The sequence below is a fragment of the Vanessa cardui genome, chromosome 3, assembly GCF_905220365.1.
Source record: "Vanessa cardui chromosome 3, ilVanCard2.1, whole genome shotgun sequence".
In the NCBI taxonomy this organism is placed as follows: Eukaryota; Metazoa; Arthropoda; class Insecta; order Lepidoptera; family Nymphalidae; genus Vanessa; species Vanessa cardui.
Genome location: NC_061125.1, coordinates 10,040,207 through 10,328,564, shown reverse-complemented (window position 1 = coordinate 10,328,564; position 288,358 = coordinate 10,040,207). Strand labels below are relative to the sequence as shown.

The following is a 288,358-nucleotide window of genomic DNA, read 5'->3' as shown; positions in this document are numbered from 1 at the left end:
GTATATTTAGTATCAGTATTGCACCCGTGCGAAGCCGGGGTGGGTAGCTAGTTGATTATAATATTCGACTATGATAATTACATAAACATAACCACATTACGGAAGGTGACTCAAATATCCAAATAACCTATAAATAAAAGATTCGACCGAGTATCGCTAACGTGCTCCTCAGAATTGTTCCGTTCCCTTCCGTTCCGTTACTTTGTCATGGATCCTGTGCTCAGAACCTTACCAAACTTACACCAAATTACCCTTGAAGTATATATTTTATAATAAAAAAATAATTATCAAAATTGGTTAACGTGATTTTCAGTTATTCACCTATTTGTCGCGCATATACATAATGCAAATTTAAGACTTATGTCGTTTTCACATGGATACCATCATCGGAAAAAAAAATAAAAAAAATGGGACCTTACGGGAAGCACTACCTTTCAAACAAAAAAAAAAATTATCAAAATCGGTCCACCCAGTGAAAAGTTATGAGGTAACAAACATAAAAAAAAAAAAAAATACAGATGAATTGATAACCTCCTCCTTTTGGAAGTCGGTTGAAAACCATAATAAATTATATACCTAAATCTTTCCTATTAATCCTTCTGTCTATTAGTGAAAACCACATGAAAATCCGTTCAGTAGTTTTGGGGTTTATCACGAACTTACAAAAGGACAGACGCGGCCTGGGGACTTAGTTACTTAGTGTAATATTTTATACAGTGATATGTACATTTGTTGAAAGGTCTTTATAATCGCACGGGTAGATAATTGTAATATATTCTACCGCAAAATCGCAATACCTAAAGTATTGTTGTATTCCATTTGGGTGAGTGAACCAGTATAACGACAAATACGTAGGTTTCGCATTGACAAGGTGCATGTCAGTTACCTCCTAGTGGTGCACCCTGGGCAACGGAGCCGGCTTGAGCTTGTTCGTCGGCCACGGCTTAAACTGGCGGGAGGGAGGCCGCGGGGCTGCTCTGGTACGTTCCTGGTTGGCGTCAGGGCGGGCCATGTGAGTAGCCTCGTTGGCTAGGAGGGAGTGGGAGGGCTCGCTACTCGAGCCTCCCAGGTGTTTTATACCGGTGGTCAGCAGCGGAGCCTACCATCTTTTCAGCCGCAGGGCGTCAGCTTCGTTGACGCCCAGCCTCCAGTGGCGGACTCGAGGGAGTTCGACACATGAGCACATGGAGGATGAGGAGGAAGGCGCGCACTAGGCGCGCTTTCCACGTTTGTCATTCAGCCGCCTTACGGCGGCTACCGCTGGTGGGGTCGCGGTTGCATGTCCTAGGCGATCCCGTTGCCTCACCACTCGGTAATATGGTGAAAACCCGAGGATGGTTTTAGTGGGTAGGACAGGGCCTTCAGCCGTGGCACGGGACCCTTCTGGCCCCGCTTGAGTCCCAAATACCCGAACCGGTCCCCCGGCCGGGCGGGAGGCGTTAATTAGGCCTTTCCTTATCGTAAAACAAAAAAAAAAGATTACGCATTGACGATGAAAAGATGGTCATAGTTCTTACCGCGCCCATATCTATGGGATGAAGTGACCACGTACAAATAGATATACGTATTGTTTATAATATCACACGCACACATATAAAATTATCATAAATTTAAATTCTAAATAATTCCTTCTATAAAGAATGTAGAACAAAACGCATCTCAATTCAATTTTAAACCCAGCTAACATAAAACCACCAATCCTTTTATACACAACACAAAGGCTGTAGAAAGCTTTCAACGAAATAAGTGCCTTTATTTTCATTTAACAGCTTATAGTCAAACAAATTTAAGTTCTATTTAAAATAAATGAATATGTGGCTCGAGTCATGTTTTGGACTAATTATGGGCTATATTATTCTGAGTATGGTACACACACATTCACACATTCATATATATGTATGTATGTATTCGCGTTTATATTGCTTATAGAGAGAATATGAGATAAAGTACCGTAAGTGTATATTTTAACGGTATTCATTGTAGACGATTCTTTTAATACACATATCTACAGTCAACTGAAATTCAATAAGAACTCACTATCTAAACAGATCTAGGAAGGATCGATTATTATAATAATATGCAACTAACTAATAATTTACTAATCTCAACTGATTTTAGATCCATCTTGTTAATCAAAGTCAATTAATTGATTTTTTTAAAAGTGAGCTTGGTTTAATTGAAACACGTCTTAAAGAGTCAGATCAAACCAAAGACAAAAATGTGTTTTTATTTAAAACTGTGTTTTAACTAGCTGTGACTCTGACTTCGCATTTTAATTTTACAATATACTTATTATTGTCGACTAAGTTACTGCTTTTTACAGCAGCTACCTACCATCGAAATCGGTTCAGCAGTTCCAGAAATTAGCCGAAACAAGAAGACAGACAGACAAATATTGAAAAAGAATGTACTCTTTATACATACAACACATTATGATTATACAATATACATTTAAACCAAAATAGGATAGACGTAAATAAATATTTAGGACAAATTACTAAAAGTCATATTGCTTAAAAAAATAAGAGGCATTTTAGCTGAAAGCTGTTGCCATTAACGCTCTAGCGCTAATCTCAGTCATCTTGGTAAACAGAACTAATTTCGTAGTTTTTCCTTTTATCGGCGACTTCGGACATGTCATTTCAAAGCCCAGCCTCGCAAATTAATACTCGTTTAATGAGTATTTGCGGCGCTTGATTACTTGAGTAGCGTCAACTGTAATTAATTTCGCGTAGCTTACACGCTGTACCACGCCCCAACGAATGGGATGCGAATGATGATCGTCTTTTCGGTAAATTTATTTTGTAGGCCAATTATGGGTCATATTAAAAAAAAACAAGACGCTAATTCCTTAAATATAAAATATAGTCACAGACAAACTAACAAATAGATATTAGTTCTAAATTGTTTGATGTCTTTTTCAGCCTTTGAAAAGTCAAACAATATTGTCGGAAGCGCTTGTGCAAAACCGACCCTGTAGGTTCCACCCACTCATCAGATATTCTACCGCCAAGCAGCAATGCATGTTGGTAGAAGTTGGGGGCGTATTGGCGATACAAGGAACAGTGGTAGTGTTTCAATTTACCATCAATACGAAAGTGTAATGCTTCTATATTGAATAAAGTTATTTGAGTTTGAGTTTGAGTTTGGTTAATACCTCTTATAATGGCTAGTCCATCTTACAGTCCACGTGCTAGACTAGCTACTTATATCATAAAAAAATTGATATACCAAAAGGTTATATGATAATATTACTTTAGAATTGTTTTGATATCGACGTATTCCCAAAAATCTTTCAATATTACACTAAAACGTACGTAAATATAGTCAACGTCTGCGCGGGCTTTGTGTAAGTCCGACTGAAAGGGACTTGAAACTCATCAATATTCTATTGCCAAACTGTATACTCAGTATCGTTGTATCCCGGTTTGAAGGGTTAATGAGCCGGTGACAATACAGGCATAAGAGATTTCATATCCTAGACTCCGTCGGCGGCGCTGTTAACCGTAAGGGATTCGCGAATATGACCAATTACCATGAGAAGACTTTTTCCTGTCTTCTAATAAAAATATGTATGTATATATATTCAAATTATATATATATATATATTTTTTTCATTAGGTTACGACGTTTTGAATTGACATTATTGATAATTACCAACAAAATACTACCCGTTATAAAGTAAAATTTTGACGACCTCCGTGATCGAGTGGTGTGTACACCGGTTTTCATAGGTACGCCACTCTGAGGTCCCGGGTTCGATTCCCGGCCGAGTCAATGTAGATTACCATTAGTTTTCTTTGTTGTCTCGAGTCTGGGTGTATGTGGTACCGTCGTTACTTCTGATTTTCATAACACAAGTGCTTCAGCTACTTACATTGGGATCAGAGTAATGTATGTGATGTTGTCTCATATTAAAAAAAAAACTCTAAAATTGAATTATTCACAAGCAAAAATTGTCAAATATGGGCTCCACATTTTTATGTACTAATGTGTAAATTCAAAAACAAGTTTGTATAGTATAATGTAATATTTTATTTAAAAATAGAAGATATTCCTTATTTTTTTCGTGATAATATCGTCTCACCCTTAACCGACACGCGGAATTTCATTCAGTTAAAAGCATCAGAATGCCTGGTATATATTGTACTGGCATGTGAAGAGCAATGACCCGAACAAACTTGCCGACATCGTAACTTACATCAGTGACAAACTGACATTAGATATTTATCTAAATGCAAAAGATAACTTTGCTATCTTTATATTAAAATTTAAATTCACTATTATCTATAAATATTTTAAGTAGCTCACAAAATTCTCCTTTTTTGAAAATTTAATTTATAGAAATTAAAAAAAAAAACAAAGCAAAGAAAGAATTTCAATTTTTTCATATATATTTATATTAATTTAGTATCAGTCGCAGGCTACAATTGAAATATTTATAAAGGTCATATTTTTCTTCACGTAAAATTATATTTATTTCAGTACTACAAATCACATATTTTTTAATCTATGTAGGTTGTATACCTAAATAAACTTATAGTAAATGATAAACTTCATCAAGTCACAATTTTTGTCAAAATTCCCACAAAAAATGAATATCAACAATTTATGCACAGAATAAAAATGTACATGTCCTACGGAACATCTTTCCCAATTTAGACAGTCCAAAATAAATCGACTTAGCGTTTCACGTGTCAACATGACATATTACGCATTCTTTCCGCCATTTTGAACGCCGACGGCCATTTTAAGTTTACTCAGAAAAATGTACGCTTAAATCTGCGCCTAATTTATTTATCGCTCCAATTTTTTCAAGCGTGAAACATTCTTTCGCGTCCTTATAAAACATAAAGAGGCTTTGATGTCTTAAGAGTTGTTTTGGAGCCAATCTAACAGATTGACAAAAGAAATATGTGAGATGGTGCTAAATTGAGACCTAAACACTTATAACGGAGGAGACTTTTTTCATTTAAACCACTTAGACATTTTTACATCGAAAAATTTAAAATGTTAAAAGCAAATGAACAAAATGTTTTACAATCATTACATATTATAAAATAAAGTTAAGTTATAAAACAAACCCTTGTCTGTATCCCTACATAGATATGCTTAGATCTTTAAAAGTACGCAACGGATTTTTATGCGGTTTTTTTAATAGATTCGACAAGAAGGTTTTTGTATATAACATATGTACACTATTATAATAGAGAAACAAGAAATAATCTGTTGTATATTTAGTATCAGCGTTGACCCGTGCAAAGCCGTGGAGGGTCGCTAGTAATATAATAAACATAAAACACGTATTGACTTACCTACTTAAAATTAAGACCTTTTATATTGTTTATATAAATATGTTTAACGCTAATATCCGTCAAAAAGCAAGGTACAGTCATTTTATATTAAAATAAAACAAAATAAAACGCTGCTACGCTGTGTTCTGAACTTTGCTAGTGGCAGCGGGAATGCAAAGGTTTATTTCGATTTATTGCGTTCTCTGCGTTTCTGCTCCGTTTCAAATGCACGTTCCGTAGCTCAGTAAACTTGACATTGACATGCGTAGGAAATGTTACCAGTCACCGTACCAACTAGTAAATAATGGAATATAAACTTTTGTATGTATTCAGGTTAAAAGTCAGTGAGAGTTAGTTGTTCGAACAGCTTTTAGTATCTAAATTCATTTTTGGCAACCAAATTTTCCGAACGAAAAAGAAATAAATTTTGACTGTCGTGCCAAACCGTGCCATCCTACAAATTGAAGTTTGGTCAAATAAGAAATATGTTAGACATTTCTCATTGCATACTTTTAAGTATATTGAAGTGAAATATATTCATTCTACATATTACACACATTTTATATATAACCCTTTTCAATGTTGTCAATACCTTAGCGTGATAGTAACTCCTTACTGTATACTCGTACTATCTACATTTCGTTATATTGTATCCTACTAATTATGAAAAGATATGTAAGCAATATCATGAAATTTATGAAATTTTAAATACGAATGTTTGAATTATAAAAGTTGTTAGGATTGGTTCATGAATTCTCGATATAATTATTATAACTTTTTCTAATGATTTATAATTTATGTCATGAAATCACAGGCTATAAATAATAAAATCGTGAGATTTATGACATCTTTTGTTGCTATCATTCTTGATTTTTTAGACTATTTTCTGTTGGACCTCACATTATTTTTTAAGAAGTTTGAGTTTGTTATCCTGAGGGTAAGTTAGTAAATTATAAGTTATAATAGTAATTAAATTGTTTAATTAATTTTAAAATATTGATTACTAAAACGAACTCAATTTCAATAGGAGTTCAATAGAAAATATGAAATAATTTTCATGGACAGCGCTGATATAACAATACATTACTTAGTCTTATTACTTTATTAATTTTACAAAGACCTTTTTGTCACGAAACACTCAAATATTTTCTTAGACTCCTTGGGGAGTAATTCATAAAGAACAATGTCTGGGCTTTGTTAAAAGGGTACTCCGCTGTATCATAACTTTTGATATGATTTTTAAATTACCTATTTTGATGCAAATATTCTATACCTTTTATCTACGTACTCTATCAACTTAGCCTAAAGCGTAAAGCCTTAACAATACTGTTTTTCTTTTAACTTTGTTTTTTTTATCTATCATCCTAAGTACTTAAAAAACATTATCAATAATTTATTAAAACTTTATAAAATGTTGTACATAGTCAATACAGAACAAATTTTTTTTTTCAAATGCAGCAAAATTTCGAAATTATCAATATCCAAGAAGAAGAGGTAGTAGAATGTTTATAGGAACTTGTGCTAATTTGTTTTTGTTTTTAGCAAAAAAGCACAGACCACAGGTTAATAATGATTTATTTAAAAAACATAAACGTTATTTTTTTCATTTCCCTTATTTATGAGTTGCAAACGTTCGAAACTGGGGCAGGTTTTTAGTATAATATAAAACATATTTCATTCAAATGTACTTGTGAAACGTCATTTCACAAGTCTATCACGTCTTTTCAATGCGAAGCTGCTAACGGTTCGGAAAATGCAGTCTACCGAGAAGAACTGGCAATAGAAAAACTATATAAAAGAATAAAAAAAGATAAGCACGAGTCCCGTAGATTTCCTGCTAGGATATTTGAACTGAATTCTACGCATCAATACGCGAATTAGGAAAAAGTAAAAGTAAATATATTATTGTTTTAATATTAAAGATCAGCGATCATTGTTACAAAATAAATGACAAATGACAAAACAAGCCATCTTTATAAACATAACACCGTAAAGCCTACTAATATTATAAATGCGAGTTTGTGAAGATTGATGTATGTATGTTTGTTACTTTTTCAGAGAAGAACTACTTAACCAATTTAAAGAAAAATTTACAGTAATATAGTTTATACATCGGAATAACACATAGGCTAAAATTTTTAAAGATTTTTTGTCTGAATAATATAATAATATAACGATACATATCAAGTATGCCTCAAAATTACATAATGCATATCAAACTAAGTAGGCACGTTAGTACAACTTACTTAATAAGCATGCTATTAAAATTCCAATGCAACATAGCTTCTGAACTGCTCTCAGTTACCCGAACACATGTCAAAATGTCAATTAAGGGTAGAAGGCACTAAAGAACTACATGCACTTCCAGCCAAGTCTATTCTATTTACACGTATTATATGCAGAATATTACCAAGTCATTTAAAGAAGTCACTTTTTATTATTAACTTTTGCTCTTTAACGTATCTTTTAAAATTTATATTGTTGTGTCATTATTTATTGTGCGTATAAATAAACCAGTTTATTACTTTTAAATATTATCTATCTATAGTATGATAATGAATCAACGAATTTGTTGCTACACGCAAATTTCGAGAATAGCTAAACAGATAACGTTAAATTTTTTAGAATATCTATGCAGTACGAGAATTGTTTTTAGGCAAAGAAAAAATATTTAAAAAAATGTTAGATAAAGTCTTTTTACAATCCCACAAGAGATTTGTAATAATTCGAGTTATTAAAAGCTAATTTGAACTTTAAAAACATACCATAAAGTTCAAGTGTTAGTGGAGAGGTTCCAGGAAGGCAAAACAATTGAGTGACGTTGATATCATATGAAGAGATCAATACGGCCTTTTAAAGCATGTAATTTAAATGAACATTTTCGAAAATATTACAGATTTAAAATGTAGGGACATATCTGTTTGTTATGTCTAATGACAAAAAAGCTGTAAACGTTGTAAGGCAGTCTGGAGTACATTTAGTATCAGCTTTGCACCCGTGCGAAGTCAAGGCGAGTCGCTAGTTACTTATAAAATTAAATATAACAGAGAAAAAAGAGAAGCATACGAATACAATTAATTACATAAAAGTGATAGAAAACTTTGCCAGTACAATGTAGTCTTGTCTTGTGTACAAAGTGATGTAGTCTTTAATTACACAGAAGACAGAAATTAAAACATTTGCATTATTACCTCGCGTAAACATATTAAACTTTTGTTTAAAATTAAATAAAAAGATTCCTTTAATGTTTCGTAACAGTCTGAACTTTTTAAATGTTTTATAAAAAAAAACTTTCATTGGAATTGATCTGCAATAGATTGTTTGGTTAACAGAGTATCTTGGTCTATTATTTACTAATATAATCCTTATAATATGAGTTATATATACACTATCATTGTTATCGTTCATTTTCTTTTGTTGAAATATGTATTAATCAGAGGTTAGTTATTTTATTAAAAATTATTAAATTATTTTGTGATGTTTATATTTCTCAGCATGTTTAATTGAACAACCTTAATAGGTGACAATAAAAAAAATACTCTGATGAATCAGTATGAAACTTTCATAAAACAGTTAATAGTTTACCTGCAAAATGAAGTTTGTATTTCCATTTCTGTTTTTGCCTTAATACGAATTTGCTAGTCAGTCGATATAGCTTATCGGTCAAATCGGAAAGGTACAATTTACAATTGTGGGACGTAAAATCTTTTAGGCCTTGTACTCGTACATTAAAACAAGAAAACAATAGTTTCAATAACAACAAAACAAGTAGTTATCGGGCAAATCCGATACATCTACAAATATCTTACAATTCATATTCAATATATATCAATAATAAAGTGGAGCTGAAATGGCCCAGTGGTTAGAACGCGTGCATCTTAACCGATGATTGCGAGTTCAAACCCAAGTAAGCACCACTATACATATGTGCTTAATTTGTGTTTATAATTATCTCGTGCTCGACGGTGAAGGAAAAAATTGTCAGGAAACCTGCATGTGTCTAATTTCATCGAAATTCTGCCACATGTGCGTTCCACCAACTCGTATTGGAACAGCGTGGTGGAATATGTTCCAAACCCTCTCCTTAATGGAAGAGGAGGCCTTATCCCAGCAGTGGGAAATTTACGGGCTCTTACTTTACTTTACTTTTTACAATAATAAAGACAAAATAAGACCCAGTGATTTCCTTTCGCTGCTTCTCTGATCAGGGTATTTTATTTTTCGAACCGTTGGTAGTGTTTAATTTGTGTGTGACTATCAATAAGTAAGGGTAATGCTTTCAGGTTGTATAAAGGAATTCGTGTTTGAGTTTGAATAACCTGAACATTTTGGCTACTTTCGAATACTTAAAGAAGCTATAAAAATATCCCTCAGTAATATACTACATCCACTGTTTAAGCATCTCCCGGAATCCATTAAGTAATTGTTAATTATCTCACCCTACAAATGATGACATCTTGACGAAGACTCCAAATTAATTTAATTCCTTAGGGAACGGATGTTCGTTGTCTGCACTTTTTTAATATCAATTTCGACTGTATTCCTGGTTCCCTAATATTATATACGAATTATTTTAACTTCCCTTTTATATACTTAGAATTCTAACTCAAAATGAATTCTTAATTTATGAGGTCATGAAAGTTATTTTTTCTTTAAATTTTACTTGGATTTATGTATGCATGTCTATTTATAAGTGTGTGTATAATTATAATCCTGATACTAATTGTAATACAGAATTTATTACAACTTTTACAGTTTATCAATCAAAACAAACTGGGACGTTTACCGACATCGCTTTAAAAACTAATATTATCTGTGTTTCTCTACTACATACACTTCAATTAATCTATCTATTAAAAAAAGCGCATCATCATCATAGGACATTTTGCAGTTTAAAATATCTAAAGATACATAGGGTCACACAGCGGGAAGCGACTTTGTTTTACTATGTAATGATAACGATGTATCTAATTACTCTGTGCAGTCAGATACTCGTATAAAAATATATTATATTTCAATAAAATAAAATCTTTTGAATTTTATATAATGATATGAATGCCTATGCATACATATCTTGCAATTGTAAATTTTGTCCAGAACACTTTGTTCCCTCGAAGATATATTGGAAAAGTTAAAGCCGGTGGCATCGTTGCATTTATAGAGAACAACATCGGAAAGTTAGATTGGAGATCAATATCATATGGATATGGATTTGCAACACTTAAAACTACCTTTATATGTTACATTAAATTTCGGTATTAACCGGTTAAAACCAGTTTACAAATTAATTCTGTCAATCTACATATCTTTTCATAAATCAGCTGACAATATAAACAATTGTATATGTTCGAGTAAAAAATTTAAAACATACAAAATCAACCACGCGTTCAGCAGTTATATACCTGAGAAGAACCTCATTAGACTGTTTTTTTTTATGTCATATTAAACAATTATAATTTTCATACATTAATAAAAATTATTTATGTGATAGCGATGATATGAGGTGACTCAGTGGTTATAATGCGTACATTTCAATCGACGATAGCAGCTTCGAATCCACGCAAGTGATGTGATTCATCTAGTTTTCCGTAGTGAAGGAAAACATCGCGAGGAAACCTGCATTAAAGCAGCATGGTGGAATAAACTTCAAACACTTCTCTAGAAAAAGGGAGGTATATATATATTCTCATTATTTAAAATATCGTGAAGGCGATCATCTCAATCAAGAAAAATATTTTAGTAATATCCCTTAACACACAAACGCTCTTTGACTTATATAATAATGAGTTTCTTTACAAATAATATCGATGCATAAGCTATTATAAGAGCTAAGTTTATGCGACTTCAGAACTCGATTTCCCAAGTTCAGTTAGGTGACTTTTTTTAGTTTTTTCAGAAAGAGGCGTTATACAATAAAATCCTAGAAGCGACCCGAAGATAAAAATGAAACGGTATGATACGTAGTTTGAAAATAAAGTAAAACTATGAGAATGACGAAATTGAGAGTGCGTCGTTTCAACAGGAGGCCATTATTTTTCGAAATAGGTATTATATAATTAAATCGATAAATTTACTTTTAAATATATGTAAATTATGAAAATGTTTCTCAAATAGTTAAATACAATTTATACCTTGAGCAAAATTTTTAATGTTTTCTAAAATATGTTATGCAAAATTTCATTTATTTTAAAAATCGAATTTCGAACAACAATCAAATATAATGAATTTATTCAATACAATATCAAACTTAGAACCAAAACTGAGTCTGAGAGCTAGGATTCCCTGTGGGATACTGTAAAGTGCATGGTAAGCACTTGGCACGTACGGAACCTTGTTGGCGCTGGTCTGGGATTAAGGGATGGCTTGAAATTGTCGCACGGGAGTACCTCCGCAAACAGACGTGCAGAGAATCCGATATATTTAGACAAATTAATTGAATGAGGTGTCGTGTGGCCAAGTTGCTGTCATAAGGAGAATGTGGATTTTGTTAATTGGTGTCAAATATACTTCAGCGTTATGAATTCAATTACGGTTTACAACTTTGCTTGTTATTAACCACAGCCTAAAATAATCTAAATTATATATCTTTAGTCTGAGGTGTTGCTTCTTACTTAGCTATAACAAATACTTACAAATACTTTTAAAAAGCACGCTACTTAGTAGCACGTCGTTATATTTTATTTCGACTACGTAACGTAGGCTAAGTAATGCAAGGTTATTTATAGAGTATTTTATTCAGTAATAATTGCAGTTCGCGAATGCTTCTTGCAAAAAAAACCATTGTTATTGCGACGAGATGGTCCAGTGATTAGAACGCGTGCATCTTAACCGATGATTGCGGATGATTGCCAATTGTTCAAACCCAGGCAAGCACCGCTGAATTTTCATGTGCTTAATTTCTGTTTATAATTCATCTCAGGAAAACATCGTGAGGAAACTTGCATGTGTCTAATTACATAAAAATTCTACCACACGTTTATTCCACCAACCCGCATTGGAAAAGCGTGGTGGAATATGTTCCATACCTGTTCCTCAAAAGGGAAGCCGAGGAGGCCTTAGCCCAGCGGTGGTAAATTTACAGGCTGTTGTTGTTGTTGTATTATTTATTGTTATTATGTTTTCTACAGCTCGGCACAGTTGAAATCGCGCCTGCTACAAGCAGATTAATAATTACAGTGACTTTTTAATAATAGACTACATTAAATTTTCAATATTTACCAACGAAGATCTTTCATATCCGTTATTCGATATATAGCTACCTATTTTGCCTCGAAAAATAATAATAATATATTGGATTTGATGGAAATAAGTAGGAAAAATAATTTCTACTTTTTTTTAAAAACTTTTACAGGGCGTAGTGTAGCGTCGTGTCAGCTATTGTGAGCCTTGTTATTCATAGTCTGTGCAACATGCCGTCAACAAAGCGAATGCTATATTAAAAATTCAAATCTAAAGGCAGATGAACTCGCTTTCTGGGTCAAAAACACTTTCAAGCCGAGCGATGAACTGATTATGCGAACACGTGCTTTGTACAAGTTTGTTGAAAAAATAGTTGTTAAATCCTCCTTATAATTATTCTGTGGTTGAAGTTAATGAATTTTCATAATAAATTATTTTAACAATTTAGTAATTCCGAGTAAATGTGAACTATTTGTTTTTGCCTAAAAAATAAAGATAAAATTAAATAAGCAACTCCCTTTTTCACATATGAATTTTAAAATTTGAATCATTCTTAAAATTGCCAAGTTAATGAACTAAGTAATATACCTGCTGTTACACTGACTTACGAACATTTCAAACTAGAATACAACATTACTAAATATTGCTAATTATCGCATGAGTATAAGACGAGAGTGGTAACCTAGAACAGCTTTGTACAAACCCCTACCACTAAGAAAATTATCCTTTTCATTACCCAAAAAACGATATTTCTTTTAGTAATTGCTAATTATTTATATTTACTTATGTGTGGAAAGTTATAAGAATTTCAAAAGAAATTCCATCATTGAAAAGCTTAACATTGTTGTTTGTAACTAAGAAAACACATCTAAGGCTCAAGAATCATTGTTAACAGGAATTAATTTATATCTATGCACCCTTACGGGGGGGTTGTACCGAGTACCTTTGTATATTCATGATTTTTTACAGTCATTACAAAACAAAACGATAGACTATGTGTGTTGTACCTACACAGAGGGACTTGCAGAGTTACTTATTCCCTCTCAAACGCGTTGGTATTAATTACGAATACCGGCAGCTCTTTACTCTTTGACTGACAGCTCTTTGACTTTGGCTGGCATAATTTAACAAAACCTTAAGAAAAGGTTCCTGTACTAATGCAACTAAAGGTACGTGCATAAATAAATAAATAAATAAATATGAGACAACAACACATACATTACTCTGATCCCAATGTAAGTAGCTAAAGCACTTGTGTTATGGAAATCAGAAGTAACGACGGTACCACAAACACCCAGACCCAAGACAACATAGAAAACTAATGGTAATCTACATCGACTCAGCCGGGAATCGAACCCGGGACCTCAGAGTGGCGTACTCATGAAAACCAGTGTACACACCACTCGACCATGGAGGTCGCATATTTACAGATAAGTAAATTTGATTGGATTCTGTAGTTGATGTTGATAATAACCACAATATGATAATAATAATAATAAAAGCCTTTATTCGCTGACCAAAATACTTATAAATAACTCATAGCAATATGATAACTAATACCACTATAAAGAATGGTTACAATAAATATAAATAATTTTAGTGATATGTTATATTCTACAGCAACCAGTTTGTTGGTTAGGTTGTCTTTCGACATAGGCGTCCCCTAGGATGATAACCATACTCAATCATAATTATATAATTATTTTATTTAGACCAGCAGTGCTTTTCCATAAGCATTCATATCTCATTCTTGAAAATCAATATATGATGATACGCTATTGATGCGTCTAATAAATGGCATAATTATTATTATATTCAATGTCGTTTATCATCTTTTGACATCTCACGATCGATCGATTTCAGAACAGTCTATGTTTTCAAGTGTGATGTTGAGACTAACTTATTTTATGACCATTTTAATATGAATTCAAGTCAAGATTTTTGGACATGGAATTTGCTTATACAGTTGATAGCAGCACTTGCTTTGCCTAGTATGTAGTTTAAGATTCTTTGTATTACAATACCATTATCTGACAAAGTATCTTAATATATGTAAAAATTATACGATATCTTATGGGTTTATAAACCCATAAGATATCGTATAATTTATTAATGCAAATTTTGATTTTATTAAAGAAATTTGCATTTTTTTTTTTTGTAAACATCGTCAAAATAATTTTACCATATGATCATTTAGAGTCATTGTGATTGGTCGTAATTTAATAAAATTTTAAAAATTTTAATAAAAATAATCGTAAATTTTTGTTAATGTTTCTTCATTATGAATCTTATATTTGCATTATAATATATCTATAGCTGATGAAAAAACTTTATTTATATACGAATTATTAGCGTTAAGGCTTTTAAAATATACATGTAAGAATACCATAGTTATAGTACAAAACTTGACTGCGTGGATTGGTAGTAAAAATGTAAGCAGCATTTCCCCTTTGAATCGCAATTCCGATCCTCTGGACAGTGAACCAACCCTCCTGTCACCAATAAGAGTTTTTATAGTTTTAATTAAGGAAGGTAGTCTCAGTAAAAAAAGAGAGAATTATTTGGTACAAATTCGTCAAACTATAGAATTAATTACATTATATATATATTTACGTATCGTAATATAATAAAATTAAAAAGCAGCAATGCTACAATAATATGTTTATGGATAAGTAAAATTGCCTATTTGCTCATATTAATCTATCACACGTTTTTTTAATCTCAATTTAGGCTGGATGTCTATACAGTAAAAACACAATCATTTAAGATTTTAAATCTCGTGAACAAGACATTCGTAGATAATGTAGAAATATCGAGCTCCACCAAATTAAAAAAAAAAACATGGTATATACCCCTTATCAAATAACTGTAATAACAAGAAATATTTATTTAGAAAAAAATGTCGGTTTTTTGCCTCAATATCTATTTGGTATGATGCAATATATAGACAAACATTCATGGACTCTATTATATAGTTTTATATCATATACTACTATAAATAGTTGCAGCTATATGTTTATTGTGCAATTATAGTTGCAAACACCACATAAAAAAAACAATTTATACTAAATTTTCAAAATCCTTCAGAATTAACGTACAAGTACGTTATTCCCTCCCCTGGGGTTGCGAAGAATCTGAAAGGATATTGGGTAAATGAATTGACGTGTTCAAAAAGGTTTCTTTGGCGTTCAGTGTTCACGTTCCATGCAGAGGTCGCAGCTGCGCTTTTCTGTAGGTAAGGAGCTCATTCAATATTTACGATTGTTGCAACGGCGCGTGATGCGGGTGATAAGAGATAGCGTTTTATAATATAATAAATAATTATTACCTTAGGTATTTAGCATTAATATTGAACTTGTTTGTTTTGATGTTTAAGAAACATTTAAGCTTATACAAAAAATATATCTCTTACATTGGTTTCGACTTGTGCTTTTCTGGTGGCATTATAATAAATAAATATCTTTATAATATAGTTTAGTTTTGCATTGTAAGTAATTATTAACATTGTAAATACAGTTACAATGTTCACGTATGTAATTTCAGTAGTTCGGGATGGCCAAAATAATATTATCGTTTTACAATGATGCTTCAATATCTCTATCTTTTGTTCGAATGCCCCGCTATCGTCCAATTGTTTTATAATGACATACATACAAATGTCATGAAACCGTATTGAAGGCTAAGCTTACTCTCGTAACACGTAGATTCCGACGCTCAAGAAAATGTGAAGGAAAATCTCGAACTTTGGTACTAGTTCAACAGATAAACGTTAATCCCACACATATGATCCCACCTTTAACTATTTGCGACATTTGACTCATGATTGTTGATTTAAATATTGTGGCACCTTTTTGAATATAACTTCAAACATATTATTTTAAGTTAATTGGGTTTCTGAAACATCTTTGAGATGAGATTTTGATAAGATCACCTCACTTCTATAGTCCGGCGTTAAAAATAATCTCAATAAAATATGAATGTAGTTTTAGAATATTTTTTTTATGGTCTAGGTTGGTGGACGAGCATCTGGGCCACTTGATGGTAAGTGGTCACCATATATAGACAATGACGCTGTAAGAAATATTAACTATTCCTTACATTGTCTTTGTGCCACCAGCCTTGGGAACTAAGATGTTATGTCCCTTGTGCCTGTAGTTTCACTGGCTCACTCACCCTTCAAACCGGAACACAACAATACTGAGTACTGTTATTTGGCGGTAGAATAACTGGTGAGTGGGTGGTACCTAGCCAGACAGGCTTGCACAAAGCCCTACCACCAAGAAAACATTGCAAATATCTAAATATTTTCATATATTTTTCATCAAAATTTAAATTTCGTAGTATTTGAACTGAACTTAATACTGAAAATAAAGATAATATCTAGTAATTTTTAACATGGACCACACATTCTGTAGGACCATACACTGTATACAAGTATAGCGTAGTATAGCTCGATAAAGCTTACACTGAGACACCATAGCTGTATAAACAATGCTTACATAGCTTCACAAAGGCTGAGTTATCTTTGAACCTATATTACGGAACTTAGTATATTACAAGTTTGTACCTGCGACTTTATACACGTTGATATTGGGCCCCTTATCATTGACGATTGCTTCTTTAACATTCTGTGATAAACGGTATGCCAAAAAATATACAGAACATTGGCCACGATAATGTTAGTAGGCGAATATTTTTAGAATGAATTGTACAGTTTTTTCATGATCCTTACAAAGGTAGGAGACAGTTTAATCGTGAAAATAATTTCCTATGAAAATATGCATATCTGAATCACGCTAACGTTTGGTTCACGTCGTTCGATATAAAGTCTTCTTACATATAATATGATTTAAGTTATGCTAATTAGAGATGTATCATATATGATACGCAGACATCGTGACGCATTGAACATGTCAATACCGAACGTGACACAGAGGGCTTATATTCCTTTAGTTTTATCTGTTATTTCATACGAGTGTAATTATTTATTTTTACTCTGTTGAGAACAATACAATATAAAAAATATTAAGATATTTGCAAATTAAAACTAAAGGAGGAACATTTACAATACAAAGAACCGAATACACACAAATACTCATAAAACCGTACACATATATTTTTGAATTATTATGTTATTTCAACAGACTAAGCTTTCATATAAAGACAAGAATTAAACAAGAGTTTTACATAAGTTTACTATTAGACTTTTTTTTTATATCTTATATTTGAACACTCACAACTACTACCTAATAATGACAGCAATAGTTTTGCTCAGAAAGTATTAACGTACTATATATTACACTAAATAGTTTTTATCATTTCTGCGTTTAAATTCTTAGTCTCTTCATCGATCTCTCGTACTAATTTCCGTTCGGGATGCTGCACCGTTACTTTGGAGCTTCGCTGTTCAATTTCGCTCCCCCGGTTCCAGCAAGCATAATAGTTTAGCATTCAAAACTAGCAGACTAGGTGAGATTTGTAAAGGCATCTATCAATATATACTACTAACGACGCGCCCCCGCTTCACACGGGTGCAATGCTGATACTATATATATGTCACCGTAAGATTCCAAAATTCGTTAGAGTACAATGTGACGAGAGGGATTGTAATCTGACGAAATATTGTCTAGTCAGATTGTAATTTAACGAATTTTGTAATCTTACGGTGACATATACAAGGAATGGTTAAAAAATATACGACGACAATATCTGGGTACTCGTAACAGCTTATTATTAAAGGGCCCATTAGTCCTTCCACCATACTACTTCTAAACAAGAAAATATTATACACAAGAAATAACGTTAAGTTACATTTTAATGTTTTATTAGCGATTATCCCCGGAATCGCTCTGGTGCAATGCTGATACTAAATATAGTACAGAATTTATTTATTTACGAAATCACATCAGAAACTTTAAAATTATCAGTGTTTCTTTACTATATTGTCAAAATCAACATTCCTCTCGAATCACTCTATCTATTAAAAAAAAACGGCATCAAAATACATTGCGTAATTTTAAAGATCTCACCATATGGACAGACAGCGGTAAGCGACTTTGTTTTATACTATGATATGATACCGAACCACAGCGTTTTGTATTGTAGAGTTACGTAAAGGCGCCTGAACCGATGTAATTACAGATACACGCGATTGTATAATATCTGAATTTACGGTTGATATCGTTTTATCAATAAACTTGTCGGAGGATGTGTGTTGTATTGGAAATACCCTTAAATAAATTTTAAATAAAAAATATTTTGGCGAATAATAACTACTTTAAATGTATTAAGTAAATAAAATAAAAAAGTAATAAATAGTACGTAAAAAAAATAATAATCATAATTAAAAATAATTATCAAAGGCCTGTTAAAAATGAGATGACAAATAACAATTAGTTAACATATATTAATAGGTTTTGCATGCTTCAGTGTTACCGACTCGAAGGTTCTATTTTTAACAATTCTGTAAATAATATTGCATTTTGTTTCGGTCTGTCTCTCCGCTTTCCTCTTCTACACCACTAAACAGATTTTGATACAGTTTTGACTGATAAAAAGGGCGATAACAGAGTTTTCTCTTTTGTTTGTACGTATAATTTATATATGTGTATAGAATAATTATACGTATTATAATTATTCTATACACATCAAATGAAAGGTAAATTACTCCTATTGTGGCATTGTATAGTATAATATACGTTTGTAAAAAATACGACAAAATCATGCTAATTCGTATAGTGACAACAGCAATTTTATAAAAATATGTAAGTACAGACATTAGAGAATGTTTATTTTATAAAATACATACACATTAAGGCGTTTAATAATAAAAATAAAATAAAACTTACCTTGGATAAAAAATAACGGTTCATCTTGACAGTTGTTTTTCAAATTTGATTTAACATTATTACAGATAACGTAATATTTTTATTTTTTAAGTGTAAAGAAACGTCTAGAAAAGTCATTTGTTCAATAAATTTATGTTAAAATATATTTGTTATAATAGAATATTTTTGTGAAGTTATACGTATAGTATACTATACAAAATAAAGATAAGGGTTAAGTTATATTACTTAATTATTATAGTTTTTTCTTGTTTTTATTTTTTTAATTTTACTTTATGCTTTTCTATTATCTTTTTACTTAAATTACAATAATACTTGTTACAGTTCTTGTATTTTACGTTTATCTTTTTTTTTTTTTTTTTACAATATTTTTACTTTCATATTCTTGAATTCGTTCTACGTATATTTATGCTTTAAGTGTAACAACTATCATGGCTGGCAGCTATATTAGCTTTGTGGTTATTTGGTTTAGTAGGTCGTTTTATTTAGTATATTATAATTTATAATTTTATATATTAATCTTATTATATTTACTTATTATTAATATATTTATTTCTATTTTTTTTTTTTTAGTATCAGACTATTTTAGTTATTATATTATTTATATTCTTAATTTTTTTTTTTTTTTTTGGTATGTCGTCTAATGGTAGTATTCATAGTGATATTTTCCTCTCCCCATCCTCTGATGGATACTCTAGTGATGATAGCTTTCACAGTACATCTTATCCTTCATTAAATGTCACCCTCGATTCATGTTTTTCCGACTGTGTAAAAAATTTTAATGTCATTCACATCAATGCCCAAAGTGTTCCGGCTCATTATCCTGATATGCTTGCATCATTTGACTCCCGCAATATTCATGCCATCCTCATCTCTGAATCTTGGTTAAAGCCCTGCTTACCATCGACATCTTACTCGTTGCCCGGCTTCCAACTGATTCGCAATGATCGTAGCGGGAGGAGGGGTGGTGGCGTTGCAATCTACTTACGCACCTGTATCCCTTTCTCAGTACTCAGCTCGTCTGCCCAACCACCTTCGCCCGATGCGATCGAACATTTGCTTATCGAAGTAAGTCTGTCCTGTTCTAAACTTCTCCTAGTTGTATTTTACAACCCTTTTTCTCTGTCTAATTATTTTACCACTTTTGAAAACCTTTTACATAATTTTATCCCTACCTACAGTCACTCCATTATTATGGGTGATTTTAACACTTGTTTACTTAAAGATGACTCTCGGTGTAAGAAATTATTAGAAATAACTGATTCCTACAATTTACATGTTTTACCTCTTAAGTCTACACACCATTCTCCTGGGTGTATTCCATCCCTTCTGGATCTTATTATGATTTCTTCTCCCGATTTTATTTCAAAATATGGCCAATGCCCTGCTGATGCATTTTCCTATCATGACCTGATCTTTCTTTCGTATAAAATTCGTCCTCCTAAAGCTAAATCTAGAACACTTCTGTATCGTAATTTTGCAGGAATGGATCAGATTCGACTCTGTGATGATGCTCGCCAGTTGGATTGGTCATCGGTACTCTCTGCTGAGTCAATTAATGACAAAATAGATAAATTTAATAGGCTGCTTACTCAATTATACGATACCCATGCCCCTTTGAGACCGGTTAAGTTGAAACACCTTCCAGCGCCGTGGTTGTCAGACGACTTAAAAAAGATGATTGAAAAAAAAAACCATGCTAAAAACAAATTTAAGATGCATGACACAGACATCAATCGCGACAAATATAGGAAAGCTCGGAATCGATGCAATACAGCATGTAGAGACGCTCAACGACGCTACATTCACAAATCTGTCGAAAACGGCGACACTTCAAAAATCTGGAAATTTCTTGAAACACTAGGAGTTGGTAAATCAGCACATAACTCTCCCATTAAAATTGACGTTGAGCTTTTAAATAAGCATTTCTCTTCACATTCTGTACTTGATAGTGTTGATAAGCATTGCACGCTTAATATTCTTTCCTCGCAACCAACTTCTATATTTCCACCGTTTACATTTTCCTCTATCACTGAATGTGATGTTAAGAAGAACATATTATCCACGTCTTCGAATGCCGTTGGTACTGACTGCATAAGCCGTAAAATGATTATTCCCATCCTTGACATTATTGCTCCTACTTTAGTGCACATCCTAAATTACTCCATCACCAGTAGCACATTCCCTGATGCTTGGAAAGGTGCTCATATCATACCACTTCCCAAAAAACCTAATCCTATTAACAACTCCGATTACAGACCGATTTCCATTCTTCCATTTCTTTCCAAAATTTTAGAAAAAATAGTTTTTCAACAAATAAACACTTTCCTTAACAATCACTCCATCCTCAACTCTCTCCAATCGGGCTTCCGCGCGGGTCATAGTACATTCTCTGCTCTGGTGAGGGTTACTGATGACATTCGTGCAGCCATGGATAATAAACAACTCACAATTTTAATTTTATTGGATTTTAGCAACGCATTTAATTGTGTTGATCATGACATCCTTTTGAGTTTGTTAAGTTCTATTAACATATCTCCATCAGTGGTAGATTGGTTTCAAAGTTACCTCAAAGGCCGACGACATCGTATTCGCCATAATGAGTCTTTCTCCTCATGGTGTGATGTTCAGGCAGGGGTTCCTCAAGGTGGCGTCTTATCTCCTTTACTCTTTTCAATTTTTATTAATTCTATCACTTCAAGCATTTCTTCTCTCTACCATATGTATGCAGACGATATCCAGATTTATCGACATGCATCACTTCAAGATCTTCCTGCAGCGATTGATGCTATTAATGACGATCTTGTTTCAATCTCTGAGTGGAGCAAGCGATACGGACTTAACATCAATCCAAGTAAATCGCAGGCAATCATAATTGGTAGTCCAGGCATGATCTCTAGGGCAGATTTATTAAATTTACCATCTGTGGAATACAGAGGTACTACAATAGCCTACTACTCTAACGTTAGAGATCTCGGTGTGTATTTAGACCAGACGCTATCATGGTCAGTACAAATAAAAGAGGTCAGTAGGAAAATATTCGCTGCGTTGAGCTCATTGCGACGACTCCAATCTGTACTTCCAATTCCTACCAAAATTATGCTAGCAAACTCTCTCCTTTTATCAATTCTAGATTACGCAGATGCAAGCTATCCTGATCTCACCGAGGACCAACTGAATAAACTTGAGCGACTTCAAAATATTGCTATTCGATTCATATTTTGCCTACGAAAATATGACCATGTCTCCGAATATCGTTCAAAACTCAAGTGGCTTCCTATACGTCTTCGCCGGAACTTACATATTCTTTCTCTTCTGTACTGTGCGCTATTTAACTATAGTTTTCCTACATATTTAAAAGATAAATTTGAATTTCTTGGTGATCCTTTGTCTTTAAGATCTAAGCGGTACCTAACACTTAAAATGCCTGTACACAAAACTAAATTTCTAAACAAATCGTTTACTGTACAGGCCATAAGGTTATGGAATGCCCTTCCAGTAAACATTAAAAAGGCTCCATCTATTTCAGTTTTTAAAAGAGCCGTTAAAAACTATTACCTAAATAATAATTCAGACGACTTTAATTAATTATTTTATATAACATTTATTATGTAATTTTATGTATTTTTATATCATTTTATTATCTTAAGTATGTATTAGTGTATGATAGAGATATATATTATTTATATATAATATATATGTATATATATTTATATATATATATATATAAGAAGTATAAGTATTAGTGTGTAACTATTTGTATGTAAGTTTATGACTGCACCGCCTACGCCGATGGTTTTGGATTCTCCCTTTGATTGGGTTGTCTGGAAGAGATGGCTAAAAAGCCATAAGTCCGCCCATTGTACAACACTTTTAATGTACTTCTTTTGTTTTGTTTTTTTTTTTTTTTTAATCCTTTTTTTTGTATTTTATTAATTTTATGTTACTTTCTTTTTTGTTTCTGTTTGTGGTGTGCAATAAAGAATTATAAATAAAAAAATAATTTTTAATTAATTAATTGAAGCCGTGGGCGACTTCTAGTGTGTAATATTAATATTCAATTGTTTTTATGTGTAGAAGAAAAGTAATATAAAAGTAACTTGTGGGATATACTTAACGTAACGTAAGGTAAAGGTAAAATTCCATATTTATAAGAATGTATTCCTACTGGTTTTAATCCCTATTATTATATGTTTATTATTATCTATTTATAATAATCCAGATTGATAATAAATTTGCATAATTATCCGTGTTATCATTGTTTTGATATGAGCATATATTCGAAGCATATTGCATATTCGATTCGCGTTAATCACAGTCAACACTGCTTTCGGACTGACTCTGAACGAAACTATGTCAAAATTTAGAATGCGTAGCACTGAAATACGTCGCCAGGAAAAGCGGATAATTTTACACTAGATTAAACTTATTTGAATGATAAATGATATGATGATATATCTTTTAGATAATCAAGAGAAATCGAATTGCAACGTCAAATCACAAAAGCTACTGTTTTGCTCATTAGCATGACAAGTATGTATTTGTAATTATACAAGCGTCTAATGATCTTCAATATTCCGATCTAAACAATTTGAAAAAAAAGTCTTAGATGTAAGATATTCATATTTATGCAGCAAAAAATATCACCAGAACTAAACCAAAATAAAATTGGACCACATGGGAAGCACACAAAATAAAATATCAAAATCTGTTCAGCCAGTGAAAAGTTATGAGGTAGCAAACATAAAAAATACAGACGACATGATAACCTCTTTTTTGAATTTGGTTGAAAATAGTATATTTATTTATGTTGCTTTGTAATTAATTTTACTATTTTTAATTATGTATATATAAAATCATCATAGTTCCTCCTTTCCATTGTCTATTTTCGGTGTCAAAATAAAATAAAACGTTCCAAAACTAAAATCAGTAACTGCATTATAAACATTTACTATAGAAGATAAAACTGCAGCACAAGTGTTAACGGTATCTCGATTGTCGCTTTCACTCAACACTATCATCACCTCCTTATATCACCAACCAGCACACTAGATCACGTGAACAACGTTTATTACGATATGCTAACTTTACACCTATTAGGAGGACTGATAAAGTTCATTTTCCCATGGCAAAATTGCGTTTAATCCACACCTTTCAGCACGCGATTCTTTTAGCCGAGTAAAAGCCCGCTCGTAGAAGATTTAAGAGTTTAAGAGCTCCCCGTTGTACGGTACTTCATGACGACAAAGCGGTATTGTAACGAGTTCAACCCATTTTTTAGACATTTCACAGCTTTTTGTTCTAAATTTAAAATTTCAGTACGAAAATCGTACAGTGTATTTTTAAATATATGAATACTAGTTATCAAGCTCGGCATCGCTCGCTTTTTATTGGTTGATCATCACGTGTTAGGCAAACAAAGTAGCCTATATCCTTCCTTGGATTTCAAGGTTGCTTCATAGCAAGATTCATCAAATTCGGTTCATTGTTTTGACAGTAAAAGAGCGACAGACAGATAGACTGACAGAGTTACTTTTACAACAATATTTGTATAGATTTCAGTGCCGCTTTTCGCCTCTTTATACCAAAAAAATGAGTAATTTTTTATTCAAACGCAGTTTATGATTAAGTAAAGATATGTTCCACTACAACAACAACAACAGCCTGTAAATTCCCACTGCTGGGCTAAAGGCCTCCTCTCCCTTCAAGGAGACGCTTTGTCAAATGCAGGTTTCGTCACGATGTTTTCCTTCACCGTTGAGCACGAGATAAATTATAAAGACAAATTAAGCACATGAATCAGCGGTGCTTGCCGGGGTTTGAACCCGCAATCATCGATTAAGATGCACGCGTTCTAACCACTAGGCCATCTATGTTCAGGACATATAAACCAAGAAGTTTCTAATTGGATATTGTCTATGCCCTAAGATATGATAATATGCTTTAAGTACTTTAACATAGCCAATGAATACCGCGTCGGTTTGTAATAATCAGATTCCTTGTGACTGCAGCTGTACTGCACATCACTCACTGCAAAGCATTGTTTTCGGTAGACGAATAGTTGCAAGTACTTTTAGTACATACACAGACGGGCATGCTGCAACTTCTACAATATACAACGTTAACTTTTGCAAATATTACGCTGATGTCTAAACTTATAAGATTGTTTTGAAAGTTTTCTTAAAAATATTTCGCGAAATTGACACTATTTGGTTCAGCATAAAAATATTCGAATTTAGAATCATTTTTTATATAAATTACAATATTGATTCATTTTTGGTTTTTCTTTCAGTTATTTCGTTTCACCTAGTCCTATAGAATATTTTGTATATATTGAAATAGCTTCGATTTTGAAGTTTTATTATAAAATATTTGTTTTAAGAAAATAATCATTTGTAAATACTTAAGTGATCGGTCTTACATCTTGTATTAATAATAATACGTTTATCTAATTATTTATTATTCTGTTATTTTGTTTAAGGGGTAACAAAGAGTCTGCTATTATTATGCCTTCAAAATTAAATTAAGCCTGTAATCTTGGTCGTACTGTTCAATCTTTATCATATCTTCTCCATCGCACGTGACATTTGCCAAATATTCTGTGCTCTCTTGATACAAACAAAAGCCGAAATATATATATATGTTTTTTATTCCAAATATGTTTAGTTACTACTATTATTCTTATATATAATTAGGTTACAGGTAACAATTTTACCCATCAACATAATACTCTTTGGTATTTGAGACTGATGAGGCCCTCCTAACTAATTTTGTCAATGGCGACTAATCTCCACGAAGATAATTGCTCAGGGAACGCAGTGCACACGTACAGCGTACATGGAAAAATTTATGAGTATTTCACGATTTAAACATTCGGAATATTTCATTTCTTTGATAATTTTTATAGTACATTGGTTTAGCGTAAATAATCTTAAACTAAATAATAATAAAACTAAAATTGTGAAATTTAGTACGCCGTAGTAGTAGAAATGTACAAAATGTAAAAGCCGATGTACTCATCAATGGGGAATCGATGGATCCAATTGATTCTGCTGAGTTTCTTGGCCTTACTGTTGATGCCAAGTTGCAATGGGGCCCCCATATTGACGGATTGGCGAGTAGACTGAGTTCTGCGGCATTCGCGGTCAAAAAAATTAGATTATGTACCGATGTTGATACGGCTCGCTTAGTATATTTCAGCTACTTTCATAGTATAATGTCATACGGTATTGTGCTGTGGGGCAATGCAGCCGCTATCCATACCATATTTGTGCTACAGAAGAGGGCTATTCGCGCAATCTACAACCTAGGAGCTAAAGAATCGTTAAGGAATAAATTTAAAGAAATCAAGATATTGACTGTTGCTTCTCAATATATATTCTCTAATGTTATGTATGTACGAAAAAATATTAATGATTTCATGAGAAAATGTGATACTCATAATATTGGTACAAGGAACAAACACAAACTTGTTACTCCTGTTACTCGACTGCGTAGAGTCAGTAACTCCTTTGTGGGGCAATGTATACGGTTTTACAACAGGATCCCAGAAAGCGTTCAAAATGCCTCTGTTGCCAAATTTAAAAAAATTATTAAGGAACGCTTGTGCGCAAAAGGTTATTATACAATTAATGAGTTTATGATCGATAGCACACCTTGGGAATGATACGATCGCCTCCTGGCTATTTCATCTCATATTAAATTGTTTATTTATATAATACATAAGACAAACAAAAAAAAAAACCCGCTGAGTTTCTTTCGCCGGTTCTACTCAGGTCAGGATATTTTCTTTCCGAACCGGTGGTAGTGTTTCAATTGACCATCAATAAGAAAGTGTAATGCTTGTATATTGAATAAAGATATTTGAGTTTGAGTTTGAGTTTGATTACACTTCTAGTTATAATTTAAATAATTCAGCGTCTAAAAACAAATTGTTCACATAGTTTACGTTGATCCGACATAAACATTAAACACAGTAATTTGCACTAAATTCTTAAACAGACATAGCTGGCTCGTTTATTTTGTAACGCAACGGCTAAATTACAGTTTCTAAGTACGACGCGAGTTTCAGTTTTGTTTTGACAACTTAATAAGTAACTTAATAACACTAGAAAGTTCATTTAAGATATCTGAGTGCCTCGTAAGTTTTTAACTTAATTTAATTAACTATGACATATTACATATATTTTCTATTAATTAGATTTTCATTTCATTTCATAAAGACGAAAATTTGTAGTATAAATTGCATTTATCTTTGCATACAATAAAATAGAAGTGCCTGTTTGTAATGTTGAAATAGCCCCTCTTAACCAAATGCGTACGTATGTATACATGACACATATACCAAAAGAACATTTTATACGATTTATGCCCCTATGTCGGTTTGTTCCGGCTGACCTCTGAAACGTTTGGGCCGATTTTGATTTGACGGGACTTTCACGAGCAGATGGTGTAATAAGAAGTAACTTAGGGTACAACAACTTTTTGGTAAATTGAAACGCTCTCGAAGTCTCGGGCTCAGCTAGGTAATAAATAAGCTAACTTACCCTTGGCTCATTTAAAAAAAAATTATTATTTATAAGTATATAACTCCTATAATATACATATAATCTATTTATATATATCTTCCTTTAAGTTGATAAATATTACTTTTTCGCGTAAACCTTGTAAAGCCGTTCAAATCAAATCAAATCAAAATAAACTTTATTCAAGTAGGCTTTTATAAGCACTTTTGAATCGTCATTTTACAATTAAGTGAAGCTACCACCGGTTCGGAAAGTAGATTCTACCGAGAAGAACCGGCAAGAAACTCAGTAGTTACTCTTTTTTAACATTTAAAAAATACAACGTCATGTTAATTAAATACAATTATTTCAATTAATGTATCCTGCTTGGAAGTCAACAGGTATTAACTCCACGCTTTTTTATCATCTACAAAATCTTGTATCGAATAGTATGCTTTTTCTACCAATGTATTTTTAACAAACGATTTGAATTTACTAAACGGCAAAGTTAAAAATTTCTGCGGAATTTTATTATAGAAACGGATACCTTGCCCCAAGAAGGATCTATTGACTTTGCGGAGTCGGAAACTTGGCGTTATAAGTTTATCCTTACTTCTAGTGCATATACAATGATTATCACTGATTTTATCAAAGTGATCAATGTTACTGTGAATATACATGATATTGTTGTAAATATATTGCGACGCAACAGTAAGTATTCCTACTCTGTTAAAAACATCCCGAAGAGAGTCTCTAGCTCCAAGATTATAAATAAACCGAATTGCTCTCTTTTGTAAAATAAAGACAGATTCAATATCTGCAGCGTTACCCCAAAGTAATATGCCATATGACATAATACTGTGAAAATAACCAAAATAAACTAAACGAGCGGTATCAATATCAGTTAGTTGTCTAACTTTTCTAACCGCGTATGTTGCGGAGCTGAGTCTTCCTGTTAGGGATGATAAATGAGAAGTCCACTGAAGTCTGGAATCCAATTCTATTCCTAAAAACACCGTAGTATCAGCTACTTCAAGACGGTCACCATTTAAAGCTATATTATAATTTTGCTTGCTAACATTAGGTAGGGTAAAAACTACACATTTTGTTTTTTGAGCATTCAAAACTAAATTATTTACTGTAAACCAATTGTGTATCTGTGATAATGCACCGTTCACATCGTCATAGTCATTTTTTTTCCTGTCAACCTTAAAAATCAGCGAAGTATCGTCAGCAAACAACACTATATCACAAATACCCTTAACATAGAAAGGAAGATCATTTATATATACTAGGAATAGAAAGGGACCCAAAATTGAACCTTGTGGAACTCCCATTTTTAACGTAGATCCAGAAGACTTTATTCCATTAATGAAAACTTGCTGGATTCTTTGACTTAAATAGGTAGGTACAGCCAAACAGCAATATGTAGTATTGAAATAAAACTAGTTGTAACGGATTTGAATCGCGTATATTAATTATTTTTGACATCCCGACGTTTCGAGCACTTTACAGCGTTCGTGGTCACGGGTAGACTAAGGTGACATTTGTCTATTTGAAGAACAAAATAAATATTATTTACAACTATCGCCAACGATTTCTCAATTGGTATCTTGAATAACGTTCCGTTTGCACGCAGAAGGCACTGACTGAATCTTTAGGTCGATTTAAATCCGTTATAACTAGTTTTATTTCAATGTGTAATAATCGCGAAAATTTAAGACAACATAATATGTAGTATTGTTGGGCTCCAGCTTGAAGTGTTAGTGAGCCAGTATAACTGCAGACACAATGACATAATATCTTCTATCTAGCTGAGGAATCGTTAGCTTAGTATTAATCAGGTTTCCCGCCTATACATATATTTATACATATAATGTAATGTCAGTGTTCGCCCCGACTTCAAACAATATTCTCTATCTCTTCTATATCTCTAATGCAGGGCATAATAAGCTGTGTCTCGAACATATATACCATAATATAAACATAATATACAGCGTGCATGTCGTTTGGACTCTTCAAACTTACAACTTGAAGTTTGGGGATATGTGGTACTCGCCGGTACCTACGACCCACGAAAACCCCGACGGTATACTCTCTGTCGCTTTCGCACTCTACCCGTGATGAAATAACCTTACAACCTATTATTATATAACATAATAAGGTAATACTTAATAGTGTAGTGTTGAAAAAAATAGACCTCTTTATATTATTAATAATTATGACTTACATTATAGGTCTATCTAATATTCTTTTCTGTCAAAAATGTAATAGGTACTATACTCTATATATTTTATTAATAAACTTAAACATTTGATACGTGAAGTTAAATAATATATTTTAAAGATAAAATATACATAAAAGCCATCCAATGACTTCGACCATATTTCCATAGCGATAAACTTGTACAAAATCCACTTTAAGACTGAATTTTATTCACAGGAGAGCCAGTAATAGGGGTTTAAATATTCAACACTATTCTATATCCATAAGTTTTAAAACGCAATTTTTAAACGAACACGTTTTCTAGCAAATCGAGATACTTATTTATAAGAGCTGAAATTTTACAGCGCATAGAGTTTAATAGGCAGCTTTTAAGCGTAAAATGTTATTATAAATTTTTAATGGACTTGAAACACGAGACACATTATTTCTAATCATATGCTGACTATAATAAAGCAAGCAATGTAAATAAACTGTAAAATAATAACAAAGTTCATACGAACAGATGGTATTTTTAATATTAAAGTTTTTAAATAGTGGGAATGGTTAAAATGTGATAAAAGTTGCATCTAATTTTATCTCAATTTGAAAACATCTTATCGTATACAATAACTTTTGGTTTATGTCTCTTTTCACATTTTTAATTATCCAATTATAACATAAAAACTGACTAATCTTTGTGTAACTGTACTAAGGAGATACCTCCTTCTCAAAAGTAAGACGCTTATCAAATAACGCTGCATGCGGTTTGAAGCAGAAAAACCTACTGAAAATTTTCTTAATGAATTTCGAGCTGTATGATTCTAATATAACTGGTCATTATTGCGTATAGAGATGCCGTAAGATACATTAAGCATTACCTACATCGCAAAGTGCATCCAAATTTGGGAACTATGATTATGTGTCACTTATGCAAATTAAATAAAATCAAAATAAACTTCATTCAAGTAGGCTTTTCCAAGCACTTTTGAATCGCCATTTTACAATTAAGTGAAGCTACCACCGATTCGGAAAGTAGATTCTACCGAGAAGAACCGGCAAAAAATTCAGTAGTTACTCTTTTTTAACGTTTAAAAAATACAAAGTCATGTTAGCTAAATACAATTATTTAAATTAACATATCCAGCTTGGAAGTCAATAGGTATTAACTCCACGCTTTTTTATCATCTTTAAAATCTTGTATCGAAAAATATTTTTTTACCAATGTATTTTTTACAAACGATTTGAATTTACGAAACGGCAAAGTTAAAAATGTCTGCGGAATTTATTATAGAAACGGATACCTTGCAGTTTAGCAGTAGAATGATGACCCTTCGAAGCTTGCTCAAATACCTCTCACTAAGTATATTATTTTGATATCTGATATATTTAGATGCAAGCAATATCCACTGGACTTAAGCGTACATGTATAAAATACTTTAAACACATAAATTAAAACATTGTCATAACTAGTAAATTATTAGACCACAACTGTTTTACGTTCACCGCAGTATCATTAAAGTTGACTGAATGTTTGCTATCATACATAACTCAACCGCTTGTACGCTCATATCGCATTGCGTACATTCCATTAGAACATAGCCGTACAATTAATGGTCTGAAGCGTACAGTACTATTAATAGCCTAATCCCGGTAACATAAAACACTATGTCATTAATGTGCCGCCCAGCCAATTTGTTAGTGTTAATATAAATTGAAATATTTGATCCATAGATTCAAAACATCAATTCCTCATTCATCCTTATACACGTTGGCGCTAAAGTCGTTTATATCGTACTCATTACAAATAATCTCCCAAAAAAAAACAATTGAATACCATTATTCAATGTTTTTATAAGGAGTTTTATATCGTATCATTTCATATCTGATAGTTTTATTTGAAGTTATTATGAACTCCGATTTAAATTTTACCACGAACATACACAAAATAAGGAGGGCTTGAGTTGCTTGTTTGAATCAATTCCATATCATACCACCAACATACCACTTCATATATAACCATATTTTTAATTAAAAGTATCCTACAGGAAAAAGTAACTAATGTTTCCCCTACTGGACAAAGGTCTAATCATCCATTTCTGAAGAATGTTTATAGCACGTTGCAGACACTTATCATATGCAGGTCCCTGTTCCTTCATACTGTGTTGTGATTTCTCCTATTCATCGGTATTAAAAACGTCTAAAAAGAGCTATTACTGCACCAGTTTTATGTGTCCCTGGTACAATCGTATTGCTATATAGACGACAAGTTCATTTAGATTTAGTTAGTTTAGTTATAAAGAAAGAAACCTATAACAACTTAAATTGAAACTTTTACAAGTAAATAAAACAGTAATTCCTACATTTATTCTTTAAAATAATATGAAATGTACACGAAGTGATATTGTATAATGATTATATAAACCTACAAAATTCACCGTCGACTCTGGGTTATTACTTCTATTAGTAGTCTCAAATTTCTTATAATATATACTGCTGAAACTGACTCAAATGATAATTGATTTCAAATAATATTAATAGCTTAAGGTCAGGTCAGATTCTATTTGATATTTTGTATGTTGGTATAGCATATTACGTTGCAATTCTGTTTCATATTTTATAAGCTTTTACAGCATATTGTGTTGCAGTTAAACCATATTGTTTAAATTTACACAAACACTAATTGATCAAACATGTCGAATGAATAAATATAACATAATACACGAAATCTTGCAATTGTTTTGTGTTGATAAATTTAAAAACATCGACGTGAAAAACGGTAACCGCAATCAACTTTAGCCGAGTTGTGTCAGCAACTATTATTACTTTATCAGAGCAAACAAAGAGGAAGGTTTTACAGTTCAATTAACAGAAACAACACCGTGTACGAGGTAGTAAATAATTACACAAACACTTTATTGAAACGAAACGTCGACCCTGCGGGTGATATTAAAACCGACAATTGTATAATTTATGCATCAACACGGGTCCCCCGGGCCCCCTGCGAGTCCCCCATTCGTCCCTTTAACCCGATGATAATTAAATGCCATGTCCATACTTCAGACAAAGTTCGAATAACTGGTCAGTTTTGCCCCACAGAAATTGAAGGGTTGCAAAGTACTTGGCAATTAAATTCGAAAAGCATAATTATTCCATTGTGTGTACGACTAATTTGGTTCAGTTACTTTTCACATTATATCCACTTTGCAGTTTTGATAAAAAAAAAGCCATTTATATGTTCGTCAATGCTTTGTTCCATTTTCCTGCTCGTCATTTTCCTTTTCAACAATAGAATATATTTTTTTCTATATTATAACAAAAATATATACTCACAAAAGGTGTACAATTGTGAATATTTTTAGAATAACGTTTTCATCTAAAATAATTTTAATATTTTTATACACACATCTTCGTAAATACAAATTCAAAAAAATAAGTTTTTGTTTTTACGTGTAACAAATCTTTCAATATAGATATTTCATACTGTAAAATGAATTTTGAAACATTGGGTTTTTCTACAGAGGTGATGTGCATTTAAGCAGATAACTGCGTATTACAATACCCATATAAACAACCGCCCATAGACAACTTGGAATTGAATAGACAACTCCAATGGCTTCAAACTGGAACACGGCAATACGAAGGATTGGTGCTTGGTGGTGTGAAATATGATCAGTAGTTGGTACTACCAACTAACCTACCCAGACGTACATGCACAAAGCCCTAAACCAATAAGCTGGTTTTATTTAAAATTGTGATGTTGGTACAAAGCATAACAACATATAAATAATAAAAAGAAAATGTTTATAAGTCCCTATAATACCGTTGGACCTACGTCTGATCTCATCCTGGTCCATCCGGATTTACATGACTAAATAGTTTAAATAATGTTTGGTTAATCATACAATACAAATACAAACGGATCAGTCCCTTTACGTTCATAAGCCACTCATCCGATTATGATGAAACTTTTGTTGATTGTTTAGCGTTTACTCGAAAAGGTTCCTAACAATAAAAAGGTCAACATTTTTTATTTTATGTTTGTCTTTAAAGTTAAACTTTACGACTAGATCTTTGTTCTGTATATATATCTTTAGTATGATGCCTGGGTTTGAGCCCGCAATCATCGTTCAAGATGCACGTTCTAACCACGGAGCCATCTCGGCTCCAATACAAATATTAGCTATCCGTCATGCATATGCATATCTGATATTACCCCTGGCAAACTCGTTACCCTATGCAATGTAATGGCTCGAAAATGAGACGTGGACTGCACGATGAATAATTTCGCCAGCATATTTCAAATGGGGGCATTAGAATGATTTAGTCTCAAATGTCATTTACATCGTCATAATATAGACGCAGAGTATAATTACACTTAAATAGCGGCATGCTATGAATATTTTATGTTCATTATTATTTTATGTCATTTCTTTCAGGAAATAATGATACGTAATAAATATATTTCTATTATAGTGAAAAAAGAAAGCGTTTTTAAGAGTTGCATTACAAAGAGTCAAACAATTTATTAATTTAAAAAAAAACAGAGCTATTAACGGTTTCAAAAATAAAAAATAAATGATTTCATAAAAGGAACTCAAAAAGGCAAAAGGCAGTGGAGAAGAAATTGATTCAAAAAAGGTTTTATCTAGCGTCTATAAGAAGCGTTCAATAGCGTAGCGTATGAGTTACGTCTAATAAATTTTGAATTAGCATGTACGAATACGTGACCTATTGAAACGACTGTAACGGCTCGTAACATTACTCGTAATTGAAAATGATCAGGTACTATTAAATATAAAATTACATTGACATCAATCTTTCGATCTGTTTAACGCTATGATTATCAATTTTAGCAAATTATTGTTGTAAGAAATTTGACTAATGTTAAATTAAATGTTTTACTATAATCGTCTTCTTAAACATATACAAACGAAATACTACCCACTACTACTAGACTCTTGGAGTAGTGGTGCAAAAAGCTTCATCAAAAATATAACACCTAACCTCATTGCCTCCACTGGTGACAGGAGGGCTGGTTCGTTTTTTGCACAGAGGATCGGAATTGCGATTCAACGAGGAAATGCTGCTGGCATTCTTGCCATCATTCCACGCGGTCAAGATTTACACAGTAACTGGTTTTAGTTCATATTTGTATATATATTTAAGCATTTAATGTTATTAATTCTTATGTTAATAAATGATATTGTTTATGTATTACTCACTGATTAATCATGAAATCTCAGAAACAATAACACCTACAAACTTGTAATTTAACGGGTTGGTTCCTTATAGGGTATAGACATTCGCTGAAAAAAGATTGTACGAAACTGGGTAGAAGTTTGTGTTTTATAAATTTCACGCGGTTATAGCCTCATCGTCAGCTAGTCTATTATAAGATCAAATCAAGTTTTTTTTATCTTATATTTACAAAATTTAAGTCTTACCATCGTCGTAATTGTTTAGCGATCTGTTACGGGAAAATAAGGCCATTCCATTATTGGCAAACTATTTAATTTTTTTTAATATAAATTACAGAAGTAAAGTGTCAGCCTATTAACATTCTACTTCTGGGTTAAGGTTCTAAATAATAATAGTCTATAAAAAAAAGCATTTTTGTCACCATGATTTATTCCTACAATAACTATTTTAATAGTCATTTGTAAATAGTTAAAGACATAATGTTAATAATTATTTTGTAATAAAAACGAAACTTTAATGTAAGTTTTATTATAAATATTATTACAGATTTTTTAGGCATAATTATAAATAACTGTTTAAAAGATACTTTAAGTTCACAAATTTAAGTCTAAAGATATTGTACAAATCTAATATTTTGTAGCCATATAAGTCGCGCCATCGTTAAACTATAATGATGACATAAAGGCGGATACACATGCAGTAAATTTTTCTAACGCCCATTTTATGTCGGTTCACATTCCTAAAGCCATTATATTCAAACGGAAGAATTGTTAGATTCAGTTTAAAAATACATCACTTAAATTTATTGAAATAATTTCACGTTTTAAGACTTAGAGATACTGAAGTATTTGAAACAAGCCAAATCAATTAGAGTTATATTTACTTTTATGGAAATATCACTGACTATTGAGTAGATTTAGAATTTTGTTGATTTCTAGGCAGGTTACATCATTTTAATTAAATTTTAATTACATAATCTGTAATAAGAATTACGAAAAACTAAAATTTAATTTGAGTTTTTGCTGACTAATCTACTTTCCGAACCAGAGGTAGCTTTATATTTAATTCTACATTGTAACATGATGATTTCAAAATATTTTTATGAACCTACTTGAATAAATAAATTTAATAATAATTGAATTAAATAATTTTGATTTGGAGCAAGTAATGGAAATAGCAATTTACTTTTTAAGCAGTATATACAATATTATTTGTACTTCCAAACCTAAATATTGTAAAATCAAGTTAAACAGAAACAGTTTCGACAGGACTATTGCGCGAAGGTTAAAATCAATAAATACTAACTTCTGTATGTTATTATATAAACACATGTGTCGTGTGTGCCCTTGCTATATCATTTTATTGCCAGATCATAATCTAAATTTTTGAATTGGACATTGATTTCATGAATTGTGCTTTGTACTCTAACTGACAGTCTGTCTACGTTTAGTGGTGTAGGTGGTGTCATTAGTGTTTGTAGGATTCCGGATTCCTCAGCTAGTACGATTGGTATTTAGACGAACGTCCAAAACATGGTTATTTCTATGGATCGCCATTTTGAGATTATAATCCAGAATCTTCGTAAAGCTTGCGATTTGTCTCTTCACTAGAATCCGCGTCTTCGCTGTTGTAAATACACAAATATTGAATATTTTTTAAACATAATTTGAAAAAAAAGCATACGGATGAATATGTTTCATCCGTATGCTTTTTTATCACTTCATTAGTCGTTTTTTAAAGAGTCGAGAAGAGCTTCTGAATTCAAATATTTTAAAAGTACAGATAAAAACTGTGATATTTATTAAGATTCACTCCCAATAAAAATATCGGTCTAAATAATATATATAAATAAAAGTATTTTATAACATCAAAGTGCTGTCTGAGGCCATAAAAAGGTTAATTCCCAAAAGAAAGGTTAAAAGAAATACGTCGATTCGCACTAACTGCTAAACACGTTACATAAAATGCCTCGAATAAACTGTTATCTAAGTTAGATACCTCAATAATGAGGCTCGGGAACGATTTTTTATTATTTATTTAACAATTTTCACTTCTAGCTCTTTTAGTTATGATTTATACAACAAGTTTTTGAAAATACTTCTTGAACAACCACAGCCTGTAAATTCCCACTGCTGGGCTAAAGGCCACCTCCTCCTTTTTGAGGAGAAGGTTTGGAATATATTCCAGTACGCTGTTCCAATGCGGGTTGGTGGAATACATATGTGGCAGAATTTCTATGAAATTTGTCACATGCAGGTTTCCTCACGATGTTTTCCGTCACCGCTGAGCACAAGATAAATTATAAAGACAAATTAAGCACATGAATCAGCGGTGCTCGCCTGGGTTCAAACCTTAAATCATCGGTTAAGATGCACGCGTTCTAACCACAGGGCCATCTCGACTCTTGAAAAAAAAAAACTTCTTATGTAATAGTATTGTCATTATCATCATCCCATATATGTATGTCTCTATGTATGCTTAGATCTTTAAAATATCACAATTATTTTTTATGCATTTTTAATAGTTTTACGTCGTTTATAGTATTTTGTAATACACTTATAGTATAACTCGTAATCTAGCTATAGACTCAGGTTTTATCCACAATCTGCATTAAATTTTATGCTTAATATTCTACTCGCGTCCAACTTGCGAAAGCAAAAAAGCTAAGTTATTATATTTTTTAGGAATTAATTACACAATAAAGGTAAGTAAGCAAGTAGTATGCCAATTTATGTTACTGGAATTGGAATCTTTTTAACTTTCGTATTGTCATCCTCTTTCTGAAAAAAAACTTGCATTATCAATTGTGATTATAGGAATTAATTACACAATAATTGTAAGTTAGTAAGTAGTATGCCAGTTTATGTTAATGGAATTGGAATTTTTTAACTTTCGTATTGTCATCCTCTTTCTGAAAAAAAAAACTTGCCTTATCAATTGTGATTGATATTTAGATAATATAAAATCATTTCAGCTGTTATATATATAAAAGCTTTTAAACTGTTTATCCATGTAACATATTGATTTTTCCTCAAAACATCCGACCGAGTTTTCGAAAATGCTTTCTTAACGAGCACCCAGAAGCCAACAGAAATACTTGCCAAATAGGTTTACAGGCGTTATAGTTCAATAGATTTCGCTTTGTCGGTTAGAAGTATTTAAACCTATAACATCAAATCACTTTTTCAAATTTATGAGGACTCAATTAGTCAAAATTATAAAGTGACATTAACCAGAGTAACTCGTTTAAGATAATCTAGATTTACTTTACTTCTAGACTCATGTCTCTTACAATGGTGAATGTTTTTTCATAAGTCATTTTTTACTCTAAAGAAGTTTGAATTTTGGGAAGTTAGAATTCTAGAGAAGCAAGTGAGTCGTGAGATTATCATCTAGAATTCGTACGACGCTGGAAAGGAAATATAGACATGTTTCTGCGTACACCTGAGTATGCTTGCTATTTATGCTATTTATGAGTATTCTTAGACATTTTCTGCCTCGCACAACCACTTTGTGCAACCAGCTTTCGCCGTCGGTTTTTCCAAACCGATATGACATGGGAACATTCAAGAAAAGAGCGTACTCCTTCCTCAAAGGCCGGCAACGCACTTGCTAGCCCCCTGGTGCTGCAGATGTCCATCGGCGGTGGTCACTTTCCATAAGGTAAGCCTCCTGCTCGTCTGCCACCTATCACATAAAAAAAAATGCACCTGCTTATTCTCAGTTGCATGTGTCCGATATTACGAAAGAAAATTTTAAGAACTCAACCAATCTAGGCTTTACATTTTAGTTCCGAAATGTGGCGAATAATAATCAATATCTACTCTCGTTTGGAAATGCTTATTTACCATCAAGTTCAGATGATCTGTTAAAAAATCTCAATTTACTAACGCAAATAAAAATATTATTAATTTCTAATTTTATATTGTACAAAACACAAGTAAGAACTTTGATATTCATATCAATTATGAACCTAAGATTGAACAGAGACGTTACATTTATTTAAAATCAGTAAAATAAGTTTATATGTGAGACATTGGCGATAAAATCAAATACTTTATATCATCAAAGAAACTTGCAAATGTATTTTAAACTCTCGAGAGAGTTCTGCAAAAACCTCGACTGATACCGAAGTTGGAAGGGACTTGTCAGTGAAGGTCTCATTCGAATAAAGTTTCTTATTATACTGTTGCTTAAATTATGCTTATACATCTGCTTAGATATAATTTAATTAATTTGTGTCAAACTACATTAAGAGTAAATATAACGGCTTGGCCTTCATAATCTTAGTACTAATTAGTTTTCACCCACGCAGCCTCACACTAGGGGCAGTGTTTGAGGTAGGGCTTGGAGTAGAAACCTATCGATCATAAAAAAAAATCATCAAAATCAAAATAAACTTTATTAAAGTTGGCTTTTACAAGCACTTTAGAATCGTCATTTAACAATTAAGCGAAGCTACCACCGGTTCGGAAAGTTGATTCTACCGAGAAGAACCGGCAAGAAACAAAGTAGTTACGCTTTTTCAACATTTAAAAAATACAAAGCCAAGTTAGTTAGAGACTATTATTTAAATTAATATATCCTGCTTCGAAGTCAACAGGTATTAACTCCATGCTTTTTTATCATCTATAAAATCTTGTATCGAATAATATGCCTTTTTTACCAACGTATTTTTTATAAACCATTTGAATTTACGAAACGGCAAAGTTAAAAAATGTCTGCAGAATTTTATCAAATTCGGTTTAATGGTTCAGCAACGAAAACATTACAGAAAGGAAGAGTAACTTTCGCATTTATAATATTAGTATGGGCGTAAATTTGTGAAGCTAAATTGATTCATTGATTTAGCATCAATTAGTTTAATAGCTTATTAGGTATAGTTATTTCAGAATGTATGTAAACTAATTGCTAACATAACCATACCATATAAGATTATTTATTTAAATTATTTTTTATCAATGACTTTTTAATTAAACAATTTACGCTTACAATCACGAGGCATAGTTACGTGAATAATAATTAATTTATGCTATTTACATTTATCTTTTTTATTCTAAATCCAGAATCACAACACCATGCATTTAAAATAAAATATTTTAAAAATAAACATCAACAATGACATGTCTAACAAATTGCCATCAATTACTTAATTGCAAAATCGATTCTCCTACTGAACTATTAAAACAGAGCGGTATATAGTCGCTCATAAAAGAAAGTGGTCAAACAGTTTCCTATTAACCGTTCGTAACTCTTCGGCCGCTAATTGAGGCGTGTCTGGTCATTTGTTCTGAAGTTTCGGAGGTCAACGCTTGTTAGCTGGAATTCGGAAATCCAAATGCTAACGACAACCAATTTGTGGGTTGAAAAGACCTCGGCAAGTTGTGGTTACTATAACTCGTGAAAGGGTTGATTAGTTATTTTTACATGTGTGTAGTTAAACCCATTTGTTACGTGTCAAAGTTATTCTTTTACACAATGAAACTTTCATGACAATTGTTTTAGGTTTTTTTTTTACCAAGATTTGATATTCGTAGATAATAACGAAATATCGAACTCCACCAAATAAAAATAAAAAACATGGTCAATATCCCATATTAAATAACTGTTTAATGATTAGCCTGATTAATGAAATGCGTAACTTTCTTTCTGTACTTTTATTCCACTAACTAGTTTCCCTATATAGAATACATAAAAGATAAAATATTTTACAGTACATTATATAGATTGAATAAACAGATTTAAAATTTTACCGGAGGTAGGCAATTTCGGATATAATTTCATATTTCACCTGCAATTTCACAGCGGCGCGTCACGATGACGTGCGCGGTAACTCAATATGGCGGCAAGCGAAGCGTCATGGCCGCGGGCGCGTCATAACCTCAAAATCGCATTAGCGTGTATAGATTACCGGAAAATTAAACCTTCGCTGTGGCTATGGGTGCCTGGTACATGTCTGTCTTGAGTATACACTAAGATATTAATTTACCTTCATTTATTTTAACAATTAAAATTTGTGGCGTTGTTTTTAGGCTTAAAATAACAATATTCACTATAATATTTTCGATTTAGGTGCCAGGCTCTGGATTAATTTGTTTTTTTCCGTCATGTAATATCTGTAGTAGTAGTAGTATTTAAAAAGTGTTATAACACTACTAAGGATATAATCAGGCGCATCAAAAACGATATAACGCCGTATCTATCCTACCTAACGTCTATTCCATATTATTATGAGAGTGCCAGAATATAGACAGCAAAAGTTTATGCGCTTGCATTTTTGCACAACGGCCGGGCTATCAAACTGACTACACTGAGATAAATTCAATCAAAAATGAAATAACAAAGAACATTGTATTTATTCATCATCAGTATATTTTCATTCGACTTTGCATTGGCTGCAAATTTAAATCTATGTTCAAATTATACATATAATTTTTTTACATAAATATTAATATAATTAATCAGAAGCCATTCCGTTTAATATAAGATAATAAAAACAGTAGTATGTTAGTAGTTCAATTTATTTAAAACATATTTTTGATAATTAGATGCTTTTATTTATATTGGCTATGTATATATCAGGCCATGAATACATAATTATACATTCAATATAAATTACCCAAATAAATTTTAACGATGTAGGTAGCTATTTCTTCAAAATGCACCCTAGATGTTATACGTCTGGCAAAAATTTAAAGTGTCCATAAATTTAACGAAATCGCAAGAGAACGTATTCGCTTAGACACAGAGTTTAAGAGTTATGGATATTGAATACCGTAAAACGTTTGTTTGACCCTCACTTAAATATTTTATGGTGTAATTTATTTAATAATAAAATGCACTTGCAATTTTTACTACAATTGAACTCATTACTGTGAATTAAAGAAAGAAAGAACACTTTTATTTGGGACCCTACAAAAATTATAAAAATTTGTATAAGTTACTTCAAAATTAGAAAAAAAAAAGTTAACCAAAGAAAAAAAATAACTTAAATTACTATTAATATTTACACAAACAAAACATTAAAAAAAATTAACAATAAAAAATGAATTGATACAAAAAAGGGTTATAAGAAACAAAAAAAAGTACTATATTACAATAAACACATATGACGTGTCCCAAATTGCTGAATGGTACACCTAGTACCATTCAGCAATTAACAGGCGTGGACACCTAATGCTGGTTTTCAATGACCAAGTTGTACTTAAATTAATATAAATATATATAGAATAGACATTTATATATAATATATTCATTAAACAAATCTGTACACATTAAATAAATAAAAGAAATTGTAATATTTAAAGTTTTCAAATTATTAAACTTTTTAGAACATTTCTTATATCTTAAAAGGGTCCTATTTTATGTATCCGTTCAGAACTAACCAAAATTACTGAGCATGACAAGAAAATTATTTAAACTTGTCCACTCAAAAGTTTTAATTAGCGGTTCTCGAAAACATCCAAGAAGATTATGAAAACATGCAAAATGTTTCTTTAAATTTTTGGACGAAATCAGATAACGACAGTTAGGTACAGGCATAAGATGATAAATATAATTTACTTGAACGCTAAGTTGTTTTTTAAAGGCTCTTATATTTAATAGATTAAAGTTTAAATGGGTTTTACTTTTCTTGTTGTTTTACTAGTATCTATATAGCAGTTTTATCGACCAATATTTGTATTTAAGAAAATTGGTTCTATGTGGGCTTGAGTTGAAATAAAAGATTTTTATTATTAATTTTATCATAACAGAGCTTTAGGTAGAAAAGGTTCCATCTCTATTTCCAATTGATTTAGTAGAATTGTCAATTGCCATTTATATGCATTCTCAAGACTACTAGAAAAGCATATATTTTAACTTCACAACATTGCCGTGACAAAGATGATTGGTATATGAGGAATACATGAACTAACAACTTCAATGAAGATGATCGCATAAATTACACTTAAAAATCATTCAAGTACTGGGAAATTATTGCCAGCTCATTAAATGAGCTGATGCGATGCTCATCGACTCCATTGACAAGACAATACAACTGAACAATGATAAGTATATGAACGCGAGTATTGTATTGGTTACGTCACCTAAATAATTTACCAGGTCGTTATAATTTGCCCATTGTAGGTAGGTATCATGCGTGTCACTCAGAATTCAACACACTAAATGGTTGACTTTATGTTTGTGATTGATTTCTTTTGAAAGAGCCGAGATGGCCCTGTTGTTAGAACGCGTGCATCTTTGATTGTCGGTTCGAACCCTGGCAAGCACTGCTGAATATTCATGTCCTTAATTAGTGTTTATAATTAATCTTGTGTTAGGTGGTAAAAGAAAACATCGTGAAGAAACCTGCATGTGTCTAATTTCATAGAAATTCTGCCACATTTGTATTCCCCCAATCCGATTGGAACAGCGTGGTGAAATATGTTCCAAGCCTTCTCCTCAAAGGCCTTAGCCCAGTAGTGGGAAATTAACATGTTTTTATTTATTTTTAGTTAGTGGAGCTCGATATTTTGGCATTATCTACGAATGTCTTGTTTACATCTCGTGATATCTCGTGAATAACCAAATTAATTTAACATCTGATTTCTTTGATTTTCTATAAAGTGTTTTAAGCAAATATCTTGTGTTACGAGAGTAACCTTAGCCTTCAATACGGTGTTATGACATTTGATTCAATATCATAATTTATATCACATTATTATTGCATGTTATAAATATAGCAAGGACTGTTGAATTTACTTTATTATATATAATAATAATATGGTAATTAATTGATCAATAATAATTTGTAAAACTATAATTAATATTATTTTATATGGCAAAGCATTTAATACTGGCATGTAATACTATTTCTTATTTTAAATATGATTGAGCTGAAATTACACTTGTGTACACCGTACGTAAAAATGAATATTCACTTTACCTTTCATCAAAGTTCATATGCATAAAATTAAAAATAGAAGATCAAACCAAGCGTTCCTTAAAAAGTTGGCATAAAAGAGTCGACGGGTCAGAAATTCGTTTTCGCCACGTCAGCGGATTTCGTCAACGGTAATCCAATATGATCTGCAAAACGGCAGCATACGGACTTGGTGAGTGGTCCATGTGGATAATAAATAACCCTCGTATTTCGGTCCAGTATTTTTATAGATATTCGTTGTGAAGTATTCATAGATTCATATTTAAATGGCATTTATTCGAAAGTTTTAGAAGAAAAAATGTATTGGTTAAAATTGTTTAAACGCATACCAAACATTTATATTGTTTTGTATTAATGATTTAATTGACTTTTTTTTTTATTTTAGCATTAAAAAAATCCTGTTAAAAAAATGAACATCATATTTTTTCTTTTTTTTATTAATCGTGTACATTTGCTTAACATTACTAATGTAACCATTTCATCGCCATAAGTAAAAAAAAAATCTTTACCTTTTATGGGAACATAAATTATTTATAGTAGTAAATATACAAAAACATAATTATTAAAGTAATAGGTTTGGCATTTTGGAACTGATTTACAAAATAGACAGAAAAGGGAGAAATAAAACACCTGAATTTAACTTCAGCAGTGTATAAAAACATTTGAAGTATATTATGTTAAATAAATTTCATAATAACTCTTTAATCTTTTATATGTATATATACCTATATATATTGATAGAGTCAGCTAAAATCCAATATGAATTAATATTTATTGTGATTATAAATTAAAAATATATCATAAAGTTATTTGTTAAATTGTACCAAGGAAAGAAAGGGACTATAAAATTCGCCGTGTTCTGCAAGATGACGTCATGACATACACGAAGTGTTTTATTAAAATGTTAACTTATTACAAAACGGAGGAAGAACTTGAGGTATAGTTTGCATTCCAACGGGAAAGATAACTCTACCAAATTATGTGGAATGTTATTTAGAAGACTGACTATAATAATGAGATAAGTTTTGTTGCTTTTGAAAGAAAAATGGTAATATTTTTATGTCAATATGCATAAATTCAAAATAGTGATTTAGTGTTGCTTGATATAAGAAATAATTTAACTATAGAAATGCTTTTCTTCTAAAATCGATTTAAAATAATAATCGTCTAATTTCTTAACAATAGATCAATAATAAAATCTACTACTTCCTAGAATTGACAAATTTACTTATGGCATTAGAAAAACACAATTCTTATTAAACATGCATGAGCTTGGCCTGATAGATTTTTTCTTGTCTAAAGCCTATCTTTTTTTCACAGATAAAGCTATGGGCATAAATTAAAACCCAATGTCAATATAAATGGATTCTTAGCTTATTCGATGAATCCTTCGTCAACAAACTTATACGTTATTAATTATTTTGATATAAACCTTAAGAGAGCTGAGATGGTCCAGTGGTTGGTTAGAACGCGTGTATCTTAACTGATGATGTTGAACTAAAACCCAGGCAAGCAGCATTTTCATGAGCTTTATTTGTGTTTATAATTCATCTCGTGCTCAGTAAAGGAAAACATTGTAAGGAACTATGTGTGTGTCTATTTGCAACGAAATTCTCCCACATATAAATACACCAACTCTTCTTCAAAAGGAGACGAGGCCTTAACCCAGCAATGGAAAATTTACAAGTTGTTAATGGAGAATGTGAACATTAACAAATATTGTGTAAATACACTTACTATGAAGTCAATTTCAGTAATTGATCGTAGGATAGCTTACCTTATGACTTGACCAATAACAACAAGAAAATATATGAAGAAACCGAAGCAACTTACCTCGATTATTAAATATTCTATCAATCAATCGAAATATTATTTATTCAAGCAGGCACTTTATACTTTTGAGTCATCATTTTAATTTTACACATTACATTTTAATTTTATACTTTTGAGTCATCATTTTAAATACCGTCGATTTGGAATATAGGTTTATCCCAAACGAATCGAAAAGAAACTCAATAGTTTTTATTTTTCATCGATGATTATATATATATATGGATATATATTTATTTTTAGTACTACCAGCATATTTTAAGATATTTACATATTTATCACGTGGAATAGAGATAATTACCTTGTGTACAACCGAGTTAGTACCAATAATTACGGTTATCTCGGCTTGAAAGTTGAGAAAAACTGACATCTTATGGTGACTATTGTCATATAAAATTCATTAAATTTAGAAACGATAATTTCTTATGAGAGAATGCACCACTTCGTTACGTAACGCGTTACGTTGCCAGTGTGCCTGGCTTCCATTACTCTAACGCATACGGCAAATACAGCAGTCCTCTCCTCTCTCACTATGAATTTATATGTTTTTGTGATATTGGGAGACGAGCAGGCAAAATGGCCATCTGATGGCAGATAACTGGCACTGTAATAAATATTAATTCATCCTTACATCGCTAACGCGCCAACGATTACTAACACTCCCTCTTGTGCCTGAGTTACATTGCTACACTCGCTCTTCAAACCACAACAGTGGTAGTGGTTATCCACGCTGGTTTGCGCCAAGTCCACCAAGAAACCTGCAAGATTTAGATTGAATAATTTACTACGAACTTCGTTTGTGTGCTTCTTTTTCCATCCAACATAGTTTAATCAATACTCTAGGCAAGATATTTTTAAATTCAGCTTCTGATATTTTTGATAATTCTGTTGAAAGGAAAATAACGATTGTAAAATCTACCTATGCAACAAAGATACGTTCAGAAGTATACATTATATAATAAAGGGGAACCGATTTTGATGATTTTATATGTTAGAAAGAAGATACTCCAGGAATGGTACCTTGATGAGGATATCAGAGTCTGATGATGCGATTCTGGAGAAATCGAGGGGAACCCTCAAATTTTATAGGCACATGTACCGTATTTTACATATTTTCTGTAGTTATTTTGGCATTTACTTCTGGAAATCATAGGTAATATTATACTGCTGAGCTGATGATGGAAGCTGTAAGTCCTCAATTACTAGGAGTTAGGAAATAGTTCTTTGAACATGAATACATGGATTTATACTCCTCTTCGTAGCTTTTATGGAGAGAAGTACAGGTTCACTAAACATTTCTTTTGTTATGTTATTGTTTGATATATTGAACCTATTTCAATAAAACTTATATGGGACCACTTCTGGAGCATGATATATGGGCTTTTTGAAACAATCAACAAATAACCATTTGTTACATAAGGACTTTTAATTTCTATTTTGAGAAAATAACACTAAAAAGAGAAAAATAAAATATTTTTTTAAAAAAATAACACCGACTTCAAAGTGATCACTAAAAAAGTAATAAAATATTTTGATTTAAACACGTATTATTGAAATCGGCCGATTATTTTTTTAAAAAAATCTTTTTAAAATAATTAAAACAAACATGAATATATCTGAATGTTTTATAGAAAGTAAACATTTTCAAATCTAAACTAAAACATAAACCATACATCGAATAAATTGTATAAACAATTTCAAAACATTTTGAGTTGGATTGATTGTTGTAACTCATTCAAAATAATTGGTCATCCATTATTGGTACAAACGTGTGTTTATTGAACATCGCGATTTTTGTACAGATATTTTACACGTAGGTTGGCTAACTGTTTTATTTTTTTCAGGACAGACTTGTAGTCATTTTTTTTAATCGTCAACGTAATACGAGAAGTGTCATAAGTTTAACATTTGATTATTTTAAAATTATATATTTACATAGAGTGAAAGCGTCGACAAAATACTGGCCAACACTTGACCAATATTGGGCAGTTGGCAATTACTTCTTCATTTTTTTTCCTTTTTCATAAATAGAAAAAAGAGTATATAGCATTTATTAAATTAAAATTTGGTTGTTGGTACGTCAACAGCTTTATAGCTTCTAGTTGTAAATAATATATATAAAATAATTTAATAATAACATATAACATAATCTCACAGATATCTCCCTCGTAGCTATAATACCAATTATAAACACGAAAATGTATCCGTTATAATGACTCATGGTAAACTCACATGAACGCCATTCTATATAAAACATTGACGAATTTATCGCCGCTTTACATGGAGTTTAATTAAAACGCCCATCCAGAAAATTATCCACGCCATAACTAAATTGTAAAGCTTAAAGGAACTATGGGCTTAATTGTTTGGTAAATAAAAATGTTGTATCGTTTTTTCTTTTATATTTATTCAAATTCTATACATCCAAAATTGATAATTTCGGCTCTGAAATTATATTAAGGATAAAATGACCTCTTGCCATAACTATGGCAGTTAAAAAAACGGAAATTGAATACCAATATATTACGAATTAAATAAAAATTTCAATTTTCCATACGTTTCCATTTTTTCACTTGTCTAAACCTATAAAGGTTGAATTTTTCTTCGACGCTCTGATCTCCAAACTAAGACTCGAAACGACAAAGTTATAGTAATGAGATATTTTTTTATTTATTTCTCCACAATAATTCGGCATAGTCGAAATTAAATTAAGAGATATCTTAATTGCCATTTTGTCATAAGCCATATAGTAACCCCATAGATCTTAAAATGCTCGAAATACTCCACTTATTATTATTTGAAAGTTAATACAAAATAATTTTGTGAGCACATTATACACGTTGTCATAAACGTATTCAGGCAAGGAATAAAAATGTTGAAAACATCGCGACTAAACGTACTAACGTATTGTACAAAAAAATATTTTCATAATTTCACATTTTCAAGGGAAACAGACCACTGTTTTCAGCCGTTAAAATGTTATCAGACAGTCAGGCGTTGTATATGACGCTATTTAACTCAAATGCCGTATGCATTATTTTCAAAAGTTTACAGTTTTGTCTTTATTAATATTATAAATGTAAAAGTACCTCCGCCTGTCTGTCTGTCACTCTTTCACGACCAAAAAGTCCGCCTGCGTAGGTACCACCCACTCATCAGATATACAACCGCTAAACAGCAGTACGCAGTTTTGTTGTGTTCCGGTTTGAAGGGTGAGTGAGCCAGTGTAACTACAGGCACAAGGGACATAGCATCTTAGTTCCCAAGGTTGGTGGCGCATTGACGATGTGAGGAATAGTTACTATTTCTTCCAGCGTCATTGTCTATGGGTGATGGTGACCACTTACCATCAGGTGGCCTTATGCTCGTCCACCAACCTATTCCATACAATAAAAATAAAGTAAATAACTACAAGAAAGAAGAGAGGCTACGTTTTTGCCTAACACACGACAGCCTAAAACATGAGCGTAGCCGCCGGCGACTACTAGTTATAATTATTTTGGTGTATAAAGAGGTGTGCCTCGCGAATTAGAAGTACTTAAAATAAACTTTAAAAGGAGAACAAAACTTAAAGATTTTTTTAAAGTAAGTTTTGATTAAATTGATATCTTATATTTAGAGCTATCAAAAGTCTGACGTAGCGAAATATAGATATTTATCAGCCGATAAATAAAGTTCGATGTGCATAGTCATTTACCAGTAGTAACTACTGAGTTTCTTGCCGGTTATTCTCGGTAGAATCTACTTTCCGAACCGGTGGTAGCTTTACTTACTTGTTAATTGACGATTCAAAAGTGCTTGTAAAAGCCTACTTGAATACAGTTTATTTTGATTTTGATTTTTTCATTTACTTAACTAAGTAATTGTTTTATTGTATAACATACAGCTGACTTAAAAGTATAGTCTTCAAATTTATGAGATTCGCAGAACAACTAACATGTTTACTAGTGAAGATATTTACAATCTTTATTAATATTATAAATGCGAAACTATCTCTGTCTGTCTATCTAATTGTTTCGCTTTCGCCAAAATTACTGGACCGATTTAAATTAAATTTGGTAAACAAATAGTCTGAGAAATTACTTAGGCTTCTTTTTAATTGGAAAAAATTGTTGTAAGTAAGTAAGTACATAAGTACATGGTACATACATATGTGTCTATTTTTATAATCATTGTCAGAAAGTAATGAGTTATTCTGTTTCCCTGATTGATTGTGTACATATCTCGTTTAAAATAAAATCACAAAAGTAATATCAAAACTAGTCTGTCGTTTAATCGATTTACACTTCGGGTCCTAACAATATTAAATCCTGATTAAATTTGTAACTTTAGTCAAGTAGTCACCTTATTACTCAGCAATGACACTTCTTAGCTTCTGAGGAAAACTTGTTCTCAAACTTGTTCTAATATTTGATACAAACTGGGACAAAATTCTTGATCGTCAAAGTTCCAAAATTTATGCAGCAAGCTGTTAGGAAACAGCTCTGTGAAATATATAAGGAATGTACAAGAATGATTGGAAACAAATTCCAATTTCAAATTGAAATTAATATCAAAATACCCTCGAATTAATATTGGTTAATTTTTCTTACCTAAGAGATACAGTTAAAATGCATTCGATAAATTATGTAGGTGCTATATAGATGCTTAAAAGCCAACCAACAATATACGTTCTGTTATTGTTAAACCAACAATCTAAAAATGATTAAACTAATTGATTCCCTTGATACTTCGCGCGTTCCAAAGTGCCTAAGCGGCCTAGTGAACTCAACCACAAATGATCAGCCATCGGTTGATTTGTTGGTCAATAAGGGCAAATGAGTACTAAATAGCAAGTTAATGCCTAATGAAATGCCAAAAACGAATAAAGAATGCAACATGTTTTATTCCATTTCAGATAAATTACTTAATCTTGTAATTGTTAGTCAAACAACAACAACAACAACAACAGCTTGTAAATTCCCACTGCTGGGCTAAAGGCCTCCTCTCCCTTTGAGGAGAAGGTTTGGAACATATTCCACCACAATGTTCCAATGCGGGTTGGTGGAATACACATGTGGCAGAATTTCTATGAAATTTGTCACATGCAGGTTTCCTCACGATGTTTTCCTTCACCGCTGATCACGAGATGAATTATAAAGACAAATTAAGCACATGAATCAGCGGTGCTTGCCTGGGTTTGAACCCGCAATCATCGGTTAAGATGCACGCGTTCTAACCACTGGGCCATCTCGGCTCTATACTGGGCCATCTCGACTCTATGGACATCTCGATTCTATAGTCAAACAATAAAGCAATATTAGCAGTAATCCGATTAATGAAGACCGTTCCAATATTTACCATTTATAAAAAAAGTTACCAATCTGAGTCTGAATTTCGACCGAAAATTGCGGGTTAAAATTTTAACCTCGAGCAAATGAAAACTAAATGGAGTATGCTCGACGGTGAAAGGAAACATCGTGACGAAAAATCAATTTCTCGGATGAAAATCTCCCTCATTCGTATCCCTATATCGAACCAGAGTGCTAAATCTCAAAACCATCTAAAACAGAATCCTTAGTTTAGCTCTAGACATTGATAGACTGTTAAACTAAAACTGGTTAGTAAGATTGTAGATAGTACGTGAAAGGGTCTAAAAAGTATTCCTTGTATATAATATTTATAAAAATATATACGAGCATTTTATTCGTTTTCTCATTGGTTTGTACACACAGTAATGTAACAACAACTTTGACGTCACTTTTTACGAGAAATAATAGCTTATTTTTAAGCGATTTTAAATAATACAGCATTTATCCTTATCCCATTAAATGCGTTAAATACAATGTAATTGTAATGAAGATTTTCGAATAGATTACAGATTTAATACGCAGAACATAGCGGATTGAAAAACTGTAAACGTTGTAAGACATTCTGTAGTATATTTTGTATCAGCATTGCATCCGTGCGGAGCCGGGGCGTTTCGCTAGTTTACGTATGTACCTTGTGGTGCGGTGTGACAAATCTGTGGAAGTGTGTTAATGATGACATTTTATGTCATATATCGATAATAGTATTTATAGTCCGACATAAATTAGTTTCATAGTTGTATGTGCAGAAAACTTATTTACCTAGCAACAGTTTTAGCACTCTTTGTAATTAGCCACATGTCGCTTCGCTGAGCATACAATATACCTAAAGTAGCTAATCCGGGCGCTTCACTGGGCGTAAAATATAGCTTAAGTACGTAAGATGAACAAAACGTGTTTGACGCGTTTTTTTGTAAAAGGGGCTTAAACAGCTAATCTACTAGCTCCGAAGCTAGAGTTATCTAATTTTAAATCAAACCATATGTGTTTTAAAATAGGTATGTATAACACCTCATTAATTAATTACCTCGATGATGAATTTTCGTAAATCCTTTTTTTTAATAACATGTCGTTTCTCTATAAACAAAGCGTAAATGACGAGTCCCAATTTGCAATAAACGAGTTTCAACCTAGAAGTATTAGTCATATAATTACTTATATCTTAATCTCGAAATTTCAAATCCAAAAGTATCAAATTTCAAACTAAATACAAGCTGACATACTTTCTTTTGGGATTTACGTAATATGGCTCTTATGGAAATTGCAGTCACAAGTATAAAAAAGCTGTTTTTTTAAAACCTTTCCGAAAAAGTATTTCAGGGTAAAAATATTAAACATTTTCGAGTATTTTCTCTTCTAGAATATTTTTTAAATTCAAAATATACGTATCTCACTGTAAACCGATAAGTTCCATTGGAAACTATTTTCGAAACTGTACTACGAAGTCACGTAGATAGATCGAAACGCCAGTAACCTCAAGAACTTTCGTCCCGGCAATAAATCCAGCCGTCTCCCGGGAGCCCTGGACCTTATCCTAAACCTAACCGAGCATCTGGACAATGGTTATTGCTTTCTACTTACATACTTTTGTTTACTTGTTTATTTTTATAGTTAACAATGAAATGTGATGTGCTCTCTTAAAGCGCCGACGATAAATTGATTTTATAATCGTAATGCAATACATTTAACACTTAGTCTTTAATAAATGAAACATCACTTCTTACATTAGCTTTGATTTTTAAATTCTGTCTATTTTTGCAAGACATTAAACAGTTATACTTAGGAAATTAATTCTAGTGTTTTTTATGTGCCTTGTTATCAAGGCATTGTTGCTTATGAAAACAATTTTACTAGTAGTATTTTAATGTCATCATTTAGATCAGTTGAGGTTTTTGCGTGGTCGACACATAGAAGGCGTAATCAAGAAATATTTCATTAACGCATGCAATACCCATAAGTGGACATAGGTACTATTCTATTATACCTAAACATGACAAAATAATCCATTGTAATCAAGTGCCACAATTACGTCGTATCCCTTAGTAACGATAAAATATAGAACACTTACTAAATAACACTGTTTAACAGTCTTAATCTGATTGTACAATATATTTAATAATTATAAGGGCGTTTCAAAATTGTCATTTTTTATATAATATATATCACATATAAAGGTACAGATGTTGTATGTACACGATGCTGTGTCTTTTTCTTTCGATATTTTGTTTCTAAAGAAATCTGTATATATATTAATTAAATCTATTGCATATTTATGATATCTTCGGTACATACTCCCTACTAATATCATAAATGTGAGAGTAAATCTGTTATCTCTGCACGCTAACACCGCAGAAACGATTTAGATAAAATATGGAATGGAGATCGTTTGACCAGGTAAGATAGGAAATTATCCTTTAAGGGGTGGAGCTTGTATGGGGAATCAATTTCTTAAATAAGGTATATAAAACACATTAAACTTTTCGCATACTTATATTTTTTGTCGTTTTGACCAATCAAACCAAAGGTTGATCAGAGAAAAAAATTTAATTGACATTTGTATCTTCTTTCTAGATATTAATTTTAAGTAAATACATTCCTAATCATACTAATAATAACATCAATGTAAAATACTCTGCATATCTAGACTTTCACGACTTGGTTGCTGAACTGATTTTGATAAAATTTCGTTCCGAGTATAGTTAAGCCCGAAGAAAATATGGAGGATACTCTTTTAAATCGTTCATGGTTTGTTTGCTTTACATTCTTGTAAATTTGTTCGCCGGTCTATGAATAACAGGGGGTGAAGCTAGTAAACACAAGTACCACGAAATAATACTACAAGTAATACTAAACTTCTGAATATAATGTGTTTATACGTAATATATCCGCTTCTCTCCTTATTTCTGGTATACCCTTAGTATATCCTGAATGCTTCCCTCATATATCATATCCCGCATATGTACACAGTTTATGTATTAGACAATATTATTTATAAGCAATTTGTTTACGCCTTTTACTATAGTATATAATTCAACCTTATAAAGTTTTACCAAACAATTGCTCTATCAAAAGGCAAATGTTTTTATGTTATTTCGCTTTTGTGGGCAAAACACTTTCGTTCTGCGACAAAATAAAGTTCCATTTCACCAAACAAACGAATATTTTAAGCAGAAATCTCATTCGAGTAACTTTGATGAAAAAATTCCCTAAAAAAGATTCGATTCTGTTTCAATTTATATTTGAACAACTTATTTATAACACGTTTTTATTAACTTGACCTATATGTCACAATGAATATAATGAAATCTTACAATTTCAATTTCATTCCTTCCACACGAAATTGAAATGGATGATGTATAGCCATCTCTCTTTTTTCTATTAGTATGGATATATAGTAATAATATTTAAGTGACGTGTACAATGTATTTTAACTAAACAAATTATATATAGTATTGAATAGATTTACATGTTAATTAAGATAGTGGCATGATTCAGATAAACAAGTTGTAATGTTTTTATTGTAAATAGATGTTGATAGTGTGAAACAGCCTATTCCAATCGAATGTGTAGTGATAAACAAACTTTGAATTTACATATAGCTCTCCTGTAATATGTACAGCAAAAATGTTTTAATGAACTATGCGTTTATATGACAGCTACTCCACTTTAATAAAATATTATATAGACGACAACTTATTTTATTTTAGAAATTTATAATTTGTAAACCGAGATGGCCAAGTGAATCGAGATGTCCCAGTGATTAAAAAGCTTACATTCTCACCGATGATTTCAGGTTAAAACCCAGGCTAGCACCACTGAATTTTCATATACTTAATTTTTGTTTATAATAATTCATATCTAGCCCGTCGATGAAGGAAAACATCGTGAGAAAACCTGCATGTTAATTTCAACGAAATTCTGCCACATATGAATCCACTAATCCCCATTGGAACACCTTCGTGGAATACGCTCCGAACCTGCTCCTATAAGAGAGACGAGGCCTTAGCCCAGCAGTGGGAAATTTACAGGCTGTTTCTGTACTGAACTTTGTAAATTCAGTATGATTGTATGATAAATAATAATATCGTAAATGTATTAGAACCAACTTATCAATTAATTATCAGTTTCTTCAAAGTTAGAACTTAGTAAGAAACTTATCTCGTTTCAAAGGATTCGAATAAGTAACATTTAGCCTTGGCTATAAGGCTAAGTTGAGACAAAGTGCTAAGTTAGCGGGTCCGGCGGTTGTAAATCGATTTGGTGCGAGTTTTGATTTTATTAGGGCCTAGGGAATACGGTATGCTTAACTTTAGTATAAGTCCTTTAAATTTTTTAAACGAAAATAGCTCTTATTACGTGACAATTAAGAATGAGTTTTGAATGTGCCAATAAAATATAGCTGTTATTTTTTTGTATTGTGATAAGATTTGAGTTATGTTTTCATGATTTCATGATTTTTATACATCCTGTCCGGTATGATAATATATAATACAAATATATTACCTATATTCTACACGATAGCTTAATTTTTTCATTTTTGTTACATCATATATACTAAGACTAATTTGATTAAATCAGTATCGACTACAAACATAGTTAAGAGAAATATGGATAAATAATAAGATGAATTATAATTTTTGTGCAGTAAAAAAGTGGTGATTATATAATACATAATTATTTACATTTCTCTAACGAAACATGCCGGATCCGAACTGGTGCAATTAAAAAAAATTAAAAGTTTAAAATGGTATGACATTAGGAACATAATATTCCAAATTTAATCTTCTACATACAAACAAACAAATTATAACTCTATATATAATAGGAATAGATTTAAACAAGTTACTGTAATATATTACCTTGCAGATGAAAAGTAAGGAATCCTAAAGACATACCTATATATTCATATTTTTCAGAGACTTCAAGTTTCGGCTCCAGCTAAAGTTACAAAGACATATTTCGTCTGTCAGCTTATATGGCCCAGTGGTTAGAACGCGTGCATCTTAACCGATGATTTAGGGTTCAAATCTAGGCAAGCACTACTATATATATGTATTAATTTGTGTTTATAATAAGAAACCTGCATGTCTAATTTCATTATGTTCCAAACCATCTCCTTAATGGGATAGGAGGCCTTAGCCCAGCAGAGGAAAATATACAGGCTGTTACTTTACTTTTATTTACTTATTTCGTCTGTGGTAGATTTAACTACTCGTATAATAACTAATCTCATCATTTGAAAATGAACTTAGGTGTAAGTAAAGTATCACATTGACATGACTTAAAGATATTTTATATTTGATAAACTCCCCTCCCCTCGAACGTGTAAGTTACTTAATGGCGGACCTGGGTAGATGGGTATCACTTCAGATATTCTACCTCCAAAGAGCAAATCTTCTTGTGTTCCAGTTAGAAAGTCAAGTGAGTCAGCGAAACTGCGAAACACAAGGGTCAGAATATCCTGAGAATGGCCCAGTGTAAGGGATGGTTAGTATTTCTTGCAGTGTCAATATTCAGTAACAAATTACCATCATAGAATGAAAGCAAAGCTTTTGTATATGTTTCTTTTATGATAAAATTTTAAATGTAATGCGAAAATTTAAGGCATCGCTAATTTTAAGAAACTAAGTCGCGTATGACTTGCCAGTAGAGTTATGTTAACCGAAGCGTGCAGTAAGATGTATTAGAATAAGGTAGACTGGCTGCCTTAATCTTAAACCGGGCTTTCCACGGCCTGCGATTACACGGACCTTTGAAGTTACCGACTATTGGTGGATCTGAAGGGCACTTACAGGAGTCTGCAGCAGCACGGGCGGTACGCTTCCCTTTGCGTATTGGCATTACCTGACGCGGAAATCAGAGGCCGTGGAAAGCCATATTAAAATATCTTTCCATCGTATATAAAACATATCAATAACTACAAAATTAGTTGCGTTGTAAAATGTAAGCACTCGATTTTATTTAGTTTCGTTTTGTTTGAATTTACATTTTGTTACGTATTGTTTTTGAGCTGCAAAAATTGATAATAGCTTTTAAATCAGACGAAGTTGCCGACAGCAAATAAGTACCGAGTTTACTGGCGGTTTTTCTAGGTAAAATCTACATTCCAAATCGCTGATCGCATCACGATTGAATATTATTATGTAAAATGACGTTTTCAAAGTTTTAAAAGCTTGCTTGATAGATTTGACTTCAAACTAGTAAAGTTCTCTTAAAAGAGGACATATTTGCAAAATATTCGCCCTTACAAACAAGCCAACACTACGAGGCATACAACCTTTAATAATACATACATTCAGTTCCCAGTCTTCGGTTGAATTTGATGAAATTTGGTTTGATGAAAATTTAAACTCCAAGATATAGGGTACTTTTTTGCCTAATACAAGACCGAAGCCGAGGGCTAAAATTAGTGATACATGCATTCGGTTCCAGTCTTCGGTTTCCCGACCGCAATTCACAATAAATTTGAATTGTGGTCGATATATTTTCTATTTTACATAAACACTTAAACCGAATAACGATTAAACGGTAACATCTGTTTAGTGGCTATTTATTCACTATGAAATAAAGCTAGGACTGAATTATAAACCGCTTTGCGACCGACCGGAAACCATAATGCTTTTTCTATTTTTTCCCCATTAAATATGTAAATTGAATATTGAGATAAGCATTACTTTATTACTTAAATAAGGACACTTTCTCCTGTCCTTTTAAATCAAACACAGCTTAGTGAATAAAAGTTATGAAAAATAAATAAAAAATATGAGGTATAATATTATATTTTTATTACAGGATTTTTCGCTTTAGTTTGACGAAGAAATAATATTCTATTAGTAAATTCATTGTGAAATAATAAGTAACCCAAGCTAGTTTTTTGTATGTGGACTCTAATAATAACCTGTAATTTTCCCACTGCTGGGCTAAGGCATCCTCTCCCTTTGAGGAGAAGGTTTGGAGCATATTCCACCACGCTGTTCAAATGCGTTTTGGATACACGTCATGTGGCAGAAATTCGTTGAAATACACATGTAGGTTTCCTCATGATGTTTTCCTTCACCGCTGAGCTTGAGATGATTAAGCACATGAAAATTCCGTTGTTCTTGCGTAGTTTTGGACTTGAAATCATCCGTTAGATGCACGCGTTCTAACTACTTGAGTGTGGTCTCGATAACTACGATTGTCTTATCTGTTGACCATTTCGTTTCCGCTTACGAAGCTGATGCTTGCGTAAGATTTGCTTCGGTATTCGAATTCACCATTAGCAATACATGATTGCACCATTGAAATCGTCTCCCTTAAGATAAACCTTAATACTGCCAAATTGCCCCTTTCTCAGCTCGTACTATATAGCAATTATTATATTTAAAAAATCGAGGAGACTAATATGGGAACATAACTAAGACAAATCTCATCTTAATACAAAAAGTTTGATTTTTTACACCAACATAAAAAAGTGTTCTTGATTCGTATGTATATTCATTTTCAGTACTCTTCTTTTAAACACTTAGGCAATATTTTATGGTAAGAAAGCATTGTTTTTTTTTTTTTGTTAAAAATATGTGTAAATATAAATTTGTACGTAAGTTTTGTACATTTATTAATAATGAGACTTCATTTGAATTAATTGAATGAAGTCTCTTCATTTAAATTTATTCAATGAAGTCTCGTTATACAAACCAATACGCCGGAAGAACATGAGAAATAAAAAATCAACACAGTTAAATGTGGTTTCCACCGACCGTTTCCTGTTTAAAGCGGTTTATAATTCAGGTCGGCCGTCCACTATTTACTGTTAAATAAATTAACGAGGGAAAACAGGTGTTACCGTTTAGCCGGTACTCGGTCAAAATGTTTCTAACAATTTGATATTAAAATTTTATCAATCAATTTTACGAGTAACAAAATAAAAGCTGGATTTTATAGATACATTTTAAGCGATATTTATTAAAATATCACGATGAACTTCCATCCAAGCCAATTATTAACCCTTAATATTTCTGCGCTAGAGTTTACATTGGTAAAATTATCGATAGATGGTTTTTTTATCATCAAAAATGAAAAATATAATAATTAAAAAACAACACTTATACTAGCTTGTACAATACGCAATTTTGGCTTGGAATGGCTATTCCTTCTTGGTAAAATGTACATACATTTACACATACTTCTCAATTTAAAAATGTAAGCTCAAATATTTATTACCTGATAGTTAGTGATTACCAACCCGTATCGTGAATGCACTACCAACATTGGGAAGTAGGATGGTACGTCCCTTGTGCGTTGTATTACGCTGTCCTACCTCCAAACCAGAACTCAACAATCTTCTGCACAGTTTCGTAGTTCAACGGTATTATATGTGACGAATACTTGGTGCCAACCCAGGCGAACATGCCCAAAACCCCACCGCCAATACCCTTTTGTACAATTACGACAAAGAGATGAATTGCACTTTTATTAACAGCTCTGAATTGATAATATATATTGAAGATCAAATAAATATGGTATATTATACCTATGATTGGTCTTGATTTTGCAATTTTAAATTAAGCTTCATAGCACTTCAAAAACAGCGGCAAAATTGACTTTTTTTCACTTTTAGGTGCAAATTGACCAAAATCATAACAAAATAAGCTATGATAAATAACACAGACGTAATATTTTGTAGATTTTTTAATTACGTCAATGTTTTGATGTCTTTTGTAAGATATAAGGTATCGAGATGGCCCAGTGGTTAGAACGCGTGCATCTTAACCGATGATTGCGGGTTCAAACCCAGGCAAGCACCGCTGATTCATGTGTTTTGTCTTTATAATTCATCTCGTGCTCAGCGGTGAAGGAAAACATCGTGAGGAAACCTGCATGTGACAAATTTCGTAGAAATTCTGCCACATGTGTATTCCACCAACCCGCATTAGAACAGCGTGGTGGAATATGTTCCAAACCTTCTCCTCAAAGGAGAGGAGGCCTTTAGCCCAGCAGTGGGAATTTACAGGCTGTTGTTGTTGTTGTTGTTATAACTACTCTAAGTAAGATTATAATCTTACGATACGAAAAGTACTGTTGTTTTATCTAAATATAAATTTGTTTTCTGTTGTTTACCAAGCATACCCAATACAAATCACCATCAAAGATTTCAGAGTTTTTTTTTATGTTCCATTTTATTAACTACTAGATGTTATCGGCTTCACTTGAGTTTTCATTAAATCATTAAATTGTTTTAGAAGATTGCCTGGGAAAAAAAGAAGATTTACTTTCGCATTTAGTTTTTATTTTAGTTTATGGTGAAGTTGCCAAATTAGCGGGAGTCTCGTCTGATGGAGAGTAACTACACCATGGATATCTGAAACATAGGTGTGTTGCCAACCTTTAAGAAATGTCTCAGCTCTTTTTTCGAAGATTCCCAAGACGTATGGGTTCGAAAAAATGTTGTTTTTGGCAGAAAACACCTTAAACATTGCGATATTGTGGATTTCCGGACATCAAAATGGTACGGATGAAATTTTGTAATTCTGTCATGATTTCCAAAAATAACTGGTTTCAATTTCCCGCTAGCCGCATATGACCTTTGATTACTGGTTTTCCATTTTTGTCTGCTTTATGGGCGGGGATGTTGTTACTAGATGACGTTTGGGATGGTGTTTACATGATCTTCAAATTGTTTAAAGCATCGTGCTACCTTCTGTACATTGGTCATATTGCTTTATAATTAATTCCAAGCGTACCATTCTCCAAACATCATAGATAATATGTGATATTTGGGGATGACTTCTAATAATAATCAGAAAGTATTTTTTATTTTCTCATTTATTAAAATAGTTCGTTAGTTTTCGCCAAAAAATGTTGAAACGTAAAACATAAACCACACTGCGGTGGCTTCGCCACTCGGTTGTTTTATTCGTAGCCATACATTTTTTCTTTATTTTTAAAAGTGGAATTTTTGCCAGCACACTGCTTTAGTTCTATTTTGAACAAATACTTTTTCTTTTAGCTTTTATTCCGGTCTAATTTTATTTTCGCTTTATAGCCAAATAAAACAGACTATGGAATAATTTGTAACAACACAAAAAATAATAACAGAAAATAAAAATATATATAACGGCACTGCAGCGCCATTATCATCTTTGTCTCTTAATATTGGATTTGTATCACTCATCATGAGGGCGTGGGAATGTTGTTATTAATACCATAAATAAAAGTTGGTATATTTAGATTACAATGTTGTAATGCTTTACAAGCGTTCGTACAATTATTTTCAATACTTAAATCAAATAATTAACTGGGATTACAATTATAGACGTCGGCGATCCGTTTGCGTGACATACACTGCTTTTTCTGACCGTCATTTGTTGCCTTAGCAATATTAGCCATCTAGCGGCGCTGCACGTCAAACGTTTCACCTTAACTCACCCTCGTCTAATAATCAAAACTTTACAATTTAATTCAACATTAATCAAATAGATAACGACGGGCGCCGTCATGTATTAAAATGGATGCATATATGTTATTATTATTTATACTTATGAGCGAAATAAATATATACAAATAAGAAAGTTCTACAAACAAAAATGTTGTCAATTCCAATTCCAGAAATGGAACCAACCCTTTTTAGTCTATTATATGCAAAATTGTACCGGATTATTAGGGCAAAAGACAGAGTCTTAGGCATATATATAAGGCTGAAGTATTTTAAATGAAAACAGCACAAAGATATAATTTCTAATTAGAGATAAAATACTTGCGCTGTTTCTTAGGTTTAGCATTCCGAGACTGGCCCTTAACATATTTTCCCTGACGTGAGACAAACCTACTCACCAGATATTCTTTCGCCAATCAGCTGTTGTGTTCCGATTTGAGAAAGCCAGTGTAGCTACCGGCACCAGGGATATGAGGTATGTTTATTATTTCCTACAGTACCACTATATATAGGTAGTGGTGACCACTTACAATCAGTGGGTTAATTTATCGTACACTTACCTATTACATAAAAATGACACCGTTTCCCGTTACCAGGGAACTAGAGTCAATCCATCAGGCTTTATATAATCCTTGCGACAAATTTAGTTATTTTACATCAATTTGTGATGATTATATCACGTGATAGAAATAATCGTTATTACAAAAAATAATGTTGATATTCGATAGAAACATAGTTAAAACCACTTTTAGTTCGAATAATTCCTTCGTAAGTTTCCAATAGATCTCCGTTCTGCTGTAGATGTGATTTCCAACTTTTAATAAATCGTGCCCAGGTGGTCGGAATACTTTGTATAATCTCCCTATAGAGATACTTGTAGCTTCGATTAATGTTCAAAACTTACATTTCAATGTAATTTCAGACGATAAGAGAATGCTTTTCTGATTTCTAATGTTATGGTAAGTTAAGAGGAAAATTACAATTTTTATATGTAAGTCAATACAACCTTGTATCAGCGCAGTTCAATTTTTGTGGTATAGTTGACAAACCATATGGAAAGTGTCACTTTCAGTCGCTAAAATCCATGGGTGGTGGTAGTTCACACGGATAGTTGCGACACCGGCGGCTTGCAGGTACGTTGCCTGCACGAATTGCAATAAATTTAAAAGAAATTGTATTGTTATTTTAAATTTAGCTAAACATTTTTAATCTTTATAATTATATACATATTTTAAACCAAATCGCTTACCGCTGTCTTTCCATGCGTATGCTTAAATCTTTAAGATAAGTCAACTGATTTTATTGCGGTTTTTTTATAGATTGATTCAACAGGAAGGTTTATATATTTAAAACATGCACAATATATAATTATAGTAGAGAATGACTGAAAGACTTTCTGCAGTATATTAAGTAGCAACATAGCAATCGTGCGAAGCCGGGCCAGATCGCTAATGTAATATGATTTATTTTGTTATTTTAAATCAGAATTTTCTTAACAGTTTTTATTTCAAAAAAAGGTACCTATTTCTACAATGATTTCAGTATCCACAGACAGTATCGCGACGAGCGATCTATCCACCTGTATTGTGTGAATACATTTATCGATCGTCAATTATTTATGCACGTATTCTAATAACACGTGCTATAACTATAATTACGAGTTATACAAATTGCAAATAATAACTGGAATTTTTCAAGATAGATATGATTACAGTAACTTCCTATTAAAAGTATGGATTTGCGAACTTTTATTGTAGATATAATCGAAAATAACTTGTAACCGACCTATATATTTGCTCAATGGAAAGAATTTGGTTAGGTACCACCCACTGATGATGAGTATGTCCTACCACCAAGCAATACATAGTATTTTCTCAATGTTTTAAAGATTGAAGCAGCTAAGTAGCTACTGACATTGCGGACATACCATCTGAGTTATAAAGGTTGTCGGTGCATTGGCGATGAAAGGAATGGTTTATTTATTTATTTTAAAACGCCAATTTATATGCTTAGTGGTGACTACTTCGATTGGACATTCATCAACGTCTATCAAGATTGTGATTATGATATACATTTAATGATTTGGATCATTTTAAAATATATTATGCCTCAGCAATCGCTTATCTTTTGTTTTTCACAGAAAAAAACGGTGGATGGGACCGTCAATTTTATTTTATATCTATATTTATGAAACCAGAAGCTGCCCGCAGCTTTGCTCGCATTTTAGTGGTTGGTTGTCGTGTTAAGCAAAAAAAGTATCCGATGTCCTTTATTGGCATTCAAGTTTACAACAACAACAACAGCCTGTAAATTCCCACTGCTGGGCTAAAGGCCTCCTCTCCCTTTGAGGAGAAGGTTTGGAACATATTCCACCACGCTGTTCCAATGCGGGTTGGTGGAATACACATGTGGCAGAATTTCTATGAAATTTGTCACATACAGGTTTCCTCGCGATGTTTTCTTCGCCGGTGAGCACGATATGAATTATAAAGACAAATTAAGTACATGAAACAGCGGTGCTTGCCAGGGTTTAAACCCGCAATCATCGGTTAAGATGCACGCGTTCTTACCACTGGGCCATCTCGACTCCGACGAGTCGAGATGGCCAAGTGGTTCAAGTTTACCTCACACCAAATTTAATATAAATGGTTCAGCGGTTTGGTAGTGAAAAAGCGACATATAGAAACTCAGACAAACTTTCACATTTATGATATTAGTAAAGACAATATATGATAATAATAAAACAAACAAGAGCTTTCAAATACCATATACATATTAACAAGATTCCTCACACGCCATTCAAACCGTCCCTCGTTATAAATCTTCACCGGTATTCAGATAACCCTGTCACCCCTACTCAAACAATTCACAATTACATGCAAATACTAAGGCAAAGATAAGGCATTATACGACGTTATATTAACAAGTTACTGTCCAAGGGTAAACATATTAAGATCATTCCATCTCTGTCACCCGATTGTCTATTTCAGTCTAATATGTAATTATTTACATGAACCAACGACTCGCTTCGGTTTTGCACTTTCATGTTGATTTTCATTAAACATGTGAATTTTTGTACACTCTAAAATGATACATTTACTTCAATTCTATTTATGTGTAATGAATAACAATAACTTGTGTATAATAAACAGAAGTCATTTAAATTAAAGCAGCAATCTATAAGTTTCCCATAGTGAGCCTCCTTATTTTTTGAAGATAAAGTTTTACTACCACGCTTGTCCAATGCCCATACCTATAGCAGATTTACATCTGACCAATGTAAGTTTTCTCACCATGTTATCTAACACCACACAACATTAATTATACAGAAAATTAAATACGTCAAAATACATTGCTTCTCTGATATGACTCATAAAAGCATATATCTCGACTATTACTCAAAAAATATATACATAAAATGTATTATATAAAGTTTGATATAGAATCCTCGTTCTATATTAACATTCCCAGGTATCAAGTGCTTAAACTAAAGTGTTGGTAATTCAAAGACATCAAACAATTATCTCCAACTCCAAACCATCATATCCCTGTCATTCTAAGCATGTTGTAAAATACAAAGGGTTTACGACAAAAGTTACACAAGTGCTCTTAGTTTGGACGAAGTTGTAGTGTGGAAAGGACTTCACTAATCTCGAGAATTCCTTCGAAAGTTCTCTACGATGAACTTGTCGAATTTATAATATATTTTGACTTAACATGCAAAATGTATACATTATTGCTTGATAGGCTGTTTTCGTATTTAACACTTATTGTGGGATCTAAAACAACAGAACCTCTAAAGATCGATTCCATATGAATTAACAAATTTATACGGAAATATTTGCACAAAAATATGTAACAAGATTTTTTTATGGTATCCGTTGGTACAAGCATATGGGCCACCTGATGGTAAGTGGTCACCATCACCGATAGACAAAGGCGCTGTAAGAAATATTAACTATTCAAATAATACAAACATCGTCAATGCGCCACCAACCTTAGGAACTAAGATGTTATGTCCCTTGTGCCTGTATTTATACTGGCTTACTTACCCTTCAAACTGGAACACAACAATACTGAGTAATGTTGTTTGGCGGTAGAATAACTGGTGAGTGGGTGGTACCTACCCAGACGAGCTTGCACAAAGCCCTACCGCCAAATAATAATAGTTAAGTAAAAGTTTAGTTATTTATTTTCTTTTTATAAAATGTAAGTACAGATAATATTTATTCTTAATTTTATTATATAAAATATAAAATGATATAAAAAAGATATAAATTAATAAAGTTAATATCTATGTAAAGATCTATATAAGATCACCTTCTTCTATCGTCAGTAATTTTACATTTGCGAATAATAAAAAAGCATCACATAACTATAGAAAAATCTTTATTAGCAATGCGTTAATTATTGTATCCTTACGTAATGTAATTATGTAATGTAATTGTGTAAGGTACATATTATTAAAATATGTAATTGATAATTGTCTAGACTATATAATTATTAACAATTCATATCCAATTCGATTAAGAGACACATAGTCACATAAAAATGTATGACTTTTGAATAAATTATTTCCACGCTTGTAACTTTTAAATTTATTCATGAAAAAATCTAATTTATTTCGCATATCGTAAACAATGTATCATAAAAAATACAAGTCCTATCGTTTTTTTATGATGCCATATTATGGTATGATACACGCGATTACTCAGTGTAAAAACAAGATTACTTTAACTGTTTCAAGATCAATTCTGAATTAGCACCAAATCTCAAATTATATGTCCAATATTCAACATATATGGCAGTGATTCCCAAAGTTGTCCAGGTGGACCCCCATGGGTCCACGGGAGACATGATGGGGGTCTACGTAGACTTGAATAAAAAATGGGAGTCCATAAGATGTTAATGGGGTTTCACGAAAATGTATTTGCTTTTCATGGTAAAGAGAAAAAATATGAACATAGCTATATTACCTTATTAATTTATTCTTGTAATTCTATTCTTTTAATAAGTAAAGTGTTAAAAAATGTACCATTTTTCCTTTTAATTTACCTATCGGAATAGAACTCAGAAGCGACACCATTTTTTTGGCGACTTTAAGAATGTGGTAGAAATGTAGATAGACCAATTAAATTTTGAAAGTGGTCCACGAGAAAAATAAGTTTGGGATCTACCGATCTATGGTAATGTTACTAGTAGTTTCAACAGTTGTACATTCTGAAGTGTACTTACCTTTAAATAGGACAAATTCGAGTATCACTTACGTCACAGGAGCATCAAACCAACTACTAACGTTATGTGTTACAGTTTAAAAACAATAATAAATATAAAACAATAATAATTAATTTAGATTAATTGAGCCGAGATGGACCAGTGGTTAGAATGTGTGCATCTTAATCGATGATTGCGGGTTCCCACGCAAAGCAAGCAAGCACCACTGAATTTTCATGTGTTTAATTTGTGTTTATAATTGATCTCGTGCTCGGCGGTAAAGGAAAACATTGTGAGGACACCTGTATGTATCTGATTTCTATGAAAATCTACCACGTGTTTATATACCAACTCGCAATGGAGCAGCGTGGTAAAATATGCTCTAAACTTTCTCCTCAAAGGGAGAGGAGACCTTAGCCCAGCAGTGGGAAATTTACAGGCTATTACTGTAGTTGTACCCTTCTTTATTCGTGTAAATCGATTACTACCAGCGCGATGAATACAAAAACTTAAATTTAAATTTGCGTGCAAAACATCAACGTAACGTTTGAGTGAAACGTTGCTGTCACAAATGTGTTTCACGCAACTCCACTTCTTCTAAGCCCCGTGAAGTAAATTGCAAGTGCTTTATTTTTAGAGACCTCCGTATTTATGAAACAACTAATTTTATATTTATAAAGCGAGACAAAAAATCTATTGAACTAAATAAATATAAAAAATTATTCGATAACGCGTTACGTCAATGTTTCGGAATGTATACTACTGCTACAAGTTAATCAAGTGAAATATAAAATGCAAACAATATACATAATATTCAATATATTATTTTTAAGTAAAAGAAATTATGGCCACGTAGATTTGTTAGATGATGATAATATTGTCGTGACCGATTTCGGGTAATTTTTTTTTTCAATTTACAGGGACCAGCCAAATATGCAAGACCTTTTATAGTGCACAAGTATATGCGCGAACACAGATGCACAGAGGGTGGGCGCAGGACCTATTCCCAAGAGTATGTATACTTCCAATTGACCCCAGGCTGTAATGCAGTTTTTTCAAACTCAATATTTTGCAAACGGATCGCCCTGGAAATCGAACGCAGGACCTTATATATAAAAGAACCACCTTCGTCATGCATATTTACGAAGTAATATAAAATATCGATTGGAGATATCTTATATTGATTTTTGTTGATTTCAACATTATTTCATAGGCATGACACCATCCTTCACATCGTTTTTGGCAACTGACATTTTTTTTTATCTTGACAAACAGCGATTGACCTTAGCCATTCTGAATCAAATTTCAAAATTAGGCTGTGATATATATAAGTAAGGTCCAATAAACTAATTCACCCAGTATGATATATGGCCTAGGTCTAAAAGTCTCAGAATCGATAATGATATCTTGAGCTTTTGTAATCGTACCTACTCTTATTACAAGTGATAAACTTAAAAGCAGAACTAAATACTACTTATTCTATTATTTTCAAATATATCTTTATATCTATATTATATATATATTATCTCTACCACAAGACCGAAGAGAATATGCTGGATATTATTTCTATGAAACTTTAAAAATTCTCTCGCAGAACAAATCACAATCGCCCTCATGTCCATGAGTGCAAAAGTGTGTCCAGTCTTGAAATAACACCGCACTATACACCGGTGTATATTTCTTATCGACATGGAAAGGTTTTCAACGTACCACCGATTATTTATATAGTATATCTAGATGATGCGGTCAAGGGTTACGGTGTGAGTGCTTTTAAAAGGAAAAATTTCTTGATCCTTACACAGGTTGTATGAGCACGTTTCGGCTTTGTCAATGTTTACCGTCCATTACAACCTAATCCTCACTGATTTAATTAGATTAGAAGTTTTAAGAATAAGTTTGTTGTCACTTTACCCGTCTCCCATGGACCGTTCACGTTAGATAGATTTCTAAACCAAATCCTAACTATTCAAAATATATGCTTTAGATTTAGAATATTTTAACGTAATAATGTATTATTAAATTAAAGTTAGTCAAAAATGTATTGGAAATGTGGCGTCGCAAATAACTGTTACTTTTTTAGTAAGAGATAAAGAGAGTTAATATGATTTCCTTAAGTAGACAAATGTGATGCATCTCCTAAGATTTAATCAGCTTTAACGATGTGAAAGAAGAAAGAAAAGAAAAATAATTATTCGCTATTTCTATCAGTAAAAACTGTGTCAAAATCCGTTGAGTAATTTAGAAGAAGAAAGTGATGCAGATAGAAGCAGACTTTGCTATATAGTATTTATATAACAAATATATACATTTTATATATTTAATGATATACTTTATTTAATATAATAAAATAAATGTAAATAAATAGTAGCGCAATGTAATTTTTCTTAAGGATATAAATTCCGTTGTTTATATATAATATTTACAGAGAGAAAAGATGTGTCTACGAGTGTTATACGTTATATATTACATGTTATGTAATACAAACGAAAAGTTTACGATGTTATATTACAATAGAAATAAGGTAAATAAATACACGTAACAAAAATACATCTAACTGCGATCAGATACGATACACCTTTAAATATTAATCTGCACTCAAAAATTTTCATTTTTCTATTAAACAGAAAGAATAATAAATGTATACATACATAATATAATTTAGATGGCTGTTTGATGTTAGGTCACTAAACATGGCTCTACATCCTTTCTACGTCTTCTATGGTCATTTTCGCACTGCATTTTACGGACCTGTGAAGTAAAATAAACAGCCAAAACGAAAAAAAAGTTTCTATTTTTTGTCTTTATTTAATCTATCGAAAACAAATAATATTCATCTACTTCAAATAATTGTTATATTAATTAATTTGAAAATACAATAATATTCACGAACGACCATGATTTCCAATTATATTTAAATAATAACGGTAACAGTTACTGTAATTACCGAATATTGGTTAACGATTAAATTGGATGAGTTTTAATTATTAAAATCTTATATGTTATTTGTATTTAATAATAATTTACTTATGTTCATTATAATTAGTCAATGTTTAATTAATAGTAACTCTATTGATATTATATTAATAATGGAATAAGCTCTAGAAAATAATTATTACATTCCTATGAAAATATTATTATAGATGCTTATGATATCATCAATTCATAATTATATACCTTTTATTAAACCTAGTTATTTAACGATTTTCTTCAAAATATTCGAAAGCACAAGAGTCGAATAGTAAAGAAGAAGATAGAAAAGATACAGTAGAGCAGAATTTGGCTTTGTTTTATAATATCTGTAGAACTAAAGACATCTAAGGTACCACGAAATACTGCTTAAAATCTCATTTCACATAAACACAATAATTTCAAGTACTGTGAAAGTTATAAAGACAATATTCATAAATATCACAATATTAAAAAAGTATATATAAACGTACATCTTCACCGACTCTCTTTAGAATTAGAAAAAGGCCGGGTACGATATTAAATATGAAATTCCTAGTCATCGCACGCCTCAGTCCCTCTGTAGCCCGCCAGCAGACACACTCCGTGCGAATATTTAATGCGCTCTCAGAAGCTACAGCTAAAGCCGCTTACAAACAACGCACACAACGCCTGATCATTTATACGTTGGGTTTATCTATTGTCGTGTTATTGGTATACGTGTGTTCTATACACCATCCTCTATTTCATTTTCCAATATCCTAGCATAAAGTCTGAAAGAAAACGTTAGGAAGCGATATGATCGTCTTTTGTGATGCATTTATTATACTATAAAGATTTGTTCGTGTTTTTTTGTTCTCCACTCTAGAACACGTTTTACCCAACGGTTATCGGTTCTGCGACAAATATGGCCAGCCCACTGCCACTTCAGCTTGCTAATCCGGTGGGCTATGTCGATGACTTTGGTTCTCTGACAAATGGTGAAAAGTTTAATACATAAAATCTACAAAATATTTTGTGATAAGAAAAATAAACACGTTTTAGAGCTAAGAACTAGTAGTAGACCATAGCACGAAATTTGTAAATTTGTATGTACTTATTTTTTAATGACAGCGTATTGTAAAAACGCTCCGTCTGCAAGTTGCTTTAATAATGACAACAGTTATTCAGAATTCATTCGACTTCCACTCGTGGGCAGAACGATGCGAAACATTGAACAAGTTATACTTGCAATTGACAGAGCTTTGTTTGAATTTTTTTTGTATAATTCTGTTTAATTTTACGTTTAATATTAACATAATTTTGATCAAACAAAATAAATTGCAATTTTTTTGTTCAATCCTGGAATTTGGTATGGGTGAAAAATAAATTTCATTAGAATACATATAAATATATAATTCTATAACAACTTATTTATTTTATACGTATTAATAGTTTCCACTGATGTGAGTCGAAATGGCCCAGTGGTTAGAATGCGTGCATCTTAACCGATGGTTGCGAGTTCAAACCCAGGCAAGCACCACTTAATATGCATATACTAATGTGTTTATAATAATTCGTCTCCGGATCGACGGTGTGTATGTTCCAAACCTTCTCCTCAAAGGGAGAGGAGGTGGGAATTTACAGGCTGTTGTTGTTGTTGTTGTTGTTGAACGACGGTGAAGGAAAATATCGTGAGAAAACCTTCATGTGTCTGATTTCATGGAAATTCTGCCACATGTGTATATGCCTCCAACCCGAATTGGAACAGCGTCGTTGAATATGTTCAAATCCGTCTCCTCCAAGGGAGAGGAAGTCTTAGCCCAGCTGTGGGGAATTTACATTCTGCTGTTGTTGTAATAGTTTCCAATGTTTAACAAACAAAAATCGATGTAGTAATAAAAACGTCCATTAGAGACATTATAATAACTCGCAATGAATTAAAAGAAATGAAAAGTGCAACATTAATTTAAAATGAAAAAACAAAAAAATATCATTAAAGAACATCTAGATAAAATTTGAGACGTCCGTCTTGAAAGTTTTTTAATAATATATAGAAGGCAGAAAGAAAAGAGAATTGTTTGCTTCAATTTTGAAAAAGTACGACTTGAATTTTTTATAACAATAAAATAAATACATTTAAATATAAATGTATGTTATGTTATACGCGTATTATTGGATATTCGGATTGCCAAGGGCAACATCCTTCTAGCAATAAATTAGCAAGTCTTTATCCACAAACATCTCAATGGCGAGGATGAGATACGAACCCATGAACTTTTTGTTACTATAAATAAAAAAACATTGCAAATACCCCGTTTTAAATACTTTTAATATGCATATAAAACGTTCAATATTCGGAGGCGAAATGGCCAAGTGGTTTGAACGATTTTTGAATGATTGCGGGTTCAAACCCAGGCAAGCACCACTCAATATTCAGATGCTTAACTTGTGTTTATAATTCACCTCGTTCTCGGCGGTGAAGGAAAACCTCGTGAGGAAACCTGCATGTGACAAATTTCATAAAAAAAATTGCCACATGTTTATCCCACCAACCCGCATTGGAACAGCGTGGTGGAATATGTTCCAAACCTTCTCCAAAAAGGGACCTCTCAAAAGGAGAGGAGGCGTTTAGCACAGAAGTGGGAAATTTACTGGCTGTTGTTATTGTTGTTGTTCAATATACATAAGTGTACAAATAGAAAGTAGATTTTTTCAAAAATTAATTTAAAAAAAACAAGACAAGCCTTGAGTTACATAATATGCAAAATCGTAGTGGAAGATATCTCAAATGCAATACTATATGCGGCACTATGAACAAAGTTTCTCAACTTTGCTTAGCAATTTACGTGCAGCTTTTGAAAAGAAATCTTCGTTTCGTGTCAATGAAATTTTATCTCTAGACACGGTATCTGCTTACAAAGTTCACATCTCTCATCGAATATTTATATACAACTAACTGAGCCTCGTGATTTAAGAGTTGCTTAGATTACTAGTAACGCGCGGTGGTTGAAATGCGATCATAAAAAATATAAATTACCGGCAAATACATGTATATTAACAAAAGAGCGTACTCCTTCTTTAAGGGCCGGCAACACACCTGCAAGCCCCCTGGTGCTGCAGATGTCCATACGCGGTGGTAGTCACTTTCCAACAGGTGAGCCTCCTGCTCGTCTGCCACCTGTCTCATAAAAAAGTATATAAATTTGTACGTCTTATAAGTTTCCTAGGTCGTTTTTTTTTTCATAAAAATCATACTAAAAGTCAACACTAACAGTAATAGGTAATTAAAAAAAAAATCTACAAACAGAGTAAAAAATGATACTATTGTAATAAACATAGTAGTATTCTATAAAATGAAATTCGACTCTCACCGCGGAAAACGCGGTTTAGAATATCAGAAACTCACTAGTTTTTTAATATCAGAATATGACTTTAATAATTATAAAATCTACAGGATACAAGTATCAAAATCGCGTATCACTCTAAGTCAGTGATTTCTCGAGTGGTAAAATAAGTTAATTCTTACAGAATAACGCTGCTGAACTCTTTTGTCTTTGGCTATTTATGTAAAGATGCATATTTACACAGTATACAAATAAATGTATATATCAGATTTAATTGAAGAGAAAGCAAAACTTTTTGTTTTATATCTCGTTTTTTTTTTATTATTAAATCAGCAGCATTAATATTGTATCTATCATACGAGCTCTATAATTTTGAGACAATGGAGTCTCAAATATAGTTGTAGTAATAAAAGCCCGTAAATGTTCCGCACGTCGGAATAAGATCTGATCTTCAAGGGGAAGGTGTAGCGTGTAATCTATCACGGTTCTAAGGGTCGTTTTACATGGTGCATATTTTCATTAGGTAGTTTAAGTCATGTTATATTTCCCAGAATATTTTTTATTTAGTCACAATAAAACTTAATTATCTATGTTAAAATACAATGTAATTTTTGGATCTATTCGCCCACGAATTCAAGCCTCTCGACGCGAAATAAAAAGTAAAGTAGCAGCCTGTAAATTTCCCACAGCTGGGATAAACTTTCTTTAAGTAGAGGGTTTGGAACATATTCCACCACGCTGTTCCAATGTGGATTGGCGGAACGCAAATGTGGCAGAATTTCGATGAAATTAGACACATGCAGGTTTTCATCAAGATTTTTTCCCTCACCGTCGAGCACGAGATAAATTATAAACACAAATTAAGCACATATATTAGGTTGGGGAAAAAGTCTTTTCGCATATAGTATGTATGAACTTGTAATAAAATCTCTTTGGCTATACCATTTGTATCTGGCTGGTTTTGGTATCATTAAAAAGTTTTAATTTTAAAGAAGGCACTTCCAAATTCAAATTAGGAATTTGTGTGATTTTCATTTGTTTTTGTTGTTGTTAAAATGAGTGAATCTAAAGAAGAAATTCGATACATTTTAAAATTTTACTATAAAAAAGGTAAAAATGCAACTCAAGCCGCGAAAAAAATTTGTGATGTTTATGGACCTAATTCAGTATCTGTGAGAGTAGCGCAAGTTTGGTTTAAGCGTTTTCAAGCCGGAAATTTTAATATCAAAGATGCATCTCGCTCTGGTCGCCCTGTTACGGACAAAATTGATGCCATTTTTGAAAAAGTGGAGCAAGATCGGCATATTAGTAGTTACGATGTAGCTGAAGAACTGGCAATTGACCACAAAACGGTTTTGACTCATTTGAATAAAGCTGGGTACACAAAAAAGCTCGATATATGGGTGCCTCATGAACTCACTGAAAGAAACCTAATGAACTGTGTACTCATTTGTGATTCTTTATTACGACGTAATGAAACCGAACCATTTTTGAAGAAGCTGATAACTGGTGATGAAAAGTGGATCACATACGACAAGAACGTGCGAAAAAGATCGTGGAAAAAGGCCGGTCAAGCTTCACAGACTGTGGCAAAACCCGGATTAACTCGCAACAAGGTAATGCTGTGTGTATGGTGGGATTGGAAGGGCATCATTCATTATGAGCTGTTACCGCCCGGCAGGACCATCGATTCAGAACTGTATTGCGATAGATTGAAGCAAGAAATTGAGAGAAAGCGACCAGAATTGATCAACAGAAGGGGTGTGGTTTTTCACTATGACAACGCTAGACCTCACACATCTTTAGCCACTCAACAAAAATTACGAGAGTTTGGCTGGGAGGTATTAATGCATCCGCCGTATAGTCCTGACCTTGCACCTTCAGATTTTCATCTGTTTCGGTCTCTGCAGAATTCCTTAGGCAGTGTCAGGTTAACATCACGAGAGGACTGCCAAAACCACTTGTCGCAGTTTTTCGATCAGAAGCCCCAAAATTTTTACAGCAATGGGATCATGTCACTACCAACAAGATGGCAAAAAGTTATGTAACAAAATGGCACCTACATACTTTAGTCAAATGTAAATAAACTTTAAAAAAAACTTTTTGAATTTTCATATAAAATACGAAGAAACTTTTTCCCCAACCTATTATATATTATATAGTGGTGCTTGCCAATACCACCACTATATAATATATAATAGGTTGGGGAATATATATATAATATAAGAACCCGCAATCATCGGTTAAGATGCACGCGTTCTAACCACTGGGCCATCTCAACTCTCGCTCTCAACGCGAAATAATTATGAAAAAATATAATGTATTTTTTATTTATTTCTTATATATCTTTATCATCACGCATACTTACACATCTTGTAAATACAGCGTCACTCACTCACACCAATGCAAGAAATTAAACGTTTATCGTGGAATGCCCTTGTGAGTGAAAAGTTCCATATAAGGTTATTTTACATTCAAGTTTCAACCTTGATTTTCTAGCAAAGATTTATTTAATTAATTGATAAAACAATAATATTTTCTCTTAATTTTACCTTTATTTTTATGAATAAAAAAGACGCGCGTCTTCCAGAGATTTTATATGAAAAATAAATCTTCGCTTATATTAACTTATTAATAACGAAATTTTATACATCCCGGAATCGTGTTTTTCTGCACGATGTACGTCAAGCTAAAAATGCTATGAAATAAATACATACCTATTTAATATTATAAATCTAGATTGCTAATAAACTTTAGTGATTTGTTTGAATCCATATAATTTTACGATTAATTAAAATACGAACATATACATATATTCACGTTTATGCATAAAAGTAGGAAAACATTATTTTATTACAGCAATCTATTCTAAGATATCTCGAAATTCATTTAAAGCGTGGTGCAGTACGGTAGAGTTGACTATTTATACGATCGGATTAAATATCAACCTTATTTCTATATATTGTGATTTGCAATTCGAATGGCATTCACACAACATTATTGTCCAAACCAATTTAAATTCTACATTCTGTGAAAGATAGATTCGTTTTGCGCGCTATCAAATATTTTATTCTAAAAATGAGTCTTACGGCGTTCGAAATAAGGTAGTGGGTTGTGAGTTAATTATAAGTTTCGATTGTAACGTTTAATTTTGTTTTCATTGCACGTTATTGCAAGTGAATTTCCGATAAAGAGTTTCATTGGAGTGGAAGTTTGTTACGATCTAAAAGGATATCGGCGATCGCATGGAAGAAAGTTTTGACGACACAATATGCAAAGTTTCAAAACTCTTTACTTTCTTTGAGACGGAAGGTCTCATTATTGACCTCTTCGGGTTCTAGTTTCGATATTTCTATATTGCTCTTAATATTTAAATAGCATCATCTCGATGGATAAATAACAAGATCTTAGCGAATGTCGCAGTTTGTCGTGGTTTTTTTTTGCTGACGAGCCCTTTGGTGTTCGTTGTGTACCATTTGTTTTATTTACGATTATGGATTCCAAGACTGGCATGGATGGTATTCGGCCGGACTGTGCATAAAGGATCATCGCTTTTACATTAAAATTCATCTTGTTTTCCACGATTAACTGCTCAGGCATACCAAGACTATGTATAAAATTCAACCTGACTTTCAAATTGCAAAATAAATAGAATGATTGTTAAAAAAGATGTTTATCCTTGGAACTTATGATCCAATTCCAATATTATTTCACTGGTAGAACGCAACATTAGTCGCGAGTACTACAGGGTGCATCCGTAGCGTACAAATTTCACCCATACAAAGCTAGTCCCTAGTTCTTAACGCTTCCATTATAAAATACTAGTAGTGGATATACGTACGGAATCAATTGAATAAAAAAAACGTCCCAAGCTCTCATCAAATTGAAATAATATTTAACAGATGAATTCGAATCCAAACAAGTCATTTAACGCGCATTACGTAATGAAAATCCGAGTGATCAGCTGATCTGACGCCGAGCATCCTGATTGATGACGCGCACATTAACGAGTGCACTGTATACCTCATCAATGATCGGTATGACAGCTATTTTATTAATCTCCCAGATTGCGATCGGGTTTTATTGCCTTTAATATACAGGTAGGTTTAAAAATACATTAAGGACACGTGATAGCCGAGATGAACGAGTAGCTTAAACATTTTTATAAATATACGCCACTCCGAGTTCGATTTCGGGTTCGATTCCCGGCCGAGTCGATGTAGATTACCATTAGTTTTCTATGCTTGGGTCTGGGTGTTGGTACCATCATTACTTCTGATTTTCCATAACACAAGCGCTTAAGCTACTTACATTGGGATCAGAGTAATGTATGTGATGTCTCATATTTATTTATATTTATAAATAAGCAAATGCAAAATGCATCATTCTCCTTGAACGTGGAACCAGTTATAGGACATGTAGAGGCTTCATTTGTTTTTTTACTTAAAAGTTTTTTTTACATGGATGGATAAACGATCATAGGTATAACGTAATCACCCCCTATTAGGTATTTGCGAAATCACTAATATTAGAACTGCCTATATAAACAATGCCATAAGGCAGACAATATATGTGACTAATAACTGAGACGCTTACTTTATTAGCCTTACTCCACATTAGCTTGGTATAAAATACCTCTGACGAAATTTCATTCGGATATCTGAATCGAAGCATGTAATGGATTACAAATCAAATATCTAAAACAGATATTTTCTTGAATTTAACCGTAATTGAGTCAGTTCGATATAAATACAGAAAAAATGTATCCCGTCAGTCAGATGATAAATGATTCGAATTTCTGCCACTTACATTAAAAAAGAAACTCATAGTTTTCCTAGTCCGTATCATCCATTCATCCATACAATTTAAAATTATGATCATGTTTTTTCCCTTTTCAATTAGTTTCTTTACTTTTTGATTAAATGACCTCTTTAATAAACTGTTTCATGATTACAAAAGATTACTTTATTTATTGTGTTTGAAGTTCTTGGAACTATATATGACTAAAATATAAAATTTTCTTTGTTCACTTGATGTAAAGAAGTGCGTTATCCGAAAAACGACTTCGATCAATCAATCCAGACACTCGGGTGGGTTAAGTACTCCGTAAAAATACTCTTTCCTCAAAATTATTAGCCGAGCACCTGAGCCCTTTCGTTTCCATACAATTTCGTTCAATTTTCTCCATCTAATATTATTTATTGGCTAAGGCCTTTTTGTATTGTTTATAGAAGATGATTATTGTTTATGACAAATATCAGTAAAACAAATACAATTCACGAGTACCATTTTTAAATGTATTGTTTAGTATAATAAATATTGTGTTTTTTTTTGTTTTCTTTTTTTTTTATTTAATTTATTGATCATTTTTAAACATATACTTATATAAATATGTACCTGGTTTTATATCCTAAATTAGCATTGTGGGTGAATTAAAATGATTAATATTATAGTGGTAGATAATTTAGGCAAGCCTTATATTATAAGTGAGATCGAAAGTACGTGTTTTGCGTTTCATAATATGATAGTAGTATTTTAAATTACTCATTTTGATACAAATGTGATGTGTTCAGAAATCACTTCGCTCTAAATCGGACCGTCACCCGGCGTTTATTTCCGTCCGTACAGCATGAGAACTCAAAATAGAAAAGTCCACCATCTCTCCTCAGTGGCGCAGCACGCACGCGAAACTGAACTAAATTAAAATACCTAAACTAAACATTTGCGTGTTTACGAAACCGTGAAATTAAATCCGTCTCCTATTTTCAAATTCAAAGTGTCGAATAAAAAGTGTGAAAGAACTAAAGCGCTTAATGCGTCCGCTCTCTATGATGGCACGACCACAAATGGCGGCCATCTTGTTTTTATTTGCCACGTGGCTCAATTTGGCTTTGGGGTGTGAAATTGACATGGCTGTTTATAAAGTGACCATAAAATTTTTGTGGAGTGAAGAAACATTTCCTAAAGATTATCCCTTATATCGGCCTAAGGCACAGTGGTCGTCTGTCTTTGGTTTGTATGTTTTTTTTTTAATTCTCTTTGGTTGGTCATAAACAAAATTTACGATTACAAAACCGTTTCGGATACAATGTGTTTGTTAAAAATACAACCATTGATAAAAGTTTTATTTATCCTTTACGAACGGTCAACGCGGCGAGATCAAAAACGTAATACGAAACAATAGACAGGACGTCCGCTAATTCATTTCGCTATATCCAAAAAACTTACTCATCAACTTCATCGAAGCGGCGATTACACAAAAGTTCCGCCTCCATAAGCGAATTTTTTTGTCGAAAACATGCCTCTTCGCCGGAAACTTTTATTTATGTAATTAGAACAATCGAAAAGACAATCGGTGGAATGCCTTTGGAGGGGAACTAGAAAGAAGTTTTTCTTTTATCTCTGAAGATAAGTGACATTTCGCGGCTTCTCTCGTTCGAGATAGGGCGATATTTATTTGTCTTTACTTTTGCAAAGGGAGATGTTATCGTAAACGCTCTATTTTACCTGATCGCTCTGAGACATCAGCTTAGGCTTGTTTTAGATAAGGTTATTGAAACGAAATTGAAAGCTTTACTTAATATCAAAACTGAAAACACTTTGATGTAATCGAAATGTATATTTTACACCAAATTTTCAAAATTTAATTTGTTACATATTTCAATATAATATTATTGAATACATAATAATAAATTACTATTTAATTTTAATTCGCTATACATACTTTCATAAATGACAAAGTTCTAAATCACTTATTTGATTAAATTCTACATATAAATATGTAGAAAACTAGAAAATATTTCACGCGAATGATTCGTCAAGAAACAAAAAGTGTTCAGATATGCGTGAACCTAAAAATAAAACGGATTTGACTCAAAACGGTACAAAAAAACGTCAACCTGTGCTTATGAGCGGACGAGTTGTCTCTTTCGAAGCAAATAAAAATAAATAAACGTCAAACTGAGATGAAATAAACACAGGCGAAATTTAAAACAATTAACGACTACTCGTGACACGAAAACATTGCGAATTTTATTATGAAATAAGTTGATATTGAATTATCTGATAGGAAACGAATCTTCGAACACGACGCTTTGTGAGCGGCATTTGTTCTTTTTTCGAGAGAAATCCTTTTGTTTGTTTTCAATCAAAAGGGCCGAGGACTTAGGGCTGTGGATCATTATTACGAAATAATCCTTACTAATATTGTACATCCGAAAGTGTGTTTGTTGATGAACATTTTTAAAAGTATGAGAGCAACGAAATGGGCGTTTTTTTGGATTTGAATATTTTATGTACCATTGGTTGACATAGTAAACACATTACCTAACAAAATACGATTTGGTATATAATAGATTTGTAGTGAATTTGATGACGCTAAATTAATTTAATAGTTGATTGTAATTTTACATTAGGTTTATTTAAATTTGATAGCCATTTGTGTTTTTTTTAATTACATCGGTTTTTTTTATATAAAGTTTGATAGGAATAATTAAAGATTTCGAAATATAACGAAAAAATCGTATGCAAATGCCTTATTTTTCCAAGTTAAAAACCTGCACGGGATACATTGATTGTATGGTCTTAAATGACGGAAAGGATTTTGTTAAATATTCGTTAGACTTTAAATCGTAAACATAAACCGTCCACCTCTGACAAATAAAACAAAATGTTTTTGTGGTATAGCTATTGAGCATAATTTTGCGATTCTCCCTTCATAATAAAACGACTAAGCGGATTGTGACAAAATCAAACTCCTTGTTTGGATGTGTATATGTGAGTATTCGCATGTGTCCATATGCCCGTTGTTTGTGTGTGTGACCGCAGGACCTTTCGATGTGTGCGTGTACACCCATACATGTATACATTGCCATGAATTGCCTTTATCGTAAATCAACATAAATAAAGCCACTGAAAGTAAAAGAATATCAAAAATATAAAGCATAATGTTTTCAAGTTTTTAATCTGTAGGTCGTAAATCTAAAAATCATAATTCTTTTGTAATGTTTACCTTGAGAAGGAGATATCGACTTCGTACAATTGTTATCGTATCGTTCTCGTTTTTCATTATTTTAGAAGCTTACATAATATATTACTGTTTTTGACTATATTTGGAGAAAAATTTACTCTTATCGAGAAAAGCTTGATAAAATCCCGGTGCCAATTAAGTATAAATTGTGGAGTCGAGATGGCCCAGTGGTGCATCTTAACCGATGATTGCGGGTTCAAACCCAGGCAAGCACCGCTGATTCATGTGCTTAATTTGTCTTTATAATTCATCTCGTGCTCAGGGGTGAAGGAAAACATTGTGAGGAAACCTGCATGTGACAAATTTCATAGAAATTATGCCACATGTGTATTCCACTAACCCGCATTGGAACAGCGTGGTGGAATATGTTCCAAACCTTCTCCTCAAAGGGAGAGGAGGCCTTTAGCACAGCAGTGGGAATTTACAGGCTGTTGTTGTTGTTGTTGTGGAATTAAAACTCGGCATCGACGCGTCTTATACTGCAAATACAATAACTTAACATTCTATCTCTGAAGGTCTATTACCGAGGGGAGACAGGAAGGGGTTCTAATATATAATAACATAATTGAATACGTGGAATATTTTCTTTATACGTGTATTATGGACGTCCACTGTAGATGAGCTTCAAAATATTAAATCTTGGACATGTGAAAGTGTATACTTTAATATGTATTTCAAGGCATTTGTATGTGTAGTGGTAAATAATGTAACTATTTTGTAATACTCGGTAATTAAAATGGTATACTCGTATTATTATTTTAGCTAAAATAGTACTTAATATATACTTACTAGTTAGTTGCCCGCGGCTGCTCTCGCATTTTAGGGGTTCGTTATCACCCAAGGCAAAGTAGTAACATATGTTCTTCCTTGAGATTCAGGTTTGCTTCATGACAAATTTATTTATTTATTACATATGGCACACAAGACATATAATAACTGATAAATATCTGGATAATAAATTACAAAGTTCGAAGATTAGTCACACCCTAATATTTGTGTACACATCAAGCAAGAATACATTAATTCACAGTTAACAAAGTCTGAAGCTATTACAAGTAAAAATTAAAGAAAAAAAAATTCACAGGAATATTAAATTTATGGAGAAATTAGGCAATAAGTATAAATAATAGCAGAAAAAAAATTATAAATAGATTGAATTCGTCAAACACCTTCTAAATATACGAAACTTACTCTCGAAAATGTCAATGTAGTCATTATTAGCGGCAATATCGTTGTAAGTACGACACATTCTCGCAATGGGGTTATAATGGCATACATTATTTAAATACGGATTGATATTAAATGTTTTAGTATTTCTAAATCTGTAGTTTATATTAAAATTGATAGTGGACAATAAATCTTGACAATCAATACAAATTTCATCAAATTCGGTTCATTGGTGTGGTGTGATATAGCAACAGACAGACAGAGTAACTTTCACATTTATAATATTACTAGATTAAAACACACAAATATGGAGATAGGAAAATGATACAAAACTATCTATTACTTTATAGTAACTCTATAATGCTTAGGCAAGACACGATAAATCAGACGAAATAGTTCACAATGTTCTCATATTCTAAAATTAATTGCAGTCATAAAATCGAGGCACACTACTCTCGTGATTGTAAGGAAATATATATCACTTTCATTATGTCATGGAAAATTTTCGACATTTTCTTATAATATGCCCTTGGGGGTAAACTGAACTAGCTACGGAGTTCGGTAATAAATACAGCAATAAATCTAGATTCTAATTTTGTATGTTCGTATTTGGATGATTTATATTATATGTACCTCAACTTTGAAAAGTTTTGAGGCACCGACAGCTATAAAGATAATAACAAAAAAGTATCGCCCGGAAAATGCTACAGTTTTACTGTAACATATAATATGATATACATATATATATATAACTAACTTGACTTTGTATTTTTTAAATGTTGAAAAAGAGTAACTGCTGAGTTTCTTGCCGGTTCTCCTCGGTAGAATCTACTTTACGAAGCGATGGTAGCTTCACTTAATTGTAAAATGACGATTCAAAAGTACTTGTAAAAGCCAACTTGAATAAAGTTTATTTTTACTTTGATTTTTTTTTATTTATGCCAATCGTAAGTGAGCATCTACGTGAGCTCTCATTTTAACATATAAAAAATATAATTGTATTCCTTTATAAAAAAAAAAAAACGGAAATATACTAAACCACAAGTATTTGACATGTCACATGATCAAAGATTAACAACAGAATGACGATGAAAATCGCTGATACTTGAATTAAATACAAAAGCGCTTTATCTTAATTAGAATATTTCCAAATCTGCTGGTCTAAGCAAACTTATATATCCAGAGATGGCCCAGTGGTTAGAACGCGTGCATCTTAACCGACGATTGCGGTTTAAAACCCAGACGCATTTATGTTTATAATTCATCTCGTACTCGGCGGTGAAGGAAAACATAGCGAGGAAACCTGCATGTGTCTAAATTCGAAGATCGTGGTTCACCAACTCGCATTGGAACATCGTGGTGGAATATGTACCGAACCTTGTCATCAAAGGATTCAGCTCAGCAGCGGGAAATTTACAGGCTATCGTTGTTTGTTGTTGTTGGCAGACCTTACTTAAAATTCCTTCTCAGGTTTTAACGAAAGTGAAAAGAACATTACACCTAATATATGATATTCTTCTTTCTGAACTGGTTGTAAATTTTCGTGTGAATGAATCCTGTCCTTTGAATGCTCTTAGCATAAATATTTAATAAACTTGTCAACTTTGACTTGGATCTGACTTTAATCCAAATCATTATTTATTTACAAGTGTGACGAAATTTAGCAAACCTTTTGTTTTTTAGAGCTGAGATGGCCCAGTGGTTAGAACGCGTGCATCTTAACCAATGATTGCGAGTTCAAACCCAGGCAAGCACCACTATATATATGTACTTAATTTGTGTTTATAATTCATCTCGTGCTCGGCGGTGAAGGAAAACATCGTGAGGAAACCTGCATGTGTCTAATTTCATCGAAATTCAGCCACATGTGCATCCCACCAACCCGTATTGGAACAGCGTGGTGGAACATGTTCCAAACCTTCTTAATGGAAGAGGAGGCCTTATATGTTACTTTGTTTTTAGGCCAATCTCACAACAGATCCTACAATCTGTACCACATAGATGAAGTTGCGAGAAAATCAGTTCGTAATTTTGCCCAATTTGGAAAATTGGATGAACTGGTACAAGAAGGTGATGAGGATCAGAGAGTTTACGACCAGTTCTCGGCTCCATCAGTCGGGGACGGTACAGGTGAAACTGGTAACATGGTGTTTGTAGATGGAGATCATAGCTTAGTAAGTAATTTTGGTATATTTGATTAAAAAAGTACCAATTGAATTTAGAATATGTTTAAGCTAAATTTAGATATATTTTTGTCGTCGTACTTAATAATCAGATATTTCATATACGTAATGTTTCTTTAGTACTTTAGTATTTTAAATCTATATCAATATAATAAATGTGAAATGTAAAGTAACAGAGGATTTGATTTATATATTTAAATAACTTTGTTACGAATAGTGATGTAACTGAAAACACACAAAAACATATTCAAACAGTCAAATCCGCATTCAGATTTCAGTTATCTCTCGTATGATACCTTCGCCTGATTGGTTCGTTGGAGTAGACAGCTTAGATCTGTGTATCGATTCGTCGTGGATTGATGAAATTACCCTTGATGTAAGTATAAAGTTTAATAATGATTACAAATTCTTAGATATTGATCTTAAAATGTAAGAAAATAGGTAAAACAATTTAAATTTCCAAATGAAATGAAATAAAAACTAGGTATCGTTCGATTTTAGTTGGAACCTCTGGATGCTGGAGCAGCTAGTGGTCTCACTTTCACATCCCCACGCTGGGAAACCACTCCACCAGATCCTGTCAGTAAGCACGGCCCTCGTCACCCAAATCATCCAGCTGCTGGTTTCTATTACCCAAACCTAAGAGAGTTGCCGGCCATTGCCAGAATAGAAATTTCTAAGGTAATATAAGGTATATAAAATATACTATTTAAATAAAATTCAATTGATTCCCCTTTTAAATTGACTAAACTTCTTCTAATTAAATTCAAAAGTTGAGCGAAATGCTGCTAATGAACTGAATTGTTAAGAGAGAATAATACAATGCGATTGTATTAACACGTATTGTATTTGTAAATTATATTAATAAAATTTCACTTTTTATGTTTAAACTTTAAAACATTTGTGTCAAATAGGTGAAAGAATATTCAACAAAGCAACTAAACGATTTAGCTCGGAAGGAACTTCTCCAAAATTTGAAGTTAAAAGACAAACGTAAAGGTACCCCGAGGAGGAACGTAAATATTGTCGAAAATTATCTAGAATCGGAAGGAGACGTAACTACAAAGAATTACGTCGATCAACTTAAGGATCTCGAAGAAGATGCGGCTGACATACCAACATATAATTTAGCCGACAACAATGTCATTGTTGTTACTAAACCTCCAATTACGTAAGTAACATACTGTAAATAAATTTATAATAAAATATAGATTAATATGATAAATGTAAAAGTAACTCTGTCTGTCTTACTGTCTGCGGTCTTTCAGGACCGATTTGCTGAACCGATTTTGATAAAAATTGTTGGAAACAAACTTGAACTCGAAGAAAGGACATATGCTACTTTTTTGCCTAACATATGACAACCAACACCCTAAAACGCAAGCAAAGCCACGGGCGACTACCAATAAATTATCATTATACTTAATGACAAACGTTAACAATTATCCTGTAACGCTTTAAAAGAATATTTACCAAATGATACATAATATATGCCGTTGTTTATTTAACAAATGAACTAAGGGTACATATATATTGCAATTTAGCTCCAAATACTATTGATAGTGATCTGCATACCTCTATCTGTACTCTCTCAAAGCCGATATTACATGTTCGACTGAGGCCGGTCGCTTATGCCTCCGGTTGGTTGACGACAGAGGCATCGCTTGAATGATCTTGGTAGTTCTGATCAATCGTATTAAATGTTATCCAAATATCACATACCTTTACGTCCAATAAGCAAACCGTCAGTCTGAAAATCATTGAGTAAATTATTTGGTAAACTACTACGTAGAACTCGAGATAAAATGACATAACACATTTCTGATTTAATGATATGAATTGAAAATTAGATTTGATCAAGACAATTTATAATGTATTCCTTACAATTTTTATATGTGTGTCGTGTGTGTGATTTACACATGTGTTTAATGGATAATTAATGTTTATTATTGTTAATAAATATAGTGTATGATGAGACTAGCTGGAAAAAAGTATTGAGTTAGTAACTCCTTTGTGGGGCAATGTATACTGTTTTACAACAGGATCCCAATAAATAACTGTTAAAATAAATACTGTTTCAATTGACCATCAATAAGAAAGTGTAATGCTTCTATATTGAATAAAGTAATTTGAGTTTGAGTAGTACTTTGATTTTATATCAACTGTTGGTTGTCCTACTGAAAATAAAATTGAAATAAAACAATATCTATTCACTCAGAAAAACGTGCGCTTTACGTTAAATTAATCTCGTTTTAATAAAACAAACATATCTAATATTTGGCGAGCCTATGTCCAGCAGTGGACAAACATGGGCTTCTGCTGCTGATGATGATGATACATCTGCTTCCTTTACTCTAAGTTTCCAATACAACAGACATCATATAAACACGAACAAAAACAGAACGACGATTATTTATCGAGTCGAGATGGCCCAGTGGTTAGAACGCGTGCATCTTAACCGATGATTGCGGGTTCAAACCCAGGCAAGCACCGCTGTTTCATGTGTTTAATTTGTCTTTATAATTCATCTCGTGCTCAGCGGTGAAGGAAAACATCGTGAGGAAACCTGCATGTGACAAATTTCATAGAAATTCTGCCACATGTGTATTCCACCAACCCGCATTGGAACAGCGTGGTGGAATATGTTCCAAACCTTCTCCTCAAAGGGAGAGGAGGCCTTAAGCCCAGCAGTGAGACTTTACAGGCTGCTGTTGAATTGTTGATTATTTATCATGAAAGAACGTGTCTTTGTAATTGAATCTTATAAAATCAATTCGGTAGTTAAAAAATCATCTTGATACTTTTTTTCAGATTTATACAATACAATATACAGATGTGTAATTAAATTCGCCTTTAACTCGTATTTTCAGTACAACGACAGTTCAAGAATTCGATAGTCATCTGAAGAATATGGATGACGTCGTGCTAGCTGTGGCTCACGGCAGGAAACTTGGATTGGGGAAGCATCTTCCGAGGCATTTTAGATCTCGTCTACATCACGCTGTTAATAAAATACAACGTAAGTGAATAATACTTAATAATAATTTGCTTGGTTTTGTCATTTGGTAGCTTCATATTTAATTCGACTGTAAATGACTATTTCAAAATTCTTGAACACGTTCAATGCGGAGCGAGGTCTTATAAGCCTCGCAAGTCTCCCAGAAACAGATTTGTATTTATTTATTGATTTTGAATTTGATTTGATGCCTATTGAAAACCGAAGCGAATATGTTCCTTCTTTACAACGGGGTCTCTATAACCACGTAACGCACTGAAAAAATAAAATTCGATCGCATCATATCATCACATGTCATCGAGTTTTAGTTTCCTAAACGTTACGGGGTCTAATAAGCCCCGTACCGGTATTATGATAGTTTTTCATACGAAGCATTAAACGCCCAGTAGCGCAGGAAAAGAAATAAAAAAAATGATGCCGCAGCCGAGGTATTAATGGGCATAATTTAATAAAAAATATTTTGATTTTGATTTGAACAAGTTCTGAAATATTAAAATTGCGATTATGATCTATAAAACATTGGTCACCCTTGACCTTAGCAGTTTCTTAGGCTGCGTTCACACAAAAGTTGGTGTGAAGCCTAATATACACATTCTTTTTTGTAATCATTTGATGAGAATTATTTTTTAGTTACATTATGTTTCCGTACTAGCTGCCCGGGACCTTGTACGCGTTTGAATTTAACAAAATGAAATATGATTGTAGCCTGTGTTACTTCTTATTATATCGGTTATCTGCCAGTGAAAGTCTCGTCAAAATCGATCTAGTTGTTCCAGAGATTAGCCGGAACAAACAAACAGACAGACAGACAGAAGAAAATTGTAACAAATATTATACATATGCATCAAGTATAAAAGGGTAACTTTAATATTACAAACAGACACTCCAATTTTATTATATTTAGATAGATAAATGTTTCAGATGTACTTACATTGTATTTTATTTCATTAGCTGAAGACTGCCTTGTATCGGAATGGAGTGATTGGACACCGTGTTCTGTGACCTGCGGTTTCGGTGATAAGTTTAGAAGTCGTCGCGTCGTGAGAGAGAAGACAAAGAACGGTCGCAAGTGTCCCTCTCTAACTGACAGGCGTCACTGCGGCAATATCAACTCTTGCGCGCATATTGACTACTTCGAATGGTGAACGTGTATATATAAAACATTTTTTTTTAATATTCTCTTAAATGTTACACTAATTACCTTGAAATAAGACTATAAATGATTAACAATATTTCTTTGTTTTCTTTATTATACTTTTAAAAATTACATTTATGGACACATATTGCAGCGATTGACGTTAGTTAAGATTTCTTTAATTGCTTTGTAAAAAAACCGAAAGAAAGAAATGTGAATAATTTTAACTACACGTAAAAAACGATAATGCTTGAACAAATGATTTTAATGATATAGTTGGACGTGCAAATGGGCCACCTGATAGTAAGTGGTCACCACCATCCATAAATTATGGTGCTGTAAGAAATATTAACTATTCCTTACATTGTCTATGCACCACCAATCTTGGTAGCTTAGATATTGTGCCTCTTGTGCCTGTTACACTGGCTTACTCACCCTTCAAACTGAACCACAACAATACTGGGTATTGCTGTTTCGCGGTAGGATATCTGGGTACAATGAGTGGCCGGGTACCACCCACCCACACAGGCTTAAAAAAGCCCTACCACCAAATAAGTAAAGTAATGTAAGTGACTTCGCAAATAACATTAACACGTAGGAAAGTTAATAATTCCACTTGAGGTCTTGTTTATAAACCAAATAAGCTTAAATGTATGAAGGCAAACGTATTAGAAATCTCGTTATTTATACATGAGGACCGTCATAAAGCGGTTGAAAACTTTATAGCGGTCAATTCATCATCATAAAGACGGATAAAATTACGATTTAATATTTAAATATTTTGCTTTATATTAAACAATCCTTTTCGACTAAATTGGGAAGTCTCATAAGTCCGTTCGGGATCATATTACATAAAATATTTAATAGTTCACATACAGTTATGTGCTGGGTTATCTTATTAAGGCAAGGCAGGTATAGAGGGTCACAAATGTGGTGCGCCACAGATCCAGATACTGGTGGGAACCCGTAATCCACCCGAAGAGACGAAATGGTTACCGCTGGTATAGTAGCAGTTATTCCGTCTCACAGCTTTAACGTTGATGTGTCCCACAAACATCCACTTCTTGTGGAAACCCTTAAATGCGTTTTACAAGCGAGGTAAAAATTTGTAATAAAATTTTAATTAAACAAAATATAAAATTATATTTCAATAGTTGGTAAGCTAACGTCATAAGAGTCGAGATGGCCCAGTGGTTAGAACGCGTGCATCTTAACCGATGATTGCGGGTTCAAACCCAGGCAAGCGCCGCTGATTCATGTGCTTAATTTGTCTTTATAATGCATCTCGTGCTCAGCGGTGAAGGAAAACATCGTGAGGAAACCTGCATGTGACAAATTTCATAGAAATTCTGCCACATGTGTATTCCACTAAGCCGCATTGGAACAGCATGGTGGAATATGTTCCAAACCTAGCCAAAAGGGAAAAAAAAACCTAGCCAAATTTCATGAAATTAGAATCATTCGTTTGGTCGTGCAGGCAGACACACAGACAGAGTTACTTTCACATTTATAATATTATTATAGATTGTATATAATACAATTAATGTCAAGCAATGAAAGCACTCTCGATGAATGAATGATGAACATTATACATCGGCCACGAAATACCAAACAAATAAATAAAGAACGTCATATACCAGTTACATAAATCAAATTGTCGGAAACTTGTTTTATTGGATCATGTATCAGCAATATTTCATTGGGAAGATAACAAAAACGCTTACCCTGGTAGTCCTGATCGTAAAGTGCGTTGAAAACGTATATTTTCGATTACCAATCCTCTAAAACGAATCATCCAGCAAATGCGTTGATACACAATACGTTTTATACGAATACACGATACCAAAATACGAAACAATAATGACCACTGACCGAGAAATAAAGGTAAATAATTAGAGATCGTCTCATAATACTCAAAATTCGTGTTCGACGAAAAGGTATAACTTATACTTTATGCCTGAAAATTTAACGCCCGCTCACACGATTAAGTCAACAAAATCAACATTGCAGTAAGGCATAGGTACCATATTAATATCTCTTTAGAATATTTATATATACATCATCACCATGTAATAAGAAATTATAATACTGAACGTACTGTACCAAAAGATAATCAGTTCTATACTGCGGCCTTTTATACCGGCATACTATTTACTTCACCAATTTTCTATGGATCCAGTTCTCTATAATAATGAGTAGAAGGTTCTAATGTAAGAATCAACAAAATCTGCGAGACAAATTTGTTCGAGCCGTGTATGACCAAATGTTCATCTAGATATTGGTTGAAAGACCGAAACAATCAATTATGGGTGGGAACGAGATGGATTGACCACGACTTCACGCTACGTGTCTACTGGACGAGCGCCCTGAGGGTGAAAGTTCGATCGACGGTGGGACACGCTCATTTATATTCCTGGCATCGTCTTCGCAAAATCAAGGAGTATGTGATTCGATTTCTAGACACTTACGTAATTATATGGAGTTGTATCGACAAGTGTAGTAATGCCTTTAGTAAAATTCTATACTAAGCTCATCTAGGAATACATTTTCAAATACCATTTTATGATATGTCTTTAGTAGTGCCCATTTAGTATCTTTACATACCTAGACGTAATATTTGCGAAATTAGCAATTGGCGTTTTATCATTATCATTATAAAAAAAAGTTCCTTACCGCTGTGCTATATGCTATGTATGCCCAGATCTTTTAAATTACGCAACAGATTTGATGCGATTTTTAAATGAATTGATTAAAGAGGAAGGTTAATATGTATAATACATGCATGCATATAGTAGAGAATGACTGAAATACTGTGACCATTGAAAGACATTCTGCAGTTTAATTAGTATCAGCATTGCAACCGTTTGTTATATATAAACGACATGTGACCATGAAACGAATAATTATCGTTGAAACCAGCGTCGCAGAAGGAACACTCCAACAGAACCACCCACCAGAAATCTACCAAATTGCAGACTGGTGCAGCACACGAAACCATTCACTTTCACGTGCCTAGATTACTTAGTCTCTAGATATAATCATTCACACGGTACAAAATATATATTTGGCCTTATTAACTCATGTCACTCGTGCAATCCACTTGGAAATACTATTGATGGCACTCTGAAGATTCATTTAGAATTAGTAGGTTTTTGCGTATCCTCAAAAATTCATTCATACTAAAATTTTAAGTTAAGCGGTAATTTTATTGCATTGTACGAGTATGAACAAAATAATAGATGTTAATATCTATGTTTCTTTTTAATCCCTTTTTTAATATCCTTTACTGCCCGCCTTACCCTTCTATATATAAGTATACGAGATTTAATTATAAGTACAATCAAGTCTCGCACATGGAAGCATTTTCTTGCTACGTGGTTCCATTTTATAAGCTCTTTTGAAACCCACCCCTTTATGATTCTTACATGACTGCGTTGACTCAACCTCTATTTCTCGCATGTAACCTAGATTTCTTATGAATTTCAAAAGAGCACGTGTATTTTTTCTTAAAAGTAATGAAAAATCAATATTAATTATAGTGTAAATAAACTATAATAATAAACTGATGAGTTTACAGTCCTCCTACAAAAAAATAATAATTAAGGAGGTTTTATATATTTTTCTTAACTGGTCTTTATTCAGCCTAATATAAGTTGTATTTCGATCAGAAACATATATACCAGATACAGGCGCGTCACTTAATATACAGATTAAATAAACGAATCTTCATATTTTTCCATATTCAAAATTTATTCTTTTGGTAAATACAGCTTGTTATAAATACTCTTGTTCACTCAATCGGTAACATCAATTGAGTGTTGCGTCACAAGTTACATACTAAACAAACGGACCGTTTCGGTGAGGTTCACCCCTTGTCAAACTCCTAGGACACAGATACAATGTTATTAGTAAAATACATACCAAAACTGTAAATATGCTACCATCAATTGGCTTTCGGAATAGTTTCTGAATATTTGGTTTGTATGTGGCACATTCTAAAATTTAATACAATTTATTCTAATAGTTTCATATATAATATAACAATCAAACTTGTTTGTGAATTCCCGGTAAGTTATAATTATTAATAAAAAACATCATAGTCATGTATATACTTCCATATATTTTATGATAATACGATATTATTTACAGCTTTCGAGAAGTAAGTAACTGCAATACGAATCTGAAATCGTGATACTTTCAGACATATCAACAGGTGAATAATTGTATGATGGAAATTACGTATTAGATTCCACCACGCTGTTCCAATGCGGGTTGGTGGAATACACAAGTGGCAGAATTTCTATGAAATTTGTCACATGCAGGTTTCCTCACGATGTTTTCCTTCACCGCTGAGCACGAAATGAATTATAAAGACAAATTAAGCACATGCAACAGCGGTGCTTGCCTGGGTTTGAACCCGCAATCATCAGTTAAGATGCACGCGTTCTAACCACTGGGCCATCTCGACTCAACAATATAGCTTAAAACCAAATACTAAAATATTAAGAAGAAAACTTTTAGGATTGAAAATGCAGTACTTGTGCTACCGACATACCAGTGAAAAAAAGGATTACAGGAAACCATAACATTCCCCATGCATTGTGAACCGATTTTAATTTTAAGAAATAGACAATACTATGTATTGTCTATTTATTATTTATTTATATGTATTGTATTATTCTTAATTTCTTTAATGATCTAACACTTAATGAAAACTTTAACTTATTAGATATATGTATTGTATATATTTAAACAAAAATATATTTATAACAATATATCCAAAAGTTTTTCATCAACAAGAGCAGTAATATTTCTAAATTTACAATTCGTGTTGTAACTGTGTATTGTAGAGGTAGACAAATAAATGAAGTCATTTTTATGATGTTTTACACCAATTACAAATAATTTCATTTAAAAAAATATACTGAGACTTCGAGTAAACAAATATTATTTGTAAATTCCTGTATATATTACGTGTGCATTCCAACGAATGCTCCAGAGCACATTCTCAAACTCCCGCACCCGGTTACATACCAACACGTACTTAAAATATTCCAGTTGTTTCCAGAAAATTCTAAGAAATAAAAATCACTACGTACTAATCTAACTGTGAAGATATCGAACATTAATTTAAATTAAAGATTGATTAATAACCCTTGAGCATTGTATTACTAGACTTTGTGGCAAATTTTCTTTTGTATTTGGTTAGGCACCAGTATTACTTATTATAATCAAAATATGATGTATTCAAATGAGCTGAAAATCACTTTTAAGTCATGGTACAATATTCAATTAATTGTAGAGCTAACCCCACTTCAAAATGTTGATTCTGCCAAGACCGATAAGAAACACAAACACTTTTTTCCACCAATGTATATGTGTTAATTAAATACAATTAAATTATTTGTTACTAGTAACACTTGCATATTGTTTTGTTGATTTTGTATAACTACATGGTTCAAGAATCCCAGATGAGCGGCTAAAAAGTAGTTCAAGCATTGTAGCAAACAACAATTTTAATATGACAGTGCAACCACTACCACCATATGATTTAATAGTATCTCTGCTTACTTACAATTGAATTACACTTAAAAAAACACAGTGTCATCTGAATTATGGACTCAAAAAGACGGATCAAATAATTAAAATTAAAAATAGTTTGATCTACATTTAGGTGGCAGTATTTGCACGAAAGGCTGAACTGAAAAGCTGTGGAAAACTGAGCTCATTCGAGCTGAGCTATTATATTATTTTTAGTCTTATGTTAAGCTTTTAAGTTACCTCCATTATATGTAGCTCTCGTTATGAACTATTTTTTTATTCTTTTAAAATATATCCTACACATTTTAACTAAAATAACAAATGTTTTTATTTTATAGTTTCTATCGTAAGTCCACTGATTACTTACCTAATAAAATATTAAGTTATAAGCTAAATATTTTTAATAATTTGGCGACCTCCGTAGTCGACTAGTGTGTCCAGTTTTCATGAATACGCCACCCCGAGGTCCCGGGTTCGATTTCCGGTCGAGTCGATGTAGAAAAAGTTCATTACTTTTCTATGTTTTCTTGGATATGTGTGTTTGTTGTACCGTCGTTACTTCTGATTTTCCATAACACAAGTGCTTTAGCTACTTATATTAAGATCAGATTAATGTGTGTGATTTTGTCCAAAATTTATTTATTTATATCATGTTTTCGATGAAATAGTATTTTTAATAGTTACCTATACTTTAAAAATGTCAAATATTGACAAAATATATGATAAATAGTAATTCAACAATTCGTATGTCTTAAAAATCAAATATTTGCTTGAGTAAAGTAGAGCGTTACCGCACATCATCGCATTGCAAATTTTCAATTTTCCAATACATTAGAGATGGTTTCGTATCTAGGGGAACTATATAAGGGCGCGTTCAGTTTGATCTTAGAATAAAATCAGTATTTTGTTTTGGAATGTTCATAAGAAATAACAAAATTTAATGTTGAATATGTTCAACTTTTTTACATTGTGGTTATTAAAATGTCACTAGATAAGAATAATCGGGACTACTGTCATCCAAATATATACAAGTTTGAAATCTTAATCACTATTTATGTTTACCATATAACTTAGAAATCTCTCTTTCTGGTGTCACAATCTTTGACGTTAAATATGCTTAGTGAGATGTTCTCATAATATAGCAAATTATAAAATAAATTTTCCAAAAAAAACACGCAAATTTTTTCGCTTGTTGGCAGAGTTTCGTGAAAGCACATCCGTGTAGCTATAATTTAGTCATCGTATATTAATCGCTAAGTAGTAATACTGCCTGTGTACAGGCACAAGGGACACAATATGTGGGTTCCCAATATTGGTGGTACATTGGTGAAGTAGGAAATGACAAATTTTTTTTATTAATATTGTAACTTTTTCTTCTGTAAATTCCGTGAATTCAGCGCAGAACGTTCGGCTTCGCGTACTTTCTAAGTCACGACATTCTTGGGTATACTTGGGTTCTAACTTTCAGATTCCGTGCTGTTACTACGATTTTTTTTATTCAAACTATCATTTTTTTTATCAGATCTCTAGCCTTATATTCAGTCACTAGATTAACAAGGCAGTTCAAACTATCAAAATAAATAAACGAAATATTATAGATAGACATTCATATAAACACTGCCTTATATGATGGATTTCCCATCCGGCGCGCAGATACAGCACTGATTGATTGTTTAAACGTAGGAAAACATAAAAACTCGCGATAATGCGCTTGTATTTAAATAAATTCCTTTAACCAATGATAAATTGTCAGGGGCCTTGATGAATGTGTATCGGGCGTGGAATTTTAAAGGGATCGAACGTCAATCGCGATGAAATATTTATATACATATATTTATGTTAACTTATTGTTTATATTTAAGTATATATTTGATTTGAGTATTATATGATTTGAGAAGATGGCTGGTAAGGAACGGATCAGAGTTGCGTTGAGTTGAACGGACACAGAAAAATGGAAATCTTTGGAGGAGGCCTATGTCGAAAAACAAGCTGTTGCAGAATAATCACCCGAACGCCGTTAACTTAGAATAATTACGTATATTAAACGTTTAGATATAATTAGATTAAATTATAGGAAAGTAATGTTTTATTTATATATTTATATCTTCAATAATAAGGTCTTTTTCGTAATTTGTTTCAGAGGTTACAGTATATATTAATATTATTGCAATAGTAGCAACGCTTGGTTGTAGAAATTAGACTATTGACGCGAATATCATGATTTTCTTATAAGGATATTCTTATTATATGTAAAAGTTTTACTAACTGAATATTAATACACGTATATCGACAATATAGAGTCACACTAAGAAGAGGCTTTGCAGAATTTGAATATGAAGGGAACCCTCAATTCAGCATCAGATCGATCCATTTGAAAGGGCAAATAGAAATATTTATTGCCATTCGAAGTTAGTTTGCAAGTGTAATACAAAATATAAAACGTCAAAATGTGTAAATGTAAAATGTAAAAAAGACACAAGTAACTGTTAGGCCGTGGATATTGTAAATTAAATAAACAATAGAAAGACAACGGTGAAGAAAAAAATATAGTTATGTTTTTGTTACGTTTTCTATATGTACCTATATATATTATGTTGCCCCCATAATTTCTAAATTCTAACGAAAATGACAAATGAGGTATCGTTGATAAGGTCTTGATTGATTGCCAGTTATAGACTGTCTGACGCGATCGTCAAATCAATATGTCACAGACATAAAGTATTGTATTAAACAAAATCAAAATACACCTCTTTAGCAATAAACCTCTTTTATATATTTAAAAATTTTAGTCTTAATTGGTAAGGATACATAATAAATATATTGTAATTTCAGTAGTTCGGGATCGCCAAAATAATATTATCGTTTCAGAATCATGCTTCAATCTCTCTATCTTTTGTTACAATGCCCCGCTATCGTCCAATTGTTTTCTAATGAAAGCTCAATCATATTTAAAATAAGAAATAGTGTTACATGTCAGTGTTAAATGCTATACCATATAAAATAATAGTAATTACAGTTTTGCAAACTATTGATCAATTAATTAAAATAATAATTGTATATAATAAAGTAAATTCAATAGCCGCTGCTATATTAATAATATGCAATAATAATGTGATATAAATTATGTATGATATAGAATCAAATGTCATAACACCGTTTTGAAGGCTAAGGTTACTCTTGCAACAATATACATGCCGGGGAGCCAGTAAGATTCTTTGTTTCGGGGTTACAGTCTTCGTCATACATATTCACAAATTGATACAACAAATCGATAGCTTGGTATACATTTTATGAAGACACGAAAAAAGTTTAAATTGATTCCAAAGAAATCCTTTTTTAAATCTAATTACTCCAGAATCCGGAGATTTATTTTTTCGAAGTTGATTTTTCCTACAAGTTTCTTCAATTAAAGTATTTATAAGCCTTTATAAGAATTTACATACTTCATACAATGTCTTGTTCCTTACATTATTTTAAAGTTTAAAGTTAAGTTAAAACAGTTTTTCAAAAGAAAAAAAAAACGAATACTTGAGAGTTGAAAGGCGTAATAAGGTCTGAATTCTTAAGCAATGAAAAGGCCTTTGCCAACAAAGAAACAATTAAAAAAAGTTTCTTTATCTCTAACTTAAATCGTGGATATTTCTGCATAATAGTTGAAAGGCATTTTACATTGAACTAGCTGTGTATGCGTTTGAATTTAACAAAAAAAATATTATTGTAGCCTAAGTTTCAACTTATTATATCAGTTGTATGCCAGTGAAAGTCCGGTCAAAATCGGTCCAGCCGTTCCAGAGATTAGCCGGAACAAACAGACAGACAGACGGACAGACGAAAATTGTAAAAAAAAAGTTATATTGCTATTATTAACTACCGTGTATACATACATGCGCATTGAGTAAAAAATAGCCCACTTTAATATTACAAACAGACACTCCAATTTTATTATATGTATAGCTAAGATAAACTTCAATATAAATATAATATTGGGCTTTTACTATTCAAGTATTTATTCTATTAGATTCTTGCAATAAATCAATCAATTCACAATTCTCATTAAAGCATTCCAAAACGATTCGCATAAAATACAATTTTCTGGGACATTAAGCTTACGGATTTCTGAGCATTCATCGAGCTATAGAATAAATTGAGATTTATTGAATAATAATAAAATACCACCAGACCGGAAGTCATTACAATATATTATTTATATTGACATTTCAAAAATACCATTACAATGCTTATTTATGAATAGATTTTGCAACTAAAATGTGCAATACACTTATCAAACATACCTCACTGATCGCTTAATTCGACGCTGACCACATGACATGGTAGGTACATAAATTCAACACTAAGCGATATTAACCATGCACGATAAAAATAGTGCTAGACGGGATTAGTCCAAGTCAATCAGTCCACCGTTGACCAGTGGTTAGAACGCTTGCATCTTAACCGATGATTGCGGGTTCAAACCCAGGCAAGCACCGCTGATTCATGTGTTTTATTTGTCTTTATAATTCATCTCGTGCTCAGCGGTGAAGGAAAACATCGTGAGGAAACCTGCATGTGACAAATTTCATAGAAATTCTGCCACATGTGTATTCCACCAACCCGCACTGGAACAGCGTGGTGGAATATGTTCCAAAAAACCTTCTCCTCAAAGGGATAGGAGGCCTTTAGCCCAGCAGTGGGAATTTACAGACTGTTGATGTTGTTGTTGATACGTCTGTACTTACAGACCACTTGACGAGTCTACTAACTTTTTATGTCTTGAAACTCATTGGACTTTCTGTTTGATAAGACCTGCCCCTGCACCGGTTATAGCGATTTGGTCGATACTATGCTTTTCTATGTCATTTACCAAATTATTGATACCAAAAATTACCAGACAGACAGCATGGCCAAACATTGACAAAAAAACTGCTGAGTTTATTTAGCCGGTTCCTTATAGGTTTTGGACAATATGTAGTATAAGTATTGCTTCTAAATTCAATAAACGATTGAAACGGTTTGATTTGAACGAATGGAAAACTCTAAGATACCAACTTGTCAACAACAAAGCTTTGGCCGTTTCAGTCGAAATCAGGCACCTATAACTGAGTTAAATATTGTACAATTCAATTCAATTTCTATTGAAAGAAAAAAATACTAAAAATAAATCATCAATCATCATGTATAGAATATATAAAAAATAAACTAATTATAAAAAAAACGTATCATTCCTATTTTTACAAGAAAATGATTAATGTGAAACGATGAAAAAACGTTGAATGTTAACAAAAGTTAAACAAAAATAAATTGATTTCATCTGAAGAGCATTAAGATGCCAGACGCGAATATCTATGGAGGATTTTTAGCGAGACATGCTCAGACTTTGTCAGTTGTTTATTTAAATCTGAATCGTCTAGAGATCACATTCAACCTTATACAAGTTTAAAAAATCACATATTACCTATTGTTCGTGAATTCTGTCGCTGAATACAATTCGATTGAGAATTCATGGATTAAAGTTTAAAGTGAAACGATTTTGAACGCAATATTATACGTTAGATCCGACATAACATAACAAGTACCTCTTCGTATATTATGACAATAAGTAGGTTTTTGAATTAACAACGATTGTAAATAATTTAACACCTGGTTTGTCAGTAACATGAGACCGCATCTGGATATCTTTAAGACGAAAATCTTTAAAGTAGACATTCGATTCTAAATTATCAGCTATATAGTCTTGATACTTGAGAAGTAAATCAAAATCTGTAAATCATCGGAATTAACATATCTTGCTAACATACTTATATGCTGTATGTATCAATCAAATTTTAATACACAATACGTCTTTAACATAGGACACAGGGGGTATGTGCCCAGGGCCCTCGTCCAGAGAGGGCCTTGAGCACATTCCCATTAGATTGTACAACCAATCAGATTATAACAAATTTACGAAAATTACAGCACATTTTATTTGAAAGTACACTTAAGACCTGGCTATGAGCAAATTGTACAAGCTAGGAAATATCTACCAAAATATCATGGGCCCCTATATCATAGGTGCCTTGCCCAGCATAACTTAAGACGGCTGTGTACATACAATCCCCACAAGTTAAATAACTTTGTACTCTACTATCATAATACTTTACATCGTTATTTCAATTTATTCTACCCAACGTAGTGACGTTGAATATAAACATTTACAATACACATAGCCCAGTGATCGCTTCGCTCAATCAACTGTGAAACAGGTCAAGTTAATTAAACTCGCTCAGTCATATTTTTTAGATCACCTCTCAATGAATAGTAAATAAAAACGAGTATTCTAAATTCAAATTTTCCATTGTATGGATGACTGAAAAAAACTGTTGCTTGGTTATATATATTTTAGAACCAGAAGCAGGAAGTAGGTTAACCTTTAAAACAATTATCTTTAATTTAAAATAACAATCAATCTACCACAAAAGAAAAACATTTAGTCTACAACACAAATAACCATCAATAATCACATTACACCGTAATAATAATAATTGCAATTCTCAATGTGTCAACTACGAATCTCCCGCCTTTTTTTTTTAAAAAGGGAAGTTATCTGACTTGACGCTGATGTTGCTTGTTTATTCCAACAATATTTATTTTTTATAATTGTTCTAGAATTTTCCATATGAAAAAGGCTCTAAAGTCTAAGCCGACGGAAGAGATGTGTCACTTAAATGAATATTACCCGTCGAGGGATCCAGTTGTCAATAAGGATGCAACTTATAACAAGAGAATGAAAAATTGAATACTATAAGTTAATACATACATGTATACAACTATATACATATTTGAATGTACTTAATAAATAAATCAAATCGCAATTAGCGGATTCAAGATTATTTAAACAGCACTTACAATGAAATTGTGTAGAAAAATAAGAAAAAAACATAACCAAATATATTTAAACGGATACCTCATAAATAGTTACGTTTAATATTATAAACATAATAATTGATCACCATCGCCTTATATCATTGATACCATGACAGATGGCTAGTTTATTTTTCCATCTTACGATCGATCAAACAAATATTTTATATAAACAACATTTCGTCTGATAATAAAGATACTTTTCTATATCTGTATAATTTTTTTCATAGATATAAAAGGAAACTGCCAAATCACGGGCCCCTTAATTCGTTCACGAAAAGTTGGGCAAGATAACATACATTCAGAATGTCACTTAATCCTGCTTACAGTTCTGAAGGTTGAGCCAATTAAATGTTCAAGTTAAATCTCCCAAACATAAACATAAAACAAATTGTTTAAAACAAGAATGATGTTATAATAGAGAACAAGTAAAAATGGAAAATCCTGTATGTGACAAATATTATTTGTCATATTTTACTTATATTATGAAAGTAAGATCTCCTCCGGCAATTTTAGAATTATTAATAAAAATGTGGGTGTGTTTTTACTATTTCTAAACACAATAGCTTTATAATAGTAGTGAGTATGACATTAGGCATTTACTGTCCTATAAACTATTGTCATAATTTTTTAAATATACTTATTTAATTTTAATTGAAATAATAATATTTCGCAATCCTTTGATTTTTAGATCTGTTTTTTAAACTGAAATAACATTTTTATTAGGATGATTATTGATTCGTTCGTGGCACTCCCGTCACTTCCTCTCGGTGCGTGGTGTGGCGAGCTGGTACTGCCTGGCACGAGAAAAAACGGCGGTTGATTTTGAACGGGCAGTTAGGATTGAAAACAAAGTTCTAATATTGGCTGTAAAAGGGATTATTAATGAATATATATCGATTAGATAATTAATATAGTGATATAATCTAATGTTATGTAAGTTGTTTTAATATGATGTACTAAGTCACCCTTTTCTTATCAACAAAGGAACTTTATTATATGAGATAAAATAAAAAAAGATTATACATTCTAATACACCTCTGAAAGACTCATGTATAAAATTTAACTTCTTATATGCTAGTAATGTAAACATAATAAAATTATAGAAGTATATAGTGACTTATAATGTCTGTCAGGCGTAGACAAAGACCTATATCCCGTTAACGAGAAACATTTTCAGCTTAGTCTGCCAGACTCCATTTCGGATTAAGAGATATACATATATCAGAATTGTAAACGTGTATACTAGTTCCCCTCTTATACATCTATAACCTCAAAATAATTTCCAACGCACGTTTAAAATAGGCACAGTCGTGTGCATGTGTTAATCTTAACCGAAATTTGGAGGTTCAATTCCGGGAAAGCAATACTTATTTAGTATTTTTCATGTGCCTGTGTGTGTGATTTTTATCGTTAGTAAAAAAACTAAGTTTCAATTTAGCGATTTGTATAATATATAAATATACGGCTATTTTTGATAAATTCAATTATCAACGTAATAGATATCCCAAGATCGCAAGTTCATAAATCAATCCCCGGAAAAACTATCCGCTGTCGTGACGGCGCGAAATACCGAATACTGAAAGTTACATTATCTTGAAAATTTTTTGTTTACTTTCTAAAAATAGGAATAACATCGCGATATTTTCTTTATTTATTTACTCGAAAATTCTTTACGACTTTGAAATGTTAGTGCACATAATAATTATTAAAAATATATATATATTCAATAAATAAATAAAAATATATATTTATCATACTATATAGGTAAATTAAATAAAAAATATTCCGGTACCGGGAATCGAACCCGAGCCTCCTGGGTGAGAGCCAGGTATCCTAGCCACTAGACCATACCGGATGATACGATTTTATGTAAATATTGCGTATATTAATTGCCATAATTGAATATACTATAAATAAATTTAGTTTTAATTTCAAAATTGTTTTTCAATTTATACCAGAAAATAAAATTCAAATCGCTTTTACATAGAAAACAAATGTTACTTGAAGCAACATACTTGCTATTGACAGTAAATAACAAAATCACGTTCAAATCGCATATACAAAAGGCATAAAAAATAGAGTACCCGAAATTGTACAGTCTTCGAATACTAACACCACAACTTAACTCTTATGATAAAAGAAATAAAGTCGAAAATACTATAACGTAATACATCTATGTAGCTACCCTACAGTTTCATACAATTCGCACAAAGTTGTCTGATAAAGAAACAATTTGTATTCAATAAGCCTCGTGAGGGTGTAGAGATCTGGTATAGCGTTGGAGTTTTTACTCCACTATTCTCTCTGGAAACTGTGGCAACGAGAAATGTAGAATAATCCTGTGTTATTTTATATCCAGTTACTATAAAATTTTATGAAAGAGTTTCTTTTTTATTTTCTCCGATCCTCCCCGTGACCTATTTTGAAATACTATTTTATCTGTACTGTACATTTTTTTTTAACCTGCAATATTGTATTAATCCTCATAGATATAATAATAATAATATAGAATACGTTCCTAATTCGAACCGTTAACGGTCTAAATTAATTTAAATTTTAATTAAGTATTTAACAAACTTGTGTTGATAAAAAGACTGTTAGTGAATACTTGAATATTTAAATATTCCAATAAATTTTTACTGAGCACAAATATTACAAATCCTATATGAAAATTAAGTTAACTATTTATTTTAAAAACATATATTTTCTGTGTCTGAAACGTTACTCAAATGTTATACAGCACAAGCGATCAAGTAGTATCATTGTAAGTTACATGTCAAACTTTTCTTGCCTCGTCCGCGTCGAAGTTGAATATATATTATAGGACGCTTTTAACGTCTACGTCTAAACGGCCATGGTTTACGCTCTCGCGGCTACAATCGAATAGCGATCGATTGATGATGCCGTTAACATTAGTAAATGGAAGGAACATTTATAAATAAGTTATAATAATTACACTCTTGCCGTATTATGCTTAGGGGTAACGCAGCCGCTATCAATAGGTACTTTATTAGTGTTGCAAATCGGCGGAAAGTACCCAAAAATGTATTGGAGTAGCTTGGTAAGAATATTGATTTTAAAAGGGGAGAAAGTTCAGCCCAGCAGTGACATATTTATAGGTACTACTTTACTCCAATCTACCAAATAAAGCTTTGGTGTAAGCAGAGGCTAAATTTTTATTTCTCTCCCCTGCAGCTGAATCCGGCCTTGAGCCCGAGCAATTATTATAGGCACCAAGGACATAACACCTTTCTTCCTATGGTTTACGGCATATCAGCAGTTTTTAATGTTTCAAGACATTAAGGTATGATTAATGAGGATTTTTTTGAACTTCGAATCTGTAGTGTTTCGTGAAGATCTGTATTATCTGACATTAAATGTAACCTAAGGTAACCTGTAGGCTGTAGGTAGCCTTCATTAGTTAAATAAGAAGTGTCTTATCGTTTTGTATTTTCATGATAATTGAGCCTTTTTATTTTAGGTTATCCAGATAACGCATTTATGACCGTCTATCACATTTCTGATATTAACGATAAAACGCAATTGCGTATCATTAGCAAGCAATTAGGTCTAAAAACTATTTAAGTGTGATGTCATTTAATGAAATCTGTGAAATAAATCGTACACACAACAAAACAATCCAACAACAACCGAACAACAAAATAAATTCTAGCGTCCCTAATGCGCCACATTTAGCATTCGATACTCGATCAAACTCAAGTGCACTTGCATGCGAAGTTTAGCCATTATCCAAAGTTCCGCATGCACGCCGACTATCGTCTACATATCCTTTAAACATCATAAAACTCCTTAGAGGGATCTTGTACTGAAAATGTTGAATTAAGAAAAGAATTTATTAAAAAATTACGGCAAAAAAGGATATACGGCTCATACTTATCCAAGAAATTAAACCTAGGAATTTATAAATTTCGAAGGAGTTATTTTTGTATGGTTACTTAATTAAAAATTTCTGATTCTGATTATTGGAAAATATTAATCACGTAAACATAATATTTTCCTAATACACCCAGATTCAGTACACAAATTTATCCATACGCTCTAAAAATAAAGAACATTAAGAAAATTTTGCAATACTGCTATTAAATTCCTTATATTGATTACCAACTGTTGAATCTCAGAAGACTGTTTAATTACTTATTCTTGTAACTTATAATGGACTCGCTCATTTACCCAAAGCACGTGTTTTTATATACATTACTTCCCAGACCTTCTGAACTACTATTTCTATATTATAAAAAATATCCTTCAAGTCGCGAATTAAAAATCCAGTAGATGCTGAAATTTTCATTCGTGAAATTGCAGTATTAATAATTTAAAAAATTAAAATGGTTGAAATTTCGTTTGTACATATATATGTATGTACCACCAAATTGAAACGTTAATATTTGAAATATATAAAGAACTAATTGTCGTCCGAGGCTTCGCTCACTGTCTAATGGTTGGTCTTCAAGGGTTGTGAACAGTTATATAAACGGACAGAGCTACTTTCGCATCTTTGATATTAGTATACTTATTTGTCATCATCATTCAATACATCATTTAATATATAGAAATAATTCTCGGGTGACCTAGTTAAATAATAAAAATAACCACTCTCTCGCACCTAAGTACTTTCTACAGAACTGAGAAATTTTCTTTTTTAAATTGCTCGCGCGACGTACAGAATTGAATAAAGTAAGCATAATTCTTATCCTTCCGTCTAGACGACAATTTAGATGTGAAATGATGGCAACCTTTTGTTTCTACAGTTCACAAACTGCGATAGGAACCCACACAAATTGCATTCACTGTTGTAGCTCACAATTCACTTAAATGAAAAGTGTTGGACATAAATTTTTCGCTGAACAGTGTTCTGATAATTCATACCAGAGTTACAAAGAAACTTTGGCTATTCGTTGAACAGTTAAGAATTCAAGTCGAGGCTTGAAAAATACTGCAACTAATAAGTACATTTCTTGACAATTTTGATACTTTAAAATGAAAGAGTATAAAGTATTGTTTTATGACGATACATTTTAATGTATGACAACATAAATCTTATAGCTAACCTGCAATTTCAGACACATTAAGTTCAGATCATAATTCGAAATAAAAGTCTAAATATTATGAAGAAAAATTAAAATCTCTTAAAAAAGGAGGCAATTGAGGAGGAAAATGTTCTAAGGTGTCCCAGGAATGTTCATTCTCGTTACCTGTCTTTTTATCTCTCGTTATCTTTTGTAGACTATTTTTGCTATACGCTTTAATGGATTGTTCTTTATTATTACTGTCAGTATCTAAATGTTCGCTCGATATAGCCATATATTTATTAGGAATCTGAGAATAGCTACCATCAACAGCGTTTTTATAGTTTTCTTTTGAAAAAGTAACTCTACAACCACAAGGCGCAGTTGATGGTTGATATTTATTTCGGACGTCGCTCGAATGTTCAGGTGGTGTTTTAAGAAATTTAAATTCTGTATCGCTTAAATCCGATCTTTTACACATTAATTCACTGTTTCTCAAGCTGTTAGATGAGTTTTCTTTTGATTTTATACTAATATTCATGTTTTTATGGTCAGAATTTTCCCAACGCCATTGATTTGATTTATAACAGATATTTTTACAAACACATTTACTTTTATCACATAAGTTATCTTGGTCAGTACCATAGTTACAAGATGTTGCAATTTCTTTGCATACAAATTTTTTAGTTTCTGAAAAGTCTTTCTGATTTTTTTCTTTATTTAAGTCTGAACAATCAGATTTATCTTTTTTGTACAATTTTGAGTCACTCACAGACTTAATTAAAACGGGCAATTTGGTAACTTTCGAATTATCTCTAATATCTTCCTTTGGTATCGATTGAGATTTGATTAAGAGTTTATTTAAATCATTAGCTGTCATTACATAATTAGATGATATCGAATCTTTTTTAGTCAAAAGAGATTCTGCTTTGGACTTATCTACTAATACCTTAATGTTTCCAGATTCAGTTTTAATTAACAATACCTTATTTTTGTCATCTTTACTTTTATCTCTAAAATTTATTACGAAGTGCCCGGAATCAGTTTTCACAAATTCAGCAAATTGAACATTGTTATCTCCTTCATATTCTTTGATAGCTTGTTTGATATATATTTCAAATTCTTTGTCTAACACTATTTTAAAGTTGTCGGATGAAGTTTCTTTTATTGCAAATATTGTTTCCTTGTTGCTACTATCAACTCCTTGAAATTTTACTTCGTGCAAATTATTTTCCTTGTTTCCGTTATTATTATAATCTTTCGTATGTTCTGTGGTATCATGAATATTATATTTTTTTAAGCTACTTTTACTAGGATGACTAGAATTATCTTTAAAACCTTTATCAATTTCAGTGTGTCTTATTTCCCCATGTTCCTCATTCAGTGATTCTTTACTATATGTGTTATCAATGGTATCTTTAGTATCATGAATATTAAACTTTTTTAAGCTACTTTTACTAGGATGACTAGAATTATCTTTAAAACCTTTATCAATTTCGGTGTCTTTTATTTCCTCATGTTCCTCTTCCAGTGATTCTTTAATATATGCATTATCAAAGGACTTTTTGCGGATGGGCTTATATGCTTCAAGAGTTATATTACCAGATGGCGATTTTTTTGGTAAAAATATATGTTGATTATCAGCTATTGTAGCATCTGATTGCAAGCTAAATAATGGCTGACCAAACTTAGTTTCCATAGTTACAAATACATTAGTACCCTCTTGTAGGTGTTTTTTTATCTCTTCTACCATTGTTTTATTTAAGGCAATTTTTAAAAAATCGCCAGAGAAAGATTTAAGCATAATTGGATTATTATCAGTTAGATCGTATTTATCGTTAGGCATAACCTTTAATTGTTCATTTTTAACCAAACCCTCAACAACCACTTTGCTGTTATCTTTATCGTTTATTTTGTCTTTTACTGCTTTCAGTTGTTTGGTATCTGTAATTTAATAAAAAATGAAAAAAAAAAAACGTAACATGAATAGTAAATAATAAAATACCGTTCGATATGGGAGCACAAAACAAATGAAAGCAATATTATATATTTTTTATATTTACGATTTCGTTCTCTATTTCCTTATTTATATGGTCTAATAGATACAAGTGAGCACCAGAGTTTACATCGCGCTTGTGTACCAATGTATTTCTGGTGCAAATGAGTGATTTGATTTTGCACCCATCGCTAAATCCGATCTCGACGATCGACGATCAAACGGTTAAGTTAAATCTTTCTTAACCACTCAACAATATTCCTTTAAGCCTTTGATATCATAAATACTTAATTATAAGCTGGAATGAGCACCTTTTAAATAAAAGGATGTTTTTTCTTTCTTCTCTGATTTCTTTTACAATTTTTTCTATTCAGTTTTTTCATATTTTGTATTTATTTCACTTTACAATATATTCTCACGTAAATATTTGATGACATTTTTAATATAAAAATTACTTCTAAAGGTATGAACAATGTTTTAAAATAAAACTACTTCTAGTTCAATACCATTTATTTCATCCTTTGTTAAATAAAACAAAAACAGAGACCACACTGAATATTCTTCAAATTTAATTCTTAATATCAATAGAATCATTACTAATCATTGTATAACTCACTTTCTCTATTGGTATTACATCTGTATATCTACCCAAAACTTCTTCAATAATACGATCACGAGGACGACATCTTAAATCTAAAATAATTCAAATTCAAATCGAATTTAATCAAGTTTTTTTCATGTCTTTATTTTGTACTCCCATATTAATGAGGATTTAAGTATGACTAACCTTTCGAAGAAGCATGAGGGTTTGTTGACGAAAGGCCACTTTTAGATGGATCCTATGAGAAAAAAAGATAAATTATTAACCTAAAGAGTTGCAATGTTGTTAACCTAAAGAGATAATAATCATTGTAATAAACTATTTAAAAAAAAAAATAATGCATTTACCTCTTCTCTTAATATTTTTGGAGTTGAAAATGTTGACAGACCTTCCTGGCCCAGAACACATTGCGCTGCTCGCATATTTTTAAACTGACAAGTCGGTCCTAAAAAATATAAAAATAATTTATTAATTTTATGGACTGTCTTTGTATCATATGCTGAAAGAATAAACATAATGTGCGCCAAATATACTAAGTAGGCTGACTGGCAAATGTCCTACTTGATATTATAAAATCATCACCTCTAACACTTTGAAAACAAAGTTTCCCTTACCCCTATCATTGCATTGGCTTTGCCATACTTCACATCTTAACATAACAATACTAAGTATCACTGATTGGTGGAAAATATGCACTAAGTGAGTATAGTATAGTGAATAGTAATCATTTGGTAGTAATCATTTGGTTTGTTCAGAAATAATTTAATACCTTGACAAGGATTAGGTCGCCAAGATGCCACTTCGCTGCCAACAGAGTCCGGTAGTTCATGCATTGCACAGTCTGGACCACACGCTGCAGTTTCTTTATAGGGACACATAACGACTTCTCCCTAAGACGCGAAAGGCGAATATATTTTATTCTTACATAACTTTTGTATTTCAACTTCTTACAATACTATTCATTATGAATTTATACGTACCACATCTTCTTTATCTTCCGTTGTTGGTGGGCAACTCGTTGGTTGGTTTGGTGGTGGTGGAGCTTTTTTGGTACAAATACAATCTTTCGGTCCCTTTGGACAATTACATTCACTGTTACCCCAACGTCGACAAGGGTCCTAAAAATACGGAAAGAAAATTACCGATACTCTTAAATATCAAGATTCCTCAATATTGAAAAAAAAACATAAGAGATTTTTTTATTAAAGTTATTACTTTCGGGATATTTATCATGCTTCTATTTTATTAATTTTAAAATAAAAAACAGCACGAGAGAGCCTCTCGTGAACAAGACATTCGTATATAATGTCGAAACATCGAGCTCCACCACAAATAAAAAACATGGTAAATATCCCGAAATTAATAAGTTTAATAATAAAAATAATCATTTTAATTTAAAACCTTATGTAAGAGATTTATTTTGGTAATGTCAGTTACATTATTATAATGGCTGAAATAAAAAATATTAACAAAACTTAAACAATAATACATAGTTTACTACATTACATTCATGTAAGATTGGAAGAAAAAGAGTATATAAGATATATTAAATTAATTAGAATACTGTAACCACATAAAATTCTATTAAAGTTTTAAAAAGATCAGACGTTGTAGTAAATTCTGAAATGAATACCTTTTTAGATTCTGTCCCCTTATCAACTTTTGGCGGTTTTGTCACTTTAACTTGTTTTAGACAAAGCATCAGTTGCTTGTAAGTTTCACGGTCCATCTAGAGAACCATAAACATTATAAGTTATATTTTTGTCAAAACATTTTAATCGTAGAACAAATTACAGTCGTAACAATAAATATTCGTAGTTTATATATTTGTTACCTCGCATCTTGTCTTAACAGCTCCACCCACGATAGTCAGATTCAAATTCTTCTTAACGGTTGTCAAAATGAAATCCTGTAGAATTTTTCTCGTCTCTGCATTCAACTTTCCATTTCTACTTTTCTTTAAACAATTTAAAACTACGTCAGCCACTGCTTTTCCCGGCCCTGATTTCACTTGCCTCTCCAATACCGTATACATATTATCAAAAACATTATCCAAAAGTTTATGTTTTACCGTCGTACAAACACAATCAAGTGTATTATCTGGGACACAATGATCGCCGAGGTTTAAACAATCTCGTTCATTAACACACCTTGGACAATCTGTACAAAACCTCCTTATATCCATAGTGTCAGTGCATACATGACATCTTATACATTTAACTTTAAAATCAGCAATCTCCTTGTCTAGTGCTTTTATTTCTTCGTTAATAGATTCTTGTTTATTTTTGCATTTGTCTTTACATTGATCACAATTCTGTTTTAATAATTCAATTTCTAATATCAACGCTTCTTTCTGGAACATTACGTTAATACGTTTATATTATATTCCGTTTGTCTGTTATAATTATTAGGTATTAAAAATGTTATTAGGCTGTATAAACTTAATTGAATTTTAATAATGTTAATAAAATTTCTATATTATTTTTTAAAAACTATGTAGTTTAAAATGAGTTAAAATATTGTAATAACCCTGTTTACACTAGTTTCAAATTCAGTTAATCTAACCGATCATTTGAGACTATAATGACTTTGTTTACACTAGTTTCAAATTCAGTTAACGTAACCGATCATTTGAATGACCACTGACCTCTGCTTGCATATCTTCATATTCAAGTTTCTTTTGTAACAAAACTTTACACAACTTTTGAAGATCTTGTCTCGCTTCTTTTACGTAGTTGTCAGCTTCTTCTTCCTTTTTTACTTTATGCTGTTGCTCCTCTTTCAAAATTTTCTCTAACCGTGATACTTCTGCTTTTATATTAGTAATTCTTGCCTAAAATATTATTTCTTGTTTAATAAATAAATATCAATGATTTAAATAAAAGGACAGCAAGACATAAGTAATAAATATATAACTCATATAACTCACATTCGAAGATTGCTTTTTTGTACCAAATGATTTTTTCGCAACTTCTAAATCTTTTTTATTACTTTCGATGCGTTTTTTAAAATCTTCGATTTCCCCCTCAATACATTTAATATCGTTAGTTTTTTGGTTAATCCTCTCTATTATTTCTTGTTGACATTTATTGACATGGTCTATTTCGAATTCTAAATCCTTTTTGTTTTTACGCCATTTCATATTACTAGTCTCCACTTCTTTTAACTGAAAAGAGTTGCTATTATTTTCCCGAATTCTTGAATTTTAATTGAAGGTAATATTAACTTAAAATTAGTTTAGTATTTGATAATTATACCTGCTTCAATAATTCCTTTTGTCTATCTAAGGATTCCCCTATTTTATTCTTATATGTTTCTTCCATACAAGACCACATGCAATCAGCTTGTTTTAGCAACTGAACACCATCTTTCTCTCTCTGTTCTAAAACTTGAATTTGATCTTGCAATCGTTTTTGCGTTTCTAATAAATCGTTTACTTTACTTTGACATTTCTTCTCAAATGAAGCCGCCTTTGAATGGAAGTTTTAATTTTAAATGTCTTTTTTAAGAACACGTTTTTAATTTGATTACTATAATAACGTAATTGTATGACTGTATGTTTGCTTAAATGTTTTAATTTTACTATTATGTAGTCCTTTACGGTAAATGTGCAATAGACCGCAAAATTAAGGATAAGTGTTGGTGATAATTGTACTTATATCCTATCCCCCATAATAATTTGGAACTTATAAGAATATGATATTGTTATCATGTTTTAACCATATGATGTTATTTGGTGACAAGTAATCATGCAACATAAAACTAAATTAATCATACAAGCAAGAGTGATTGTTATATTGTGTTATATTTATTATACATATATGTCTTTCATTTTGACTTCACTGCAAATGTCTTTGGGGACAAAGTGTCCTCTACTTTTGAGAAGCAGTAGCTACTATATTGGTATATGATAAATGTGTGGTGCCTACAGAGTTCTATTAAAATAGAGAATGTTCTAGTACTATCATGATTTACAATTCATATTCAATTCAAATAACTTCAATAACCTCCAAAATTTATTGGACTTGGCCCATTGGACTGCCACCTCAGACATAATTGCAAAAGTCGATAAATGTACATTAGAAGATACCAAAAACTAACAGAGATTTGTTACTTTTTCAGGAGATAGAGCATTAGTGACAATTTGAGACCCCAATTTAAATACATTATATCCTATACCTTGACATGAAAAAATGAATAGTGTAATATTATACATAATACACTCATGAATACGATGCATACATTAAAAATTATGTTACCTGTTTCAAGTCACAAAGAACTTTATTCAGAGGTAATTCATTACTTGGTGTAGTAGATTTTGTTACGCAACAGACATTATTTTCAGAACTTTCCTTGCTTGGCTTACTCCGTGCACTACAAAGGATACCAATTTTCAATTTTATACCAATAGCGAATAGCTTAATCATGTATTGGTTAAATCACAACAAAATCAACAGCCTGTAAATTTCCCACTGTTGGGCTAAGGCCTCCTCTCTCTTTGAGGAATATATTCCACCACGCTGTTCCAATGCGGGTTGATGGAATACACATGTGGCAGAATTTCGAAGAAATTCGACACATACAGGTTTCCTATCGATGTTTTCTTTCACCGACGAGCACGAGATGAATTATAAAATCAAATTAAGCACATGAGAATTCAGTGGTGTTTGCCTCGATTTGAACCCGTAATAATCGGTTAAGATGCACGCGTTCTGGGCCATCTGACCATCTCGGTTAAAAAAATATACTTAATTATTTTTTTTTAATTAAAGTTCATCATACCTTTTACATTTAAAGCCATTATCTTGTTTTTTATCGTCGTTCCTTTTACAACATCCGGCCATATAACAATTGATGTCATGCGACCCAAATAAAGTACATCTCTGTGGATTTGCACACATACGCTGCTGCACAGCTTGCTGATACATACATAAAATAAAAGTCAGTTTTCAAAAAAATATTAGTAGTTAGTATTTATTTAGTTTTTATTACTAGTTAGTTTTGTTTATAAGGTAATAATTCAGAATAAGAAAAAATATATATTGAAAACGTCAAACTATTTTTAGACGATCATCCCTCCATAATGGAACATGCTTGCCGTTATGGACCCACCCCTATAACTATGTAAATATAAGCGGCGTGGTTATGCTACTTGTATATTCAAATTAACATGGTATTGCAATTAAACATACCCAAAGTGTACCAATAAGTGTAATCAATATTATAGAAAGAAAAAATATTTTCATAATATTTCTGTCAATTTACTAAATAAAAAGAAAACTATACCATTCATATTATCAGAGAAACATTTTCGAAATAACAATTGTTAGGTCGTTCCTGACAAATTAAATACTTACAGGTAGATTAACATCAGGATCCTCTTTAAGTATATCCCAGAAGTTGCATAGCAACCTGATACTAGGGTCCCCAGTTGAGCAGTCAGTATTAGGCCTCGATTCAGAAGTACCGAACTCTCTAACGAGTTCATCCAGCGCTTTATAGCGTCGACTTAAGCATTCTGGTATCTCTTGCATCTTATTTTTAATAATTTCGCATTTCAGATGTTTAAAATTAATGAAAATACTTAATTAGAAATAGTTCTTATAATATTTACGTCTGCCGTTTTATTCTATATATCCACAAACAGCTTAGAAGTTTCTCAAAATAATCAATGTATATTAATATACTCTAAAGGCAAAGATAATAATGTTTCCTAGTAGCTTTACTTTAGTCATATAAGATAAAAGAATATAGATGATGATGGCTTGTGATCTCAGACTTAATTTTTATTTGCTATTTTCTAACACTAAAATTTGGCGTGAGAGTTTGTAAGCTTGACTTATAGTAATGATTGACAATTAATTTTTGTCAAAAAGAAATAAGAAATTCAGTGGCCACTTAAAATGCATGTCCTTCTTATCACATTGGAATTATTCAAAATGGGTTATGTGGATTTTTTATTTACTAAAATCCCTTCGATGGTCATTCTTGAATCGGATGTGGGATTGTTTACATATCTTGTCTCGTGTGGTGCACGGTTGCAACTCAGCTAAGCTGGCCTAAAGAGTTAAATTGTAAATTACATTTTTACCGTTCATTATGATGTTAATCTACATTAAATGAGTACCTAAGAAATAGGGAATAAAATGGAACAGCCAGCCTTTGCCAAAAAAATATTTTAAAATACCTTGTAGATATATTTAAAAAAAAAATGTAACTTAGATATAAACAGTAAAATATGATGGAACGCATTAATACTCGTTAGCGTCAAACGGAATTAGAGTTAGACATCCAAATTCCAAAATTAGTTCAAAGGACGCTCTTCTCTATTATATTATTCTCATATACAAACATGTAAATCTAAATGAATAATAATAATTGTTAATTAATATAATAGTAAATATTAATTCTCGATAATACCGTGAGAGGCCAGGGCTTAAGAAAAATTTATTCAATTTTTTTTTGTTTGAAGATCTCATTTATATCACTTAATTCCTTACCACTTAGCTCACACATACTCCATAAACGTATAAGGTGTCAAACTGTCAAATTCAATGCACCATCAATACAAAAATAAACATTGTATTTCTGACAATTTAGCCGTCATTGTCAAGTATTTACTCAATAAATAATTGAGATACCCAATAATAATTATTACTATTATCATGCATAATATTACTTCTTTCTTTAATAAGAACTGAGTAATTAGATAAGACTTATCAGGCAAGTTCGTCTACACATTGATAACAATATTAGTAATGGTATTCTCTATTGCTTGAAATAAATACACGTTAAGATATTCACTCAGTTAAAATGACGGATTATGGACCTGTAAGTTAATTATAGTAATTCTACAATTAGAAATTTGTTATTTAAATATATCATTACATATTTCTACGTCTAGTCATAAAAGAGATTGTATTTTCTAAAATCCAAAAAAATAATCATTTTATACACAGGAACACCCGCGGAACTTGATTCCAGAGCTTTGCAAGCAGTTTTATCACTTAGGATGGGTAACCGGAACCGGTGGAGGAATATCTATCAAAGAAGGGTAGGTAGTACAAAAAATATATATACAAAATTGTTTAGTAACTTTATATATAGGTAAATATTTAGTAAAACATTATACATTTCTTAATATTCCACACGACTATTTAAATAAAACATTTGGAATAATTCTCTCCTGTTAATGTGATATTAATGTGAAGCTAGATATCTATCAAAGAAGGGTAGGTAGTACAAAAAAAATATACAAAATTGTTTACTAACTTTATATATAAATATTTAATAAAACATTATAGATTTCTTAATATGACATATGACTATTTAAAGAAATAATTTTAAAGAATTCTCTCCCGCTAATGTAAAATTAACATGAAGCTAGTTTGAATTAATATAAATCTATTATTAAAGTTTTGCTTCAACAGTTTCTGATGCAATGGTAACACAACCAAAATCTATGAATATTGGTGGATATTATATTGGATTCCCATTTGCATGCCGTCCTATAATTAGTACTTCTTTTTTGTGGAAATATAGCTGATGTATGTACTATTGTATACATTATGCCATATATCATCCTATTGTTTGTTGCCATAGAATAAAATTAACCTAAAATCATAATATTTTTATGTTTTAGGGATAAAATTTATATAGCGCCCTCAGGTGTCCAAAAGGAAAGAATGAAACCAGATGATTTATTTGTTCAGACCATAAATGATGAAGACTTGGAACTGCCACCTCCGGATAAAAAGTAAAAGTATTTAAGAATAGATCTTATAATTACAAAAACATAAATCTTTCAAAAAAGTCATCATAAATATATCAATCCTGTCAATAAATTTCAATAAAAATGACTAATAAAATGAAAAACAATGCTGAATGCAAAGTCTTTAAAATAAACAGTAAGGAATTAACAATTCTGCTAATATATTACACGGCTAATCAGAACCTTTTTTTACAATTTCAGGCTAAAGAAAAGTCAATGTACACCCCTATTCATGCTTGCGTACCGTGAACGCAATGCAGGAGCAGTCATACACACCCACTCACCACATGCAGTGAGGTGTACTCTGTTATATGACAAAGAATTTGTTATTACACACCAAGAGATGATTAAGGTATGCATGTTAAAAAACCATTCCAGATTACTTCTGATTATTAATTGTGTATTTTTTTCTGAATTTTGGTATAGATACCAAAACAGTTGTTTTGGTATCTATAAATTTGTGAATGTTTCCAATTAAAATAATAGAAGAAAATACAAAAACATTTTATAATTAAAAATAGAAAAATAAATTTCTGTTGATGCAAGTTTTACTTTTCATTATAATATGAAGTGGAATTCTCGATCACTGATGTGATATTATAGTGTTATTGGTAATAATTGATATACAAAAATATGACAAAAGTATCTAAGTGGATTTTATTACAAATTTCAGGGTATTAAAGACGCCAAGCTTGGACGATACCTTCGTTATGATGAGAAGCTAGTAGTTCCTATTATTGATAATACACCATTTGAAAAAGATCTGGCTGGCAGCTTAGGGGAAGCATTAAACAAGTATCCGGGAACAAGTGCTGTACTTGTTAGGCGACATGGTGTGTATGTATGGGGAGATACATGGCAACAAGCTAAAACTATGTAAGTATTACTTTCATTCCCTCTTGAAAACTCCTAGCTTAATGTATCAAGCTATTGTGAATATTAAAATATTCTTTTGTTAGCATTATACTGTTGACCTTAGTTTGACTCTGGCAAGCATTGTTTTTTCATAGATTTCAATTCTAGAATGGCAAGGTTCCACTGAAATTGTTTCTAATTTCTGTGTTTGTTATGGTTTGGTATTTTAGTGTATTGTTAATCAATGTTGCTCAACATGTCCCTAACACTATCAATTGTTGTTGACAACTTAAGTAACTAATAACAAAAACACTATGTAATTAACGAATGACACTAACATAGACATCTGTTAGGACAGAACTTAAGCATTAATTATTTAAAATGCTAATATTTATCATGTAGGTAATTATATTTAAGGTATAAGTGCTAATTTTATCATTAAAATATTTTTTTTTTAGCCAAATAATAATATGGTGTGCTATTTACAGGACTGAATGCTACGATTATCTGTTTGAAATGGCAGTCGAAATGAAAAAACTAGGCCTAGACCCGACCTTTAATCCGGAATCTGTCGAAAATGGCAAAAGTTGATATAATTATTCAACACAAATAAGTTTAGAGTAGATTAAATACTACAACTCGAATAAGAGATTCTAATATTTTTATAGAAAATTTTAATAAAATACATTTGAAGCAAGCATCTTTTATTTCTTATTATAGGAACAGTTATCACTTTTTGTCAACTCTGCGAAAATACTCTCCGAAACATCGCTAAAGCATTCGATTAGTTTCGTTTCTTTCGTCTCGTTTCCGCTTTTAAGAGTTCGTCTATTGATTCCATGTTTGCTTGTTGCGCATTTATTTGTAACCAAATTTTTTATTTCATCTAATTCCACTTTGGATAGAAGATTTTTGTCAGTAAAATTTTCCAGACCAGGAGCTTCCATTTTTGCCAATGCATACAACGCCATCAAATCTAAAGAGGTTTTTACCTTCCGAGCATATAATGCTTGTTTTCTTTTAAGGACTTTTTTTAAATCATCTAAATACGGCTTATTTTCAACGATCATACCATCTATAATTTCTATTTCCTTTTCGTCTAGTTTCGCTAAATCTTCATTGGTTACTTTGAAGTTACGTTTAACAGAAGACGGTATTATTGATACTGGAACATCTAAAATATTAAACTTGTGACGTCACTCAAAAAGTTATTAAAAAAATATCTATATCATTTACGTTCTGCTATATGGACATGCAGATTTCAAGTATATTTCAATAGATGAACTATTTTGACATAAAAAGACATGTCAGATAAAAACTAGAAGTAAATTTTAATTTGACATGGCTATTTTTATTACTATTATTATTATTTAGTTATTACAAGCGGGATATTGTTCATTGTAATTCGGTTTAGCTCAATATTTCGACGTTATCTACGAATGTCTTGTTCACGAGACTGAAGTTTGCGGGTAGATGTTGACGGCATTAGAAGTGTCCATATCGGACTACCTCCTTTCTCGTCCGTTTTTAATAACTTTAATAATAGATGTAACTTCTACTATTACACTAAGCGTACCACAGACATCTTTTGGCTGAACATTATATAACGACAAAAACCCGTGGCCATGTCTGCCAGTACACTTTTAATAATAATTATTTATTTATTTAGGACAATTACAGTCCACTTGTAAGTAACAATAGCAACTTAAAAACTATGTTAGTGTACTAATACTATAAAATATACAATGAAAACAATAATGAAATATACATAAAAATAAAAATAAAAGAATATATATTTCATTAGCCTTACTTGACTCACCACTACGCCAATAAATTGCTCTAGCATTGCATTGCATAGCATTTTGTTAGGACTGCGCCGCATGCTGTTGAGTAATGATGCGGTCCGCTTTCTTAAAATTGCGAAAAAGGTGTCGATACTCGCTTCGGTACGCTTTGCGGACGCACTACAGAAGCGCCGCAGTCCCAACAAAACCCTGAACCCGTTGTTATACTGCACTTTTAGTGCGTTCAGTGACTTTTTACTGTAGTTGGTCCACACGTGTAGAAAGTTTGACAGTACGACTTAAACAGTGTTATCATAACTTCCTTACAGCGCGCGAACCTGTGGGCCAGCATGTTACATCTGGCGGCTAGTGCCCTACGTTCGCGCTCTACAACGCAGACAGCGTTGTCTTAAAGAGTAACACTTAATCATATTAATGTTTAAGTCATAAACAGTAACGTACCTTGATCTGTATCGCTTTTTGGCTTTATAGAGAAGTAAGCTCTCAATACTTGTTTTGGAGCCTTGAATTTATTTGCCTTTCCACATGTTTCGAACACGTCGTATTCTATGCACACAATCTTTTCTTCTAGTTTTCTGAGTTCAACATTATTCTTCTTAAATTTTGAAAACTTTTCAATAATCACTTTTACTTGGGGTATTTCAGATATATAAATGTTTTCACTAGTATTAGTTGGGCCACTTAATATCTTAGCTACAAATTAAATTATCGAATAATTTTAGTGTTTTATTTTTATATTATCTTACATATAATCCTCACGAATGTCAATAAAATGAGGAATTACTTATTTATTTAAAATTCAAACATGTACTAATTGTTTCACAGAAAACAATTTCTCCTTTTAGGCGAAGATGATGATCATCGCATGGCAACATTTAATGAAACTATTTAATTCTTCATTTACCTACTTCACCTACTAAACAGTTACTTATATCTCACCTTTCTCAGCGCTGAGATATTCCTCAACGTCATCAACATTGTCTAAGCTCTGCCATTGAGATCCATCAGCTGTTACCACGTACGAGGGACTCCGTGGCCTCTGACTAACGTACTGCGAGCAATTTTCAACCTTATGTGTTACACCACAAAGCACTTTCTTTAATTCCTTTAATTGCTTGATTGTGTCAGGAATTGTCGGATCAAAATCATATTGTTGCAGGACTAAATTATTAAACTGTAAGCAGATTATATATTTAAGTACACTACTAAAATTTAAGTAGTAAACTACTAATATCAAGCATACTCTGCAATTGAGATACTTGATTATTTTTTTGGGAATTATTATAAGTATTGATCTTTTAAAGGAACCTTACTTGATCGTCAACTCCAGAACATTCTGTTGACTGTTCCACATCCTTGTAATCAGGAGTCACATAACAACATCTATTGGTCATAAGTTTGTCAGTTTTTAATACATGTCTCCTGCTTTTGGGGGGTAGAACCTCTTCAATATCATCTTTCTTTGAGTTTTCTCTTAGTGCACTATTGGTGTTGTAATTTTTAATAGCATTCCGAGCGTTTTTACGTTGATTTTGGTACATTTCGCCGTAAATGAATCATATTTTAAATATTATTACGTTTACATTTTACGAGAAATTTATATGAAAATGTGACATATTGTTATGGCAAGTGAAATCAATCGAGAGTAATATTTTTTTAAAACAAACCTGTGATATGATTGTATGAAATCAAATAGTTTATATATAACCTTGCTACAGAAGATGAAAGATTGTGAGTGACTAAAATATGGATCATACGACTGACACCAATACCAATGATACCTTACAATAGATATTTATGGAAATAATAAAATTATTAAACACATCATATGAGCATATAAGGTTGTTATCTATAACAAATACTCAAAATGAATATTTAAAATATATAGGAATAAATAAATTATAAATAATAGCCGAAGAAAGACCACAGTAGCGTGCACTTGGAGAGGCCTATGTCCAGCAGTGGACAAAACCAGGCTCCTGATGATGATGATAAATAAATTAAAATGCTTTAGCTAACACGGCGCTTAATTTTATTTTATTACTAATAAAACAAAATTAAGCTGTATAGTATTGTATTATTACTACATTTTTTTTGGTTATTTATAGTCTTGAAATTACTATTGAAAACAATTTATTATAATTTATTATTTGAATAAAATACAATTTGTATCGAAAATTATATTTATTTGTTTATTTATTCTTTAACAATTTAATTTATTTTGATGGACACCTACATGTACAATGCTTATTATAAATTTTCGGTTTAAGATAAACAATATAGTCAATATATTTATAAGTGACTGGAAACAGCATTTCCTTTTACGCGAGGACGATAAACAATTGTAGCTGCTGGTTGGTGATCGAATGGTAAGTTAGAAGTGATCAGTGTACGAATGGTAAGCAATAGTCTTTCACTGTGCGGTAAGCATGTCAAAATTGCCATGCATCTCGTTGGGCTGAAAATCTTCTGAATCGGTCGACCGTCTACTTGCAGCTGGCAACAAATTAAATTACATTATTTATGTGGCCTATGTACTCCTGATCAACTGTATATAATCAATGTAAATAAATTGATATATATTCCATTTAGAGTATTTCTGTATGTGCTTAATTTTACTAACGACTTTCACGCCGCGTTTCATATGTGGTCATCGATGTTATTCATTAAATTGATGGGATTAATATACAATTTTAAAGAGACAATATGGAATTTTTAACAAGTTTATTAATATTTGTTAAGACTGAAAAATCACGGTCAATCAGGTTATTTGTGAAGTTATTTAGCAAACAAATGAATACCTACTAGTAGTATTTATCTACACAATAAATTGAACATAATATTAACCTCATATCCTTGAACATAAATTATTTCACGCGGTATTCTCCATTTCACCATCACGGTGTGGTCTGAAATAGTTCTTAGTCCTATGAACGTAGCTTTGAAACCGTGGCAGCTGCTTTTGACCGACTATTTATGAAAAGAGAATATCATTTAAAAAAAAACACCTATCAAACTTCTCCTTAAAAAGTAGCGTTAATCCTGACTAAATTTTGGCTACATCGTTTTATATCAGACTTGCAGAAGACCGTACAGACACACTCTCTTAGTTCGCCAGAAACGGCAAACCCTCGCACTCATATGCATACAACAACAGCAGTAAATTTTCCAGTGCTGGACTAAGGCCTCCTCTTCCTTTTGAGGAGAGGTTTTGGAACGTATTGCGTACATAACAATGAAATTAAAAGGTGTGGTTTTGAAGATATATTTGATGTAAATACGTATGTGATTTTGAAAGCATCTGACTTCCAGAGCACTTTCTCTTGAGAATTTGTTTAGCAAAGAAAAGTTTCCCAAATTTATCGATTTGTTTTTATTTTTGCCTAAAGGAAATTTAAATATTTCTTTTTTCATTGACACGATCCTCTACCCAACCTTTCAGTATGACAAACCAGTTTCAAATCTACCAGGATTCGCTAGTCTACCAAATAATTTTCATACTCACATTTATTTTAGGGAGTTGCTGCGTATGTCCCTGTTCCATATTTAGCTTCGTCGTTAAGAGCTCTGATTTATAAACAGCGTTTGTTAACACATTATTCATTAGATTGGTTATATTTTCTTGAAGCATTTCCTAAAGATAACATTAAATAATATCAGGTCTGACGTAAAGCGTTTGATGATTTCAGTTCATGTAATGGAAGATCATCATGAGGACAGTTGATGGCAAATAATAAACGCTACCAGCAAGCAATTCAGTGTCATCTTGATAGACTCAATTACATAATATAAATTCCCTCGTGAATGGTCAAAAAAGATTTTTAAAATAATACTACATAGAGGAGAGATGGCCAAACGAATAAACATAAATTCATAATCAAAAGGAAAACATTCGGAGGAAAGCTGCATATGTCAGACGAGTGTATGGTATGATGTTATCAAACCGCAATGGAGCAGAGTTGTGGAAGATGCTTAATCCGTGTATTCGAGAATCGAATATGAGGGGAATATCATGGGAAGACATCTCTGTAATAAAAGTTTATGAAATCGTCTTGTTTGCGTATAGAGCCCATCTACTTAATGTAGACGGACAATAACTATCATTTTGTCATTTATTTATACCATACATACATACCATTGACCGGATGAGATCACAATACGTTTCCTTGTCAACAGAGTTGAACATTGAATGCGTGTGCAACGTTGCATCTCTATTAATAGTTTCTAAATCCAATTTACTCTAAAAAGGAGATAATTAATCATGTATAAAGCCTGACGAAAAAAAAGTAAGGAGAAAAAAACAGAACATAAAAAAGAAACTATATTTCAAGAACCACAATAAACAAAAAATTTACACCTAACTATTGCAATGTATATTATTGACTAAATTGTATTATAATAGAGTTAATAGATACTGTTACAAAGCTTTTGGCGTACTGAATATAGAAATTATCAAATACATTAATGAATACTAAGTGACAATTGGGTGACATTTGTGTTTGCATCTGTACATATTTACGGACTTGACAAGAGTGACGAAACAGTCATCGTGACAAAAGTTACCAATGCGCGCTAGTTCTAAGACATTAAGAATTGACAACGGCGTTTAATATGGTATTAATTCATCATTAAATAGACAAAATGTTATGCAATAATAGCGGATGGATTTCTGAACGAATCAGGCAGTCCGACGCTAAAACTGCCAGCCCATTACCGGGAACAGGGCGATTGAGAGTCGAATCAGTACGCACGCGAAAACAACTATGGAGTCCGCTGTGCCAATAATTGTTAATCATTTTATTGATTCCTTACAAATAGTAAAGTGTATTTTCTTACCCGCTATTATTATTTACTCGCCTGCTATACCATCAATTAAATTATTATTACCTTAGATAGATTTGATTCTTCTTTTAAATCAGGAGACTTATTCGAATGGGATGATTGCAGAAGCGGTGAATTTAATAAATTATTCACTTCAATAAGTAACCGAGTCTAAAATAAAAGGTTTACATTTAGTAGTATTATACGTTTATGTATTTTCATTTTTAAATTGGTCATTCATGTTTACCAATGCCTGTTTTCCGTTTTTTGTTTCAACTTTATTAACACAGTCCGAAGTTTGCAATGAAATCGACTTTAATGTTGTCTTAATATTGAATTCCATTGCGGGTATAGTACAAATACCTTTACTTTCAGCGACTTCGGCGCAACTTAAATACAAATTCTTTCTCATTATCGGCCAAGTTGTATTACTGTCTATTGGTTTATTGTTCTGAAATACAAATTTTGCATTATGCTATCGAATGGATGTTAAATCTAATAGAATTATTATAAATATAAACATTACACATACTTGGTTATCCGTGTCTAAGTTTTTACATAAAATATTATCCGATGTGAGCTTATTGACCAATGTCCCAGGTCTATCCCAAACCATGTTTTGAAAAGCAAAGTCTCTTTTATTATTTTCTTTGAAATGTGGGTTAGATTCCACTTCATTACCATTTGCGGATAAGTCTTTTTTGACAGACGCAAAAATAGCACTTTCTTCCGGTCCAAAATTCGTTTGATATGTCTGTGTAATATTTTTGGCACAAACTATTTGCCTCATTATTCTACTATACAATTTATTATATTTTCTGCCTTTACTCTTTTTCGACCATTTATGCATGTTATGTTTTGATAGTTTTGTCATACTGTTTCCGGTAAAACATTCCCTTTCTTCAGGTTCCAAGTCTTTATTCACTTTACCGTTTTCTAAATCAACGATTACATTGGAATCTGTTGTATATGTTCCATTACAAGTTGCTCCAAATAAATTAGAAGAATTTATATTACTCGAGCCTTGATATTTAGTTTGAAAATTATTGTTACCGTTAATTTTATTTGTATTTACAAATTTGTTTCCACAATCGTGACTAGCATTAGTAATGAAGGATGACATTTTATCACACAATATAATACTCTTTGAGGAGTTTGCGTGACGTATATTAAAATTTTGCTTTTCATTTAAGTCTTCAGTACTTGCACCGGCCGAAGGAATTGTATATATGAATTCTTTGGACATATTTTCATATAAATATGGGACATGTTTTCTATGTCCATCTAGTGTCCCAGAAATGTCGTTATTTAACATTTGGCTTGAAGCATTGTTTGAGTTTATTGTAGATTTGTTTGATTCTACATTTGCTTTAGGCAACATTTTCGATAAATATATGTATTTTTCTAATAATTCAATGTCTCTTATGGGTTTTTGTTTTCTTGCATTAAAAATCTCGCATAGTTTGTCCGGAGTTTGCATATTATCGGCGCTATTCTTAGAAAGTACGGTGTTATTTCCTTTTTGGTGTATACCATCTCTAACTTTCCTTATGTAGTCTGCACTTTGGTAGTGAGTATTTGATGATATAATTTTTGATGGAAGTTCAGAAAAATCGGATATGTTAATTTTTTTGTCATAGACACTGTCTATATTTTTATAGTTTGATTCTGTATGGCATGCTCTTACATTTTTACAATCCGATGGTTTCCTAAGAAAAGAATCATTAGCAGATTCATTAAAGTGAGACATGCTTATAGTTTCCTTTCTTAGTTTATTATTACTTATACAACTTGGTATTTTAGATAAAGAACTCATGTGTCCATTAAACATAGATGGTGTCAAAAGTTTACCCTTTTTAACCGGATAACATGTCTTGCAAGAACTATTCTTAGCTGATATTATATTATTGCCTTTATTAGCGTAGTGGAGTACATGCTTACAATCAAAACAGTCGCATTCATTATATCCGTTTTTAAATCGAAAGCAATTTACTTTAATTTTGCTACATATGTCACATTCGCAATATGAACATTTACAAGTATTCAATGAATCATGATATCGTTTAGGACATTTGTTTAACATTTTTCTTTTCCCTTCGCACACCATGCATTCACAATCTAAGCATTGACAATCGTCGCGATTGCTTTTACTATACGATTTGGGTTTAGTGTAGTCATTACTAGAAAGAGCGTATGTGACTATAGTATCATGACTGTTAAACTGACCTTTCTTGTCTGTGTAATTAACTGTAGCTCTATGAATATCGTAGTCGCGACTTGCTCTGTCATTAGGTTTCATCATTAATTGGCCACGCATATCACATCTACAAAGTTCGCTATTTAGTTGACATGCATCATTTGAACATCTTTCACAGTGGCAGATTGCATGTGTCATTATCTCTGCTGATACTTGACGCCTCAAATTCGAAGTCATAGCATTGTAGTTATGAGTGCAATTTATACATTCACAAGGTTCGCATTGGCACAAATTCTGCTGAAGATTCCCTTGTACGGGTGCAACTATTAGTGTTCGCAGTGGAGGGGTTCCCAATGCATTACATTCTGTACATTGACAGGGCTCGCAGTTACATGGTTTTGATGGAAAATCCCAACATTTCACACAATCGCAGGGTCTGCAATCACAATTTTTTTCGTATTGGTCGTTCTTCACGACGCCTCGACAATCTTTTCTGTCACAACTAACGCAAGGACATCCGGAGTGCGGTACAGATTTTAAATCGTTTTTAATATTTCTCACGTATTTCGAGAACATTCTAGAACATTCATCACACTCACAAGGTTTACAATCGCAAGTATCATCATTAGTGGATAGAAATTTTCCAGAAATGCATTCACATACTTTACAACTACACGCGTTGTATATTTCTTTCAATTTTGTTAAAAAGTCTGGTTTGACAATTTTATTGAAATTTGAAGAAGACATATTTGTTTGTGAATTTTCGATTGAAAGTGAGTCTCTAAAATCATTAAAAGGCAAATTCATTACTTGTGCGCTTAATTTAGATTTTTCTGGTAAGTTGTTTTCTTTATCTATGGAATTTTCTTTAGGTGGCGTGCTTTCTTTTGGTAACGGGGTTTCTTTTAGAAAGGATTTTTCTTTCGGTAAGTGTTTTTCTTTGTAAAAATGATTATCCATTGGTTTATAATTAATGGCTACACTATGTATATGTTGACGAGTAGAAGACTTTGTATATGATTTATCTTTAATGTTCCAAGCTATTTTGTCTTTTGTTAGTGATATATCTTTACTGCTATACTTTCTATATTCACGATTATCATTCGATGAATTTGCCTCCTTTTTTATCACGTGACTTATGTCTTTTTTACGCTGATTTATCGAAGCTTCATTTATATTTTTTGAATCGGTCTTACCTTCTGTGTTTAAAATATCTTTACTGCATTTTTCTACGTTACGATATGAATTTTCTTCTTTAGCTTTTACGTGGCATAATTCTTTTTCGAGTTTTATTGAATCTTCATTTATATTTGTGGGAATGAACTTGTTATCTGCTACCTCTTTCTTAAGTTTTGGACAACTTTTTGGGTTTTTGCATCCAATACATGTACAAGATGATTTAGATTTTTCATTTACAGGGTAGGGCTCATTTATTGTTAACGAAGTATCTTTATCGATATCCGTTTTATGGTCACTATTATCGGCAAATAATTTTTGTTTTCCACTTAATATACGGCGAAATTCTTTTTCTAGTTGATCTATTTCATTCTTTATCGAACACTCATTAAATTTAGTATAATAGGGTTTGTTATCTGTAAGACTGTTATTTGTTGTATTATTACTTTTATCAATGGATAATTTGTTTTCTTTATTTATTACATGACACAATTCTTTTTCAAGTTCATTTATTTCATTCTTTATCAAGTCCTCATTAACTTTTGTAGAAAGGGGATTTTTTGAATTAGAAATATCATTACTGATATTTTTTGTACTTTTATGTTTGTCGGTAGATGAACTAGCTTCTACGTTTATTACTTGGCAAATTTCTTTTTCAAGGTCATTTATTTCATTTTTTATCAAGTCCTCATTAACTTTTGTAGAATTGGGACTTTTTGGGATAGAGATATTTTTACTGATATCTTTTATATTTTTCCGTTTATCAACAGATGAATTAGCTTCTACGTTTATTACATGGCAAATTTCTTTTTCAATGCCATTTATTTCGTTTTTTATCAAGTCCTCATTAACTTTTGTAGAATTAGGACTTTTTGGAATAGAAATATTTTTACTGATATCTTTTATATTTTTCCGTTTATTAATAGATGAATTAGCATCTACGTTTATTACTTGGCAAATTTCTTTTTCAAGCTCATTTATTTTATATTTTATTAAGTCCTCATTTACTTCTGTAGCATGAGGATTTTTTGAAATAGAAATATCTTTACTGATATCTGTTGTATTTTTCCGTTTATCAATAGATGAATTTTCTTCTTGATTTATTACAGGAGATAATTCTTTTTCATGTTGATTTACTTCATTTATTGTCAAATTCTTATTAAGTGTTGTAGGATAGGGTACATTTTTGGTTAGTGAAGCATCCTTGCTAACATTTGTTGTAAATTTATAAATATTGGTAAATGAATTTGTTGCATCAGTTATTACGTGGCATAGTTCATTTTTAATTTGATTTATTTCATTTTTTATCCAAGCTATATTACTTTTTGCATTGTCTGTAGGTGTTATCGTGTTAGTATATTTGCTGATATTTGTTGCATATTCACGATTGCCAATAGTAGAATTTGCTGCTTCAGTTGTTACTTGAAATAACTCTTTTTCATCTTGATTAATTTTATTTTTTACCGAAGTCTCATCAATATTTGTTGAATAGGGCTCTTTATCAGCGAGCTTTTTCGTTAATCTGGCACATTTTTTCGGCTGTTTGCATTCACTACACGTACAAGATTTTTTTTTACGTAATTCAAAGCACAAACGTAAGTTACAATGGGAGCATGAACAACAAGAATCGATTCGGGATTCAGTCATTCCGTTATAGGATAGAGTTTTTAATACGTTTGGTGTCAAATTATTTATGGACATGGTCAATGGTCTAATTTCAAACAATTATGTTTCTTTATCGTCCGCGGTGTTGCAATATTCTTAGTTTTGGGGATCTGTAAGAAATTATATGTGTCATACATTATATTTAATTGAAGGAATTGCAAGGTATGTTTCCATTAAATTAATACGATCGTACTCTTTCTCTAAGAGCTACAAATTATTCTAAAGAACTAACAAGGCAATATGAACGCCTAATTTAAAATACTAAGTCACATAATATCACTATCGTAAGCTACGATATAATAAAGTACACTAATTACAAGTAATTAAATGCTGTTCATTGCTACTGCGGTTATTATTTTAAATTTTTATTATATTTTTCCAATTTTTAAGGTGTCATTGTCACACTGTTTCGTCGAAGACTTTTTTAATTTGAAGTGTCAAAAAGTGACATTTAAGAATTTTAAATATTTGGCAGAAAGACCAAATCGAAGAAGAGTGAAAATCTAAAAAGTAAGTTTCGATTAAGAAAAAAAAACAACAAATAAAATTAAATAATCATTTAATTCATCAATGACATTCATATTTTTTTTTTTAATATTAATAACATTATTTTCAATACATGAACCATGTAAATAAAATACAAGCTTCGATTGTAAGTCGGAAGTTTTGTTATATAATAATATCCCGGCAGGCTAAAATTATTTACAGACAACACGATTGGCACGGAAATTATAAATAAAAAAAAACTCATTACAAACGTTAATCCTCGAAATATCTTAGTCGAAATGAAGGTACGATTTTGTTCGATATGTGTTCGCTTAAGTTTATTAATTACTTAGGTATTATTTAGTTATACCTAACTTAGTATAATACAATGTATATACATATACAGGTCGCTAAAACTCGTTAGACTAATGAAGGCACCAGATTGAGGTCGGTGGAGGTTAACTGAAATGGAAGAAAAAATTATTGTCAAAAAAAAACTCAAAATTCATGACACAGATAACAAACAGCTTTATCTGTTGTTTAGAGCATGATTACCCCGTAATTATAAAACCCCTGATTACAAGTTATATCCAAACACATTCGTAAATCGTGATTGAAAAACCAAAATACAAAGTTATTGTAATTTTAAACTATTATTTCTATAAAATATTATTTCCAAAAAAGATTGTGATTTTTATGGTGTTTGAGTATAATTTCCATTTTTTTATTGTAAGTAATTATAAGCTTCGAGTATAATTTTATTATTCATGATGAAAATAATACAATTCATACTTACATAAATTACACGCGAGTTCGCACTAGACATCTGTGCTCCAAACTATCGCATTTGTACCCAACGCACAAGATGGACAATTCTGTAACAACAACATTAACTCATAGAAATCAGTCATTAAATTTATTAATAATAATTATTGTGATACTCACAACAATACTTTCGATCGCATTCGCTAACTGCTCCTCCATAATTTTGACATCGCCATGATCCAGTACTTCCTGAAATTTTAATATTATAGTTCAGCATTTTTCCATTATTTTTTTTTTTTTTTTTTTTTTTTTTTTATGGAATAGGTGGCAAACGAGCAGGAGGCTCACCTGATGGAAAGTGACTACCACCGCCCATGGACATCTGCAACACCAGGGGGCTTGCAGGTGCGTTGCCGGCCTTTGAGAAAGGAGTAGGCTCTTTTCTTGAAGGTTCCCATGTCGTATCGGTTCGGAAAAACCGCCGGCGACAGCTGGTTCCACAGAGTGGTTGTGCGAGGCAGAAAATGTCTAAGAAATCGCGCTGTTGTGGATTTTCGGACATCAAGATGGTGCGGGTGAAACTTAGAATTTTGACGAGATGTCCGAAGGTGAAATTCAGCAGCCGGGATTAATCCGAACAATTCCTCGGAACATTCCCCGTGAAAAATTCGGTAGAAGATGCAGAGTGATCCGACATCTCTACGCAAAGCCAAAGGATCAAGGAGATCGGAAAGGGCTTGATCGTCGATAACTCGAGCCGCTCTACGTTGGATGCGGTCAAATGGAAGGAGCTGGTACTGGGGAGCACCCGCCCAGAGGTGAGAGCAGTACTCCATGTGAGGCCGAATTTGCGCCTTGTAAAGTTTTAGGCGATGGGCCGACGTGAAGTACTGTCTCGCCTTGCTGAGCACACCGAGCTTCTTTGAAGCCAATTTGGCTTTGCCTTCCAATTGACCGCGGAACTGAACGAGGCTCGAAATATCAACGCCAAGTATTCCGATACTACCTGTAGCGGCTATCGGGATGTTCTCAAATCGTGGAGATACGACAAATGGTGTTTTTTTAGCGGTTAACGCGCAAACTTGCGTCTTTTTGGGGTTGAAATGGACTAAATTTAGCCGGCCCCAGTTCGAGACTTCGTTTAACGAAGACTCGATTTCAGACACAAGTTTGTTCCGGTTTTCTTCGACGTTTTCCCGAGAAATATTAGCGCGGCCGGTGTATAAGGTGTCAACGGTACTGTCGTCTGCATAGCAATGAATGTTCCCGATTTGCAACAAATCATTGATATGCAGAAGAAACAGAGTGGGTGATAGAACGCAGCCTTGTGGAACACCAGCATTGACGAATTTTAAGTCAGAGCATGCACCGTCGACAACGACCTTGATGCTCCGATCTGCCAAAAAGCTGGTAATCCAATTGCATAATTTCCCGGGAAGCCCATAAGAAGGAAGCTTCGAAAGAAGCGCTTTGTGCCATACACGATCGAAGGCCTTCGCTATGTCCAAGCTGGCTGCTAATGCCTCCCCCTTGCTCTCAACTGCTTCAGCCCACCTGTGAGTAAGGTAAACTAGAAGATCACCGGCTGACCGACCCCGACGGAAACCGTACTGGCGGTCACTAATCAGCTGATTCTCCTCTAGGTACCGCAGGAGCTGGCAGTTAATAAGGGACTCCATTATCTTGGAGAGCAAGGAGGTGATGGCTATAGGCCTATAATTGGACGGATCTGAGCGGTTGCCTTTTTTAGGGATCGGATGCACCAAAGCAGTCTTCCAGGAGTTCGACGACGACGCCTAATGCGTAGGATTGCCGGAAAAGACGCGTTAAGACCGGTGCCAACTCGGGAGCACATGTCCGTAGCACGATTGGAGGGATGCCATCGGGTCCACTCGACTTGTGAATGTCCAAGGAAAGAAGTGCTTTCCGAACTGCACTTTGCCGAAATTTAACCTCCGGCATCGTCGTATCACATCGCGGGATTGATGGAGGTGACTTTCCTTGGTCATCCAGAGTCGAGTTCGACGCGAAGAGAGACCCTAAAAGATCGGCCTTCTCCTTCGCGGTATGGGCCAATGACTCACCGTCCCTGTGCAAAGATGGAAAAGAAGGCTGACAGAAATTCCCTAGGACAGCCTTAGCGAGAGACCAGAACGCACGTGTTCCTGATGGGAAGCGCACCAGTCTCTCGCCAATTCTGCCAATGTACTTCGACTTCGCCTCAGCTATCACGTTTTTGAAGGACCTGGAGGCAGAGTTATATTCCTTTCTGAATGTGCTGGTGTTTGTATCACGAGACGCCGATGCGTTAGCCCAGTCTTGGTAGCGTTCCCATTTTCGGCGTGAAGCCGTCTTACAGAGGCGACCAAACCAGGGCTGGGACTTGCCATCAATGGGCACCGCAGAATATGGAATGAAAAGTTCCATACCCTGAAGCACCACATTGGCGACAGAGTCAGCAACAACGCTCGGATCATCCATCGAGAAACAAACTCGCCCCCATGGGTAAGATGCAAAGAAGGACCGCATCCCATCCCACTCTGCTGACTTGTAGTGCCACACGCGACGACAGCCCGCGAAACGAGGTCGTGAGTATCGTGTAACTGGCACTGTACTCCGGACGAGACAGTGGTCCGACGAGCCCAGAGGGGGATCGACGACAATCTTATAGCCGTCCGGATGCGAAGTCAGCAGAAGGTCCAACAGGGAAGGTGTATGATCCTCCACGTCCGGTATTCGCGTTGGCGAGGTGACCAGTTGTGTCAAATCATAAGCCAAAGCGAAGTCGAGAACAGATCTACCCGCATGATCAGTGGTGCGTGATCCAAGCCACTCTGTATGATGAGCATTGAAATCGCCCAGAATAATGATCTCTGCGGATGGAGTCTGCTGCAGCACGGAATCTGTAGCCAATTGGACGTGCTCAACCAGTCGGTCGGTTTCGGCATTACCGCTATGGGACCTATAAAGGCACGCGTAGATTCGCGGATGGTCGTCGCAGTCTACGCGCAGCCAGATAATTGATAGGTCCTGCCCTTCAAGGCTGCCGAGGCGTCGAGAGCAGATATCATCTCTGACGTAAACGCACACCCCAGCTCGTGGCACAAAAGTATGCTCCAATTTGTACCCGGGGTAAGAGAGAAAAGACGTATCGGCAGGAGAAGATATCTGGGTCTCGGTAAGAAAGAGCAAGGCCGGCTTCGCCGTCTCAAGGTGAACGTGAACGGCATTCAAGTTGGAGTTGAGTCCCCTTATGTTGCAGAAGTCCACAGCGAGTGTGGTAGGGGTTGCCTTATGATGCCTGCTCCGCTTGCCCCGAACAGTGGCGAGCGCAAAATTGCCCCCCCCAGAATTCGGAGGGCAGCCTGGGCATCCCTGCTCAGGCGGTGTACGTCCTGAGCATGGATGCCCAGAGAGGGATTCTCCATCGCAGTCGCTGATGGTACCCTCCTGGGGTAATGTCACCAAATTCTGCACAACCATGTTTTGGGGGGAGAGGGATCGGGCCTCCGGAACTCTCACTTACCGGACGAAACGCGGTAGCATAGCTACCACTTCACGCCGATTTTAAGTGAGAGAGTGGTACTTCCCCGGGCGTGCCGGCCCATTCGACTGCAACCGAGAGGTATGCAGTGTGGCACTACCACCTAGAAATATTTAGTCAAAGTTTTGGTTTAGAAGTTTGTGCTATTCGATTGCTAAATAAATCTGTTGAATTTTTGTTTAAGGATTTTAGAGACCGAGGTTTACCTGTATACAATGTTTTATGAGTGTATGTAGTATACCACCAATATGTAGCTTTTTATTTGAATCCACTAATCGAACGTATACTAAATCGGCTCGATAACAGATCAACTCAGGTTGGTAAGATTACAGCAATGATCGTATGATGTGCGCACCTGCTGGCACGCGTTGACGGTGTCGGCGAGCGCGGGCGCGGCGGCGCACAGGCGCGCGGCGGCGCATGCGCAACTCACGCTGGCGAGGCGCGCGGCGCCGCGCAGCACGCCCGCGTTCCCGCCGCGCGCCCAGCCGCCCGCCGGGAACGCCTGCGCCGCGGCGCGCTGCCACTCCTGCGGGCGGGGCAGGCGAGGCCTCGTTTCAGAAACACCGTTGGGATGCGTATAGTACGACACAAATTAGATGTAGCATCGGAAAATGCAATGGAATGAAAATAATTTACTTGGTGGTAGGGCTTTGTGCAAGCCCGTCTGGGTAGGTACCACCCACTCATCAGTTATTCTACCGCCAAATAACAGTACTCAATATTGTTGTGTTACGGTTTGAAGGGTGAGTGAGCCAGTGTAACTACAGGCACAAGGGACATAACATCTTAGTTCCCAAGGTTGGTGGCCCATTGACGATGTAAGGTAATATATTTTACAGTGTCATTATCTATGGGTGATGGTGACCACTTTCCATCAGGTGGCCCATATGCTCGTCCGCCAACCTATACCATAAAAAAAAAACCGATTACGGCCGATTTACACAACCAATAGAAATAGCTCCCTATCGCGCCATTCGACGCTATTCGTCGCTACAGATTTACGCGGCAGAGAAAACAAATGTATTTATAAATCCACGTGACAAATTGACGAATATATTAGGTCATATGATATTACAAGTTATTACGTTTGTGCAAAGATCATATTCGGATGAGAAATAAATATTGATAATTAGGGATAGCGTACTCAATTCGGATGTGATCGGTTTTACGAATTTTGCCGATGCGACATCTAAGTTGTGTCGTACTATACGTACTTCCCGTTTTGAAGTTACGACTATGTAGATACTGGTCCGAGTCGGTGCTATACTTTATTACTTTTGTTACGAGTTGAGCGACAATATTTCAAACCGATGAGCGAAGCCGTTGCGATCGCTATACTCTTAATAATTTTACTACCATAAAAGATGCGGTTAAAAACAATTGATTTGATCACGACTGCAGTACCGCTTTCATCGGCTATACGATTTTATCGTTGATGTTATCGTAAATGATTTTTAAAACACTTTTGTGAATGTTTGTGCCAATGATCAAAGTCTGTGCTAATAATCGTTAAAGAAAATTCTTTTTAATTTTTTTTTTGTAACATGCGACAGGTATTTTATTTAAGTTAAATATATTGTAGAATACCAATCCCTATTCCTAAAAGTTATCACCAGTTTATCCAAAACCAACATTAAGATTATTAAACAAAATTAGTCAAAGTTAGACACATTATCTAACGCAGTTAAAATTAAAAATTTAGTCACAATTTATATAATAGTAATGTCTACTCACCTCACTGTCGGTCTTTGCGTCGGCATCTCCTATCGACCTAATGAGCTCTTTAGATATAGCCATTAAGAGGTAATTCGTAATTTTAGATTTTGCTTCAGCTGTCACTTTGCCGTTAACTGGAGCGATCTCTTTACAGAGCCTCGTCAGGTCCTCGTCGACCGTATTATGGATTCGGTCAAACAGATCCTCGATCAGTTGGCTGACTAGTTGACTCCTCATCGATGGACAGGAACAACGCGATTCCGACGTTATGTAACTCATACTATGGTGCATTCTTCCGTAATCAGTCTTCTTTGGTACGGCCGTATATATCGAGTATCCTTCATCGACGTATTCGGTTCTATCCGGTTTTAAATCGATACGCGATGCGTGGAAAGATTGCCTCAGTGTCTCACTTCGTAGCTCCTCTAATTCCTCGGTCTTTATCGACAGTTCGTGACTCATCGTTTTCAACTTATCGTCACATTTCCTCTTACACTGGTTAAGGGCTTTTTGCGTTAACGCTAACTGCTTTTCCAGAGATTCCACCTAGAAAACACGTCTTCTTAATAGGAGTTTCCTGGTTTCCATGCAATATATACAGGGCACTATCCACAGGTGTTCAAACATGCACTGTCTTCGTGAACCGAGCGAACGGAATATTTACATTCGACAAACATGCTGTCGTCGATTATAAGCGGTAATAAGGTCTAAAATTACTATATAGCTGAAGTTTTCTCCTCAATATTCTTATCGAGTAAAGGTGATTTATTAAATAAGCATTTTATCCCGCAACAACAGTACAACAATCTACTAAGTTAAAACCATCAAACTACAAAAGCTCTACACCCATTAAAAACAATTACTACATCTAATACAATTACAGTTGAAAATATATCCAAGGCACATATCAATTACTTCACAAACAAAGTAAACGAATTAAAAAATGTCATATTGTAATTTTAGATTACAAGCAGCTTATGAAATTGTAACCCCAACTTTACCATATAATTGTTTAATTACCTTACCCCAGATAAGTTTTCTTAATTGATATTAATTAGTATTAAGCAGCGGATATGAGAGAACGACTTACCTCCTCCTTAAGTTCACTGTTAGTTACTTCCAACTCTTGGTTGTTTTTGCAGGCTCGGCACAGTTCCTTTCTGATGCATTCGAGGTCACCCATGAAACCCATTTCAGTTTTCTTCGACAGTTCTCTATGACTCTTCAGATCTTCGTCTAACTGCTTGTTCATTCTTCGCAGTTGATCGATTTCACGCTGAAATTGAACACACGAAATAAATATAACACCATTTTGTTATGATCATATTTGGATATACATACATTATATTCGATTCAAACATTTGACATCACAGTAGGCTATTTGATAACGCGAAAAATAAAGTGTCAGTTATTGTAATCAGTATATATAACGAGTTTCATAATGATTATTTATTAACATAAGTTGAAAATAATACTCCATTTAGAATTAAAAAAAAAATTCGCGTTGGGGGACCGAGCGCTATTGTACAAAATAATAATAAGTGTTAGATAAAAGATGAGATAGGTTATCATGTGACACTAATTAATTAGGAGCGGTCCCCCAACGCGAAGTTTTTTTTTTTAATATTAATACATACTTATACATATAGGTACTTTAGGATTAATTTTCTTTTATTATTTTTTACTTTTTAAAGGTAGCTTATGTTTTTTGTGGCGGGGTTTTCTGAAATTTTTAATTTAATTTTTTATTTCATACTTTTTAAAGGTAAACATCCTTATAATATCTCTGGTTAAGTTGTAAATACGTGGGTTCTTTTCGATTTAAAACATATAAGTTAAGATTACATTTTAAGGTCAATCTTGTTCTTTTTTATTTAAGTTACTAATTAATACTTTTTGTTTCTTAATTATTATTTTTTCCTAATAATTTTATTTAATTACTAATGTTTTTTGTGATGTACAAGTCATAACCTTTCATTTGATACCCCACTTGAGCATATTTGCAGACATTCGGTTTTTCTTCCCCACTTTAATCCCCCATAACTTTGAAACGGCTAAACCGATTTAAAACACCTATAATACAAAAAAACTAAATTGAAATCGGTTCAGTCGTTCGGGAGCTATGATGCCACAGACAGACAGACACACAGACAGACACACAGACAGACAGACAGACAGACAGACACACAGACAGACAGACAGACAGACAGACAGACACGTCAAACTTATAACACCCCTCTTTTTGCGTCGGGGGTTAAAAATCCATAATTAAAAAGACATATTTTTAAACGATTGTCACGTGACACAAAACGCTCCTGATTGGCCGGGATTATGATTAAGTGACTTGCTTGGTAACCTTGATTGCCTACTATGTGTAACAGATTAAATTACAGGCATGTGACGTCACCGACCCCGTTGCAGCGCCATATTGTCCAAGCAACGTTTTCGCGCCCCATTAAATATGGAATTTTTAATATAATGTTTTTAGAGAAACATGTACTAGAAATTAAAAAACAACTTTTACTGGATTTTAAATCCCAGCCAAATAGCCTATTTTCAATTAAATTAATTAGTGGTGCCGTATTTGAATTTACCTTGAATTTACTCTCTAAAGCTTTAACAGTTGATTCAGCTTTCTTTGCATCAGAGTCCGCCTTTCCGAACATCGCAGTCAAGTTGCTATTCTGTGCTTTGAGAGTTTTTGCATCTCTCTCTGCCTTCTCCAGGGCTATTCTCATACCAGATTCTGATTCTTCAACTTCTCGCAGCTTCTTCTTTAGAGGTTCGAAGCAATTCTTGTATTGGTCTCTTTCTGTTTCCAGTTTTTTAACCTGTTGAATGTAAAATTATATAAAAGATAATTAAAATCAACAACAGCCGGTAAATTCCCACTGCCAGGCTAAAGGCCTCCTCTTCCTTTGAGGAGAAGGTTTGGAACATATTCCATCACGCTGTTCGAATGCGGGTTGGTGGAATACACATGTGGCAGAATTTCTATTAAATTTGTCACATGCAGGTTTCGTCACGATGTTTTCCTTCACCGCTGAGCACGGTATCAATTATAAAGACAAATTAAGCACATGAATCAGCGGTGCTTGATTGGGTTTGAACCCGCAATCATCGGTTAAGATGCACGCGTTCTAACCACTGGGTCATCTGGACTCAATTAAAATCTTATTTATAATATCCTTATGATATTTTTAATAGTAAAATCTTATGTTTTATTTTATTAATTATATCTGCATTTAAGTAAATTTCTTTTTCTTTTTTGCTGAATAAATATGTATACAGATTATAACATGCCTGTATAAGTTCTTACCTTTCCATTTAACTGCATCTCTGTGGCTTGAGCTTCTTCGATCTTCTTCTTGTATCCTCCTTCCATCTCCGCCCACATGTCATCAGCTTGAGTCAACATTTCCAGATACGCTGTTTCCCTTCTCTCCAACTCTGCTATCCTGTTCTTTAGTTCCTGTTCGGTTGTGAGTAGGGCACGTATTTTACTGCTCGTTAGTGGGTCTATTGGGAGCTAGAAACAAATATTCATTGTTATCAATAAAAATTAAAATTAATTATAATATGTATATTATAAATATTTTAGTAGTTCCTAGAAAGTTAGCAACTTCATTTGGATACATTTTTCATTACAGTATATTTGTATTGTCTGATTTTGATATTTTATATGAATATTTTAGAAAAAATAAATATAAATACATAGAAACATTGTGTAACATACATTGCAAGCTCATTATTATATAGACCAATCTCTTATATGGGTTCAAATAAATATTCTTATAAAAAATATTGTTGATAAAATACTTCTTGTATCAATTATAACAGAAAATCAATTAGCAAATTAAATAAAAATAATCTCATTTCTTTATAGTTTTTTAAGAAATCAGATCAATATGTCATGAAAACAATTCCGGAGCATCATCAGTATACCAAATAGATAATTTATTATAGAAATCTGTCACGGCCAATGATTACTCGAGATAATAACATGTTTATTCTACGCTCTGTTTGTTTTCGTTTCTACTGTTCATAGTATTTTCATTATAACACAAGCCACTGTTTTCAAATAATCATCATAAAAATTTTCTTCAGTACGCTTTATACACAACTAGCGACCCGGCTTATATATGGTGCAATACTGATACTAAATATACTACAGAATTTATTTATTTACGACATCTCATTAAAACTTCTAAAATTATCAGTGTTTCTTTATTGTATTGTCCATGTATTATATACAAAAACCGCATCAAAATCTGTTCGAGTAATTTTAAAGATCTAAGCCTACATAGGGACAGACAGCAGTTAGCTACTTTGTTTCATACTATGTAATGATAATGATATTTTAATTGATCAAGTCTGTTTGATATGCTATGATGCATCTATTTAATATGCTATTTTATTAATTATTTTTTTTACAATAATGTAGAAGAAAGTCTACCTGTTCCTCTTCTTTCTCCTTCTTAATTTTGTCTTCCAATTCATCTATCTTCTCTTCTATTTTGTCTTTCTGGATTTCAGCTCCCCAAACCGCTGTAGATACTTGTCGCCTGGTAGTTTCTAACTCTTCTTCGAGCTCTTGTACTCTAGTTTCTAGAATCTTCTTTATTTGTGATGTTTGTTTCTCTATCTCTTTCTTCTCGTAAATTAATCTAAAAAACATACAACATATAGTAGCTATTATTTTAAAACGTGTACTTTTATTAGTATTATATTTATCCAATGATGTTCTAGTAAACAGATATGTCATTAACGCGCAAAAAGTGAAGACTAGAAAACGTCCTATTTGGGACGTTTGCCTTTAGTCGTTTTCATCATAATTATGTAGTAATACGTTTTGCGTAATTAAAACATCTAGTTATCACTTTTACTTATTGTTTTTATCAAGCTATCCTTTTTACTTGTAACGAAATATAAAATAAACGGTCCCCGGCGCGGCACACTTTTTTCTGTTGTTTAGTATGGGTATATCTGTTTATCAGAATATCATTGTATTTATCAGTTTTAAAGCTTACCTCGAGATCTGCTGCTGTAATTTCTTCACATTTGTCGAGTTACCGGTGTTTATTTCATTCCAGACGACCATTGCTCCACAACTCGATTCATTACCATCCATACCTTTCATTTCTTTCAAAGCTGATGTCGTTGCATTTCCGAAGTTACCCATTCGGTTCATCAGAGCTCGCTAAAATGACACAAAATTATTTAAAATATTTATTCGCTTACTTGATTCATATCAGTAATTGTATAATGTTTTGCATTAAATAATATTAATCTAACTGAAAATATTACCTGATTTCCTTTCGTGATATTCGCTCCGACTACTTGTAAGACATTCCAGGCGATCAGGGCTGGGACTGCCCTTTCTAAGCCGTTCAACCTCGTCAGCAATTCATTCTAAAAAAATACATATTACATTACTTTAATTATGTTCATAGTCCTTAAACGTATTTTTATTTATTTACTCTGTTTCATTCAAAGCATTTTCATCAAACATTTTTCTGTTTAGATTTTCCATTACCTTAAGCTGTGATTTATTTATAGGTTATTTATTTCCTCACCTCTCTTGCTTTCAAAGTGCACTCTCTCTTAGCGAGTTCTCCCATTAGCCTCTCGGCCTGCGCCCTCGAACACTCCCTCTGTTCAGTCATGTCTCTCAACTGCGCTGAACAGAGCTCGTAGTCCATTTCAAGCCTGAAATAGAGATTATAAAAAGCGTTAGAAATTTCGATCGATATCGCCTTTTCTAAGTGCTAGTATGATTATTAATAACTTCACAATTAGCTTCACGCCAAATAAGATTTGGCGTGAAGCAAACTTGAACCAAAAAAGGTTCAATTTGCTCCACTCATGGGCTACTATTTTGCCTAACACATAACCATCGCCCAAAACGCGATCGAAGTCACGACTTCAAGTTATAGGTAATCAATCTTCCTTATATGGTACATATAATAAAATTGGAGTGTCTGTTTGTAATATTAAAATAGCCTTTTTTTAGTCAATGCATATGTATCTATACACGGTACATATACCAAAATAACATTTTTTTACAATTTTTGCTTGTCTCTCTGTCTGTCTGTTTGTTCCGGCTAATCTCTGGAACGGATGGACCGATTTTGACGGGACTCTCACTGGCACATGACTGATATAATAAGGAGTAACTTATGATACTATATAATTTTTTTTATTAAATTCAAACGCGTACAAGGTTGCGGGCACGGCTAGTAACTAAATAGTACCAATATAATTATCGAATACGACTAAAACTTACTGCTGCCAGTGTAAGCGTGTATCATTTTCAATCTCCTCCAACTCGCAACAATCCTCCTCTAGCCTCTCATATTTATCTTGAAGGTCTGTTAGCTGCGATTCAAGTTCCTGTCGAGTTATTTATATGTTAAAACCTTTGTATTAGTGTTTGTGTTCATTAATATTCATGTTCATTCCATAATCAATGTTTCTTGGTCTTATGACCTTGGACAATCTTTTTAATAGGATTTTATTGACATTTTCACATAAAATTTTAAAATTAAGTTATATATTACTGACCTAGAATATATTGTATTACAATCAACTAGAGCTGATATGGCCCAGTGGTTTGAACGCGTGCATCTTAACCGATGATTGCGGGTTTAAACCCAGACAAGCACCACTATATGTATGTGCTTAATTTGTGTTTATAATTCATCTCTTGCTCGGCGGTGAAGGAAAACATCGTAAGGAAACCTGCATGTGTCTAATTTCATCGAAATTCTGCCACATGTGCTATCCACCAATTCGCATTGGAACAGCGTGGTGGAATATGTTCCAAACCCTCTCCTTAATAGAAGAGGACGCCTTATATCAGCAGTGGGAAATGTACAGGCTGTTACTTTACTACTTTACAATCAACTTGAAAAGTATGACATAGGTTTCAAACAAGACCGTTAAAAACATTATTGATATTTACTTGTATGAATAATTTACAACCTAACAACAATTCAATTGGAATGACTGTATAATGTTTAGCAAAGATGCAAAGGACTTATATTTTATTATACGTATATGCCGGTAGTTGTAATATTGTGAATATATTATTGTCATATGATAAATAATGTAGCTTAGTATCTTTATGCATTGTTACAAACCATTACGTCATTTTCAAAAACCATTACGAATACTTCAACACTATTATATGCATTAAAACTGCTACTAATGTCACAGTTAGTAATAAAATTGGAATAAACCTACTCTGGTTACTAGGTACTGGATACTAGGTAGAAAATTATTCTTTTATGTCCTTAATAGTTCTATTGTATATTTATTCCTTATAAGCTTTGATTTTTACTTTCAATGTTTTAGTATTGCCTATCAAACATTATCCACTGTTACAATATCTGGTGATTTATGGACATTGTCAATTGCGTTCCAAAAATTCAATCAGTTTTTCCATCACCTTATATTAAAACATTTTTCTATGACTTAGCTCTGCATTCCGACAAGTAACTAAATCGCTAATTAATAGAGAATGTACTAGCATCACCATAGAATGTTAATAAGTATGATGCAACGCCCATCACGTATAAAGACGTAAAAATAATAGCTCATAATATGGTATAACTAATCACACTGACAATATCTAGATTTCGATTTCGCAAATTTAATACATATTTTTACAAGTAAAATCCCACTACTAACTTAGTTCAGCCAATAAATCAAGATCAATGTTGTTAGTATTTGAAAAATATAACGAGAATATGTAGATAATTAATGAAGGGACAAAAGTTTTTAAAGGAGATTTTTGTCGTAATATAATTGTGCACTTACTTGTATTCGATTCTCCAGAAGAAATTCCTTCTGCAACCTCTGCGCTAGCTTGGCTTGCTTCACGTCCTGGGCCGCTTCGTATATCGATATCTTTCCCTCCAGAAACTTAAGCCTCCTCTCGTAATACTGTTTGTGTTTCTTCCCCAACTTAACGCACTTGCATTCTAGACTATCACCGTCCTCTTTAGTATTAAGCGTCCTATTCCTAACACCTTGCTTCTCTAATTTTTCCCTTATACTATTCAGTCGTTGTATTTCAGTGTTCAATTCGCCGCTACATTCAAAACTGTCGTTTATTTCCGTCTGAGTACCGATCGATTCAGTTTCCACGCCCTCGAAGATACCGCTTTCCTGTAAGATGTTGGTCGGTTTTCGTTCTTCGCATAGACTTTCCAAGGATTCGGATTTGTAGCCCTTTTGCTGGTACGGTGTGACAGTTGCGATCGCTTTGTGGGTTTTGTGCGATGGAATGTCGATTTCGGATTTTAATCTCAGATCACATATTCTTCTCGGTTTTGTCTGGAAATTTGAATTTGTTTATTATAGTTTTACATTATTGTTCTGTTGATTAATGATTGACTTTGACACTAATGACACGTTATTCTTTTCTTTATTTAATAGTTCCTTATTATTGAATAATTTAAAAGTAAAATTGTTTAATATTTCATACCTGATAGCATTCATCTTCACTAACAGAACTGCTCAACGCTTGGAAATTGTAGAGCATCATCAAAACCTGCTCCAGGCAGCTCCTGTCCTCCGCCGAAACCGCGTTTAAGATCATCTGTTCTAAGTGATCTTTGACGGGATTACTTTTCAACGAGTCACTGGTTTCCGAATTTCTATCTAAGCTGTCGGCTAGTACTTGAGCTTTGGCGAAGTCATCCTTGAAGTCATCGTGCGATGTTGTGAGATGTCTTCTTGGATTGCAGGGACTGCTGGGCGTGTGGGGGGACTTGTAGCCGGAGTCCATTCGTTTGAGCTCTGGGGACGCGGAGTCCTTTATCCGGGAGCCGGGGGACACGCAGCCCGAATCTGAGTCTGTTAGGTTGTCCCTAGCACCCTGAAAGAAAAAACAAAATTAGACTGGGTTCTGCAATACAACTATGAACAACGTAGGAGCCTAACGACCTTAATAAATCCCCAGATTGAAAATCTACGACCCATTTATATTTCTGCACGATTATAATGTGTCCACGTTTTTGTATCTTAAGTTTCAAGTAATAAATGATGTGATCATGGTTTTCGGTACACACGAGTCGCGCAGGCCTTACTATTTTTGGCAGTGGTTATAAAACCCACATAATCTAAGGCCTTTAAAAGGTATTGTTATGAATGGTATTAGCATTAAGATAATTTGATTATGAATACAAATGTTACAAAACACCGCGGCCGTTTCTCGTTTGATATAGATCTCATAACTCCTTAGACGGCGAGAGGCCGCTTCATAGAAAAATATCAACAACTGCGCGCGGGCGTACACCGTGAAATGGTCTTAACGCAACTATATAATTAACCAGACATGACGAAATAATAAGAAGACAATAGTATAAAATGTTTGTTTGAACATGTCGTCTGTGCAATATTTGTCTCATTTTGAATCGAGAGTTCGAAAAAAACCTATAAAAGTTTATAAGGAACAATGTATTATATCACTGCGATCCGATTACGAACAGTCAATTACACTTCACTGAGTATTTGTAACAGAATACAGCCATAGAAATGCGTAATCTTCTTTCACGACAACGATATGGTTTTAAATAGGCTTTCTTAGAATATTCTATTGTATATAATATTCCAACTCTACGTTGTTTAAATATCAGCATCGATTAAAATTCAACAAAATTATTTTACTTTCCAAAAATTGAATGAAATCTTTTTCTTATGCTTGAATGATGTACAATTGTATGGGTACGATTTTGTAATAAAGCAGTTAAGATTTAGCGAAGCATTTGATACGCATTACGGTACCAAGTCAGTGCATAAATAGACTTTAATTGCGTTCAAACGGAAAGAGGAAACGACTAGCGACCAAAACTGTAAGTCTTCATGCGTTATGACGTCAGATTGTAACTGCCTCGAGGAAATCGTTTAAAGTAGTCATTAAAGTAAAAAAATCTTTACTATCTGCATTTTTTATTATTTTTTTTTATTCTTTGCCTGTATGAACGAAATAATTAAAAACTCAGTTATAATTATTACGATGATTAATAATGTATAAATTTGACCTAGATTAACTAACAGACGTAGATTAACTTACTACTACTAGGTACTTATTTATATTTATTAGATACGACACAACAGGATATTGGAAATATAACGAGTATAAGAAATGTCGTAAAGGCTTCGAGGTAGTCATATGTCAATATATCTTTCAAAATAAACACTACTAATGTTTTTAAAACGTTTATGAAATCTTCTAAAAGAAGAGCTGTCTAAGATCAACACAAAATACATAAACAATCTTAAATAAAGAAGCTTAAATAATTGAAACAACTTGCTCATTAATTGTTTTCAATTCTACAGAATTTTAATAATATTAATAAATTAAATCTACTCGAATCTCTCGAAATTTAAAAAAAAAAGTGTGACAAACATGTTGATGATGCTTGCTACAAAAAAATTATATTCAAAATGATACAAACGCCAGAATATCTCTTGTTTATTTAGTTAAAACTAGCGGGAAAAATATCGCATTTTTTATTACGATTCGAAAACAATCTCTTACAATAATGGTTACCGAGATAAACTTCCTGCGACCTTGGTAAATATCCTTTCATTTCTATTGAATATGCTAAGATTCTCAAACGTGACCTCCGCTCTATAAGTAAACAAATAAAAAACATGAAATTTTCTATTGACATATCTGACAACATATATACTTGCGACTTGCAAAATATTTATCAAAAAATGTAGAGAAAGGAACACCACTAATAATATTTGTATATATGTATTTAAACCGTTACCTTCTTTACTATAAAGCATTATAAACAGTTTATTGATAATGAAAGTGTAAATATAAATATTTAATACCACAAAACATTGTGAAGAAATATATACATATGTATACTATATACCTATAAGGCACATTGTCGAGTTCGAGACTTCGGGTTTTCATCTATCAGAATATATGATATATACAAAATTAATTTCAATATCATCTAAATATTTTTCGCAACGTAAGAAATAATAACACTTCAATCGCTTGCTCATAAAATTGGCAAAACTGGCCCTCTCGGCACAAGAAAAAAAACAGTTAATGCGATTTGCTTTTTATTGAATAATCGCTAACGGACCAGGCGACGCCTAGAGTAAGGGTCTTTACGAAATGCTCATTGAAGTAATACATATTAAGAAAAAAAAATGGCGCTTGAATTTTTCGTTGATCAATTTACGTAAGTTTCATCACAATCGCATGAATGACTTTGGCTTTATAACGCACAGCGAACGAACATAGAAAAATCATTAATTTTATTTATTCATTAAAGAAAAAGAGCACTAATAACACCTGCCTTTTGTTATAAAATAACGTGTAATTATTAACTATCAAGGTTTTAAGTACACATAGCAATGAGACTTTATCTGATCAGAGGCTAAGAATAATGATATATTCATGAATAAATCATCACAAGGACTCTTGATATACTGTTATTCGAAGCAAATCTGAACTGAAGATTTGAACAAATTGTTTACAAGAATAATCAATTTAATTTCAATAGAGAAGCTAACATCTAGTAATGATAATACAATAACCAGGATCACGAGTATTATAATATTAGTCCATTATAAAATTACTTCAATATTAATTCTATTCACTGTAAGTTAGTAGAAATAGTTTCTCCATAAGGTACACAACAGCTGTAATGTATTAAATATGCAGGTCTTGCAGGAAGCGAGGATGACGAACGCTTTGTATATTTGGTTTGTTTAGTATCAGAAGCACATGTTGAATCACTACGAGTTTGAGTGTATGTACTGAGTGACAAGAAAATTGAACAAATCATATGATACAATATAGGCCAGACTATATAGACCATTTTAAGAAATTTTGGAAAATGATAATTTGCCAATAGCTTTGACTGCAAAATGCCATTTGTTGCCACTCAGCGTAAGAGTACTTAATTTTATACGACTCTCGTTTTTGTCCATATATATGTAACTATTCATTTAAATATGCTATCCTATATAGTGTCTTACTAATGAGACAAGGATCCGCTTGTTTTTGTTTATTAGTAACAATTTATAAATAATATCAATAAATAACAAAGAAATATATGTCAGTTATGACTGAACGAAATTAAATTTAACAATCTTAGTACAAAATTTGACTGAACCGAATCTGGGTATATTGTTATTCTTAAGACTAGATTAAGTAACAAATGATCAGCTAAAATATCCAAGTTCATAGAAGTAACTACCTAATTACGCAGTTATCGCTTCAACGGTCAAAACCTTCAAAGAGGTTTATTGAACAAATCACTTATTTAAACAATGGCCTCTAATGACAACAATAAAGTTACCTTAAGAAAAAGTATTACGAGATTAAACCAATATACAATCTCTTGTATTTATTTATTTAATAAATCACTTACGTTTTTGATAATAAATAAATATAAGTAATTTTTTTCTAAATAAATAATAATATCATCTCCGAATTAAAAATGAAAAATCAAGACAGTTCATCACGAAGACCGATATACACTGATTTTCTTTTGTTTCAAAGCACATGTCACAAAACTTTAATAACGATAAGGAACACTGCACATCTGGATCGTACCTTATCAGGGCTGGCGTCTTCCAGCTCGAGCAGCCTGAACTCCATGAGCTCGAGTTGGTCGCGAGCGTCGCGCAGCGCGTCCGCGAGTCGCGTGCACTCGCGCGCCGACGCAGCCGCCCGCTCCGCCGCGCTCCGGCACTGCCCGCATGACTGAGGGCACCGTGATGTCGATTAGCACGGGACATTCAAGGTTGGACACTTTCTAAACGGTTCATTTGTAACAACAACAACAGAAAATTTCTCACTGCTGATCTAATTCTTACTCTCCTTTTTGATAAGGTCTGGAATATATTCCATCACGTGATATTCCAATGCGGTTTGGTAGAATACAGGTGTGGCTGAATTTTTAAGAAAATAGACATTTACAATTTTCCTCACGGTGTTTTCCTTCACCGCCGAACACGACAATTAAGCACATGAATATTCAGTGGTGCTTGTCTGGGTTTAAACCCGCAATCATCGGTTAAGATGAACGCGTTCTAACCACTGGTCCATCTCGGCCCCATTTCGTGTGATTTATGCTTCTATTTAATTCATAAATACAAATTCTCTCTTCACAATATATGTTGCAGAATCAAAAAATAATTAACAACCTTTGCTATGTAGTGTATGATTAAGCTGTGCGAATCTTTTTGAATAGAATAGAGCTATGTCCTAAGCAATCAGTGTCGTAAAAGCGAATAAAGGGAATTTTAATTAAGCGTCATCTACCACGCAAGTGAGAAAAGGTTACCTACACGAATTGATCATGGTAACTGTATAATTATAAGAGAACAATTACATGTTAAATTTCGATTATATGTTACAAAATGATCGACTAGTTTCACTCCTATTTACTGTTACCGTCCCTTTGGGTAGATGGGAGAATATATGGCTCACCTTTCTGAACTGAGAACATCTAACGAAACATTATTATTTTAAATCAGAACAGTAGATCTAACTATCTTTAAAGCCGCATGCTTTAAAGATAGTTAGATCTACAAACACAAACGTTTACTAAAATATTTTTTTTAATTATGTGATTTTTTTTATAATTCCATTGTTGTGTTGTGTGACAGCGTTGTCACCCTACACAACAATGGAGCAGTGACGCAAGACACAAGCGCCAATAGTTTAGTGGGTGACATGCTCATATCGCAATAATGACATTAGCGGTGTGAGCGATGCTCTTGTGATATTTCAAGGCCGTGAGGTTCCGAATTCCTCGCCTCTAGTCAACATTACATCTTAAGGTAAATATTTAGCTTCGTACAATAATATCAAAATATATATATATTAATTTAAAATCTTAACAATTATTTGATAATAAATTTCATACTATAAGTTTAATATTCTATCCTTACTTATTGGAGATTTGTCGATCCAATACTACAAGCTAATAAGGCCATCGGTATGATGGAAACAAAGAATTTCAGTAAAAGAAGAAACTGATATATTTTCACACAAAAGTAATTTAATTTAAATCTGTATTACTTACAGTCAGAAACTGAATTGATAAGTATTACTTGTTGCAATTGTTATTAAATTAATTAAGTTATAATTGTGTAACAAAGCCTTATTGTTCGGAGCCAAATCTTACAGGCTTTATTTATTAGCGCAGAAAGAAATGTTAAGTAATTTATTCCATCTAGAAATATTTCATGCACTTCGAATTTATATAAAATAATAATGATAAAGGTTCAGTCTTTTTTTATTAATTAAATTTATAATAATGTTTACATAGTTCTTTTGAATTATCTTTTTATTTTACATGAAAAATTTATTAATTTACACCATATTTTTATATATTTTATATATCATCGTATATAAAATTAGATAAACAATGAGTGGCTATAGATAAAATGAAATATAAGTACTTACAAAATATTTCGATAAAATTTGGATTATACATATGACACAAAACTAATGTTATTAAAATAGAGGTTAAAATGATATAATATCACTTATATGGAGATGGCCCAGTGGTTAGAACGCGTGTATCTTAACCGATGATTGCGGTTTCAAATACAGGCAAGCTGCACTGAAAATTCATGTGCTTAATTTGTGTTTATAATTCGTCTCGTGCTTCGCGGTGAAGAAAAACATCGTGAAGAAACCTGCATGTGTTTAATTTCATCGAAATTCTGCCACATGTGTATTCTACCAACAAGCATTGAGACAGCGTAAGAGAAGCAGAAGAGGAGAATTAGCCCAGCAGTGGGAAATTGACAGGCTGTTATTGTTGTAGATGTTGTTATTGTTGATACTTACCCACATATCGTTGAGCGGTTGAGGAGAGAGGGAGGCGGGCGCGGAAGACACCGCGGAATCTTCGTCCGACGGGGCCTCCTTGAAAATATATTTTATTAGTCACTATTATCATAGAACTATAAAGTAATACTTTTAAAAAGAAATCCTATTTACTTCACATTCGGGGATATCGCATACATATGTGAAGATGACACATACGAATAAATAAATAAAGGCGCAACTCTATTTCCCCTATCTTTTTAAAGTCATATACAAGTTGGAACCATGTAATAATTATTAATATAATTGTAATAATTTTTAAAATAATTCTCACCCGATAAAAGCTTTCTTTTCGATGTTGTATATCTGTTTTCAAACCTTCACGGTTGCTCTTTTCTTTAGCCTGAAACAAAACAATAATATTAATTGAATAGGTACTTTAATACCTGGACATATTAATAGTATATTGTATTATGATAATCATAGATTAATATAAATTGCTACACACATAAACTATTTAACAAAACCTGTTAAGTAAACGATTGTCATTGCATGTTTCCTGGTTTGTAATTAATTTTATTAACTTCTAAATGTACTTCATAAAATTATACAAGCATTCCATAATCTTATTATTATTGCATAATTATTGTCAATTTACATAATAAAACTGTAACAGTTATATACCCAACTTGTGTATGTATCTTTTACAAACGTGATATTAATGTAGTTGTTACTATTTACGAAATAAGGCTTAATGCAGGGTTGTATGGGCTTATCACGGTAGCATTCGTAAGCGATCCCGTGGCGTTTAATTACAGTTTATGGAATTTAAGGGCCCTGATCTGAAAACGCATAAATTATGTAAGGACTGCTTAATATTTCTCACAGTATCATTTACCGGTTTTAGTAGGAACATAATCACACATCTGAGTATTCTTAATTTGAAATACCGCTGAATATCTGTCCAGTATTTGTAATTAAAAAGCTGATGACTACGATAACCACAAAAGTAACCTCCATTGTGATAAGCTCAAAACAGGTGAAAGGCAGTTCGGCCGAAGATGGTAATTTTATAAGCGGGACCCGCAATGTGTTCACCGCAAACACTAGGCTGGTTAACTTTCTCGGAAAATTTTAAATGTTTAACAAATTGGAAAATATGTAGGGAAAATATTGCTGGTTATATACCGATAGTGTCCAAAAGTATGAATGTAGTCTTCACTTTCACGAGTGTGTCTGTCTTTGGGGTATATTTTTTGTTGTTTTTTTTTCAAATGTTCATTTAATATTTTTTGTTTCCAACTAGCATTACAATCAGCAAAAATTAAGGATGCGTTTGGTCAATATTAATTAGACTCTACATCTTTAAAGAACACAGTGGCGTGCATTTGGAGAGGACTATGTCCATCAGTAGACAAGTATGGGCTGCTGATGGTACCTTGTTACACTATGGTTGACTTTTTATGCGACTGCTTTATTCACTCAGTTGAGTCCAGTCGTTTTCCTTCAATGTTTGTTTCGATATTTGTGAAAAATGCTTATGCTCTCTCAACATGATCTCTTAATGTCTCAGATGTTAGTATAAAAAATGACTAGATGCGATGATTTTCCAATTTTGGTGATTGCTCGCGGAATGCTCCATTCCACACCAATTGTATTCGTCACCATTCTTATAGATTAGTACCAACAGTCGACGAAGTTACTTTGATGTTTAGATTTGTTGCTGTATTTACTTTAAATTATATTTTACTTTTTACTATTACGTAAAGCAGTAACACTTATCACAAGACTTATGAAACTATATATATGTTGAACTTACGTTATTTTCCTCGTAATTTTCAAAGGTCATTTATTAGTTTTTTATATTATGAACGCACCACCATTTACGGAGTAATAAGGCAGAAAAACAATTCAAAGACACTTCTTTCCTTAAGCTTGCGACACCAAAAGTTATAGAACAGAATCTTTGATATTTGTCCTATTACTTTGGTGTTCATGTAGTACAACAATGAATAGGCGAAAGGCGTCGAGACAAAATAAAACTAGCTGCCTACTACTACTGCCCCATCCATAAAGAAACTGTGAAGATATTTTATAGTTTAAATCGGTTGCACAGCCTTTAATCAATCGAGATATTCCTGTACATATGTACAATGCGAGGTAGACCCTGTCTGTCTATTCATGCTATCGCGATGACCCTCCGTGCCTTTCAATTGGCTTTCGCTGATCAAATATTGATCAGTATCAAGGAATCCGCACATTCATAGTTAGAACACGACACGATTACTTTGTAATGTACTGTAAGTACATTATTCGTGAGGTTTTTGTTCCTATACATAAAAGATAATAAGTTCTAAAGAAAAAATAAAAACAAAGGCATAATGTCATTGACCCATTTTAAAAATTTCGTTGATATTAGATCTCTGATGATGTCATATGTATTATTCTTGTCACCCATTTAAGCTCTTTAGGTAAGGCACTCTCTTACTCTTTAAGTAACATACATTGTGTAATCAAATTTTTTGAGTGGTTCGACACATTTGCTATATTTGTGTGGTTGATGAAACACTGCCTAACTATTTTCGTAATGACCAATAAGCACAATCTATACATATAATAAAATTGGAGGGTCTGTTTGTAATATTAAAATAGTACTTTTTTACTCAATGCATATATATGCATACACGGGACATTTACCAAAATATTTTTTTTACAATATTTGTCGATCTGTCTGTCTGTCTGTCTATTTGTTTGTTTCGGCTAATCTGTGGAATGGCTGGACCGATTTTGACGGGACTTTAATTGGCAGATAACTGATATAACAGGGAGTAACTTAAGATACAATAATATTTCATTTTTTTAATTCAAACTCGTACAAGGTCGCGGGCACAGCTAATAAAATAATAATAATATTGTCGTGACGTCTCAACTGATTTCGTAATCGAAATGTCACATCGAATTATTCGAATCTCTATCGTATCCTTGTACGATCTAAAGTAACTCACGCAGATATGATTCGAACATTCAATAATCGAAAAAGATACTCGAGTCGTGAAACATAGGTCACTCATAGAACAGCATATTTAATGTTCTGTAATACATCTTGACACCAGTGATAAGTATTCGTTACTGATATCGGATTATTCGTAAACAAAAAATTGAAGACGTATTCTGACTGATTTCTGACTTTCGTCCGATTATAACATTGAAATGTTATAACATAACACTGAAATACAACATTTGTTTATTACTTGGAACATACCAAATATTAAATAATTCAGCCAGACATATACATTATATGTTTACAATATTATAAATAAATATGAGACAAAATCACATACATTACTCTGATCCCAGTGTAAGTAGCTGAACCACTTGTGTTATGGAAAATCAGAAGTAACGACGGTACCACAAACACCCAGCCCCAAGACAACATAGAAAACTATTGGTAATCTACATCAACTCGGCCGGGAATCGAACCCGGGACCTCAGAATGACGTACCCATGAAAACCGGTGTACACACCCCTCGACCATGATGAGGTCGTCTACTACATATGTACACACACAGCTCTACTATCTCTCAATCAGAAAGAAAACGCCCAATAAGATCCCAAATGCAGGACCAATGACATTACTCCATTTCTGAAGTACGGAGTGTTAATTCTACCAACTGCGTCCGAAATTATGCAGTTAGCATAGTTAGCACTGCTACTACTCTGATTTCCGAAACTGAATAACTCGAAACTGTAAACACAATAATAGTGATACTAAATAATATACACCAGAATTTGTTTATTTACGATATCACATTAGATACTTCAAAAATTATCAGTGTTCCTTTGCTATATTGTCCATGGTATAAAATCCTCTCGAATCACTCTATCTATTAAAAAAAACTGCATCAAATTCCTTTGCGTAATTTTAAAGATATAAGCATACATAGAGGGATAGACAGCGGTAAGTGACTTTGTTTTATACTGTGTAATGATAATGATGTACGCGGACGGACCATCTGATGGTAAGTTGATATATTCCCTTATTGATACTGTAAGAAGCATCAACCATTATCAGATTAACGAGAGGCAATGGGATATTAATTGGCCATTGAATACAATAAAGAGTCGAGTCTCGTATTGAGACTACATTATCATCTTGGCAACGAAAGTATAAAGTACCTGATCTGACTTTAAAAGAATTACTTCATTGATTCCATCGAAATTCTTGCACTTTCACTATTTATTGTTCTTCATAGTATTACTATCGGATCCGACTGCGACGGCATATAACACGGGCATTGTGATCCAATAGGCGATAGCTGGTCTGTAAATGAATCGCAACAAAGGCCTCGCTCTCTAGATTAAAAATCTTTTTGAAATTGACATATTCGAAAATTGATTTCTCTATAATAAATATCGATTCTTGCATCAGAACAATACTGCAACTTAACTCAGTATATGTTCATTAATTTCAACATAAGACATATAGTATAAGTATAATTTGTATTTCATTTGGACTTCCGCGTAGGGTTATCCAATAAAGTGTGCCAGTGGCGAGACGCTATATCTATATACATATAAGAAGATAGGAGTGTCTGTTTGTAATATTAAAATAGCCCTTTTTTTACTCAATGCCAAAGTAACATTTTTTACAATTTTTTCTGTCTGTTTGTTCCGGCTAATCTATGGAACGGCTGGACCGATTTTGACAGGACTTTCACTGACAGATAACTGATCTAATAAGGAATAATTTACACTACAATTTTTTTTTCTTGTTAAATTCAAATGTGTGCGATGTCGCGGACACAGCTAGTCACAAATAAATTATCCTTAAGACTATAGTCCGCGGGCTGTTTGTGGATCGCGCTCACTTGCCCCAGTTCCCAAGCTGTTGTTAATAGCCAGCCGTGACTTGCTCGGTACAGAGACGGTGTGCTCACTTTGTTTGTATCTAGCATAAATCTCACTATTGATGGGCACTTTGTAATATGACGAAATAAATTATATTTTGACGTTTTTCTTAATTTTCATTTTAGGGGATTTCATGTCTTTTAAAAACGAGTTTTAGCTATTTCAATAATTCCAAGTCCATATTTTGAATTATTTCCTTCAATATTTAAGCTAATTAAAGTACCAGGCTACGGTAATAAGTGAGTGTGAAATAATGAATCATTATTCGTGCTGAGTTGAGTTCGTTATAATGTTTTTTTTTAGCCTTAGACTTTTTTCGTTCCTTATTAAAATTACGAATACTATATTATCTAAGACATATTTCTTAATTGAATTAACAAATTCTACAAGTTCGTACCGTTATAAATTAAATAAGCGCATTCATTGCAATCACTAATCGCCTAATATAAATCACTGAGACACGATAAATAGCGATATTTCACTTGATGTAATATTTCAAGCTGTATCGTAACAACGCAAATTCCGTAATACTTAGACTTTGTCTGAATATCGATGATAATAAATCGAAATGTAAATTCAAGTGGCGCCGCACTAGTTATCGATAGAGAAGGAAAAATATAGGTTTTATTTATATACCTTTTAGGTGCAATAAATTAGTTGTTTAATGAACACCATTCTTAAACATGAACGATAACAAATAAAACGAACTTGCTTCTATTAAAGAAGTAATAGATCTAAGCCTAGTATTGTACCTAATGTTTTACAAAAAAACATTTTATATAATGTTGGATCGATAACGAATTAATAATAAAGTACATATATTGTATTGTAACTAAGAGCACAAGAGACAATTTAAACATTTTGTACAAAATTTGATAGTTTTTTTTATTCCCATATAGGTAGATGGGATGCCAAATAAACCACCTCATGTTAAGTGGTCACTACTAATGTATATATTGCCACCAATCTTGGGACTTAAGGTGTTATGTCCTATGCGAAAATATATGTATTTTTATATAAGATTTTAAATGAACATGGTTATTTTTATTATTAATGTTATTAATATCGGGATATTTACCATGTTGAGCTCGATATTTTGACATTATCTACGAATGTCTTGTTCACGAGACCTTATGTATTTTTTGCCTGTTTTTAGTCTTTTTACAAGAGTGCAAAGTCTAATAATACGAGTGAGTCAACAAATAATATGATAAATTATGAACGAATATGAAATCAAGTCACAATAAAGGCTTGGGAAAGTTCAACCCTCGCTGAACTGACCTACGAATATGACCACGACACTTAACGGGCCACTAGGGTGACCACCAATGTTTAACAACTAAATAGCTCTCAATACTTATACTACTTAATAATAGTTCTTCTCAGTAGGTACAGTCAGGGTAAGAAAATGTTCGTCACCAGATGTAGTAAGTACGTGTGCACGGTATGAGCGATTATCTGCTTTACCAACCGAGAATATATGACACTGACAGACATATTTTGACAATTCAGTGGAATGTATCATATCTAATTTAAATTTGTAATTACTAATTACTCCATCAAAAAGATGTCATAAAACTAGACGTAGTCCAAAGATGTTACACTATTTTGAACCAAGTTATCATACTATGTAAGTTTAATTTTATATGCAGTTGTCAGTTAAGTGCTTTAGCTTCAGAATGAGTTTACGACTTGATAAAGGAATGAATTTGAAAATTGACGAAGGTTTTCTTACTCCAACTGTACATAAGTAAATACAGAACTAGAAGCGACTTTGTTCTATATTACGTAGATATATGTTGTGCTATGTGATTATGGATGAGTCGAAACTTCTGTCGCTTATAACGTTTTCTGAGTAAGATTCGATTATAAAATCAAAATCGAAAGATACTTTATTCGAATAGGTTTATACACTTTTGAATCGTCATTTAATCTATATTCAGTGAAGCTATCAGCTGAATGCAATTCTCTAGATTAAATAATAATATAGAAATAAGAAAATGGTTATAAGATTTTCTTTATGGTCACTCTACAAATCGCAAGTGGGAATGATCAATTCGATTGAGATTATTTAGTGCAAAGACTATACGTGGTTATTAGAAGTGGGATATGTTAATAGATTATGTAAGTACATATATGTTGATGTCGTGTACTGTGGATAATTAAAACCCCGATATAATAAAAGGGGTATACTAAATATAAGTTATGTATCTATGTGGATACTTCATGGCACTATAGCTACTAAACGGATTAACAATTATTCAAGAATTTATTATTCTCCATGTTACTTCATTCGTTAATTATAATCATTCAGTATTTTCAAATAAATTGCAATTTTGATAAACGACCATTACATTGTTTGTAATGTAACAAAACTATTCTTAAAAATAAATGCATTCCGTTTTTAAAATATTTTCTTTGAATTGCAACGTTAGTTTGTTTCAAACGTGTAAATGAAAATGAAAACGTAATCAAATGAGAGATAATTTTGATTCCTATTATATGATTTTATGTAAAAAGTTTTCTTCCAAAATAATACTAATAACGCTGCCAAAATATTAAGTATACTTAAGAATTAAGTATACTTAATATTTTGGCAGCTGATATAATAAATAAATTCATTGATAACGCAAGCGAGTTGTACCGTACCATTTCCATTAAATATTGCTCTATGCGAATATTCAATTATGTAGTGTTATTGCGAAACATTGTCCATCACATATACATATATATGTTGATAGTGAGATGGTGTGAAAGTGCCACTCACATAATAAACTAGCCGACCGTTTTGTCTCTTTGATCGTTACGATGTATTGTATTATATTGTTATAGCATTACCATGCGACTTCTGATTACCACGTGTCCTCAGACATAAACTTACCAACCATAAGTTACCGTTAGTTACCGAAAATTATGTAAACATATACATTAAGATTGTTTTAATATAATTTATGCAGTCTGTGAAGAAAAACTATTTAGACATATGTAATTATTGCTCAGTTTTAATATTGACATTATTATACTTTATATACATCATTTTATTTTGAAAGGGATTCAACTGGTTAAGGCCTAATTATTTTTTATTACGAAAATATATAATAGTAACGGATGCCATGCCCAAGAAGGTAGTATTGACTTTGGGAAAAAGGAAATTAGATGTTATAACATGGCCAAGAAATATACATAGCTACAATTACAAATTAATTTAAATTTGGAACATTGCTGGTAATTTTGAGTCTTCTGTAATTTTTAATACCCTTCTGATTCACTGAATCTATTTCCCCATAATCAACGTACATATCGCAATTCTTAGTCAATTAAGATCATATGACTTCCATTTGTCACTTAGATTTTATACGTTAGAAGGCGGTACTCGATCAAAAAGGCGTCTGTGTTTGGCTCAGAGTACGTTGACGATTTTACGTTCTAATCTGACAACTCAAGGACCTTTGACCTATTTAGGGGTACCATTCTCTGCCATTTTAAAGATAATTTATAAGAACAAAGGAACCTACCGTACCACATTTATTGCAACAAGACTCAAGTTTCATTCGTAATATTTCATTACATTAAATATTAATAACGCAAATATTCAAATGCACATAATTGCTGTACAATTATTATTTTGTAAAATTGCTTTTGTAAAACCGTGCAGACGAGCACTTAAGTGAAAATTTAATATAAAAATAGCCGTAAATTAATCATATGATAAGAATAAATTGCAACCTCATTTAAAAATCGCATGTTTACTAAAAATGAGTTGAAGTAGGAAATAGTTTTGGGTCGAACAAGACGCATCAACTTTCACCAGACATTGCGAATTCTGATCCATTCATTCGAATATATTCGTTCGATTAATGGATTACATCATTTGATAAATGCTGACACAAATGGTAAAGAGTTTTTTTTTTCTTTTTTTTTGACTGACCTTTATGAGCTATAACATTTTGTAGATTTATAATTTATTTGTAATATTAATTCCTCTATCAATATTTTTATATTATTAAAGGAACAGCTTATAAAGGTTTCGGCTCATGGGCAACGAGGCTAGGGAAGTGTGTCGTCTTGGAGAAGAAGTTTTGTATTATTCCATCACGCTGCTCTCATATAGGTTAGTAGAAACAAGTGTCAAAATGTCATCAGACACGATCAAGATTCCACACGATTATTTCCTTCACTAACGAACATGTGAAATTAATTATAAACACGAATAAAGCACATGAAATTCAGTTAAGATTCATGCGTTCTGAACAACGGTTCATTTCAGCTCTTCTAGATTAAAGTGTGTACGTGTATATTTATTTTAAAAAAACGCATTATAATCTGTTGTAAAATTTTAAAGATCTAAACATACATTTAAAAAAAATATTATAATAATGAGAATTATCTCAACTAATTTCAGTACACTACCAGTAATTAATCAAATAATATCATCAAAATTCAATTTTCAATTTATAAAAACATGAAAAACAAAACTAAATTATCAGCCACAATTAACTAATCTCAATAAAGATCTTGAATAACACATTATACTTGATATAATGAAGTAATAAAAATTCTTTAGTCGTGAAACAGTAACCATAGTAGGCTTACTAAGACACGACGCGCCTACAAATTTTAAAACACTTAAAATTCAATACGAGTTAATAAGGTCCTAAGTTGATTTAAAAACAATAATCAATATTTTTTTATAATATAAATAAAACTGTGTTCCTAAGAGCTACTTTAAAAAAAAATATAAGTGCTGAAAGGTCTTTTGAAATATGCAAACGTTTAAGTGGCACGCTGTCTAAGTAGTTTTTTCAAGCTATGCGGTACTCAAATAGTTTGAAACTATTATCGTTAAATGTATGTAAAAAACAACTATTACTCCACTTTAGCTTCTGAGTGAAGTATAAACTTGACCCCAGTTTACTTTTTTAAGTTTAAAAACCGCAATTGTTATGTCCCTAATATTAAAAAATAGCAATAGTGACGTTAGGCGAAAAAACCTTTAATATAATTTTGTTTTTAATTTATTTATTGTGTTCATCAAAATGTTGGTAACAAAATTCCCACAATCCTCGAGAGCTTTCTAAATGTTGTACCTATCTGTCGTTAGCTAGATCTGAGATGCAAGCAGGGTCGAAGGTCCTCGGAGAGCCTACTTTTGTTATTTAATGTTTACAGGTCAATGAACTTTACGCAATTATTTAAATATATTTATAAAACATATACGAATATGATTTTGGTAATATCACTCAATGAGTGATATACTCAGTAATTGACCATAGATCGGGAGTTCGAATCCGCAAATTCTTCACTGTATTATCTGGCTGTCGATGACAAAATAAGTAGTGAGAAATCCAATTCATAAGTAACTAATAACTTAATGTTCTTTTGAAAGCTTTTTAACATTTAAATCACTACCAACATGACTTAAAATAATATTGTTACATCATTTGTCATTAATTATACCCAAAAAGGCTGTATAAGGCCTTTCAAGCAACAACACAGTCATAAAAGATATAATTTTATCTTTATATACATGCTTAAGTTTTATCTTTAACAAAGTAACAATAACAAAACTCTATAACTTAAAGAACTTTCGAGAATGATGTGAAATCTCGGATTTATGCGATAAGTTATACGATATTTCTGAGAGAAATCTCAAAGAATCCTTACGAGGCGACAAAAATGATGGAAAACAACACGTGAGAATGCAATGACTTCCGGTAGCAAGATTCCCTTAGATTTATGACTCATACATGAACGACTTACGTCAAGATTTGTAATGATAAATATTTTCAAGTATAACCTATAACACCACGACCTATAAGAAACGCCAAGTTCAATTAATAGGACGAAAATTTTACCTACTTATGTTTTCATTAGTATTTCAATTTTTTGCCACAAGAAACGGCGACACTGCCGGTGAAGAAAAATATGTTCTTAATATTTTACGTTACAATGTAACTCGTACTAGTAAAATAAAAGTTAATAATAATAAATTGTTAATATATACTCTAATTTTCGTCGTGGAAAACATCGTAATGTTTGCCACAATAATTATTACCCTAATAATTTACGATAATCAGACACTTCGATAAAGTATATTTCGTCTTTCAAAAGGGTGCTCGGTTTTTAAAAAAGTTGGAATATGTTGTAACTGCTCAATATAGTTACTGAACTTTTGAGTTCGAATACAATACTGATAACAGATTACCATTAGGCACATTCATAAAAAACGGAGTGAACATAATCGTCGAAAGTCATATTCCTTATTTCATTGCCCAGAACATCAATTTAAACGAAATTATCGTTCATAACTGTCAATAGATCACATTTTTACGCTCCGTTACATATCGTTCGAGATTCGAATTTACGCGTGTTATTGAGTCGGTCCATTATGTTAAATGTAAAAGTTTTATTCCATCATTCATTTATAACTGTAAGATTACCGACGCATTCCTCTTGTCATCTCCGTCAGGCGCACTTATTTATGGCAATTTTAATTTCCCATTCATAAATAAATCGATAATTCTCAACGATATAATGGCGGTGACGTTCATAATTTATGATGTGACTAATAAATCATACTTATTTAAAAATCGTAACTCTTATATTGCGATTTTTCTATATAAAGGATAACTCTTACCTTCACACAAAGAGAATAAGGTTTTGCTTATAAGGTTTCATTTGCATTAGATCTAGATTGGACAAAATAACTCGTCAATTATTGTCACAGTGGGTAGGAACTTAAGGACGGGTAGAAGTAAAAAGCATTCATTTTTATTTATAATGAACTAACGACCCGCCCCGACCTAAAATTATCAGTGTTTCTTTACTATATTCTCCTTGTTTTATATACAAAAACCTACCTCTTGACTCACTCTATATATATTAAAAAAAACCTCATCAAAATCCGTTGCGTAGTTTTAAAGATTTAAGGATACATAGGGACAGAGAAATCGACTTTGTTTTATCCTATGTAGTGATGTAGTGATATGCATACACTATCGATTTATTTCAAACCAATTTCAACTGGTATTGATCGATTTTTGTACAACATTCGTTCAATTTGTGCTTTCGATGTTTCGATATTCTTTCGATCTAAAGACTCTGTATGCATCGGGATTGGTTACAACCTGTTTGCAAAACAGAAGTCGTGATATATTTTCCGCTTATTAAGGGCAAGTCTATTCATATGTAAATACCAGCTGTATATACAAAGATACAAAATGTATTCTAAATATTGACATAAGATATAAATTACCACTGTACACCACATTTATTTCTTCGTATCAAGACACGCAGTAGCGTATCTAGCCAAGTTCAAGTAATATACCTTACGTCAACACATATCGTGGTTGTAACCACTTGTACTCCTAAGTGACAACTTTTTAACAAAATAAATATTTTATTTATTACGATCTATTTATAAACGCTCTACATTTTCCTGAGATTATCAGTATTCGAACGTAATATTCGAACGTAATTCTGTTTTGATGAAACTGAGGTTTTAGTCTCGGAATTAGTAGCTTTTATCACGAAAACAATCCCTAAGTAATGTAAAAGGCAGGTGGAATGTATTTATAAAAATGCAGGTTCACTTAGTAGTTATTTTATATGTATGTTTTAAGAAAAATATGTAGGTATACTATATAGAAATCATACAACTTGTATGTATTATATAAAGTTCCATGTCATAGTGGGAAACGAATAAATAAAACTTATTTATATATTAATAATAGTCGTATTTTTGCTTCCCCTTAACATTTACCGTTCTGACCGGTTGTCGCTCGGTTCCCGGTCCGGTCTGCCGTGATGGATGACCACTGTGACGTCAAATTACCGCTCAATGGGACGGGTTCGAAAGTGGGCTAACAAATTTTGGTGCAATAGTAAATTTATCGGCTTTTCGGTTTTCTCTTTGGGTGACTTTACGACACGATTACCTCAAGTTGACAATTTATTTACGTAAAAGGCGGACGTGCTGCCTGATGCTTAATGATATGAGAATTATTAACAGATCCCCACATCGCCTATGCGCTTTGCAACCGGTGGAATTAAGATTAAGATTTTATATCCGTTGTTGCAGTAGTTATTCTGGCTCAAAAACACAAGTAATCAATACTTAGTATCGCTATTTAGCGTTTGAATATTTAGGAGTAGCTTTTAAGTGGAATTTTATTTATTATTTTAACCTTTTTGTCACTGCGTATGCGATGCTATCATCGACTAATTAATTTTTTTTTAAATACAATATGAAATTAATCGTAACATTCTGGGATCGCAATGGAATATGAAATGTTCATTAATGAGTAGATACGATGCTCTCATTGAATAATTATTTTTTTTTTCTAAAATACAATATGAAATTAATCGTAACTTTCTGGGATCGCAATGGAATATGAAATGTTCATTAATGAGTAGTAGTGAATGCCGCAATGTCTAATGAGCATTGAAATCTAATTTTTTAAAAATAGGATTTGACATAAACAAATGAAAAAAAAAATTGCACTTTCTGCCAGTGTTAAGTTACACACATCCGTGATTATTTCATAGTCTCACTGTTTTTTTCTAATAGACATTACATATTGAAATACATGGATCGGTACATTAGCCATCAACATCAATGGGATATTTTTGGTCAAGGAATTTTTAATAACACACAGGGATTTCTTTTAATCGGTCTCTTTTGTTAAAAGCACGTTTAACCAATTAAAGCAGACCTGTGCTGACAATTACACGTAAATTGTTATACTGATAGCGTTTCACCATACGTGAATAGACCAAAATATATTTTTTAAATACTGTCCTGATATATTATCGCTAACTCAAGATAAATTAGCAGTATTTATTCCGAGCTTGTTATCACACAAGCATTAAAGCATTCAGCTGTCAACGTCACCAGCTTCAAGTGACAGCTTGTGAAACGCTACACAATTGAAAACTGTTCCATTGTTTATCGCATGGGAATCGAACTTGTACTTATGACATTCAGGTTTATCGGTCAAGCCATAATCGTATACCATTGAGAGGTTTTTAATTTTGGTCATTCAATTTGGAGCCCTATACTGACATATAATTTTTAGCTCATATTTTCATCAACGCAACTTGACAATTAAATTATTTAAAAAAAAATCATTTTTAGCAACGTATGTACTTACTCCTACTATAATTCTCACTGGAGAGAATAATTCTTACTTACTGATTCAACAAAAAACTTATCGACAATGTACATACATATTTGTTGAATAAAAAAAATCTAGAACAGAATACATTAAGCTAATCTGACAAAATAAAAAAGAGTAATAACGTAGGTATTTACTTTTATTCAAATATCAATTTATCTGTAATGTCTAGAAAGGAGGTTACGACGCGTCTATTCACGATTCGACGATACGCGGAGATGAAGATGAAAATGTATGAAACATTATCGATATGAAATTCGTTGTATAATCTGTAATTATCAGAGAGATGACTAAATATGGTGTTAGAAATTTTACAGCATGATATTATATACGTTTGAATTAATTGACGCCCACTCAATAACATAATACTCGTAATACTAGGCTCGATTTATGTTACCGGTGGGAATAATAGGTACATATATATACATACATATATTGATGTCATAATTTCAACTGCTTGGGAGAATTATATTAGATGACATGCACTATTAAAAGTCAAAGTTAAAATACTCATGCCCAGATTGAAGCGAATTTAATAAATGACAAACTTGCGTATCATATTTAAGCTATGTCAAAATAAGTAAGATATAATTTCCTTAAGTATAGTTTTGATTTGACTATATTTTTTAAAATGTGAGAAAATCAACAAGGTGAGTAAAATAAATGATAATTGTAAGTAGGGTTAAAGATTTTAAAAGGACTGTGTGTGTGTGTGTAAGTCGACAGTTCGTTTGTTGCTTTGATGGCGAAATCAATTAAAGGTAAGATTATTGTATATATTGTATCGATTTTAATATTCATTTTATACATTATTATTACATAATATATCTAATTCACGTCTTTGGCTAGCACCAGATTCTGTGAGTCCACCCAACCTGCATTGAAACTGTTTGGTTACAAATCTTTCAAAGAGCTAGAAAGAGCCAGCAATTGAATATGAAGTTGTTTAAATATAGTTTTAAATGCAATTGGAGATTATGCTACCTAATTTGAAAAAACTAAAATCGTTACATAGCTCTGGCGAGAAGTTAAAACTGTGTATATCTTAACTCTTTATTGTTAACATTATTTTACTTTATTTAATTAATACCTGGTGGTATAGCGCCCGTTGTTCAGTCGATCCAGCCGTTCCAGAGATTAGTCGGAACAACACACACAAAAAATGTAAAAAGCATTTTAATATTACAAGCTGACTCTCCAATGTTGTTATAAATATGTTGTTATTATTTTCTAGTTTGTAGTTAATATCGATGTATATTTTCTTACTTTATTTGACTTGTGTACACAATCCATTCTTTATAGATAATACACTAAGCTCGTGCGTAGAGCGGACCGTTATACGAACCGCTCCATCATTATTGATATCGAATGGAATTGATTTGATTGCACGCGCACAATCGAAGTGACTTCGAACTACTTAAAGGTAAATACGAGTACGGTTTTTCTAAATAATATAAATAAATGATACAGGCTTTTCAAATTTAAATTTCTCTAAATTCAAACAAGGTCTCATTATTAAATACAAGTCGTTGCATGCGGATTCGCTCATGTGTTAAGGGTTGGTTGTCATGAGTGAAACTTAAAATAGCTCTTCCTTCTTAGGAGTTAAAGTTTGATTCATAACAAATTTTACCAAATTCGGTTTATTAGTTTTGATCGTAAAAGACACGACGGACCGACAGACAGGCAGACAAACAAGAGTTACATACACTTTTTTAATATTAGTAAAGATTTTTAAACAATAAAATGTTTTATATAAAATAAAAGTATAACGTTAATTAACGAAATATGAATATAAAAACTATTAGTTTATTATATTGTATTGACAAAAACTAGTTTCATTTAGATTCCATCGACAGTTATCGTAAAAAGTAACACATCTGCCTCGTGTAAGTAGCGTTGTAATTATAGCAGGTGTTCGCAATAACTCTTCGATTGCATAATTTGACAGCTGTCAATGTACGAGAAAGCGCTATGGCACGCGAACTTCCACTGGGTGAAATGTCAAAGAGTTTTGACCACCGCTTTTGACATTCGAGTTTTTTTTTTATTCGTTACATAAATACATACATAAGGACGAAATTGTAAATATGTAATAGTGAGTATAATTCGTTGGTTATTTTAATTTACTTTCTAATAAGCGTATAGCATAAGATAATTAGTATGTGTCATAAAAAAGCTATATATTTATCATTAATTTTTGATATGGCTAGTATAAAATAGTTTAATTTAAAATCGACAAGCATCACTGATTTAATCTTATTTTTGATTTCGGTTCATTTCGGTTTTGGACAAGAACATTAAGAAATAATTTGATAACGGATTAAACTATATTACATGTAATGTCACCCCTAGACATGACGTAGACATGAATTACTCTGTGAAATATACTAAAGACGTGAAATATCTGCAATAGGACATGAATAGGATGCTTCTTAATTATTTCATAAGCCTTTTGTATTGACTAATTTAATAGAACTTAAAATATTGCTATCTCTTTCATTTGATTGGCATTGAAAGAGAAGATGTTAAGCCTTTTCAAATAGTTCCATTAATGCAAATTGCAACATTCGATACAAGCACATACTTCCAATAACGCCAAATCAATTAAGCCACGTGCACATTCGAATAATGAATGCCTAAAAGGTTACGAAACAGACATTATTATCGGCGCTATTTTGATCGAGATATGCAAATATTTGTCATCGAACAATAAGACTGGTTTAATTAAACCTTGGTCTAATACCTATAATCATCAAGTCAATTTGCTTGTAATAGAATAGAATGAATTGAATAAGGTATTTAGGATACATATATAACATTTATAGTTCGAAAAACATACAAACAATATTTTTAAGCTATTATTTTATTAAGCAAAAAAAATTCAAATTTATCTTAAATCTGATTTATACTAAACTAGTTGACCCCCCGAATTCACACGCGTTTGAATTTAGTTTGTTTGGCAGTGACTTTATTATTATTTTATGTATAATCCTAAAATATAAGTAGCCTTAGTTTCTCCTTATTACATTAGCTATCTGCCATTGAATGTCCTGTCAAAATCGGTCCAACCGTTCTAGAGATTAGCCGGAACAGACAAACAGACACATGGACAAATTATAAAAAAAAAAATGTATTGATATGTGCACCGTGTATGGTAATAACATTATTTCAAAATACATGCTTATTTTGGTATTACAAGCAGACACTCCAATTTTATTATATGTATGATGATATGATGTAAAATAGCCGTTTTGATGTATTTTTTGGTCCCAATCAAATTGAAAACTTTCGCACCAATATTTAAAATAATATGTAATTAAAATCAGATTGAGTGTATATATTACTTGCACCAAAGTGGTCGAAGAACACGTATGAACCAAAACGAATGCGCATGGTCAACAGTAATATTTGTAGCGAATAATCGTGCCAAGATCATAACTAATATTACGTGCTCGACTAACATTAAAATTCGTCGTGTGTGCACATGACATGACCATGATATTTCACTGTCCAACTGTCAATAAAACTTCACAGCATATATCGACAGACTCAATAGTTGAGCAGCTACTTTATAAAGCCTCAAGCTTTGAGTTAAAATCCCAAAGTCTTAAACGAGACCAATGAAAAAACAGTAGCAAGAGTCTGGAAATTGAATTTATTCCACACTCGAGCCTATGAAATAAATATTAAATATTGGACAACATCAACGTCTGATCTCAATGTAAGTAGCTATAGCACGTGTTATTGAAAATCAGAAGTAACGACGATACCACAAACACCCAGACCGTAGAAAACTTATTCTACATCGACTCGGCCGGGAATCAACCCGGGACCTCGGAGTGGCGTACCCATGAAAACCGGTGTACACACTACTCGACCACGATCGTCAAAATCATGTAAGGACATTGATCTAAACTGCAACTGATGCCTTTCCTGTGTTATGATAGTAAGGGAGCAATCTGCACTTCAGTTTACGCGCATGCGCCTGCACTATATGTCCCATGCAGTCGTCAAGAGGACATTATCTCATGATACATGTTACTAAGCAGACGGCACGAGTTGCAAATAGCTTTCAATATACCATCATCATCAAGTGTGTTACGTATCGTATCGTTACGTAAAAGGTCATTTCTCTTATATAGATTGTTATTGACATACGATTCATCTTAGCCATCAACTAAAATAATAAACAAATAACGAATGGGAAGTTATTAATTATGAGGAAATTGAAACGCAAAAATGTGTTATACAACAACAACAGCCTGTAAATTCCCACTGCTGGGCTAAGGCCTCCTCTCCCTTTGAGGAGAAGTTTTGGAACATATTCTACAACGCCGTTCCAATGGGAGTTGGTGGAATGCACATGTGGCAGAATTTGTATGAAATTAGACACATGCAGGTTTCCTTACGATGATATCCTTCACCGTTGAGCACGAGATGAATTATAAATACAAATATTGCCCGGATTTGAACCCGCAAGCATCGGTTGAGATGCACTTCTTCTCATCACTTGGCCATCTCGGCTATTATGTGTTATGATAAGGAAAAAATAACTCCTTTCCCTTTTCAGATGATTTCGAGCTGATTCCACCACGGTACTAAAGCGGATTGGTGGGATATACATATATATTATGTATATGTGACAGAACATGTGCAACTGACACATGCTTGTTTCATTACGTTTTCCTGTTTCCCTTCACCGCAGAGATGAATAATGATTGATAATATAATATATATATAGAATTAATGTGATAACCCAAAACCGGTTTACATATTTTAAGTGTTTATTATTTCTTATCGAGATGTACGAGATAACGGTACGAAATACGAGAGTATCCTCTGATCTGGAACCATACATCCACCAATGTTGACCCTTAATTATGATGTATGTTTATCGTATAAAGTATTCTTACTTGGTCACCACGCTTTCTGCCGAATTCTGTGGTTCCGCACTCCATCCTCTGCGCCTGTAACAAAGAACAACATTATAATATTTGATCAAACGAAAATGCTAAATATTCAGAATGATTGATTGGAATGTAAGTTCAAAATTAAAAATTAAATAATCATAAAAACAACTTTATATTTGGTAGGCGGACGAACAAAAGGTTGACCTGATGGTAAATAGTTACTATTATTCATATACATTGGTGAGGGTAGAAATATCAACCTTTCCATCGCCAATGTACCACCAACCCGGTCGTTTGCAGTTACATTGCCTCACTCAGCCATTAAAACGAAATACAACATCACTAAACATTGTTCTTTGACCAATAGAATATCTGATGGTTGAATGTCCTGTCCAGACGGAATTGTTCAAAGTACCATCTAGTAAACCTATCCTTAATAAGTAAAACCTGGATAATATTCATTAAAAATACTATGCTTTAACTTTCTGAACAAAGATAATACCCAGTAACTTTGCACATTATTATGTTGGGAATTAGAAAAGCTAGCTTATTAATTAAGTATTGATAAGTAAGAAGGGTCTGCTCTAATCACCTGTCCTTATAATCCCTATAAAAACGTGTAGTTGTTAGTGCTCGTATGTTCGCTCCCTTAAGTATTTAACGGACTAAACAGTTACTCTACTTATGTCTAATATGGTCTGAATTACCCGATAGCTATCCTAACGTTATGCCGAGTACAGTGGAACAAAAAACATCGTCCGTTTAGAGCATAAGACAGGAAAACGTAGCAATGATTGTACAGCATCCGCTTTACTTCCAAATGCCTATATATACTCGTACACAAGCAAGCTATTACAGTCTCTATCACGTGGTAATAAGAGTCACCAAGATATGTTAGAGCATTCAGTGAGCAAGTGATGATACCGTTACAGGTCTTATACCTTATTTTTAAGGGAACAAAGTTTAAAATGCATCTTTACAATTGTAGAAAGCATATGACTAATGATTTATATTATTACTATCAGGATGCGAATAATCGCGTACAAGTGAACATTTTTTGCCGCTTAATGACAACTTTCAATTGTAAAAATATGTAGAGGAGACACATTATACATCAGTGACAATCTTTTCTAACCTATTTGTTAAAGTAGAAACTTAGCCGTACAGCTCTGTCAAAGTAGTATGGAAACAACTCATACCCGGTATCGTAAAAACCGACTAATTTTAAGATGTATTTTGTTAAGCTCTTCAATAACTAAAACATGTGTATACCTCAACTGTTCATATTTTACTGAGAAACCAATACTAGCAAACCCATCCCGAAACAGTGTTAGCGGTCTGTCCTTATGGTTGATTTGTCTGTCCTATCAAATCCTTTTTCATATTATACACAGTGTGCGCGCGTCGCATACACAAGCAATTTGTTAGAAGATAGAATAAAAATCTTCATTAAAGAAGAAAATACATTTTTTTTTATGTATATTGAATTTTGTTTTTCTTTGTATAATATTCTAGTGCTTATAACTTCCTGCTTCTTATTTGTATTAGATACCAGTGGAAACTTGATTGGTTTATATATTATTTTATTGTTTTTCATATTACTATTCTATTGTAGTGTTTGTTCCTCATAAATGAATAAAACTGAAATAAGCAATATTTTTGAGCAATGACAAGAATACGATTCTTGTCATTGAACGGTTAGAAAACTAGAAATCATAGTTCCCTAAGAATTAATTTCATTTTGAATAATTATGTAATCTCCAAGATCAAACAATGTAGCTTGATTAATTAAACGTAAATAAAATGTCATATACAAATTAACATATAATAAGGATGTCAGTGATATAAATTAATAATATATTTTTAATTGTGACATTTAATAGATAAAGGTCAGTCACATCACATGTGACTCTTAAGCCATCTACACATGATGGAATTAATATTTACTATCTAACTGGTCGGCACGAAGCGGTGAACCTTAAAATGCCTTGATAAATTACACATAATGCGTCTAGATATAACTCTGGATGATATATCTAGCGTGAATACTTGGGAAATTTCACGAAAACTTTGGACAGCAGTGCAAGGTGCACTGTGCAGTTCCAAAGTTGAGCCTTGACAAAACTTTTCATCATGTAGTAAACATGACATTTCAAGGCAAAAGCAAAAGTAACTAGTGGACAAGTGGACTTGTAGTAGAATAACTTTCAGAATTGACCAAACTTGCTAATTTAAGAGTACAACCTTACTATTTTTGTAAAATTCTTCGTTACATATATTGTGTCTGTACATATGACTATTGTATGAGGCAATCAATGTATCATTTTGTATATGGGAAGTGTTAGGTAGTGTAATTATCTTATGTTTTTTTTTATTTTTTCCATATTTATGCAATCCATATGATAATCTGTTATCTTTCTTATATCGACATCAATACAAATACAAACTCATATTACTCATACAATCCTCTCTTTCTTATTTCTCATAAAGATAATTTTTCCCTTGAAAAAGATTTTTTTATACAAAATATACGAAATATTTGCTGAAAAAATAATAACATATGACGGAATAGGACGGAAATATATCTGTCTTGAAATTGTGCATTCATACATGACTTTTTTATTTGATAGCAATCTCAACACTTCAATAGTAAGCGACAAGCCACAGAATTATAAACACCTGTATAATATTTGCAAGCGCTATTAACCTTCCGAATCTGATGTACACTTCAGACGAAACGTCGCCCTGAAACGCGACCTGCATACATAATTACATTTAACGATTCTAAGCTCTATCACAATGCAATAAGAGATATTTAATATGACTCAGGTTAATATGATGACATACCAAGTATTGTGCAGTACACCTGTATTTTTAGCGATGATTATATAGTTGTGTCATTACAAACAAATTGAAACAAAAGACGTTAATTTTATATAAATTCGATAATCACTGTTGTTAAATAAATAAATAAATATTGGACAACGTCACATAAATTACTCTGATCCCAATGTAAGTAACTAAAGCACTCGTGTTATGTAAAATCAGAAGTAACGACGGTACCACAAATACCCAGACCCAAGACAATAAAAAACTAATGAACTATTTCTACATCGACTCAGCCAAGAATCGAACCCGGGCCTCGTGTCCATGTAAACCGGTGTACACACTACTTAATCACGGAGGTCGTCGAAAGGGTCGTGATGGTGTATTCATATTTTTAATTTTACACATAAACATATCTGTCTACGAAAATATTAAATATAATGTCTAGTCAATCAAGAAGTTGAGTTTATTTACGGTACTGGTCTCTAAAGACTGAGTTATTATAAATACTAGAATACCGTTTGATTCTATCAATACAACAACAACAACAGCCTGTAAATTCCCACTGCTGGGCTAAAGGCCTCCTCTCCCTTTGAGTAGAAGGTTTGGAACATATTCCACCACGCTGTTCCAATGCGGGTTGGTGGAATACACACGTGGCAGAATTTCTATGAAATTTGTCACATGCAGGTTTCCTCACGATGTTTTCCTTCACCGCTGAGCACGAGATGAATTATAAAGACAAATTAAGCACATGAAACAGCGGTGCTTGCCTGGGTTTGAACCCTCAATCATCGGTTAAGATGCACGCGTTCTTACCACTGGGCCATCTCGGCTCTTATCTATCTCTATTCTATTAATACGATGAATACAATTGTTTAACAAAATAATGTGATTTTCCATGTCCGGCGACGTTAATCTCAGTAAAACGAAGCTGAAACTCAGATATCACAAACTGGTAAGAAATTACTCCAGGGATATCAAACTCGAGTCATAAAATCCATAATTATGAAATCGGAAATGTGATTTCGTGAAGGGTTCGCGCTTGACCGGTGTTTATGTCAGTTATGCCCTGTTTGTCGCTGATATGCAATACTTTACCGTATTGTATAATATAATATGATACGGCCTTATACGGCGCATTCGGAGCTCAATTATTCGAAGTTTGTTATACAAAATGGCAATGTGCGTTCATTAAACTTTTTCACGGATTCCGAGTAAGAGGCGGTAATCTGGGGCAGACACAAAAATGCGATATAAGCGGCTGTTAGCCGTAGTAGGTATAACCAAAAATACGTTACTTTTATACTACATAAGTTTTACTTACTTTACGACTATTTTTTTTATGCGATGAATATTGCTGGTCTGGACATAGAATTTCGTAATCATTTCATACATACTCAGATATGTACACTTTTTAATTCGTAAAGTACACATTTCTTTTACTCTGAGAAGTCCGTAATGAGATATCCTATATATTCATTAAGATTATGAAGCGCTTCAGTGATCGGACATAACTAACAATTACGATCAATTTATTACATACTAGTTGTAGCCCACAGCTCCGCTCACATTTTTGAGATTGGTTTTGCCCTTCTTTGCAGTTCAAGCTTGCTTCATACCCAACATTTAATTCGTTTCGGTGGTTTGTGAAGCAACCGACATACCGAGTTACTTTCGTATTAGTATTATTAACACAGATAAAGAAAAAACATACTAGATGACATTCAATATATTTAAGACATTTTCAGTATTTGTACATTTGCAGTTATACGTACTATTTTATTGCAAATTATTTTTTAATCGGTATAAATTGACTGAAGTCGAGGTCAACAGATACATAAATGCAGTCAATACTTATACTTTTTGGAACTTTTTTTTTTGGAACTAAACATATTAAAACTAACGCTCAAGTATCAATTAAGGAACGAATGAAATCAGAATTACATATGGCACGCGATAATCAACTTTTAATCAAAATAAATTTGGTTCCTGTATATTTGATTAGTTTTTGTTGTTAGCGATTGACTTAAATTCATTTTATATATAGAATGCTCCGTCTCCTCCAATATTCTAGAATGTTCCCTTCAAATCAAAACTCATCCAATTCAATGCCAGTCAAATTGCCGTCACTATATTTGACCTGTAAAACTATACTGAACCCAGTGTTAAAAAGAATAATCGATTCATAAACAAATGAAGATGAGTGTCGCACTAAAAAAGACTAAAACAAACGGGCCAACTTTATTGTCTTAGTGTGCGTAACAGATAAGCTACACACTACCCGAACGTCATATTAATTTACTAGTGTGCGTGTATTTAGTGGCCAACTGTTGGTCAATATTTTGGACGCGTTCTCTTTGACAGCCTAGCCATACATAAATAATCAAATACCTGATCATACACACGAGCTAATAACCTATGTGTGAAATGAAAAGATAATGACGAACATCTTATAACACTTGGAGATGAAGATTCATTAGTACTCGTATCTGTTACACCACTATCTAGTTCATATATTAATCAACAAATTACACTCCCACGAATGAACTTACATAACAAATATGAAATTGGCTCGATTGATTTTCACTTAGCGGTGATTACAAAACGAATGCCCACAGATAATCGATAAAATAACGTATAATTATTTCATCTCCGCTGATGACATTATCTATGGAGTCAATTCTATTTGTTATGTAACATTGCCAATTGAGAGGTTCTTTATATCTATTCAATTATACTTTTATTCGAAGGCAAAGGTTGAAATTATTCTCTAAAAAGTTTATATCAACAAAAAACAAACTCTATTACAAATCTTGTGTAATTTATTAGTAATACACAGTAATGTTCATTTAATAAATTACATTTTAATAACATTTGAGTAGGTCAATTTTAAGACAGAATATAAATTATTAATTTATCATTACAAGTAACTGACTAATGTGCGGTGATATCTATTTGACTGTATTTAATGCAGAAGACGCACAGAATACTTATAAAAGAGAGAAACATTGTTACTTCTTAAAGATACCTTGATTGCACTTTTATATCCTAAATAAGAAATAGTCTCTTTTCCTGATAAATACACGATCTGAAACCGACCATTTTACTATAATATATCGCATTCGATTTAATTATCCAAGACGTTAAAATTAGTTTAATGTATCATATAAAAATTCTCATGCAATTTAATTCAAAGGTGAAGAAACTACTAAACACATTCCACATAAACTAGATCTAGAAAATATACATATTTATGTATGACTTTCTAAGGAAAATAGTAAGAAAATAAGACGTATAAGTGGGCAGCATTCCTAACGTCATTTAAAATTATAATATCATTTCTATTATTCATACAAAAGCCCTCGAAGCGATCGAATACTGTATAATGAATGCTCTAAGTTACAACATTTGTGCTATATTATATAAAAACAACAATAAATTATGTAAGAGAGAAAGTAAAATGAACTTATAAAAATTTCTCACAAAAAATTTGAAAAAACCTTTAAAGGTTACGAATATAAATAAATGTATGAGACGATAATGCGATCAATACTTTCAACGATTGATGATCTCAATTGATAAACCAGAGTAGCTATTGAGATCTTTCGACTAGAATCAACATTCCGATTAATATTTGTATTAAGCTTAAGTGTTTCTGCCTTCTTGGATAAAGTGTAATTTGATTGCATAATACACGAAATCTCAGTCGATAACAGCAAACATAAAATTGAAGCACACACGATTATATGTTACAATTAGCAGTCTCTAAATGTCTCTGCTCTACTTCCATTAATTACAATAGTATAGAGCCTATCCTAACTACTACTACTACTCTACTAACAAATTATATTTATTTTTAAATGCTAACAAATATTTTTAGTACCAAAAATGCAACACAAATATGTTTCAATAATAATGCATAACGTATACCGTAATGCAAACGTAACGTAAACAATAAATCATAATAATTAATCATAAAAGTCAAACAGTAAACGATTTAATGAAACAACGTAAACAACCGATTACTCAATTACAAAAACTCTTATAAATAATATGAATTATACCCTGAACGACTTTATTTATATAAATAATTAATAGAATATAATATATTCGATATCATGTACCGTCAGGGTAAGAAAAGGTTCGTCATCTTTAGACATTTTTTCGTGTGCTCAATATTAGCGATAATCTGCTTTACCGATTGAAAATGATACATTGCGTCAATTATTTGGTGTTTAGATTCAAAAGGTACTAAGAGTTTAAAACTCGAAAAAGGAATGAATTTGAAAACTGACGAAGGCTTACAAGTAACTATAAGTAAGATAGACAACTGGCACTTGTATCATTTTCGTAATACGAATCACGATTCCCAATTAGTAATGCTATGGCGTGTGCTTTCAAACATACAACTATGTATACCGATGTGTATTGATGTACATCGCATTACAGTTTGGTAGTAATCGCTATTGCATAATCGTCGTTAACGATTACGATGGTATTTGTAATAATATATAATTTATTATAATGAGTTTCGGAAACCTTTAGGGAGCGGACGAACAACGTTATGTTATGAGAAAGTTTTTCGTAAAAATAAATATACGATAATCGGATATTGTGAAACGTTCAATATTATTTTATTCATCGATAAGGAAGTTAAATATTCATTATATATATATTGAATATGGATTTATTTATATTTTTTTTAAATATGATTGTTTAACTTTATATAGATACATTAGCTGTGCTCGCGACTTAGTGTGCATTTGAATTTAACAAACAACTTAATTGTTATAGCCTAAGTTCTTATTACATCAGCAATTTGACTGTGAAAGTCCCGCCAAAATCGGTCCAGCCGTTTCAGGGATTAGGCGGAACAAACAGACAAAGCGGTTATTTTAATATTACAAACAGACATACAATTTTATTATATGTATTGATACCGAATGCAAAATCATTAGATGTACCTATTATATTCAAGTTCAAATCTATAAATAGAGTATACTCTTTATAACATAACTTACCCAATAAAAAGCAAAATGACCCAACACTAAAAATTACTCTCGTTAGGTAGATTTGTTCCGTGGCAGCAACAGCCGTGTGCATAACAGTGATTATTACCTATTTCTTAATTAAACTTTTAATGCGTAATTACTAGGCATTGTTTTATTACACATATTAACATGTGCCAAAGTTCATTAAGTGAGTACCAGACAATCTAAGTGGGTCACGCAAACGTCTATAGTTTTAATTGAAGTATTGTTAAAATACTTCACTGCATCCACTTAGATTATATAATAAATATCAAGACGACTCTAATGCTTTTTTTGTTCTGTTATCATGATTAGTATCTACAGTGCAATCAAGTAGGCGGATAAACACAGAGTCTGCGGCGATCGCTAATTCGATAGACTCGGTAAGTCGGATACGAAAAAGTCAACTAGATATCGAAAAGGTATGCCTTTCGAAATGGAGTGTCCACTATAATATTATGTGTAGCCAATAATTTAAATCAATGGAATAATATCAGTGTTATTCTGCTTCTACACGTTGGAATGCACATGCTGAGATTCTAAAGAGTGAGATGCTAAAATGACTATTAAAAACTAAAATAGCCTTTTTGAATGAATAAAGTATAAATTTATTTGAAAGATTGGCAATTGTTTAACATGTACTCCACATGAGAAACAATTGCCAATCATTCAATCAAAGCTTTGCCATCATGTCGTAGATGCGACATTAATAATCAATTCGTTTTCGCGGTTAAGATGTTTATCTAATTTTAGTGTTATTATTGAATACATAAATCCCTTCATCTCGCTTAGTCTCTTGGAAAGAACATAAGCTGTTTGTGGTAACATAATTAAGTCTTATACACCTCGTATTAGACTTAAAATATGTTTATCACTACATATTATAAAATAAAGTCTTTTGTATGCTTAAATCTCTAAAACTATGGAACGGATTTTGATGCAGTTTTTTTAATAGATAGAGTGACTCGAAAAGAAGGTTTTTATATACAATAAATGTAAAATTTCGTAAAGACACACTGATACTTTAGAAGTTTCTACTGTGATGTCAGTTAAGACTATTGAGATGCCAAATATGTTATACGTGTTTCATAAAAAATGTATTCAGTTGTAACCAGTCGCGTGTTTCATAAAGTGTCATATCAAACCACTCCGCACGAGCCAGGATGTTTAATTTTTTAAATGGCAAAATTCATTACTTTTAAAAATAGATCAACGTGTACCGTAAAGATGTTTCCAAAACAATTAAGTCCAGGTGAAAATATTGCCACATGTCGACCGGTTGTGATGATCGAATGATTCCGACATAATTGGTAAACGAACCGTTGAAGAATGTTAAAATACTATCTTTAATTGCTATTGGGTAAGGTCAAGTGTATTGTTAGAATTAATTTGAGTTTTTTCTTCATTTCACTTGTTATGCTTGTGGCTTCTGCAAATGGTATATTTTAATGAGAGTGTTTTTGCGTTTTTACTTTAATACATATGTTATACCATATAAATATTTTAATGGTATGAAGTTGTTTCTTAAATAGTAGAGACTAGGAGTAATAATGATTTAAAATGATGTTTTTTTTAAATAAATTAATAGTCTATGTGATGCACGATGTGTTACGATGGGAAATTGTATTTCAGTTGTTACAAAGTTGTATTGATAATGTGATTTCTATTACTCGTTTAAAACACACCAATTTAGCCTAAAATAGACCGCGCATTAGTAATTGTAGCATATGCTGGAGAACTCAAAGCCTTAGGCTGCAATTATGAATGTCTATAAAAGATTTTTTTTTCTATTGCTGGACAAAAGACTCTCCTGCGACTATGTGCCGGGAAGATTTATTTCGTCTCCTCTAGATTACATACAAACGTAAGCGCGTACCTATATACTAAATGTTGGTTAACCGGATACCATGATTTGTGTTTCAGATTTTGATTTTGACCATGCCGTTCTTACCAATATGTCTCACTAACATAAAAAAATAGTCTTCATATAAATATTTGCATAAGACTTTGCTCAATATTAATACAAATGGGGTCACATCGTTATTACCGTCAGTTTGTGAATTTCAGAGCTATGTGTAACAAATGCTTGAAAGTATTGTCTTAGAATCTCGTTACGAGCGCTTTACGTAATGCATTCTGGACTCTCATTTGTATGCTGAGTATGTTTTGCTAAGTACTTTGCCGTTTAAATTCTTAAGTAACGTCCCACTTTCTGTGCCTTCATTACGATACTATTTACTTTAATGCTTCATTTAATTTATTATAGTATGTGATAAATTGTGTATGTCAAGGATGAATTGGTATGAAGCTCTTACTGTACTTTTTTATATCTAACACGTTATGAGCAACTCACAAAAACAGCAAAAAACGAACGTCTCCGCGGCCGGCATATATATTATACATTTTAATAACATATTTTTGTTCACTCATTAACTGAATAGTTGTATGCTTTGTTGATTGAATTATTATCGCCACTGAGTGAAATTAATAATTTGTGTATTTCAAGTAGTAATCACGATAAGGATGGGTAAATGATAATAATGAAAATTGATTAACCAAAATACACTAAACAAAATCCTTTGACAAACAGATTTGTACGTTATGTAATAAAAAGAAAAATACATTTCAAACATACTCTACATTTAAGAAAATTCGAACAAAAAAATTGTATATAATTTATTGTATTGTTAGATTTGAACAAACGAGCAAAAAATCTGAAAGTACGCGCCCAACGATACACTTTCTGCACATGACATTTTAACTACTTTTGGCTAGATTCTTACATACATATCTCGTTTTTTTAAGACTTATCTTAAAATAGCGAGGTGCTTACACATAAAGCGTAAATGCGAATTAATATAAACTAATATTATAAGTGTTGGACATTACCTTCACAATTTAGATAAAATTTTGTATGGAGATATAGCCCTGCATTATTCGTAAAGGCTACTTTTTATACCTAACATTGGGTATGACGGCTTGTGTGCCATAGGCAAAACTTTATAAAACCGCAGGTTCAGGTAATAAGCAATAAATGACACTCTGAAACAAATTACAGCTCTAAAGACTTGTATCATTGAAATAATTATAAAGAGTAGTTTAATATTTATCTTTGTCTCGCCTATTTTTAGGACTATAGCTTTAATAGAGTATTATATGCATTAGCTGATATCACTTTTTTTATATATCTAATTTGCGATTATAATTCATCTCACGTTTAGCACTGAAAGATTGATTAAACCTGGATGTCTTTTGAAAATCTGCAAAATAACAAACCAAACTGAATTGGAGTAGCACGATGAATTAAGCTGGAAATTTCATTCTTCACAAAAGAGGCTGTTGCTCAGTTGTGGGATAGCTGATTTCAGTTTAGATAAGAAAGAAAGAATAATAAATGTTAGAAAGATGAGGAGAAAATTTGTTGTTCTGTTACTGAAAAACTTCTCACTGCAAATTGTTTAAAAAAAAAAACATATATTTTGGAGTAATTTAAAAATGGAATGCCCCAATGAGTTAGAGGATAAACAAACTCCATATCCGACAAGTCGTTTGAGAGTAAAAGCAGTTCATCTATCTAGGGCTATAGGTTTCCGTGAGAGTGCCTTTACGTGCTCTTTAACTAGTTCTCATTACCTGTGTTGTAGCAAACGCGAATACGAATTGTTTTCCATCTATCCAAGTTGAGTTTGCCATTACTATATTTCAGACCAGTAGTATTCCTTAAGAGTCAGCCTAACCTTGACATTTGTGTGAGATACGAAGTGAATTCTTCCACAATTATACTGCTGCAGAGAAGTGCCAAAAAACAAAATTATTTCTTATAAAACCTGACATAAATTCGATTTGATCGTAAAGCAACAATCTAGCACTTAAGACTTTTGTACTGCGCAAAAAGTATTTCCGGAAGTAAAACAAATGCTGAAAATATTTCTTTAATAACAATATCATTGAGATACAAGCTGAGTAAGATTCTGAGTATTCTCTACTTGTAAATTTCATGGTTTACATGGGTTCGCCATTCCGAGGTCCCGGGTTCAATTGCCGGCCGAGTCAATGTAGAAAAAAGTTCTTTAGTTTTCTATATTGTTTTGGGTTCGTGGTTGTTACTTCAATTTTCAATAACACAAGTGCTTTAGCTACTTACATTGGGATCAGAGTAATGTATGTGATGTTGTCCAATATTTTTTTTATTTATTAAAATATCTAAAGTATAATTAAAACCGCTTATAAGCGATAATTAAAGAATACTGACATATGTGTATGCGAAGACACGCCCATTAGTACGTACTGACAAATAAAAATGTTCTAGGAAATGATAGCGGTTTACAATTCAACGTCAAATAATGACTTAAGGAAATAAATAGGCTATTGAAATGAAACGCATTGTGATTATGTTTTTTATCTATACATATAATAAAACTGGAGTGTCTGTTTGTAATACTATAAAAATTTTAACAAAAGAAAAACCGACTTCAAACAAAACACTATTTTAAAACAAATGAATATGCACGAAAAAGTAATAAAAATAATTGCGTATTCAACATATTTTTTAGAGTCTTCCTAAGTTAAATGAAATGAAAAATATTAGACTACTTAACACCGACTCCAAATATAACAATAATTATAACTACATGATATAATCGTTAATCGACTAAACTAATACGACGAAAAAAAAAAAAATACAGACGAATTGATAACCTCCTCCTTTTGGAAGTCGGTTGAAAATAGCTCTTTCTTACTAAATGCTTATGTATACACGGTACATATACCATAATTAATTTTTTTACTATTTTTGTATGTCTGTGTATTTCTTAAGACTGATCTGGAACGGCAGGACCGATTTTGACGGGACTTTCACTGGCAGATAACTGATATAACAAGGAGTAACTTAGGCTACAATAATTTTTTTTGTTAAATTCAAACGCGTTACGGGCACAGCTAGTTATATATAATTTTGTATACGTAACGGTATTTAATTCTACTTTCATTCGAAGACATTGAAAGCCCTTTGTTGCATATTAACATGTTAATTGAAACAATTTATTAAAGAAAACACTTTCTAATACCCTTTAAACGACAAGATTATGTGATAGCGACGTTTATGTTACATGAATACATACATTAACATAAGCTGTGGAAATTAATACAAATTGGACATCAAAGAATTTAATTTATTAATCAATCTGCTTCTGCATGAGAGTTTTGACTGCGTAAAATTGATTGATCAAGAGACGCATTTCATGTTTAGAGATAAAGATTCTCATATTTTATAAGAGATGTTCGAAATTTGAATATGGTTGACTATAAAACAAGAGGAATAAGTTCGACGTATCATATTAGATGTAAATGAAATCTATACTAACGTTATAAGTAAGTTTCCCTGCATGTCTGTTGATCTTTTAATGTCAAGCTGATCTGAATCGGATTCGATATCGGATGAATTTTATAAAATTTGATATGAAGCACTTACTTACTGTACTTACACCTAACTCATTACGCCCAAGACCAACCCTCAAAACAGGAAGTATCCGCGGCCGGCATATATATGTATATATATTATAAAAACATCTTTTTGTTGATTCATGTGAACAGTTGAATTCTTTGTTGATTGAATTATAGCCACTAAGTGAAATGGATGAATTAGTTTGTTCAAAATTCAATTCTAGGATATGATCCATAGAGTCGTATTAAATTCGTTTAATCGTATTTAAATTATTAGTATTCCATAAAGACGCAAATTTTAATACAAAATATGAAAAATATTCCAAAAGAACCTTAACCAGTCATTCATTTAAGAAATATTATTTACTAAAGGTACAGTCGGGGTAAGAAAATAATACTTAATTTTAAGATCTATTTTCGTGTGCTCAGTGTGAGCGATAATCTGCTTTACCGATTGAGAAAGACATATTGCGTCGCAACGATTTGATGTTAAGATTCAAAAGGTACTAAGAGTTTAAGACTTGATATAGGAATGAATTTGAAAACCAACGAAGGTTTTCTTACTCTGACTGTACATTTTCCTAGGTATGTTTTGCCTACATCAATGAACCCGGTGTTATCCGATCAGAATTCCCAAGCAGGGTCAAGACCCTAACGCGTATGATAATAAACAATTAAACATTCCCGACGCAGCATGCGAACGTTACTGCGTGAGGTAATTCGGTTATTCGCTTCTTTGGTAAACCAGCCATTATAATTGAAATTATGGAAGCGTTTTACTTGTGAGAATTTATTTTATAAAATAATGTTCTTTGTTGAAATAAGTTTTTATGCATTTCGTTATCAAATGTGTATAATATGGAAATTTTATTTGTATGCAAAAAGTTTACGTAGGTACTAGTGATGTGCTTGCATTTCGTATGTCTGATCCTGAAGATACTTTAGTTGTATTGTCATTGCGTTGAACTTACCACTTTTTACCTTAAATAAACGGACTAGCAAATGGGTCACCTGATGATATGGAAGGTGGTCACCACCATATACATACATCGGGAGTGCGCCACCAGCATTGGGAGCTAAGATGTTATGACGATTGTTACCTGGCTCACTCACCCTTCAAGCCGAAACACGATTACGATACGGTACGGTCTGGGTGTTTATAGTCCGGCGTTACTTCTGATTTTTAACTGACTTCAAAAAAGGAGTGTTCTCAATTCGACCGTAAGATTTATTATAACACAAGTACTATGGTTACTTACATTGGGATCAGAGTAATGTCACATATGTAATGTGATGTTGTTCAAATATCTTAACCATTGATGGTACTGAAGTTTTTTTTCTTTAAACGTGTTAAAATTCAACTAAAACTGTCATAGAAGCACAATACACAATGCCAATGCAAATATTTAGAGATAAACGTTAACCAATCACCGAAACCACAACACCAAACGCATACGCAGAATAAAATAATTAACGAATTTAATTTATAAATAGTTAATTATTGGCGTAAGCGCTCCCGCCAGCTAATGGTAATTTAAACAAAACAATGGTTTTACGGTCGTGCGACCGCGGGCGATTCGCACGCTATGTTGTGTCGCGAAAATATTTGAGAGTCAAATCGTTTTGATTTCAATATAACTGTCTATAGTATACCGTTCCTCACATAAGTTTGATTTGACCACATTATCATTATCATCACCGGCCGCGTCTGTCTATATGTTCGCGTTGAACTCCAAAACTACTGAACGGATTTTCATGGCGTTTTCACTATTAGACAGATGGGTTCATAAGGAAGGTTTAGGTATATAATTTAATAAGCTTTTTGTGTAAATGAGTTGAAATAGAACGTCCATTTATTAAACATATCAGTCCCAATATATGCTTACATTTTATAAATTACGCAACGGATGATGCGGTTTTTTTTTAATACATAAAGTGATGAGAGGATGATTTTGTATATAATACATGGGGAATGTTAAAAGAAGCACTGATAATTTTAGAAGTTTCTAATACGATGTCGTAAATAAACAAATTCTGTAGTTATATATATTCGAACCATTTAGTATCAGCTTTACACACCGAAGTTGGCGTCACTAGTATTTTAATAAAAGTTATTACTAAATGGTCAAATAGCATCTCGGATCAACTCCATCCAAACGTTACGTTAAATTAGCTCACGGCTCACTCACTTTCAAAATTAATACCAACAATTACACAAATATAAGAGAGCCGAAAATTTCTTATTTATTAACGTAAACGAGTACCTACGTTTTCATGACAATGCTGGAAATAATATTAAAGCTTATATAAATTCCAAATTTATATAATAAAAACTACATTTCTGAAGGGACAAAATGAAAGGAAATATAATTAACAGCCCTAACCGGTAATCGAAGGTGTGAAACTTTCGAAGTTCGGCGCTAACATGATATTCTTAGTCCGGTCGGTTCAAAGAAAACTGGGTTTCATTCAACAGTCCCAGTATATAGCTTAAGTTATTAGATATAGCGATTAAAATCGAGTGAATTAATTATTTTTATTTAGTATGCGTGTATACAATACAGACGATCGGTTTGTGACACTGGGAGTAATTTATTAACGTAAACTATTCATAGCATCGTGGAATAAATCATTTTTGCATATTATCAGAAAAAAGATAATTATGAAGTGTTATCATAGGTTATCTCCGTCTAGCAAGCGATTTGTCAATGAAACGAAAAGAGACAAAACATGTCATGGTGTCAGAAACATTTTTTTTTAATTAGTGTGAAAATCGCTTTCGTTTTTTAACTTAAAACACGTGATAATGCAGACGTAGGTTTAAGGAGGCTTATGTGTTATGTAAATAATAAGAAAGGGTCCGTGGGAAGAGCAAATAGAGAACTTGTGAACGAACACACAGTTACACGACTACCGAACTTGTTGTAATGACTTATGACCGTAACATTTAAGATGTAACCTTCAATGAAACACAGGTATGCAAATACTAGGTATGATAAATAATATAAATAAATATGAGACAACATCACATATGTACATTACTCTGATCACAATGTAAGTATCTAAAGCACTTGTGCTATGTAAAATCAGAAGTAACGACGGTACCACAAACACCCAGACCCAAGACAACATAGAAAACTAATGATAATCTAGATTGACTCGGCCGGGAATCGAACCCGGGACCTCGGAGTGGCGTACCCATGAAAACCGGTGTACACACCACTCGACCACGGAGGTCGTCAAGATGATAAAGAAATAGACATTCGATTTTTTTTTAAAAAAGATACATTATATACTTTACGATGAAATTGTTATAAAAACATGTCTTCTTGTTTCATTTCCTGCCAGAAGGGCATTCATTAGAAAATCTACCACAAAAAAGCAATACTTTGTTTTATTGTAGTTCGGTTTAAAGGTTCAATGAGCCAGTGTACATACTAGGTTTTTCACGTATTAGGAAGTGAATGCATGTTTAATATTTCTTACAGCAGCAAGGTGTCTGTGGGCAGTGGTGACCTCTTATCTACATCTGGTGACCGATTGGCCCAACGGCGCTCTTATATCAACTAAAAATATTATTTGTTTATTATGAAATAATGTCACATCAGTTTTTCCTGACAAAACGAAATTTTACTAAGACTATTCAATACATGATTTAAATTATATAACAAAAAACAACATTAACCTTAGAAAAAATAAATAAACGCACACGCATGTTAGAAAGTGCGTGCGCATTCAAGGTGACGCATGCGCTATAGTTACGCGCCCTAGTCACGTATTCGAAACTACGATCCGCATTATCGAGTATTTCGTGATAATAATCATTACCATTCATAGACACACACACACAATATGTATGCATAGTTTACGCCCAAAATTACTAGAAGCGTTGTTATTATAGACAGACTGACATTGATTTATCGGGTGTTGAAAATTAAATGCGAGGAAAGGTTGGTAACCTGCGCGTTATGAATATAATTTAAGATAATTTATGTATCTTTATTAATTGAATCGTTACGTATAATTAAATTGTAATAGAACTGTGGTGTGGAATATGTTCCAAACCCGCTCCTTAATGGAAGAGGTCTTATCTCAGCAGTGGGAAATGTACAGGCTTTTACTTTACTTTACTTTAGAACTGTGGTGTAGATACTTTAAACTATTTACAAGTTTTACAGGAGAGAAGTGTTTTGAACGGGAAGATGATATTCTAGTGCAATTTCAAAGGATTGTTAAAAATTCAAAGACAAAAAAAAATTATTGTGATTGAAAAATAAACTAGATGTTTTATATTTATTTTCAAAGTTAGAACTTTTTGTCGATTACCCGAATCAGACTAGAGTTCTGTTTCAATATATATTCTTAAAATGTTTTGTACGATTAGCTTTACAAACATACTAATGACGATACAAAATAGAAATGGTATAACTGCAATTTATATTACGTAATTTCATCGAAACAGCTGTACGTCGCAGACAATAGCTCGGCAATTATTATTATTTGTATTGGCGATAGCTTAAAGTTATATGTCTACGATGACGTGTAGTTGTATAAGAGTAGTTTCATTTACTATTTTCCCCGATATAAAACTGAACTGATTGACTCAGACAGATAATTAACGTTAGATTAAATTTAAATTTGTTTTGTTTTTAATTGAATCAAGAATATATTGAAACTTAATGTCATGTAACTTATGTAAAATATAGATTTGATTTATTGTAATATTAAATCCAATTATTGTTTTTTATGAGGAGCATAAAATGTGTGTTCGTGTAATGAAATATCATTTGACAATATTTCCCTATTCTAAGAGTAATATATTCTTATTATTGATTTAAATTAAAAAATTTATAGATTACAAAAAGAACGTACACTACACTGCTATAGACAGCTGATATTTATATCTACCAAGTCCAATAAAATGTCCACTTCAAGTAAGAGATGAACAAATAAAATTGTGAACGTCATTTGAACCAGGAAATTCAATAAAATTACAATATAATTTATAAATACTAAAACTAGAAAAAAAAGGAAATTTGATCTAAAATGAAGGACTATTTTTTGCTTAACATATGACAACATATGAGCCGAGATGGCCCACTGGTTAGAACAGGTGCCTCTAAACCTATGATTTCGGATTCAAACCCAGGCAAGCACCACTATATATATATGTGCTTAATTTGTGTTTAAATTCATCTCGTGCTCAGCATTGAAGGAAAACATGAGGAAATCTGCATGTGTCTAATTTCATTGAAATTCTCCCACATGTGCATTCCACCAACCCGCATTGGAACAGCGTGGTGGAATATGTTCCAAGCCCTCTCCTTAATGGTAGAGGAGGCTATTAGCCCAGCAGTGGGAAATTTACAGGCTGTTACTTTACTTTATGACAACAAACCTACAACGTTTGCGAAGCCGTAAGCGACTATTAATTTTATACATAAGATAATAAAATGAGTGTAGTTGTGGATTCAAGTTAGTTTCAGTGTAATGATGCACTTTAGTGCGTGCCGTCGTTGCTCACGACACGGCAAATTGCATGTTAGATCATAAGCGGCACTTGTGATCGCTTCTTACATTAAGGAACGTCTTTAGAACTTTCCCGTTTTTATGGTGGATAGGAAACCAGTCGGTTCACCTGAGATCAGCCAGAATAGTTGATTTCCAGCCAGCGAAGGTTAAATTTAAACTATTAAGACTTATTTATTCCTATTATTATTTTGTAATACCGAGAAGTAATTCAAATTTAAAGTAATTGTTAAAACTTAAAATCCAGTAATTTTATATATAAATGCTGATAAAAATACACACAGATTGAGCTAATGTCCTTAACAAACCACTTATAAAAACAAAACATAAAAATATCGAGAAGCAATTGTACTTTTGGGTAAAGAATATCTTTATTAACATGTAATAAAATATGTCCTTACGAACGCGAATGGCGATTCGAAAACTATACTTCCCTGATAAAACGAAATCAATTTTGACCTTAGCAAACATAACTTAAGTCTCACAAACGCAAAGTCAAGTGAACTGAAATTTTAATAATAATTCTATAGGTAAGTTATTCCATGGAAGAATACAAATAACTGCTTATGATATGGCTTTACACTTCACAGGGTAAAATTGCACAGTGCATTGAAATCGATCGTCGACACAAGTACCGAAGCGCAATACGAACACGATATCCCTGAGTAAAATTCTATGGTAAATTAATATTCATTCAAATAACAACCTTAATCAGTTATAATAAAGATGTCTTCCCTTTAAATCATAATTTAGTGTCAATAAAATCAGGTTGGCTTCGGTGTTATAATATTTATGTGTTATGAAATTTCTTGTTTGTGTCTGGGAAAGCTTTGATTTGAATTCATTAACATAATTTAAATTTGTATATACGAATACTGATTTCTTATTTCCGATACATCCGTATTTGTTATGTGTAAGACTGCACGAAACATAACGCACTCAATTCACGATATCATGATATATTCCTTATCGCGAATCATGAGATGAATTATAAAGAATACCATAAACACAGTTATAACCGAATAAGCACAGGTGTTAACCTTTTCTTCTTAATTTATTTACTTTAGCTTACATAAATATGCTTTACTATTTTTACTGAACGTATAAACGTTACATAATATTCGATCAACTAGTGTTTGTTATGCTTTAAAAACTATTAAATCTTCTAAAATATAAATTTCTGGCTTAAAGAGGTCGACTAAAATAAGGTGTTATTTAACTGAGACCATAAACAACTTTCCTTGCGATAATTACAATGAGACGCATTCGTATTCGAATCAGGCTTAATGCTATCGAAGCCGCGGGCGAAACTAGTCTGATTATAATCTGTACCATAATAATTGCTATGAATCAAATACAAGTAACGATAGCAGAACAGTTTTTTTTTTAATATTTTTAACAGCACTCCTTTAACTAGCATTGAGTAATTCGATTGCTAAATTCCATTTATCTCATACTAAATATTGGATGTCCATATTATATATGTTGTTTTCTAAAATATATTTTTTTATATTATTTATGTTTTTGACGACGGTACATCTTTATTTATGTAGTGATATTGTCTATACGCACCGCCTGAAGCAAAGTTGCCACCAGGAGAACGGTGTGTGATAAATCATGTTATTGATTTGTTTTGAAAATAAATAACATTATGCACAACACATCTCATTAATAGAACTTTATGTAATGTATATTACTGTATAAGTATACTTTAATTAGTCAATTGTATTGTTATATTTCGATATTCAATTTTAATTTACGTTACATATTAATAAGAAAGCGCCCACAGAGAAAATTTAACACGACAGGATTATGATTAAAGATAGTAAAAATAAAAAAAGCATTTATTTTATTATATTTGTTTATTTTTTTGACACGCGGACTGTTAGCATAAAACGCATAATTCAATTTAAATATATATATTTTTTTAATTATATTTGATGTATGAATTACTAACCTAAAGATGTTTGCATTGTTGTTTAAATGCTGGGAGCTCGCCGATTACAAGAATATTAATTAATTTATAACTGAACAATTTAAAAAGTCCAACCTGTTTCAAGCATGATTTATGTTCATTTGAATGTTTCGATATCGATTACACATGTCTAAATGTATGTCAAAACATTAGTTGAATATATAAATGCAAGAGCTATTAATAATATTACTCAACTGCATAGCACTGTATTACAAAATTGATAGTACTCGATGTCAGAGTCGACCGTGAAATCCTAAAGAGCTAGAAACATACAATACGATATTTTCACGCATTAAATTTACAAAGTATTATTAATAAAACCAATATTGCATCGCTTTCTGATATTTATACTAGAGATCTTCGAAGCACTTTGAGTGTGTTCTCACAAAATAATATTGTTTAAACGTTGCATCAAAATAGTAACAGAAAATCATATTGCAATCAATACATAATAGGGCTTATTATACATAAATTAAGGTTCACATTTTTCAAAGTTTTGGGAGAGTTATTAATATTCAAGATTATCGGCAATCTTCCTTGATATGAATATGTCTATAACGTAATGAATTTAACGACGTTTCATTTTTCTGATTTCAGTACCTTTGATTGAATAAGATTTTTGTTTCATTTGTCCATTATTAAATGAATATTCTCTTTCTTACTTAAATATAATTAGAGCTAAAATACTCCTGCCAATGTGAATATGACCCAAGATTCGATATTTAAATTGACGTAAATTTCAAATATTATTATTTTTTTGTTATGTCTGCTTTTTCCTCTTTAATAAAAGATATCTAGAAGATTAAACCACCAATCAGCAAAGAAACAAATCACGCAACACTAAGAAATTAACGAGCTGTATTATGCTATTTATTAATGATAGTACTTTTTGCTTTTTAGTCATAACTTGTCTGCCTTCATTACAGAAGACGTTAAATAATCTTGAGGGTTACATATTCTCACATACTTAATTATACTTCCGCGTTGGCCGAGGAAAATATTTTATAAAAAAAATAATGTACTGAAAGAACAATCAATTGTATTCAATCATCGTGGTAATGTTTAAGACGTCTCTTGTAATCATTACTTGTTCATGGGTCATCATTTAATTATTTACTCTATCCAGTGGAATACGTTCCATTTATTGAATATTCCAAACATTCTTCCATTTAATACAAAGCTGTTACGTATTTGTGCTTTTAATGATTAATATTTTAATGAAAGACCATCATTTGCCTAAAAATATTTAAATAGCGAATTCGATAAAAAATTTTAAATACAAATACACTTAAAATTATTTGCAGGTTCAATTTAACGTATTTTTTTGTTCTTTGATATATTTTATACTATACAAAATAATGATTTTGGGTTATAGTATAGTTATATAATATAACATTGTTTATACTACGAAAACATTTTCGTAAAACAACGAATATATACGAGTATATCTGTAACCAAGTAAAGTTAAACAGCCCGTACACGAAGACTTCAAAATCTCTTTGCTGTGAATATAACGCCTATACTCCATTGGTGTGATAATAAGACATTTCTATTTGCAAATGGCACGATCACGCATATTTGTTCAATAAAACACCTAAATATACTTAGCACAATCAAAATAACCAGGTATTTTGTTCTTCAGCTTCTTGCTGGTTCTCGATAGAATCTACTTTACGAACCGGCGATAACTTCACTTAATACATTTATTGAATAACGATTCAATAGTGCTTGTTAAAGCCTACTTGAATAAAGTATATTTTGATTTGATTTGATAAGATTAATTTACAGACAAGAAAATCTTATCAATTGAAAATGATCTCGTATTATTCTTATATAACAACAACAACAACAACAGCCTGTAAATTCCCACTGCTGGGCTAAAGCCTCCTCTCTCTTTGAGGAGAAGGTTTGGAAAATATTCCACCACGCTGTTCCAATGCAAGTTGGTGGATTACACATGTGGCAGAATTTCTATGAAATTTGTCATATGCAGGTTTCCTCTCGATGTTTTCCTTCACAGCTGAGCACGAGATGAATTATAAAGACAAATTAAGCACATGAATCAGCGGTGCTTGCCTGGGTTTGAACCCACAATCATCGGTTAAAATGCACGCGTTCTAACCACTAGGCCATCTCGACTCCTATTCTTATATATCTGGGTGTATTTGATGACGTAACTCTCTCTAAGTGCTAACTCCTTCAACAAATATTTAATATATAAAATTGACAGATACGTAAGTCATATTTATCGTGTGTATGTTTGTCCATTTCTCCTCGCTTCCGGCACGCGCTTTCGTTTGTATTATTATTCAAGGTACGAGTACTTTCTTAGAACCATGGGCTTCTGGGATTTTAATGTGGGCTACGGAATGCAAAGGCTTGAATGTTTCAGGGATTTTAGTCTTTATTTCAATACTTTAAGGTCTATTGAGAGTATATTGATATTGATACTTAGTTCGCTATGCTTCTGTTTGTATATATTTTTTATTTCTGTGAATGTAATTGTTTATGACAATAGCGTGTTTATTTGTTATAAAAATACTTGTGACATCAAGCGCATATAGATGATTTTAATCAGCTGATATATGTATCGTGATAAAGTGAAACTTTTATTTATTATCACCATTTTCCATATAAGTATATACATTTAAACAGCAAGTCTTTTAAAGTGCCCATTTATAGGTACATATAATTCCAGAAAAGATAACATATGTACAAATTACTTTCACTAATAATCTTTCTACTACCTTATTTATTTCAAACCGCAAACCCAGAAACCTATTAAGTTACTATTAAAATAAAATTTACGATTACGATACTATTACTAATCATATTTTTTAAACATAAAAACACGCACACACGCAAACATACGCACACATCGACGACGCAAATGTACGTGAGGAACGTGAATGTATGCAGGCATGCATATAAATGTAAGAAATACTAAATGGCACTTAGGCTTAATAGAGAAATGAAACGAAATTAAGTACGATTAAAGAGTTGCTTAGTTTAATTAAATATTCATGTATATATTAAATATAAATATAGGTATCTTTTTTTTGTTGCATGTAAAATTTTCCTTCACTATCCTCTATATTTTTAAATATAATCAGTAATCAATAAGATTTAAGTTATAAGGTGTAAAAATAAATATCTTAATACTTTCATTTTACACTGATAATCATTCTTGCAACATTGTTTGTAGAAGTAATAAATTATATGTATCATATTAAATTTATTTTATTTGTGTACACATCATCGCATTTGTACAACAGTTTTCAGAGATACATCTCTACAAATTGATTATATAGATTATTTAAAAAAGATATATACATATATTTATTACAGGATACTTTTGATTTCGTGATACCACTGAACCAACTTATGAAATTATATATAAACAAAATAGCTTTTAACGTGCTGTCATCATCCATATTATATATTATGAGGTATTACATTTTAAACATTGTCGGGTTATAAAGGGTTGTTGCCAGGACTCTGGTTGTCAAAGTTTGTTAAATCAATACCACGTTGCTACGTGTTTGTGGATTACCGACGTTATAGTGCATAATTATCAATTCACCAACAGTGATCAAACACATTCAATTACTAAGAACAAGCGGTTCCAACTTGGATTGCAGGGGGACAGTTAATTGGCAATAACGGAACATTTCTCGTTCAATCACGTTCGAACTAAACTATTAATTTACATAGAGGCACGACTTGTTTTAATTTCAATACTTAGCCGGTAAGGCGACCTGGCAACTGCACGTTTATTCTAATACCCATTGACTATTTCAATGTTGCTTTTTATGAATACGGAACGTTATCGTTTATTACGCACCTCGAATGGGAAACGGTGTGTTATTATCTATAAATTATTATCGTCGGGATATGAAAATCGCGATCCACTTGGATTTAATTATTCGTAATAACTTGTAGGGTTAAAAATGTACGCTAATATTAATGGCAGATTCCTTTGAACGAGTCTATGAGAAATTATTTCATGTAGACTAATACAAGAAAACAAAAATGAAAGAAGGATAGGAATGGGAAGACGTATAGTAGACGTATATCTATAAAAGATAAACTGTTAAATGATATTAAGGAATTCAATATTCTTAAATAAGTAATAATCAAATATATAAATGTAAATTTAAAATCATCGAACATTCTAATATTAAACTATTCCATAAAAAATAATTGTCATTTTTACTATATAGAATGTGTTGATCTATAGAAATACACGACGCATTCTTGAAGCTAAGACTTATTTATTATAAATAACATAATGAAATACTTCAGTTGGTTAATATTTATCTACATTAAACAATACAAAGTATTAATGTTCAGTGTGCAATATGCAAGTGATGACTGGGTTATAGCGATTCGAACGGGCTTGCACACGCCTTAGTCAGCCCTAATCAATATTCTATCGTATCCATAAATATAAGAAATGATCGAATATAATGACGCTTTTTTATTATAGAAAATCATCTGATTGACCTTCTGTGTCAAAATGATTATGACACATGAGTTAGGCACTCATGTCATAATAATTCTGACACATTACTAAGAAATAAATGGTGTACACTCTGGCTTATGCATATGTTTATTAACGTATTACTAAGTTTTCAAAGTTTAACAAAGGGGTTCGTTGGTGTGTTATTTGAATAAAAAATCAATAATCAGAAAGAGGAAATGGAAAACAAATACCAAGTAATACGTTTGATGAATAAATAATACGAGTAAATCTCCCCTTTTACTAATAATATAAATGTTCCATACTCTTCTTTCAAATAAAAAATTACTGATGTCAGAAAGAGACAAATCGATGTCTAATAATCCCTCTTAAATATTCATAAAAAAACTTTAATAAACTATATGTAAAAGTAGTATTTATTTATGTTTAAAAAATATTGTTGATGGAAGTCCAACATGACAAGCTAGAGTTATATAGATCGATCGTATGGTACTCGAAGGAGGTTCAACATCTACGGTTTGATTAATGAAGTATCGACTATGTTAACGTTCATCGTCTGATGTAAAAGATGATGAATAACATTATTGGCATATTACGCTGTATAAGATATTAATATTAACAAGAAATATGAATACGAATGCAGTTGATTATATATTAGCCGCATCAGGATATTTTTTAATCAACGTATTCGAATTCGAGATGCTAAAAACACGGGATCAAACATCACGGCTTAAAACCTCTTTGTGCAGGTACTACTTTATGTGCTCAATAAATTATTAGAATTCAGGATGAAAACCTCGTAATAAAATGCATGTGTTGAATGAAAATCTGCCATATGTGTCCATCTAACTCGCTTGCATTGCAATTTGCATTGGAGCAGGGCGATGATATCAAACCTAGATATCATTAGATAATGCCATTTCATCTGTAACCAACTGTATACATTATATTTTTATATAAAGTATATTGTAAGGAAATTTTTCATCGATTTTTTTATTTACGTTCAAAGTTATAAGAACTTTTTTATTATACATATCTTAATAAAGTTAATGAGTTTTAATATTCGATATTTCTGACTTAAAATTATCTGATATACCTGAGAAGATTATAGGCTATTCGGCATTACGGTGGACGAGCCGTAGTTAAGCTGGTTAGAGGTAATATCATACGGGATATTATAAAATGCTAGTGATCTCTAGAGACACAATAATCTTGAACATGTGTCTGTACAGCAAAAGTATACGAATACTTCTTGCTACTTCACTTACCAACATACATTCGTCAAGATTAACACAATATATAACAACGACAAAAGCGAAGACACGACAAAAGTTATTGATGTTTTCTGGCCTTATAAAAAGAGCCCGAAGCTCGTATTGTGAACTCTCTCCTCTCGTCCAAACGAACATACCCACAAATTAATCTAGGTATACTAATATTATAAATGTGAAAGTAACTCTGTCTGTCTATCTGTCTGTAGCCCTTTCACGACCAAACCGCAGAACCGAATTTAATGAAATTTGGTGTGTAGCAAACTTAAACGCCAAGGAATGACATAGACATAGGCTACTTTTTTTCCTGTCACATAGCAATGTAAGCGAATCCGCGGATATCTAGTCTAAACCAATACAGATGTATTCATAGTACGAACACAGCATGCCGAGGGTACACGTAGAATAATAAAATCATCACATCACGCCTCAGTATAATTTATTTATTTATTTATTTTATTTGGTTCTTCAACAATTTGTACACTGTTTATAATAATAAAATATAACAAAAATAACATTCTGTTTTAAGTGTCACAATTACTTATAGAAGAACACAGCATGCACTAAAAGAAAACAATCAACATCTTAACCTAATTAGAAAATTATTTCAATCTTAATTAAAAGGAAGTAAAAAAACAAAAAAAAAAAGCGATGTAATAAATATATATATGGGACAGGATGTATCAACTTAGACTTCATTTTTGTTGCCCAGTACGATATTTTTCATGGACGCAATGGACGTAATGGATGTGAACATAGATCTGTCCGAGCCTAATGCTTGGTTGTTGAACTCTTCCTCTACGTCTAATGATTTGAAAGTCAATATATGTGATTAATCGAACATTTGCATTGTAACAGTTAAGTGCATTCCGTGTCGCGTGAGAAATGTTTACTTCGAAAACGTTACTTGTTTTATTTATATGCAAATATTGCGTATAGAAATCACACGTGATCTTATAGAAATATTGTCTCACACGAAAAAACAATCTATTTACACATCGCGTGAGCATAACCCAGTCAGGGCCACTATTTTTAATAGATTTCATAAATCAGAAAATATTTTACCATAAGTGTTTTCTGATCTTGTCACTCGCAATTGAGCTTGTGAATATTAAGCTCAGAAAACTACCCTCAAAAGGAAATGACATTTCTGTCGAATGGTATATTCAAGACCTATTAATACAAGCTAATAAAACTAATGTTCCAAATAATCCACAAAATAAAATGAGCTCTCTGTCGAATGGTACATTTACGAGATATTAATACTCGGTAATAACAGTAATGTTCCAAATAATAATAGTCGATATTATTTGGATGCATTTTATTGAATATCTTGGCTTTTTTGTAGAGTAACTTTCTAGTGGAAGAAATGTATATGAATACTATAAAAGCATAAATTACCATCACCAAGTCGCCGTAGACGTATTGTCATCCCAGAAATATATAAACACACAAAACATTTTAACACTGTTACTAAATAAATCAAATAATAGATAGTTGTAATAGTTTTCGACGGTATCAAGCATAATTTAAATAATAACAAAACTTACATTTTACATAGTGTCATAGATTTATCTGTTTACCTGAAACAATTTACGTACTATTATAACATTACAATAATCGAATAAATCTTACAACACAAAGGCGCCGATTATAGTATATTAATAATAAACACAAAATTATTTGTAATTGACAATGTCTTCACATAACATTTTAAATGATGAATCATATAAGGAATACCTCTTCGTTAATTCACAGCTGAGCAGACAGTTTTATTTGGACCTACCATATTCCGGCCAAAACGTTAAGATTTTCAAAAAGTTACCTGAATTTAAATTTAAATTTCGAATCTTATCAAATCATCTTATCTTATCATTATCTACAATCAGTGTATTGTATAAATTATTCTCGTTCAAAACAACTCCGAATACTTTAATTACTAATCGGCTTAGAAATCAAGCCATTGATTAATATACAACGCTCGTACAATCAATAAATTAAACTTGAACAAAATGAATTTCTCAACTCCATAACATGTACATAATGAATTCATAAGCATGCATGTTTCGTAATGAGTCCTACACCAAAGTCTAGGCAGCCTTAATACATATTTGATGCAATTGGGCAACTGAATTTGAACCTAGGCGAGGTTCTTTTAACTGACGCACACATTTTATCAAAGGAAAAATAATATAGAATCGAACGAAATCATTGTTAAAATTTACATCGTAAAGACTGTCTTATTTCAGCGATTGTTCTTATAACCAAATAAAAAAAAATCAAATCTATAGTCCAGCCACATTCGATCTGGAATTTTAGTAAACAACCCATGTGTCATCATAATTAGGGTTGATACACTCTTAATAAAAAATAATAATTATTATAATTACAACTATATTCATTACAGCACAATTTCCTGTTTAAACACAAAAAATTTAATTTAATACAGAATCCAAAAATTTTATTTAGCCGGTCAATACATAATTTATATGAAAATTAGCTTAAAATAAAAGTTTTAAAATTTTTAATTACCACTATAATATTACTACAAAACTAACAACCCTATATTTTAATACTGACGTAAAAAAATCGCAGGTTTGTAACATTTGGAGTGTTTTTTAAGCAATTGGCAATTAGGAAGGTATATAATAGCGATACAGGCTCTTCGTAATTGGTGGTGTATATTTTTAGTCGTATTATAATGGTAGTATAACCACAACAGGTTAAGAATGTTAACATTACACACAACGTTTCATTACACATAGATTAAAAAAAGACATCTTGCTTTGGCTAGCATAAATATAGCACTAAAATCACTGTTTCAAATTAATCTTAATGAGTCCTGTCGTTTGGGAGGCGATAGATAAAGTTAATAAAGCGAATTATATAACTACAAGGTAATTTCTGATATCATTTTAAAATTGGAAGTATTATTTTTGAGATCTACATTATTCCAGATGATCATATGATGATCATACCAGATTGATGATAAGTATTATAATTATAACCAAGAATGCGCTTAGTCCTTTGTCTTAAATATTTTATTATTAATCATCAAATTTAATTTTTATTAACATCAAAAATAATTGTTGTACATATTTCTAAAAATGTTTTGAGCATCTGCCTGACGTTGGTTGCTAAGCAACGCTTTGTTATTAAACATTCCACATCGAATTTGGCTGGAGTATAGTATGTATGTAATATGTTTTGTGATTTATTTTTTATCGTCCGATTAATTTAATAAGATTATTATTGAGGCTGTATAGAGTTTCGAGTGAATAACGAATACAATCTAAGATTCCTCATCGATTAATTTATTCAAGAATCCTCTTACTAACAGTCAAGAGATTTCTGGAAACAATAACTCTTAATAACATATGTATAGTTATAAACTGTATATACTTTGATATATTTCGTCAAAAGTAAAGTGTTAACTAAGTATATTTGAACTATTAATTCTTTAAACTATTATAATATAGCATATTGATTAAACGTTGGAATCCCATGGAAGATTATCATCCTTCCTTTAAATAGATCCGAATTTTTGTAATGTACTGCGCTGATTAAAATAAAATGTTTTAGAATAAACATTTGAAGATTCATGATGAAACCATCATGAAACTAACATGTCAAATCATCTGCCTCGTGGTCGTAGTGAAATAAATGCAAAATACTGTTCTTTAGCGGTAGAACAATCGTTGAGCGAATGGTACCACCTAAGCGAGACCGTGCATCGATTACAAGTTTTTTTTTGGTATAGGTTGGCGGACGTGCATATGGGCCACCTGATGGTAAGTGGTCACCATCACCCATAGACAATGACGCTGTAAGAAATATTAACTATTCCTTACATCGTCAATGTGCCACCAACCTTGGGAACTAAGATGTTGTCCCTTGTGCCTGTAGTTACACTGGCTCACTCACCCTTCAAACCGGGACACAACAATACTGAGTACTGTTATTTGGCGGTAGAATAACTAATGAGTGGGTGGTACCTACCCAGACGGGCTTGCACAAAGCCCTCTACCACCAAGTATACAATTATCAGAAATTATACTTTACCATAAATGTTTGCAACTATATTGTCCACTCTACCACATACCGACACTTTCAAGTATATCTCTATTGTTACTTTTACAATGTTATTGTTTTCGAAAGTGTCTCAACTCATTGAATTGCTGCACCCAAAATGGTGCGGTTGAATCGTGATCGACAGATACGGACGATGAAAGCGACCCGCTGTCCCACATGCATTGTTATTGTATTTTGCAATAAATAAATTATATTTATTATTATTGTTAAAGTGTTTTACAAACCGATTTTAAAAAAAGAAGACATTCTATGCTTATATTTTCAAATTTGGAATTAAGCATTCTGTAGTGGGTCCTTTCTAGCCGGTTCATTCAAAGGCGACGCAAAGGCAAGTGCTGAAGAGGTTTTAATCAGTCTTTCTTTATAAGATAGCTCTAAAGAGTGGTATACATTCTTTATAAGGTAAAAGAGTTTATAACTATATATAACAATCACTCCACGCAATAACTATAAGAAGCTGAACAGTAAACATAAACCAATATGTCAAAAGTGTTGAACCCATAAGTTGTATAAGTAACAGCCTATAAATTTCCCAAAGCTTGGCATTTTTTATGCTATAGATAGCAAATGGCATAAGGCTCACCTGATGGAAATTGACTATTATTGGCATCTGCAAAACCGGTGAGCGTGCAGGTGCGTTACCAGCCTTTAAAAAAAGTGTAGGTTCTTGAAAATTTGGATTTTCAGTATTTCACACGTAGGTAGCGTAATTTTATTAACCATATACAAATTACCTCACCTACCTTCACCACCGACCAAGTATTGAATGTAATAAGACATAGAAATCTAGATGTGCTTGCCCGGATGTGAATTCCGAAACATCGGTAATAATTCGATATCAGTCTTTTGAACCATCACGGTTCATTCAAAACCGCAGGGCACAGCCAGTAAAAACTTAAACTAATAAGAGCAAAACGATTGTGATGGTACAGCACAAACGATACGAAACAGTGATGTTCATTTATTTATCGATATTATCGACAAACTCATGAGCGCTAAATTTTCATGTGAAACGTTTGAGCAAAACGTAGTCAGAAGTTGTATAAAGTAAAAAAGTTGAATTCTGTCACGTATTCCATTACGCTTTCATAATTTTTATTAATATTCCAATCTATTCAAATATGCAGGAAATTGAAATAAATTGTTATACACACATAATTTAATGCAGTATTAATACATATTTTGATATGAAAAATATCTTTATTTTTAAAATTATCAATTTTGTTAATATCTATCATGTCAAAACAATCGTCGTATTTAGTTTCGATAAATAAAAAACTACAACTCTTTTTACACATAATAATTTCCTCTACAAAAACCACTGTAATTAAAATACATAATTGCATTACAACATCCAAGGTCGACAATAAGGGTCTGAGAAAATATCGACAACGTTTTCCCATCACTATCGTCGTTCGGTCAAGGCTTAGCGCGAGGTTGTGGTATTGTTTATCGTGATCAGCGGAGCATGGCTACACGGCTTTTTGAAGTCGATGAGAAATGATATTCTTTATGGGACATCCGTGTTCGTAACATTACAGTGCGACTATTCTGTTCGTAACAAATTCGAAACTCGACAATGAATTATATCGAAGTGAATTAAAACGAAGCATAAAATGAGCTTTAGTGACGTGCGACCAACGGTGAGAATCTTTATAATTTACGGACGCAATCGTTACGAAGTCCGTTTGATATATATTGCTATTTCAAATTACCCGACTACGACATTCAGTACCAACAGAAGGTTATGATTTTCACTCATATGTATAGATGTATGTTTCTCTGCTCCTTCATAACTTCTAAACTACTAATTTCGAAAAATTATGTCTTACTCATAGGCTTTGTGAAAACATTATGAATTAAATATGGCGCCAACAGAAAACATGAGATGTTGAACTATAAAATATATACTTATTAGAAATATTTGTTGGTTTTTCAATGAAAGGTTGCATACGACCATAGCTATTCAGTATTCATCAATGGAACATCATTATCTATCTATATATTTAATTAAAGTGTAGGTTGCCTAGGATGGTAAATAATGAAAAAGTTTTTATACCATAAAGCTACTTTTTAATTTTTTTTACTACGAAAACACATGTCGACAATTTTGGTCAATTTATGGTCGATATCAAAGCGTGACTAAGCGGTAAGTTTCATACTTCGAGCTATTTGTTACAGCGTTCTGGTGTTGTAGGTGTTCTTGCTGTATTAAATTACATCGCAATCGATAATAGTCCCTATGTATATAGATATAAATGTTAAAATTGAATGAGCAACAATGTACAGTTGACAGAAGCTATGGCCAAAAACTCGATTGATCGAATTAAAAAATGATATGGTATTATTACTTTTTACGGACAATTTTGTACCGGTCATTTCGATGTACTTTTTTTACCATAGCTATTTTATACATTTATATAAAAACAATAACACAGCTCATTTTATAGTTCTCTAGCAATCCGCCCCGGCTTCACACGAGTGCAATGCTGATACTAGATATGCTGCAGAATTTGTATATTTACGACATCACATTAGAAACGTCTAAAATTATCAGTGTTTCTTTACTATATTGTCCATGTATTATATACAAAAACCTGCCTCTCGAATTACTAACTAAAAAAGACCGCATCAAAATCGTTGCGTAATTTTAAAGATCTAAGCATACATAGGGACAGGCAGCGGAAAGCGTAAGCTTTATTTTATGCTAATTCTTTATACAAAAACCTAAAAAATACCGCATCAAAATCCGTTACGTAATTTAAAAATTCAAAGCATATAACATAGCAATCTAAGAAACAGACAGCGGTAGGGGACTTTGTTTTATACTATGTAATAATAATGATAATGGTAAATTTTATAATTTACTATTAGCTTTTGGTTTTTGGTTTTAATATAGAATTTTCTATATTTCTCTTATCAAACTGCAGTAATATAGGTCATATTTACATTTCTTAGCGCCAGATCGTTATCGGTACGTAGGTGTAATGTACGCAAGAGTCGCTCACAATAGGCGCCTAAGCGGGTCATGAACAGTCACCATTATTCAATACTGTGTTCACAGATATACTTATTAGAGATAATTCAGTTTCCATATTTGCAATTGTTATTTACAATTGCTAAATTACTTTAAAAATAGTTGAACCATTCTGTGAAAACGAAGTCTAATCTCACCGTAGAAAACGTTCAAGTAATGTCAGAAAGTTATAATAACATTTAAAAGATACGAGTATCGAAGTAATACGTTTTTACAAACTTTTATATATTGTAGCAGCCTATAAATTTCCCACAGCTGAGCTAAGGCCTCCTTCCCATTAAGGAGAGGGTTTCGGAACATATTCCACCGCGCTGTTCCAATGCGGGTTGGTGGATTACACATGTGGCAGAATTTCTATGAAATTTGACACATGTAGGTTTCCTAACGTTGTTTTCCTTCACCGCCGAGAACGAGATGAATCATAAACACAAATTAAGCACATAAATATTCAGTGGTGCTTGCCTGGGTTTGAACCCGTAATCATCGGTTAAGATGCACGCGTTCTAACCGCTGGGCCATCTCGCCTCTGGTTTCCCTTCAAAACGTATAAATCTTTCGCCTTTTAATAACTAAAGTCTTGCCAAAATCGAAACCTTTATCAGCGGCTAACAGCAAGTCAAAAACGGGTTCTAAATTCTCATCAAATAGGACAATGTGAGGTCAAATTTGAACAAGTTTTGTTTTAAAAAAAGTTAATTATTAAGTTAGCTGTTCAAAGAACTGCATTATAAATAACAAACGTTCTTTTGTTGAAATGTCAAACCTGAGATAATTAATCATACCGTAGAAATATCAACGTAAAATATAACTTCAAATGAAGAAGGCGAAGAAATATATTTCTTTTACTTAGTAACTCTTTTTATTTATAAATATTACATGTATGTGCCATATATATTTTTATATGTCTTGCATAAAAATTGACTAATGCTAACTCGATGCTTCTATATCAAAAAACATAACCTAGGTGAGAATTTAAAATTAAAGTAATTTTACAGACATAGTTTAGAGTTGTTTTGTTTGGTGGTAGCGCTTTGTGCAAGCCGTCTTGATAGGTATCCACTGATCAGATATTCTACCGATAAACAGCAATTCTTAGTATACCGGTTTGTAGTATGAGTGAGCCACTGAAACTAAATGCACAAGGGACTTAGCATCTAATTCTCTAAGTTGTTATATCATAAGAAATGTAAGGATTTGTTAATATTTCTTACAGTGCCTGAGTATTGCCCATTTACAATCAAATCGTCATTTATCTGTCCGTCTATATCACAAAAAAAAAAAAAACATTTTTATTCATTTTTAAATTTACGTATCACCTTGGACTGGTATATTCCTTTACTACAACAAACAAATTAGTATATTCCTTTACTACTACAAAACACATATTATACTGCACAAATATCCATAGAATTACAAGTGCACTAGCGTTTGTACTGTGTCAGTCATTTTCACACCGGGACAAGGTGTCGAAAAGAAAATCCGACACGACAGGAAAGTGTTTTATACGCACGACCAACGCCTTTACGTGCTTTCCAAGTCACGAGATCAAATATTTACGTAGCGATCAAATAGTCGACGAATTAAATTTGGGGATTTTTATAAGTTGTAAGCGAATTTTATGTAATGTATACCTGTTTATAAATACTGCTAATCTACCGTAAACCAACAGTACTCAGTATTGTTGCGTTCCGGTTTGAAGGGTGAGTGAGTCAGTGTAACTACAGGCATAAGGGACATAACATCTTAGTTCCCAAAGTTGGTGGAGCAATTACGATGTAAGGAATAGTTAATATTTCTTACAGCGTCATTGTCTATGGGTGACCATTAGGTGCAACATATGCTAATCCACCAACCTACACCATAAAAAATAAATTACCCAGTTCAATAATGTATAATATTTCTAGAAAATTCTGGAATTAGTATAGCGTTGAGAGTTTTAGACATATGAAGCAATTTTTTTCTCATTACAACTTGTGAGAAGTATATTAGGATCAATCAAAATGTATTAAAGTCTCAAACATCTGACAAGAATAGCTGTAAAATGAATTGCTAACAATGACCTGTTTGGGTGTGAAAAGGTCTAATAAAACGCAAGGTTAGAGTGAATTTGACAATTGCGTTACGCCACATAATACCGTTATGCGGCACCCTACGTCGCTGCTTGTTAGCTGGTTTCAGCATGTGCTAAATTATTATTAATTAAAAATAATATTTCAATTAACTTTACCTAATTCTTTGATCCGAACATTTGTTTAGATGTTATTGCTTTTGGATAATATAGAAAATAAGATTATTATTCTTAAATTAACATGATATTTTTTCTTTTTACGGTTATTTAATATTATTTAACATTTATCATCATTTTTATTTTGTGGAGTTCGATTGTCGAGTGCACGTAAAACAATTAAAACAAATATCACAAGTGACAATAGTAAGGTTACCCAACTAACGTACGAGAAAGGAGATAGTCCGATATAGACATTGCAACCCGTCATATGCGGGTACAATAGACAGTGTACCCGCAAACTTCAGGCTCGTGAACAAGACATTCCACCAAATAGAAATAAAAAACATAGCAAAATATCCCGTATTAAATAATTCAAGAATAAATTAAGGAAATATTTTTTACCATAACACTGTTTTAATGTCACAGTTGTTTTCTTTGTTTTTTGTATAATGTATTTTTTTTATGTTTATTTTATAGTTTTAATTAGTTTTTTAACTTTTTTTTTTCATTTTTGTAACTTGTTTCTTCTTTAATAAGCACAGTAGTATTTTTTGTCTGATTCTTTTCTTTCATTTTTTCTTTTTTTTACATGATGAGTTAGCCTGTAAGAGTGATGTACATGGTAATACTTTTTAAGAAAGGATGTATCTTGTAGAATTAGACACCTTGTATACCACGTTGGCTTCCCAAATAAATAAATAAATAAATAAATAAACTGTAATAATATAGAAAATATTAAAAACAACGGTATCATCTTCATTAAAAAAAAATCTTTTTCTTTACATAAAATGTAGCGTGAAGACAGTTTCATTTCCGTGGAAGGAAGGGCGCTATTTTTTTTAAAGTTTTCCTTCGATATGTGGACTGACAGTTTTTGTACTATTGAATAAATCAAAAATATTATAATATAGCCACCATGTATTTTGTGCAAAACATAAAACGATTGTACATAAAAAGAAATAGAGAACCCTTCACTTTTAAATCAGGCTATAAAATACACATACAATTTGACAGTTTATCAATCCAACTTGTGTGTACAAATATTAATAGAGTGTCGTGAACATTAGTGAAGCTTGTATGATGAGGCCTTGACACGGGGATTAAGTTATAGAAATTAAATGAAATAAACTCGCCTAGATAACCTCGCATGAAGTACTCACTATAGAGACCACTGACATTTACACATTGTGAACAGTCTTATTAGATAATAATTGTTTTAATTTCTCACAAGCCACCGGTTTGAAATGTGCAATTAATTTTATCTATAGATTTTATATGACTTTCTTATTTTGGGCAAGAGTCCACCTGGTAAGTGGTCATCACCAAAAACACTGGAAAAAATATCAAATTTATCTTAGACGACCAATGCGTTCAACCCCGAGAACAAAGATCTTATATCCATATAGCAAATTTGCTTACTCAGCTATATTGTGGACTAATAAGATTTTAAGTTTGTATATATTTTTATAACACAACACTTAACCAATTAATTCAACTTTTATATTACTTCCAAATTACTGATAACAGTATTGTCGACGTTGAAAGCGCCATTTTTCACAAATCCTTAGTGAACATCGTAGATTAATCAAGCTCTCGACCAATGAAATCGCTTAAATTTTCCGTCAAATGTTGTTTATTTGGCTTTTTCCTGTTATGGTTAGATTGGAGTATAGTGTCCTTATGTGATGCGTGGACAAAATCCTACCACCAAGCAAATCGGTCGTAAGGCTCTTTGTTTGTAACTGTTATTAATGTTTTGTGTGGTGCATATGTGTTTGCTTTTATAATAAATGTAGTTTAATATTTTTATTGGATTATAAAATATTTAAATAAATAAATTAACGATCGTCATAATGAATGTAGGTGTATTAATTTCTCTCCGAAATTACATGTCGAATGGTCCAAGAATTAAATTACTATACGATTTTAATTGATAATAATTAATACCTAATAAAATGATTTTGTAATTGCGATTATAATTAAGTTAATAAACATTATCCTGATTAGAAAACACATAAATTAACATGATTTAATTTAAATTATCAATTATAATACATATATCGAAATAACCGTTTTAGTAATAAAATTTTAACAAAAAGAAAAACCGACTTCAAACAAAACAGTATTTTAAAACAAATTAAAATGCACTAAAAGGTAATAAAAATAATTGCATATTTAACACAGTTTTGAGAGTCCTCCTAGGTAAAATGAAATGAAAAATATTAGACTACTTAAAAGTCGATTTACGATTATATAACGTAGTTATAGTTATTGTTATATTTGGAGCCGGTGTCAGCCACAGGCACACGCTTCAACAATCAAAAGAAAGAAGCGATACGACCCTCTTGATTGACCCAGTATAATATCGTATAAAAGGTAATTTGTAAGAAACATTTCTTAAAGTATTCTCGTATTGTTTTTCATAGGTGTATATAGGGTTGGCTGACACCGACTCCAAATATAGCAATAATTATAACTACATTATATAATCGTAAATCGACTTTTAAGTAGTCTAATATTTTTCATTTCATTTTACCTAGGAGGACTCTCAAAACTGTGTTAAATATGCAATTATTTTTATTACCTTTTAGTGCATTTTAATTTGTTTTAAAATACTGTTTTGTTTGAAGTCGGTTTTTCTTTTTGTTAAAATTTTATTTATTTTTTGATTTTAAGTGAAGCTGATGTAGACTAACATTTTTTTCTTAATATGGATAGATTAAGCGTGCCGTTTATATGAATCAGAAACTACTTCAGGGACAATTTCAAAAGAAACTTTCGAATAAAGCAAAAATACACTTTCGAAAATGCGGCTTTAATACGTCATGCGGCATAAACTACGAGGTACCACCCTCGAATGAGCTGTAATCGACCTCAGTAAAAAAACTTTGCAAAAGAGCTATTCGTATGCTATGTCGTACATCATATGACATCACATCATATACACAAAATTTGATTAAAGACAGAAAGAAATCTGCCCCAAATCACACCCTAACTGTAAGCCGTTTAGGAGTTCCGTCAATACATAGTATAAAACAAAGTCGCTTTCTCTGTCCCTATATCTTTAAAACTACGCAACGGATTTTGATGCGGTTTTTTTTAATAGATAGTGTAATTCAAGGGGAAGGTTTGTATATATAATAAATGAACAATATAGTAAAGAAACACTGACAATTTTAGAAGTTTGCAATGTGATTTCGTAAATAAATAAATTCTTTAGTATATTTAGTATCAGTATTGCACCCGTGAGAAGTCGGGGCGGGTCGCTAGTTGATTATAATATTCGATTATGACAATTACATGAACATAACCACGTTCCGGAAGGTGATTCAAATATCCAAGTAACCCATAAATAAAAGATTCGACCGAGTATTGCTAACGTGCTCCTCAGAATTGTTCCGTTCCTTCCCGTTCCCTTAATTTGTCATGGATCCTGTGCTCAGAACCTTACCAAACTTTCACCAAACTACCCTTGAAGTATATCCTTTATAATAAAAAAAGAATCATCAAAATTGGTTAACGTGATTTTGAGTTATTTACCTATTTGTCGCGCATATACATAATGCAAATTTAAGACTTATGTCGTTTTCACATGGATACCATCATCGGAAAAAAAAATAAAAAAAATGGGACCCCACGGGAAGCACTACCTTTCAAACAAAAAAAAAATTATCAAAATCGGTCCACCCAGTGAAAAGTTATGAGGTAACAAACATAAAAAAAAAAAAAAAAAAAAAAAAAAAAAAACAGACGAATTGATAACCTCCTCCTTTTGGAAGTCGGTTGAAAAGAAATATTTCCGTTACTTTATTAAATTAAAATAATTTATATTTTCAAGCATAGGTTTGACCTACTGGAGTTGTCACTGACAACTCAAGTCTGATAGATTTTCAACATAATCGACCTAAAAGAACCTCCGGTCTGTAGTAATATTTAGTTTGTTATAACATACTAATCACTCGTCCGATTTCGTTCGGATAAAATTGACAGAAATTTACGCGTTCTAAATTTAAAATTTTAGATACGTTTAAAATCAGTCGGAACAGCAAATGTAACAAATATTACGATTAGGTAAAGATTCGATTTGAGAAATACAATTACATCATTAAGTCTCCTAGAGCAGATGTCGGGATCCTATTTAGCTGTCGAGTGTTCCAACACGTTAAATGTCAGTACCCCGCCATTACAAGACTTGGTTAAGAAAATGAGCCTAAATGTTTTTGAAAAGGGCAAGATGAGACTATCGAATTGCGAAATAGTTATATATAACTCTTCTCTTATTGCGGTAATACCTTTTATATTTCCATTAACGATTGGCTATGATGTGTAATTTTCCTAATATATCACCTGATATTCATATCATCTTTCAATAATATATGTATGATCGTAAATCCTTTTTAAAATTTAGTTCAACGCGCTGTTTTAGGACAGATTTTGTGGATATGCAAACTTTGCATTTACATGAAACTCGTACAGATTAATTAATTCAACACCGACAACTAGTCGATAGATAAACATAAATTAGGCTTTTCAAAAATCCGTACTTTAAACCTGCTATCTCTTTCTCACATGTTTCCTTGTTCCATTGAATCATCTCGACTGTCAGTTTGACACTTAGCTAAACACTATTGACATTGCTATTATTTGTCCGTGAAATCCTTTCTATATGCACGTCTATTAGTGTGTCATTTTGTAACGGTATTACGTATCCGTAGAAGAAAAAAGGCAAATTAATACTTATTTCTGCGACACATATAACGTTACGTAATTGTGCAATGCATTTATCAAATTAACGTATATCTTTAAAGATTTAATGTCGTCGGTCCTACTGGCCCAGATGTCGTTCAGGATACCACTGAGACTTCATTAAGTAAATTTTATTCAAACTGCCGACTTTACTGTACTTCAAAGCGAGTTTTTGCTCGGCGGAAATTTAGAACAAATTACAATATTAAATTGATTTGTCACCAATACCAAAAGCGTGTGCAAAATATCATCGATATCGGTGGATCGGAACTGGTTTCAAATATTGAGATAACCATATGCAAGATTTGACCCACACATACGAACAGGTTGATAAACAAAAACTTATAAAAAGGGGTCACACGTGAGAGCTCGAAATACACTCCCTGAGGGTATCTATCACATTTCGGCTGAGAATGTCGCGTCGGGAATGAGAAGGGTGTTATGGGAGCACGTGTGGTAGAATGACGACACGTCTGACAACGGAACGCATTTTGTTTTATTTTTCAAATCAGCGTATTTTAAGAATAACCATACAAACAATACATACTTCGATACTAATATTATAAATGCGAAAGTAACTCTATCTGTTTGTCTCGCTTTCACACCAAAACTTCTGGACCGATTTAAATGTACATAATCTAGATCCTGAGAAAGGACATGTGCTTCTTATTAATTTAAAAAAGTTTTGCAAACAAAGAGGTCTTACATCAATATAATATTTTAAGTAATTTGTAAATAGATTCATATTATCTACGCGAGCAAAGCCGTGGGCAACAGCTCCAGACGATTTTTTTGTTTTTTAATGTGTCTGCATAATAATTAAGGGGCCAATTACATATACTTTAGACTCACCTCAAGTTATTTGCTCCGCATTCCGGCAAAACATTTTAAGAAAAGAGATTCCTCACCTGAAACAAAAAAAAAAGGTTCTAAAGTGTCCGTTTTACGAAGTCATATAGTAATTTTAGGTTTCTTAACATTAATTACATAATTTGCGTGTCAGACCGGGTTTTTTCCCCTCTGATGGTTATATCTTGCATAACACCACTTAAATGCATTGTCGCATTCTTTTTAGGGTCACTGAACTCTCGTTTAATTTTCGATTTAATAATGTCTTAACGTACTTTCACTCATTGATATAATTATTTCAATAGATTACTAACGCTGATGATGAAGATACTAAGAAAAGTAGAGCCGTTCGTAAATTTCCCACAGCTGGGCATGATAATTCCATTCACGGCAATGGATATTAGAATTAACGAACGTTGCATGTTAATCTCAGAATGTCTTGCAATATATTTTTGATGTACGATATTTTCCTTCAACGTTAAGCACTACATGAATGAATAGTAAAAATTAAACTTTGATTTGAATAGGTCATAAATATATATAATCACTAGATGTAGCCCGCGGCTTCACTCGAGTTTTAGGGATTGATTGCGATGAGTTAAACAAGAAACGCAGCCTACGTCCTTCCTTAAAGTTCAAGTATGCTTTAAACCAAATTTCATCAAATCCGGTTCATTGGTATGTTCGTGAAAGAACAACAGACAGATTATCATCACATCTATAATATTAATTAATATAGATATAATATAATATCATATTTGTGGATGAATTCTTTATTAATTTTCACACATTATTAGAGTTAATATCTAATTTTTTTTATACATCCTCCATAGATATATGTATCTATATTACTTCCGAACGTAATTGAGTACATCATGCTAATTTTAGACCGGTTTGAACTGAATAGCATATATTTGAATTACATTTATAATTGCGAGACAATCAATTTAAATCTTTGTAATCATTGACATGCTTTTTATAAACAATAATAAATTATTTTAGATATAGAGTAAAACATACGTATAACACTTACAATATTATGAATTTAAAAAATCATCTTTTCATTTTAAGTCCCAGCCCAATTGGGGTATTTTCTCAATAAATTCGAAACCCATTTTATTAGGATAAAATATATAACTGGATGTATGAAACTATTTGACCAATCGGCATGAAAGTTATCACAAATCTATTTGTAACTTGCCGATAAAGCATATAAATTTCTATACTTACCGTTAAAACGATTGCCATAACAATTGGGATATGATTGGAGAATATATATATTAGGGCAGCTAGATTGAGCTGAGATGATCCAGTGGCTATAACGCGTGCATCTTAGCCGATGATTTCGGATTTAAACCCAGACAATCACAACTACATATATATATGTGCTTAATTTGTGTTTATAATTCATTTCGTGCTCGGCGGTGAAGGAAAATATCGTGAGGAAACCTGCATGTGTCTAATTTCATAGCACTTGCCACATGTGCATTCCACCAACCCGCATTGAAACAGCGTGGTGGAATATGTTCCAGACCCTCTCCTTAATGGAAGAGGAGGCTTTTGCCCAGCAGTGAGTGATTTACAGGCTATTACTTACTTACTTACTGTAATCGTATCGGATAATTCACAAACAACATACAGACATTGCAACTCATTCCGTTCATAGAATCGTAATTTATAAATATTCAACAAAAAGCGAAAATATTTCAACGAAATACAACTAGCACTAGAAATAACGCAACGCTTAATTGAAAATTTTAATAACATTACAAATAAGCAACATACAGGTAAGTAGTGTAAAACTAATTAATGAAAAAAAAAAATATCTAAACATTTCGCGGAATCTTAATCAAGTCAATTAAGCAAATCTAACGCGACCACGGTGTAAGAATTCGCGTATCCGAGCCCTACAAACACACCGACTCGTCGTTATAGTAATTATTATAATTGGGGACAGATTTTTCTTACTTTAGACATTTAAGGACGACGAGGTTATGAAATATATTTATGAAGAAAATCTGACACTAACATGAATTTTGTGAATTTGTTAGCGTAACTCGAGAACTTTGGAATGATGCCGCTTCTTATCCCTATTGAAGCAATAACATGGGGTGTTATCCTGCTAATATTATAAACGCGAATGTTTTTGAGGATGGATATATATATGTTTGTTTCACGAAACACTACTGGCCGGATTTGGATGTAATTTTACACTTATATAGGGTATAGATCAGAATAACACATAGGCAACAATTTTTAAATATTTTATGTATTTTGGTCACAATATAACGATACATGTACCCGTGCGAAGCCTGGCGGATCGCTAGTATTATTACATAGGTTTTGGTAAAATTATATACTATGATGATATCTCGAAAAATTACTAAACCCGATGAAATTTCAAATCATTCACGATCAACAACTGTAAAATGAAGTGGTACCATAGTGGCCAGTACTTACCATGACATTAAATAGTAATTCTAAATTTAAATATTCAACAAAACTGTCGCGTGCTGGCATATCTAAAGAAGCCACCCACACGCCCGTGCGTTCTGAGGCGTGTAAAGTATTACTTAGAACAAAAAAATAAGTAGCACAAAGTGAATAGAAAAAAAATAACAAAAAAGTAAGCTAATAAATATTATTAAGCGAATGATAAGGACAAAACATCGACTTTTTTTATCGCATAAAGTAGCAGTATTTATTTTTATCATAACATTTTTGTAAGTAACATCACTGTGTAATCCATTCAAAACTCTATACTAATAATTTAAATGTGAAAGTAACTTTGTCTGTCAATCTGTCTGTCGCGCTTTCATTGCCAAACCACTGAACCGAATTTGATGAAATTTGTTACGAAGGAAACTTGAACTCTAAGGAAGGACCTAGACGAGCGAAGCCGCGGGCTTAAATATTAGATTATAAATCTTAATATTATTTACCATTCGCACTGGAATACGTAACATAATAATAGATCAATCTGACTTACTTGACCCCTAACCCACAGCCAATAAAACAATTGCTGCTAACATAACTATAACAACAACAAACAACAACAACAGCCTGTAAATTTCCACTGCTGGGCTAAAGGCCTCCTCTCCCTTTGAGGAGAAGGTTTGGAACATGTTCCACCACGCTGTTCCAATGCGGGTTGGTGGAATGCACATGTGGCAGAATTTCTATGAAATTTGTCACATGTAGGTTTCCTCACGATTTTTCCTTCACCGCTGAGAACAAGATGAATTATAAAGACAAATTAAGCACATGAAACAGCGGTGCTTGCCTAGGTTTGAACCCGCAATCATAGGTTAAGATGCACGCGTTCTAACCACTGGGCCATCTCGACTCTTAACATAACTATAATCACATCCAATTCTAATTAATAAATAGTATTCTACTTAACGCTTTATTCTGTAACCAAAACCTTACGACTTATGTAAGTAAACTTTCAAATGCAATGAATCGTTTCAACTACTTTCAAGCAACAATATATGACCAATATACTACATACAATTATTAGGTATAATAAATTAATAAACAGAAAATTTCCTTAACATTAATACAATAATAACTATTTACCAATTTTGAGTTTAATTATCTTGAAATATAATTTCCATTTGATCCTGACTCTTGATTATTAAAACAATTTTATCTCAAAGGTTGCTTAAAACAATTTTCATATATAAATAGGTCTATTCGCTATTGAAAACTTTTTTCTTAATTCTCATATTTTTATTTTATTTCATTTAAAGGAATTAAATATACCGAAATTATTGTTTATCCCCTCGGAGTAAATGATATCACATATAATATACGGGTATAAAATCTAGATTATTGATAAACTTTCTCAAAGGATTCCAAATATTGGAAAGGGATGTTAATTCATAATTATTTATTTAAATTTTTTCCTACTGCAATTTTTAAAAGGACTAAATGTCCTGCAACTTCACACTTGCAAATGAGAAAGAGCGCTACTTTATGATAAATTATTTTAGTTGAAGGATTTCATAAAAAAGTTTTTATCTATTATTCTACCCAAAATCAAATCATTACATAGTATTAAACAAAGTCGCTTACCGCTGTCTGTCTCTATGTATGCTTAGATCTTTAAAATTACTTCGATATTGATTCGAGAGGATGATTTTTGTTTATAATACATGGACAATATAGTAAAGAAAAATTGGTAATTTTAGAAGTTTCTAATGTGTAAATAAACAAATTCAGTGGATCTATAGTAATCAACATTGCACCCGAGCGAAGACGGGGCGGGTTGCTAGTTTAAAATACATACATATCATATAAAATATATCTTTTTTTAATTTTCTCTTTTAAATTTAAATGAACTTTCTTATAAGCTTGTGTTACTTAATGTATTTTATATCTGTATGGAAGTTTTTGTCCCATACAAGTTGTAGCCTCACAATGGCACGTGTATACGAATACGAGTAGCCGCTTTCCCTTATACACGATTAGCAACTTTCCTCAAAGCCCTAAGACGCGAAATTTTCATACTTGCACTCTTTAATACGTGATTTCTCCTATATACAATGTAATAGCGAATGAAACTATAATTCTAGATTTTATACTCAACATACAACATACATGAATATATTAAACGTTCTATTTATTCTACTGAGAAGACTCGTCAAGAAAGTCAATAGTTTCGTTTATCAGCAATTATCTGTGTATTTTGAGGATTAAGAATGCTTAATCTTAATAATACACGGATAATTGCTGATATATGGATAGCCGGCAATGTCGGTACACAAGCGTTCGTATTTTGTTCGGAAGAATGAAAAAAATCGAATGCTTGGACTAAAAAATTAAAACATTATTGCGTTTATATAAACTTTCATTGTGTTCTCTTTTACGAATCTTTTTTTTGTTATTTTTTCAAAATACAGCTCGAATCTTGTTGAAGTTTAAGATATCATACATTTGTCTGATTTTATTTACTGCAGTGGATCCTATACTTTTAGCCGTTATAAATTTGCTTATTGATAATTAGTTATCAATAAAATTCAATTCTTTATTTAAAATTTAAAATCGAAAGAAAAAATATGATTCTAATATTTTTATGAATGTGAAATTTGAAACACATATTTACCAATTTTTCATTTTATTGATTTTGTTTTTTTTATATCTTCAGAATTAATTAACGTAATGATTGCACAACACTTTAATTTATACAGAAAAAAAAACTACTGATATAATTTATAATAAAAGAAATCTGAATGCTAGATACACATACATATATTAAATTCGGTTATACATATAATCCTGACATATCAATAGTTGGCAACATTACTTATATTAAAAGTAATTATTTGCTTCTAGGCGACATTTCGATTCCTCTTGAAAACATGAAGTTGAAGATATTCCACGTCGCTCCAATATGAATTTAATCGCTGTGTTTTATAAAATAAATCAATAACAAACAATATTAAACTTTCTAACAAGCTATAATTTCCAACTCCGTATATTGAGACACGATCGCGACTAATATGTATCACAGACTAAAAAAACTCGTCAACTTTTGTTCCCCATTTCCTGTTTGAACTACCGCACTATACTATCCATTTTCCGTACAAATTCCAGTTTGATATAGAAAAATAAAATCAAACGAGAAATATAAAAACTTTTTTGTGCATATAAAAACAAAATCACCGTCTATGTGTGTTTCAATGTGTTTATTTACTGCATAGACAACTAACAACCATTAACATAATGTTCCGAAAACAAAATCAAATCTCATAACCCAATATCAGATGTTTCAATTTTTTTCTATCAGATTAGAAGCAAAACTTCGCTAACGTACCAACGATCATGTTTTTAACGACCATTAACTTAAATTATATTTTTGTATAAGTTTCATACAAAACAATTTTCTCCTTTTCTTCCAGGTCTCATTATATCTTAAGCCTTTTCAATATGAATTTATCTTAATAGAAATTACAGAGTACTTTTCAAATCTTTCAATAACTTTTCCCAATCAAATCCAACAGCGACTTTCATCGCATTACGTATGTAAAATCGCACATCGCACGCTCTTTCTAACACTTCATAATGCGCCTACTATGTTACTTATATCCACCGTACATTTTATTACACTATTAATATTGTGTATTTAGTTTCATATTAGATATTTTTTACTATGTATTGGAATGCTCCGTCGTACTTTTATGTAACATGAAAGCGGACGGACGAGTATTTGATGATAATTTTTTTTTTACACATTATGTTTATCTAGAGCAGCGGTTCTCAATCTTTGGGCCGCAGAACATTGTCGAATAATACAATAATCAAAGTATAGAATTGTCTAAAAGAAAAAAAAAGGGATTTATTAATCAAGGTTAAATAAGTATTCCCGTATGTGAATGTAAAATTAAATGCCTGGTTGGGGATAGATAAACAAAAAATTTACCTCGAGATCCTGGGATCAAACTTTGGATTGGGCCCATAAGATTAGTCTGTAGAGAAATAGATAAATGCGCCTGGATTTCCAAAGTGGAGGTCGTATTGGATTCTGAAAATAGAAGCCAATACCCGCTAACTTAAAAAGGAGTTAAAGTTTCATATTATAATCAATAACGAATGCATATATAGATCAATAAACATTCACTATGAAAAGCAGTGAAGCGTAAAGTTAAACTTATTTTGTCTTTGAATTTAAATTCGTAGAAGTGAGAGTTTTGTTTTTAATATAGTAAATTAGACATTTTTTATGCATCTCCGATAGAAAATATCACGCTATCAGAATTTATTGATAATATTAGTGATTATATTTTTAGCGTGATATAACATTACATAACACTAAAACTGACTTGTAATCGATATATCGATTTATCCTCTGTATGAAACTTGCACACATATAAATACTTTAAAAAAGTATAAAGTTTATTTTAATAGCCAATTAGTACATTAAATAAGTGAAAAATATTTATATATGTGTGTATACTATGTTATTAAACATATATGAATTTTACACGTATAATTATGATATCCAAACAAAACATTCCATCTCATGAGAATACCGAACAGACAGACAATAGTCACGCATACAGTATTTTGTAAATATGCCGAGATGTTATTATTTTACTCAGTGATTTCTGCAACAGTATTTAAATGCGCTACTGTTTAATAATTCGAATTTAATAACATACTTCTAACAAAATTACCACGCTTGTGAAAATGAATATAATTTAATTGATTGTTGGGCTTGTGTATGCTAAGTTTAGAATCATCATGATACTGGTCAATATTTAAAAAAAATTGCAGTGTTCCTTTTTAAAAAATATTATTATTTCAGTATAATTGGAGGCACAAGATACAATACGAGCTGATTTATACTTCTGAAGAGGTGATGTTATAATAATAAATGTATACGTGTTCTATACTATACAGGCTCAATGCATGTGAATGGCTATATAGTATTTGTGTAGACGTCTGAATGCGATAATTTACATTAAATATTCGCCGTAGAGTAAGCTCCAAGACTCCTTAAAAAGAGAGTAAGGAATTTGCAGGCTGTATTTTGTTAATTAAAAATCTATGTTTTCGTCTACATAGCGTGACCACACCCTTGATCGTGTCGTTCGGTGCTCAAATCATTTGACAGGTAACGGATCAATCACTATTTATAACTGTAGCGAATCAGGTCATACATGTTGATTGCAATCATTGCGAAAACTGAATTTAACAAGTATCAAAACTATTTACGCTTCATTAAATGTATTGAATTGCATTGCGTTCATATCCTTTTTTCATAATGAATGTTCGACTCATAATCGACTTCAGGTATTTTTTTGTGATTAACGATCGAATATAATTTTTAGTGATGTTTTATACGTAAAAACTATACATTATGCTGACGTAAGCACGTTATTATAAATTGTAGTCTTCCAATCATTTGAAATATGATTTTTGTAATCACTACGAAATTCACCAGAACTAACTCAATTTTGTAAATGCTTTTACAGTTTTTATTGGTTACAAATTATACCAAAATACATTTGCTAAGTCTGCTATTATAAAATGGAAATATTCTAAATATAATACGTATATAAGTATTTATCAAAATAATTGAAGAAACTCCTCATTTGAAGGAATAACTAATATTCCTATTTACCCCTACAATTAAGCTACAAGGGACGTGAATAAGGACCAACCAGTTTTTTTAAGTTAATTTGCCTGAACACATTGCGTTTTAGACACTTCAAATGTACTCAGCATCAAATCTATCTATTCATCTCCCTATTTTTAATACAAAAAAAAAAACTTTACATACCGTTAAAAGTTAAATGAGAAGCCAAAGTCACGTGCAAAATCTAATTAGAATCTTACAAATGAATAATAAATAAAAAATATGCCTTTAGTTAGAATTAAATTTGATTAGATTCAATCTCTGCCACTTACGCGATTTTGTTAACATTGACAATTGTGTGCACGTAATGTATAACAAAACACAGTCGATTGTCGGCGGATCCCAGAGGCTGTCGGCTGGACCACCGGCGCAGCGTGACGTAACAAACACATTCTTAAGAAAGAACCGCGTCTTTATTCGATTTTTTTTAACTGTATTCGATTCAAAGGTCCTCTTTTTTAAAAACTTATTTATAATATATTAAAATATGTAAATGTATTTTCGTAAATTTATGTCATTATGTCAAACACATTTGATATAACGGTAATATTTGTATCACAGATACATTCAAATTAAAAAATACTTCATATAAAATATATATACATGTATATCTGTACCAATATTATTTTTAAAAATTGTGTTAAAGAAGCTGAAAAAAATAATATTTTCAGTTCAATGTTTACTGTGTCACAATTCTACATATAATTATTACACAAGATAAAATGTTCTCACTTCCAAAAACAATTACAACTGTTTCGTAACAAAAGATTAACTGACAAAAAGTAACGAGACTAAAACTCGGACGCATATATCTTGACAAGGCACATACACAATAGTAGAGCAAGGATCATAGAACATATATTATAAAGAAATGGCTTCAACTTTACGAAAGCGAAATCTGCTTTAAGTCATACAATCGTTTAAATTCTAGATCAATAATTAAATAATAGGGATACATCGATGTTTGTCTTAAATAATTATAAAATAACTTAATTACTTAGTTTATTTATTTATATTTTTCTTTTTTAATGTTTAAAATATGATTTATTGGCCTCATTCGTTTAGCTATAAAATATTTTTTATTTGTTCGAAATTTGAAAACTCTCTCTAACTAGAAACTTTCAAATAGTGTGAATATGCCATTTCTAAGGTGTCGGTTTTGATCTTTGGCCATGCAAGGGCGGGACCAGGTTTGGAGCATTCACAGTCGAGCCTACATTATCTCGTACGTCGGTTTATTTAGTAAATATTGACTGCCTGTTTGTCGCAACATCCGCTCTGATTTTGGTATAGTAGTTTAGATTATGAATACCTTTTATGAGAATAGAATTGCCCTACTTAAATGCTACTATGTACTATCATTGTGGTAGTACATAATAGAGTTTGGTTAACTGGTTCGAATTTTGAAAATATATATACAATTTTAATATTGTTACTGAAATTTATAATTAATATGTAATTAATAAAATAGGAAATGTAAAAAGGAGAAAATTTAACTTTTTTTTAACTAATAGATATAATTAATTTGTTTTAATTTCAATTAATATTTAAAGACTGATATTAAACTTGATAGACTCAATACTCAGGAAATGCTATGAATTTGTATGTTTGTTTCTGTTATAACTATCATACATTTTATTAAATTATGTTTAAATAAAATTTTCCCTTTTTTTCTTTAAGACGAACAAACGCATCTAACACGAATATTAAATTGATAATGAATGTTTTTAATTCTATCGCTTCTTAATATGTAAGCAACAGTGTAACTTAAGCCTATTTAAATAATATGGCAACAAAACTGTCAAGAATCACAAACCATGACGCATTAAATAAGTTGGCAACAATGGTGCGTAGGGCGCAGCATTACGGATGTGCGTAGGACACACCCACGACATGCTATGTACTTAAATTACATAACTTTTATATGTACCTTTGTAATTGATTTACATTTACCAATAAATAGCATAAGGGTTTGCATAGAAAAAACATTAATTTATTCAAATAATTCGAAACAAGTTGATAAGAATTATGTTTCGTTTCCTGATCATTTCAATTTACAGAGGAATGTATGTACTATAATTTGTAATACATCAACTATTCAGTTTGTTTTCTATTCCTGCTAGTAACAACGAATTTAAAGTTCAACTACTTTTGGATTGTTATGTAACTCTTAATTAATCTTATATCTCCTAGTTTAGAAGCTAAGTATTAAGGAATGGTTATTGGTATTTTTCAATGCTTTCAATTTTTTTGTTACTAACGGGTAGTAAAGTTGTCTTCAATCCGACTATTGTATAAATAAAATCATAAATTATTAACAAATTAACTATATCAGTGCAATCAACGCTTCTCTAAAGACGAATATCTCGAAACGAATCTCCAAATATATAAATCCACACACACAAAGCAAGAACCAGTATAAAATGTAATAATTCAGTAGAAAGGTAGCGCCAAAACCGCAAGTAAATGGTTTAATTAAACTATGACCAACTCTATATCACGGTCCAACGGACTTCAATGAAATTGGTATATCAACGTATAGAAAAATATACACTAGAATGTTACGTAAAACAATTAATATATAATAGATTTGGAATAAAATATAACACAATAATTTCGTTTTGAAATTATACAACAGTTTTGCAAAATAGATTGATTCTATCAATTACTGATTAATATTTCTCATACCGATTGTATTTGTATATTTTATAAGTCCAGACTTGAACACTACGCGGCCTTAGCAGACTGTACATTTCTCAACAGGTAAAAGTAATCTAATCAAATTAAGTCTCCGTTTAATATGACGGGTTATGTGAAAAAAGAGTATACATAACCGTTAATAAACCTCCTTAATTAGTCTCACAATTATTTTAAAACCGTTAATATCCCATTTTGTGATTTTCCCACAAGAATGCCGGTTATTACAAAGTCGGTCATTTCAAAAAAAACGCAGCCGTCGATGCATCATTGTTCTTTGTGCTCTATTTATCTAACCGCTATTCCGTATTAGGGTTCCTTAGTAATGGAAAACTACGTAAAAAACAAATATATCCTCCTTTTTTTTATATATACAAACGAAACAAACACATTTAAAAGAGTATTTACTTACAAACTTTAAAAAAAAATTAATCAAACATTATATTCGTTTAAACCAATTGAGATTTTAGTTTAACTCAACGTTGAATATTCTTTGCTGTTTCTGAACTAGATTTGATTGTAATTTTTACTATTACAGTATCGTTTTATTCAACAAATTTAGTACAATACTGAACTCATTATTCACATTGACTCCAGTAACCGTACTTTTGTAGGAACTCGAGAAAAATATCAAGGCAAACATTCAAAAAACGCAGATGTCACATGCTGATTACTTAACTGTTGTCTGAAATCTAGATAAACTGGTTACACTAACGTTCAAGACTATAAAATGAGGTTTTATGAGTTACTGAGAAACAAAAAGTTCAACATTCTAGAATGTATCCAAGAGCAGAAAATGTTACAGAAAAACAAAAATACAAACAAAAAATATTTTAAAACATCTAATAATGTAGATTATTGTATATTTGTATTGAATTGAGAATAGTTAATAAGGTTACTACATAAATATAGGTACATATCTTTCATATAAGCTCAAAATAGAGAACTGACAATCCGTTTCAAAGAAGCACTTATCGTGTGTAATATGATACTCAAAAAAATTGCGTGTATTTAATTACTTTATTATTTATTATTCAATAGATCATGACAAACAGACAACACATCACTCTTTGCCTCGTAACCATATCAAAAATAATATTCAAAGGCGATTACGATACCAACTTCAGGCATTACTTCATATGCCTAAAGCCACATTACATAGTATAAATAATAAAACAAAGTCGCTTGCCGCTGTCTGTCCCTATGTATGCTTAGATCTTTCAAACTATGCAACGAATTTTGATCGGTTTTTTTTTAATACATAGATTGATTCAAGAGGAGTTTGTATATAATACAGTAAAGCAACAAGTAAATTTTGTAGTAAATTTAGTATCAGCATTGCACCCGTGCGACGCCGGGGCGAGTCGCTAGTTAAATATAAGATACAATGACTACTATTATAAGATAAAAATCTTAGTGAATAACTTTGTACGAAAGCCGGACATTGCAAATAAGTGTCAGAAATAAAAGAACGTCTAGTTTGGTTTCGTGTAATTATTCTAATTGTAAAGCTGATCGTGATATCAATTTAATATATTATATGACATAATTCATATCGCATAAATTAATGTCTAAAGTGGATGCCGTTATTATATTTATTACGCAATCGTGCGAATAAAACTTTACTTTATAATTAGTTCAAATGACAGTTGCATGAATAAAACAGATCCGGTGAAACATTTCCGTTTCAGTAGTAGGTATAATTATGAAAGATAATTGTCATACGACTAAGTTTGATTGATTGAACGCAAACTTTGCAAAGTCAAGGTTCTTGTATTTTCATAAAATATTAATTAAAAGAAAAAAGTAAAGTAACAGCCTGTAAATTTCCCGCTGCTGGACTAATGGCCTCCTCTGTCATTAAGGAAAGGGTTTGGAACATATTCCACCACGCTGTTCCAATGCGGGTTATTGGAATGCACATGTCGCAGAATTTCAATGAAATTAGACACGGTTTCCTCACGATGTTTTTCTTTACCGCCGAGCACGAGATGAATTATTAACACAAATTAAGCACATAATAGGATCATAGGTTAAGATGCACGTGTTCTAACCACTGGGCCATCTCGACCCGCTAAATGGAAATATTAATTATTCAAAAAAAATAGCAACATCAATAATGGAATCGCCCGCTACAAAAAAAACGTTGTATATTGCATAACTGGTTCCGCTTTGGCACAGCTTTTGTTGTTACTTATAGTCGTTTCGTTGGTATAGTGTCATATTGGAAGTGCTCTTCGCTTCAGGGAACTAAAATTTTCACTAACAGATCTTTCAACATATCACTCGCGATAAGGTGACTTTAAATAGTTAATATTTATAAATACTTAATAAGATGAGATAAGTAATTTCAAAAGGAGTTCCTTAAAATAATAATTAATCAGCGAAAATTTAGAAGAGAAGCTTACGAACATATACAAAAGGCGCGTTGCTTCTAAAATTTAAATTTTGTGGAGAATTACGGCAAATGTCGATACGTGTGTTATAGTCATAAGCTGTTACGGTGTCGCACGTACACGCTACTAATGGAATTCACTATAGCTGGAGAAATGATACAAAATTCAACATTTCTTTACCATTCTCCGGAATAACTTTAACAGAAGTGAAAAGGTTAATTACTAGAAGCTTACTAGTTAGTAAATATGTAAACTATTATACAATACATATAGATTACTCAATACGTTTTACTTTAAGCACAATATGTTGAGACGTTGAACTGAAGTCCACGTTTCATATCCACCGAAACGATACGACGATATCTCTAAACTGAACACCGATCAATAACAAGATATAAAACTAATGAAATTAAGATGTGAGAGTTTCTCACGTTAATTCATTTAGCAATAGAAAACAATTTATTTATAGAAACTATTATTGTAAATGATTATGCAATTAAAATTCAATATTTTCAAGAACTCGCAATATACTCGATTGTAACTCATTATAAAACATAATTCGTGGTACGGTTGCGCACGCGCCTAACGGAACACAGAATTACAGTCACACGTTTGATTGGATACACCACGCATCTGCTCGGTGAAGTAAGTATCTTTAGTTCCGCCGGATTCTTTAGAAAGCACTCTTTATTGACTGGTGAATGAACCTTATGTTTCATTGCCAGCTATTAGACACGATTGTCTTTATATCAGCCGAATAAAAGAAAATTGTACGTGTAATAAGCAGAACTAAATATAATTCTATAAATATCGGGACACGTATATATTTATTGAATTATTTAAGACGTAAGAGTGAATCTATTTAATTATTCTAATTTCTCTTTCTATAGAAAAACCGTATTTTACAAAGCCAAAGCATCGCAAACCACAGAATCCACGACTAATGCGCACTAAAAGGGAACGCGCTTTGCATATTTAGGTGATAAATAAGCATACAGATTAGTTCTACGCTTTTTTATCACTCGTATACACATACATATATAATTGTATTCAACTAACATCAATTTGTATTTTGAATATTGAAAAAGAGTAAATAAAACAAAAAAATAAGGTTCTTGTCGGTTTTTCTCGGTAGAATCTATATTCCGATACGACAGTTCACTTAATATAGTTTGTAAAATCGAGATTCAAATGTGCTTGTAAAAGCCTACCTAAATAAACTGTATTTTGTTGTTTTTATTGATACATTTTCTTGTACTTGCTTATAGTAAACAATATTCATATTTTGACGACCTCCGTGGTAGAGTGGTGTTTACACCGGTTTTCAAGGGTACGCCACTCCGAGGTCCCGGGTTCGATTCCTGGCCGAGTCGATATAGATTATCATTACTATTCTATGTTGTCTTGGGACTGGGTGTTTGTGGTATCTTCGTTACTTCTGATTTTCCATAACACAAGTGCTTTAGCTACTTACATTGGGATCAGAGTAATGTATGTGATGTTGTCTCATATTTGTTTTATTATTGTTTAATAATCATATGGTAATAACAATCAAATAGGGATAAATATTCGACGGCTAAACGAAATAGGATGAAAATTGTTGAATGTTTTCGTAGGGACCGGTAAGTAGTAATTATGGGTTAGTAATTAGCGACGCATTCGAGATGAATACGTGGGAGCGCGCAGATGGGTATAATAAGTCATTAACCCCCAAGATTATGCGTGGTTGTAACCCATGCACTGAAGCGACAACTATATGATCAGTATGTTCGAATGTTCTTTATTTAAATTTGTTAAAATTAAAAAATTTATAATTCAAATTTGGAACAGTTTAGAGATCAATCCATTCGAAAAAGCGCGCCTTTTCAAATTAAATTAATTAATTATTAGTAACAAAAAAGTTAACAACAAAAACAACAGCCTGTAAATTTCCCACTGCTAGGTTAAAGTCTCCTTTGAGGAGAAGTTTCGGAACATATTCCACCACGCTGTTCCAATGCAAGTGGAAAAAAACCTTAACAAATTTAACCTAATTTTTATTTTTTGTTACTTTACCCTTATTCGCCTCAAGTACACTAAGAACGAACGTCACTCACGAATGCACGTCTATAGCTATTAAACCTTATTCAATGAATAAGGAAAATATAACAATAAAGAATGACATTTACGATTAACTTATTTGTTAAGTGTACTTATTTTTGAAAATCGAATAAAAAACTACAACACACTACCGTTACAAAAACTATATTTCCTGAATATCTAAATATATAGTTTGAAATATTGCTATAATGTGAATCAATTCGCTTATTCTCTGAAATTGAACCGTAACTTCACCATATTGCACTTGTGATGTTTTAATTTTAGCTTAGAGAAACATTCAAGTCGTATTAATCTGCGGAAATGTATTTACAAAATGTCAAAAAAAGACTTCAAAACTTTGGAATGTCATATTCATTTGTCGGAGTTTACGCCACAAGTGCTGTTTCAATAATTTTAAATAAGAATAAACATAATAAAGAATTTTATATTTAATATTCAAAATACATATATCTCAAAATTTATCTCTTGACACACTTTTCAGTAAAATCCGAATTTTGATAACGATAATCTCATTACTCATATAAGTTATCAATATCTATAGTGTAAAATTGAGTCTTATTAAATTTAATGAATTTAGATACTGGTCAAATAAATCACTACATATTAAATATAGAAATGGAGACCATAGTTCTATTGATTATACATAGTATATATTTTAATTTATTGGTGTAGGCAATCTTGATAAAGATAAAAAATGTCATATATGTTTTTATTATTTTTTTCAATTCAAGTTTTTTTGGTGTGGTTTTTATTTGAATATAAATAAAACGTATTATTTACGTTAGTTTTAGAAGTATATAACTTACGAGGCAATGATGTCAGCGATAAAACACTCGTTCGATACGTCGAGATATCGTATTATTTTCCGTTCGCTCAAAAACGAATAACTTTCTCCGAATAGTAGAACAATCATAGTCACGATATCTTACGAATAAGATCTGACTTATTTAGATAAATTCTTTATCCGTGATGTATTTCTGTGCGATTTTAGTTATAAACGCCAAATATCACTACATTATTTACTATTATTTCTATTAGTAAACTTTGTATGAACACACAAAGTTTACTGATAGAAATGTTCAAACAAACCTCGTCAATATTACTCAAAACTTATTAGTTTTAATCGTTTTAGTTTCGCCTACGTGAAATTCTAAATGGAGTATTTAATGGTTTCCTTTGCTTATTTAGATACGACACATTTTTTATGGTATAGGTTGGCAGTCGAGAATATGGGCCACCTGATGGTAAGTGGTTACCATTACTCATAGACAATGACGCTGTAAGAAATAGTAACTATTCCTTAAATCGTCAATGCGCCACTAACCTTTGGAATTAAGATATTATGTCCCTTGTGTCTGTAGTTACACTGGCTCACTCACCCTTCAAACCAAAACACAACAATACTGAGTACTGTTGTTTGGCGGTAGAATAACTGATGAGCGGGTGGTACCTACACAGACGGGCTTGCACAAACCCTACCTACAAATTTTACTAATTTAGACACACAAAAATCATAACAAGAAATTTCAAAAATTTATGTATTGTAGTACACACTAAATTTTCAATCCAAAATAGCATATGTTGTTAGAATTACTCAAGATTCGATCTAAACCACCTAACTACTCAACACAAAATAACACACAAAAATTTTCTATGTATTTAACTAGCCGATTATACGCTTTGCTGAGCAAAAAAGGGGGAATGATTGATAAATTAATAGTCTATAAACTTCTACGGTAATTTTGATTCATGCGATCAGTAGTTTTCACGTGATTGACACACAAAGAAAATATATCTTTATGTACGTCATGTTTGTGTGTGTGTGTCTCTCTTCGGCTAAATTATTGTATAACGTAACGCACTGCAATTGCACATTTCGTTTGCATATTGTTATTCCATTGTCATTACAAGTTGATGAAGATATCAGAGTAAAGGAAATACATCCGTATATTGTTCAGTCAACTTCCTTTCCTGGACTCGACATCACTTTACTGTGTTGTTCCTCACTCTCGAATAGTAATGAGTGAAATATTAATTTTATTAAAACGTGCGTAGAATTGTTATCACTATCTAAAAATTTTTGATGGATAATATTTAAGAAAAGTGAAATAGTAATTCATAATGTATAAGAAATCAGTGTTGAGACACATTGAGATAAATCCATTTAATAACTGGCTTTTAAATATGGCCGATTTTCTTAGATTTATTGAGACGTCATATAACCGACGCTCGATGTTACAAAATCTAATGAACACTCGTTTGGAAATATCAATTAAGGCTTTTGATTGGGCTCCAATTAAGAGTTAGCAAACAATAAAATATATAGATGTACATGAATATAAAATAAGTATGCAGAAAATATTTATCACTGTTTTGAATTATGGCATGCATTAAAAATGTCAAGCCATAATCATATCATAAATAAAAAGTCTACCCACCATCAGATATAAGAATCACTAAAAAGAACTAGGCAGTGGATTTTAATAATTATTTTTATTTTTTTATTTGGAAGAATTGATTATTCAACTCTATGTCACCACTATTAAGACATTAAAACAATTAGTAGGAAAATATTAAAATTCAGCTTAACTAAAATGATGTGTGTTAATTAATGTTCTTTAATATAAATAATGGTTGAATTAAATTATGATTGAGTGGCCATCTAAGGAAGACATAATCGTTGATCGGATGTGACTAAATGAAAACCAGTTTGGTATTAAAAGATATACGACCGATAATTCGTTACACGCTTTGATCGCGCCCACGAGAGATCTAATTCATATGTTACACTTTTATGGCAAGCTACTTTTTGAGAACTAGTTGAATTTCAAGGATAAACGCGATGAATCATATTTTTATATGTTTGCAAATGCAGGCTTCTTTTATATGCTTTAAAACTATTAATAAACCACGTAGCCAAAGTAACGATTGTTACGGCCACGAGTGAAAAGCCACGCCTATTAAAACATTTTCAAACTTTTGTGCCTGAACTTAATTATTTAATTGCCTTGTTTCGTATTGTAAATTTTCAATTGTTTCTTACCAAAATTATTCTAAATGCCCAGGCAGTCTTATCTCTAACTTTTTGTACCTAACAGCCTAACAGGGCGTATAGTGATTTACTAGATTATTAATTACCAACAAAAATGTAACCTATAGAAGTTGAATAAATGTATTGAATATTTTTAGTATATTACCACTTTAAACTTAAAACCACAGCCGATCAAGAGGTCTTTGAAACAATTTGCTACGGCCCCTTGCTCAATCCGACGCTGATTATGATGGATTAATTATCTCTAGGTAACCGAGTAAATGAGGAGATTTTTTTATGCTGAAATAACTAAAAAACCAAAATACGTAGATCTTTGCATGTTTCGATAGTTTTTGTATAAAATATTATTAATTAAGTAGATTCATTTCGTAGTATTCTCATAGTTATATTTGCTCTTAGTGTCTTAAAATCAAATTACAGTTAAAAAGTCATTTCATAAATAGAAGATTACGCAAGTCACTTTAGAGCTGAATCTAGTACTTCTATAATAAGATTTGTGTTACTGAATAATATCGAAACCGTAACGGTTTGTAAATAAGTGTATATAGACTAATTACGATAACGGTTAATCTATTTTTAATATTAATTCCACTTTAGCTAACATTACTACTAAGTTATTAACATTATAAAATTTTACATACAATATTTCGTTTTGTGATAATGACCATTGAGGAGGTCTGAGCTATGCCTAGAACCAACCCAGGGCGTATAATTAGGTCACGCTTACCATAAAAATGATTTAACATTAGAACTATACCCATTTAGAATTCATAAATCTATAAGATTAGAAGAAGTAATTCAAATTCAACTTATATTATCTAGCCTTACCTATATAATCTATTCGAATTTCAAATTAATTTAAAAAGAAACAAATATAGCTGTTAGTCTTTTGATTGGACCAGTAGGTAGGTACACCTAACCCACATGTTTCATATTGTTTTATAACAAAATCTTTAATCTGACGTATCAAACGCATTACACCCATTGTATTTAAATGAGATCGATTATTTAGACCGCGTGTCACGGACTCGGGGATATTTCGTAACATGACACAAGGTTTGCAAGTGTGAGAAATTGTATGTTATTTAATTATTTAACACGGTTCATACAAGCTAAATGAGAAGTATTTTTGGCGTTTTCGCGTAAAAAAATAGTATTTTACCAAAACAAAAATTTGCATATTCATTATCACTTATCATTAGGGTTATTGCTCTACATTGCATTGCAGGTTTTGTACAGTTTTGCAAATGTTTACATCTGTAATGACGTAACACTCTATTTGTGTTGTTAATTTTATTTTAAGTGTTTTAGTGTTGTTGTGAAAACGATGGTTTAACTATCTAAATAATTTATTTATATACTGCGGGACGTAAAAGAAAATATTTTAGAATTGAAAATCTTGATCTCTATTGTTCGTTAGACAAGTTATAAAAATAACATTCATTCGTTGAGAACAAAAAGTTTCTATACATGTTATAAATGTTATTGAGTTAACTATCTGTCCTGTAATTCCTGTGGCAATACGCATAATATGTATAATACTATGCCTTTCCAAGAACGATGGTCTATCCTGGCAGCTGCAGCCGTTGACAGGTGTATTAAAAATACAAAAAAAAGAATAAATAGTGCGATAGCTTATTGAAAGCGAAATTCAAAGAAATTAATTTTAAAGATAAATATTTATTTATTAATAATATTGTGACTGTAGGATTTGTTTATTTTTTTAAGAAAAATAAGAAAATCTGCGAACCTTATGTTAAATTCCCGTTAACTAAACTATTAGTTAAATCTTATAAAAATTACAATTGCAATATCATATAAACGACGTAGTTTTGACGGTTTCCTTTAAATTAATATGATTCATATATTTCACACCAGCTAGGAGATAAGCTCGTAAGAGGAAAAGGGACGGAAAAATCTAAATGATCATGATCAATCCGGCGAGTTTCATATCACTATGTTAATTAAAATGTAATAGAGACCCATTACAGTTAATTATTTACTATCGAACGACAGTATTTTTTTGTTCTAAATGTAATTAATAATATATAGAAAAAGTCCATCACAAATAAAGAGTTATTCAATATTATATGCATGTTAACTTTCACTAGCAATGGCATGCTATATCGATATATTGTTTCAAATATAATTGGTTTTATCGTTGTTACATCACTAATTGTAATACAATCGTTAACTTAGCGTGAGGGTTATCGTTTTTCTAATAATATATCGATTTTTTATTATAAAGCTAGGATCTATCTTTTAAGCGTTGTCTATGGTCTATTTCTTTTTATATATGTATTGCCAGATATAAAAAAAAATTTACTTAGCTAAATATAAAAAGGTTAAATCCGTCTACAGGGGTGTTGATATTGAAACGTTTTAGAACTGCTAACTTCTTTACTCAGAGCTTTTGAATTTTTAGACTAAAAATCTTAACGCCTTTATTACCTATCAAGTCATAAAAATACGTTCAAAAGAATTGGGTGTTTTTTAAACATTTATATATAATACAATTTCAGAGTATATATCTATATTGATTAATATTGTAGTATTTTTTTCTTTCGTTGAGCTAATAAAATGTATACAAATATACAAAAGATGTGTGTTTATTGGGTACCCAGAATAAAAATATCTTTTACCAATATATTACAAAAGAAGATTAAGTTTAAGATTAAGAGAAACCACAGATACACAATTGTATCCCAGTTTTTGCCTTCATATTGTTCAGCTGTACCGTTTACAAAACAAGTATGTCAAAAAAAAACATAATTGTTTCCGTGGGACTGTTCATTAATTACGGAGTAATTAAAATAGTCTCGCAACTTCGCAAGTGATTTATTAGATAAAATGACAAAGAGAAAAATGAAAGTCTATTTTCATGATTATAGAAATTAAAACATGCAAACTAAATGCTAATTCATCAACTTTAATATATTCGCTTATAAGACAAAATTGTTTCAAATATTACTTATGTAAACATTGTTTTGAAACCAAGCAAAATAATGTGAATGAATATTATATACATTAATCATACCAACATTTTCGTAAATGCTATTAACTAAACTATCAACTAAACTCTACATATTATAAAAGAAGTCCCTCCGCCGTGTTTGTCTATCTGTATTTTCTCAATAAATTCCAAAATTACTGAGTGGATTTTCATGCGGTTTTCAGAAATAGACAAAGGGATTCATAGGGAAGGTTTACAGATATATACTTTATAAAGGTTTTTGTTGAAATGAGTTGAAATATAACGACAATTATCAAACACCTTTTGTTTTTATATTTTCATTTTTGTCGGAACAAAAAATATATAAGGTAAAAAATAAAAAAAAGGTTATGTCCAGCCGTGCGAAGCCGGGACGGGCCGCTAGTGTATAATCTTAAAAAAAATCTGAAGAATTTGTGATATTGTGCCCGTTTATTTAAAAACCGCTACATGATTTAGAACTTGACACTAAAACGAGTTACAATAAACGTCATATCCGTTGATGGCTGACAGTAGGCAAGTGCGCGAAGAGATGAGCGACATTCAAAGCTGATGAAGGCGGTTTCTTAACATAGAGCTAATTAACTAAAGATACTTTCTATTACTTGACCGGAACCCCTAAGTCAAATTATACTAGATTATTCATTGATACCGGGAATTTAGACTTTTATTTGACCACATAATAATTTATTTTAATAGCAAATGTATTTATAGGAAAATAATAATATTCATATTCTCAATTAAGTGTAATCTAAGTTAGTCTACAATTACACAGAGTAAGTAATCCTGAATTTTCTAATATATAGTTCCGTTATATAGGCTATAATTATTTTATAATGCTTTAAAATTGAATTCATGTATTTGACAATTAGTCGATTACTAAGCCGAAAAACACAAATGTGCGCAAACCGTATTATAAAAACGGAATAATAGCTCTATTTTGCTAATTAATCCTTCACGATTATAATTAAGTTTTTATTAAAACGGCTATTAAAAAAATTAGCTGAGTTGTCTTCTAAATGATTGTTAGTGGATCATAGATATTACCGTTAGAAATTTATTCAAAACGTTCTCTATTTAAAAAAATCGTTTAAAAAAAAACACTTAAACGATTGACAACTTTTTTTTTATAGCAACACTGGTATCTACTATAGTTTTAAAAACGTTTACTATCCATTATCTATACTCAACAGTTTTATAACTGGTTTCCTGAACAAAAGTAACTTAATTTACCAAATCGACACGCTATTTAATGTAGAGTACTTCAAATAATTAGGTATTTAATAGCGTTTCAAATATACCAAGAAACTTGTATGTTTAACTGTTTCCAATATACTTATAAAGTCGTTTAAACAAATACAGCTACACCTAATCGTGTGTACAAATTAACTTCACATTTTGAGTGACATTTTGGTTATGTACCGTTTTTAAGTCAAAACAATTGAAAATTAGGTACAGTTATGATATTATGCTGTTTGTATGCTTCCATTCTTTTCGGGCATTGAGTCATTTATCCCCACCATTAAAAAGCTAGTTTGGGCTTAAAACGTAGTCACTTGTCTCTCCTTAAAGTATTCATCAAATCAGTATGAATCATAAATTTAACATGGCTAAATTATTTTTTGTCTCTAAGGCTACATTATATACATGGAGTTGCTAAAAAGGTCATTGTTATAAGTTTTATCAATAGTACATAATTGAGATAATTGAAAACGCTATTTTCATCATAAATTATTTGGTGTGTATTAATGTCATTATTTTTATTCAAATCATGTCGTCAGTGTTGCCCTTAATCATAATTACTAGTGTAAATCACAAGCTAGGTATGTGTATCGGGTAGAAACAACTGGTCAGTCAATAGCCTGATTATGAAACGTAGCGCCTTAAGAGTTCATTGCACCGACATGGACCCAATACGAATCATTTAAAGCAAAAAAATTGTCATGTCCGTCTAAGTCATTAACATCAGATAAGAGGCGGAAGGAACGTTTAATTTGTTTTTATATAAAACTTTTTTTTTTAAATGGAAATAATACGTACCGGCTTGAATACTGTACGAACGTTTTTTGTTTTTTTTTTTAATAATGGAATAAAATGCTTTTGTAAATCGAATCTAAACGATACAGGATTGTCTAGATTATTTATGTGATGAAAATTAATTCACAATCGAGAAATCGTGGAAGATAAAATGGCTGCTAAAATTTTACTTTTCTTCTTTTCTATCATAACAAAAAAACCTATTGCTTTTTTTACATTTACAGTCTAAATTAATTTGTACATTTAAATAATTACAGTACTAAAATTAATTACCTTAATTACTAATATTCATTATAGAATTTTTTATATTCCCTCAATGTTTCGTGCCACAATGATGGTTATACTAGGAAATATTAAATTAAAGGTCTCTCGGCTTTTGTGTTTATATTAAATAATAATTACATGCTATGTTATAATAAACGTTGCATAATTTATTTAGATATAGTTCATTATGTCAACGTAGTATGATAAAAATTGTCACGTAAGTTGTTTTGAACATTACTAAAACTGTAACAAACACACATAGGTAACTATTGTATGTAATATTTATTAATATCCAAAATAAATTTTAATAATTCCGACTTCAACACAGAGGAAACACCCTCTAATTTATTAATATCTTTGAAAACACGCATAAAAACAAAAGAAAATAGAAACATAGAGCGGATGTGCGGCAAGATGTATTCGCAATGAGTGCGGGCAGAGATCGCTTGGCATGATACTGATGGCATTAAAATATCTGCTTATATTTAACTACTTCAAGTAGATCTCATATCGAATTTTACCCATTCGATGTCGAATCGAGTAACTGGTGTTACCATATAGTTATTTTACATAATTATTATAAATTGACTGTTCCGCAGTTTCCGGTTTTAACGTCGCTAAACCTAAACCTAATTAATAAGCCTTCTCTATAATAGGCTATTTGTCGCAAATTATTTTTTTTTAATCTTATGTAGCCAGCCATGCCAGCATTCAAACAAACTCCTCTGTTAAACATAGTTTAAATTTGGTTAAAGTCGCAGCAAGTACAGTCTTATAAAATTTCATCGTAAACTAATTCTTAGAAATTTATATTCACATTGCATATCTCGACATCTTCACATATGTTTGAGGTTGACTGTAATATTTCTTAATATGCTATACTTCGAAATATTCTCAATTGAGATGATTATATTAAATACAATCTCTAACAATAATAAGATTACATACGTGCTTTATAAAAAAGACAAGCCGTATTGTATGTATATTTTACATTTATTTTGTGAATGCTTGCAAAATTCTTGCGACCTCGGTTTGGCTGAATTAATAACAGTCTTGTACAACAAATATTTTAATAACAAAAAAAATTAAAGCTGTTTAGTTGTCTCTATTTACCTTAAGAAATATGTTTCTTGAGTAATATCTTTATGTGACTTTTTCTTAATTTCTTTTTTTTTTCATTAATCAAACCACTAGGTCACTAAAGCATGATGACATTCAGCATAATCACGTTAATAAATTTTATAGAACATGATATTTTGTCATATGTAATAGAAATAGTTATTTTACGTAACAATTTCTTCCAACTCGAGAAAGTAGTTTCCATTTCATAATGCTTTCTTATCAATATTTCAGTGACTTTAAAATTGTTATATGTTTTTTTATGTAATTAATTTAAATGACTTTTTATTCAAATCAATGCATAATAGGAAAGTGATTTTAGTTTATTGCGATAGACAATACCCGAAAGTTACGAAATATTAATTTAGTAAATTTATTTTTAAATGTAATAAGTTTTTATATCTTGCGTACTTAATACTGGCACGTTTTTATTTTTTTTAAGCATTACGCAAACTTGTTTTTTTTTTAACACAAAAACACACATAAACAATCAGTTTAAGACAATTACAAAACTTCCTAGACGGCTATCCTCTCAAAATTTATAAAAATCTTTAATTACATACGGCACGCGAATTGTTTTGCGAAATCTAGTTTTTTTCGACGATGTTATTCAAGTAATTTCAATTTCGTGGATTAAAATAAAAAAGTGTTACATGACAAACCTACTTAACTCGTTCCATAGTCAATTTTCGCGGTAAAACGCGATACGCTGCGCAAATTAAATTATGAAATCCTTAATCATTATAGCATAATATTTTTTTAATACTCGATATTGGCAAAGTAAATCATTTATAAGTCAACTTGTATCTATGAATTATGAAGTTACGATTTCCATCAGACATTAATTTCTTATATGTGAATGAATTACTTAAATATGTTCATCAAACATAAATCTAGCTTAATCCAATGAATTTATATATTATAGGTACATATATGGATGTGTTGAACAAAAAATAATAATATATTTTGAATATTATTTTTAATAATAATTTACTGAATAATAAAAGAATACCATTTATTACATACATACCTAGCCTTCTTGCTGAATATACATATGAGAACTATTCATTATAAAACATTGTCTATTTTTTCCAAGAAATCTTTGCAGTCATAATTTCTAAATCCATCGTAAATGAAATAGTTTTCCGATTTCGAAATCCTACAATGTTATGTATTAATGTATTTCTTGACACTTGAAAAGACGAGGAAAGTGGATAGCCCGTTGTATGATTTGTGTGACCTTTAATAAACCCGCGCTTTCCACAGATATGTGTACTTGGATATTTATGTCAGGTGATGTGAGCAAAACTGCATTTGTATGGACGTACGACTCAAAAATTACTTTTATACCCGGTATACATACTCGGTAGTGTATCAATCAAACGACGTCTAACTAGTACCGTGAAAGATGATAAATTAAAAACTATTCAAACTATTTCAGATGACTTTTCTATAGTATCATTTTTTAATATTCCATATTCGTATCCGTCTCCGAAATAGTGTAAAGATCATTTAACTTATTTTTTTTAATGTAGACATAGACTCAAATTGTATAAGCTAATAAGAGTTTAACTAAGCTTATGATAGTAAAGTATATTTTTTCTCTCTTAGTAGAGTAAAACCGTATGCGGCATTGCAATTTGTAATTTAAACCCAAGTAAATTACTTAGAAAACAATCATAATAGCAATGATCTATCCGTTCATACTATAATGTACTGTGCTAATACATCACTGAGCGCTCCACGAGTTTTCTCCTCATGTTTTTATTAAAACACTAGCTGCGACCGCGACTTCGCGCGCGTTGGAAATTAACAAAAAGTTGGTTTAACCTAAGTTGCTTATTGCATCAGCTATCGGGTGAAAGTCCCGTCAAAATCTCTCCAACCGTTCCAGAGATTTATATAGATTAAACAGACAGATAGACAAAAAATAAAATATGTACCGTGTATACATATAGGTGTATGTATTTTTTAAAAAACGGTTATTTTAACTTTACAAAAAGTCACTCCAATTTAATTAGGCGTCATTTATACAACTTTACCTTAAGCATAAAAACCGTCATTCCTCATTTTACACCCTTTTATACCCCTTATGAGGTGAATGATAAAATGTAGCCGTAGTAGGAAAACCTCCGGGACTCAAACTATCACCATAGCAAATTTAATCTAAATCGCTTTAACGGTTTAAGCGTGAATGGGTAAAAGACAAAGTTACTTTCGCATTTATAATATTACTATAAACGTGATATTAGTAAAAATAATAATTTGTGTAAAGTATTTATATACTTTATTTAAACATTTATATGTGTACCTATAATAGGATTAGTGTATATTTAAACAATTATTCATTAATTATTATTAATTGTAAAAGCTAATTTTTATTTTCGGAAAGCTCTAAGATTTATTGTGCTATTCGTTTTGATAAGGATTAATAATTTGTGTCAAATAATTTGACCCAAAGCTAAGAGGATGTGGGCGAACGTTAGTAATTGAACATTAATATACACTGCATAACTATATAACTGAAAAACTACTGAAACAATTTCGATGATAAATTTGATCAAATCTTGGTCAAAATTGGTTGATATAACTAGAGAGGTCTTTGTTGGTTCTTCTTAATGCACCTTCATTTCGAATGACGTTTTTAATGATCACGTATGAGCTTTCTTGAATAAGGAATGTATCTTTTAGATAGTACATTGCAAATTACCAACTTTGATCACAAGACATGACTTCCTAATGGAAGCATCGGTGCTTAATGGCACCTGTCCATTAGCGACATAACGAAACCACAGAAATCAATATTAGTTCCGCCAGACCTTTCACTCAGTGCCTATGTCACAAACCCATTGGTCCTAGACACGTGTCCAACAATGCATGACTACTGGTATTTCCTAATGTAATTTCCTGTACCCTAAAAGAACTGAAATAATTAACACATTCTGCCAACGTTGGACCAAACATTGGAGAATTGGTCGGAATAAATAAAACATCAAAATAATATGTGGTGCTAATATTGGTGCCAATGTCTAGAGCAGCGCGTGAGGCATAATCGACTATGCGATTCTAAATTACGCATTCAGGCTTCAGATAAACACAGCGCTATTAGAGCCACTTCCGCACCCGCCCATGTCATTTGTGATCAACCAGTCGACACTTTCTTTACTACTATTAGAAAATAATTACGGGAGAACATCCTATCGGGAAAATTTAATAATTTACTTAGACATATTAAAAACGCATTAATATAGTCGATATTGTACGGTAAAAACAGTATTTGTTTCGCTTTTAAACTGACAAGGTTCTATATACTGTAAGTTTATAAAATGACGTAAAAGACAATTAATACCGAACCGCGTATAATAAATTAATTAACGTGTAACACAAATATTATGAAACTAGATTAAAGGTACACATTTCCTCACAAGTTAAACCTTTCACGAGTACTGAGTTCAAGTATTATAAATATCTAACGCCTATCATAAACGTTGACACAATTACGTGGGACAAATTTGCCTTTAAGTTACGAAACAAACTCGCTCTGAAATATAACAAAATGAAACTATATATACCATATACAATACCTAAGTATTATATATAAACTTATAGAGCTGAGATGGCCCAGTGGTTAGAATGTGCATCTTAACCGATGATCGCGATTTCAAACCCAGGCAAGCACCTCTATACATATGTACTTAATTTGTGTTTATAATTCATCTCGTGCTCAGCGGTGAAGGAAAACATCGTGGGGAAACCTGCATGTGTCTAATTTCATCAAAATTCTGCCACATGTGCATTCGACCAACCCGCATTGGAACAGCGTGGTGGAATTTGTTCCAAATCCTCTCCTTAATGGATGAGGAGGCTTTATCCCAGCAGTGGGAAATTTACGGGCTGTTACTTTACTTTGCTTTATATAAACTTACACGAATATATATATTCATAAATATACATCAAAGTTTTGCGTTGTTTGTGTTACTCAACGTTGTAACTTAGTCTATTATTTAATAAATTTCAATTCTGTTTTTATACATAATGTATGCAAGATGTGATTACACGAGAATAAACATTGTATATATATTTTTAAGGAGATGGAGCGCCAGGATAATTGTAATGAAGAAAGTCAATACCCGGTAGTATTATCGATTTTGAAAATACGTATATGTTATCATTTATATTATTAATTGACTTATTGAATGCGAATTTGTATTCGTACTTGATTTTGTATTCACTATTGTTGCTTCAATATAGTGTTCAGAACGCTCCTTCTGGCTTTTGATTTTTCTTATAATCTATGACATCGCTCAATCAGTTAAGTGAAACTTAAAGCAAATAATTCTTGTATCTGCTAACTATAACTTCTAATCTAGTTTTTCAAAGTTCGTCGTTCCATTTGGTAAAACAGATAACACAGATAATAAATAATATAATTAGTATATTTTAATATCTTTCATCTTAGAAAAGATAACTGTTTTTATAATATGCTCTAATTAATTTCTTTATAATACATGTATATATTATAATTCACGTGCAAAATATAAATGAGACATTAAAGTTAGTGTTCTTGTTAGCGAGATTTAAAAACTTTATGTGTATCACGAACTAGTTTTCAATTATTATAAAGGAAATAATGTCTGTGTTGCGTATGTACGATTTCTTAAGCAAAAAGCCGAGGCCGGCGCTTGACACGCGATTATAAATTGGGCTGCATCGATGAAAAATACGTTTTAAACACATAAAACGCATTGATCCGGTACAGACATACTACTACGAATTTTAAGGACATGTTCTTGTTATAATTATGTATATTTTAACTAGCTGTGCCCAGCCGTGTACGCGTTTGAATTTAAGAAAAAAAAGTAATTATTGTAGCCTAAGTTATATATATATATATATATATATATATTATTGTAGTTACTCCTTATTATATCTGTTATCTGCCCGTGAAAGTCCCGTCAAAATCGGTTCAGCTGTTCCAGAGATTAGCTTAAACAAACACACAGACAGACAAAAATTGTAAAAATGTTATTTTGATCTATGTAACGTGCATACATACATATGCGTTGAGTAAAAAATGGCTATTTTAATATTACAAACAGACACTCCTATTTTATTATATGTTCAGATTTAAATACTGAGCAAATTTCTTATCACGCAGACGAAGACAATTTTGATTAATTTGATAGACATTATATAAGGTTATATATAATAAAATTCCGGTAAGGATAGTGACACACACACGATTGTGTAGTTCTAAAAACACGTTTTCAATTATTAAAATAGAGCAAAAAGTGCGGATATGACTTTTTCTAATGATATTTAGAAACGGATGTTAATTTAGTATCCAAACCCAGTTTGACTAATAAACTGTACATAATTACGTGTATTAGGTATAACATACCTAATACACGTACGTACGTAACAATTTTGTCGGTCAAGTGATCGCTTATTATAAATATTTCATTTCATAATTCCTAAAATCAAACATAGATGGGTATTGATTTGTCTTTTATTAATGAAATATATTAACTCTGAAACATAATAAAACACAACACATAAATAGTTACTGTATCCTATGTAAACAATAAAATAAATAGTCATGTGTATATGTCTATATTTGCATCGATGATTTGCTTGTATCCGATTTATAGTAACAGGTTCGATCCTAACCTCTTGGTTGTCGTCACCAACTCTAGTACAAGCCTTACGCTTAATAAGATGGGTAAGTAGGAATAATAATGATTCTTTCCTATTGGAAGCTCATGATGCAGACGATAAAAAAGCATGGAATTAATACTTGTGGACTTCTAAATTACATACATATATAATTATAATTAATTAATATGACTTTATTTTTAAATGGTGAAAAAGAGTAACTACTGAGTTTTTTGTCGGTTCTTCTCGGTAGAACTTTCCGAACCGGTGGTAGCTTCACTTAAAAAAGTGCTTGTAAAAGCCTACTTGAAAAAAGTATATTTTGATTTTGATTTTACCATTGTACATGAGCATAGTTTAACATACTTTATTAATTTTGAAATAAATATATAATTTAACCTGCTCAGTATAATTCATGAATCATAATTTGCATACAATAATTCTAAAGATAATAAAGAAGCCTTTGTTCAAGTCGCGTTAATTGATAGCTTTCGTGCCGTATCAATTTTTAATTCATACAATTTATATAATAGTAATAAAAAACACCAAAATTATAGATTTAAATTATTAGACATTTCGAATTGTGAATATTTATAGCTATTGTTTTTCTAAACAATAAACACATCCGAGTTCACGGAAAGTCGTACATCAAAACACGAGACGTCCACAGACAATCACTCGTAAGAACACATTCATAGGCCATTGAATGCAAATACAACACAATAGAATTAAAAAAAAACAATCCAATGTTTCCTTTCGGAGTCGCGAATCGCGATTATACCAACGAGGTAATTAGATGAGTGATTGAACGAATGGTAAGCGGATTCGACCTCAATGTCTTACTCCCACGGTAGTTAATCGAGACAGATAAAAAAAAACACAGACAATGATGACTACTTTTTTAAAAATATTTCCTGACGTAAGAAGTCCGATACAGCCTAAAAAAATAAAACCTTTTTTGACATTCTACTCTTTCCAGACATCATATGATAATAACTATATTGTCACTACCACTACTAAATAATTAGAATTCTTCATTTCATATAAGAAAACTCTAAGATATAAATAATATAAATATATTTAAATAGGTAATAAGACAATAGTATGTCATAGACTTAATTCCAATAAGATAATATTTGAGACTTTTTGCAACCGAATTCAACGGAAAAATCAACGCAATTATGATGTTACCACATTACGATCATAGACAAATATACTTATCAGTGCTGCATTTTCACTTACTTAACGTCAGTTATCTATAGTGCACGCTTATCTTATCGATGTTATCTTAACCTCTGTTACAGATAAAAAAATCTTGTTATGTTCATATTTCATCTCAATTTAATTTACGATTATTTCAAATTTTCACTCTTCCAGAAATTGATATACATTTCTTAACTTACATATAATACATTAAAAGAAGAGCGTTTAGAAATAATTTAATATTAATATATTTATCTATATGAATAGAGAAGAACAACTCGCTTCTTGATTGTTAAAACTATGGTAGAGTTCGAAAGAAATTCCTAAAAAAATCCGAAAAATAAAATTAGCTTGAAACTTTTTTTTACGCCAGTAGCAATAAAGCAAAGGTCACAATTTTAATTTTTATTTAAGAAAATATAATGAATAATAGATAAATTTTAGAATTTTTATTTATTAATTTTCTCACTGGATGTTTCAATTATTATTTGCCATTTTTCTTGGTAGAACACTAATTTACAGCTGACATCATAAAATACTCGTTTACAGCTGACGTCATGAATACTATGTCGAAATTACTTAAGGCTACTTCAATGAAGTATAATAATTCATTTGATTAGATATGACTTACAATTGGCTATTTAGTCCTTGACACTGAAAATACATAATCAATATTAATCGCACCTTTATAACAACTATCTATATTTATATTAAACACAGAAATTAATTATTTTAATTTGTATTTTAAAATCTGCCAATCACCTTGAAAATTATATAACGGAAACGTTTGGGGTGCATTTATTAATAATATTATAGCAATATTTTATCTTGTTGATAGTTAATACGTCATCATAAGTATACACGAAATCTATTAACACATATCAACCGATCATACTCTTTCGTGTCTCCTTCATTACACGTGATATTTAAACAATATTTTGTACAATTCATTAGCGCGTCACAGAAAGCAACAACAGCAGTTAGTATGCATACCTGATTTTTTTATTTAAGCGATGTTAATTGATTAGTGATGTTATTTAAATCGTCATGAACGATGAAGAGATATGTTATATAGTTTAATGGAGTCACCAAATTTCTCAATCAAATAGTTTTTTCGAGACGAATAAAATTAAAGACCCAAAAAATCCTTTAATCTAATTTTATAATAAACTTCGTAAAGTACTTTTTATAACTTTTATTTATTACTCATTAATAATAATTAATTAATAATGTTTTGTTAACTGTGAGTACGCGGAAATAACAGGTCGTAAATGTATTAATACTCGTCAAAGACCTCCTCTTCTGACGCTAATACGCTCGTCTACTTAATTATGTTCGATTTTCAAACATAATTTCAAAATAAAATAAACTGTTATTAAAAACAATGTTACTTATAAAGAAAATTGATTCTTAATCATATCTAGTGACGTCATCGACTCTCCTATATTAACTTGCCAGAAGGCCTTTCAAGCATATTTCATAATATTCTATCCCTCAAAAATGGCTCGTACATTACTTCGCATGATTTAACAAAAATAAATTTAATACAGCCGATAGCCCAAAATTTCGCTTCCCATCATCAATCATCGACAAATTAATTTAATTGAAATTTTGACCCACATGTTTTTAATATACCTCACTACTTTCACTATCCATAGGAGTTTACCTATTATTATTGATAATAAAAGTTATTAATGTTTGCAACAAATTAATTGTTTTACACTTAATTGTAGAACTATCGTTTTTTTTTTTATAGATCGATGAAAGTATTTAAGCTAATATAATAAAAACTTTTTTAAATCTACACCCTTATTTATGTACGTAAGATATATTTACAGAACAAAAATAAATAACGATATCCAATAAAATATATGATTATAAACACACAATATTTTGTAAGTAGCAACACTTGTATAAAGAAGATTAATTATAAAAATATTCCATTACATTTTGTAAGTCATTGTAAATTGTATTTTTCTAAATTTAATCTGTGACTTGTAACATTTTTTTTATGTAAATATTTATACAAATCTGATGTTAATTTCGCGATAACTAAGAATAATAGTATTACAATAAAGCTTGTAACACATGAAAGCACGATTATTACAAGTGTTCAACTCTTCAAAGATGTAGAAAGTTCTTTACGAGCGAACAGACTGAGTGAATGACAGTTATTTATTATGGTAGACACTTATAAGATGGTTACCATAGTTAAGTTTGCGAATATCGTTGTTATTATTACAGTGTTAAGAATGAAAATCGATTATCGGTTTTTTTCTGTTCGATCGTCAAAATTATACTCATTTAATGGAATGTTAAAGCGAAATGGGTATTGTACAACTAATAGTATGATTGTAATTAACATCTCTCTCTTGTTAAGTAATGTTGAAGCAGCTACCTAAATAAATGTTACTTTGTTAACTGCATGATATGAGAAAAAACAATACTGTATAACACGACAGGTCATTTTTGGGCTCAATCTTTACAAATCATCACATGGCATACAATAATATAATCAGATAATACATTTTTCACAATTATATATGCAAAACTCTTTTACAGTATTAAAATATTTATAATAGATTTAAATATATTTTCAAACCTAAAGAATAACGTATCTTATAATGATTCGAAAAAGACAAATTTCGACCACATACGTAAATTGTACTTAACAAAATGTTAGGATTTGAATTTTATAAAACAGACGGTATAATATAATTACCGTTCTTGTTTATATTATCTATGATTAAAAAAATTCATCCTCTGTATTTTAGTTTCATCAAGATTAAAACAGGATACAAGCACATGTATATGCATACATCTTAAGACAAGTGTACGCTGAAGGATCGTGCTAATGGTTCTTGGAAGAGGCTGGACTTAATGAGGCATTATTTTAAACTCATTTCCTTATGTTTAATCTAAATACTTATCATTACTTTCACATTTTATCGACATTTAATGCTATGAGCTACTTCCTCGGTAATATATACTATTAAAAGGTCAATGTTTCGGCAAATCCTCTGTCTTTGGCCAATTTAAAAATTAATGCGAAAAATTTTAAATTCCTTATTCAAATTTTAAATAAAAACTTAAAATTTTATGTAGACGCATATAATGCAATAATTATATTATTTTTTACATTGAAATAATTATAAATATAAATTACTTAATAAAATTGTCATTGTACATATCATTTTTAAATTAACAAAAACAGTTTATAAATTCAGCTCACGTATCCAAATATTAACCGGTTTTTATCCATTTTGAATAAACTGTCCATTTGAATTCTAGTTACCTGCATTGGATACGAGCGTTTCGAGATATAACAATAAATTAGGTTTAACTTGCATTCAAAATGTGAATTACATTTAATAATATTCAAAATTCGAAACCTCGATTTTAATAATTTTTCAGACACTTAACAGTTTGGGGAAGGATAGAAATGTCAATAACCCTGAGCTACAAATAAAAATCAAAGATTGAATTTATTTAATAAACTCTTATCAGGAACAGAGTAAGTATACCTTCATACTCTTTTTAGATGTTTAATATATTAATAACAGTTAGGTACTCAAAGGAGAGTTACTGCTGATTTTATCTCAATGCTTTTACATCGAAAAATTTAACTTTTAGATAAAAGTATACTTTTAAGTTACCGAGTCTCAAACTTTAAGGTTCATCTTTTCACCAAAGTTAATATTTAACTAACAAGTTCGTCGGCGACGATGAGATTCGTTTAAATATTGACCTGCAACTCGTTTGACTGGTGGAGCTCGTAAAGTATGCCAATGGGATCATATCCAAATCGGTGAAACACAAAATTCGACTTTCTCTACTAATGAGTGATAAACATAAACAATAAAACAGGTACTTACAGTAATAGAAAGTAAATCCGAAATACAAAGTCGCACAAATAATGAGCGTTTGATCACGATTCAACGGTCACCACACAGCCACAGTCAATAAAACTAATTAAAAACACAATGAATTAAAAGAAAAAAAAATAATGGATATAATAAACACCAAGTCACAGATTATATTTACGATAGTTATTTTATATTTTTAGTCTTTCACATGAAGCTATTGTGTTTGAAAACTATACGCGGGACAAAATATCAGTCTGGTCTAACGATAGCTTCGCGCGTGCGCTCTCCGCGGTAACCGGGATCGGTCTGATGACTCGTTGCCCGCTGGTAAAGCCGGTGCAACAGCGCGTTATACACGTATGTGAATGATAATGTACGATTTTTTCCATAACTTATTAATTACATAATTATTTGTTTATATAGGTCATAATTTGTAATGAATTACATATTAAAATGTATTGTAGTAAGTATTACCTATATCAATGTTAGTCAATTGTGTTCTAATAATGTAATAAAAGTTTAATTTATGACTAATTATGAATTTGATGTGTCAATCAAAATTTTAACCATTTCTAAGTATTAAAAATAACAAAAAACCTAGAGGGACAAACCGAGTCTTCTTCCGAGTTTTAGTGATTCGATTATTTAGTTTAATTTAAATTAAACGATAATGGAAAATGATGGACAAATAATACTTATAATTTAGATTTGACTAACTAGTGTAAGTGTAAGTACTTTAAAAATAATATATATACATACGTTTTTATTAAGTAAGTATATTAATTAGTAAAATTTTAGAGACTCTATGTTTATATATAATTGTAAACCTTATCAACACAATTTTTGATAGTTCTTTATTGTTATAATTAATGATTTCCATTACTTGATAATACCAACAAACCAAACTGCCCTCAAATTTGTTTACCTGTATTAGATACTAAAACCTTCATAAATAAATGTAAATTTATAAAATAAAAATAAAAAAAGAAAGTAAGTGTTAAAAAATATACTCCTATTTTCTCTTACCATTAAATTTAAATGTGTTATATATTTTGATATTCACAAATTAAGTCATAAATATGAAATTAGTTCAAAGAACACAGTGGGTATGTAATTTTCAAAAACTTTTTTTCGTTAAAATATTATGTAACAATAACCTAATATCTAAGTATAAACGCGTTCAGTAAAAGTTAGTATTCATTACAGAACCAAAAGATGGAAAGAAAGAGAAAAAGTACGCTATCATTTATTTGTAAATATTATGAAAACTGTGAATATTAAGATCAGAATCTAACATTAAAATAAATAGGGTTCCTATTTATTTTAACGTACTTGTATGTATGTTACTAGAAAGACACTGAACACACATTCTATTCAAATCAATTGCCCACCTTCGGCCTGCTGGCAATCTTGACAGACAAACCCCATAACTTTCTACCGGCCCGACCCGAGATTGGACCTCGAGATCTAAGGCGAAGTAAGTTAGTCACTAGACCAACGCAGCAACAACATATACATGCCCTATTATTAAGTAATAGCCCTCCCATACTGAATGAATGATTCAGAACTCAAGTGGTAATCTTTCTAGTATATACATCAAAATATAATGTAACGAAAATGTACATATAATATTAACTGACGCAGTTAGGTAAGTATTTTTAACTGTCCTCGTAATGTATAATTAAAGATGAATATCGAATGAAAACTAGAAGCAAGATTGGTAAGTAAAATCGCTTTGATATTATACGAATATTATGAATTCGAAAGTAATGTATGTATGCTACTCTTTCACGTACAAACACAGAAGCAAATTTAATAAAATGTTCTATGAAACAAGCTTTAACTCCAAGAAAGCTACTTTTTTATGCACCAGATAATAACCTAAAAACGCGAACGTTCCACGAGCGACAATTAGTTATAAACATATGTAGGTATATATGTATATATTTTTTAATTGTTTAGTTGACACGTATGTCTACATAAAACTTTTTTTGTAAATATATATCACTAAAGTACCTTTTTGTTATTTAATTGTGAGGGATTTTGTAGTCACTACAGAAACCATGTATTAGAGTGACTTTATTTAAAATATATGTTTTATATAGAACATTTATACATTACAGTAATCGGTAAGCGATAAGCATATTTTCCTTATTTAAAACTAAAAATACCGTTGCACTGCGTAACATATTATTATTATTCCTTAGTACCACGTTTGAAATATGTAAAAAGATTGATTATAATTGTTTTAAATAACGTGGAACGAACTTGATTCCCATCTAATTGCTATCCCGAGGCGATTTCACATGATTTACGAATTCCTTTCGTCCACACTGGATATTATCCTGTCTCTTTTCTGAGTTCCAAACATCTTAAGTTAGAGAAATTTGTAATTATGATTATTTGTTGAAATTATTATTTTGTGCTTTATTAATAATCGTGAGAAAATGTATTGAGTACCTTAAAATGCGGTCTAAGTGCGTACCCACTTAACGGACAATTAACTGCTTCAAAAATTATCTTGAAAAAAATCTCGTACACTTATCAGCGGTTACTAATAATTTAACAATTAAATAATGTTCCAATAAATATAATAAGTATATGATTTTGCACAGCTAACAATAAATTAGTTTTTGGGTTGTATTTCAAATTAATAGTGTTATTCTCTAAGAATTCACTCCGAATCTCACTTGTAAAATATTAACTGACATACGGTGACGCATGATTTTGGTACCTATATCCTTTACATTTTATAATACTTATTGTCAACTAGCCCTTCCCAGCTTCGCATGGGTGGACTTAAGTTTTTATTAATATTTTTACCTTTTATTTATATTTTTAGTTTCTTTATACATATTTAACAATTGTCGTTCTGACTTAAGTTATTTGTATGAAAACCCTAAATAATTATATATTTAAACCATTATTATGAATCACTTTGTCCATTAGTGAAAACCGCATTAAAATCCGCTTAGTAGCTTTTTTCGCGAACATACAGACAGACAGACGCCGCCTGGAGACTTATAATATGTAGTAATGTCGCATATCACATTCTAACAATTCGCGTTCTCGTTCTGAGATGAGTTTCGAGTTTTTTTTTTTTACAGAATGCTTTGTACGACATAATAGAAATGGTTTTCAGATTTGCTAAATAATAATACATACATATCATATATACATATCAAAAAACGAAAGAGAAAGGTAACTTAGGCAAATATTGAAATTAATGGTAGTCACATAGTTAGTAAGTACTTACAACCGTTTACATATAATGATACATAGGTATATACCTCAATACCTCTCCTTATTAAGAGCAACTCTACATCTTTAATTTAAGTCAATGTTTATGTAACATGTATTCTTGCTAATCACCCATCATTTGTTTTTATAATTATTTATTACAAGAAAAATGTGTAACCATTAGTTACTTGTAAAATGTATGATTCTACACATTGTATGTTTTTCTCGTATTAGAATTGAAACAAATGGTTACAAGTTTGATTATGTATTTTTTTTTATGGAATAGGTTGGCGGACGAGCATATGGACCACCTGATGGTAAGTGATCACCATCACCCATAGACAATGACGCTGTAAGAAATATTAACTATTCCTTACATCGTCAATGCGCCACCAACCTTGCGAACTAAGATGCTATGTCCCTTGTGCTCGTAGTTACACTGGCTCACACACCCTTCAAACCGGAATACAACAATACTGCGGACTGTTGTTTATCGGTATAATATCTGATGACAGGCGGGCTTGCACAAAGCTCTACCACCAAGTAAAAGCATTATTTAGTAATTACTTAATTTCAAAGTGATGTATTCTTGATACACACTCAACATGTTTTTGAGATTGATACCGAAAGAAAAGCCCTATTTATACTAATCCCCAAAGAACCTTTAGTCCGCTTTATAAGCACAAAGTTATATCTGCCTGTGTGATATAAGTCCTACTCGTATATATGCATATTATATAGCTCTAAGAATAGACGATCGATGACGCTACAATTACACCTGTCAAAGCCATATGCTAATGGCGCAGGTGTGTTTTATTCTTATAATACAATTATATAAAATACTCATTTCTGTAATTAAAATTAAAAAAAAATAAACAAAAAATATTTCATACGCCAACATCGTCACAGTTATATAACTGTTTTAAGCTCAAATTTTATAACGTTCCTTATTTAAATAATATGAAGAATATTAATGCGCCAAAAAATAAACGTCTATTAATTAAAAAAAAAAAAAAGACTTTATGCCGTAGTTAAATTTATTACCACAGGAAAACCATAATCACTGTAGGGCTTTCTTCGAGATTTGCCTGGATCTTGTATTATGGGAAGCCATGTTTATGAGCTGTTATATGGTGTTAAGTTTCATAAGTAACTTACATCGTTAAAATAAGTAGGTACTTACTTGTAACGAGTTTCATTTTATTTACTAAAATATTAACGCAGGAATTGTTATTTAATACTGTAAAAAGTAAAATAAGTAAGGAAAATACGCTTCTCACGCGCGGTTTTTATCACGTATTTAATTGTATGGAAACGAATAATTCAAAACGTTAAGAAAAACATTATATGAATTCTTTTAATAAGACTTACCTGTTCATTTGACGCTGCCCGAGCCGCCTCTCTCTTCAGCTGTATGATCACTCGCTCTTTCGATTTGATTTCCTCCAGCTAAAACATAATACGCTACATTAAATAAATGAATATTCAAAAATAACCATAAATAATGAAGTAGACCCTAAAAATAGTTTTGACTGAATCCGTAGCTTAAATTGAGATCTTAGACATCTTGAAAACAAGTTAAATATTATCTTTGTTATAAATTTCTAGCTTCATCTGCGGTAAGTAAATAATATATGCGTTTTCGGTACAACGCGTATGCGTCAAACACCTCCATGAACAAATCGAATTGGTTTAGTATCCTAGAAAGAAAGGCACATAATAATGTGTTTTTCCATTGAAGAAAGGTACCCGTTAATTCTCCTAAAATGTAGTGATATATAACAAACTTTTAGTAAAATTGGTTAGTATCTAGTTTACACACGAGTTAGTATCTAGTTCGTATCTACGTCTACACACGAAATGAATACCACTTCTTTAATAATAGTATTATCAAACTCGTCATATTACAATTTCACTGGTGACGTTATGATTGCACGGAATTTCGTCACTAATTATAATATCACGGTTTTGATATAATTAAAAGGAAGTATCGCCTCTACTTCGTTTGCGTGAGGCAAATGGAGCAGTAACACTGATTAACGTCTATGACTGCCGCCAGCGAAAAAGTAAAGAATATATACAAGCTTTGAAAGCTTTATATTATATTTTGTTTCCTTGGTTCACCTTCTTTAATTTTTGGACAATTCAAAAATATACATACATACATTCATACATACATACGTAAATAAATCTGATACTACTCAGGTGATCTTGCAAAAAGTCGTACCACCCAACAATAGTGAAATATACAAATCATTGTTTACGTTTCTAATTCTGACTTAAATATTCAAGATGTAGTATTTTAACACTTCATAGAAATTTATCTGATAATATAATGATATAGAACTAGTTTATTCACACTCATTAAGATAAAGCACATATTTAAGTCGTGTAAGTTCTTAAAGCAATGTTACTTTACTGTGTGTAGTTGCTACTATTTTTTCGCAGGCGCTATACTTTCTTCATATTTATAAGTAGTTATTTATTAGTTATTTTACTGTTTTGAGTATTTTTGTCAGTGTAATCGTAATCTAAATATTAATACGATAAAATATATAATTCTAACTAAGAAGTTACGAAATTAATAAAAAATAAATCGTAACATATTCGTTTAAAATGTTAGACGTTGTCATCTGATGTATTACCAAAAAAGTTTTCTCCATAAAACAAAATTAAACACAGTCAAAAATGTATGATAATGTATGATGTATGATCCAGACACACATTCATACACATTGTTTTTGACAAAGATCTAATTTTCACACGGTTTCGCTTTTCGAGACTATAAAAATATTATTGTAAAATAATGATACTGACCAATTTATGACATTGTGCACGCGTATCTCTCCGCGCGGCTTGTTCGAGCGCATTGTGCTTCGCAACTTGAGCGCGCAACTCAGCCGCGCGGGCGCACTCCGCCGCCTGTGCAACCTGCAATAACAACCATCACATCAAAACATACTTTATCACCATTTACAGAAATCTTCTGAAGATGAAGAAAGAAGATTTCTGGGTCGAAAATTTTTATCACTATATACACATATATCACGTCATACAAGAGCCGAGATGGATATATATATATATATATATATATATATATATATATATGAATTATAAACACAAATTAAGCACATATATATATATATATATATATATATATATGTGCTTAATTTGTGTTTATAATTCATCTCGTGCTCGGCGGTGAAGGAAAACATCGTGAGGAAACCTGCATGTGTCCAATTTCATTGAAATTCTGCCACATGTGCATTCCACCAACCCGCATTGGAACAGGGTGGTGGAATATGTTCCACACCCTCTCCTTAATGGAAGAGGAGGCCTTATCCCAGCAGTGGGAAATTTACAGGCTGTTACTTTACTTTACTTTACTATACATATATCCCTCAAAATAAAAGGTCGAAAAAGTAAATTATAAATGCCGCTACGTCCTTTTATATGGGTAATATACACATTGCAATCCAATCAAACGTTAATTGACAAGACCGCATTAGAAAATGTTGTTATGAACGCAATTAAACGATGCTAATATTTTCTTTGCACTGTAATTGACGGCTTTTAAACACACCAATCACCCGATGATATGCTGCTAATGATCCCACGCGGCTTATGAGGCCTCCTATACCCACATCACCCTTAAACTCAACAGTCTATCACCACACGCGAATCAATATGCTTCGAATCATATTTGCATTGGGTTTAGCGAGTTTTTGCTTATGTCTTGATCAGTCTACAGTGCTTTACAATGAAGTATTCACTTACCACAATGAAACGTATTTTAAAGCTGAATTTGCGTATCAAGTTGTTCAGAAAATATTTAACGCATTCAACCAGTGGTTTTTCACTATTACTTTTTGTGAATTCACTTATTTCGAAAATAGAATACTAAAATACACTGAAAATTATGGCTACGGTTATCCCGTCATGCTTTTGAATGGTTGCCAGAATCTTAATACTACCAAAGTGAAACCGAAACTAAATAGGCATGGCCAAACTGCTTATCTAGTCACTTCAGATGATTTAACTATCGATGACAGTGAATACGCGATAGAGGCCCTAACAAGAACTGGAGTTTTTAAACCAAGATCTGCTGTAATATTCGTCATAAATGTACCTGTCCAAATCAATAGCTATTTCTATTATTCGATGATGAATCATTTTCAATTATTATGGAGTAGAAGCATTACGAATTCCATTGTAGTTTTATGGTCAGATCGTTTGAGGATGTATTCATACAATCCTTTTTATAAAGAGATAAAGGAAATAACTGATATTAAGGATATCAGTATATACCTTCTTCGATTATACAATGATCTCTACGGACATAAACTAAGATTGAGCGTTTTTAGAAAAATATATACTTCAGATGATACGGGACCAGTATACTGCAATTCAATACTGGCTAAAACAATCATGAAACTACTAAATGCAACGTGTATACCTCTCCCTCCAAGAGATACAAACACAGTGGGAGATTTATTAGAAAATGGGACTGCAACTGGAGTAACAGCCGATTTGCTAGACGGATACACTGATTTAGAATTAAACTCTCGAATTTTAAAGAATTCTTACTATGGTTACATCGATACGACATATCCATTGCTTCAAGACGAACTATGTTTCATGGTGAAGAAATCTACGAAACAATCCACGTTTATGACAACATTAAAACTTATATCAGTCGACATGTTGATGCTTTTTATATTCACTGTTATAATATTTATAGTAGTAACCATAATCACCCGTAGGATCGAGACCAATATTTGCATGATAACCGATAAGAGATCTACTTCTGAGACAATTTTGGACTTGGTTAAGTGCTTCATAAGGCAGACAGTTGATATTAAATTTTCTGGTCTAATTTTCAGAATGTTGGTCTTGTTAATTATGATATACTCTTTGGTCATAGATTGCGCTATTGATGTAAGTCGCTCACTTAATTATACATTATATATATCCGCTCTAACTTGACATCTATAAAGTATAGATGAAAACCAGTAATTTTATAAATTTCAACATCAATTTGGTATTTTTATGTTTCAGGGTATTATCACATCAGCTATAACATATCCAAGATATAAACCAGATATAAACAGAATACCTGAAATATTCAACACAAATTTAACCATTGGCGTACATACTCGACATTTAAAATTATTCATGAAAAGCCTAAGCGAAGAATACTCAGAAGAACTTTTAAAAAAAATTGAAGTAATGAATGATAAAAAAATCAAAAGGGTCATTGATAATAGAGAATTTCAATATGCGTTGCTATTGAGAAAATCAGACGCAGAATACATTAGTCGGAAGCCTTCGAATGTCGTCGACGGCAGACCGCTTTATCATACAATGTTAGAATGTCCAGTGCCCTGTTCAATTGTTTTCGGATTACGCTACGGAAGTCCATATTTACAAAGGCTTGATTATATATTAAGCCATTTAAATCAAGGAGGAATATTACAATATTGGATGAAGTCAGATGAGTATACTCTCTTCCGAACTCGCAATAAGATACTTTTTGCTGACGACAGCAAAGATAAAAAGCCTTTAAATACGAGCAACCTAAAGGAGGTTTTCATCGTTTGGTCCATAGGGATTTTGATAAGCACGTTTATATTTCTTGCTGAAATTATTGTGTACTACCTTAATAAAATACCACACTTCTAAATATGAATAAATTAACTATTGCAAAATTATATCCGAACTACAATAGCTTCCAGTTTACATACCTTGAGTTTTTCTTGAAGACCCTTATTCGCAGCTTTTAAAAACTGAATTTCTGTTGAAAGCCTTTTCAATTCCACCACTTTATAATTAGCCGGTGGTTCTTCATCTTTTTCTGGTTTCGTTATTGCACGTAATTGTTTTTCAAGGAGATCTTCCTTCTTTTTGAATTCAGTCTTAATATTTCTGATTGTGCTTTCTTGTCGGGCTTTAAGTGCTCTAACTTCGCTCCGCTCGATGTCGAGCGACTTCTTCAAGGTTGCATTTTCAAGCCTCAAACGCTCGACGAGGCCTTTCAATTTATTAAGGAAAGCTTCATCGACCGTGCGCTTGTGTTCTTCCATGGCTGCGGCAGATATTTGGCTGGAGGTCGAAGTGTCGGTAGACGCCATAGTGACGTCACCGGCTCGTATAGTTCGGGATGTCCCGGTCGTCCGCGGTCTCGCCCAGTCAGGGCTCGCGTTATCGTTTGACACTGCTTCGTTTTAATCGTGAAACGGATTCTGAAAAAGAAATAAAATTAATTGTAATTGTGTTAAAAATCAATCGTCCATCTTTTACACCTTGATTTTTATCTTTCACTTTGTACGCACGATTAGCTATTTGTTATATAAATAACGCACCCTATTGCGTCAAAAATTTCCGCACCCCACAATTACGTGTTGTAGTAAGCTCCCTAATGGCTATTCGTGCCGTGTAGTGATGACGTGAAATATTAAGTATATGTAAATTTTAAGTATATGCTTCAAGCTCTACTAAAATAAAATAAAGAATTACTAAATTTCGGACCGATCGTCACTTCGCGCAATTACTTCTTAATACCTATTTGATTTTCTCTTGAACATTTCAATCGCTCTAGATTATACGATCAGAGTTAGACGAACAAATTAGTCTCACTTTCATAAGCAGAGAGGGGCAAAGGACGCTCGCAATTGTGCCAATTAAAGCGGAATTGAACCCGACCTGAATCATGCTCACGGTACAATGGCGACTTGCATCCAGTGTACCGTAGCGAACCTTAATATATTATCTACAGAATAACATGTTTCATTTTAATATTTATTTATTTTTGCAATCTTAAATTTGCAATTTTGCAAAATCAAAATTGCAATTTTGCAATTTTGATATTATATAAGTTATGACTGCAAATTTTCTTTATTATACGCACTCAAGTATACACTTTTTTTTATTTTATTTAAATAAATTCAAGTCAATAGTCGTAAGGATTTGTTGTTTAGTTTTTGTTAATAAAAAAACTTATTTAATTATTTAACAGTGTAAATTATACATAAAATATAACGGATTTTTGTAATATTTAACGTCAATAACTCACCTTTATGCAAATAAGTACATCATAAAGTACTTTAAACGAAATAAAATACATTTCATATAATAAAATAATTATTGCAGCGATACAGGAATGTTATCATATTCCCAATATATCTCTGACGCTATTCTGAATCATATAAGCATATGTGTTTTAGGAAACATTAAATTAATACTTATATAAATACATTCAGCTGGCATCATCTCAAACAAGTTATCCTACTCGACTTTACACGGAATTGTATAAGGATATTTACATGTATTTTAAATTAACATTGAAGCATTATGACCAAAAGGAAAATTATTTTACCGACTGGAAAAGTTGAATTGTCGAATTCTCTATTGATATAATACATGTTTATATGTATATAAACCGTTCTATTGAATCACTCGGCTTATTGATGATAACCGCCTTGAAATCCATTGCGTTTGAATTACGAAAAAACTACGCAGTTTAAAAGATCTAAGCGTACATATGGAAAGCGATTTTGTATTGTGTAGAGATACCTTTTCTTTATTAAATTCATTAATGTATAAGATTCAGCGCATTCGGCATAGATAGGGCTTTATGCAGTAGTTATTTGAAAGAGAGCCTCGAACTCCAAATAAAATTAATCTATTGTTAATTATTTGGAATTCAGTCAAACCATTCCATTACGGATGTTAGTTACTCCTACAATAGTTCCGACCTTTACATTTACGATACGTAATTATAATATACGAGTATACCTGGTAATAGGTATGTATGTGTAGGCCCGTCTACCCGCCCTATGTTACAAGGATGAGCCTACACTGACACTGATTACAGGTCAAAAGTCCACCAAAATTAGGGACTAAGATTATATTTTAAGTTTCAAACGTTGCTAGCGCATTGGCGATGACGTAAATGGTTAAAATTTCTGGTGCCAGTTATGGGCGTTGATAATCACTTACCACATTCTATTTTATATTTACAGTCCTTTACATATTGTATAATATAATTAAACTGTTTGCCTTGACTCCTGATTCACTACAAACGCTAACTAAAACTACTGAGTTTACAACACTTTTGGAAAATATGTTAATGATAACAGCGTATCATCCGCTATCAATGGATTTTTGGAAGTCTTACTTTAGCGGAGAAAATGTTATGAGAAACTGAATATAAATATTTCCCGTACAAATACGGGACGAACTGCTTGTCACTTATAATCCAAATTTAGCGCCGCACTGTAGTACTTAGTTATTTATAATAAGGATAGCATAATTAAAAGTAATTAATTGCGGTTTTGTCAACACTTCTTAGTAAACTAACCTAAAATTATAGTGTGTAGAAAAACACTTACCGTACTTTCTTAAATTCTGTATTCTTTCTTTTTCACGATTTATAGAACTCTTTATGTATCTACCAATGACTTTTGCCAGCGGATAAAGAGATACATTAACAATTTTATATTTATAAAGTTAGTGATTTCAATTCATTATTTTTATGATTATGAGAGCTTGTCTAATGAGTAAAAAGAAAGTAAGGAAACGTTTGCTTAGAAAATAAAAAATAAACTATCACTGAGTTCAGTTATACACTGAAATAATTGCGGGGTCATAATTCAAACTGTAATGAATTATATCAAAATTCAATGTATTATTTAATGGAAGTTATAGAACAAATGGTCTGGCAAAATTAAAACTTACCTATTATTTGCATTCATTAAACAAAACCAACAACTACAACTACAACAAGTATCTTTTTCAGTCTTGTAAGATTTTTAAGTTGACATAGTATCTGATCACGACACGAAATATCTCTATAAATTAATTCATTTTTTTAATAAATACAAAATATTGTTATATTATTCAATAACAGTTACATTAATTTATTTGATACTAGTGAAAATAGATGTAGATTAAATATGAATAAAACATTATATGCATTAAAATTTCGAGATATGTGTAACTAGAGTATTAATTAATCATTTTGGTTGAATAGTATTTATACATATGCATACGTAAAACAAACGTAGTAGTAAGTAATATCTTTTCAACCAATGATATTTTACATGTTAAAATAAGTCTTTAACACATTGCGTGCCCATGGTGTACACAGCCCCAGGCAACCGATGACAAACAAACGTAAACACAGAAAATTATTTCGGTCAATGAACCTACTTTATTTAAGTTTGAAGGGTCAATACACTATTGCTTCAATATTTAGAAAAGATGCTTTATAAAGACTACACTCTATATAATCAAAAATACTTGTTGTTTTTATAGAGATTCTCCCTATTGCGTAAAATTATAAACAGTGTTCTGGATTTCCGTTGTAGAAAAAATGTTATGAGTATACCTACTGGTTTTCTAGGTAATAATTTTCCTTTTCAAAGTAAAGTTATTCAATAATTTCCATTTTGCATTCAACTACTGTTTGATATCTAGCGTCTGAGAATTTTCGTGTCTATATTAATGTATTTAAATGAATAAAATAGAAACACATATGCATTTTAGTTTTAAATCATCTCATACTCGATAGTGTATAAAAATTTCATATTATGGTCCACCTGATGGTAAGTGGTCACATTCGCCCATAGACAATGACGCTGTAAGAAATATTAACTATTCCTTACATTGTCAATGTGCTACCATCCTTGGGAACTAAGATGTTCTGTCCCTTGTGCCTGTAGTTACACTGGCTCACTCATAATCATCCTCATGCTTCGGATGAAAATTTGCCAGTTACATGTTTAGCCCCCACAAGTCCCACAACACAAATTCGTTTACCGAAATGGTTGATAAGCTCCAAACCTTCTTTTTTAACCCAGTGATGAGATTTGTAGGTTGTAATTGTTTTGTGGACAGATATGATTACTTATAGTAGTTAAACCACGGGAACATGGCTTGACAATTTTCTTCGTGCTAACTATTTACGGATGTAGCATTATATTTTTGAATTTTTTAATCATAAGCCCTTTATATCAGGCACGAAGAATTGTGTCTGATATAAATAGGTACTGTTTTTTTAATAAACACAAATAAGAGCTTTTTTAAACAACTTCTAAAAAAGGAGGAGGTCATTAATTATGTTATTTTTTTGCATGTTTGTTAACTGAAGATGATCTATGAACGTATACTTCCCGTTTGATCATATTGAATCTTTAAGAAAAAAATGACATTGGTTATTATATTAAAATTTTATATTTCAAATATTATATCAATGTACACAGATTCGTACAAGCGAATTTAATTACATATACATCAATAGACTCATGTATAAAAGACGATGCTGTAATCAACACTCATCACCTCACATTTTAAACCAAAACTCAGCTCTACTTCGATCTAATTAAAAACATGACTTTATTTAACATAAACAAAGCCATCGGGTGTCCTAATGAAATACGTCAAATCTAAAATACTTGACCTTCGTATTGGACTCATTTCCACTGAACATTACTTGGCAAAGCGCCAAACCGCCTTGACGCGATCAACTTTCAAGAAAACGAATTTTGTTCACAAACTCTGGGAAAAGAAATAATTGGTACATACGAAAAAGTTTAGTGAATTCGACTGTTGAAAGAACTGCTCCGAAATGAATATATTTCATTGTTTCTCGATGATCCAATGGAAATTTCGAAATTTGAATTTTGATATTTGGATAGGTTTTCTTTTATTTACTTACGCTGATTTTTATTGAACCAGAGCATATATAGATATAGATTGTTTAGTATGAATATAGATAACGTTTTTAGATTATAAAACCGGAAAATTAAATAAGTGCGATTTTTATTGTAACATACCTATATATTCTGTTTGACTCACAGAATTCTTAATTCATACCTTGCATGTTTGTAGTACATTAAATGGTCTATAAATATTTATTCCAGAACGAAATGTTTTTTTATGTTAAAATTAAAAAAAATAACATAAAAAAAACTTAATTAGCCGGTCAGTTCCGGCTAGATCCCACAGGGGCCGAGTAGTCTGTTTCAAATGAAAAGGTAAGGTAAAATCTACCTTACCTTAGGATAAGAGTCTGATAGACCTACAAAAACAATGTTTGTTATGAATGACATCGAGTTTGTAACGTTGTTTTTTGTTTTATTGATCAATTTACTTCGTGATTTATCATCATACGTGACTTTCGGAAAATATTTTATGCGTGAGCTGTATTTGTTGCTGAGATCTAAAAAAACTGTGAATGTAATAATTACGTAGTTATCTAGCTATAGACAAACTTATCTGGGTAGGTAAAGTCCGCTGAACAATAGCATTTAGCACTGTTGAGTTGAATTAGTTAGTTAGTACCTAAGTTTTAAAGGTGAGTGAGTCAATGTAGCTACAGACACAAGGTGGTCATCTTACCATCATATGGCCGTCCCCGTCCGTAATTTATATTAGAATCCCTACTAATATTATAAATATAAAAGTAACGTTGTCTGTCTGTATGTCTGTCGCTTTTTCACGACCATGCCAATGACGCGAATTAGATAAAATTTGGTATGAAGCAAACTTGAAGTCCGAGGAAGGACATGAGCTACTTTTTTGCCTAACACATGACAATCAATCCCTTAAAACGCGAGCGAAGCCGCGGGCGATAACTAGGAAAGAAAAAAGTAAAAAAAAAAACAAAAACAAAAACTCTTTCAAATAATTTTCATGACATTCATTCATTCATTCTCTTACGTGTACTTAATCTTACGTCGGTCAGTCCATTCATATTGTAGGTAAATATTTCATGTTTGATGGGACAATTGTCTAAAATTGTGACCGCCGGACTGTCTGCTGAGTGGGAGTGGTGTGGGGAGTAGGTGTTACCCAAAACGGCTTACTAATTATTCTAACCCCAAATAGTTATTTGTAGTGGTATGTTTCGGTTTTATATTATATTTTTCATGTTAGATTATACCTTTAATTGGTTTGTACAGTAGTAGTTGCTAGTTTATACGATGTGTTTTCCTAAAATTATTAATAATCATCTATAATCTGTTTACAAAGTTTTTAATTTATATTCAGATATTTCTACATTTATACCAATTGGTTTGAAGTTATTACTTAAAATCTGAGTTTATATTAATTACATCAACACGAACCATGGTAAAGAACGTGATATGAAAATTCAAATTTCATTAAATTTCAGGAAATTCAGTGTTACTTAATACGACTTAACCGCAGTCTTAGTTCACATTGCGCCATTTCAGTTTATTTAATAGATACTAGTTCACGCCTGCGATTTCGCTCGCATTAGTGGGTTGATTGACAGATGTTTGGAGTTTAAATTTGCTTGACACAAAATTTCATTAAATTCGATTTATTAGTTTTATATCATTATAAAACTAATAAATCACACTAATATACACTAATAACAGAGAGACAGACTGCGTCCCTTTCACATTTATTATACAGTGCAACCTTAATATAACGTAACCTCAATATAACGAATTCCTTGATTTAACAAATTCTTCATAATCACCTTGAATTGTCCATAAGAGTCAATGTAAAATATACCTTTACATAGCAAACATTTTTTGCGAACAACCTCTTTATAACGAATTTTCAACTATCAAGAATAAGTATAAATACCTCTAATTAACGAATTTTGTCAATCCAAAACCTTTATATAAAATTCCCAACAAGATATGTACCTACTTTTACGTATTTCACTGCATTTAATTTTGATTATTAGTGTAAGAAAAAAATAATGCATTACCCATCTAATTGTTTTTAAACAGAAAATACATAAAATAATATGATAAACATGTGTTATAATTTATTAGTAGAAGTTGAACAAGATGAGTACGTAATGTTGAGGTGTATAAAACCTAACAACAAAAAATATATATTTTTTTTATTTTTAACCTGTGTATTTATAACTGTGAATTTTAGACCAACCTAACCTCAACATAACTAACCTCAGTTAAACGAATTTCTTGATATAACGTATATTTACTTGTTACCTACCGATTTGTAACATCGAGTTTGCACTGTATTAGTATAGAAGTATAAATAACGTCATGTTAGTTTTGATACTTTTCCCAATTCGCGTAATTGTTTTCATACCGTTTTGAACATTCAGAACGGCATATAGAATCTTATAAAAAATATATATAATCGAACTCCTACGTCATTAAAATCCCAAAAATTAAGACACATAAGAAAACTGTAAAAGTAGACACTAAAATCACACAAATAATTTTATTAATCGTTATTATATGTATGTAAATAATATATATTTGTAATTACTAATAAATACATAATTATGATGTCTGCCATGTTTTCTGTAGCATTATCATTTGAGGCTCATATACAAACCTATACTAACCTTACACTATACTAAAAAAGTCCAACAATACGTCAGTCTGGTCTGTGGACGGAATGATATTACAATGTCCGTCACGCAAACTTATTCCCCCTAATACAATTGCCTCTTGTAAATCGAAACAATGGGCTTATAAATCTTGTGTTTTTTGCCATAAAAATACACAAAATTTTATAATTAAAAAAAAGTTTGTCTTCCTTGTTTGAATATTCTTGATCCTTACTGATGGTAAAAATCATTGCCAGTATGAAAAAGTCATTCACTTTTTCATTATTAAATTGTACAGTTCCGCATTTCTGAGGAATGTCCTGTAGTAACCATTATCATCAGTTGGTCTAAACTTACATTAGATTATCTGATTGGGATGACTCGTCATAAGTTGGATCATCCAATACATCAACTCGATAATAATTGTGATTTTCCAAGTAATAATAAAAAAAAGTACATATTTTATTTTATCATCGCTTGTCAGTGTGATTTCGACAGGTTATAATAGAACCATCTTAAGTCTACACTAGATCTGTAGAGCCGACTAAGGACTCCTTTGTTAAACGAAATCTTAACCACATGTGTTATGTAGCACGAAAGTAACTCGTCAGGAAGAATATTACAAGTGCGTTTTTGCTATATATGGAGTATTGTTTCCAATTCACCATAAAATATTATAATTTTCAGCGTTTTATTTTAAAATACACTACATCAACCCTAAATTAATAGTGTAAAAGCACGAACGAACTCATTGAGTGCTTGAATGTTGCGTGTTTTTCGAAATAGGCAAAGATCTAATTCTCTTCGTCTAGAGTAGTACAATACAGTTAAATATATAAATACTCATTTTAATCTACAACGATTAATTATTAACGATATTTAGTCTAAAAGTAAACTTCCGTAGTTTTTTGATGCAATCTCATTTCAAATTCTTCTTCATTGTACAACGCCAGTTGTAAAAACAAAGATTAGTGCCGTACAGTTGGCAACATTGACGTGATTAACAGCTGAAATAAATCTTGAAATTTTCATCTCTGCGCACCGTAAATAAAAGATGCTATGAGCGTTCTTTACATCATCTGTATTTTTATCGTGATAAAGTTATGCCCGTGAAAGCAACACTCCGTATCAGTTTCTCATAAATACTATTGTATACATTAAAGTTAATTACTTTTATATTAAAAATTAAATTACTTACTTTAATCAATCAAATATAAAAATATTAAAGTCAGCTTTATTTTTTTACCAGATTATGAAATAACAAACAATATCTTAAACGTAGGGATTTTAATTTCAACCAGTAGGTACTATCCACCAATCAAATAAAATTAAATTTAATATTAAACGGCTTTCAATAAAAATGCTTGTAATTCAGCCGAAAAGCCCAAAAAATTATCAGTTATTTTATTGCATGAATAAAATATAGATAGAAAAAATTAAAACCTTTTAAAAAAAGAATCCTCGATAAATCCTCTATATAATAACACAAATTCACCAAAGCATCCAAAACGTACAATTTGAATATCGAATTCAAACCGTAGAACGCGTTTTGCCTTTTCCCAAAAATATATAAGAAGGTTTGTAAACAAATCACACGCGTTCTTTTAAACTATGTAATAAATAAATAGATAAATAAAAAAGCAATTTGGCGGGAAACCGGCGGACCGCGCGGAGTGGACGACGAGACTGAGTTTCAGTGGGCGGATCACCGCCCAGTCGCCAACTAAATATACACACGCGTCATTTAGTAATGAAATATTTGATGTGGCCTATTTTTTATAATAATCCCCATTTTTTTATTCCACTATTAAATTTTATTTCAATGATATCCAAAGCCCCAAATCATTTTTAAAACAATATACCTATTTAGTAAAACAAATGAACCATATAGATCTTTAGAATTTTTCCTATGTGCTTTAAATAGGCAAAAATTATGATACAGCTTTTTTCTTGGAAATATTGGTTACTTTATAATTGCTAACATCAATAGCAGAGAGAAAAATAGTAAAAAAAAATAATAATATTCTTTTAAAACATTATACTACATTAATTTCAGGAATACTGAAGTGATAACAAAAGGTAAGTGAACACTTATCTACGATTTTATGTAATAGGTTCAAATAAGAGGCAAAAACTAAAACGCAATGTACATTGTAAAAAAAGTTGGCGTGTTGTCTATGCACACGATAATCTTCATTTTAATTTTTAACAGCTAACAGCTAGACGATGAGCGAATCCCAAAGCTATTGACCTAAAAATAACACGCACGGACGCTTGAAAGTATTGTTCACTATAAAATTAATATGAATATTCTTCGCTTCTCAAGATACAATACAGGCGCATTGTGCATTACTTGTAATAAAATTGATAAGACGACATGACAATGTGTCGTGTACTTTAAATATTTAAAATAAGAATTCAGCAAAAAACGTTCTCTTTAAGATTTTTAAAGATTAGATAGTACTAGTATCTTGGTTTGAAGTCTATGTACATTTTGGTTGAGATGTTATTTCATTTAAACGAGAGTTTTATAGGTCAAAAAAAGTTAAGCAAGTGTATCGATAAAGTAAAAATAACTTCACCTTCCTGCTTAATGTATTCTAAAGAAAATCTAAACAAACATGGCACGAGTTTACTAATAGATAAACATTCGTATTCAACATTATTTTCCACGGAAATTTCAATTCTATATTGTAAGTAATAGATTCCATTTTAATTGTATTTTTAATTTAACTATTTCAGAAACTCTAAGAAAAACTCGTTAAAGTCTTGTCTATGAGATAGACAGATTCTTTCATCATTGTATTATTATATTTTACTTATAACAAAACTAACAAGATCGAAAACATATTTGAATTGTAAGATTGAAAAAATGTTGGAATTGCTTTGGATATATAATAACAATGATATCAATGATATTGTAGTTAACAGATATGTTATTAACGCGCAAAAAGTGAAGACTAGAAAACGTCCTAATTGGGACGTTTGCCTTTAGTTGTTTTACGTAGTAATACGTTATAATACATCATAATTACGTAGTAATACGTTTTGCGTAATTAAAACATCTAGTTATCCCTTTTACTTATTGTTTTTATCAAGCTATCCTTTTTACTTTTAACGAAATGTAAAAATAAACTAAAATAAACGGTCACCGGCGCGGCACACCTTTTTCTGTTGTTTAGTTTGGATATAACATATCTGTTTATTAGAATATCATTGATTGATATACAATAATAATTGAAATAGTTCATGACATCAAATGAAACAAAAACGTTGAAACATTCACATTTTAAATTAGTGAATTAAATCGATTTGAAATTTCAAATCAGGCAATAAAAAGCGCTGAAAGAAAATTAACGTATATTTTTCAAAATTTTATACACCACACTACGATTTAACATAAATGATATAAGTGTTCATTTTATCTGAGCAATAATTTTGATGAATTTATATATATTTATGACGTATAGCTTCTTTGTTATAAAAAATTCGAAACTCGCCATTTCTATAAATCAAATCAAAATATAGGTACTTATTAAAGAAAGCTTATATATACACTATTGAATCGTCTTTAACAAACTATATTAAGTGAAGCTACCACCGGTTCGGAATGCAGATTCTACCAAAAAGAACCGGTAAGAAGCTCATTAGTTACCCTTTATCGACAAATAAAAATTCAAAGATGGTTAAATACAATTATATAACCAGGCAATCGTTAAATTACAGCTGTACCCAGTGAGGTGCGACAACATGGTCGGATGTTTAGTTCACTTGATAGTCATTGATTAAAAGTCAATATTATAATATGATTTAATTTTACATAACATACAAAACAAGATGATTACCTTAAATCTCACTCTAAAGTCATAAAGAGTAACTCATAAAGGTTAACTAATTTCTGAAACATAAGATTTTTCTTGTCATAATGGTTACACAAGACTCATTTCTAATATCTGTTGGTAAAATACGTAGCTTAGCACTTTTAAATAAATAGATACAAATAATGAGGAATCGGGGTCATTACAAATTATTCGACTTTCCTCAGAAAACAGATCGGTTAGAAAATTGATATCTCATTGGACAGAGTCACTACGAGAAAACTCGTTCATAGTTTAATAGCTTTTGAGTTTACCAACCTGACCATAAACATAGCACATATTTTATAATTATTCTAATACAACAAAAGTTAAAGTTTGTATGTGAACTTGTTTACGCTAAAACGGTTGAACGGATTTAGATAAAATATGAAATAGACGTAACATAAACCAACCGAAATCATTGACATAGTGTTAAGGATTTCGGTACACGACATACAGTACATACACTTAGGTATACAATCAATAAGTGAGAAACAAAATCGGTAGAGAATGTTATCCTGTGCTTATCTATTTCGCTACCATTTTCAATTACACTGAAATATTTTTATAATGTCTGATTGATGTCATTATTAAAGTACATGACGCTTTACGTACTCAGATAGCTCTAGTTTTTGTCGTTAGCGATCTTTTAAATGGAATCACCCAGTGCTTTGATAAGTCTACTTTAATTATATATACATATTCAGTTTTTTTAGTAACTTGAGGTATTTTACCCTATCACTTATACCAACTATCGTCGTTATTTACATACCATATGTATTATAAAAATATTTATTTTATTAAGAAGATTAAAAATATTTTATTTTGAAACATAAACAAACATAATAATTCAACCATAAAGCTCTTCATAAGTTTTCCCTAACGATTAAAAAATCCAGTCCCTCTCCCTCCATACAGTAACAGGCACTATTTTCGTAATGGGGTTGAATTTAAACTGATAGATGAACCTACTAATTCCGATTTATAATGCTCATCAATGAATATTTAATCGGTTTATATAAATGTTAAACAAATATCAACATTTTTATTGAATTATGATTAGGTATCTAAATAAATAAAAAAAATATACGCAGAAACTATTACGTGACCAAAAAAATAAACTATTTATATATCTTAAAATTTTCCGCATTATTAAGTTTTGAATTAATCTATATTTATTTGTTGGAATTTTTTGAAGACTAAATATATATAATTTAATTTATTTAACTAAAACCAGAGATTCTTCTTCACAACAAGCAGTGAATCATCCGAAATTCCAATTCAGTATTATCAGCGGGTCAATTTTGCCAACATAGAAACAAAATAACGTTCCATTCTTAATTTAAATGAAAAAGGAGCGCTTACGCTTTAAATTCAACTAAATTTAAATTCAAGTAAACTATACTAAATTCACAGATATATGTACGTATAAATATCATTTGAATTTTTATTGAAGTTTAACTTGAACTTTAAATTTGAAGTTTTATTTTTAATATTTAGTTACTGAATTTTGCTTCTAAATAAAAATTATTTCATTTTAAAACGTGATAACTGCTAAATAGGTCTGCGTGTAACAATCATAAATCACTATTTGTTCTGTGTGCTGCCAAATATCTGACAGATGATAAAGTATATCTGATGTGATGTCTTCAGTTTTGTCCGTCCGTGATTAGCCACTCCTATCTCGGCAATACTTAATTAGTTATAATTTCATAAATTTTGCCACGAGAGATGTAGTTTTGTGATCTCAAAAAGGATTTCGTCAAAGTTTTATGGCTTAAATATCCAAAGACAAGTAAACAAGTTAAAATGACGGGACGCTCAGGCCGTGGTGTGTTTGGTAAGCTCTTCTCGAAGAAACAGTATGCTAAAGATGAGAGAGTCACAGAGATCGGCATGCCTACTAATGTTAAACAACACATTCACGTTAGCATGAACTCTGAAACGGGAATGCTAGAAGGGTTACCATCATCATGGCTACGACAATTAAATGCCCAGATATCGCCTTCGGAACAGAAAGAGAACCCGAATGCAGCGCTTCAAGCAGTTACGTTCCACAATTTTCACGTTTTGAAAAAGGAACAGGCGGAAAACGAGCCATGCAAACCTATTGTTACAGAGGAGGCCATTACAAAAGAGGAATTGGAGATGAAAAAGTTTTTAGCTAAGAAAAATGCCCACCAAAGTCAGGATTCAGATATTTCAATAGGCCAAAGTAGTGAAGAAGATAGTGCTCCATCTGACACATTCTCGCAGAGACAGACAATGCCCGCTGCAACTACTAAGAATAATCTTAAAAAGAAAGATGCGATGATGGATTTAACAGCAATAGTTGAGGATCTAACATTGATCGGCGCAGAGCCAGAGGAGAGTCCCATTCTTAGAAAAAAAGAGATGATGAATGCAACTCTATCTGATGAAGAAATATATGAAGAACTCAAAAGAATTTGTAACAAAGATGACCCATATGTGCGTTTCCAAAGAATCAAACAAGTAGGTGCTGGAGCTTCAGGTAATAATATACTTCATATTTAAATAATATTAATTCCTTAAATTTTCCATTCTCAATAATTTATAAATCATATTGAAATATAAACATGCTTACAAACATTTAGAAATATGTTTTGTGTGCTATGACTTAAGGATTTGAGATATATGTCTCTAAAATTATCTTTTAAGATTGTGTTCTATGTAAAACATTACCATTTCAAGCATGACTGCCATGAAACCAAGTAATTGTTTTATCTCTCGGCAACCTTGAATAAAATAAAACAATATAAAAATTTTAGCATGTCATGAAAATAAAAACCAGCGTAACAAATATCTTGCAATCCCATTGTATGGTAATCATTGTTGTTACATACTTAAAATATACAAAAAAAATTATATGTGCTGATTGTTATTTAAGTTTTTATGATATAAAAATCAATTTAAATTTTACATAGTTCTAGTTAGTGGTTAAATTTTCAATAACATTTACAAATATCTTCATTTTTAACAAGAATTTTATTATAATTGATTACTTCACGTTAGATATGATAATTACTACCATATCACATAACAGTCAGATAAGCTCGAATGTAGTGAAGTGCATTTCATAAATTTAAGAATCATCTGATATAACCCTCAACCTTTAAATTACTAATTGTAATGTTGATTTTATAGAATACAAAAAAAATAAAACCAAATATTACTCTCGCAATATTCCTATCAACAAATCAACGATAAATTCTTTGAATGAAACCAAAATCAAAGTGTACAAATACTCTACATAATTTTAATGATTTTCCATCAAAATGTTACAAAGCATACATTATAATTAAATAATTTATAGAATATTTTAATAAAAAATAATTCTTAATTATTCTCATATAGATTTAATACACTGAATTTTTAACCATTAACTTTAATAATAATAGTTCTATTAATAATAATTAAATAACTTGTTGCAATTGTGCAAATTAATGCCAATTGCTATAATCAGATGAAATCATAAGACTCATAATCTTACTCAAACACTTGTTAAATTATCTCAACTTTTCTGCTATAAATTGTAATGTGTAATTTGTTTCTTTGATAACTATAAACAGAACTTGACTCGAGAAAATTGTCACTAAATGAAGCTGTTGTCTATTATTTATATTTAATGTAAGCCACTGTGTGTCACTTTCCTGGTTCAATTTGTCACTACTCTGCCAGTAGTGTCACTCCTCTGGTAACATATTTTCCTCTGGTACTTATAAAACACAAAAAAATGAAAAATTCTTCTGGCCCCCATCATTACAAATATAAAAATAGTGTCAAATAGAGAAATAATAAATATAAAATAGATTACATTACTTTTTCTTGTGGGACACAAAAAAATCAAATAGGGTATTTCACCCATATGTATATTATTAAAACTTAAAATCTATTCAGAGTATATTAAACATGTCTTATTGCAAAATAATAGAATGTTTTAAATGTATACTAATATTAATGTACTTGATATTCAGGAGTCGTGTTCATCGCAATTGACCACAAGGACAACTCAAGTGTCGCCATCAAAGATATTGACCTGACGAAACAATCTAAAAAGGATCTCATACTCAATGAAATTAATGTCTTGAAGGGTTTCAATCACAAAAATCTCGTCAATTTCCTCGACGCATTCCTTTGCTACGACCATCTTTGGGTGGCAATGGAGTTACTAGACGGAGGATCTTTAACTGATGTGGTTACAGAAGTAGTTATGAAGGAAGGTCAAATCGCAGCGGTCTGCCGAGAGACGCTACAGGCAATAGCGTTTTTACATTCCAAAGGCACCATTCACAGGGACATAAAATCTGACAATGTACTTCTCGGTATGGACGGAGCCGTGAAAGTTACCGATTTTGGTTTCTGTGCGAACATTGTGGGTGATGAAAAACGACAAACGATGGTAGGTACACCGTACTGGATGGCCCCTGAAGTGGTCACCCGAAAACAATATGGAAAGAAGGTAGATGTATGGTCGCTTGGAATAATGGCTATTGAAATGATCGAAGGAGAACCTCCGTATATGAAAGAATCTCCATTGCGAGCTTTGTATTTGATCGCGGCCGTCGGGAGACCCAAGATACCCAGATGGGACAAATTGTCGCCAGAATTTCAAGACTTCTTGGATAAGTGTTTGCAAGTTGATGCGGATGAAAGGGCAACAGCGGACGAGCTGTTATCTCATCCATTCCTGAACTGTGCCATGGAATTAAGAACTTTAACACCTCTCATTAAAGCAGCACAAAAGATCCTCCACAAGAACTTCGACTGAACGAAAAGGTAAAACTTATTTCCATCAACGTTTAATTTATGTACGTAAATCTAACTCAGTTAATTTTCCTTCAAACTTTTGAAAATCTTTCCAAAGTATTTGACAAATGTTATCGCTTTTTGTGATTAAAATAACATCGGTCGAATTAAAAAAAAAAGTAAGTGCCAACGTTATAACTAGGGAACTTTTATAAAATGTTGATTAACAGTAGTAAACATCTTTAAAGATGGAATTACATGGAATTAACTCCTACAAGATGCGGTAATTTATACCATTGCGTAACATGAACAAATTTTACTAAAAATTTACGACGATAAGGAAGATAAATCTAAGATCAAAAACCATTGACTTGATACTAGCAATAAATGTATGAATTCTGTTCAGTATTCGTTATGAAATCGCTAGATATTCATTTTGGCAATACGCAAAGCGTGTTTTAACTCGGCTTATCATCATTCTATTGTAGATAGGGTTTTATCTGCTACTGATATAGATATACATAGCACATCACGCATAACATTCTCTGACGCGTATGTGAAGGCTCTATGTATGTACAATTCAATGCCATATTGTGTTAAGTTTTAAATTCGTTAAAGCTTCTCTAAAAGCTTTAAAGTTACTTAACGGCTATTATAAATTATTCTGTCCAAGTATTTACGAATTTTAATACATAGGATGTACAAAAAAAAAATCGCGTGTAGGCCATCGTATCTCGTAAAATATTGTCTATTTTGATATTTTTATATTGACAGATCTACAGTTTTTACAGAAATCCAATTTTTATAATAATTTTTTTTTACTGTGTAATTATAATATTATCACAAATAAGCACTAATGTATGATAATATTGTCACGTTATCTAACATAGGCCCTAACGCACATATTTTCATAATGACAGCGATGTAATAATCAAGCGAAACTCATATTGTTATACTCAATAAAATATATTTAGAAGACAATAATCATACGTTTGATTCAAATACATAACAACAAACCGTTTAGAATTATATGGATTTAACACGCACTACGCGGTAAATACTAAATAGGTACTTTTTAACCAAAAGACACGTGGGTGCATAGGACTTCGAAAAGCATCAGTCAGTACAAAGTAACCACGTATAAAACAATTGAAAATGTACTTTATATTTATCAACTAAGGCCGAAATTCCCTTATCATATATCTGAAATAAACTATCAATTTGCCCGAGGATATATATAATATAGAGATACGTGGGTCTTTTGCTTACAAAAATCGCTTGCTTTTGTATTCTTTAAGTTAGGAGCAGTTTATATCAATTTACCAAAAAGCTGTACATAGTTTGTTAAGTTAGTTATAATATGATCACATGTGGCATTTTGTATGTATAAGGTAAAATTATAGTTTTTAATGTAATTTTATATTGCAAAAAGTGCATAACTTCCCGACTGTATCAATGAAATCAATAAGAAGGTAAATATAAGCTTTCTTTTTCGAATTCTTAAAAATCTAAAATCTTTCTTTACATTCCTATTCTTGCATACTATTTGAAACGACCAAAATTTTTTAATTTAATGTTTTTAAACTCTGCTTCTAGATTTAAGGTTTAATTAAGACTGTAATGACATTATGCTCACATTCTATAACTATGACTGTTCATATATAAAATAAAATTGTAATGTTACAATAAAATTTTGTATTATGCCTTGTATTAGTTGTATCTATATCTACTCTCTGTATAAATGTGCGTGCTTTGTTTAAAAGGGCAATTGCATCCAATTGAATTAAAAAAAAAAACTATTGTATTTTAGGCGCCAAATTGTTATTTGCTTGTTTTATATTGGAATATCGTGCAATAGATATTTTAAAAACAAAATTGTTCTAAAATAATTCCTTTATTTTTAAAATAATGTGATTAAGTGTCAAAGAAAATAGCGGCCATCTTGTTTAGTTGTTAAAAAAACTAATATATATTAGTAATTATTATAAAAAATATTACAAGATACTTTTATTTTAGTATTATTTTGTATTATTTTATGATATAAGCAGTCGCCATATGTGGAATCACGTAATAAATATCAAATATTGACGGATTATAATGGAATTGGTGACACTACCATAATACCCTCCACCAAGAGTGCCTGCTTTACGTTAATTATAACTGTATTAATAGTAGAATAAATGCATTTTGTCGCACAACGAAAAATTGTGGTATTGTATTTAAGCTAGATCGCTGTAGTCATAAGTTTATATACACCAATGACACTTTTTGAACATTTTATTACTAGAGATTTGCCTATTAAATTATTTTTGTAAAAGTTTATATGGTTTTACTAAAATAACACAAAATATAAACCCGAATACAGGACATGAAAAACTCTGTGGTGAAATTAAAAAAGATAAATTAGTTTGATATCAATTTATTTACAATTTGCTATATATTAGATATATTTAATCTATGTGGATTGCTTCATTGATCAAAAGCTGACTTTTAATGCTACTGATCCCGATATCTTAGGATCAAATCCCATGTCAGCCCATTAAAATGTCATTATTGTTCTGTCGAAAGATTCTCAATATCAGTCTAGAAATTGGAAATGTGTATGTGTCTACTCCAGAGTAAAGCCATAGCTGTCTGCGCCTGAATTATTTCTGTTCGAGTCTGATTTGACATTCCATCAAATGATGTGAGTGACATAATACAGATTGCACTTGTTTAATACATCCCTCACAGATGGCTAATCTCCTTCATCATCATTAGTTCCATACATCAGTCAAATATCTTTTTTCTTTTTGCATAATGGCCATGAAATTTTCTGCTTCCTCCTCGTTTAAGTTTCCATGTTTGACTATACTTTGTTGAATCGCATCTTTGACTTGTGTTGCCATATTTTTTATATCTCCACAAACATAAACTTGAGCACCTTCCATTATTAATTTTGTAACTTCTTCGCCGTTTTTTATGATTGCATCCTGAAAAATACAAAGAGACACTTGTATTATAAATAATGACATTAAAAACTACTTTATTTTTATAAAATAACACAAATTCAATGTAAGTTTGACTTGAAATGATATAAATCAGTTATTTCTTTGGTGATGATGTGATGAATTCAAGCAACTTTTTCTGAATTTAAGCTTTGGAAATAATAGCTTTATTATTATCTTTGAAAGGGCCCATTTTCGATAAAGTTGATTACCATATTTTAATGAGAACAAATAGCTTGGTTTTACCGTAAATTTAAGTCTTTTTGAATTTTCTAACTGAAAAAGATACTAAACCATACCACATAATATTGTGGGGAAGGTTTTAGTGCACACCTTCTACATGGTAGACGTCGCCGACGCTTTAACAAGTTATTTAAAAAAGTTTTGGATATAGGAGTAAGTATTGCCATGTTTCGATTTGGTTGAAGTTACCCAGTAACAAAGACAATAATATCTAAGGTCTTTAGAGCAGGAAGGAATGTCTTGAGTACAAATGTTTATGTGTTCTTTTCAACCTGAACCATACCTGTACATAATGGAAATCTGCATTTTCCACTCTTGAAAACGAAGTTATTAATTTACTAATAACACCTTTGGAAGTAAATGATTTTAGCTCATCTTCATAAATGAAATCAAGTTTAGGGTTTCGACATCCAAAGAACAGCCACACACAGCCAAATTTCTTGTCTGGATCATTCTTTTGCACATATTCTCTTTCTTCTAAAAAGCCTATGAACGGAGAAACTCCAGTTCCTGGGCCAATTAATATAAGAGGAGTTTCTGTGTTTTTAGGTAAACAAAATTCATTCACATTTTTTCGTATGTAGATTGGTACTTGAACAGATTTATTATATAGATTTAAATTATTCATTTTTTCTTCAATATCACACCTCTGTAAAATAATATCCTCAAGCCAGCCAGTCGTAATACCTTTTCTATTATCACCAATATCCATAACAGAAAAACATATTTTTAATATGTTGGGATTACTGTGCCTTGTATTAACAATTGAATATGGCCTAGGTAGGAGTCTAGGAAGATGTTCCAAAATTACTTCTATGGGAGGTTTACATGATTTGAATAATTTAAATAAATCCAACACACTAATTCTTTTGTTGAGGATATGAGTGGTGTATTCTGAAGACCCTTCTTTACTGCAGAGGTACTCCAATAGTCGCTTTTCACATTTATCTTTTGTGTGCTGTGCCAGAGCAAGTAGGAATAACTAAAAAAAAGCAAACAGTTGGTTACAGGTGAAAATAATAAGAAAACGACTATCTGTAACTATTTTAAAACCAAAAGTAAAATTTTAAGAAAATAATCCAGTTTCTCAACACCCAACCACAGAAACTATGATCAATATGCTCCAGAGCAAGTAAGCCAACAATTTTAGTTCTATGGTTGTTTGACCTTGGTTCAAAGACTTCCGTCAGGGCGTCACGGAAGCATGCGTAAGCAATCCCGTGGCTCCCGCCGAAAGACGGAGAGGGTACCGCTGGTTTTTTAGTGGGTAAACCCGGTGGACCTGGGCGCACTCCGCGTCCAAGTCCAGGGGAGTCCCACATTCCATCACGTGGGGGAATCGCGTAACGCGTTTTTCCAGCGAGAAAAAAAATGGTTCAAAGAATTCCACTTGAATATGTGACAATGTGGTTTGTTGCTTTACCATCAGCCAGTAGAACTTTAATAGTAAATTTAGCATTCATAACTCACAAAAAACTCAAGAACTAACTACTATTTGTTTGATTGAGCATTACTTACACATACAAAGCAATGTTTTGACTATGGAGATGGACAATTGCTAAAATACTTATAAGCAAATACAAACATTCCAATTCCTAACTTTGTAAGACTTATTATTGTACTGTAATTTATTAATACAACAGGTTATTGTTAATACTAACTTTTCAATGAAAAAATTCCTAGCTAATTTTATTCAAAAACTTATATTTAAAAACGAAAAAAATATTTACTAACAATTTTATACTCATATTTTATACATTGGATACAATTTCCAATATTATATTATTTACAGATTTGCAAATACTTTTTTAAACCTAGAATTAAATTATGTTAATAATAATTATAGAATGATGTGTAAACTTAGGATCATGTGGGTTCCTCTTATTTGCATTTTATCATCTAACAATATAAAAATAATTTATGCAGGATTTCTGATAATTTAATCTTGGAATGATCTTTTATATAATTTTAATAAAACAGACATCTTATTTATTTTGTTCTCGTTGATATTGCTTATCGTTTCTTTGGTAATGAAAAATAGAGATTAAAATCTGCTATAAAAACAATATAATTTTTGTGAATTACCTTTTTTATAATTCCTCTAAGATCTACACAGTGAGTGAGTACATGACGTAGAGTTGATGTCACTGGTATATAAGCTGGTATTTTTGCACCCTTCTGTTCACTGGCAACTCTGAGTGTATAATTTAGATCAACTACACTAATCAATTCCAGGTGATTGATAATATCATCAACCTCTGATTTATTATTTTGAGGAACAATTCCAATTGTATCGCCAGCTGCAAAATCGAAGTTACTACCCTAAAATAAATTATTTTCAAATTGTATACAATTATAGCTTTGAATAATCAACAGGAAATAATTTGAGTTAAATCTGAAAATTAACAGTGTAAACAATTTTATCCAATATTTTAATCACTAAAAACATTTCTTATTGAGTATTGTTAAGGAAACTAGCATTTCAGGCATTTAATAAGTTAAATGTAGTCATTTCAAACAAGGTATGGATAATAAATGATACAGAAATATTACATTTAAATTCATGTTTTCCAAGTTTCATTCCTTGCCAGAATCTGATCCTTATTAGCAACACTATCAAAGTATCTTTTGTTTTCCCAAATGAAGCCATTTCTGTTTTTATTAAAATCTGGCCTGAAAGTAAGTTGAGTACATTTTGCTATTCCTTATAGTGTTGATTTGGATTTGCAAGGACAATTGTAAAATTAACATTATTAACATATGAGAACAAAAACATACTTCAATATTAAAAGACACTTCATACACAGATTTGCAGTTGTCATCCAACTTAGTTAGCCTCCTCCATTTATTTATATTGGCAAGAAATATTTCACTGGCAGCAAAAGGTAGTACTGGATCTGGACCATTATAAACTGTTTTATTTTCCTGCAAATATAGAATATTTAAGAGCATAAAACAGCTAATACCGCATTGTAGCCTTTTTTCATTCTCCTCACAAGATATTATACTCTTTTGGAGATAAAATTTTGTGTAGAAGTTCACTATTCAAATACTGTAATTTCTGTTTGGCATCTGTTAATGAGTAAAAGAACATGAAGATACTGAAACTTCGGTTAAACAGATAGTTTGCTTTGGCCAAATCTCTAACACCAAAAATTGTTTAGATATTTTCTATTTATATTTGATGGGATATCCAATACGTTTCACAGCTGGTAATTTTAATGATATCATGAAAATAGTAATTTTTAATAGATTAGTAAGGTATATCACAAAATGAAACACTAGGAACTTACATTGTTACAACTTGTGTATTCTATTTTCATAGATTGTTCTTTACATTTCGGTATACTAAATAATTTAGTTTTATCCAAGGTGTCGATTAGTTCTTGAAAATGTTGAACCACAACCATATTTTCCTATCTATGTTCCAAAATATACACGAAATTAATAAATAAGTTTAAAATCTAGAATGTTTAAGCAGCTAGAATTAAAATGTGGACTTTTTCACATGTTATTGAATCATTGTGTCAAGTGAGTAGTGACAAGTTGACAACTGTACCTTGTGGTCTGTGACCGTGTATCTGTAAATGTCAATTGTGACGTTTTGGCCCTTTAAGCAACTTGAAATATCTAGGATTGTGTAAACATCATATTATTTTATCGATCCAATCAACATTACTTCTATAATTATTCGTCGCCTATTATCCGCAGATGAAGTATTACAAATCACATAGCAAATACGAAAAACTTCTATTTAACCTCGGACTTTTCTATATTTTGGATGACAATTGTTTGATTAGGGCAGGTTCCTATGAAACAAATCGATAACTCCTAACTTTATTGCGAGTTTTGGGGCCAATAATAATGGAGAATGTTCACTAATTTTGATTTTTAGCACTCTATATTGTCTGTCAAAAATAAAAAATAATAGTGAAAGTATGAATTCAATACGTCAATTAGTCTCCGAGTTATAAGTAAAACAAGTTGTTACGCACGACGATACAAGATTTTGTAGATGATAAAAAAAGCTTGGAATTAATACCTATTGACTTCCAAGCAGGATATATTCATTTAAATAATAATATTTAACTACTTGACTTTGTATTTTTTTGTATGTTGAAAAAGAGTAACTAGTGATTTTCTTGCGGGTTCTTCTCGGTAGAATCTACTTTCCGAACCGGTGTTAGCTTCACTTAATTGTTAAATGACGATTCAAAATGCTTGTAAAAGCCTACTTGAATAAAGTTTATTTTGATTTTCATTTTAATAGCGAAAAACTATATTTTTCTCCCAAAATTCGTGTATTTTTTTTTATCGAAATCTCGAAAAAAAGTATTCTATAAAAAATTTCGTATCTCGATAGGGAACCGAGTTATAATAAAAAGTGCTGGCGACTTGATACTAAGCGGTGCGCTACCTGCGCGGCGCATTGTGAAATGACACAGCACTCGCGCGGCTGTTAGCGGGACTCGATTTTTTTCGAAACTTTGAATGTCTATAAAATCAAAACTACTAGATATTTTTGACTAAAACAAAAACTAGTGTATTTGTATACAAACAGGCTTTACTGAGAAAAAAATTCAAGTGAATTAGCACACCAAGTAACATTCTCCATTTACCTACCGCCAAGTGGGCAGCGTTAGAGCCAGTGTTATACATGACACGTTATGCAAAAAATTTGGTAAACATTTTAGTAAAACATAGCCCAATTATATTAAGAAAATTAAAAAAAAACATCAAACTTGCCTAATGAGCAAAATAAACAATAATAAGTAACATAATTTTCTAGTTTAATATTATGAAGGTAATTTATGGGAATCTATGTCTCGGAAGTTAAGGGATATATACATACAATTAAACTTTAACATTATAAGGTAGTTTTTCAAAAAAATCATTCAATACTTTAAACACTTTATTATATTTTATTTTTGATAAAATAATTCTTCGATTGGAACTTCCTTATTCCCATTTAGCAAGCGATCCATATCCAACAAAACACCCACAAACAAAACTAGTCAACTGGAAAAAAAAAATTACGTATTTTAAAGTCAACATTTTGTTAATGTTTATTAAATACCATAACTAAAACTCTTACGATCGATAGGAACTCCTTGGTCGCCTGTATAACCCTCCATACATTCTGGACAAACGGTCGTCTCACAAGGATTGGGAGTTGTAGACGGGAAGGAAGGTGTGAGTTCAACTGGTGGCGGCTGAATAAAAAATAATATTGCTTAGAGTAAATTATTTGTCTCATGTTTCAAATACCTTTTTGAATGAATGGGTACCGTATATGACTTACCTCAAGTCTATATAAATAAGACAATTTACAAGGATCCCAAGTAGTGCATAAAGTAGCGTTATGTAGCATGTCTTTCCTAGGTTCGTCACCGAAGTAATCAAATGAAATAACAATATTGTTATCTATCGCACATTGATCTAAAAAGTCACTAATAGATACCTAAAATACAGAAACTTGTAATAAAAATACATTTTAAAAGATTATGAACACAAAACTAAATAAATACGACTCAGGACTTGACACAAAAATCTGATAATTGTACAGCAATTTGACGTGATACATCAAGGAACTGAGCTTTTATTCAGTGGCGGGGCTATTATAGGACCAGGAAGTGTACTGCGCAGCACACCTCACATAAGCTTTGAACAACAGATCAGCCAACATGCCAGATTCTGAAGCTAGAAAACCTCGACCTTACACAAAAGTTATATTTTCCTAACTATAATTTTAAAGGGCAATATATTATAAGTTAAAGAGGAGGTGAGGGCACGATTATTTTTCTATGCGTCGGGGCCCATGCTTTTATTTGTATGTCAATAAACCAAATTAGAACTAAAAAAATACCTTTGTTTTATTACCGCAATCCAAGGTTCCATTTTGGAAATAATTATTTTCACGCTCTCCGTTGCCGAGACAAAACATCCACCCTTCGTGGAATGAGTATTCTATTGGTGCTACTTCTGCTTCAATACATGGATCGATGGGAACAGGGATTGAAGACTTCCCAAACGTACATTTTCTCTCGTGCATGTTTGCCTGTACCCGGTATGCATCTAGATCTGGTTCGGAACCTTCAGGGCATTTGTAGTAGTTACCTACGATATGTAGTTAATAGTTTTACGGTAACTGTAAGGCTGATTACTAACGAAATCGACTCCAATTTTAAGTAAAGAGTCCACTCAGTGCGACTTTATGTTGCGTAAATTAGAAATTGCGGTAAAATCTGGTGAATGTAAGGGCAGATTGATTTAAATTAAAAAAAAAATTAGGTTAGTCGTAACTTGCCATTTTGTACAATATACGTCGTTCTGTGACGAGCGCTAACTACAGTTCTGACAGTCAGCCCGTTGCCACCACTTTTTATATTCTCCATCAGCACCTCTTGAGCAGCGCGTTGTTCCCTGGACCACTTAGCCGCTTCTTCAGCTAATATTTGGCGACTTACTTTACCTTCTGATTGAGTTGACTAAACAAAAGAAAATTGGCTAAAAACCCAATATTTAATTGTAAAATGTAAATGTATGTATAAGTTCGTTTTCGGAAGATTCGATAAAAGTACACTTTGAAACAAAGTCTATCCGAAAAACGGCTAGAGCTGTCCGGTTTGAATGAGAGTAGAAGAACTTACCTACCGCTGCCCTATCCAGAAGAGAAACGGAAGCCAGAAAAGCTGGTGATTGGTGTGCCGCGATACGTTAGCGGTTTACCGTCAAATAAGAAAAAGATCAGAAAAAAGAAGCAGTAAGCTAGATCTGATTTTAAAAAAAATTGTCGGACGTGCCTGCGGGGAACTTTCCATGATTACATGGGGTCTGCCAAGCGTGTGTTGCCATATTAGTTGAGCGGCTACTTTGTGTTTCGTGCTGTGATGTAGCGGTTGTATCTGAAGGATACCATACCAAGCCAGCTCTCTGTACACGCTGTCGGGCAAATAGCCAGTCTAAAAAAAAGTACCAAAATTAATAATTTGGTAATGTCAGCTTAACTGATAAGTATAAAAATTTATTAACTCACCGGCATAAAATCCATATGCCACTGTAAAATAATGTATTTATTAATGAAACATTAAATGTATGCTTATTCTAGCGAAAATTTGCTTCAAAAGTTAAATTATAAGTAGTTTGTTTTTGTAATTTTAAAATATTTATAAAATCAACCACAAAACATTTTGCACCACGTAATTCTCTGAACAATATGATACAAAAATATAGTATTATTCAATCGTAATAAAAATATTTGTATACTACTATATTACTACTAATACTACTTGTACTCACCGGACCATATTGAATAATTGAATACGTGTTCAAAATGCTTATATATTAAAAACACACATACATAATAAAATAACAGTCAGTGACGGCGTAATAAGTTATTCTCCAGAGCTGCTTTAAGGATGTAAGAACATATATGTATAATACAAATAAGCTCTTACTAAAAAAATCTACTGTTTATTTACAGTCCGACTTCTTAAAAGTATTTCTTTTTCCCTAAATATCTTTATTAAGAAAAACATTAAAAATTAAGAAAGCTAGTTGATAATATTATTTATGTTAATATACCTCTTCTTCATCTGGCTCCGTTGTTTCAAACTCTAAAAAAAATAATCATAATAATATAAATCAAATGATAAGACTTATGGTAGCAATAAAAAAGCTTACCGTCTTCATCATCGGAGCACTTTATATTTGACTGAAATAAAAACTACTCGTTATGTAAAACTTTTAACAATTATAAATTAATGAACTTGTCTGTTTTACCTCTGAAATTAATATAAAACAAATTATTAATTTTTTTAAATGTACTCTTTTTTTAAACATTTTTCAAGACCGATTTAGCACCCGTAAAGTCTAAAACAAAAAATCTGTTTTGTTTTACGCCTTAATTAAGAAGTAAAATTTTATAACCAATTATAATATAACAAGTGACTTAATTGACTATTAGACGCTATACATCGATAACATCAATTATATTTTGTTACCATAATATAGAGAAGATATAAGAAATAAAGGTAAGTTACTACTATAATTAAAATAGAGGTAAAAACCTAAGAATTCAGTTTGAGTATTGTTGTAATGTTTGTATTTTTCTTAAAAAGTAAGTTATGTCATTTGTCAGATTTTATCTGTGTCTATGGAATCGAGCGATAGTTTTTGTAAAATAAGGATTAGGGAGTGCCGAATTATTCAGTATTTATGAATAAAATCAACAAATAATTTATTATTGGTGTATAAATATTTGTAGCGATGAGTACGCTTGACAAGCAACTAGCTGATCTACGGATCTACGCGAACGAATTAGATGCAAAACTGCAAGACGATATCAATGCAGCAAAAATGAAACCATCTATCCCACCGAAAAAAAATAAAGCACCACAACCCCAAATACCGCAAAGTTACACAGTAAAGTCAGCTTGCGAACCCTCCTACTCATCTAGGCTAGAATACGGTAGTCGCACAAGTTCTACCTACTCTAATTTAGTACCAGTTAAAAGTTGTATCGTAAGGAATTCCGCTAGACTTCGAAGTGGCGATGCTCTTTTATATAGCAATTTATTGCCACCAGGTGGTACAAATCATGTGTACTCCAATATCGCCATGCAGCGTAATACAGAAAACTTTTACGAGAGGGATACACGATCAGATGTCTCAAGAATAAGTGATCTAGGTGTGCAATCAAATTATAGTGAGTTGAGACGACCGGGATCCGCTTATCCACCGTCCTCTGCTTCTGTAAATGCTCAAGATTTCTCTACATATGGTGGTTCTCAGACATCATCAACATATGAGTCATTGTATGAGCCTATCAATCCGAGGTCGTGCAGCCAGTTATCAGGAACCTCATTGTACGGTGGATATGTTGGCACCACAGTAGAGCCTGTTCCTGTGCCTGATAATGCTTTATATTGTGGAAATTGTTACCGCTGTGGTGAAAAGATTATGGGAGAAACTACTGGTTGTACTGCAATGGAAAGGATTTATCATATTAAATGTTTCTGCTGTCAGCAATGTGGAATAAATCTTCAGGTATGTAAATTAATACTAGACATAATCACCCTTTTGTTAGTTTAAAATTAAAAATTAAGCTACAAAATCCCTGACATAGGACTACCTATATTTCACAAACTAACAAATAACAATTACCAAATTTATCATTACTGTGGTTTCATTATACACAATTACTAATCACACCAAATTTCATGCAGTTTACAAGTATAAATAGCACAATGGTTTATGGACCAATGCAATAAGGCTCAAGTTGGGCATAGCTCCTTAAGGTATTAATTATCTCACTCCTAGTAGAAGCTGAAGGCTTCATTGGATGACTAATTTCCTATTTAGCTTTACTATATACATATTCTATTAAGTACATTTAAAAATTGATATGTAAGCTTGTTCATAAGCTTCTATAGGTTTGAATCTAATATAATTGTTTTCATTGTAACCAAAATTAAATTAAAGTAAATTGTATATAAGTTAAATATTCATAATCATAATACTAATGGTGTTTTAAAACCATTGTCCTCTTGATTAATCAAGTACAGTATTAATCATTATTAATGTATTATTTGCTTTGTTTCTTAATAAATGAAAATCAATATGTTTACAGGGTAGACCATTTTATGCAGTCCAAGGAAAAGCTCTCTGTGAAAGTGACTACCTGGAAACACTCGAGAAATGTTGTGTATGCGGAGATCCTATTCTGGACCGGATACTGAGAGCTACTGGCAAACCATATCACCCTCGATGCTTTACCTGTGTAGTATGTCAAAAAAGCCTTGATGGTATACCCTTTACTGTGGATGCAGTCAATCGTATTCATTGCATTGAAGACTTTCATAAAAGGTGAGTTTCTTTTGTTAGTAAATAAATTGAAATTGGCCTTAGTTATTTCTTCTTTATTATTTCCATGCCCTTCATTCAATACCAAAACTTCAAACTAAAATAATAAAATGCTAAAGTTAAATTGCTTCATTTCAGGTTTGTTAATAACCAACTTCATCATAATTTATAAACAATTTTATTGGCTTAGTTTTAAATTGTTTGTATTTATGATTGCAAAACAGACCTGAACAAACTTGCTGTACAAAAGAATACTATGGAGTAATTTAAAAATATTTCATGAATATTTATTATTATTACACTTTTAATCATTTCCATTATTTAATTTTGGTGTTCTGGTTAAGGCGAGCTGCGATACTAATGCTCAAAGAATTCTATCATAATTAAAAAAAACATTAATTTACTGTACTTTAAAGTTTCCCAATTTAGCCATCTCTAAATATAATTTTAGATATGCCCCTCGATGCGCGCGTTGTCGTGAACCAATAGTACCGGAAGGTGGTGCTGAAGAGACTGTACGAATTGTAGCCTTGGACAAGAGTTTCCATATTGCATGCTATGCATGCGAGGATTGCGGTGCCTCACTATGTTCAAGAGAAGAAGGCAAGGGTTGCTATCCACTAGATGAACATCTTTACTGTAAAGAGTGTAATGCAAGACGCATACAAGATTTATCGAGAAATATTAATTAGACAAACATATGATAAACATCAATTTACTCAATTGATTGCACTGCTATTTATAATTATAATAATGTAATATGTCAAAACAACCACCAACTAATGCTTTATAGTAAAATATATAATATAATAATAATGGTACAACAATGTTTAAATGTTGATATTACAATTTCAAGGATTTTATAATTTTTAGTTGCTGTCTCGAATCTTAAGTACAATTTTGATATTTGTAGTGAGTATGCTTGTGGTTTTTATTTATCTGATTCATTTTTATAGCTGTTTCTCAAAAAAAAAAGATTACAATAATTATACAAAATCAATTTTATGAATATAGATTTTTTGTGATTATAGTATCATTATTGTTACATTGAGTATTTATTTAAATTCAGAGTATTATTTATTAAACCAAATCATTTATCTTCACAAGATGGACCATTCCAACCTGCATTTATTTTATACAATAATTATTTAAAGGCTGTGTATCAAGTCCACAGTATTAATATATTCAAAGGACTATGAAATGTGATTTTTATGTTAATTTTTAATTATAAAATAAGATGCATTACCATATTATTCTTAAATACAATTTTAGTATTGTTTGAAGCCCCCTATAATGTAAAAGGTGCCATTTTTTGTATATAGTGCTAATAGGTTGTGTAATTAATTATATTTAGAATAGTTTATGGTACTTATATTAGAAAATAAGTGAGGAATGTTTTTCAAATACACTTATATCTGTATTAGTAGTCAGCAAGCAATGGAATTACTTTATCTTAGTATCAAAATATAAGTTGGTATCTAAATTTGTAGAAAAAGGTAAAATTTGCTTGTGCTAAACAAATGTACCATGCAATATAGAAGTTATTACTTGTCTGTTTTTGTCTGATAATAAATCACGGTAATCATCAAATGTTAAACAAAATACTTAATAAGTGAAATTTTTTACATTTTTTTACTTTTGCATTATCCTTTTTTGTAAAAGTTGTAGTTGCAGTAGTTGCATGAGACAGTATATCTATAATGGTTAAACAATGTAATATCATGAATTTCAATTGCATTTATGGATCTGCATTTAGGAATTTTATAAGCTTTCTTACAAAATATTCATAGAAAATATATCGAAATAACATTTGAAAAATTTACATTAAATGTTTAGTGCTTGAAATTAGAATATTTTATAAGAAATCTATTTCAATTCCAAGCATTATTATTTATGTATTTTAAGTACCAACTGTACTTAAATATACAGTTATGCATAAGAATGTTTCCTAGATTTGTATTTGTATGATGTTACATATAGTATGCTACATATAAGTATGTGGTATGTATGTTGAAGTAGTTCATAGAAAGTAAAAATTTACGTTTTACGCTTATTTTTTTTTAGCAAGTGAAAATGTCACAAGTTATGAGATTATGCCAGTTTAGTATTGTGATGAACCATATTTGTAAAATAATAAATATTACCATACACTCACTCTGTTTTTATTCGATAACTAGGACAGTTTGCGAGTCCCTGTATTATAAGAATATAGAATAACCCAACCACATAGTTCAATTAAACAGCACGTGGTCATATTTTTTCCTACCAGTGAACATGTGTGTGTATTATGGTACAATCCATACTATTAGTATGAATACGATATATAAAGTGTTTGTTGCGCTTTCACGCCAAAACTATTGGACCGATTTAAATGAAATTTGGTACACAAATAGTTCAGATCCTGAGAAAGGACATAAGCTACTTTTTTGGAAACCAAGATGTAAGTCATCTCAGTATACCAATCATCAACGTAATATTTTAAGTTGATTAGTATGTCATGAAACAGTAATTTAAATCAGGCAACTCTTATCGTCTTGATAGCAACACTACACTCTGTTGGCAGACACCACAGCAAATGATAAATATATAGGTAAAAATCGATGTTTTGTTTCTTACCAAAACAGTGAATACACATAAAATTATTTTTTGAAATAGCTAAAAATATTGTTTGAATTAGTTTATTAAAACTATTGACTTTTAATCCAAATTTACAGCCTACAAAACATTTAAGTCATTATGTCCATGTCAAAGCTTTTGTTATATCTTATTTAAGTAATATTAATCATTCAATGTAGTAGGTGGTCCATAATAATAAAACAACAAATTTAACGCATCAATTTTTATTTTTATTCTGCATACTAACATATACAACACATTTTGTATATCTCAAGCGCTTGACTTCAATCGTCACTTTAAACCTAAACTACTCTTACAATAAACAAGAAGACTTTGGCTTCCTTTCAATTAAAAATATTAAAATATTACTTCATCTAATTTGTCACCCTCTTTACAAAATACAAGCAAAATGCTAACTTAATGACTTGAAGAGAAACATAAAAGCATACTGTTTAATCTGTCTCAAGTTGGTATATTTTTATTACAAATTGAATTTAAAAAAAAAACCTGTATTAATCATTGTGAAAGAATTGAAATACCTTTAAATTTCTCTAACATGTCATTAATTCAAATCATAAAATTACAAATCAAACATTTCAATCCTGCATACTCCATGCAACCACCGAGTATCACATCCTTAAATAAATAAGAGAAGAATGAAAGGTAGCTTGAATGTAAAAATAACAAAACTACACCTAGAATTTTGAACACTACTGTTGAAATTGTTATTTTTCAAAATATAAATCAATGTTTCAGAGTTATGTAAAGTGATAATGGAACTCTTATAGAGATTCAAATTATTTATAGCCAGTCTATTAGTTACTATTCAGTGCCCATTAATATTTACATTTCGCTTAGCGTATTCGGGCAGGTTTCACTAGAAATACTTACTCTAATATTCAATAAACAAATCATATATCTAATACTCCCAGATAGATTATGACCAAAATCAAAG

General features: G+C 31.8%; 10 protein-coding genes and 1 non-coding gene across 15 annotated transcripts; 4 read left to right on the top strand and 7 right to left on the bottom strand.

Moving 5' to 3' along the window:
• Positions 1–78,889: 78,889 nt before the first annotated feature.
• On the top strand, positions 78,890–88,854 carry LOC124543661 (spondin-1-like). Its single transcript, XM_047121922.1, has 7 exons — positions 78,890–79,239; positions 84,386–84,597; positions 84,878–84,982; positions 85,108–85,287; positions 85,521–85,777; positions 87,477–87,625; positions 88,574–88,854. Exons 1-7 carry the CDS (start codon positions 79,041–79,043, stop codon positions 88,765–88,767), a joined length of 1,296 nt encoding a protein of 431 aa, XP_046977878.1. The 5' UTR covers positions 78,890–79,040; the 3' UTR covers positions 88,768–88,854.
• A 14,130-nt stretch (positions 88,855–102,984) lies between these two features.
• Positions 102,985–103,056, bottom strand: Trnae-cuc. The gene has a single exon. It is a non-coding gene; the product is annotated as a tRNA-Glu (tRNA).
• Positions 103,057–108,764: 5,708 nt separating this feature from the next.
• LOC124543691 lies at positions 108,765–114,433 on the bottom strand. The gene is made up of 13 exons (XM_047121956.1): positions 114,183–114,433; positions 113,608–113,744; positions 113,085–113,199; positions 112,083–112,295; positions 111,755–111,991; positions 111,473–111,658; positions 110,660–111,178; positions 110,459–110,554; positions 109,806–109,943; positions 109,595–109,715; positions 109,173–109,270; positions 109,012–109,063; positions 108,765–108,917 (listed from the first exon to the last, which is right to left on the bottom strand). Exons 1-13 carry the CDS (start codon positions 114,357–114,359, stop codon positions 108,793–108,795), a joined length of 2,214 nt encoding a protein of 737 aa, XP_046977912.1. The 5' UTR covers positions 114,360–114,433; the 3' UTR covers positions 108,765–108,792.
• Positions 114,434–115,408: 975 nt separating this feature from the next.
• LOC124543811 (probable methylthioribulose-1-phosphate dehydratase) lies at positions 115,409–118,149 on the top strand. Its single transcript, XM_047122115.1, has 6 exons — positions 115,409–115,656; positions 115,785–115,879; positions 116,468–116,581; positions 116,798–116,948; positions 117,270–117,472; positions 117,940–118,149. Exons 1-6 carry the CDS (start codon positions 115,639–115,641, stop codon positions 118,040–118,042), a joined length of 684 nt encoding a protein of 227 aa, XP_046978071.1. The 5' UTR covers positions 115,409–115,638; the 3' UTR covers positions 118,043–118,149.
• Position 118,150: 1 nt separating this feature from the next.
• Positions 118,151–120,947, bottom strand: LOC124543810. Its single transcript, XM_047122114.1, has 4 exons — positions 120,570–120,947; positions 120,196–120,430; positions 119,698–119,949; positions 118,151–118,625 (listed from the first exon to the last, which is right to left on the bottom strand). Exons 1-4 carry the CDS (start codon positions 120,795–120,797, stop codon positions 118,156–118,158), a joined length of 1,185 nt encoding a protein of 394 aa, XP_046978070.1. The 5' UTR covers positions 120,798–120,947; the 3' UTR covers positions 118,151–118,155.
• Positions 120,948–121,444: 497 nt separating this feature from the next.
• On the bottom strand, positions 121,445–129,529 carry LOC124543940. Of its 2 annotated transcripts, XM_047122270.1 has the most exons (8): positions 129,433–129,529; positions 124,610–129,225; positions 124,325–124,528; positions 124,144–124,248; positions 123,392–123,496; positions 122,762–122,890; positions 122,104–122,226; positions 121,445–121,752 (listed from the first exon to the last, which is right to left on the bottom strand). In XM_047122270.1, the coding sequence occupies exons 2-8, from the start codon at positions 129,149–129,151 to the stop codon at positions 121,549–121,551; spliced, it is 5,412 nt and encodes a 1,803-aa protein (XP_046978226.1). In that variant the 5' UTR covers positions 129,152–129,225; positions 129,433–129,529; the 3' UTR covers positions 121,445–121,548. The 2 variants fall into 2 exon arrangements, with proteins under 2 accessions (XP_046978226.1, XP_046978227.1); XM_047122271.1 differs by lacking the exon at positions 122,104–122,226.
• Positions 129,530–129,657: 128 nt separating this feature from the next.
• LOC124543923 (myosin-1-like) lies at positions 129,658–264,778 on the bottom strand. 3 transcript variants are annotated; one of them, XM_047122249.1, is made up of 23 exons: positions 264,513–264,778; positions 255,472–255,969; positions 252,545–252,658; positions 251,099–251,176; positions 169,457–169,510; positions 150,791–150,859; positions 150,478–150,555; positions 148,228–148,377; positions 144,121–144,513; positions 143,451–143,969; positions 141,916–142,022; positions 141,206–141,338; positions 140,937–141,041; positions 140,660–140,829; positions 140,086–140,296; positions 138,949–139,158; positions 138,224–138,460; positions 136,720–136,905; positions 135,648–136,175; positions 134,266–134,439; positions 130,547–130,615; positions 130,398–130,476; positions 129,658–130,063 (listed from the first exon to the last, which is right to left on the bottom strand). In XM_047122249.1, exons 2-22 carry the CDS (start codon positions 255,856–255,858, stop codon positions 130,420–130,422), a joined length of 4,029 nt encoding a protein of 1,342 aa, XP_046978205.1. In that variant the 5' UTR covers positions 255,859–255,969; positions 264,513–264,778; the 3' UTR covers positions 129,658–130,063; positions 130,398–130,419. The 3 variants fall into 3 exon arrangements, with proteins under 3 accessions (XP_046978205.1, XP_046978206.1, XP_046978207.1); XM_047122250.1 differs by lacking the exon at positions 135,648–136,175; XM_047122251.1 differs by lacking the exons at positions 251,099–251,176; positions 252,545–252,658; positions 255,472–255,969; positions 264,513–264,778 and adding exons at positions 210,967–211,022; positions 246,497–246,796.
• A 3,768-nt stretch (positions 264,779–268,546) lies between these two features.
• LOC124543953 (serine/threonine-protein kinase PAK 1) lies at positions 268,547–274,013 on the top strand. Its single transcript, XM_047122292.1, has 2 exons — positions 268,547–269,438; positions 270,922–274,013. The coding sequence occupies exons 1-2, from the start codon at positions 268,736–268,738 to the stop codon at positions 271,713–271,715; spliced, it is 1,497 nt and encodes a 498-aa protein (XP_046978248.1). The 5' UTR covers positions 268,547–268,735; the 3' UTR covers positions 271,716–274,013.
• An 83-nt stretch (positions 274,014–274,096) lies between these two features.
• On the bottom strand, positions 274,097–278,475 carry LOC124543954 (methionine synthase reductase-like). Of its 2 annotated transcripts, XM_047122294.1 has the most exons (6): positions 278,217–278,475; positions 277,702–277,848; positions 277,009–277,245; positions 275,207–275,905; positions 274,405–274,665; positions 274,097–274,365 (listed from the first exon to the last, which is right to left on the bottom strand). In XM_047122294.1, exons 1-5 carry the CDS (start codon positions 278,331–278,333, stop codon positions 274,450–274,452), a joined length of 1,416 nt encoding a protein of 471 aa, XP_046978250.1. In that variant the 5' UTR covers positions 278,334–278,475; the 3' UTR covers positions 274,097–274,365; positions 274,405–274,449. The 2 variants fall into 2 exon arrangements, with proteins under 2 accessions (XP_046978250.1, XP_046978249.1); XM_047122293.1 differs by having other exon boundaries at positions 274,097–274,665.
• Positions 278,476–279,824: 1,349 nt separating this feature from the next.
• LOC124543828 lies at positions 279,825–282,728 on the bottom strand. Its single transcript, XM_047122149.1, has 10 exons — positions 282,706–282,728; positions 282,607–282,637; positions 282,508–282,539; positions 281,960–281,980; positions 281,727–281,885; positions 281,231–281,411; positions 280,790–281,040; positions 280,226–280,384; positions 280,019–280,136; positions 279,825–279,942 (listed from the first exon to the last, which is right to left on the bottom strand). The coding sequence occupies exons 4-10, from the start codon at positions 281,972–281,974 to the stop codon at positions 279,935–279,937; spliced, it is 891 nt and encodes a 296-aa protein (XP_046978105.1). The 5' UTR covers positions 281,975–281,980; positions 282,508–282,539; positions 282,607–282,637; positions 282,706–282,728; the 3' UTR covers positions 279,825–279,934.
• Positions 282,729–283,083: 355 nt separating this feature from the next.
• Positions 283,084–286,939, top strand: LOC124543827 (lipoma-preferred partner homolog). The gene is made up of 3 exons (XM_047122148.1): positions 283,084–283,971; positions 284,555–284,790; positions 285,239–286,939. The coding sequence occupies exons 1-3, from the start codon at positions 283,192–283,194 to the stop codon at positions 285,477–285,479; spliced, it is 1,257 nt and encodes a 418-aa protein (XP_046978104.1). The 5' UTR covers positions 283,084–283,191; the 3' UTR covers positions 285,480–286,939.
• Positions 286,940–288,358: the final 1,419 nt, after the last annotated feature.

Coding starts and splice junctions, on each gene's coding strand:
- LOC124543953 (XM_047122292.1), top strand. CDS start 268,736: ATGACGGGACGCTCAGGCCGTGGTGTGTTTGGTAAGCTCTTCTCGAAG. Junction 269,439..270,921: donor AGTAGGTGCTGGAGCTTCAG/GTAATAATATAC, acceptor CTTGATATTCAG/GAGTCGTGTTCATCGCAATT.
- LOC124543810 (XM_047122114.1), bottom strand. CDS start 120,797: ATGTACCAAAATCAACGTAAAAACGCTCGGAATGCTATTAAAAATTAC. Junction 119,950..120,195: donor ATATCTCAGCGCTGAGAAAG/GTGAGATATAAG, acceptor TTTAATTTGTAG/CTAAGATATTAAGTGGCCCA. Junction 118,626..119,697: donor AAAAAGCGATACAGATCAAG/GTACGTTACTGT, acceptor TTAATATTTTAG/ATGTTCCAGTATCAATAATA.
- LOC124543691 (XM_047121956.1), bottom strand. CDS start 114,359: ATGCAAGAGATACCAGAATGCTTAAGTCGACGCTATAAAGCGCTGGAT. Junction 111,659..111,754: donor CAAAAAAGCAATCTTCGAAT/GTGAGTTATATG, acceptor ATAATATTTTAG/GCAAGAATTACTAATATAAA. Junction 110,555..110,659: donor CTGTTAAGACAAGATGCGAG/GTAACAAATATA, acceptor ATGGTTCTCTAG/ATGGACCGTGAAACTTACAA.
- LOC124543923 (XM_047122249.1), bottom strand. CDS start 255,858: ATGGCGTCTACCGACACTTCGACCTCCAGCCAAATATCTGCCGCAGCC. Junction 150,556..150,790: donor GAAAAGAAAGCTTTTATCGG/GTGAGAATTATT, acceptor TATATTTTCAAG/GAGGCCCCGTCGGACGAAGA. Junction 144,514..148,227: donor AAGACGCCAGCCCTGATAAG/GTACGATCCAGA, acceptor TTTTTCTTTCAG/GGTGCTAGGGACAACCTAAC.
- LOC124543827 (XM_047122148.1), top strand. CDS start 283,192: ATGAGTACGCTTGACAAGCAACTAGCTGATCTACGGATCTACGCGAAC. Junction 283,972..284,554: donor AATGTGGAATAAATCTTCAG/GTATGTAAATTA, acceptor ATATGTTTACAG/GGTAGACCATTTTATGCAGT. Junction 284,791..285,238: donor ATTGAAGACTTTCATAAAAG/GTGAGTTTCTTT, acceptor ATATAATTTTAG/ATATGCCCCTCGATGCGCGC.
- LOC124543811 (XM_047122115.1), top strand. Junction 115,880..116,467: donor GGAATATCTATCAAAGAAGG/GTAGGTAGTACA, acceptor TTTATGTTTTAG/GGATAAAATTTATATAGCGC. Junction 117,473..117,939: donor TGGCAACAAGCTAAAACTAT/GTAAGTATTACT, acceptor TGCTATTTACAG/GACTGAATGCTACGATTATC.
- LOC124543940 (XM_047122270.1), bottom strand. CDS start 129,151: ATGTCCATAAATAATTTGACACCAAACGTATTAAAAACTCTATCCTAT. Junction 124,529..124,609: donor ACTTAGACACGGATAACCAA/GTATGTGTAATG, acceptor TTTGTATTTCAG/AACAATAAACCAATAGACAG. Junction 121,753..122,103: donor TTTATGTTCAAGGATATGAG/GTTAATATTATG, acceptor ATTTGTTGCCAG/CTGCAAGTAGACGGTCGACC.
- LOC124543954 (XM_047122293.1), bottom strand. CDS start 278,333: ATGGTTGTGGTTCAACATTTTCAAGAACTAATCGACACCTTGGATAAA. Junction 275,906..277,008: donor TTAGAGGAATTATAAAAAAG/GTAATTCACAAA, acceptor GCTTTTTTTTAG/TTATTCCTACTTGCTCTGGC. Junction 274,666..275,206: donor CAGATTTCCATTATGTACAG/GTATGGTTCAGG, acceptor TGTATTTTTCAG/GATGCAATCATAAAAAACGG.
- LOC124543828 (XM_047122149.1), bottom strand. Junction 281,412..281,726: donor TCATGGAAAGTTCCCCGCAG/GCACGTCCGACA, acceptor TCTTTTGTTTAG/TCAACTCAATCAGAAGGTAA. Junction 281,041..281,230: donor GACGTATATTGTACAAAATG/GCAAGTTACGAC, acceptor TACATATCGTAG/GTAACTACTACAAATGCCCT.
- LOC124543661 (XM_047121922.1), top strand. CDS start 79,041: ATGCGTCCGCTCTCTATGATGGCACGACCACAAATGGCGGCCATCTTG. Junction 84,598..84,877: donor TAGATGGAGATCATAGCTTA/GTAAGTAATTTT, acceptor ATCCGCATTCAG/ATTTCAGTTATCTCTCGTAT. Junction 85,778..87,476: donor GTTACTAAACCTCCAATTAC/GTAAGTAACATA, acceptor TCGTATTTTCAG/TACAACGACAGTTCAAGAAT.